The sequence below is a fragment of the Oncorhynchus mykiss genome, chromosome 18 (genome assembly GCF_013265735.2).
Source record: "Oncorhynchus mykiss isolate Arlee chromosome 18, USDA_OmykA_1.1, whole genome shotgun sequence".
Classification (NCBI taxonomy): domain Eukaryota; kingdom Metazoa; phylum Chordata; class Actinopteri; order Salmoniformes; family Salmonidae; genus Oncorhynchus; species Oncorhynchus mykiss.
In genome coordinates this window covers 38,983,518-39,220,938 of record NC_048582.1, presented here as the reverse complement: position 1 = coordinate 39,220,938, position 237,421 = coordinate 38,983,518, and the positions used below count along the sequence as shown (strand labels likewise).

Sequence of the window (237,421 nt, the reverse complement as noted above, 5' to 3'; positions counted from 1 at the left end):
TCCAGAAACATAGAGGTTGATCAGTAACACAGATACAGTGTACACACAGTCCCAGATCAAATATATTGGTCTCACAGGAGTACATGTCATAGTTTGCAACCCCTTAAATCATTCTAATCTTCCTTTACAATGCTGCTGTTTGACAAATTCATATAGGAAAAAAAATCACCTGCATTTCAAATCATGTTGAGACTGGACATGTCATGTTTAACTCTGACCACATACAATCGTGTTATTTCACCGCTGTTACTAATATTCACATTTCAACAGATGGATTTATTTACATTTCGATTTTTTCAAAAGTTTACTTGCTGAGCTTCTGTACACAGTTGCATGAAGAGGTATGGTAGTCTATTGGTCGCTATAGTGATAGAAGTCTTCAGACTGCTTTTGCTGTGTGGCTTGCTTCTTTCTGTACATTCGTCTGTGTTGACTTATTTTGCGGTAAAGATTAGAGAAATGACTAGGCAGACATTCATGTTTTTATCATATGAAAGATATGTTTTGAATCCCCAGAGAGGTTGAACAAGTAAACTCTGAAACAATTCCTGCAATTGTTATAGACAGACATACACTACATGGCCAAAGGTGCAGTATGTGGATATCGCTGTTTATTCTCATCACGTATAGGCCTATAGATGTCTCCTTTTTCCACGCATTTCTGGAACTTTGGCTACCAGATATGTGCCTTTTGTGCACTACTTGCAGATGCTACACTAAATGACCAAAAGTATGTGGACACCTGCTCGTCGAACATCTCATTCTGAAATCATGGCCGGTTACATGGAGTTGGTCCTCCCCCCTTTGCTTCTTTAACAGCCTCCACTCTTCTGGGAAGGCTTCCCACTAGATGTTGGAACAATGCTGCGGGGACTAGCCTCCATTCAGCCACGAGAGAATTAGTGAGGTCGGGCATTGATGTTGGGAGATTAGGCCTGGCTCGCAGTCAGTGTTAAACTTCATCCCAAAGGTGTTCGATAGGGTTGAGGTCAGGGCTCTGTGCAGGCCAGTCAAGTTGTTCAACACCGATCTCGACAAACCATTTCTGTATGGACCTCGCTTTGTGCACGGGGGAATTGTCATGCTGAAACAGGATAGGGCCTTCCCCAAACTGTTGCCACAAAGTTGGAAGCACAGAATCGTCTAGAATGTCATTGTATGCTGTAGCGTTAAGATTTTCCCTTAAACTAAGGGGCCTAACCCGAACCATGAAAATCAGCCCCAGACCATTATTCCTCCTCCACCAAACTTTACAGTTGGCACTATGCATTGGGACAGGTAGCGTTCTCCTGGCATCCGCCAGACCCAGATTCATCCATCGGATTGCTAGATGGTGAAGCGTGATTCATTACTCCAGAGAATGCCTTTCCACTGCTCCGGAGTCCAATGGTGGCGAGCTTTACAACACTCCAGCCGGCATTGCGCATGGTGATATTAGGCTTGTGTGTGGCTGGTCGGCCATAGAAACCCATTTCATGAAGCTCCCGACAAACAAATCTTGTGCTGAAGTTGCTTCCAGGGGCAGTTTGGAACTCGGTAGTGAGAGTTGCAACCGAGGACAGACGATTTTTACGGCTGAGCCGGTGTTGCTCCTAGACGTTTCCACTTCACAATACAGTTGACCTGGGCAGCTCTAGCAGGGCAGAAATGTGACGAACTGACTTGTTGGAAAGGTGGCATCCTATGACGGAGCCACGTTGAAAGTCACTGAGCTCTTCAGTACGGGCCATTCTACTGCCAATGTTTGTTTATGGAGATTGAATTGCTGTGTGCTCGATTTTATACACCTGTCAGCAACAGGTGTGGCTGAAATAGCTGAATCTACTCATTTGAAGGGGTGTCCACATACTTTTGCATATATAGTGTATAGATGGTTTAGCCTACTGCTAAGGCATTCCCAAGAGTCAATGTGAATGTTTAAGATACACAGACACATATTCATACTGCCAGAAGTAGTATATAACCCATCAATTAGACCCATCAATTATAACCTATGAATTAGATTCTGCGCAAAGCAGTGTATTTCAGAAACTCACAATGTGTCATTTTAAACCCTGCACAAAATAATATCCACAGAGGTAACCTACATACATGCACACCAACAGGTATACTAGCTTTTTGTGTATCCATGAGAACACCCAAAGACACTCTCAATACAATGGGACACCTTTCCAGCCATACTGTCTGAAATCTCTTTCTGAAATCTCTTACATGGCTTCGTCTTCACAGTGTACACTTACATGTTATTTACATTCAGTAGGCTAACAGCTAGTGAAGATGTTATATTTGAGCATTTGAACACAGCGTCACAATTACTGTTCAACACAGATAATTTTGTGCAACTTTAGATGTGGACATTTACAAAACTGTACAAAGTAGGGGGACATGTTTTTACAAGACGCGTTCAGACATCAATAAACAAAGGAGCTAGGCCCGATCGAATCGTGTGGTTGAAATTTAAAGGTCATTTTCAATTGAGCCGACATGAGTAGCGTTTACCTTGAATGTGCGGTCTCTCCGCGAACACAGAAACCTTTGAATGTCAATCGTGCGATAAACGCCGATCTTCTGCGCTGATTGAATCGAGCCCTTAGATAGGATTGTTGTTTACGTTTTCCTCCAACTGTAAACATTGAGCATGTTCAAGTGCAATGAAATGTTGCTACAACCACAGCACCACAGATCTCACAAAGCAAATGGTTAAACACACTCGGTGGTCTACCTGTGCTCAGATAAATGAAGGTCGCGCGCTACGTAAAACTTGTCACCGTTCCCGAGTGACCTTGAACGAGCTCCTAAAGCAGTTATTCGCCCGCTAGCATTATGTTTTATCGACCTAAACAGGATTAATATCACACCAACAGGTATACTAGCTTGTCCCTTTGTCCGAGGCCTTTAAACTCATACCTTTAGGCTCTCCATTTTTTAAAAGCGCACCAAAAGGCAGTCTGATTCACCGTTGGTTAATCAGAGAGCTTTCCCCCCCCTCCATTGCAGGTGAAGATGAATTCACTGCTGACTGGGTATGTTTTCACTTGCATTGAGTGAGTGCTTTTATAGGACGCGTTTATGTGGGTTGTGATATCAACACTATCCACATGCAGTATGCTCCTATGTTTGGTTCTAGTTTGGGATTACAGCAATGTGCATGACTGTACAAAGCTAATGGTCCCAATGGTTTTCTTTTAACTCTAAACTTTTGAGAATAATTATATCGATGGCTTTTGTGAATTGTCTTTGCAAAACGACACAATATTATGCTGGGCATTTCATCAAAAAAAAAAAAAACATATCAACTGTCATACTTTCATTGTTGCAATTGTAATAGAAAATAAATAGCAATAAAAATAAGTTATTTATTAATTAAAAAAAATAAATACTGTAGCTATCTGAATTTCAATGAGGAATGAAAAAGGGCTGAAATAAATAAAGTGCATGAATATGTAACCAAGCAAAGTAAATAACAAAGTTGTGAACCTCTCTGTTAATAACATGTTGTGTCCATACGAATGTTGTGAACCTCTGTTAATAACGGGTGTACATACGAATGTTGTGAACCTCTCGGATAATAACATGTGTACATGTGAATGTTGTGAGATTGATTAAAAAGGCTTTACATCCTTGAATCTTTCTATATGCCTCTCAGAAATTGTATCCATACTTTCAAAATGGGGAAAATGGAATGAGAAGGATATTAACTATAAAGAAAATAGATTTTCATCGATGGCTATCAACAGCTAGGCCCTTTTCTTTTTAGAAAACTGTAAATGTTCATTTTGTTCAGATGTGACAGACTGCTAAATAATGACTCATCCTGTGACAATGTTTTGCCAATGGTGCATTTTTTTTTTTTTTGCCTTCAAAAATTCCGCTGATGTTTCAAATCTGTAACTGCAATGTAACATAAGGCATCTATTCCACAAAAACCGTGTGCAAATTGTTTTCGGTTGAATCTTGATACATATAGCAAGATCAATGGGCAAACTTAAACAACAAAGGTATATATTTTGATCGTTCATATCATAGAAATATCCCAATGTTAAGAAATCCAATTGGTTTCCTTTTCTAAATGCCATTTAGTCCTATCAGATTAGGTGTTGTAATAACCTGAACCACAAGAGGGCAGTGGTGACTTATGGCCCTGGAAAGAGTCTGCTGGCTTTACATCATTTATGGCAAAAACAAATGTAAACAACAGCACTATTCAGACTATGGTACATCTACAGGGCATCATCAGTAAGGATTAGGACTTCCTCCATGGTAAGTGAGGGACCGTACCACTATTAACCTTGGTGTCACAGTAGGGTTCATCACTTTCAGAGTCTGCGGGTGGGGACACCTTACTCCTCTCCTTCTCTCCGTCATCAGAGTCCTCCATGGCCGCAGTAACGAGAGGGGGAGACTTCCTGAAAGGAAAACGGCAAGGCGGAGTCAATACAACTGCCAATGACCTTGAGACAAGACGACTCGAACAGTCGGTGCTCATAGCCTGGTCCCAAAGCTGTTTGTGCCGTCTTGCCAGCCCCTATGGTCATTGGCGTTATAATGACCATAGGAGATGGCAAGACGACACAAACAGATCTGGGACCAGGCTACCATACTCACAGACAGGTCAATGTAATGACATATGGATTCTATCACTATCAGCACAGTTGGGAGAATTAAAGAGTTAACCTGTACTGTAACATATGTGTAATAGATGCATCCCCAGCACATATTTCACAAAATTAAGAATTGTATTTCGTTACATGGGTTATTGTTAGATGATTACGAATGAACCAGGTGCTTGGCATCACCCTGCGAGAGGATTCAGTTACAGCATAGATCTCATTCCTCTTGTTATCTTCCACCTCTTTCTGGTGTCTAATACCAGCCGTATCTCTAGGTATCTCTAGGGTAACTCTTTGACTGTTTGGATATCTCATACAGGTATCTCATACTGATATCTCATACCTAGGGTATCTTTTTGAGCGTTTAGAGTGTTCAGCACCATGCGGAGGTGTCTGATACCTGTCTCCACTCTGGGTGATGAGTCTCCTGCACGTCTCCATCTGCACGTCCAGGCCTCGCTTCATGGAACACATCTCCATGTACTCGTGCAGGTGTCGGTTCATGTCACTCTTAGCCGTGGCCAGCTCCAACTGCGGGGAACCAACGTAAGACATTCGCTCCGGTTTAAATTGTCACCAGAACATTATTTTTTTGGAGTAATGAGGGCCAGGATCTTTGCAAGTGCAAAACCAAAGGCCGCAGTCATATGCATAAATCTTTTTTTTATTTTTCGGTGTTTGCTTTTTGGTTGATTGTATTTGTACTTAGCAATGAATTTAGCAATTTAGCGAATAAGAGGACGACTTCTGGAAAGGAGCTCTATTAAAAAAATAAAGATACTATACTACCTTCAATTTGTTACTTCAATTTAACTTATCATCTGCACAGGAACTAATTTCAACAGTGACTCATGTAAGCATATGGAATGGCCGTCTTGTTTATTTCCATAATATAATAATCCCAGAGAAACTTCTATGTATTTATGGCTCTGTTTACAGCAGTGCTTCATCGCTCTCTGCAGGCTTTATAAATAGCCTTCTCATGCCGCATAGTCCTCATATTGTACAAATAGCAGCGGGAAAACTGGTACTTAGAGAAGGGCTTTGTTTGTGTGAGTGTGTGTGTACGTGTGTCTCACCTCGATCTGGTCGATGGTCTCCTGATACTCCTTCTCTCTGGTCTGGAAGAGGGACTCTGTGTCCTGTATTACCTTCTCTATGGACTCCTCCTGCTGTTGCTGCTGTGTGTGTGTGTGTGTGAAAGAGAGCGAGAGAGAGAACATTGTTTTGTGCTAATTTGCCTAATATGAATGAGATGAAAAGAACTTCAATCAGTATATGGAAATCTAAAACACTTCTCATCCATTGCCCTGCCTCTTTTTTGATATTGTCTACAGAATTTTTTTAAATTGTCACTATTATTTAAATTGTCCACTCATGACTAACCAGATTGTTATTGGGAATGAGAATGACTAACAGTACCGGGGTAAATCAAGATAATTGTGTGTGTGTGTGTGTGTGTGTATGCTCCCAGTTTATCTACATTACACTGTGATCCAGGGATCAGGACATGCCAATGTCACAGTCGTACATGCAATGTGTTAAGTAGGACACAGACACACAGATACGGCAGCCCAACCATAAGAATGATTTACAAGCAGGAAGTACAGTGGCTTTGGTTAAAGCATGCCCATTAACACAGTTCTGGGATCAGCTTAGCCTAGCCAGCTCCTAACATGAACCATTACATTGGTAAATACATAACTGATCTTAGATCAGCCAGTGTCTAGCGGCAATTATAGTGGCTTACCTCCCCCTGTGTCTCCACTGCCCCCAGAGTGTATCCTGGGAAATCCTCCCACAGCAGCAGAGTCTCCTCAGTCTCCTCCCAGGCCAGGCTGTCACAGTCGTCCTCAAACTCACACTCCCTCCTGCAAGACCAACAATAGTATGGCTTACCAGTTGTACATCTATTTATAGTTCACTGGCCGACTGATCCACTCACATCTTACAAGCGACAGACTCCAGTCCTGGAGATCAGCAGTGTGTAGGATTTTTATCCAGCTCAAACTCTTAACAGTCCGGATTCAAATAACCACGGTCTGAAATTTAGACCACAAGCTTTTGAATCAAGTGTGTTTAGTGCAGAGTGGCTCTCCAGGTGTGACGTTGGAGACTTCAGCAAGACCTCGATTGCTGACCATAACCTACATAGTTAAAGAGCAGCCAGAGAACTCACAACTGGTTCAGCATCCTCTGCATTTCCTCGTTGATCTGATTGGCTGACGTGCTACACGACTCCTCATCCTTGCCCGCCTCGCTCTCAGAGATGCTGGTTGGTTCGTCCCCGTCGCCGCCTTTAACCGATTGGGCCGCCTGTTTCCGGGGCCGGCGGGTCAGAGTGGAAGGAGGTGTGGCCACCTGCTAGATAAAGGTGTAACAACTGTGTAATAGCAGTGCAATAAAGGTGTAATGAACATGGTTATTAAGGTGTAATAACACAGGTGTGAGTTGACCTAGAAGATATGAGTGGACTTGCCTCCAAAGATTCGGTCACGCGGTCATTATACTAATTAGCTAGAATTAGCTTACCCTGGAAAAATCCTACACGTAACCATTACGGTGGTAAATGCTAAGTTGTACTTAAATCCGTGTCTAGGGGCTACTTAACAGATAGTGTAGTCAGTAGTATAAGCGGCCTATGAGCGGTCCTGACCTGGAAGATCTGGATCATGTCTTCACAGTTCCTCTGCTGGGCCACATCACACAGGCGAGCTGTGATGTCGATGCGTCTACAGATGTCCATGTCCACCTTCATGGCTTTCTCCTGGATCTTACTGTCCAGATCCGACAGGTTCTGACAAAGAGAGCAAGTGACACTCGCAAAAGGAAATATGTGTTCCCAAATCTTCTTTGTATTTTTCAAAGACATTTCCCGAAGCAAACTGTACCAATACCATAAAAGTATTTTGCTCGAGATTTTGTAACTCAAAAGCGAGTGGGACTACTTTTGAAGTATACAAATCTCAACAACTTTTGTGGTGAGCTATTCCAACAGCGCTACGAGGGACTCACGTTGCTCATAAGGCCTTTGAAGAGGACCAGCTCAGCTTTCAGCTGTTTCACCCTGAGGGCCAGCTCATCCTGACACACCTCACTCTCCTGGAGGTCCTGTACACACACACACACACACACACACCAAGAGACACTTATGACATAACATATATGATTATGAGTATAAGTACACCAAATCAACAAAATGGGTGGCGTATTGTATAGTTCATTTGTAGTTTGCATAGCACTTATGACATAACATATATGATTATGAGTATAAGTACACCAAATCAACAAAATGGGTGGCGTATTGTATAGTTCATTTGTAGTTCTTTCTAGCTAAAGTTACAAAATGCACTCTCTACTGCTGCTTTCCAATCAACCCAGCTGATCTGAGGTGGAATCATAATGTTAGTGTGAAATATTAAAGGGATCATGTGCAGTTCAAACAATAACAAAGCAGCCACCCCGCCACATGTTTAGGTAAACAGCTTAGGGATGGGGCTGGAGAAATGTAACCACTATCAAATTCATAAACAGCGCTATGGACACAAGGACTGACCATCCATGAGCTCAAAATGATAGTTGGACCATGTTTTAAAGCTATACAGGGGCTGTTTACAATGACATTGTTTACAAACAATGGCGTTAAACACGCTTATGCACTGAACAAAAATATAAAGACGCATCATGCAACAATTTCTAATATTTTGCTGAGTTACAGGTCACGTAAGAAAATCTGTCAATTGAAATAAATTCATTAGGTCCTAATCTAATCTGGGTGGGCCTGGGAGGGCATAGGCCCACCCACTTGGGAGCCAGCCCAGCCAATCAGAATATGTTTTTCCCCAAAAAGGGCTTTATGACAGACAGAAATACTCCTCAACACCTCCATCGCTCTCCCCTCTCTGATAATCCCGCAGGTGAAGAAGCCAGATGTGTAGGTCCTGGTCTGGTGGCTTATGGTAGAGAAATTAACATTAAATTCTCTGGCAACATATCTGCAGTCAGCATGCCAATTGCACGCTCCCTCAAAACTTGAGACATCGGTGGCATTGTGTTGTGTGACTAAACTGCACATTTTAGAGTGGGCTTTTATTGTCCTCAGCATAAGGTGCACCTGTGTAATGATCATGCTATTTAATCAACTTATTGATATGCCACACATTTGTGCCCAACATTTGAGAGAAATAAGCTTTTTGTGCATATGGAACATTTCTGGGACCTTTTATTTCAGCTCATGAAACATGGGATCAACAGTTCACATGTTGCTTTCTATTTTTATTCAGTGTATTTTGGGTTCTGAGGGGGTTAGACAGTTGGACTAAGTTCATGAGGTATTTATAGGTTTTATTATTCAAGAATTAATGGCTTTATATCATGAATTTAAAAAAAATGTATGTAGCAGATTGCACTTTATCATTGACACAGCTAAGGGCTTACCTCCTCCAGCTCAGCCACTTTCTCCTGGAGGTCCACTCTGACTGTGTACTCTTCCTCCCATCTATTGAAACACACACACACACACACACACTATTGTTGAGAACGGAGATTGATGGGGGAGTCATCACACACCATCATCACTGTCTCTTCTCTTTTAGGAACAGTATTGACGTCAGTATTCACTGTTATAACGACACTGCTTCCAGACAGCCAGTGTCAAAGACGCAAAGATACAATTTCCACTTAGACACCCAATTTTAGCAGCTCAATCCCACAATTGCCATTATTGTCTACTAGGGTACTCCAGAACCTTAATTATTGCAACCATCTGTGACTGAGGGTAGATCACTTTGTCAAATGCCCAAAATAGTCAAATAATAACACTGGTTACAAATACCAGAGAGACAGAAATCAGACAGAGAGCCTAATACCATTTACCACAAGCTACAGTGTTGTGTTCATGCGGTTCAATAAAGTTTGACGGTGTTTGAATCCATGTTGTGTGCCTGATCTCCCTTACTCAGCTGTGTTACGCAACAGATGCAGTATGCATGTAGAGCACGCGGCTGCGACACTTACAGAAGGTGAGAAGTGGTCTAACCCAGGAGGGCGCATGTGCCATATTGCACATTGCCTATACGCACTGTTATCGGTCTGCTCAAGTGGGGGGGATGCAGTGTATACAGTAGCCTGTTTTTAATGGTATACTTGGGCAGCCTATACTGCAAGTTGTACAAGCCATTAACGGTATACACTTCATAAATTGAATGAAAAATTAGGTTCTATTCCATCTTCCCACAGCCCCCTGGAAACTCATTAAAAACAAACACCAACTGTCTGATATTGCATTGTTATGAGAAAGTTGCTTTTCAATGAGATCCGAGGCAAATGATTGGAAATGTTTCCCTGTTAAGCCATTTGACCTTCTCCATAAAAGAGAATTAGAGGAGGGTGTTTCGACTGGCAAGTCATAGAGGCTTGTAATCTGAGAGAGATGACGCTGCCTTGTCGCCATTAACATTCAGACAGTGGACTATAGGCTGTAGGGAAGGTTACTGGTGTCATTTAGTGATGTCCGCATCTTCTCACGGATGCTGCAGAGGGCGAGTGGCCGTACGGGATGGGTAGAGGGGGTGTGAGAGAGAGAGAGAGAGAGAGAGAGAGACAACAGAAAAGAGAGTTTGTGTGTGTGAGAGAGAGAAATAGTGGGAGCGGGAGGTGAGTGAAAAAGAGAAAGAGACGGAGTGAGAGAGAGAGAGAGAGAGAGAGAGGAAGAGAAATAGGGAACGTGAAAGAGAGAGAGAATAATGTGGAGAGCCTCTGGTGACACCACTAGCGGTCACAGCTTTCAGCACAGTGCTGCATTGCAGGTGCTGAGACAAAACGCAGAGGGGCGGAGGAGGGGGAGAGAGATGGGGGAAGGCCATGTAAGAGACAAAAACAAGTGTACTGCTGACTTCACTCCAGCCAATTCAGCCCTCTCTAGATAATCCTCCTATTGGATAAGAGATTGGCCAATGCTGTTCTTTTAAATGCTGTGCTCAACTATGTTTGAACTATGATCCCCTACAAGCCTATAGTGAAGCCTTGTGATGCCATATCATTTGGGGTGTACAGGGGCAATTTGAAGACAAAAGTAGAGCAGCTAAAACACTTCCAAGATTTACAGAGTAACCAGAAGCCATCTTATGGAGGATGATGACGAGGATGATGATGGACGACAAAAACAACAGAACCGATGTCTCTTCATTTCAACTCAGCTCTAAGCTACACAGTACTTTTGCAGCATGAGCATCAGCTGGACAACCCCAGAGCCTGTAATAAAGCTCTGCCTTATATTACAAGATACACATGCAGCTCATCTAGACCTTGCATGGTGATGTAATGTTATTTTCTTGGGTTCTGTGGGTGTTATTTGGTATGAAGAAAGCAAAAACACTCAACGGTTGAATGGGCTCAAAATAGGCTATGGTTAGTTGAGATACATTGCACTCCACATTTGTAATAGGAGAACCCACTGTAAATATCTCTAACGCAATCATTTTGCTGGTTTTCTATTCCTATTCTGACAAGACGTCGGCAGAACGACACTGAGGTGTTATGGACATGTAGCTATAAAACAGGATCACTGATTTGTAGACCCCGGATGTGTGACTAGAGCAGGGCTGGAACAAAAGCCTCCACACCCCTTCGCTCTCCAGGAGGAGGGTTGGCCAATCCTGGGCTAGGGGTGTTGCCCTAATAATGATGGGCTAGAGAAACAATAAATGACATCACACATCAGTTCTACAAGTGACAATAACATCGGCTTAAGGACCCAGATCTTTAACCATGATACTCCAGACCGCCTCATCCATACCTGCATTTATACTCATCCCTCTCTCGTTTCACCTTGCCCAACACGTTGTACAGGGCCCGTATCTCAGGGGTGATGGTGTCGATTTGAACACCTACGCCGTCCGTTTGGGCACAAGGCACACCCATATCTGTTACGCGCGACTCCCTCCCCGTGCCAAACCTGCGGTCGTGGTTGTAGGACCAAACGGTGCCGGGAAGGAACCGGGGAGGCGGGTTAGTAGACATACCAGTCCCAGAACTGACATATTTCTCGTTAATGTTGGATATAGGGTTGGAAGTATCAGTAGGGGTTAATAAAGGACTGAGGCAAATATGTGGAGTGAGTTGGTTGGAATTGAGGTTGGAATTCGAGTCAGTCAGAGTCGAGTTCCTAAATACTGATTTGCTGTTGGACTCAAAGGAGGGAGTTGTAGGCCTGTTGAGTGATGGAGAGAGAAGACCCCCAGGCAGGTATGCAGAGTTATTGACGTTCTGGAGTGGGATATGTCCGGGCCTAACTGCGATGGGCCCTACGAAACCAGTCTGGACTCCCATTTCCTTAGTCAATGGCTTTTTCCCGTGTCCTTCTGAATTGTCCTCATTGTTTTCCAAAGCCTGTTGAAGCTGCTTCTCCAAAGCTTTATTCCGACGCTCCAGTTCATGAACTTTAGCCAAAAAGCAACGGAAGCGCAAATTCAAGGTCTTGAGAACACTGATGTTGGAACCCAAGTCGTTACGCAGGGCCATCGCTGCGGGGGGCGGCGGTGCACGGTGCATGTTGTTCTGGTGCAAATAAGCGAGTCCTGAAGGTGGCAGCGAATTTATGTCCAGGCCAGATATGCCATCTTGTCCAAACCCGTTGTGCTCGCCCAAGATGAAGCCTGAGTCAGCTGCACCGTATGAGTCTAGGCCTGTCATGGAATAATCAGAATGGCTCCCCATCTGATTGTGCTGCTGTTGTTGAACCAGGAACGCGTTCTCCCCCAATAATGGATTCATGCTTGAGTATGAAAATCTGAAATGCTCAAAATCAGGCATCAAAACAGACTTCTTAATTTAGCTTGAAAGCTAACTGCTGATGCAAATAATAGCCAACTTGCTCTAAAACTATCCCTAAATAGCCTTAACCTATGACGACTTAGCTTATGCGTTCCACCAAGACATAATAAGAAAACCGGAAAACAAATCAAATAATTTATAGGCTATAGGTAAATAGGTGCTATTAAACAAGTAGCCTATTCCAGGTCTTAAAATTAGACGCGCCAGTGATGGAAAGAGCCGCAGCAATCAAGCGGTGAAGGCTACGTAAGCTACCTGGCTGGCCACAGTGCAACTACTAACTTTGGCGTAGGAGATAAGTCTCTTATGTGCTCCGACGTCCTCAAGTGACGCTGAGTGTGCCGTAAAACTCCTAAATTGTGAGCCATTTTCGATTGGAATAAAGAATTGAAACAAAATAATTGAAACAAATAATAATGCCATTGGTGTTAAACACACATTATGATATCAATTAAAAGTGTCGGGAAATTCACTCAAGCCAAGCAGTAGTCTATCCAAAGTGAGGATGTCTATTGCGCGTTTACTCCAGTCGTGGCGGTAGTTAAAAACCGCAGTACCCTGTTTATTTCTGCCTGGCCCTCGTCTTGACTGCACGTTTACATCAGCAAAGATCGTGTGTAAAAGTTCTCTGCTCATATTGTCTAAAAGCTATGGGCTACTACTGGTTTATTAGAATTTTTGGGCCGTGTTTTGTGCAAAAGTAAGCCTCCACTTAGTTTAAATATATGCTACACATGTACATATACCCCCCAGTTATTCACTGTTGAGGTAATATAACAATTGCTCACTCACTGAAAATCTAGATATACCCTTGAAACATGCTCAGATACCAATAGTTTGAAAAATAAAATAATCCCCTCACAGTTTTGATCCTTTAAAAACACATTCACAAAATGCATTTTTTTTTTGTCAAATCCCTTTCATTTTAAAATGACACAGAGTACATGGAATTATAATGAACATATGCAGTAGTAGTCAAAAGTTTGGCACACCCACTCATTCAAGGGTTTTCCCTTATTTTTTACATTGTAGAATAATAGTGAAGCCATCAAAACGATGAAAAAAACACATGGAATCGTGTAGTAAACAAAAAAAGTATTAAACAAATCAAAATATCTGCTATATTTGAGATTCTTCAAAGTAGACACCTTTTACCATGATGGCAGCTTTGCACACTCTTGGCATTCTCTCAACCAGCTTCATGAGGTAGTCACCTGGAATGCATTTCAATGAACAGGTGTGCCTTGTTAAAAGTTAATTTGTTGAATTTCTTTCCTTCTTAATGCATTTGAGCCAATCAGTTGTGTTTTGACAAGGTAGGGGTGCTACACAGAAGATTTGGTAAAAGACCAAGTCCATATTATGGCAAAAACAGCTCAAATAATAAGAGAAATTACAGTCCATCATTACTTTAAGACATGAAGGTCAGTCAATCAAGAACCTTGAAAGTTTCTTCAAGTGCAGTTGCAAAAACCATCAAGCGCTATGATGAAACTGGCTCTCATGAGGACCGCCATGGGAACGGAAGACCCAGAGTTACCACTGCTGCAGAAGATAAATTCATTAGATTGCAGCCCAAGTAAATGCTTCAGACTTCAAGTAACAGACACATCTCAACATCAACTGTTCATATGAGACTGCGTGAATCAGGCCTTTATGGTCGAATTCCTGCAAAGAAACCACTACTAAAGGACACCAATAAGAAGAAAAGACTTGATTGGGCCAAGAAACACGAGCAATGGACTTTAGACTGGTAGAAATCTGTCCTTTTGGTCTGATGACTCCAAATTTGAGATTTTTGGTTCCAACCATTGTGTCTTTGTGAGACGCAGAGTAGGTGAACAGATGATCTCCGCATGTGTGGTTCCTACTGTGAACCATGGAGGAGGTGGTGTGGGGGTGCTTTGTTGGTGACACTGTCAGTGATTTATTTAGAATTCAAGGCACACTTAACCAGCATGGCTATCACAGGATTCTGCAGCAATACGCCATCCCATCTGGTTTGCGCTTAGTGGGACTATAATTTGTTTTTCAACAGGACAATTACCCCAAACACACCTCCAGGCTGTGGAAGGGCTATTTGACCAAGGAGGAGAGTGGTAGAGTGCTGCATCAGATGATCTGGCCTCTACAATCACCCAACCTCAACCCACTTCAGATGGTTTGGGATGAGTTGGACTGCAGAGTGAAGGAAAAGCAGCCAAGAAGTGCTCAGCATATCTCCTTCAAGGCCGTTGGAAAAGCATTCCTCATGAAGCTGGTTGAGAGAATGCCAAGAGTGTGCAAATCTGTCATCAAGGCTAAGGATGGCTACTTTGAAGAATCTCAAATATAAAATATATTTAGATTTGTTTAACACTTTTTGGGTTACTACATGATTCCATATGTGTGATTTCATGTTTTTGATGTCTTCACTATTATTCTAGTGTATAAAACAGTAAAAATAAAGAAAAACCCTTGAAGGAGCAGCTGTGTCCAAACATTTGACTGGTACTGTGTGTATGTATGTACATGTATGTATTACAATGAAGCAAGCATGGCTTTGAATAGATGTTTTCTTTTGACTGGCTATACACCACCTTAAAACAACAGGCAGGTAGGTACATACAGCACAGAGGTCTATTAGGTCATCCTTTTCAAAGGCTGATAGGAAGATGTAGAATGAATTAGACTGAAATAAAACTGGAATGGAAATAACCAACACGTCACTTTTCAGATGAGCCATTATCTCTAATAATGGTTGTAATTTCAATGCACAGTTCTCCAACAAGTGTAAAGTAAGTGAATTACATGTATTGGTATTGGAAAGAGTTGAGAGGTTAGGGGAATTCCCAAAAGACCCCAGAAAAATGAGAATTCCCTGGGGATAATCTAAGAGTTCTTGGAGTAGAAAGACCTCCAATGTCAGGGAAGTTGTTGCTGATCATCAAGCGCTGATGCTCCATTACGCAATTTCCTCTCGTTTGGTCGAGGACGGCTGAAATATGGGAAAATAACATTTATTTTATTTGACCATTTTTGACACATACATAAAAGTTGTGGATATATCCAAGGTTAAGTGTTGAATGTTGTACTTGCAGTCACTTGGATGAGTGGAGAGAAGGACAAGGGCACGCCCTCTTATTGTGGACAGATCGCTGTTGGTCATGAACTCCTGCCGCATCTTGTGTAGATCTCACCCCAGCATATTTTCTAATGTCAATCTCTGGCCTGCCATCCACTGAAATGTCAGAAGGAATTAAATATTCACTAGGATCATCTTCCAATAGCATTTTGAACGTGTACTGTGTGTGTACAGTATGTCCCCCACAGGAATCGACCTAGGCATTAAAATCAGACTTATGCATCCTAGTGTAACAGGAAGAGATATTCACAGTTGGAAATGGAGGATGTTGCACTATTCTCAATGGTGGTTGTCACTGTCCTGGTAGAATTGTGTATACTGACTTGTAATTGAGGAAAATGGTGGTCTCTCAAAGGTGGTGGTGGTCTTTGTTCTAGTAAACTTGTCAGGATTTAACATACTTGAAGTTATGGATGTTGGTATCTTGTCAGTGGTTGTTTTGTTACATTGGTCCTGTCCTGAACAAGTGAAGGGGCAGAAACAATCAACATAAAGGGATAGTTTTCTACAGAAAGCCATGTGAAGCAAGCAATGCATGCCTGCCTGCCTGCCATGCTTCTATATAAATTTTTTTCAAAATTGCTGAGAAATACTTAAATCCAAATTATATTGCCACAATATCACTACGTTTTTGGAAGATAACTTTTCCAAAAAATGTTTGTCTACCTGTTTGAACACAAAATCAATTAGGATTGCAGTAATAACCTGGAAAATACCCCTTTAAGTGGGTGCACTCATTTTCCACAGTGACAATGTCAATTTGACCGACCTGTGTTAGGGGAGTGGACATAGGCAGTAAGACCTTGAATGGAGGAAAGTGCTTCTTCCTCCTCAACATGCAGGGCTGTGGGTACAGGAGCCATGACTTGTGGATGTGGCATTGGTAGGAGCAGCTGTAGTCGGGCTGGAAGAGGTTTTCCCAACATTATCTTCCTCCTCTATGAGACACAGAGAAAGAGCGCAAGATGGGGCATGTAAAACCCATTTAGCCTTCAAATTTAAAAGGCACAATCTAACTTTGGCAATAAGACGAAGACAAACCCATTCATGTAATATTTACGATTTCCCCATCTGATAAATATGAGATTGCGAGGCCCATTCGAACACGCCATCGGACAGACAACGGATCTCGTGCTTCTCCCCAAAACGCAACACCTTGGATTCAGATGAGAAAAATAAAGTGTTTATTTTTCAGGAAAACTTCTAATCTTTTACATTGGTGATGATTTGAAGCAAGAGTATTTTTCATAAGTTACATGTTTATTTTGAAAACTGCAAATGAGATATAGCATTTATTATTGCTTTGGAATTGCCACAAATTTGCATCTTCTCCCAAAAAATTTCCTAGTGCCTCTGAGATGGTAAATAAATACATTTATTTCAGCTCTTGCTAACCCTGATGATGTCATCCTGATCACTGACCATATTTGTAAACTTCATCACAGAAGCAAGGATGTAACGTAACATTTGGCAAAAGTTAAGGTCTGAATACTTTCCGAATGCACTGAAATACTTAATCGTTAAGTGAATAGTAATAGATTGGACAGAAAACTATTTTCTTCTGAAGTGCGCACCCGTTTCCCTGTCGTGGTAAAAAAAAGGTTCACTTAGTGACAGTTATGAATAACCCATAGAAAGTTCAATACTTATATGAACAATAGTCTCTTCTTTGCCTGTTCTCGTTCCTTGTCTCGTGTGAGAGCAATGATGTGTGTGTGATTTGAATGCACTGAGCTATTGACTTGATCTGCCATACATCACTGACTATAGCTCCTGCCATCATGTAAGCTGTTTCTCTAAGGAACCAAAAACAATATGGAGTCAAGCATTTTTCTTTAGAATACAATGCACTACTGAACTGGTCTACTTTTTGCTTCCATCTGGAAAATGGTTTCAGTTAAAAAGGTTCTTAAAAAGTTACACCCACTTCTGAAGAACTCTCAATCACTTCTCAGAAACGGTATACTTTCACGTTCCACTAGGTGTTGATAGGCAAGATAAGTCTGTCTGCACTTCTCTTGTCAACATCATTTTAAAACTCAGACTTGAGTAAATGGGAACATTTTAGCATGCCATTCATGGTCCAAATGCTTAGTTTTACAGCCTCTGTTGAGCTGTAATGAAACGTACCCTGAATAACAAGTTTGATTCACAGAAATAAAATGTAAACAGATCTAAATTCATGCGTGGATTTGAACAATTCATGCATTTACAAGATGTGCGCCTGAGGACTGAGACGGCAAAAAAATAAAAATTGTTCAGAAACAAATTACTTTTATTGTGAACTAAGGCACAGGTGGACAGGAATATTCTGCAGGCAAAAAGACTCAGTCTTCTGAACAGAACAGAGGTGTGACATATTATAAAACATTGCTATAGACTTTACTACTGGCTCCTTCTCTGGCGGAGGACTGTTTGGATGTCCGTTCAGGAGAAGGAAGAGGCCATGGGGGGGTTGGAAGTGTGTTGTGGAAACATTACTCTTTGAGTGCCATGTGCAGACACAAGTCAATAACGCGGTTGCTATAGCCATACTCATTGTCGTACCTATGGGAGAGGGAGCAAGAGGAAGGAGTCTTTATAATGTATATAAATACTCAAAATTATGATATTGATTGTGTGTGTGTTTGTTGGGGGGTAGGTCTAGATAGATAAATACCATGAGACCAGCTTGACAAAGTGGTCGTTGAGTGCAATGCCTGCCCCTGCGTCGAAGATTGAGGAACGTTTGTCGCCGTTGAAGTCTGTGGACACCACCTGAGGGGGGAGAGCAACAGGCTTTAGGCTCATTATGTGAAAAACTGAAGTGAACCACCAATTAACAATCACTCTACTGCTCCCTAGTGTTTGAACTCAGGTATTGTATCATATGACCTTGAGGCTCAGTGCAGGAGTGTAAGGAAAGCTTGGGCCCTGTTGATGTACTCTTAAATTGCATCCTTCCTTATTTCCTTCTTTGTGGTCATCACTGACATGACAGCAACACAGAACCTTACTCACAGCTCTCAAATCATGCTAGATCAGATTTCTGAAAGTATGGAAGGAATAATGCATTTTATAGTATTCAAGCAGGGTCTTGGAATGGGAAAATATTTACTTGGTCCTCCGTGTATCCCAGAATTCCCTTCATGGGTCCTTTGGAAGCCTCCTTGATGACTCTCTTGATCTCTTCATAAGGGGCCTGAGGCAGACAGGAGAAAACATTAAAATGTAGAACAATGTAACCAAATGGAGACAAATGCCTGTTGCATGTTATGTTGACAGTAAGGAAATGTGCAAAAACAAGGGTAGCTTGTCGGTGGGTGGGAAGCATGGGCAAGAGGAATTAGGTATTCAGAGTTGCTTTACTTGTGTATAACATTCAATTCAATAAAACACATCAAAAAGAGCCGAGAGCGGTGAATGGGAGACTTACAGCCTTCTCAAGACGGACAGTCAGGTCAACCACGGACACATTGGGAGTGGGGACACGGAAGGCCATGCCGGTCAGCTTGCTGTGGGTCATGAAGTTCAGTTAAATCTACATTCTGGGATTGAATTTCCAAAATAATGACAGCCCTGGTTTTGATATACAGCCGAGGGATGGGGCTAGGGAAATGTAAAAGCTTTGCAATATTCAGATGCGCCATTAGCGAAAAGCACGATACAAATCCCATCCATTATCACCATGGTCGTAAAACCTCCATTACGAAACCAGTGGCCTCGGATTGGTTCATACCCATTCAGCTCGGGGATAACCTTGCTCACGGCCTTGGCGGCGCCGGTGGAGGCGGGGATAATGTTCTGGCTGGCACCACGTCCATCTCTCCACAGCTTACCGGAGGGCCCGTCAACGGTCTTCTGTGTGGCTGTGACGGCGTGAACTGTGCTCTGTGGGAAGAAACAAGTGATATAGATGTTAGTCTATGCGAGGTGTTGTTCATTAGGCACCAAACAGGAAGTTACTATCTGAACTAATAAGAAAACCTAATTTAATTTTTTTTCCATTGTGTACCCTAAGGAACACAACCCAGGGCTTGTGCAGAGCAGCAACATGAATGTTGTAAGCATTAGCATGTACATTGACGTCTCCACCAGTGTTGACTCACTTTTTACCGCCACAGCCCAGTCCCTGTGGTAATTGTGCTGTTTGAATCCATTCTTACCATGAGACCCTCAATGATGCCGAAGTTGTCGTTGATAACCTTGGCGATGGGAGCCAGGCAGTTAGTTGTGCAGGAGGCGTTGCTGTGAGGACATGACATCATTATCAATAATAAATCAACATGCGCCCACTCGGAAAAGACGCTACGCCACATCAACCTCAACTGTATTCGCCGACTACAAAATCAGCATATCTACATCAAGCCACTCCTCCACCCGCCTTTGAACCACATTAAATCCTGCCTCTCTGAAACAAACCTGGACGCAACACAACTTTCCCTTTCCGCTGGTGTGTTCTTCCAGTCCAAACTCCAGAGTTTTGGCGACAGGGTCTTATCTACAGCTACACTCAGGGTCTAGAACTTCTCTCCACCGGTCCTCCTAGTCCTGTCTAAACCTTCCCATAAGTCCCACTCCACCTCAGTTCTTTCAAATGTTCTTGTTTGTTTCGTCTTGCCGTTTCCTTTATTGCCTTTTAGAAAAGCGGCATATAAGAAACATTCTTAATAATATGACAGCGCCACAAACGTTTAGTAATTTAACATTGTGCCACACAGCCATAAAGTAATACTTTAAAGAGCTGCAACCTGTATTAAAACCAATAGTTATCCAGTCTGATTTGTTGTTTTCTTACGTCAAGACGAGACATGCGGCTGCCATATGATTTTAATACAAGGTCTATGGAAATCCCTGTGACGTAAACAACGCGTGGAATGCGAGTACACACAATTTGACAAAATGGTGGAAAACAGTTATGTTCCAAAATCTGTCAAACACCCTCTCTAGCGATATTGTCCCGATGTTTTCAGGCCACGTTTCATTCTCGCATTCTCAGTAAGACAGAGGGAGGGTTTATGACCTGCTGGAACAGAGTGAGTGTGTGTTTCAGTGATTGTTTGCACAAGTAACATATCACTATGTGGCAGGACTGTTTGTACGTGTCACACGGCTCCTTTAAAATAATGTTATGGTGGAGGGGAGTGGCTTACCTGACAACCTTCAGGGAGTTATCGTAATGATGGTGGTTGACTCCCATCACGAACATGGGGGCATCGGCGCTGGGGGCGGAGATGATGACCCTCTTGGCACCTCCCTGCAGGTGAGCCTATGGTGGTGGTGGGTGGGGTGAGAGGGCAAAGGGTACGTTTGTGTAACAACAAATACACAGCATCAAGGCTGCCTTGCTTGGTTCAGTCACATACAGCCGATGATATGCAAAATTGGTAGTCTGGAGGCGATTAAAACAATTTACAACATGAAAATATATACAGCACTGTGCTTACTCACTGCTCACCCACAATATTATAGCCATGAAATATTAAAACGTTTTTTTTCTCACAGAATTCAAGTATAGACCGTTGTCAATGTGACCTACTTCCTACTGCTAGTGAAGAGCGGTACTTACAGAGGCCTTGTCGATGGTGGTGAACACACCAGTAGACTCAACAACGTAGTCAGCGCCAGCATCACCCCACTTGATCTGGGAAGGGTCCCTCCTGAAGATGGCAAAGAGATGGAAGTTAGGATTATACCACAAAATCAGGGTTAGAATTACAGGGGTCCTATATACTCCCATAGCAATGCAGGGATGGGTTCACCTGTATAAGGAGTTGGTCCCCCTTTACTGCTATAACAGCCTCCACTCTTCTGGGAAGGCTTTCCACTAGATGTTGGAACATTACTGCGGGGACTTGCTTCCATTCAGCCACAAAAGCATTAGCGAGGTCAGGCACTGATGTAGTGCGATTAGGCCTGGCTCGTAGTTGGCATTCCAATTCATCCCAAAGGTGTTCGATGGGGTTGAGGTCAGGGCTATGTGCAGGCCAGTCAAGTTCTTCTACACCGATCTCGACAAGCATTTCTGTATGGGCCTCGCTTTGTGCACGGGGGCATTGTCATGCTGAAACAGGAACTTCCCCAAACTGTTGCCTCAAAGTTGGAAGCACAGAATTGTCTAGAACGTCATTGTATGCTGTAGCGTTAAGATTTCCCTTTACTGGAACTAAGGGGCCTAGCCCGAACCATGAAAAACAGCCCCAGACCATTATTCCTCTTCCAAACTCTACAGTTGGCACTATGCATTTGGGCAAGTAGCATTCTCCTGGCAACAGCCAAACCCAGATTCATCTGTCGGAATGCCAGATGTAGAAGTGTGATTCATTACTCCAGAGAACGCGTTTCCACTGCTCCAGATTTCAATGTCGGCGAGCTTTACACCACTCCGGCTGACGCTGGGCATTGCGCATGGTGATCTTAGGTGTGGGTGGCTGCTCGGCCATGGAAACCCATTTCATGAAGCTCCCAACGAACAGTTCTTGTGCTGATGTTGCCTCCAGAGGCAGTTTGGAACTCTGTAGTAAGTGTTGCAACCGAGGACAGATGATTTTTACGAGCTTCAGCACTCGGCGTTCCTGTTCTGTGAGCTTGTGTGGCCTACCACATCGCGGCTGAGCCGTTGTTGCTCCTAGACGTTTCCACTTCGCAATAACAGCACTTACAGTTGACCGGGCCAGCTCTAGCACAGCAGCAACGTTATGAACTGACTTGTTGGAAAGGTGGCATCCTAGTACAGTGCCAGATCGAAAGTCACTGAGCTCTTCAGTAAGGCCATTCTACTGCCACTGTTTGTCTATAGAGATTGCATGGCTGTGTGCTCGATTTTTTTTTAATGCACCTGTCAGCAACGGGCGTGGCTGAAATAGCCGAATCCACTAATTTGAAGGGGTATCCACATACCTTGTAAACATGGTCTAGCCTACTACTAAGGAATTCCCAAGAGTCAATGTGAATGTTTAAGATAGACAAATACTCATATTGCCAGAAGTAGTATATAACCCATCAATTTGATTCTGCACACAACAGTATCTCAGAAACATTGTCATTTCAAACCATGCATAAAATAAGCCAATGAATGAAGCTGGAGCATTAGTAAAGAAAAGGAAAAACACTTACTCATGGAAAACTGTGATGTGCAGGTTGCCAATGATCAGCTTGCCATTCTCTTGTCTCACTTCACTGTGCTTCCATACACCGTGAGTGGAGTCATACTTGAACATGTAGACCTATGGAACAACAACCTTTAGGGAAGTGTTGAATATGAGAACAGTAAACCTGTGCACCTGAGATTTTTCTAGAGTTTAACCAAAAAAAAAAAAAACTGACCCACTCAAGGTCTGACTTTGGTAAAAATATGTTTACATCTCTCCCTCAATTTCAGTAACCTATATTTTGGTATATTAAGCAGTAGGCTATATAAAGTTCACCATGTAGTCCAGGTCAATGAAGGGGTCGTTGATTGCGACGACATTGACTTCACCACTCTTGGCAGCGGCACGGGTCACCAGGCGCCCGATACGCCCAAATCTGAGAAGAGAAAAATCAGTCTTAATTCATATATAAGCAAATCCATATCACACACTATACCAGCAGGTGGCGGCAGCCATGTGACGCAGGTAGACACACCCACACCTAAACATGAGTCCTGCACACAAGGGTCAACATATGGCTCAGCAAAGGAGTCAAAGTTCATCAGAAAGGAGTTAACAAGCATCAGAAATTACACAAGGCAAAAATAATAAAGTTTTGGTAAGGTGTTCTGGCGAAAAATACCTTGTTATCAATTTCCTTTAACAAGTCATTTAGTTCTGATCAACAAAGTTACATCATACTCTACTTCACAAACCGTTTTGGAACTGCGAACAGTCAGCATGATCTTTTAGTCAGTCATTAGACATAATTTAGTTTCCATACTTAGGAGGAGTGAAATATCAATCTCCAGGTCGCAGCGTTTCGTCTTTCAAGTGGGCACAGTAAAACTGTTAGGTTGATTTTGGGAAAGGGTCTATCATAACAAACTTTAATCTCCCTGCAGTTTAGTGACAGCTGACTATTGGTCAAATAAAAGGTTAGAGGAATAGGATCGGTGTAAGAGTTCCTCCAAACTGTCTCGCTGTGACCTCTGAACTTCAGCTGAAAAGGTTAGCGGGATATTATTAGATGGGTAGAATAAAGGAATGTGACAGCTGAGGAGAGGAAAGATACAAGAGTGCTGCAAAGAGGCGTTGTGACAACCAAACCATAAGAAGAGGATGGTAAGTGGCCAGACCAGGGAGGTGTTGAAACACACCATAGCAACAACAATAAAAAAAGTGCAACGAAAAATGAAAATAAGAATTCATTGGACAAGTTCAGGTAGTCCCTTCTGATTTCGGCCTGTATGCTTCTGTTTCGTTTCTAGTGAAAGCTGTACAACCCAGGCTTGTGAATTTGAGAGCAAGCGCCTATGGCAGGGACCATCAACTAGACTCAGCCGCAGGCTTATTTTTTCTTGAGCGGGTGGTCAGAGGCCCGGAACACAATTACAAATAACTGCAAGAAGCCCAAACGGATATAATATTGAAGTAAAACTTGCTTACATTTGTATACGATCACATACTGTATATCTCTCTATTACGCGTGGGAATACTTTGGAACAGATTTCCTAAAGTAAAATCTCTTGGGGCTGATTTTCTGGTGTTTTTACAGTCTTTTTATGTCCAACAACAAACATGCATACATACATATATTTTTTTGAAACTTGGAGCGACACACAAAAAAAAAAAAGTCACCCGCAACCCAGCCGCCAGTTGGGGAACCCTGGACTATGGCATGTACAGTACAGAAGTGCAATGCAGTCCAGGGTCTATCCGGTGACACGATCCTGTCAACAGAGAGTTCTTATGTTCTCTTTAAGACAATACAATTTCAAATACTCTAAATTTGCCCAGTGACAGAAGCAGACACACCCCCAACTACATTTTTTTTTTTTTTTAAGTCAAAATGCATGGTCCAGCAGTTTGGTCAGGCTTATGAACTTGAGAGCAAGCACCTGTGGAATGTACAGTACAGAAGTGCAATGCCGCCCAGGGTATTACCTTGTCACTTGATCCTGTTAAGTTTTAAAATATATAATTTAAAAGATAAAATATGCAACTTACCCATTGATTCCAATCTTCACCATTCTGCCTGATCTGGTCTAGTTCACTGAAGGTAAAACAAAATAATAGGTCATTAACTTGTGTTACAAAGCCCAGCACAGTATGAACATGAGGCAAAATTTGAATACGCAACAAAAATCATCTATGTACAACAATACATTAAGCATCACTGATTAACCGTCACTATAGAAAGAATCCAGCAGTGTTAGATACAAATCTATTTTGTGGCATCTATAGAATCCCAAGAATTGCACAATGCATACCTGACATTAGAATAATTTCAAAGAGCCCAAAATTGTTGATCACCTAAAATACTCAACTATTCATGCCACGTAGGCTAATTTATTCTCTCTCATCTACACCCATTGTAGCCTGCATCTATACAAATTTTTGTCATACAAGACATCAATTCAAAACGCCAGGTAGGACTCAACCTGCCAAAGTGTAAATTGCCACAAAAAAAAAACAACGCATAATTCTACTATTAAATGTCAAGTTGGCTATGAAGCCATAAAGAGGTTAATAACGTTGAAAAGTACCGTTTGTGAGTTGCTCTGTCCACAATGTCGGCAAGGTGCGCTCGCAATTTATGTTCCTATAGGGTCCATGGACACGCCCCCACGTGAACACAAAGTCATGTGCACACGCCCCTTCAGAATGTCAAGCCACAGATGGATGGGGAGCCAAGGTCATTGTCGCAATCGACACGAACATAAATTACAGAACAGGAAATTCATTTGAATGACACCCACCACTATTGATGTGTTCATCTTGGCTACATTGCGTGTGGAATGAACTGGATGCATCTTGGCAAAACAAATTGGAAGATTTGTATTTGGATTGATTTGATAGTTCGATAATAATTGTATTAACCAGCTGTTTAACATGATCTTTATTTAAAGGCTATAATCTTTGGGAAAACATTTGAATAATATTTTTCCAGGGCATTGGGTGTGCTTGGCTGCAAGACAGTATGTTACAATGAAAAACAGTCCAAAGAACACGGGATGAAACCCAATGCTTCTTCGAGTGATAACAGTGGGTCCATCAATTGGCCTTTTCCCAAGGTAAGATCACAGCTGCCCTTGGACTTGTCTAAAGTCAAGCGGGCTCATATTCAGAGTGTGACACTTTGAGCAGTGCTTGACTTGGACAGGAGCTCACCGGAGCTGAGTACCGGCACCTCAAATGTTCTCCTGCTTGAGCTCCTGTTCCTCCTATAGAATATTATCTCAAAAGTATTGTGGAGCTCCTGCACCTAAATGTAAACAGTACCAGAACCCAAAATGAGTACCGGGAACCTATTTCAGTACAAGTCAACACTGACTTTGAGACATGATGGGGCATGTGATGTTCTGGTACCCATGGCTATGTGATATCCTGCATGTGTTGTAGGATGCCTGATTCCGCAAGATACATTTAAACGTTATGCTATATTCAGAGAATTTGGATGTAAAGGCAACTAAAGTGTAGATACTGAATGTTATAGGTTCTTTATTACTTATCATGAACCGAAGCATCAATGTTCTCTGGACCAAAATAAACCCGGAGAGAGAGTGAGAGAGAGAGTGAGAGAGTGAGAGAGAGAGCAAGAGAGGACAGGGTGTGTGAGTCCATGTAAGAAAAAAAAAAAAAAAGTCACTGGAGGTTGACATTTACAAGATCCTCTATAACCCCCTTCCCCGCCCCCAAGACAGGTGTGGATAGTGAGAGGATCTGTTAGTGCAAAACTTGAGCCCAGAAGGCTACTACTACCACTACAGTAGGCTACTATGCATGCAGAATTTGAGTCTAATTTATTGCCTACGCACAAACAAAAATTATCTATGCAATTGCCATCACACTGCACCGTCCCATCTGGACAAGAGGAATACCTATATAAGAATGTTGTTCAACATTCAACACCATAGTACCCTCCAAGCTCATCATTAAGCTTGAGGCCCTGGGTCTCAACCCCACCTTGTGCAATTGGGTCCTGGACGTCCTGACGGGCCGCCCCATGGTGGTGAAGATAGGAATCAACATCTCCACTTCGCTGATCCTCAACACTGGGGTCCCACAAAGGTGCGTGCTCAGCCCCCTCATGTACTCCTTGTTCACCCATGACTGTGTGGCCATGCACGCCTCCAACTCAATCATCAAGTTTGCAGACGACACAACAGTAGTAGGCTTGATTAAGTTTTAATTTCCTCAGCGTACACATCACAGACAAACTGAAATGGACCACCCACACAGACAGTGTGGGGAAGAAGGCGCAACAATGCCTCTACAACCTCAGGAGGCTGAAGAAATTTGGCTTGTCACCTAAAACCCTCACAAACATTTACAGATGCACAATTGAGAGCATCCTGTCGGGCCTAGTATGGAAACTACACCGCCCACAACCGCAAGGCTCTCCAGAGGGTGGTGCAATCTGTACAACGCATCACCAGGGCAAACTACCTGCCCTCCAGGACACCTACAGCACCCGATGTCACAGGAAGGCCAAAAAGATCATCAAGGACAACAACCACCCGAGCCACTGCCTGTTCACCCCTTTACCATCCAGAAGGCGAGGTCAGTACAGGTGCATCAAAGCTGGGACCGAGAGACTGAAAAACAGCTTCTATCTCAAGGCCATCAGACTGTTAAACAGCCATCCCTAACATAGAGAGGTTGCTGCCTACATACAGACTTGAAATCATTGGCCACTTTAATAAATGGATCACTAGTCACTTTAATAATGCCACTTCAATGTTTACATATATTGCATTACTCATCTCATATGTATATACTGTATACTGCATCCTGCCTATGCTGCTCTGTCATTGCTCATCCATATATTTATATGTATGTATTCTTATTTCATTCCTTTACTTAGATTTGTGTGTATTAGGTAGTTGTTGTGGAATTGTTAGATTACATGTTAGATATTGCTGCACTGTCAGAACTCGAAGCACAAGCATTTTGCTACACTCGCAATAACATCTGCTAATCATGTGTACGTGACCAATATTATTTACATTTTTTTTTTTTTTTTTTAAGGTGGTGAAAGCGAGAGGCAGGCTGTGGGATCGAGGATAGCGGGCGTCACTTGAATGGTGAGTCTCTTGAGACTATGCCTCGTTCCCTTGTTCCTACCACGCTTCCTCCTGTTCTACTGTCCGTTAGGAATACCTGTTTAGAATTCCCCTGCTGGTGATCTCTGACACTCTCTTCATCTCTTTCTCAAGCTCCCCCAAACTTTAGCCTTGCTGCGGAAGATAGCAGAGCCATCAAACGGGGCAGGGTGAGCTCCTTACTGTGCCCAGGCTGCAAGGCTCCTAGAACAATAATATTACTAATACATCTAACTGATACAGTGATTTTTTATCACATAAAGTATCTAAAACCCGCTTAAAAATCGACACAAAAAGGAAATGCAAATGTACTGTAGCATACAAAAACAGATATAAGAGATCAGGAAGGGAGTTGAGGCAGTTTGTCTTTGGGAGCATCTTAAGCCCGATGAGCGGAGGGAGGGAGCATCTCAGCCCCCTGTAACTGTCTGTAACTTTGAGTGACCTGAGTGACCAGGCCTCCCATTGGTCAATCCTGTTACAGCCTGCCCAGAAAATCCGCTCACCTCTCCCACTAGCCACGGTTACCCAGCAGCAGGTCAGAGTCTCCTGGCATACTGTCCCCTGAGCTGCTCTCATAAAGTTGAGTGCGCATTCAAATGTATGTTTGGCATTGTTGTTCCTATCCTTGGCATTGGGTTGTGTTTGCACTGCCGCCTGTATACAGTTCGTTGTTATCTTAAAGCGGTCGTTGTTCTGCTGGGCGATTGTTAGTGTTTTTTTTATCATTCCATTCCAGCCGTACTTCCATTTTATACTCAGTATTTATGTTGTATTCGTTACATTCATGCATGTATTCCTACTTCTGAGTCAGGAGGATGTTTTTTTTTATTACAGTCTTATCACCCAGCAGAGGAATCCACAGTGGATCCAGAGTTGCTGCTGGAGGTTGGCCCAGGGCCAGGTAAATATCCTGGGGCCAGGGCCGGCTGTGCTCCTCTCCCTGAGGGCTTTGGCACCACTGCTGATGCAGGGAAAGACGCCACAGTAGGAATCTGCCTGGCCGCAGTGGTGGCCACCATGGGCCTGCCATGGTTTCGGTCCAAGTCGTAACATGTCTCAATTAAAGCCCGAGGCAAATGTTTACATAGGGATTTGGATAAGGGCAATTTGGCTGAAGTCCTTCTGACATGTACAGCAACACCTTCCAACTCCATTCCCGTAGGGTCAGATGTTGGCTCTCGCTCCAGCACCACTCTTCATACCGTAACTCATGACACGTCCGTTCAATATACATTTACAACGGAGTTATTTAGCAGATGCTCTTATGCAGAGCGGCTTACAGTCCCCGCATTCCACTTTTCAAGGGAAAACAAAAACATATCTTAATCCTTGCAAGTAGACCCTTCTTCGATAAAACCCACTTTTCCGTTTTACGATACATGCCATCTTTAGGATGATATTTAAGATCAGCGTGTCTTGACTAGACTGAACCTGGGAGAGTTTGGGGTGTGACATTTGATAAATTGATGAGTGACAATATGAAATTGGCTGCATAATCAGAGTCCCTGCAGATATTGTCACTGAATGGAGATTAATTTAAATGACTGGACACACAGTAGCTTGTTCATCTTTCACTCTACGTTTCAAACCCTTAAGAACTGAACTGCAGAGATCTACAGCTGAGGTGGGAGACTCTGTCCATAGGACAACAATCAGTTGTATATTGCACAAATCTGGCCTTTATGGAAGAGTGGCAAGAATAAAGCCATTTCTTAAAGATATCCATAAAAAGTGTTGTTTAAAGTTTGCCACAAGCCACCTTGGAGACACACCAAACATGTGGAAGAAGGTGCTCTGGTCAGATGAAACCAAAATTGAACTTTTTGGCAACAATGCAAAACGTCATGTTTGGCGTAAAAGCAACACAGCTGAACACACCATCCCCACTGTCAAACATGGTGGTGGCAGCATCATGGTTTGGGCCTGCTTTTCTTCAGCAGGGACAGGGAAGATGGTTAAAATTGATGGGAAGATGGATGGAGCCAAATACAGGACCATTCTGGAAGAAAACCTGATGGAGTCTGCAAAAGACCTGAGACTGGGACGGAGATTTGTCTTCCAACAAGACAATGATCCAAAACATAAAGCAAAATCTACAATGGAATGGTTCAAAAATAAACATATCCAGGTGTTAGAATGGCCAAGTCAAAGTCCAGACCTGAATCCAATTGAGAATCTGTGGAAAGAACTGAAAACTGCTGTTCACAAATGCTCTCCATCCAACCTCACTGAGCTCGAGCTGTTTTGAAGGAGGAATGGGAAAAAATGTCAGTCTCTCGATGTGCAAAACTGATAGAGACATACCCCAAGCGACTTACAGCTGTAATCACAGCAAAAGGTGGCGCTACAAAGTATTAACTTAAGGGGGCTGAATAATTTTGCACGCCCAATTTTTCAGTTTTTGATTTGTTAAAAAAGTTTGAAATATCCAATAAATGTCGTTCCACTTCATGATTTTGTCCCACTTGTTGTTGATTCTTCACAAAAAAATACAGTTTTATATCTTTATGTTTGAAGCCTGAAATGTGGCAAAAGGTCGCAAAGTTCAAGGGGGCCGAATACTATCGCAAGGCACTGTATGGTTGTAGTGTGAAACAAATAAACAGTATCAATACGTTTTTTTTTTTTAATAAGTTACTTGACCAGTGCCAGTCTTGACGTTTTAAAGTTGTTTTGGTGTTTGTGGCTTTCAAGGTTATAGTGCTACAGGTGGTGGAAGAAAGCAAATGATTACTAGAAAAAAAATATTTTACATAAGAAAATGTGTGATGCTCGCTTGTCTTTAAGTATTTGTAATGGTAGTGACTGCAGGGGATGTGTTTTTGTACAATAGATATGATTGCCACCATACTGAACGACATTGCAAACAGCTTGGGCTGACTGACTATTGGAGTCAGGACAGAGCTCGCCCTGGTAAGTTTTTACTGTCCTCTTCGGCACATGCATCCAACACCCTGTTCGCTTTCTCTTACTTTCAGATGAAATGAAAACATTCAGACAGGTTAAGGACGAGCTAGACACGTCTTGAACCTTTAGACATAGCAAGAGTAGACATACACGTGCCATATATGTAGACATAATGCTTATATAGGCTGTCTAGTTAGTTGCGTAACACACAGGCAAAGGAACTTTCAGCCTTAAAATACGGAAGATAACCTTCTCAATGGTCTGCTACGCTACTGCACTGCAACCGATCCGGGATGGCCTATACATCTCTCTTTGTACAGTTTAAAAGGATAAGACATTAGGCAAGGCGACCCTGAGAGGCAGGCTGTGGGATCGAGGATAGGGGGGGCAAAGACTGGGATGGAAGCGTGAGACTGGAATGGGATGTGATATGAATCAGACTTTGTGAACAGCATCCATACCTGCATTCGAATTGGCTCCTGTATTAGAGCGAGGGCTTCTGGGTAGAAGACTGCCATGATGTAATGTGTGGAGGTTTCACCATTCCCCCTCCCCTTATAATTGATTTGATACCTGGTGGTGAGTTATGCAGCCTTACCATTAAAATGTGCAGTCAAATACACAAGGCACATTGTGTCAGCTTCTTTAACCACAAGACCTACAACCCAGTATTTCCCCAAAGTTTGTTTTGCTAATGTTATAAGATTTCCAGAATAACTTGGTTGATACAAACCAGTTTTATACTAAACAGACGACACATGATACTAAGGTTAAAATTCAGGAGAGTTGTTGAAAAGTTTTATCACCTAACATGTTCAAGCCTAAAACACTTGTTTATGCCTCGTGTTTATGTCTTCAGGTTGCCCTTGTGTCACTTCTTTTGTCCTCCGGGAGCCAGCTGTCCAGCGTTTAGTTGTGATTACAGGAACTGTTTCAGGAGGCGAGAGTCGGGCACCCTGACATGGCCAGTCCATCAGAACTGTGTTGAACGGGGGTGGTGGTTGACGCTGCGGATGTTTTCCTCAAGGACACTGGTGTGCTGGTCTTCCCAGCTGATCCTCATGATGTTGCGGAGGCCATCTTTGGTGCTGAGACTCCAGGGCTTTAAGATCCCTGCTGTATGTGGTCCGTACAGTAGGGTAGGGAGCACTAGTGGTTTGTAGACCAGGATTCTGGTTCTGGCTTGGAATGTAGTGATCCTCGGAGACTCTTTTCCTCCGAAGGCTCCAGTGGCACAGCTTAGGTTGGCGGTGGTGTATTTCTGCGTCAATGTCAGCTTCTGGAGGAGAGAAGGCTGCCATGTTAGGGAACGTGGATTGAGCAGCAGACACTGAGGAAGTCTGCAGACACCACCCGAAGGATGAGTGAGTTGTGAAAAATGTATCTTTACTCCTCCCTTGTGTCGGAGCTTAGACATGGCAGTGTGTATTTGAGGCCCAGGACATGAGTAGGAAAAACTTGGGCCCTTTCGGATGCGCTTACAAAACATATCCTTACTTCCTCCCTTTCTTGAAGAATTCTGATCTGACATGTGAAAGCAATGCAGAGGGAAGCGTGCACACACACACACCCCAATCCAGTTGTCATAGTGATTTCTTCAAGAAACAAATGAGCGGTAAATTTCCCAAAATCACCAGGTTTTCGACTGGCTTTTATCCTCAACAAGTCCATTTGGTGGAACCACAACTGGTGGAAAAATGTTTTATGCAGATTTTAGAATATTTGCAGGAAAATGTTAAATTTGATGGAAACCTAGCTATAGAGAAGCATTGGAGAACACTGGACTTTCAGTTGATTTAGTAAATTGACACCAACCCTGACTCATTGCCACTAACAAAAGCATAGGATATACGGATTGGGAGACTTACTTGCCTGTCTACCTAGACTGATTGCGCGACCAGCCAAACATTTGGATCCGAGCACCTCCAGACCCTTCAAATTGGTTCAGCATGGGTAAAGCAGCAGTTAGAAAACGTGCCATTGGCTTTGAGACCCTGTTAGAGATGATCCCGTCGCTGATGACTTTTGTACAACACCCCTCGTACTCCTCCTCACCACAAACAACGTCAGTCTGACTAAAGTATGTAGCAAACAGAGCTTACGTCGTCACAAGCCTGATTGTCAGGTCAACCAGACAAGGGGCACACGGAAGCCATACCAGTCAGCTTGCCGCAGGTCCTAGTTCCCTTTAGAGCCACACTATTTCAAGCAAAATGTGGCTTAAATGTAAACATTAAAAGAACCTGCTCGAATTTGTCCAATACTGTGGTTCATCTTAACGTTTTTTTGTTGAACTCATAGCAAATTGGGTGTCGACTACTTAAGAATTGATTCCACTAGTGAAAAGAAGTATACAAATCCTATCCATCACTGGTGATAAAAACCCATTAAGGAACCAGTTCTCATTGATTGGTTCATACCACAGCCTGTTCTGGCTGGCACATCTCTCCAGCTTATCCTGTTGTGACAGGATGAAGTGTGGGGTAGAAACATTAGTCCACACAGTGTGGTGTTTATTAGGCACTACATGAAACAGTTACATTAGTTCCATTGCAAAAATGTTTCAGAACAGTTGCGTGCCATAATGAACATGTGCTCTGGAAGAATGAGATGATCGTTCAATAACAGGACTTTTATTGTGAAGGAGTGCAAATTAAGCCAGTGTAGTAAACAGAAATATTCTGCAGGCAAAAATACTCAATCCTCACTGAACAGAACAGAGGTGTGACTTATAAAAATGTTCCCGTCGAGTTCACTACAGGCTCTCTGGCAGCGGACTGGTGGGGTGTCCGTTCAGGAGAAGGAAGAGGTCGTGAGTGGTTGGAAGTGTGGTGTGGAAACATTACTCCTTGGAGGCCATGTGCAGACACAGGTCAACAACACGGTTGCTGTAGCCAAACTCATTGTCGTACCTATAGGAAGACAGAAGTTTGAAAATTCACAAAAACATACAATCACAGGAAAGCTAAGGCCATACTAAAATCAAATGTTATTTGTCACATACACATGGTTAGCAGATGTTAATGCGAGTGTAGCGAAATGCTTGTAGTGTAGCGAAATGCTTGTGGTGTAGCGAAATGCTTGTGGTGTAGCGAAATGCTTGTGGTGTAGCGAAATGCTTGTGTTACTAATGTTAATTAATGTGGCGATCAAGTTCAAACAGTTCTCTTCTCCAAAATGTGTTGAGTTTTGCCATACCGCAATCAATAAGTTTATTTAATAAGCCCTTTTGTTAATTGAATGTTTGTTCCCTGGTTTAGATCCCGGCAAGGTATCCATTTGTGGATGGAAACTAACAAATCAAAGGCAAGTTTCAGTGTTCCTCAAAGCACATACACTGCCCCTTGTAATGTTTTTAACAGTTACCACATTCACTGCAATGCAAATGATGCACAGCTGTGCATGTCGATGAAACGCTGGAGTCGGTGGACACCTGGTGTGAGCACAATGTGTAGGTTCCTGCGTACATACCATGAGACCAGCTTGACAAAGTGGTCGTTGAGGGCAATGCCTGCGCCGGCGTCAAAGATTGAGGAGCGGCAGTCGCCGTTGAAGTCTGTGGACACCACCTGAGGGGGCACAACAAGTTTTAGTGTAAACGATTAACCATCACTAGCGCTCGCTAGCGTTGCCACTTAAGACATTTTAGCCTATGACCTCAAGGCCCATGGCATAGGAGTAAGGAAAGGCTGCCTTATGTCCCAATTACTCCTTTCCCCTGAAGTGTGCTCTACGTCCATGCATTTGATGTGTTGCAGAACTAGCACAACTTGTTCAAATTGTCACCTAATCAAGCACCTCTTTAAATCAGCTGTGGAATACACCAAATATGTGGCCTGGCTGGGGGGGTACTCCAGACCAAGGTTTCCCCAAACGTTTTGTTTGTCAACCTAACACGACACAGCAGATTCAAATAAAGCGTGATGAATTGTTATGCGAGTCAGCTGTGTAGTGCTAGGGCAAAAAACAAGGTGTATGGGGGGGGGAAAATCAGGAAACCCTGATCTAGATTAATCTGATGACTTTAAAATTCATGGGAAGTAGTGTACAAGTACACACTTCAAGAAAAGGACAGATTGGGACACAAGGTTGTAAATGGGGAAATATTTACCTGGTCTTCTGTGTATCCCAGAATTCCCTTCATGGGTCCTTCAGCAGCAGCCTTGATGACCTTCTTGATCTCGTCATAAGGCGCCTAAAGCAGAAGAGCGAACATGTAAAAAAAAAATAATAATCTAGATAAAAATGTATGCTGTAATGCTGGTGACTTGCACCAAGATCCCAGTTGAACCTCTACGAGACATTAGCAAAAGTATAAAAATGTTGTTGGGAGACTTACGGCCTTCTCAAGACGGACAGTCAGGTCAACCACGGACACATTGGGAGTGGGGACACGGAAGGCCATGCCGGTCAGCTTGCTGTGGGTCAGAAAGACACACAAAAGGTTCAGGATCCACACCATTACGAGCACAAGTGGGCCTAAAATAATTTATTCAAAAAACAAAACCCTAGTAAAAAGCACCAAGGCTATATACATCTCAGTAGTTAACTATGATATCAAACCTCCATTAAAAAAAAACGATTGTCCCGGATTGGTTCATACCCATTCAGCTCGGGGATAACCTTGCTCACGGCCTTGGCGGCGCCGGTGGAGGCGGGGATAATGTTCTGGCTGGCACCACGTCCATCTCTCCACAGCTTACCAGAGGGCCCGTCAACGGTCTTCTGTGTGGCTGTGACGGCGTGAACTGTGCTCTGTGGGGGGGGGGGGGGGGGGGGGACAGGGACGACATTAGTCCATGCATGGTTCAAGGAGCACCACTAAGACTAAAGGACACATTCAAAAAAAAAAAAGTCAACACTGAATGAAGATCCATTCTTACCATAAGACCCTCAACGATGCCAAAGTTGTCGTTGATAACCTTGGCGATGGGAGCCAGGCAGTTAGTTGTGCAGGAGGCGTTGCTGTGAGGACATAGAAAGTGTTAACATGACCAACAAATATTTAATGATTAAACATTGTGCCACCAACTCATAAAATAATCAGCTGACATTACACTTTGAATTGAAATAGTACTCCTCAGGACTGACAAAGGAGTGAGAATACGGCACACTGCGTACGTGTTTGTTCCAGCCATTCTTTGTACAAGTCATAATTTGGCCGCAGGGAATGACCAACGCTCCTTAAAAAAGGTAACGCTACAGGAGGCTCACCTGACAACCTTCAGGGAGTTGTCGTACTTCTCGTGGTTGACGCCCATCACGAACATGGGTGCGTCGGCGCTGGGGGCGGAGATGATGACCCTCTTGGCACCTCCCTGCAGATGAGCCTGTGGTGGGTGGTTGGGGATGAGGGCAAAGGTTAAGTTTGTGGAAATGCAAAGCTACTGAATGAACTAAGCCAGCCAACCTTTAGCACATAGCAGAAAAATACATATGAAATGAAAAAAGGGAGTTAAAAAAAAAAGGGGTCGTAATTGAAAGTGGGGTCACACTGCATAACATGCCTACCAGAATAATGAACGCACACCAAATCCCTAACGACCTAAACATGTGACCATGGCCTTCCTACTGCTAGTGAACGGAGGTACTTACAGAGGCCTTCTCGATGGTGGTGAACACACCAGTCGACTCGACGACGTAGTCCGCGCCAGCCTCGCCCCACTTGATGGCGGTGGGGTCCCTCCTGAAGAGCGCAACGAGATGAAGTTGGGGTTAAACTACAAAGCTAGTGTTCCAATTACAGAAGTAGAAGGTTTCAATGTGTGTGAGACCCATAGGCATAATATACCTGTTCTATCCTACTAGAGCACTCTTTCAATGGGGTAGTTTCCCAGAACCAGAGAGGAATCTCTTTTTTTTTGTCCACCACTAAGCTTAATATGGGTGCACAAAAGCATCCAAATGTGTCATTTGAACCAATGTACCTAAAGAATAAGTCAAGGAAAACCCACTCACTCATGGAAAACTGTGATGTGCAGATTGCCAATGATCAACTTTCCACCTTCCTGCTTCACTTCGCTGTCCTTCCAAACACCGTGGGTGGAGTCATACTTGAACATGTAGACCTATGGAACAGGGGCAGGACTTTAAAGCCAGTAAGTGATGGTACAGTAAACACGAGCAGCTAAAACTGGTTTATGTGTACTGCATTTCTTAACGCAGTATGACGTTCACCATGTAGTCCAGGTCAATGAAGGGGTCATTGATGGCGACGACCTCAACCTTGCCGCCCTTGGCAGCGGCACGGGTCACCAGGCGCCCAATACGCCCAAATCTGAGAGGAGAAAGTCTTACAGTTAATCCTCATGTATCATATTACCACACCGGCATGCAGCAGGAGCCCTAAACTGACATGTCTGATGACAGCTCTACAACACCTGCCAACCTTGACATTTGGAGCCCAGAGCCTTTGTTTATGCCCAATATGGTTGTGTTGGTGCAGCGTGACCAGAAATGAGAAGTGCGGGGTTGAGGACAAATTGGAAAAGCAGGTTAAAGACTCATCTGTTTAAGCTTGGTTGGCCTGTGCAGTTAAAGGGACATTACCCTCAAATCAAAGCTTTTTTTAATACACTGAACAAAATGCAACATGTAAAGTGTTGGTCCCATGTTTCATGTGCTGAAATATGACAGCAGTAATGCTCCATAGGCACAAAAAGATTTTGTAAAACGGTGCACAAATTTGATTACATCACTCTGAGCATTTTAGCCTTTGTCAAGATAATCCATCCACTTGACAGGTGTGGCATAATAAGCAGATGATTAAACAGCATGATCATTACACAGGGGCACCTTGTGCTGGGGACACTAAAAGGCAACTCTAAAATGTGCCACAGATGTCACAAGCCGAGGGAGCATGCAATTGTTATAACTGCAGGAATGCCCACCAGAGCTGTTGGCAGAGAATTTCTACCATAAGCCACCGCCAAAGTAATTTTCAAGAATTTGGCAGTACGTCCAATCAGCCTTAACCACGTCAACACAGGACCTCTATATCCGGTTTCTTCACCTGTGGGATAGTCTGAGGGGAGGGTGGGGTGCTGAGGAGTTGGTCTTAAAGACTTTTTGTGGGGGATAACTGATTGGCTAGGCCTAGCTCCTCAATGGGTGGGCTTGGCTTCCAAGTGGGTGGGTTTATGCCCTCCTAGGCAAACCAATGGCTGCGCCGCTGACCAGTCATGTGAAATCCATAGATTAGTGCCCAATTTATTGATTTCAGTTAACTAATTTCCTTATGACCTGTAACTCAGCAAACATTTTGAAATAGTTGGGTTCATATTTTTGTTCAGTATAGCTTAATGTACATCTTGCCATCAGTTGTGTAGATGGTTTCAGCATAAATTGGGTGAATAGTTAAGCGCAATCCACATGGGATTGCTCCCTTACGTGAAATTAACGAAGTCTGATGGTTACGGTTTTAACTCTGGCTGATTACTGATAGGACCACATTGGTCAAATACTGTGAATGTTGGAGACTTGAGTTGCAGTCAGTGGCTGAGAAAAGCCTAGACACCACTGAAATACAAAACAAACTGGATTACAGTCTAGAATGGTTTTAAATCCCAATTTAAAAACAGAAAAGTCCATTCCTGGGCAGCTGAAATAACTTCTATTTACATAACATTAGCAGCCAATTACTGCACAGATTTGTCTTGTGATATATACAGACCAATCAAGTTCAGAGGGGATGATAAAATCCCTGTGACTGAGGATTCAGTGTCACTCATAAGGATCACCACAATGTTTAACACATTTGGACTTTGCCCAGTGACACAATCAGATACACCCCCAGCTGAAAGGGTGTCCTGTTCACAGGGGTCAATGTATTGACCACCAAAGGAGTCAAAGTGCATCAGGACTAAAAACAAGGTGAAAAACAAGTAGCCTATTTGGCAACAGTATGAGCCAGTCAATTTGGCATTGTGGAGCAAATTCCTTGCTATCCTTTACCATTAACAAGCAATTTGTTCTAGTCAATGAAGTTTTGTATGACTTAACACCTTTATGGGTCTTATGACAATAGGCTTCGAGGGAACTGAACAGTCACGAGGATCGATTGCGCTCACTGTTAAGAGTTTAGTTTCTTTACTGTATATAGGTCAATCAGCACATTAGTGTCCCAGATTAGAAATGGGCATCATTACAGATTGATTATGGGAAAGGGCTTATAGCAATCGTATCTTCCGGCAGTCTATTGGTCAAACAAAGGTTCAAAGGATAAGATTGGTCAAAGAACGCAACAAAAAAAAGGGTACTTTAGCTGACAAGGTTAGCAGGATATTAATAGATGGATATAATAAAGGAATGTGACAGCTGAGAAGATACGAGAGAGAGAGCGCTGTAGAGGCGCTGTGACACCCAAACTATAAATAAGTAGAGAATGGACATGATAAGTGTCCAGACCAGGCTTGTGAACTAGTAGTTACAGTATGGCATGAGCTTTCCTCCAACTTGGTTCCAAAGTACACCAACTGTCTCAAGGGATTTGTGCAATGCAAGCCTGGGTCGCTTCTGTGACATTTTGAACTCTCCTCTAGTTCTGATAGAAAACCAGTCATTTCTTTAAAAAGGTATTGACAAAAAGCAGGTTACCCATTGATCCCAATCTTCACCATTTTGCCTGATATGGTATAGTCCTCTGAAAGTAAAACATAAATTAAAACCAACAAGTAGGCGTAGAATGCACATTGATGTCAGCATTTCACAAACTTGGTTTTTGTTCTAGTAGTAGACAGACAATTCAAATGATCAACTCAACATGCTTTAAGCCATTTGAAATCAGCTGTGTAGTGTTACGAAAAAAAAAAAAACGTGCACTACTTTGGGTCCCCAGGACTGAGTTTGGAAAACACTGATCATTAAATCTGTGCCATCTATCAGCAGTGTTTTGTTAATGTACACAGTTGACACCAGTCATGGAAAACGTTGAGAAAATGTACTAAGTCTGCATGCACAGAAAACACATAGGTTAGCCCAAAGTCAAAAGACAGCTATTCAAAACACCATGTACGCCTAGGCCTACACTGCACAGTGCGTAAATTACATACAATTAAAGGCATACTTGAAACTGTCAATTAAAGTTGGTTTTGGAACGCATAAAAGAGCAAATAAAGTTTTTTAAAGTACCGTTCTTGTATAGCCTCTGTCTGTCCACTTGTTCGAAAGGGGAAGCGGGGACGAGTAAAGGTGCGCTCGCATTTTATCTTCCCATTGAGTCCGTGGACACGCCTCCGCGTGCGCACGCCCGGTCAGAATGTCAAGGTCGTAGTGGTTTGTCAATCTGCAGTAAATACGGAACAAAAAACCTGCAGCGTTCATTTGGACGGTGTGGACAGTCGTGCCTTGTACCCTCCATTATTGTTGTTTTTGGTTAGAATGGCAGCATTGCAACTGGGCGCATCTTGGCAAAAAATACATGTTCTCATTAGCAGCCTAATTTGATATTGCATTAATATTGTAACGACCCTGGGTTTATAAGCGCGGATACCGACTCTGCAGTTCGAGCATGCTTTTTGCGGCACAGTCGATAGCGCGCTGGACTTCGGGCTACAAGGTCGAGAGTTCGAGACCTGCTCCCTGCCTGTTTCATTACAATATACCTACTAATAAATGAAACAGGTGAGGCTAGATGGATTGGTAAACTAATTTGACACTTGTTAACACACATGGAAATATAGGTAGACTCAGCCAAATGATGTTACCATATGCAGCACTACAGATATTGGGTGCTTTTCCCTGCCTAGGCATTGCTGATGCCTGCCAGATCTTACAACGCCTGGATCACAGGAGGTTGGTGGCGCCTTGATTGGGGAGGACAGGCTCGTGGTAATGACTGGAGCGGAATTGGTGGAATGGTATCAAATACATCAAACACATGGTTTTCATTTGTTTGATGCCATTCCATTACCCCGTTCCAGCCATTATTATGACCTGTCCATCTCTCTGCGGCTTCCTGTGGCCTGGACAGGTATTTTATGTATCAGCTAACCACAGCATATGTTATAGCAATCTGTCAGTATGACACAGTCGATGACCTGACAAGCAACCATTGGTTGATGCATGCAATGTCTGAGCAGGGGAATGCAACCATTGAGATGAGCGAAATGCAAGACTTCGCTCTCACACAGTCACACACAGTATCCACCTGACAGGTGTGGCATAACAAGAAGCTGATTAAAACGGCATGACCATTACACAGGTGCACCTTGTGCTGGGGACAATAAAAGGCAGTTTTGTCACACAACACAACGCCACAGACGTCTCATGTTGTGAGGGAGCGTGCAATTGGCATGCTGACTGCAGGAATGTCCACCAGAGCTGTTGGCAGAGAATGTTAATTTCTCTACCATAAGCCGCCTCCAACATTGTTTTAGAGAATTTGGCTGTACGTCCAACTGGGCCTCACAGCCCAGTACCTCCTCATCCGGCTTCTTCACCTGTGGGATCGTCTGAGACCAGCCACCCAGACAGCTGATGAAACTGTGGGTTTGCACAACTGAAGAATTGATGCACAAACTGTCAGAAACTTCTCAGGGAAGCTCATCTGCATGTTCATTGTCCTCACCAGGATCTTGACCTGACTGCAGTTCAGCGTCGTAACTAACTTCAGTGGGCAAATGCTCACCTTCGATGACCACTGGCTTGCTGAAGAAGCATGCTAGCAGATACCCATAGACTTCCAGTCATTGTGCTAGCATTGGCTCACAAAACTACCTCTAACTTCCATCATACTGGACACAGAGACATACAAATGGTATCCACAAGTTCATCTGACGCTGGGGAAGTACATAAAGGGCATCATGGACTAAATCCCAAAGTATCCCTTTAAGGTCACTACATTACCCTGTGTCCCCACGCTTCTCTATGCCAGGTCCCTCACATGTACACGTCTCTCCGGAGGCCTCACAGGCTCCATCCCACTTCTGACACCAACATAGCAAATTTTGGGGGTAGTGTGGCGATCCTCGCTATTTGAGCTACGTCACAATTCCCACCAAGTGGGTTAACTGTATTCGTGCAATGTGTAGGGTTTCACACCAGCGACCCAGGTTTACTTCCCTTCCCCGCTGTTCGCTACACTGGTGTCAGAAGTGGGATAGCCCTACTAGCTTAAATAACAAAAGGACAGAGAGGGAATTACAGTTAATTCCAACAGGCGTTTTAATGTTACACAGCGGGGTAACGGAAGCTGCATAAAACAACAAAACAACAAACCTAACCTGAACTACAGTAGCTAGCCATAACTCCCCTCAGAGAGATAATAATGAGAGAACGAAATGGGGCTTCGCGTTCAAAACAACTGGGAACTCGAAAATCTCTGACTTCTGACTTCAGTGCGTTCAAAACAACTGGGAACTCGAAAATCTCTGACTTCTGACTTCAGTGCGTTCAAACAACTGGGAACTCGAAAATCACTGACTTCTGACTTCAGTGCGTTCAAAACAACTGGGAACTGGAAAATCTCTGACTTCTGACTTCAGTGCGTTCAAAACAACTGGGAACTCGAAAATCTCTGACTTCTGACTTCAGTGCGTTCAAAACAACTGGGAACTGGAAAAAAATAGCTCCGACAGAGAAGAATCGACTTGAACGGTCATCCAACCCGACTTTCCAACCTGAAGATCACTGATGTCATGATTTGACCTTGTATTTATTCAAGTTCCCAGTTGTCCTGAGTACGGCATATATCCCTACAGAACCTACGCCTCTGTAACCAATGTGAAATGGCTAGCTAGTTAGCGGTGGTGCGCGCTAATAGCGTTTCAATCGGGGACGTCACTCGCTATGAGACCTTGCTCTGCAACCTTGCTCTGGTTCAAGGCGAGGAGAGGGACGAAAGCTACACTGTTACACCCCCCCCCCCCCCCTTTCCGATGACTATGACAACCCCATAAACAATGAAAGTGATTGCTGCTGCCAGTCCAGGGCAGCTTCTGCCCAACCTTAACATAGCCTATTAAGACATTGATAAGATTTCATAAAACATTTATATTTCCATATCACAGAAAATATCCATGGTAAAGTTGTGCCTGCCCTTCGGTGTCGCCTTACCAAAATGTCACCCTCTTTGACATGATAAATCTATATAAATAGAGAGATATAGGCCATCCCAGGGTGCAGTGTATATGTATTCAGTAGCTTGGCAGATTATGAGAAGGTCATCTGCCATATTTTTAGGTTGACCTTTACTTTGCCTATGTGATTGAACTACTGCAAGGGTTCAAATGTGGGGTGCTGGAGAGCTACCACAGGCCTATTGCTTGTCATTTCAACTCATCTCCATTCAGTGAGTGACCATATTTGCAGAGACATTGATGTTCATTGTGCCTGCAGCCAAATTTCATATTGATACTCATCAATTTGTCAATTACAACACTCTCCCACTCTCCCAACACTCACATTCTCCCAAGTTCAGTCTAGTCAAGTCATGTTGATGTTGGAAGCTCAAATAACATCCTAAAAATGGAACATATCAAGTGCCAGAAAGGACTGTGCCAATTTCCTTTTCCATGTGGGTTTTATCGAATGTATGAGACCATGATAGACTGGTGCTGGAGCAAAGACCAGCGTTTGACCCTGAAGGAATGGCGTTGGAAGGCTTTGGTGCAATGGATACCCTAAGGCACATGCGTCAAACTCATTCCACGGAAGGCCGAGTGTCTGCAGGTTTTCCCTCCTCCCTTGTACTCGATTGATGAAATAAGGTGACCAATTGGTAAGGAACTCCCCTCACCTGGTTGCCTGGGTCTTAATTGTAAGGAAAAAAATCCAGAAACCTGCCGACACGTTGGCCTCCATGGAATGAGTTTGACCACCCCTACCCTAGGGAATTCAGCAAAGTAGTTTGTATCAAAACCACTATCTAAACATTTGCCTTTGCCTTCACTTGATACTGGCCACGACTTGGCATTAACCATGACGGGCCCATGGTTTACATATTTGAGCAACCCACCGGAGTTGAAAGAGCTGTTGTGCACATTGCACAGAGTATCTGCAAATGGTCTGTCGTTAGGCTTATCTTTCTAACATTTCAGGAATCATTATTTTATTCATGTAAAAACTCAGTTCTATGGTCGAATAAAATAGCGATAAATTTGCAGGAAAATCAGCGTTCATAGGGACAGTTCAGGAATAAGGGTTTTGATTCTGCACTTCAGATACAGAACCCCCTGCAACAGGCCTCTAAATGTTTCTTGGCGTTCGTACCCAGTATTCTTGTAAAAAAAAATCTTCCAAATAATCTCTACCCATGAATAAATTCCACATACAGGTAACTGCCAGAATAAAGGAAACACCAATGTAAAAGTGTCTTAACAGGGCATTGGGCCACCACGAGCCAAAACAGCTACAATGCACCTTGGCATAGACTGTACAATTATCTGGAACTATTGTAGAGATGCGACCATTCTTCCACAAGAAATTAAATAAGTGGATGTTTTGTTGATGTTGGTGGAAAATGTTGCCTCAGGCTCTGTTCCAGAATGCCCTATAGGTATTCAATTGGGTTGAGATCTGGTCTGAGACAGCCATGGCATATGGTTTACATTGTTTTCATGCTCATCAAACTATTCAGTGGCCACTCGTGCCCTGTGGATGGGGGCATTGTTATCCTATGGGGCATAACCATTGCAGGCAAATTAATTGGCAAGTGGGCCTGCCCAACATTTTTAGACATGACCCTAAGCATGATGGGATGTTAACTGCTTAGGAATTGCTCAGGACCACCATGTACCCTCTTTCAATATACTGTACTTTGTATCCCTCATTATTCAAGTGTTTCCTTTGTTTTGGCAGTTACCTGTATATATACACTACCGTTCAAAAGTTTGTGGTGACTTGGAAATGTCCTTGTTTATGAAAGAAAAGCATTTTTTTTTGTACATTAAAATAACATCAAATTGATCAGAAATACAGTGTAGACATTGTTAATGACTATTGTAGCTGGAAACGGCTGATTTGTAATGGAATATCTACAGTTGAAGTCGGAAATGTACACCTTAGCCAAATACATTTAAACTCAGTTTTTCACAATTCCTAACATTTAATCCTAGTAAAGATTCCCTGTGTTAGGACAGTTAGGATCACCACTTTATTTTAAGAATGTGACATGTCAGAATAATAGCAGAGAGAATGATTTATTTCAGCTTTTATTTCTTTCATCACATTCCCAGTGGGTCAGAAGTTTACATACACTCAATTAGTATTTGGTAGCATTGCCTTTAAATTGTTTAACTTGGGTCAAACATTTCAGGGAGCCTTCCACAAGCTTCCCACAATAAGTTGGGTGAATTTTGGTGCATTCCTCCTGACAGAGCTGGTGTAACAGAGTTAGGTTTGTAGGCCTCCTTGCTCGAACACGCTTTTACAGTTATGCCCACAAATTATCTATAGGATTGAGGTCAGGGCTTTGTGATGGCCACTCCAATACCTTGACTTTCTTGTTCTGTTGTCCAGTCTCAACATTAACAGTGAAGAGGCGACTCTGGGATGCTGGCATTCTAGGCAGAGTTGCAAAGAAAAAGCCATTTCTCAGACTGGCCAATAAAAATTAAAAGATTAAGATGGGCAAAAGAACACAGGCACTGGACAGAGGAACTCCAGCATCCTGGAGTCGCCTCTTCACTAAAGACGTTGAGACTGGTGTTTTGCGGGTACTATTTGAAGAAGCTGCCAGTTGAGTACTTGTGAGGCGTCTGTTTCTCAAACTAGACACTCTAATGTACTTGTCCTCTTGCTCAGTTGTGCACCGGGTCCTCCCACTCCTCTTTCTATTCTGGTTAGAGCCAGTTTGCACTCTTCTGTGAAGGGAGTAGTACACAGCGTTGTATGAGATCTTCAGTTTCTTGGCAATTTCTCACATGGAATAGCCTTAACTTCTCAGAACCAGAATAGACTGACGAGTTTCAGAAGAAAGTCCTTTGTTTCTGGCCATTTTGAGCCTGTAATTGAACCCACAAATGCTGATGCCCCAGATACTCAACAAGTCTAAAGGCCAGTTTCATTGCTTCAATCAGAACAACAGTTTTCAGCTATGCTAACATAATTGCAAAAGGGTTTAATGATCAATTCGCATTTTAAAATGATAAACTTGGATTATCTAACACAACGTGCCATTGGAACACTGGAGTGATGGTTGCTGATAATGGGCCTCTATACACCTATGTAGATAGTACATAAAAAAAAAATCTGCCGTTTCCAGCTACAATAGTCATTTCCAAAATTAGCAATGTCTACACGGTATTTCTGATCAATTTGATGTTATTTTAATGGACAAAACATGTGCTTTTCTTTCAAAAACAAGGACATTTCTATGTGACCCCAAACTTTTGAACGGTAGTGTACATTTGTTATATAATCAATCCATCAGTATCAAATTGGAGATTGTAGACACCATCTGGTATTTTGGAAAGCACAGGATATCCTATGGTCTATAACAAAGCAGTGATGAGAGCAGCTAGACACCTTGTGGCCAGATTGAACACTGCACTGGAGATTTAAGACTTAGGGAAAGGGCCAGCAGAGTACAATGTTGGATTTATGGAGTTATTTGATGTAGAAGAAAATAGCATCTCAGAGTGATGCACTGTTGGAGAACTTCAGATTGATAATCTGTCAATACTATCCATGCAAACAAAGATGCCTTTATCTTTCTCAATAGACATCTCATACACTGGACTGAAAATGATTACAAGTAGTAAATAAACAGGAATACACCTACAGGAATACACCTACAAAGCTCATGGACTTCTAGAAATAAGAAACAGCATTTTCGTTTTTTGTTGTTGTGCTTTATTCCTTAAGAATAGATAACTCCAAAAACAACACCCAAGGTTTGAAGTACAGTATTCAATTAGCCAGAATACAAAAGGTCATAGCATCAAAATACATTTCCATTAGTTTAACATTTTACCTAAATGAAATAATATTCTTGAGGCACCCGTCAAACCATACTGAGCAACGTAGCCAGTCATTCTGGATACTTGTACTTTTAAGCACATTTAAATGGTTCTTCTTACAGTACTGATCAATAAGGCTCTTCGTAAAGCACAGTCGGTCAAAGAAAGGCCTCTTCCTAATAGAAATATACAGGACGTTGTTGAATTATTTGAGATGGGGCCTATCAAAATGTCTATATATCAGAAAATACATATTTTTTGAAAGCTTTACCATCTAGATTCGGTTATCAATTCATTTTCCAGTTCACTAATTGCAGCTCTTTTGGGCAAACAACCAGCAATTCAGGTGATTGCTGTTAAAATGAATGTGAGAGAGAAATTCTGTGCAGTTTGCTTCTGTGCAGTTTGCCCTTTCAGATCTGAGGGAAACAGAGATTAAATGATTTATAGTAGCTTGTGGTTACAACCATCATATGGGCTACATGCACACTGACTTTTGACTGGAGCTTAGAGACTCTGGATAAGTGTTCGCTACTTACCTGTTATGATAACAACAACAACAAGGATAATATCAGATCTGTGTGAGAGTCTCACCCTTGGTCCGTGTGTCCAGGTCTCTCATCAAAACTATCTTACTGTCAAGGTAGTGTTCCAAATACATTCCCGCCGCCATCTTGAAGATAATAAACAAAGGTTTTTCCGGTCAGACAGGAAATATTGTTCGATGGGGTTTAACGGCGGTTGGCATTCAATGTTAATTGTGCATTACCGCCACCAGCTGGACGGGGTATTGAATAAGAACTAAAAAAAAAAAGAGTGGGAAAGTGGGAAAAAGGCATCATACGAAATAAAAACAAGTTAACTAAGAAAACCCATCCCACTTCTTCAATCACAGTCCACTCCAAAATACTTCCCTACACATGCCCAGGGGCCTGTGATGGCGGTACATTCACCGACAGGATTTCTTGCACAGCCTCGGCTTTGACATCATGAAGACCCCCAAAAACGTTCAGCGGCATTCACAATGATTCCAATTTTCTAAGACTTATTCTCCGACCTCTGCTGTACAGTTTATGACCATTGCAATAAATAATACAAAGTCCACCTTTTCAACATGTAGCATTTCACTATCCCTCGGTTGATAAGAAACCGTCACTAGTCGTGGTGGCTCTACTACCATTGCTTCTTCCCCGACCCTCGTTCCTTCCAATCTTCTCACTGCCTCCAGATAAGAGACACGCTGGACACTCCTTACCCTCGCCACCTCATTCTTCACCTTAACAGGGCGCTCCAGGAATGTGGGCGAATGTTCATCTCCACAGTTGCAGCATTTCACTTCATCTGGCGTACGATACTCTTCCCTTCTGCACACACATGACCAAATCTTTTACATTTATAACACTGAAGGGGCTTGTGTACAAAAGCTCTTACAGTGTATCTCATTAATCCTAACTTTATATGAGAAGGGAGAGACTTGAGCTGGAAACTAATAACTAACATCTGTGTTCTATTCAGTATCGCCAGAACCTTGTTTAGAGAAAGGGATAACTCAGTTTCAAGGTCTCAGCTTAGAAAGAAGAAGCCTCGTGAGGCATTGGTCTGTCACATGTTATGAACCAGTATTAGTCGGTCACATGAATGAAACAAAACAAAACGATAATGATGAATTAATTATGCTAAATCATACAAATTTAACTTGTCTGTGTATAGCCGTACGTATGACAACTACTGGGACTGCCCCAGCAGAGCTCATGATTGACATGTGTACTATGGTGCATTGAGTTGGTTGGAACCTCTCCAGTGCGCTGATAATAAAGAATGATTCATTTAAGATTGACTTCGAGTGTCCCTGTGTAAGAATTTCCACAACAATTGGGCGTCACGAATTGGATGATTGATTCTGCCTGCAGAGCTTTCCAGTTAGGGTCTGCGAGGAAAACCAGTGGCGCATTTTATGAAGTGTGAGGGAAAATCCCGTCTGACCAAAAAAGGACCCCCCCCCAGACCAGACCCTTACTGTGAGTTGCCAAGCAGAAGACACATCATTTGCAAACAATTGAGGGATGGCAACTGATTTCAGTATGTCAATTTAAATGAATTTGTAAAAATATAAATTATAAAACAGATGAAACTACACATAAAGATGTAGAAGGAGGGTACCACTAGCCTACACAGTAACACAAGGTGTTTTTGAATACGAGGTGTTATTTACATGTATGGGAAGCAGCAAGACTATAGAGCCTATAAAGACCAAAGTGTTTATGATTATGTAAACTACTGAGACTATAGACACACGAGACTATAGATAATGTAGACTATACATATATCTATTTTTATTTAGCTAGGCAAGCCAGTTAAGAACAAACTCTTATTTACAATGACGGCCTCCCCCGGCCAAACCCGGACGACGCTGTGCCAATCACGGCCGGATGTGATACAGCCTGGATTCAAACCAGGGACTGTAGGGACACCTCTTGCACTGAGATGCAGTGCATTAGACCACTGCGCCACTCGGGAGCCTGAGGTACGTGAGACTATAGATACTATAGAGAGTAGAGATACTGTAGAGACTATGGAGACTGTAGAGACCATAGAGGAACCGTTGAAGATACATATAACGTGGAAGAAGGCTAGAGCTAGTCTTAGAGAGAAGACTAGAGAGAGGGCAAGTAATGGTACCATGCCCCGCTGACAGCTGTCTATAGGCATTTATAAGAGAAATGTCTACATGGTCTGCAGCCACTGGTAGAGAATAGCATAAGGTGCATTCTGTGCTATTTTATATGTATAGTGAAGACACAAATGATGCATAGGAGGTAATTACAGAGAATCTTTGAAGCTGCACATGGGATAAACGGGAGACTACCGAGTGTGTTGGGGAATAGTGCTAAGTGAATGTGGATGTGAAAGTTGTGTATGGTTGTGTGAGTGTGGAAAGGACGTGTTAATAACCTCTACAGGATCGGTGGGTCGAGCTAACATAGGCTAATGCGATTAGCATGAGGTTGTAAGTAACAAGAACATTTCCCAGGACATAGACATATCTGAAATTGGCAGAAAGCACTGTCCAATTTACAGTAGCTATTACAGTGAAATAATACCATGCTATTGTTTGAGGAGAGTGCAAAGAACTTGAAATTGTATTACTAATTCAATTAGGTACATTTGGGCAGTCTTGATACAACATTTTGAACAGAAATGCAATGGTTCATTGGATCAGTCTAAATGTTGCACATACACTGCTGCCATCTACTGGCCAGACTCTAAATGCGCTGGGGCTGGAATAATACATTATGGCCTTACTCTTGCATTTCAAAGATGGTGGTACAAAGAAAATACCCCAAAATGCATGGACCAAGCAGCGTGGTGACGAGAGGCAGCGATACCTGGAGAACTGGATATGGGAGGAGATCCTGGATGGCAAAGGACCCTGGGCACAGGTTGGGGAATATCGCCACCCCAAGGCAGAGCTGGAGGCAGCGAAAGCTGAGAGGCGGCGGTATGAGGAGGCAGCATGGCAGCGCGGCTGGAAGCCCGAGAGGCAACCCCAAAAATGTATTGGGGTGCACACGGGGAGTGTGTCGAAGTCAGGTAGGAGACCTGCTCCAACTCCCCGTGCTTACCGCGGAGAGAGAGGGATCGGGCAGGCACCGTGTAATGCCGTGAGGCGCACTGTGTCCCCGGTGCGCGTGCATAGCCCGGTGCGGTGCGGTCTCCCGTCTGTCCGGAGCTGCCTGAGTCTCCCGTCTGTCCGGAGCGGCCAGTCTCCCGTCTGTCCGGAGCTGCCAGAGTCTCCCGTCTGTCCTGAACTGCCAGAGTCTCCCGTCTGTTCGGAGCTGCCAGAGTCTCCCGTCTGTCCTGAGCTGCCAGAGTCTCCCGTCTGTCCTGAGCTGCCAGAGTCTCCCGTCTGTCCGGAGCTGCCAGAGTCTCCAGTCTGTCTGGAGCTGCCAGAGTCTCCCGTCTGTCCTGAGCTGCCAGAGTCTCCCATCTGTCCTCCCAGTCTCCAGTCTGCCCTGAGCTGCCAGAGCCGCCAGTCGGTCCTGAGCTGCCAGAGCCGCCAGTCTGTCCTGAGCTGCCAAAACCGCCAGTCTGTCCTGAGCTGCCAGAGCCGCCAGTCTGTCCTGAAATGCCAGAGCCGCCAGTCTGTCCTGAGCTGCCAGAGCCGCCAGTCTGTCCTGATCTGCCAAAGCCGCCAGTCTGTCCTGAGCCGCCAGTCTGTCAGGAGCTGCCAGAACCGTCAGTCAGCCAGACCTGCTCCAACTCCCCGTGCTTACCGCGGAGAGAGAGGGATCGGGCAGGCACCGTGTAATGCCGTGAGGCGCACTGTGTCCCCGGTGCGCGTGCATAGCCCGGTGCGGTGCGGTCTCCCGTCTGTCCGGAGCTGCCTGAGTCTCCCGTCTGTCCGGAGTGGCCAGAGTCTCCCGTCTATCCGGAGCTGCCAGAGTCTCCCGTCTGTCCTGAGCTGCCAGAGTCTCCCGTCTGTTCGGAGCTGCCAGAGTCTCCCGTCTGTCCTGAGCTGCCAGAGTCTCCCGTCTGTCCTGAGCTGCCAGAGTCTCCCGTCTGTCCGGAGCTGCCAGAGTCTCCAGTCTGTCTGGAGCTGCCAGAGTCTCCCGTCTGTCCTGAGCTGCCAGAGTCTCCCATCTGTCCTCCCAGTCTCCAGTCTGTCCTGAGCTGCCAGAGCCGCCAGTCGGTCCTGAGCTGCCAGAGCCGCCAGTCTGTCCTGATCTGCCAAAGCCGCCAGTCTGTCCTGAGCCGCCAGTCAGCCAGGAGCTGCCAGAGCCGTCAGTCAGCCAGGAGCTGCCAGAGCCGTCAGTCAGCCAGGAGCTGCCAGAGCCGTCAGTCAGCCAGGAGCTGCCCTTCAATCGCCCTTCACTCCGGTGCTGCTGGAGTGTCCCGCCCGTCCGGTGCTGCCGGAATCTCCCGTCCGTCCGTCTCTCCCGTCCGTCCATTCGGGACCCGTGGCTAGGGTCCCCAGTCCAAGGTCGGTGGCGAGGGTCACCGTTCTTAAGAGGCCACGGAGGCGGATAAAGAGACGGAGAAACACTATGGTGGAGTGGGGTTCACGTCCCGCGCCAGAGCCGCCACCGCGGACAGACGCCCACCCAGACCCTCCCCTATAGGTTCAGCGAACATAAACAACCCACCCAACTTACGCCCTGACCATACTAAAACAAAAGACAAAACAAAGGAACTAAGGTCAGAACGTGACAGTACCCCCCCCCCCCCCCCCCCCAAAAGGGCCGGAGTCCGGGGGGGGGGGGGGGTACTGTCACGTTCTGACCTTAGTTCCTTTGTTTTGTCTTTTGTTTTAGTATGGTCAGGGCGTAAGTTGGGTGGGTTGTTTATGTTAGTTTTCTATGATTTGCTATATCTGTGTTTGGCCTTGTATGGTTCTCAATCAGAGGCAGCTGTCAATCGTTGTCCCTGATTGAGAACCATATTTAGGGAGCCTGGTTTCTATTGTGTTTTGTGGGTGGTTGTTTTCTGTCTTTGTGTGTCTGCACCAGACAGAACTGTTTCGGTTGTTTTCTTTGTTGTTTTGTTATTCAGTGTTCAGTTTACATTAAAAAAGATGAACACTTACCACACTGCACTTTGGTCCTCACCTTCTTCCCAAGACAGTCGTTACAGTATTATCTTTTACCAGATCTAATATGTTATATTCTTCAACATTCATTTCACATTTCCACAAACTTCAAAGTGTTTCCTTTCAAATGGTATCAAGAGTATGTATAGCCTGGATTCAGGTCCTGAGCTACAGGCAGTTAGATTTGGGTATGTCATTTTAGGCGAAAACTGGGAAAAAAAAGGTGCGGATCCTTAGAAATTTGAATAATAAACTGATTGATAGAAATGTGGGTGTTAAAGCTGTTTGGAATTTGGATAATAAGATGATTGAAATGTGGATATTAAACTGACTGTACATATTGAATGAGAGCTGTCAAGGGACTAGCTCCAGTGTGAAAGAGGATTACAGAGTGCGTGATAGAATGGATACCCCAACCAGTTCTGTGTGAGCTGAGTTTTTAGTCTATAACGTTATCTAGGGGTTCTGTCCACCACCGCCCATCGATCTACAGGTAGTGAGCACTGACAGCAGAAGCCATTGAAAGATATGTGTACCTCTCGGGATGCTTGCATTGTGATTGTTGCTGCGGTGTGGAGGTGAAAACCTAAAGATTTATAACGTTGTAAAGGAAATCTGTATGGAGAAAGTACTATTTCCGAATATGCTGTTAAATAGAACCCTAGTGAATTTCTAAACTCCTGTATGAATAGAACACTAGTGAATTTCTAAACCCCTGTATGAATAGAACACTAGTGAATTTCTAAACCCCTGTATGAATAGAACACTAGTGAATTTCTAAACCCCTGTATGAATAGAACACTAGTGAATTTCTAAACCCCTGTATGAATAGAACACTAGTGAATTTCTAAACCCCTGTATGAATAGAACACTAGTGAATTTCTAAACCCTTGTATGAATAGAACACTGGTCTAGAAGAGGAATTTGTGATGTAGCACAAATGTATAATGGGTTACGAGAGATAAAGTAACATAATATTTGTATAATGGGATACTAGAGATCTGATGAAGTAACAATAGAACTAATAATAATACACCACTTGCACACCCACACGTAGACGTACAAAAGTGGTGTAAAAAGTATTATGTTCAGAGTGCTCCCTTTATGGATAACTTGATGAATATGAGGTTAAAGCATTGTATGGGACTTAATTTACCCCTAACCAATAAAACTATACACGTTTATGAGATTTCCTCCACCCCGGCAATACATTTTGAAATAAGCCCATACTCTGTTACATAGACCCAATGATTTTCTGTATTCATCTACTCACCTGTTTAAAGTGCTAGGTAGAGACTTCTTATGGACAGAGCATGCCATCTACAGGGGATTGATAGACAGTGCAACTCAGTTAACACGTATGGATCTCTCCAAAGCATTACATAGGAATCTTAAAGTAATAAACGTAATCACTATTGAAGCAGAAAGTGAATATCCAACAGAAAATTGAAATAAATGTATAGTAACTTTTGAAATTATACTAAGATTAAAATAATGCTTTCCAATACGGAGAAAGTTATTACGTTTGTTTTGTGTTTGCTTTAAGCCTTGCAATAGGAGGAAAGGCAGAATGTTGTTTGAGAGTGATCCGTGTGTTTAAGCAGTAGTGATTGAGGTATTCCTATTGGGAAGGGAGTCCAAGTTGCAATCCAATAATGCAATATTTTAGTAATTTGTCGAAGTAAGACAGAGGGATTGAGCATTGCTACTTAACAACTTTTATGGCTGGGGGCAGTATTGAGTAGCTTGGATGAATAAGGTGCCCAGAGGTGCCCAGAGTAAACTGCCTGCTACTCAGTCCCAGTTGCTAATATATGCATAGTATTAGAATATTTGGATAGAAAACACTCTGAAGTTTCTAAAACAGTTTGAATGAGGTCTGTGTATATAACAGAACTCATATGGCAGGCAAAAACCTGAGAAAAAATCCAACCAGGAAGTGGGAAATCTGAGGTTGGTCGTTTTTAAACTCATTCCCTATTGAAGATACTGTGGGATATTGGTCATATTGCACTTCCTAAGGCTTCCACTATATGTCAACAGTCTTTAGAACCTTGTTTGATGCTTCTACTGTGAAGTGAGGCCGAATGAGAGGGGAATGAGTCAGGGCTCTGCCAGAATGCCTTGAGCTCGTGACGCTCGTTCACGTGAGAGCGAGCTCTGTTCCATCGTAATTCTACAGACAAAGGAATTCTCTGGTTGGAACATTATTGAAGATTTATGTTAAAAACATCCTAAAGATTGATTCTATACATCGTTTGACATGTTTCTACGGACTGTAACGGAACTTTTGGAATGCGTCATGAAGATGGCTTACTGGGCTGAATGCGCTAACAACAAGGAGGAATTTGGACATAAATGATGGACATTATCGAACAAAACAAACATTTATTGTTGAACTGGGATTCATGGGAGTGCATTCTGATGAAGATCATCAAAGGTAAGTGAATATTTATAATGTTATTTCTGACTTCTGTTGACTGCACAATATGGCGGATATCTTTTTGGCTTGTTTGGTCTCTGAGCGCCGTACACAGATTATTGCATGGTTGGCTTTTTCCGTGAAGTTGTTTTGAAATCTGACATAGCGGTTGCATTAAGGAGAAGTGTATCTAAAGTTCCATATATAACACTTGTATTTTCATCAACATTTATAATGAGTATTTCTGTAAATTGATGTGGCTCTCTGCAAAATCATCAGATGTTTTTGGAACTACTGAATATAACGCGCCAACGTATACTAAGATTTTTTTTATATAAATATGAATTTTCTTGGCTCTGACCTAACATAATCGTTTGTGGTGCTTTCGCCATAAAGCCTATTTGAAATCGGACACTGTGGTGGGATTAACAAGAAGTGTATCTTTAAAATGGTGTGAAATACTTGTATGTCTGAGGAATTTTAATTATGAGATTTCTGTTGTTTTGAATTTGGCGCCCTGCACGTTCACTGGCTGTTGTCATATCAATCCCGTTAGCGGGATCTCAGCCCTAAGAAGTTTTAAAATTAGAGGCTGCTCAGTCTTCAAGGCCTGGTCCACTGATCTCGTGTTTAAGTCATCTGGTGTTTTGGTTTAGAGATAAACTTCCTGTGGAACAATAGATAGCCGCCAGTACACATTGAACTCAAACAGGCTGTATGAGAGACAGTGGGGAAATTTGGGACAGAGGTATGAACAATTTAATAAGAAACGTTTTTGACAATTTATTTCTAAATTCTGTAGTTTGGGTAGCAGTAAGTAAGAAGGTAATGTCATCTAAAACAATAATATGTTTCCATTACGTGGAACTGTGTCCAGAACTGAAGTAGATCAACATTTTAAAAAATTGTGCCGAATATTGAGCTGATAAGCCAGCAATAACTTTTTGAAGGTCCTAGCAGATTTGTTAAACAACAGGTTCTATATTTTGACTAAGTTTATATCCCAGAGAGAGTTTGTACAGTATGTCGATGCAACAGGTCAAAATGACAATGATTACAAGAGAGGGGCTCTGGGGGATTGCTTACCTTGGAAGGTGCCTATTCAGCTTGACGAGACACTTGTGTCATCCGATGTGTCTGAAGTATAATTCTGTATAGACTGATGGTATGTCCGCTACCAGTTTTTTTTTCATGTTTATCAATGATTCTGTATCTCCCTTTGAAAGGCAAGTGCCTTGGGAGAGCAGTTAAAAGTACCCGGATCCAGCTGTTAAGGGAGCTCCCAAATTAAGTAAGGCCATTTTGTTTGTTTTTACCCTACGTTTTACCACACACACCAGTACCCACGCTCAACCCACCTATTAGGAATATTTGTTAGTGGTGTTAATATTGATTTATAGTGTGGGGTCTTTCTATTTGGTTTTAGTGGGTTTTTCACTGTTTTGAAAGGATGCAACTTAAAGGGTACACAAATGACATTTTCTGAAGTTTCTATCATCAGGGTTTTTGTTGCACGCTTGTAAAATATCTTTAAATAATGTCTGAGGTACAGGAGAAAAAAAACTCACTTAACAGGGCTGACTGGCCTCAGATCTCTGTTCTGACTTCCTGGTGAGGCCTGATCACCCTCAATAGAAAGACTGGAGACATTGGGCTTGATTTAAATGGGCTATGTAAACACTAATAATTAGAATAAGTTTATAATTTATCAATAGCCCCATGTGTGATTCAGACCAGGAAAGGGGCAGAGAGGGAGAGCGCAGCCCCTGAATGAGGGACACCTACCTGTAGTCTATTTTACCATTACGATGTCAGTTATTTGTCCAAAGGGGGAATTACCAGTCCCCTGGGGCCCTGGCCCTTTGGTAAATAAGCAAATTGAGTTTGTTAACATGCCTGCCTATAAAATAAGAAATATGTACTGGTAATGGTTGACAGTTACTCCAAATCGATTTAAGTTTTCCCCACCTCGAGTGATATATGTGTATTGCTGTTGTTGTTGTTTTCTTGTCTTTGTTTTTGTCTTGCTTCAATAACAAATCTCACCAGATTGTGTCTGCTGGATGGTCAGGATTTCTCCCCTAAGGATTATCCATCTGACTCCCTGACCTGTAACTCTGCAGTGAGATCGGCAAGATGATAGGGGAGTATACAGTAAGTAATATTCTCTTTGACATTTGTTTTAGAAATCTGTATTAATTAGGGCTAGGCCATTTTTTCCCTCCACTTCCTGTCTGAATGACGTGCCCAAAGTAAACTGCCTGTAGCTCAGGCCCTGAAGCCAGAAAATGCATATAATTGGTACCATTAGAAAGAAAACTCTTTGAGGTTCGTAGAAATGTTAAAATAATGTAGGAGAATATAACACAATAGATATGGTCAGAGAAAATCCAAAGAAAAACCAACCAAAAATGTTTTCTTGAGAGAGACCATCCTCTTAGAAATGCAAGAGAAAGGTCATATTGAAAATAAGCTCCCTGGATGCAATTCCTATGACTTCCACACGGTGTCAGCAGTCTATGTTCAAGGTTTCAGGCTTGTAACTTCAAAAATGAATAAGAAATATCAGTTTCAGCAGACGGACACAGTCTTGGAAATTCGTGTTTGTGCGCGCATGAATACATTACTCACCTGCTAAAATCGGTTTCCTATTGATAATACTTCTTTCCGTAATAAATATTGTAGTTTGATTACATTGTAGGGTATCTGAGGAGTAGATAGAAACGTATTTTGACTTGTTGAAACAAAGTTTAGGGGTTAATTTTTGGATTATTTTCGCTGCTAGCTGAACGAGTGGATTTCTCAAATAGATGGTGCCAACTAAACAGACTTTTTGGGATATAAATGCGGATTTTATCTAACAAAACGACACTACAAGTTATAGCTGGGACCCTTTGGATGACAAATCAGAGGTAGATTTTCAAAAAGCAAGTGAATATTTAATTGTTATTTGTCAATGTATGTGCTGGTGCTGGTGTAAAAATATTTGATGTGGGGTGCCATCCTCAAATAATCGCATGGCATGTTTTCGCTGTAATACCTACTGTAAATCGTACAGTGCAGTTAGATTAACAAGAATTTAAGCTTTCAGCCGATATAAGACACTTATATGTACATAAATGTTTAAATTCCATAATTTTCATGATTATTTATTTGGATTTCGCGCCCTCCAGTTTCACCGGAAGTTGTCCCGCTAGCGGAACTGCTATCCCTAAGAAGTTTTAAGAATAAGGTAGCAGTAATAATTTGTCATACAGTAAATCCATTGTCTGGAATTCCTGAATGAGCCCTAAACTAAACTGTTGTTCTGGTCTGTCCTCTCTGTCCTCTCTCTCTCTCTCTCTCTCTCTCTCTCTCTCTCTCTCTCTCTCTCTCTCTCTCTCTCTCTCTCTCTCTCTCTCTCTCTCTCTCTCTCTCTCTCTCTCTCTCTCTCTCTCTCTCTCTCTGTGATGGCAAAGGTGACCACAGATGGTGTCTAGATGTCAAGGCTCAGGAGTAGACCCAGATGCAGACAGTTTCGAGGCAATAAAAGTTTATTACAAAAACAGAGGGGGCAGGCAAACAACAGGTTAAGGCAGGCAGAGGTCAGTAGTCCCGAGCAGAGTTCAAAAGTGACATAACTTCAGGCAGGCTCAGGGTCAGGGCAGGCAGAGGTCAGTAATCCAGGGTGGTGTGACAAGGTACAGAACGACAGGCAGGCTCAGGGTCAGGGTAGGCACAATGGTAAAAACTGGGAAAGCTAGAAAACAGGAACTAGTGACAGACAGGAGCACTGGAAAAACCGCTGGTAGGCTTGACGAAACAAAACTAACTGGCAACAGACAAACAGAGAACATAGGTCTAAATACACTGGGGACAATGAGGAAGATGGGCAACATCTGGAGGAGTATGGAGACAAGCACAAAGACAGGTTAGACAGATCAGGGTGTGATGCATGTAAGGGATAATTAGATGCGTGGAAGGGATAATTTGACCAAGAACAGTGTGACCCTTAACACCCCCTCTAACCGGCTGAAGTAATGGTGACAACGGCGTTCAGTATGGTCCTTTACCAGTTCTACCGTGAGACCTGAGTCTGAGCCAGCAACCTGTACACAGCATCTCGTCGAAGCTATTAGGAGTGAGACATGAGTCCAATGGGGTAAGCATGGAGAGAGATCCCGTCCAAACTTCTCTCATGCTGCTGGTTTACTGATGGGAAAATGGGCAAAGATAATGAACAAAGACATAATGGACTGTAAAGAACGTCTCTTAGGTGAGAGACATTATCAAAGGCCGTCCACTTTGAACATGTGCCATTGGGAGAGCGAACTGAAACATTAGCTGAAGAAGAACATGAAGAAACACCAGAGGGATGAGTGCCAGGAGGGAGTGGGGTGGTCAACCGTGCCTGTAATTGATTTAGGCTTATCCAAAATGGTTTATTTGCAGTATCAGGTTGATTGTGGAGGTCTGCACACTGCAAAACTTATAGTAATTTTGATTAAGAAGGTACTGAGATAACAATGTGATAATATGTGATGAGAATAGGTAACTATAAATATAAGATGAATATACTGTATGTCAATGTAAATGTGCATTCTGCCAGTATTGGTGTGTGTTAAGTTGAGGGCCTTAAATTAAAGTGATAGAACCGGCGTGAAGCCCCAAGGACTGTCATTCTAAATTTGGGTTGCATAATTTATCATAAGTTATAATTATGATTTGGAAAGGCAAGGCTTCTAAAGACAGAGCTATGCCCCTAAATTGTGAGGAGAGCCACTAGATTGTACCTTGGATGAGCCTTGCCCCAATATCACTCTGATCAGGGTTGGTGTGAAACTGTTATAACATGTGTTCTTTCTCTTTCATGTGAAAGTCACTATGCATGTGCCCTGGACCAAATTCGGGAAAGACATAGAGAATCTCTAGAGACATGGTGAAATTGGCAATGCTAAAATAATTGCATATATGGGCTCTGCAAAACAGAGAGATTCTTGACTATCATTTGGCAGGTAAAGGGGGCACTTGTGCAATCATTGGCAATGAATGTTGTACTTTTTTCCCAGATCACTCTTCTAATATGAATGATCTCGCCAAATGCATTGCCACTGCTGATGATAACCCAGAATGAAGGGCTTGAAATTATGAAGTGTCTGGTTTTATGTGTTGATTTCACTCCCGTTAATAGAAGTATAACCTTTATTATGATTTATTATAATCATATATTTTGATATAAAAGATACAGTTGAAATGCTTACGTTAAAATGTTTTGATGATTATCACAAATTATGTGATAAGAGGAGGGAATGTGCTGGAAATGGACAATGTTTGTGCTTTTCTAATGACTCATTTCTGTGTTCTATTCGCATGCTTTTGTAATAACCATTTTTTGTGCTCTTGCAAGTGACTGACTGAACGAATATTCACTATCAGTAACTGCAATTTGGCAGTACGCCCAGAACCTTGTTTAGATAAAGGGATATCTCAGTTTCAAGGTCTCAGCTTAGAGAGAAGCCTCGTGAGGTATTGGTCTGTCACATGTTAGGAAACAGTATTGGTCTGTCACTTGAATGAAACAAAATGGTAATGATGAATTAATTATGCTAAATAATGCAAATATAACTTGTCTGTGTATAGCCGTACATAAGACAACTACTGGGACTGCCCCAGCAGAGCTCCTGATTGACATGTGTAACTATGGTGCATTAAGTTGGTTGGAACCTCTCCAGCATTCTGATAATGATGAATGATTCATTTAAGATTGACTTCGAGTGTCCCTGTGTAAGAATACACACAACAGAATCTTCATTCAAAGAACAGTAGCATAGATGAAGTGAATTTATTTTCTCCATCCACCAGACACAGGTGAGTCAACGTGCACCAACCACTCCATCGATGTCTTCAGTAAGAACCGTTGCCTTTATTTCTTACACCACACCAGAAATAACCCCCTTGATAGACGCCCGGGCTACGAAAATCCATACAGGGAACATTCCACTCCATACATTCCACTACATATCCTTTTTTGAGTATTAGTAGTGAATTGCCATACTTGAGTAAAAGTAAAGATATCTTAGTAGAAAATGACTCAAGTCAAAGTGAAAGTCACCCAGTAAAATACTACTTGAGTAAAATCTAAAAGTATCTCGTATTAAATGTACTTAACCTGTATTATGGTGGAAAAAGTACTCAATTGTCATACTCAAGTAAAAGTAAAAACTAAATGCTATTACATCAAAGGCAGTAGGGACAACCTCAGGAGGCTGAAGAAATTCGGCTTGTCACCAAAAGCACTCACAAACTTCTACAGATGCACAATCGAGAGCATCCTGGCGGGCTGTATCACCGCCTGGTATGGCAACTGCTCCGCCCTCAACCGTAAGGCTCTCCAGAGGGTAGTGAGGTCTGCACAACGCATCACCGGGGGCAAACTACCTGCCCTCCAGGACACCTACACCACCCGATGTCACAGGAAGGCCATAAAGATCATCAAGGACATCAACCACCCGAGCCACTGCCTGTTCACCCCGCTATCATCCAGAAGGCGAGGTCAGTACAGGTGCATCAAAGCTGGGACCGAGAGACTGAAAAACAGCTTCTATCTCAAGGCCATCAGACTGTTAAACAGCCACCACTAACATTGAGTGGCTGCTGCCAACACACTGACTCAACTCCAGCCACTTTAATAATGGGAACTGATGGGAAATGATGTAAATATATCACTAGCCACTTTAAACAATGCTACCTTATATAATGTTACTTACCCTACATTATTCATCTCATATGCATACGTATATACTGTACTCTATATCATCGACTGTATCCTTATGTAATACATGTATCACTAGCCACTTTAACTATGCCACTTTGTTTACATACTCATCTCATATGTATATACTGTACTTGATACATCTACTGTATCTTGCCTATGCTGCCCTGTACCATCACTCATTCATATATCCTTATGTACATATTCTTTATCCCCTTACACTGTGTACAAGACAGTAGTTTTGGAATTGTTAGTTAGATTACTTGTTGGTTACTACTGCATTGTCGGAACTTGAAGCACAAGCATTTCGCTACACTCGCATTAACATCTGCTAACCATGTGTATGTGACAAATAAAATTTGATTTGATTTGATTTGATTTGGATGATAATGCGTTCTAGTGATACTGTAGGTGTGTGAATTGGACCATATTTTAGTTCTGCCTGAGCATTCGAAATGTCACGAGTACTTTCGTGTGTCAGGGAAAATGAATGTGAGTAAAAATTACATTATTTTCACCAGTAATGTAGTGGAGTAAAACTAAAAGTCACAAGTATAAATAATAAAGTATAGTACAGATACCCCAAAAAATGACTTAAGTAGTACTTTAAAGTATTTTTACTGAAGTACTTTACACCACTGGCTTTACATGCGTAGGGAGGTGCTTACCATTAAAAAACTATAGAACCGACATACTAACCACACCTGGGATTCTCCTCGCAAGGTTTTCCTCCATAACTTCCATCGACACCCAGAGATGACTCCCTTAACAGGTGCCCTACTCTGGAGTTCAAATCACGATACTTTGAGTGGCTCAATACTTATGACGCCCACTGCCCTCTTCCTCTGTTCCACACAATCAATCAGGACAAGCCCACTCCTGGTCACTCTGATTGATTTAACTTTTCCTAACATACAATTCACCCTCTTCGACACCCCCAAACGGATATACCAGAGAAAGACCCTCATCAAAAAGTGCATCCCAAAAACAAGCAAATCTTTGTACGATATACACATCTTCCCCTTCTATTATCGACACTACTGTTGTCCGTTCTTCTCCAACTAAACTCCACACACTTCTGGTTTCAAACTCGGCATTGACTTCCGCCATGATTCATGATTCCATGAAACAGGGGCGGGGCGTTTTCTTTGTTATTGTTTCAACTGCTGATTGCCGCTTTAAGGTGCAGTATGGCCAGAAATGCCATTGTGTATACAGATAAATTATCAATTTGTCAGAGTCGTGTGTATAGGTGGCAGGGAAGTCAGGCGCAGGAGAATCAAACTGAATGAAATGGAGTTGTTTAATAACAATAAATGAAACAAAACTCCAACACTAAATAACAATAAAACAAAGTGGGTACGAGGACCCGTCGCACACCAATACAAACAGCACAACACTGAACAAACAATCAATCTCTGACAAATACATGAGGGGAAACAGAGGGTTAAACACACAACAGGTAATGAATGGGATTGAAACCAGGTGTGTAGGAAGACAAGACAAAGCCAATGGAAAATGAAAAATGGATCAATGATGGCTAGAAGACTGGTGACGTCGACCGCCGAGCACCGCCCGAACAAGGAGAGGCTTTGACATCGTTGCTCTTTTTGTCAGTGCCACCTTAAACTCAGGAACACTTAAAGCTGCCCCTGTCCTGCCTGTTTTAGGGTCCTTAGATCCATCAGTGAATATACACTGCTCAAAAAAATAAAGGGAACACTTAAACAACACAATGTAACTCCAAGTCAATCACACTTCTGTGAAATCAAACTGTCCACTTAGGAAGCAACACTGATTGACAATAAAGTTCACATGCTGTTGTGCAAATGGAATAGACTACAGGTGGAAATTATAGGCAATTAGCAAGACACCCCCAATAAAGGAGTGGTTCTGCAGGTGATAACCACAGAACACTTCTCAGTTCCTATGCTTCCTGGCTGATGTTTTGGTCAATTTTGAATGCTGGCGGTGCTTTCACTCTAGTGGTAGCATGAGATGGAGTCTACAACCCACACAAGTGGCTCAGGTAGTGCAGCTCATCCAGGATGGCACATCAATGCGAGCTGTGGCAAGAAGGTTTGCTGTGTCTGTCAGCGTAGTGTCCAGAGCATTGAGGCGCTACCAGGAGACAGGCCAGTACATCAGGAGACGTGGAGGAGGCCGTAGGAGGGCAACAACCCAGCAGCAGGACCGCTACCTCCGCCTTTGTGCAAGGAGGAGCAGGAGGAGCACTGCCAGAGCCCTGCAAAATTACCTCCAGCAGGCCACAAATGTGCATGTGTCTGCTCAAACGGTCAGAAAAAGACTCCATGAAGGTGGTATGAGGGCCCGACGTCCACAGGTGGGGGTTGTGCTTACAGCCCAACACCGTGCAGGACGTTTGACATTTGCCAGAGAACACCAAGATTGGCAAATTCGCCACTGGCGCCCTGTGCTCTTCACAGATGAAAGCAGGTTCACACTGAGCACATGTGACAGACGGGACAGTCAGGAGATGCCGTGGAGAACGTTCTGCTGCCTGAAACATCTTCCAGCATGACCGGTTTGGCGGTGGGTCAGTCATGGTGTGGGGTGGCATTTTTGGGGGGGCCGCACAGCCCCCTCCATGTGCTCGCCAGAGGTATCCTGACTGCCATTAGGTACCGAGATGAGATCCTCAGACCCCTTGTGAGACCATATGCTGGTGCAGTTGACCCTGGGTTCCTCCTAATGCAAGACAATTCTAGACCTCATGTGGCTGGAGTGTGTCAGCAGTTCCTGCAAGAGGAAGGCATTGATGCTATGGACTGGCCCGCCCGTTCCACAGACCTGAATCCAATTGAGCACATCTGGGACATCATGTCTCGCTCCATCCACCAACGCCACGTTGCACCACAGACTGTCCAGGAGTTGGCGGATGCTTTAGTCCAGGTCTGGGAGGAGATCCCTCAGGAGACCATCCGCCACCTCATCAGGAGCATGCCCAGGCGTTGTAGGGAGGTCATACAGGCACGTGGAGGCCACACACACTACTGAGCCTCATTTTGACTTGTTTTAAGGACATTACATCAACGTTGGATCAGCCTGTAGTGTGATTTTCCACTTTAATTTTGAGTGTGACTCCAAATCCAGACCTCCATGGGTTGATCAATTTAATTTCCATTGATCATTTTTGTGTGATTTTGTTGTCAGCACATTCAACTATGTAAAGAAAAAAGTATTTAATAAGAATATTTCATTCATTCAGATCTAGGATATGTTATTTTAGTTTTCCCTTTATTTTTTTGAGCAGTGTATTTTAAAATACATAGTACTGTGTTCCTCAATGTTCACTTACAATATTTACTGGAGCTACTCCTTTCTCACCAGCTCTTATCCTCTCAAGCAACCCTAGGTCTATCATTGGCTGAGGGAGCCACCAAGGTGGGATAGCACGAAGAACCACAGAAGGGCTGAACTCCTTCCCAAACAGTCCCATCTCTCGCCATGCCATTATCTATCCACCAAAAACGTGTCTTCAGACTTCGTTCATGCTCCCAGCATTCTAGGAGTGCAATTTTGTAAGAGTGTAATCTTACGTCTTTGAAGATTTACCCAATTATGCCATTGTCGGTTGTTTTCTCATCTTTACCAGCATTTTTCCCAACTCTACCTGCAGTGCTGCCACCGGGGTGGTCCTGATTACTCCACAACACATTCTTATGGCTTGTGCCTGGATTACATCTAGCCTTTCTAAAAGATGTCTGAGCTGCTGATCCATACGCTACACTACCATAGTCCAGTGATCAGACAGGAAATTAAGTCCGGGGGGGTCATCCAGTATGGGACATCCTTTTTCTTTTTGCACAACCAAAATAAGTTTTTCACACATTTAATACATAATAAATATTTTCTATTACATTTTGTTTATTTCAACTTTTTTTTAATGATAATTATGTGGGCCTTTTTCTGTAGGCTATGTTACAAACAAGATGAAATATGCATTAGGCTCATGTATTCAGCAGCTGGCAGGCAACCAGATGGAGTGATTGGAATAATTTGGCCAGAGGATGCAGACAAGACACCATTCATTCATTCAATATTCATTGATATTTTGTGCCACTTCAAAATTACAAAGCGATCATCTGAGTGCATGTCATCAATAGGTGGCAGTGTAATGTATTCTATCACCATCACAATTCACTGTCAGTAAAGAACCTGGCGAAATGGAAGTAGTTTCCTCTACCACTGATCTGGAATCAGAATTGGTTTCTAGCTTGAGCACTGAAATGACAAGGACTGAGTGAGTAGCAGCACAGGTGAGATGCAAGGAATGATCAACCTATCGGGGAAAAAAGCACTCGACCCACCAGAGACGCATCACTAAGAGAGACAAACGCAAACATGAAGAGGGGTTGACAAGCTGACAGGTGGAGGAGTGAGGAACCCAGACATGACTTGCAGACGAGTGTGAAAGGCTCTGAACTATAGAGAACAAACATGCAGGCACTCTCTCTCTCCCTCTTTTTCTCTCTCTGGGCGCCCACTGTCACTCATCTGCCTCATCAGTTGTGCCTCTTGTGTCAAGCAGGTTAAACTAGATTAGCTCTTTGTCTCACGTCCTCTCTCAGAAGCTGGTTTCAAAATATGCTGCTATTTAGTCATGAAGAAAAACACGACTGTTGAAAGCAAACTGCACCCCCTGACACTTGATTTGCTAAACTAAGGAATAGGGCTGGAGAAATGTAAGCACCCTGAAATTCATGGATGAAACTATATGGATTGAATCTGTATATTCGCTCCAGAAATGATTAAAAAAGCTATACTGTAAAGGCAGCAATACAGCCAGACAAGGGTGGCGGCAGGTAGCCTAGCGGTTAGAGCGTTGGGCCAGCAACCAAAAAGTCACTGGTTTGAATACCTGAGCTGACAAGGTGAAAAATCGGTTGACACTTAAGCCTATTTTGCTCCAGGGGCACTTTAGTACTATGAAAACAACACATTTCACTGTATATGACAACAACAAAAAATTGCCACGTAATAATTGTGTTATTGCCGCATACATCTTTTTGATGTTGATTTTTTGGGAGGTTTGGCTGCTCTATCTAACCCTGTGGTCATATCATCACTGCAGCTGTGTTCTTCCCATAATTTGTGTGACAAGTTTTGGCACAGGGCTTCTTGACACAAGCAGACTGTAAATAGTATGCTACAATCTGCTATATTTACTGCTGTTCAATCATCATTTAAATTAATGATACACTTCAAATGAGTGGTTTCAGCAATTTCAGCCACACCCATTGCTGACAGGTGTATAGAATCGTATAGAATCGAGCACACAGCCATGCAATCTCTATAGACAAACATTTGCAGTAGAATGACCTTACTGAAGAGCTCAGTGACTTTCAACGTGGCGCTGTGACAGGATTCTACTTTTCCAACAAGTCAGTTTGTCAAATTTCTGCCCTGCTAGAGCTGCCCCCGCAACTGTAAGTGCTGTTATTGTGAAGTGGAAATGTCTAGGAGCAATAACGGCGCTGCCACTAAGTGGTAGGCCACACAAGCTCACAGAAAGTGCCCACAAGTGCTGAAGCCTGTAGCGGTTAACAATTGTCTGTCCCCATTTGCAACACTCACTACCAAGTTCCAAACTGCCTCTGGAAGCAACCTCAGCAGAAGAACTGTTTGACGGGAACTTCATGAAATGGGTTTCCATGGACGAGCAGCCACACACAAGTTTAAGATCACCATTTCCAAGCATCTGCTGGAGTGGTGTAAAGCTCACTGCCATTGGACTCTGGAGCAGTGGAAACAAGTTCTCTGGGGTGATGAATCATGCTTCACCATATAGACAAATCTGGGTTTGACGAATGGCAGGAGAAAGCTACCTGTCCGAATGCATAGTGCCAACTGTAAAGTTTGGTGGAGGAGGAATAATGGTCTGGGTAGGGCTGTGGCGGTCATGAAATTTTGTCAGCCCATGAATTGACCGTTAATTAACATAACCACTTTTAGTATATCCAGGCTTCACACAATCAAGCCTCTGATGCTTTGGATCATCTACATTTAAAATCAATTGAATATACACCATCACAATAAATGAATGATTTATTTTAGGCAGATCTAAAGAAACATTACGTTATTAAGAAAATGTATTTCAGAATAACAGAATATAAATTGGCCTACTGTATGTTATCTGTTTATTGTAAGGTTCTGCTTTTCTTTTCTTAGTCAACCTTGTGTTCTTTTTCTTTGTGTTCTGGAACGTAGCCCTGTCTTTAATTTTTGTTCATTGATTTCACCTGTGTTTCTTTCTCACCTGGTCTCATCAGCTCCCTATTTAGTTCAGTTATTTCTGTTTGTATGGTTGGGAGGTATTGTTTGACTGTGTTTTACCTGTGGTTTGACCATTGCATGCCTGTGACCACAACCCCTGCATTCTGCGAAGGCTTAATAGGCATCTGCAGCGCTCTGCGCATGAGTCTACACCTTTTTCTCCCGGAGTATTCATTACAGCTATGAGCCGTGCAATACACTGTAGGCTTGTTAATTTAACAGACAAGATATGCTTATAAATCCCGTGCCACTATTTTATATTATATGATTTTATAGTAAGAATAATATAATTGACCTTGGCTGAATAAAGTAGAATGGACATTTTACCCATTCCCGAACGCGAGTGCACGCATATGAAGGTGGCTATGTTCAGTGTAAAATTGAACATTTGGAACGGGTCCTATACACTATATTTAGCGATTTTTGGCAATTTTAGTGAATGATACAACGCATAGAATGCGTTAGAAATCAAAAGATATAAGGGCTGCATGATGCTACTATGGGCTATTGATGATCTGAAAAAAATCGCAAACAAAAAAAAGCTTGCCTCAGGCTGCACACGTTGTTCTCTCATCAATGATCATATTTTCACCCATCAAACTATTCTCAATATAATTAGAATGGATTACTATGGGAAATTCGTTTCGATTTAGAATGGCCCATTATCAAATGGGCAAGAACAGGGGCAAGACAATAGCGAATGGAGGCCACTTTCCCGCCTGTACGTTTTTCAATCATATTGGGTAGGCTACTCCTGTAATTTCGCTGCGCCACAGATTATATTCTGCTCTAACTCTGTATGCCAATTGGCTCTCCAACCCTGTTCCTGCAGCTACAGTACCCAGTGCTTAATTTGGGAAACAAAGGGAAATCTGTTCTTGAACATGGATAGTAACATGTTTTTAAAACGAAACATATTTCATTAAACTGTTGACAGCCACTAAAGTAATGTGTCAGTCTCAATTATGGGGCGGGAAAAACCCCTATTAATAGGCTATTCAAAAACAAATGTGCTATAATTGTAGGCTAAATCTGAATTTGTATCATTTAGGCTAGACCAATTATGTACCAAAGATATCTTAAATCAATGTTTTAATGTTTTTCTGCCAGATGTAATATGTGGTAGGCTATGTATTGTATAAAGGCACAATCATTATTATTTTTTTAAATGTAAGAAGAAAAATCGGCCTTGGGCTCCTTCATATCTTGGCCTATGCTTATGCATCAGCTCTAATATGCATATGGGGGTTTTGAATGAATAGTCACTTTAGAAAGCGCTGTCCATTTGGTCGTGTTAGGCTTTGAAACAACATCCACAACGACCATGTTTTCCATTCAGTTTCAACCTGTTGTCGAACTTCTTTCTTCAAATTGATCAATCACAACAAGGTGAGTTTCAAAAAGCACATACTGTTTTGATGATAATTGTTTGATGTTATTTTTGGGGAAGACTCTTTCCTGTTTCAGCATGGCATTGCCACTGTGCACAAAGCGAGGTCTATACAGAAAATGATTTGTCAAGATTGGTGTGGAAGAACTTGACTGGCCTGCACAGAACCCTGACCTCAACCCCATCGGACACCTTTGGGAGGAATTGGAACATCAACTGGATTAATTGGAACATCAACTGCAAGCCAGGCCTAATCACCCAACATCCATGCCTGATCTTACTAATGCTCTTGTGGCTGAATGGAAGCAAGTCCTCGCAGCAATGTTCCAACATCAGGTGTAAATAGAAGCAAAGGGGGGACCAACTCCATATTAATGCCCATAATTTTGGAGTGAGACGTTTGACTAGCAGATGTCCACATACTTTTGGTCATGTAGTGTATACTGTATACTGATTCTTGAAGAATATAACTTATAAATGCCTCATGAACGTAGTAAGCACAACTGTCTTATCCCATCGTAACCCCAAATACTATGATTTGACGCCGTTGTTTATGTTTTGTTGTCATTTGGGCCCGTAGCTTCAAGTTGCTGTCAATCCTTTAACAGCTTCAGTGAAGGCTGAGTTGAATAGTACATTTATATAACATTCACTCAGGGGCGGACTTAGTGATTTGAAGGCCCTAGGCAGAGCCCCCCCCCCCCCCCCCCCTGCGTTTACATACGAGATAGGAAATGTGCCACGTCCTTAAATTATCCGCCAATGATCTGATGTCCACCAGCCCCACCTGCCCTCTTTAAAAATATATAAAAGGACGGAACTCGCTGCAGCGCACACACCTACCCGCCTAACACTCTGCACCATGTTAGTGTTCCTCTGTGTCGTCTCTCTCCTCAGACTTGCTTTGGGTGCTACTGTACCAGACCAGGAGGAAGAGCTATTCCAAAATTCCTGCCTCATGGGCTGGTATGACTTCAACGGACGTTGCTATAAGTATGTTGCTTCACCAGTGGTCTGGGCTAACGCTGAGTCCTACTGTGTGTCTGAGGGAGCAAACCTGGCCTCTGTGCACAGTGAGTCAGAACAAATGTTCATCTCAACCCTGATCAAGAGTTTCGACCCTGCGGAGAGACCAACCTGGATCGGGCTGTCTGACGTCCACATGGAGGGGAGATGGATGTGGTCTGATGGGTCAAAGGTAGACTTTACCAAATGGTATGAAGCACAGCCTAATGGTGGAGTGACTGAAAACTGCGTAACAACTCACTATTCAGGCCCAAAGTGGTTTGACAGAGACTGCAACAGCAATTTGTACTCCTTTGTCTGTGCCAAACGTCTCTGCAAATGAGCTCTCTTTCGAGATGGAGTGACTGTTCCTGGCTGTCCTGAGACTTCCATCCTGTAGAGGAAACCTGGTTTTCAATAATAAAGAAACATGTTTTATTGGAAAATAATGTTGAATTGAAAATCCTTGAAGATGAATTGTAAGTAGAACTAAAAAGGGTTTGTGTTTGTTTCAGCTGTCTTTTTCTTGTGTCAAGAAACCCTGCACCAAAACTTGGCACAATAATTATGAGAAGAACACAGCTGGGTTATGTGGCAATACCCAACTCTTCTGGAATGGCTGTAGTCCTGCCTTTGAAACACAGCTTACACACACAAAGGTTATCCATCTGCAAGTGGTGATAAATGTCAATTAAAAGAATCCAGATTGGCTCTCATTCGCAAGGTTGAAAATATTAGCAAAACATTAGCAATACAACACGTCTTCACATCCTTGCAATGGATGTTTTTTAGGATTATGATAAAGTAAGAAAGCAGTAGTTAGCCATTTCAGGCATTTCTAAGCAGTGCCCTTCAAAAACATTTACATAACATACACTCTGAGATGGTGAATGCACCGCGTCCTTAAATGATCCGCCAATGTTATGATGCCCACCTGCCCCACCTGCCCTCTCAAATAGATAAAGGGCAGGACGCACTGCAGCACACCTAACTGCTTATCAGTCCCAGCACAAATAATCAGAGCTGCAGACCTCAGAACCGTCTGAGAGAGAAACGTCTGTACCATGTTTGTGTTCCTTTGTCTGTCTCTCTCCTCAGCCTTGCTTTGGGTGCTGAACATGACAATCCCTCCCGTAACTGACCAGGGTGAAGAGCTACCCTCAGGGGACTCGAATGCCTTTGGAATGTGGTTTTCGAGGGATTTTCAATTACTATAGTATTGTATTTCCCACCAAAATAACATGACCTTAGCCCAAAAGTTCAAATATATACCAACGTATGCATTTATAGGGACAGTGTTGCAGTTTTACATGTTATACAGAAACAATATTTTACTTCTTCCTTGTTGGGGAGAGAGAGAGAGTGGTTTTTATTTTTCAATTGTGAGCATTATTTAGTATCAATAGCAGTGAAGGGATACAATTGACAATTTCCTATTTAGAATCAGCAAGCAAGACAATACGACATCTTACATACGTATAAATGAAATGATTCTACATATTATATATATATATTATAATGTCTTATAAATAATCCTAGTGCTGATGATAAGGTGGATGCTTGTAGTGGAGTTAGGATACAGTCAGACAACAAAGTCACAGTAGGCATGACTAAAGTGGCAGTGTGCGTTGCTCACTGGTTTCAAAATGTTGCAAAGGGGAGAAACCATCTCAGGGTAGCAAAATACCGACATCACCACGAGAGACAGCTAACCCAATACGCTTAACCAAAGGGGTTGAGTCAGTTTATGTGTCCTAATGAAACCACAGTCGTCCATCTCAGTCGCCGTGAGTGACGGCACGTGCCGATCCAATAAGCCGGTGAGTAAATTAAAACCTCGCTGAATTGCTCCTAGTCTACCTAAAGAATCGATCGTCGCCAAGGGCAACAAACCGGTACAGTTGGTGGCCCCAAGGCATGCTCTCTGTTTGGATTAGTGGGTTGTCAACAATGGCAATGCCACCGCATCCGTTCTGGATGTGCATGGTTCGCTGGGGGCCTGTATTCAACACGGCACCTGAAGTGTCACTACGGCTATTGCAGTGTGTGTGGCAGTTGTGCTGCGAATGGCTATTTTTAGCCATAGCAGTCAGTCTTGTAGTGAGGTCTGCTTCGAGCTATCATGCATAAGGTTGGGTTCCGATGAGGGGATGCTATGCGGGGAAAAGGTATTTATTTTTGATGTATCAGGGCAGCTCGAACAACCAGATGGTGAAACAAGGGTAAGCGACATTTATTCTGAGATTTCAAATAGTATTTGAACTCAGGTCTGGGAAGAACGTTACTGTGTGAGAGAAATAAGAATAATATAAATAATTCTGAACACGTGAACACGTGGTCATTGAGGGAAATGGAAGAATCCTAATTCGGCTACCACCATCTACCAATGACAGATGAATGAAGTTTGTTTCGGACCTCAGACAGGCCTGGAAGGCAATGCATGACAAACCTACGCACATTTAAACCACCACTAACCCTAAACTCGACCAATTGCAATTCCTTGCCGAAACGTAACCAATCACACTACTCGCCTAAACTTAACCAATCACATTCATTTCTGCTATCGAGGAAGAGCCGCCCTTATAACAAAGCTCCAATTTACCATACATCGGAGAGACATCATGTGTTTTTTAATGAGGAAGCGTAGTGGGAGGATTAAGAAAGTGTTCCTGAGAGCGACTTCTCTCAGCCTGTGTCCCAAATGGCACCCTATTGGATTGCCATTTGAGAGGCAGTCTCTGAGTCCTCTTCCCTGGGAGAGAGCAGCAGTGATCCGATGCTTTACCTTCGGGTGTCTGGAGGCCCATTGAGCCTATTGAGCATATTGATTGAGCTGTAGGTGCGAGTGTGGGACGGTTCGTTATTTGTCTTTGCTGTAAGCTTTTGAACCTAGCCTTTTGTGGGATTTATATCAGTATGTGTGTTGGGCAGCTTGGTCTCATAGTCTAGACGTAACACAGTAAACGTAAATCCGGGACACTCACATTAGTATAACATGTTCTGTTTGGTATGGTTGCATGAGACAGATAGTTACTTAAGGCAAAAAAGAAGGTTCGGTGGTTGGGGGTTTCGAGTTTGAATCTCATCACAGACAACTTTAGCATTTTAGCTAATTAGCAACTTTTCAACTACTTCCTACTTTTTAACTACTTTTTAGCAACTACTTAGCATGTTAGCTAACCCTTCCCCTAACCTTAACCCTTTTAGCTAACCCTTCCCCTAACCCTAACCCTAACCTTAACCCTAACCTTAACCCCTAGTCTAGCAAACGTTAGCCACCTAGCTAGAACGCTCTCTCTCAAATATAGTTCAGGCACCAGTGAGGTCAAAGTGAATATCTAAGTACTGTCCTACCATGAGACTCAGCTTGTGATAGACCAACTCATTACCAAGAATAGGATTACCCATCAGCCCCTTCTCTTGGCATGTCTCTTTGTGATCACCTCTCTTTGACCCCTAACCCCCTTCAGTGATGAAGTAATAAATATGCACATGTGTGATGCATGCATGTGGAGAGATACATTTGCAGACATGATGTTCATGGACAAATATGGACACACACAAGTAAAGTAAACACCAAATACATGGAAAGACCAATAGCTAGCCAGCTAGCCAACCAGCGAGCCTACCAGCCAGCCATACAAACGCACCCACATCACACATACACACACACACACACACACACACACACACACACACACACACACACACACACACACACACACACACACACACACACACACACACACACACACACACACACACACACACACACACACACACACACACACACACAGAGCCATACATAGAAACATGGCTGTTCTCTGTCACCCTTCCTCCTCTCTCCCCCTCTGTCACCCTCACCCTCCCTCCTAGGATATTAATTTGTGCATCTCAGCGTCACCCCTCCTTAACATGACTCAACGCGTTCCCCCCTTCACTCCTACCTCCTCAGCTCCCCTCTCTGTCTCTCCATCTGTCTCTCTCTCTCTTGGTGTAAGATGGACATGTTCAAGAAGAGATGTCACTCTTTCTCCCCTTATTCAGCCAATGCCCACACGTTCATATTCTAGTTATTCTAGTCTATTCTATATCAACCAATAGTTTTATGACTATCCACATGACCAAATTCGACGGCCAATGCTGTCAAAGCATTGAGCTCCATAGGGAAAAAGCCAGTATTCAATGTGTGAGATTTGACTCGGCGCATAAAAGCAGTCACTGAGGGAGTAGGAGAGAGTCAGAGAGCTCAAGGACTCATCCGTTGTCCTCCTGCCTCGCCTCCACACAATTGAATCACTGTCTGAGTTTATATGTATATTGTGGGAATAAGACGAAGAGAGACGGAAGGAGGGAGGGGCAGAAGGAGAGGAAAAGAGCTGTACTGCATTGCCAGAGAGAGAGAGCGAGAGAGAGAGAATAGAGACATACTAGACACATTTATCTCACCGTCAGAAGACAGAGAGGATGTTTCCAGTTGACAGAATAGGTCAACATTTCTGCTAAATGTGTTATACTTCAATCACTTGGAGAGTTGGGATATTAATGGCATTGAAGTAACTAGTACTTGCTTGTCATTATTTCAAACGATGTCAAGTCTTTCCTTCCACACCTCCCTCTCAGACACGTTGATTTACTGACTGACTAACCGGGGATGCTCCAGCATCGCGACGCTGCACTCTATCTGTGTCTCTCTGTGTGTGTGCCAGTGGGTTTGACGGAGGTAAGGAGAGAGAGGGAGCGGGGGAGACAAAGGCAGAGCAAGAGGAGAGAGCGAAAGGGAGCAAGAGAGTGAGAGAGAGGGAGAGACGTGCACACACACACACACACACACACACATACGGAACGAGACGGGAGGAGAGAAGAGGAGTGGAGAGAATGCCTGGCGAAAGGGTGGCGCTTCCTCGCTTGCTGCTTCCAGGGCCTCTGTGAGAGACAGACACCATGGGCTGCATCGGCTCCCGGACCATCAGTAAGCAGACCCCCATCTTTTCCCCATCTGCTTTTCCCCCAGTGACGAGGGAGATGGAGGAGGGTGGGAGTGGGGGAAGGGGGACTCTGGGGGGGGACTCTGAATTTCTCCTCTGAAGCCGTAAGTGCGTTTCTATGGAGACGTGTTGGTTAACGGGGCTCGGCAGCGTACGTCTGAGGCTAGACAGAGAGGAGAGGTTTTTCTTTTGCATGGTGAATGCTGAATGTGGGGAATAGGGAGAAATGGCAAGGCGACGGCGTGACAATGGAAGTGAAGGCAATTTCTAGTGGACTGGAATACGGGCCGACTCGGTTGACATTTAAAATGTATATGCCTAATGGACTGTACGACCATGTGCACATGGAGATAGGTGTGTGTGTGTGTGTGTGTGTGTGTGTGTGTGTGTGTGTGTGTGTGTGTGTGTGTGTGTGTGTGTGTGTGTGTGTGTGTGTGTGTGTGTGTGTGTGTGTGTGTGTGTGTGTGTGTGTGTGAGAGAGAGAGAGAGAGAGATATATACAGAGGGCTCTGAGGAGACAGATAGAATGAAATATGACAGTAGAGGTTGTTTACAATGATGTCAGGGGAGACATATTAAAGGAGAGAAATAGAGAGAGGAGGAGGAGAGACAGTGAAAGGAATGATGTGAAATCCTGTTAGCAGTGTCTGCATGGTGTACTGTTGCACATATAAATAGTAATGAAGAGAGAGGAAAAAACAGGGAAAGAGGGAAGCAAAGAGAAAAGAGAGCAGACCTCTGATTTTCATGACGGATGAAGGGATCGGATCGGGGGAGGGAGGGATGGATGGATGAAGGGATGGATGGATGAAGGGAAAGTCATGAGGAAATGGACTTAGTTTGACGATGTGTGTGTGTGTGTGCGCGCACTCCCTCTTGTTAAACCGCCCTCCTGCCATGACTTAGAGCTAAGGTTGTGGTTGTGTATGAGCAAATCGCAAATGTTCCCCTCTCCTCCGTCGGAGTGCGTCATGACCGGCGGGTAGTGAATCAAAGCATGTGTGCAGCAGTGCTCAGGTTAGGAGGTATAAAACAGAGACACACACACACACACACACACAAACCCGGCTGGACTATGACCCGCATTGGATGAGTCAGAACCGATCGCGGCAAACCCAGGTGTGAGCCTGGATGCGCTACACATGTAGGTCAATTGAGCAAAGTCAACGCTGCCAGTGGTTAATACAGCCGGCGTAGCTACGTCGAGGTGTACGGCTCAAAAGAGCCTCAGTGCTGACAGTCCCATGGAGCATACTGTAGACTGAATGGAATTTCATGGTCTGTGGAACTGGTACGGTCCATCTGGCTGTGACATAGGCAGTGGATGATTTGACTGAAGTCGATCGGGCTCCGATGGGATTGGATATTATGTAGTGTGTTATACTGTAGACAGTGTTAACGGGAGATTAGCTCAAGCGTGGTGCGTCGTTTGTTTTGGATTCATACGTAATGGAGAGGGATTGCCCTTTTGTATTAAACACTTCATCAAGCCTGGTCACTTCCTTCATGAAAACAAATGTGGAGGCTCGCGGTCGGGGGTGAATGAAACAAATAAAGGGATGGATGAAAATTTGACCTTTGATTGTCATTGAGCCGGTAGAGGATGTGTAGCACGTGTTTTGACCGTGGCGATGAAAGCCAGCCTGGCGTTTTAGAGACAAATGAGTGTGTGAAATCAAGCTAGGGAAGGTGTTAGTCTGGATGTAGCGTTTTGGAGCAGTAAACAACACTAGAGTTGGAGTTTTCCCTCTGACAAGGTCTCTCTACAAATTTTTTTTAATACGAAATCCCATGTAAAGTCCCTTCAAACAGAGATGAAATCACTCAAAATTGATAAAGAAGTTGTTTCGCGGCAGGTCTGTCTGTCTCTGTCTCTGTCTCTGTCTCTCTCTCTCTCTCTCTGTCTCTCTCTCTCTCTCTCTCTCTCTCTCTCTCTCTCTCTCTCTCTCTCTCTCTGTCTCTCTCTCTCTCTGTCTCTCTCTGTCTCTCTCTCTCTGTCTCCCTCTCTCTCTCTCTCTCTCTCTCTGTCTCTCTCTCTCTCTCTCTGTCTCTCTCTGTCTCTCTCTCTCTCTGTCTCCCTCTCTCTCTCTCTCTCTCTCTCTCTGTCTCTCTCTCTCTCTGTCTCTCTCTGTCTCTCTCTCTCGCTCTCTGTCTCTCTCTCTCTCTCTCTCTCTCTCTCTCTGTCTGTCTCTTCAAAGTCCCTTCAAACAGAGATGAAATCACTCAAAATTGATAAAGAAGTCGTTTCGCGGCAGGTCTGTCTGTCTCTGTCTCTGTCTCTGTCTCTGTCTCTCTCTCTCTGTCTCTCTCTCTCTCTCTCTCTCTCTCTCTCTCTCTCTCTCTCTCTCTCTCTGTCTCTCTCTCTCTCTGTCTCTCTCTGTCTCTCTGTCTCCCTCTCTCTCTCTCTCTCTCTCTCTGTCTCTCTCTCTCTCTCTCTGTCTCTCTCTGTCTCTCTCTCTCTGTCTCCCTCTCTCTCTCTCTCTCTCTCTCTCTGTCTCTCTCTGTCTCTCTCTCTCGCTCTCTGTCTCTCTCTCTCTCTCTCTCTCTCTCTCTCTCTCTCTCTCTCTCTCTCTCTCTCTGTCTGTCTCTGTCTGTTATCATGTGTGAACTTAGGTTGACTCGCATCCAACATCAACAGCCCATTGCTGAGAGCTCCGTTGTTATAATAAGCATATATTGCTATATATAGCTTCTGGTATGGGAGTGAGGTTGATGGATGCGAGTGGAGAAGAGATGCTTAAAGTACACATGGGTCAACAGCACATCCCCATACAGTCTTTAGCTCCTCTGGGAAACATTCAGAGGAACCATGTTCCCCAGAGGAACCATGCCATGCCAACAAGACACCATGATCTGATTCTACTGTATTCTACTGTTTTGCCAGAGGTATTATTCCAGTGTATTGTGTAGAGTGCCGACCTTAGTTATTATATTCTAATATGTTCACAACGGATGTTGTTCATGATGAACGGTTACCGGACTGCATTTAGTCCTAGACTCCCTTATTTTCCGGGAGGAGAAAACAGGGGAAGTGAAAAGCAATGAGAAACACAGCTGAGAAATGGAGGAATACAGTTCATTCCACATAGTGTTTTCCTGTGTGTAGCCATGACATGTCTCCTGTGACCTTTTCCAAATATCCCTAGGCCTTCATCCATCACATATCTGTAATTGACTTAATTTGTCTTTCATGGGTGGCGAGACACTTAGCAAGCCTCAGTGGCAATGGCAATATCGGACGCCGATGTCATGTTTTCTCTTCACTCTGTCATGTTTTCTCTTCCAATTACTGAAAGCCAATGGATGTAGGCCATTTGCATTTAAAAAAAATAGTTTGTTGTAACCCTTTTTTAAACGCTGTAATGGTTCATTACAGTAAATAAAATAATGAGTTGAAGCCTGCATTTTAAGGGTGAAATCATGTATTGGAAATATTGATGAATTGGCTGAAACTCTGTGATGTACTGCATAGTTCAACATACAAGATACACTATGTATTACAATGAGATACTGTATATTTTGAAGTACCAGATCAGGTCTGTAGGTTTTTCAACAACAACAAAAATAAGATGATGAAAGTAGGCCTAATCTAAGGCGGAAATGAGAAGTAGCTAAGCCTACTCATAGTACCATTGAGTACAATGAAGAGGTGTTGTGTATTTATATTACTAGAATGTACATTATACAGTGTGAAACTAAACTACTAGTAAATAGACCAACTGGATCATGGAAATGACATGAGTGTGAATATACAGTGCCTTGCGAAAGTATTCGGCCCCCTTGAACTTTGCGACCTTTTGCCACATTTCAGGCTTCAAACATAAAGATATAAAACTGTATTTTTTTGTGAAGAATCAACAACAAGTGGGACACAATCATGAAGTGGAACGACATTTATTGGATATTTTAAACTTTTATAACAAATCAAAAACTGAAAAATTGGGTGTGCAAAATTATTCAGCCCCCTTAAGTTAATACTTTGTAGCGCCACCTTTTGCTGTGATTACAGCTGTAAGTCGCTTGGGGTATGTCTCTATCAGTTTTGCACATCGAGAGACTGACATTTTTTCCCATTCCTCCTTGCAAAACATCTCGAGCTCAGTGAGGTTGGATGGAGAGCATTTGTGAACAGCAGTTTTCAGTTCTTTCCACAGATTCTCGATTGGATTCAGGTCTGGACTTTGACTTGACCGTTCTAACACCTGGATATGTTTATTTTTGAACCATTCCATTGTAGATTTTGCTTTATGTTTTGAATCATTGTCTTGTTGGAAGACAAATCTCCGTCCCAGTCTCAGGTCTTTTGCAGACTCCATCAGGGTTTCTTCCAGAATGGTCCTGTATTTGGCTCCATCCATCTTCCCATCAATTTTAACCATCTTCCCTGTCCCTGCTGAAGAAAAGCAGGCCCAAACCATGATGCTGCCACCATCATGTTTGACAGTGGGGATGGTGTGTTCAGGGTGATGAGCTGTGTTGCTTTTACACCAAACATAACGTTTTGCATTGTTGCCAAAAAGTTCAATTTTGGTTTCATCTGACCAGAGCACCTTCTTCCACATGTTTGGTGTGTCTCCCAGGTGGCTTGTGGCAAACTTTAAACGACACTCTTTATGGATATCTTTAAGAAATGGCTTTCTTCTTGCCACTCTTCCATAAAGGCCAGATTTGTGCAATATACGACTGATTGTTGTCCTATGGACAGAGTCTCCCACCTCAGCTGTAGATCTCTGCAGTTCATCCAGAGTGATCATGGGCCTCTTGGCTGCATCTCTGATCAGTCTTCTCCTTGTATGAGCTGAAAGTTTAGAGGGACGGCCAGGTCTTGGTAGATTTGCAGTGGTCTGATACTCCTTCCATTTCAATATTATCGCTTGCACAGTGCTCCTTGGGATGTTTAAAGCTTGGGAAATCTTTTTGTATCCAAATCCGGCTTTAAACTTCTTCACAACAGTATCTCGAACCTGCCTGGTGTGTTCCTTGTTCTTCATGATGCTCTCTGCGCTTTTAACGGACCTCTGAGACTATCACAGTGCAGGTGCATTTATACGGAGACTTGATTACACACAGGTGGATTGTATTTATCATCATTAGTCATTTAGGTCAACATTGGATCATTCAGAGATCCTCACTGAACTTCTGGAGAGAGTTTGCTGCACTGAAAGTAAAGGGGGCGGAATAATTTTGCACGCCCAATTTTTCAGTTTTTGATTTGTTATAAAAGTTTGAAATATCCAATAAATGTCGTTCCACTTCATGATTGTGTCCCACTTGTTGTTGATTCTTCACAAAAAAATACAGTTTTATATCTTTATGTTTGAAGCCTGAAATGTAGCAAAAGGTCGCAAAGTTCAGGGGGCCGAATACTTTCGCAAGGCGCTGTATCAGGAGAGAAGCCAAGGTCTGTTTATGTATATTGAAGGTGTTGATTTTTCAACAAGGCAAGTCAGTTACAGTTTTTCTCAATTGCTATAACACAATTACTGAAACCTTGCTCCATTTCCTGAAAACATTAAACACAAAACCTCATCTTCAAGCACTATTTACATAACCTCTGACTCCTCTTGCAAAATGAAACATTCGCCTCAAAACAGTTTTACCTGTGTTCAAAATCAAACACTGTTCTCTAATCATAAACAAAGTGATCAAAATGATATACACAATCAAGCAGTCAGTAAACAATACACCGAAAAATAGAAAACACATTGTTCAAAACATACAAGTACATTTTTAATCAAAAAAATATTCATATTTTTCCGTCATTGTCCTTTGATGAAGGAAAACATGTTCTATCATAGCAGCTCAAAATTGATCAGAAATTACTACTCTGCTTTGCTCTTTGCAATTTTGTTTTTTGTTCTTCCTCCTCCTTGTACCTCTATTTTTACAGTACTGTACCCTGCATCTCACAAACTTGTCCTTTGTCTCTGTGATACTGTAATTCTTGTTCTTTGTTGATATGAACCTGCAACCAGTCAAAATCTATTGAGCAGTCAGTACTGTTAATAAATGGAAAGCACAATGTTCAGGGCCATACAATTCATCCATTGTACAGTATACAGCCTACAATGCACTGTACTACAGTATCCATTATCAGACTTTCTCCTTCCCACCTTCAACAACCTGTTTGCTCTCTGAACGGGCTTATATTGGTTGTGTCGCATCATTTGAAACAGATTAAATCAATTTTGAGTGGTTGTGTTCAATCAATGACATATGTTCTCTATTTGTATTTGATTGTTGCCACTTGTGTTTACCAGTATGGATGACATGTGCATTAGAGTGCAGAATGTGTTTTGAGAATGAGAATGTGTTTAGAGTTTTGCTGAAAAGTCTAAGTGAGATCTAAAAATTGTGTTTTATCATGTGAAATGGTTTAACATGTGCATTAGACTGCATAATTAGCTAAATGAGTCCAGGCAACTGAGAACTTTGTCCAGCCAATGGGTTTTAGCAATTGAGAAAAACTGTAAGTACAAATTCTTATTTACAATGACAGCCTAGGAACAGTGCCTTGTTCAGGGGCAAAACAACAGATTTTTACCTTGGGGACTTGATCTAGCAACCTTTAGGTTACTGGCCCAATGCTCTAACCACTAGGCTACCTGCTGCCTGGATTTTCTTTTAAGCTGAAGCTGTTAATGTTTTTAATTTGTACCTAAGGTGTCTATGTTTCTGTATACTGGAAGTATTTATGTTTCTGTATACTGAAAGTATTTATGTTTCTAAACTGTACTGAAAGTATTTATGTTTCTGTATACTGATGTTTATGTTTCTGTATACTGAACGTTTTTATGTTTCTGTATACTGAAAGTTTTATGTTTCTGTATACTGATGTTTATGTTTCTGTATACTGAACGTTTTTATGTTTCTGTATACTGAAAGTTTTATGTTTCTAAACTGTACTGAAAGTATTTATGTTTCTGTATACTTAAAGTATTTATGTTTCTGTATACTGATGTTTATGTTTCTGTATACTGAAAGTGTTTATGTTTCTGTATACAGAAAGTGTTTATGTTTCTGTATACTGAAAGTGTTTATGTTTCTGTATACTGAAAGTGTTTATGTTTCTGTATACTGAAAGTGTGTCTGTTTCTGTATACTGAAAGTATTATGTTTCTGTATACTGAAAGTATTATGTTTCTGTATACTGAAAGTGTTTATGTTTATGTATACTGAAAGTATTATGTTTCTGTATACTGAAAGTATTATGTTTCTGTATACTGAAAGTATTATGTTTCTGTATACTGAAAGTATTTATGTTTCTGTATACTGAAAGTATTTATGTTTCTGTATACTGAAAGTATTATGTTTCTGTATACTGAAAGTATTTATGTTTCTGTATACTGAAAGTGTGTATGTTTCTGTATACTGAAAGTGTGTATGTTTCTGTATACTGAAAGTGTGTATGTTTCTGTATACTGAAAGTATTATGTTTCTGTATACTGAAAGTGTTTATGTTTCTGTATACTGAAAGTGTGTATGTTTCTGTATACTGAAAGTGTTTATGTTTCTGTATACTTAAAGTATTTATGTTTCTGTATACTGATGTTTATGTTTCTGTATACTGAAAGTGTTTATGTTTCTGTATACTGAAAGTGTTTATGTTTCTGTATACTGAAAGTGTGTAGGTTTCTGTATACTGAAAGTGTTTATGTTTCTGTATACTGAAAGTATTTATGTTTCTGTGTACTGAAAGTATGCATGTTAAAGTATTTATGTATCTGTATCCTGAAAGTATTTATGTATCTGTATACTGAAAGTATTTATGTATCTGTATACTGAAAGTTTTATGTTTCTAAACTGTACTGAAAGTATTTATGTTTCTGTATACTGATGTTTATGTTTCTGTATACAGAAAGTGTGTATGTTTCTGTATACTGATGTTTATGTTTCTGTATACTGAAAGTGTTTATGTTTCTGTATACTGAAAGTGTGTATGTTTCTGTATACTGATGTTTATGTTTCTGTATACTGAAAGTGTTTATGTTTCTGTATACTGAAAGTATTTATGTTTCTGCATACTGATGTTTATGTTTCTGTATACTGAAAGTGTTTATGTTTCTGTATACTGAAAGTATTTATGTTTCTGTATACTGATGTTCATGTTTCTGTATACTGAAAGTGTTTATGTTTCTGTATACTGAAAGTGTTTATGTTTCTGTATACTGAAAGTATTTATGTTTCTGTATACTGATGTTTATATTTATGTATACTGAAAGTGTTTATGTTTCTGTATACTGAAAGTGTGTATGTTTCTGTATACTGAAAGTGTGTAGGTTTCTGTATACTGAAAGTGTTTAGGTTTCTGTATACTGAAAGTGTTTATGTTTCTGTGTACTGAAAGTATTTATGTTTCTGTGTACTGAAAGTATTTATGTTTCTGTATACTGAAAGTATTTATGTTTCTGTATACTGAAAGTGTTTATGTTTCTGTATACTGAAAGTGTGTATGTTTCTGTATACTGAAAGTGTGTAGGTTTCTGTATACTGAAAGTGTTTATGTTTCTGTATACTGAAAGTACTTATGTTTCTGTATACTGAAAGTATGCATGTTAAAGTATTTATGTATCTGTATCCTGAAAGTATTTATGTATCTGTATACTGAAAGTTTTATGTTTCTAAACTGTACTGAAAGTATTTATGTTTCTGTATACTGATGTTTATGTTTCTGTATACTGAAAGTGTGTATGTTTCTGTATACTGATGTTTATGTTTCTGTATACTGAAAGTGTTTATGTTTCTGTATACTGAATGTATTTATGTTAAAGTATTTATGTATCTGTATCCTGAAAGTATTTATGTTTCTGTATACTGAAAATATTTATGTTAAAGTATTTTTGTTTCTGTATACTGAAAGTTTTTATGTTAAAGTATTTATGTTTCTGTATACTGAAAGTATTTATGTTAAAGTATTTATGTTTCTGTATACTGAAGGTGTTGATGTTTCTGTATACTGAAAGTATTTATGTTTCTGTATACTGAAAGTATTTATGTTAAAGTATTTATGTTTCTGTATACTGAAGGTGTTTATGTTTCTAATCTGTACTGAAAGTGTTTATGTTTCTAATCTGTACTGAAAGTGTGTGTTGTCGTGGTAATTTCCTGTATTACCAAATAATAAGAGCAAACCACACACAAGTCAGAGTTATATCATAAAGTCCATCTTTAATTATATGAGCTTCACCATAGCCCCTTTTGACTCTCAGATCAATTCAGTGTCTATAAATGAATTCTCTGAGAGTCCTTACAAAACAGTTCTTAGCATCATTTATAGCCAAGACACACCCATCTCAACTCACATGACGAAACACAGATCTTAGGAACATTACAAAGGAAGACTTTAATTGAGAGAGGAGTATCCCATAGGCAGACAGTATCAGCTGTAAATTATCGTTCAGTTTGGTCTCTTTAGACGAGATTCTATTCTCGTTCTTGGTACCACTTAGGACCAAAACATTACCTCATCCAATGGCATATATCAATTGTCAATTCTAGATACTCCCATCTCAAATACAATCCCTCCTGGACAAGATCAGAAAAGACAATGAGCCTCTTAGGTCACATACTAAATCAAGATAAGGGCAACCTCAGAGGGGACATACAATAGTTACAGACACATTCCCATAAGAAGACAAGCCTCCATTCTGTCCTCCTCCCCTTCTGATATTATTCATAGCATCATATGGTTTAACAGATATATTGACATATGAAGACAAGCCTGACCTCTCCCCTCTCTGGGCCCCAAGTGACTAAGCCCTAGCAGAGAAGGGATAACTTCAAACTGCCTATACAGTATTATCCAAAAGAAGACATCCTAATGACAAATATCTCACATAAGCATTATTATGTAAATAAAACATCTTACTTATGAATGTTACCTAACTAATTCTGATTCTGCTACCACATTGTTCATGTGATTGGTGAAACTGTTACTTTCTTACATAGGTCTCCTTCAATTTACCCAGAAACAAACACACTACTCGACAGTCTGTTGAAGCATGCTGTAGCTTGTTGTGCACTATTTGACATCACTCATCAGGTTTGTTATTCAGTTATATTGAGTGTCTATGAGATATTGCATTACACAGGAATTGCCCCCCCCCCCCCCCTAATATTGATTTCTTTAAAAGTGCTGACAGACTGACTGATGGATGCTCTGTATTGAGCGGAGTACACTCGCTGTGTCTCACACACACCGCATGGCTGATGACGGGAGTTGACTGACGACTCGCAAGGTTGACGGACATGGGGCCAAGGTGACTGGTCGGTGTAGTTTGCTTGACAGGTGGTCACGGTTGAGCTGCTACTGTACTGACCTTTAGTGTGGAAGACTGCTAGAGGGCATAGGTGAAGAGGGGAGAGAGAGGGGCTCGGAGAGAGAGGGAAGAGGATGGGAGGAAGGAATTTGGAAGTGAGAGAAGAGTAAAGATGGAATGGAGGAAAGAAGACAGAGAGAAGCATGGGTTGTGCTATAGTTGGGCATCAATGGCTTTGGGTGGCTAAGTGTTCACTTAATCTCTGAGACATACCATTTGAATTAGTAGCATGTTGTTTTGGTCATTTTATATCCAGTGATTTGTCTGCCATTAATAGCTTGGAATCGTTTTTTTTACCTCGTAGTTACCCACTGGGAACACCCTGTTCGAATCAACTATCTACTATCAAATGAATCATTTTTATGAAATTACATTGAACCAACATGGAATTAGATGCTGCGTTGATTTCTGTGCCCAGTGGGTATGTATTTTGGGTCCCAAAATTAGGTTGACAGTATTTGTGGTATCTCAACAGTTTTTTAAAAATAAAACAATGTAGCGGTGTCCCGCTAGAACGCCCTTCGGCACTGGTACTAGAGCTGAGGTGAGTCAGACTTTGCCCTTCACCCTGAATCAGTGTCAAGGCGCACGTCAGCCACTGTGTGTCACCACCAAGACGCCCCACTCGGCCCCAAGCGATCGCAAAAGACAGATGATGATGGTCCCAAACAATTCGAACCACGAGATTTGTCAGGAGATGATCGCGGCAGTGTCTGACAATGCTCCCTTCCCCCGCCTATTGCTTTGACGGCCCTCGCCGGCTTCTGGCTTCCGCTCGGTCGGTCACAGTAGGATAAATGCTCCGCAACGGAACTCGCTCAGTGCAGCGCGAGCGGCAAGCCCCTGCTGTTTCGCCCACTTTGTGAACATAGTCCTACCCTTCCCCCAGCCCACACAATTGGTCGGGAACAAAGCTTCCCCTCCCCCCCACCTTTGTAATTGTACAGTTGTATCATAAGACTCCTGTGACGTTTGAGACCTTACCTCTCCTCTCAAAAGGTTCAATATCTGACTCGGATGTTTTTGTTCAACTACGAATGTGGGAAAGAAAATTCTCTACAACGAGACAAATTCCACAGCAAAGTGGAGGAGGCTTAGTTCTCTATAAGGTCAAGAGGTATGTCTGTCTAGTTTACTCCGAGCTGTTGAAGACCTCTTGACAGGCCAGGGAGACAAGTGTGGGGTTAAGATGAGTGTGTTTGGGCCTGTTTTTTATTTGCATGTTTTACAGATGGATAGATCTTACACGTGAGGTGGTGAGATGTGGCAACAACAACAAAAAATGAAGTCTTATCAACGGTGGACACGATTCACAATTCAGTGTTAAAATAATCTAGGTGAAGATTCTTTTAACACCAACAATAAAACATTCACCACCTTCTCATTCCATTGGTTAAGGGGCAGGCTTGATAACATACTATAAAACTCACTGATCACCATTAAAATATTGGTCTACTGGAACGCCCCATCCTCCTCAAAGTTTTGTCCTTTTTTCTCTCTACCCCATCTCAGTCATTCTTTCTGGTTTTTCTTCGAGACCTACCACCTGTTCCTCACCCTCATTTTCCCTCGGTTATCTTGGAGTTCCATCAGTCTCCGGTGTGTCTGATGGAGGAAAATGGCCTCCAGGTTCCCCCGGGTGTCAACTCAGCTGTAGTTAAAGAGAGGAGAAGTGTTTCAATTCAAATCTTAGAACTCAATTTGACTTTCTTTTATGTTGGATATTGCTTGTTTAAAGGACACTTTCAAGTGTTTAAAGGGTCCACATTCAGACGGGGCCCTTAGATAGTCACGAGGACGTGTTTCAATTCAGAACTCCCCTTTTGTGATGGATTCTGTTCCTTTATGTGTGTTGCCCTTTTAAATGACACTTTAACTGTTAAAAATATCAAAGTGAGATGTTAGGATATAAAACATTACAGACAAGTGTTTTAAGGATTTTGAATTCAATTAAGGACTTTTTTCAGCTTATTTCTGTGTGGAGAAGAGGGCACGCGATGCAGTGTCAATTTACAGTATGTGCCAATATAATATTACTTTACTGTATTTTCTGTATTTTAGGTATAATAATATAGTATGTCTTACTACTAGTTTAATACTAAGTTAAAACGTAACAGTTTTTCAATGCATGTTTTAGTAGGCTTACTATCAAATGCATCCTAATGACAATGCAGTTATATACCACACAAAGCTGTCATTCGAGACCTTCTTGAACACAATCAGCAGAGGAACCTAAAGATCGTGGCCAATGATGACATGCTCGTTTCCCCCAAATACGCTAACAGCTGGTGCAAATAATTGTACTATGTTAGTGCTTTGTCTGAACGTCAGTGTACATGTTCGAGGGTGCTGTCAGCTCTACTCAGTAAAGGTTGCATGAGGTTGGCTTCATGTTCTTCTTTCAGTTTTTTTCCTTTGTGTCTTTTCCAGCAGCGGACGCTGTTCCTGTACGGAAAGATGGGGAGCAGGTATGGATGACATTTCAATGTACGTTTTATTCCCCTGAAGTGAAATATCATTTGTCTGGATTGTACACCATTCCAGCTCTACCCTCGAGTGCATTTCTTCTTTATGTATAATGGGTCCTTGAGCCAAGATGGCCATTGAGGAAAAGTGTAGTTTCATGTTTTCTTTTCTTTTCTTACATCTAGTAGTGAAACTGAGCGTGTCTCGCTCACACTGCTCCCTATACTGAGAGTGCAATGATATAATGTTGCTCAGAGATGGTTTATATTGAATTTCTCACAAAGGCCACTGGAGCAGGTCTCGAGAGCCCAAACCATTATGTACTGTATATAATCTCCCTCTCCAGGGACATAGCATACGATCCATCTTACTCCTTTACCACTGTTGCTGTTTAGTTTTTCTCTCTTTAACGAGGCTACACGGCTGAATTGCAATACACAATGGGGTCTTTTAAAACAACACAAAGACCCTACACAATGACAACCAACAAGACCGCCACAGATGTTTAAACATGAATAGAGCGTGTAGGCTACATATTCTACTACACTTAATGTGCTCTTTGAATATGTTTTGTGGGACAACCCATCCCCATTTCTGTTAGATGTCTGACAAGCAACAACAACAAAAAATGTTCACCCCATATAGTTCTGGATATGATGGATGGATATGGATTGGCCAGGGGTCACCTATTTTTCAGAAATCTGTCAACACAGCAGTGGCAGCTGAGCTGAGGTAGATGCAGCCAGCAGCCTCATAACACATGCGGTTAGAGAGACAGTATGCACTCCTCTGGACTGACCAGAGCTTGATGGCAACAATAAGACCACCGATGTCTGATTGGCCGATTGAGACAAAAGTGTTTCACCAGGGGAAACCTGTTCGCAGAAATCATTGGGCCTGTTGCTTGGCAGAAGAAGTTCCGAGGACACTGACGCCGTGCTGCTCTTGCTCACCCTTCCTGTTAATGCACATTTTAACCATGATAAATAATTTCTAGTGACAAACCCCACACCGCAAGCCCTCATAAATAAAGAGCAAGCACTGACCACGGTCACTTTTTTTGGTGAATAATTCAACATTTAGTGGGATTCTTTTTATCCATCCCAACTAAAGCAGAAATCCTCTGGGCGGCTAGCTTGGACTTCATGGGGCTTGCTTAATCACTGTGACAACATGGGGCTTCCCTCATGCCCCTTTTTATGACGGCGCTAGCAGCCACTTGAGTGCTAGGTAGCTACCGGCCCGGACAAGACCAACGACACAAACATGCAGACTATACTAAACGAGATAAATGTCTTATCTGTGACAAAAGTGTTTTCCACACACATAGCTACGTGTAGCCTACTTAGACACCGGGTTCCCACAATTTCCCACTCTCCCACGCCGAATAGCCTGAAGCTACAGGGCTCTTCTCGCAGGGTCTAATTCCCTATGTTGGAGCATTTTGAACGGTTGGTCGGGATTTTTGACCTGATTAAGCTATCTTTCTGCATGTTTTGTTATTTCTGTATAACAACAAATCAACGAGGAAGTTAGCTCTTTTACAATGAGAGTAAATGGAAAATACTATTTGTTTCCCCCAATTTGGGTGTGTGGTCAAGGGTAATTTCTTCTAATGAAGTGAATATCGAATCAGAGTATTGTAGGAGAATGACCTCACACGGGGCACCATTTTATGTAGGGATTTTACCTCACAAGTGGCACCATTTATGTAATGGATTGCCCTATTTATAAGGATGTATTATGATACTATAAGATATTATTCAATTATGAATAATGAGTTGTATCCTATTATTGCGAGGGAAGCATTACAAACACAAACACTGACATCAATGGCAATAAACAGTACTTTTTCTATTTCGGTTTTCAAAGCCTATGGTCAAGCTGATATGAGAGAATCTATTCACATACAGACAGTGGATTCTCATCTCTATTCTATCCTCAATTGATCAGTATTTCAATCGTCCACATCATCCAAATCTCTCTTGCACTTTTTGTATTCCACCTTCTTTACTCAGATGCTTTCTCTTCCTCCCGCCACCCAAATCTACTACTGGTTTCATCCTGTGTATCTTTTACACACCTTATTTGTCAGTTTTGTTGTTGTTGTTGTTGTATGTGTTCTTCTTTTAATCCTATCCCCTCTCTGTTGCGTTCCTTTTTCCTGGCTCCTCTACAAACATACCTATATCTCTCCTGGTTTTCTTCCTCTCCCTCCTTCTCTCTCTCAGCATGGGCGTGCCGAGTTTTCCTGGGAAGGAATCAATGTAAGTCCTGTGCTAATCTCGTCCTCTTCTTTCTCCGTTCCGCCACGTATTTTGGCTCTCTCTGTCTATAGATAAGCCAACGTTTTTTTCCTTCAGTCTCTCCTCATCCCACCTCCCTCCCTCCCTCTTTCCCCATCTCTCTATCTTAGCGTTGCTGCTAATCTACTGTACTGCCTGTGTTACATAGTATCTCAGGCTGGGAGATAACAAGCTGTAATAACCTTACCTCATCTACAGTAGCTAACGCTAGCTGCTAGCATTATGCTCCTTTATGTATCAATCATATGAATCACAGGCCCTACAGGTACAGCACACTGACTGCACAGTGAACTACTACACTACTGTGCTGACAATTGCTGGTTTAACCAAAGTGCTGATATGATTTGTGATGTGTTGGATAATGTAATGTATCTTTTGCTTAATATGGTGGTAGTTGTATTTGATCATTTGTTAAGCAGGATTTTCCCCTATTTTATTTTATCGCATATCTAATCCTCAACCAACAATGTTGTTTTACCCCCTCACAACAATTGGTCATTCCTCTCCCTTTTCCCCTACACAATTATTTGTTGATTTATTTCTTTCCTCCCCTCATCCCTTTCTACAGCTCTCTATGGAGGACACTTCCTCCATCCTGCCTCGTCTGAAGAGGAACTCCAACGCCTACGGGATCGGTGCTCTGGCTAAGTCCTCACTGACAGGTGTGTCAGGTGTGTGTCTGTCCTGGTAGATGGTAAACCAGCCCCATGTTGGCTCCAGACAGGAAGAGGAGATGGAGCCAACATGGTCGCCCCTGTGGGTGCCCTTCCTGTTTCACTTCCTGCCTCCCCATTGATACCTAATGCACACATCAATGGCCGGTTATGGGCAATTGATGGAATCCAATCAGATAAAAAAAAACATATACATATTCAAGTTTTAAAGTAAGTGCAGAAACCACAATGCAACTCCACAGGCATGCTGGGAAATGTAGTGTTTTGTAGTGTGGTATTTGTGGTGGTGGTGATTGTTTATTGTGGTGGCAAGGCAGTTTTATGTCTCTGTGCTTGTTTGTGCACAGAGCCATACAACTGTGTTGTGGTTGTGTCTGGTGAAGTTGAAGTACATTTGATTGATATGGTGTTTGTGTTTAACAGTCAGATTATATCGACCTTGGAATAATAAAGACCCCAAAACCACTTTCCTTACTCTCAAAATAACTTTGCATAAGATTGAATACACATCTAAAATGAATATTATTTTATGAATGACATTTGCATTTTATGAGAACAACAATATTTTTAAACTGATTTAACTAATAAATCAGCAAGGCTTCATTCATCCCAGCATATTTGCTATTGCCCAATGGATTCAGATCACACTCAATTGATTTAATTAGATTTTTATTGTTACTTACTCTGAATGAATACATCCTTTGTTATCGTTAGATATTTGCACTTTAATTAAGGATTTGCAGTGGGGCCTTTTGAGAATTATGTTTAAAGCAAAGATAACTTTTTTTCACATTTTAATTACAAACAAATGCTGAAAGTCTAATGAATCTCATCTTCTTGATTAATTTGATGAGTTTTTTTTTTTTTTTTTTTTTTTTTTTTTTTACCTTTATTTAACCAGGCAAGTCAGTTAAGAACAAATTCTTATTTTCAATGACGGCCTGGGAACAGTGGGTTAACTGCCTGTTCAGGGGCAGAACGACAGATTTGTACCTTGTCAGCTCGGGGATTTGAACTTGCAACCTTCCGGTTACTAGTCCAACACTCTAACCACTAGGCTACCCTGCCGCCCCAAAGTAAAGACTCATATTAATGAATATTAATGTGGCACAATAAGTTCTGCATTTCACCCTTGTTGCTCACCACAGACGACTGAAAGTTTGATCGAGTCAACAAGCCTTGCCGAGTAAATAGACAGCTTCTAATAATGCTGTAAGCCCCATCTACACTCCCTTCAATCTCCAACCAACCATAGCTCCTGAGAGACATGCATGAAAGAGGAAGAAGCCACTTTGTACCGAATTCATATTCGGCTACTGTACCGTTGCCTCCCAGAAAGAAAACACAAGCCATTAAGCATTTTCCACAGTTCCCAGCCCATTTCACTTCCTGAGCCCAAATCCATTGTGGGAGGTGCCATATTCACAAATTGAATGTGTTGTGAAACAGTGTTCTCCCCCCCTCTATTCTTTATTTAGGCGTGTCCCGTTCCATGAAGGATAAAGTAACTAAGCCCACTGCCATGGCCTCGGGCAAAGTAGCTCACATGATCGAATGGCAGAGCTGGAACACACCATCCACTGGGACTGAAGGGGCTGTGGTCACCAAAATCCCAACCTCGCAACGTGAGAAGGAGAGGCGGATAGAGAGCGAAATGTACAGTGAACTCAGTGAAGGAGAAAAGGAGGCCCGCTTCACTGCAGGTAAGAGTGAACAGAAGAAGCAATTCAAATTAAACAAATCAACACGTCAATAAATTAGATTTGGAACCATGTATTTTACGTTGTTTACAAAGTCTCTCCCCTTGTATCTCCCAGGATTAATGGCACAATTTGCCTTATCGGAGGCTACTTTGCTGGGCTGGAGATCTATGGAGGAAGATGGCCTTTGTGCTGGCTCCAAACAAGGCAGCGTGGCCCACCTCAGTGAGACCAACCAGGAGAGCATCACCAGCAGAGGTACAGGACTACAAACATGGCCACAACACACTACAAATAGGGCAGCCATTTTATTAGACCTTTAGTTTTTAAAGTGCAAACTAAATCTCAATGAACAACACTCACTGAATCTGGTCGTCCAATGCCATAGTTCTTTATTGTGAAATTGAGAAGGATGTACAGGCAACGTTTGATAGCATAGCATTTAAAGCTGAGATTCGCAACAGCGAAACTCGCCGCCCCAGGGGCATTTGTTAATGTTTTTTGTTGTTGTTGAGGAAATGAACATCCAGCATCGTGGTAAAAAATAAATCGAAGTACGTACTTTGTTGTTCTGTGGTGCGTGCAACGGTGTGCAATGATGTCCGAGGGGAAGAGACCGTGTTCATTGTTTGAAGTAACATATTTGTTGTTGTAATATTGCAAAATGGACATAGCAGTTTCACCGCTATGGATTCCAGCTTTTTAATGAATGAATAAAAACAAAAATGTATACTAAATTAAGCATATACTTTTAACCTTTCTGATCTCCCCATCCCGGATCCGGGATCGTGAATACAGACTCAAGCTCATTACCATAACGCAACGTTAACTATTCATGAAAATCGCAAATGAAATGAAATAAATATGCTAGCTCTCAAGCTTAGCCTTTTGTTAACAACACTGTCATCTCAGATTTTCAAAATATGCTTCTCAACCATTGCAAAACAAGCATTTGTGTAACAGTATTGATGGCTAACGTAGCATTTAGCGTAGCATTTAGCGTTAGCATTAAGCTGGCAACATTTACACAAAAAAACAGAAAAGCATTCAAATAAAATCATTTACCTTTGAAGAACTTCAGATGTTTTCAATGAGGAGACTCTCAGATAGCAAATGTTCAGTTTTTCCTGAAAGATTATTTGTTTAGGACAAATCGCTCCGTTTTCTGCGTCACGTTTAGCTACGAAAAAACCCCTGTATCCAGGATTGTGTAAATCTATCAGCAAGCTCATTAGCATAACACAACGTTAACTATTCATGAAAATGGCTAATGAAATGAAATTTATCTATTTGCTCTCAAGCTTAGCCTTTTGTTAACAACACTGTCATCTCAGATTTTCAAAATATGCTTTTGAACCATAGCTAAACAAGCATTTGTGTAAGAGTATTGATAGCCTAGCATTGCATTAAGCCTAGCATTCAGCATGCAACATTTTCCACAAAAAACCATAAAAGCATTCAAATAAAATAATTTACCTTTGAAGAACTTCAGATGTTTTCAATGAGGAGACTCTGTTAGATAGCAAATGTTCCGTTTTACAAAAAATATTATTTGTGTCGACTAATCACTCCGTTTTGTTCATCACGTTTGGGTAAGGAAAAAAAAAAAAAAAAAAAAAAAAAAAAAGAGTCATTAAAACGATAACTTTTTTCCAAATTAACTCCATAATATCGACAGAAACATGGCAAACGATGTTTAGAATCAATCCTCAAGGTGTTTTTCACATATCTATCGACGATAAAATCCATCGTGGCAGTTTACTTTCAATTCTGAAGAAATGGAACGCGCATGGACTTACTGATTACGCACACAGGACACCGGGCGGGACACCAGGTAAATGTAGTCTCTTATGGTCAATCTTCCAATGATATGCCTACAAACACGTCACAATGCTGCAGACACCTCGGGGAATATACAGAAAGCGCAGGCTCATTCCTGGAGCATTCACAGCCATATAAGGAGACATTGGAACACAGCGCCTTCAGAATCCGGGGCATTTCCTGTATGAAACATCATCTTGGTTTCGCCTGTTGCATTAGTTCTGGGGCACGCACAGATAATATCTTTGCAGTTTTGGAGACGTCAGAGTTGTGTCTTTCCAAGGCTGTCAATTCCATGCATAGTCAAGCATCTTTTCGTGACAAAATATTGCGCTTAAAACGGGCACGTCTTTTTATCCAATAATGACACAGCGCCCCTATGGGTTCAAGAGGTTATTAAACAACAATTTTAGTTCCAAATGCAAAAACCACATAACTTAGCTCTTATTTAGTTGTGAAGACTGATCGTAATTGACTTGTGAGCTCCACATCCACTCTGGACTGGACTGTGCTGCTCCATATTTTACTGTAGAAGGCTTCCAGACACTTTGATTGAGCTTATTTACTCCGGTTTGATTGATGTCCTTTCCACTTCATTTGACAGGCCAGCTAGAGGTGCATCAGGGCTGTATGAAGAAATGTTGCGGAGAAAGTCAAGATGGCAGCTGTGGCCCTGGGGTGTTTGGTTGGGTAGTGTTGTGTTGTAACAGAAGACCCTGGGGGAGCAGGGTTGACACCGGGACTTAACCTTGCTCTCATTAACAGCACCATACGGGAGACTATTCTCTGCTATTATCAAGTCAGAGACCAAATCAAATCTGCTTAGTATAGACATTGTAATAACCAAGACACGGTTTGCTCATCGTCAAGCGAGCTTTAATTTTCACCTTTCGATATGTTGAGCTTTAAGTAAGTTGCCAGTGTATTTCTTGCTGAAATGGTGATGCTGCTGTAAATATCTTCTGATATCTGGTGATACTGCTGCTTCAAGGGCCTTTGCTGTAAAGCAAAAATAAAATTTAACTCTGTGATACATCAAAAATCTCTGCTTTGTGCACTGATATTACAGTACACACTGAGTATACAGAACGAAACACCTTCCTAATATTGAGTTGCACCCCCTTTTGCCCTCAGAACAGCCTCTATTCGTCAGGGCATGGACTCTACAAGGTGTCAACATGAATTCTGGCCAATGTTGTCTCCAATGCGTCCCACAGTTGTGTTAAGTTGACTGGATGGCCTTTGGGTGGTGGACCATTCTTAATACACACGGGAAACTGTTGAGTGGGAAAAACCCAGTAGCGTTGCAGTTCTTGACATACTCGAACCGGTGCACCTGGCACCTGCTAAAATGCCCTCGTTCAAAAGCAATTCAATATTTTGTCTTGCCCATTCACCTTCTGAATGGAACACATACACAATCCATGTCTCAATTGTTTTAAGGCTTAAAAATCCTTCTTTAACCTGTCTCCTCCCCTTGATCTACACTGATTGAAGTGGATATAACAACTGACATCAAAAAGGATCATAGTTTTCACCTGGATTCACATGGTCAGTCTATGTCATGGAAAGAGCAGATGTCCTTAACGTTTTGTACACTCGGTGTATATCTTGTATCTAATCCAAAATGTAAACATATACTTCTCCCTTCATCCCTTCCTAACACAACAGACCAGGCGATGCATCACTCCTCAGCCGACGTATGGCCCAACACCTACGTAGCCCAGGGCCTCTACTGCCTTTCCTCCTCCGACGCCTGGGAGCCAATTAGCAACGATCCCTCGGGCGTGGCCTCGCCGGCCGCCTACGTCATGGCAGGTGGGGGAGGAGGGACACCCGGTGAGGGCTACGGTGATGTGGACAATGTGGGGGGCTACATCCAGCAGCAGCAGCAGCCCCAACAGCTCACCCTGCAGCAGCAGAGCCAGCTGCAGCTCCAGCAGTTGCAGCAGATCCAGTTGTACCAGCACCAGCAGCTAATGCTCTACCAACAGCAACAGGTGAGACAGACTGGACTGGACTGCCTCATAGATCACTGTCACCTGGTGGAGTGAGTGTTTCAGTGTCCTTGAGCTGTTCTTGTCTATTGATGTTCTGTATTATGTTTCATGTTTTGTGTGGACCCCAGGAATAGCTGCTGCTTTTGCAACAGCTAATGGGGATCCTAATAAAATACAATGAAATACAAATACAGTACAACATGGAACTGTCTAACTGACAACCATTGTATGTTAGCAGTTTGCTGAGACACTAGTGTTATTAGCAGTTGTGATTTTAACATGTAAATCTTGGTGGGAAAACTCAAATAAATATAATTAGATGCATGCCAGCAAAGCCACTACACAACACAACACTGAACAATACATTAATTGGACTATAATGGTGACAAACGGTGCCCACAAACTATTATGGCCTACACAAAGCTGTCCCAACAGCAAAGTCCCAACACCTTACAACTGCTACACCTGGCTATCAGCGGAGCCTTGTCTTGTAGCGAAACAGTTCATTCAGCCTCATTCACGGCCTTTCAAAAAACATAGCTTAAACAAATGTGGTTTTTACTGACAATTGATACGTTCAAACGATGGCATGAGGGGATGACGAGCAGATGAGAGGCAATCCGTAATTTTGACTAAGACATTAATGAGTGAGCTAGGACAGACATAGTCAATATAACTATTTGTTCAGCAATTTTGAAATGTACAGCGACAGAATTCAGAACATGGGCCGTTCTTACAGTATTCTCCCTGTACACCAAGTCAGAACCGTAGGATAAATAAATAAAAGCAGACAATGAAAGCTCTTACAATATTTGATAACATTTCTCTAAAAGAGTGCACCAGTCATGAGGGGAAAAAGGATCAAATTATTAACAGTTTACCACACGACATACACAACCCAACCAGCCGCCGACTTTCTTTTTTTTTTTTTTTGAATTTTACCCCTTTTTCGTGGTATCCAATTGTTGTAGTAGCTACTATCTTGTCACATTGCTACAACTCCCGTACGGGCTCGGGAGAGACGAAGGCTGAATGTCATGCGTCCTCCGATACACAACCCAACCAGCCGTACTGCTTCTTAACACAGCGCGCATCCAACCCGGAAGCCAGCCGCACCAATGTGTCGGAGGCTACAGCGCGCACTGCGCCCGGCCCGCCACAGGAGTCGCTGGTGCGCGATGAGACAAGCATATCCCTACCGACCAATCCCTCCCTAACCCCTGGTGTGTTCCTTGTTCTTCATGATGCTCTCTGCGCTTTTAACGGACCTCTGAGACTATCACAGTGCAGGTGCATTTATACGGAGACTTGATTACACACAGGTGGATTGTATTTATCATCATTAGTCATTTAGGTCAACATTGGATCATTCAGAGATCCTCACTGAACTTCTGGAGAGAGTTTGCTGCACTGAAAGTAAAGGGGCTGAATAATTTTGCACGCCCAATTTTTCAGTTTTTGGATTTGTTAAAAAAGTTTGAAATATCCAATAAATGTCGTTCCACTTCATGATTGTGTCCCACTTGTTGTTGATTCTTCACAAAAAAATAGAGTTTTATATCGTTATGTTTGAAGCCTGAAATGTGGCAAAGGTCGCAAAGTTCAAGGGGGCCGAATACTTTCGCAAGGCACTGTATGGTGTTCTTTGGATGCAACTCAGCATTCTTTGTCCTCCAAACACGACGAGTTGAGTTTTTACCAAAAATGTATATTTTGGTTTCATCTGACCATATAACATTCTCCCAATCTTCTTCTGGATCATCCAAATGCTCTCTAGCAAACTTCAGATGGGCCTGGACATGTACTGGCTTAAGCAGGGGGACACGTCTGGCACTGTAGGATTCGAGTCCCTGGCGGCGTACTGTGTTACTGATGGTAGGCTTTGTTACTTTGGTCCCAGCTCTCTGCAGGTCATTCACTAGGTCCCCACGTGTGGTTCTGGGATTTTTGCTCACCGTTCTTGTGATCATTTTGACCCCACGGGGTGAGATCTTGCGTGGAGCCCCAGATCGAGGGAGATTATCAGTGGTCTTGTATGTCTTCCATTTCCTAATAATTGCTCCCACAGTTGATTTCTTCAAACCAAGCTGCTTACCTATTGCAGATTCAGTCTTCCCAGCCTGGTGCAGGTCTACAATTTTGTTTCTGGTGTCCTTTGACAGCTCTTTGGTCTTGGCCATAGTGGAGTTTGGAGTGTGACTGTTTGAGGTTGTGGACAGGTGTCTTTTATACTGATAACAAGTACAAACAGGTGCCATTAATACAGGTAACGAGTAGAGGACAGAGGAGCCTCTTAAAGAAGAAGTTACAGGTCTGGGAGAACCAGAAATCTTGCTTGTTTGTAGGTGACCAAATACTTATTTTCCACCATAATTTGCAAATAAATACATTCAAAATCCTACAATGTGATTTTCTGGAAAAAAATATATAATTTTGTCTGTCATAGTTGAAAATAATGATTTTTTTCGTGGTGACTAATCGCAGTTCTGATATCCAAGAGTTATTTTTGGTCGTAAGAGACGGTAGCAGCAACATTATGTACCAAATAAGTTTTTTTTTAAAGAAGTTACAAACAACGCAAAGAAACAAACAAAAAACACAATTGGATAGTGATAAAGAATTTTGTAATCAATGTTCATAAATTTCAATTATCCGTATAGGTCTGCAAACCAGAGTTTGTAAAGTTCTGGTTTTAAATGAAACAGACAGAATTCCCAGCTCACAATTGGTCAAATCCAAGTTTATTAGCGAGAGCTCTCCTGTGCATATACTGTACAAAGACGTTCCTTTTATAACAGTCTCTTAACCTACACACATACAAACACACTAACCTTAGGCTACAATTCTCACCACAGTTCATCACTACCCAGCTGACAGTTCCAGTCCCCCCCAGATAAGGGAACCCTGGAGGGGCTCTCCCTGTCCTATCATGTCTCCCCAGAGTTATAGCCGGGTCGGTTCAAACATAGGTTAAGGCCCCTCTTTGTTTACTTTCGGCACACTCATACATTCCTCTCTTCCCAACCTAGTTGGACCTGTGTTTAGTGTTTATTATTTTGAATTACTCCATGTCCATGCTACATAACCTCTAATACCTAATGGTTAAGTTTCCGGGTATAATTCTTTAATCATTTATCTTAAACCTTTATAAAATCTTTTAACATATAGGAACACGTAAAACGTCACCCTTCTTCTCTGCCACCATCTAAAGGTTGAATCATGACGTAATTGATCTTCAGGTTAGAGCTCTAGAAAGAGGCCCGAGATCCCGACTTGGAATTCCAAGTTGAATGACCATTCAAAACATGTTTTCCCAGTTTTCTTGAACTCGCTGAAGTCTGAGATTTCCCAGTTCCAAGTTTACAGTTGTTTTGAATGCAACATAAGTCATGCTAGATTGACTGCATTGCCAATGTTGAATGATTATCCTTTGAAGCTTAGAAAAGATACCCTTAAACCCAGACTTGGACCACACATCCACTCCACTGAATAGCAGGCTAGGGATTCCTTTGCAATGGTTGCAGTTAGCCACGGATTGCTTCCAAACCACTCAATTTTGCGATTTCCAACTTGTTGTGTACTGTTTATGTCCAATGGTCGATGAGCACCGCTACGTTTTATCTAGAATTTCTCTTCATAATTTCATCTTCATATGACAAGGATTGAAAAGGATTTGCCAGTAGATTGTCAACTTGATTCATGATGATGACTGCTAGCTTGCTAGCTAAGATTTTGAAAGTATGATGTCAGTCCAATCAAAGCTACTGTAAATATAACATAATTTGACGTAATTTTGTCTGTGGCCAATGACCGCCTTCTTGGATGGGCACTTCTAATGTAACTATATGGAGTACCGAAGGGACTTGCATTTTCAAGCTCTCCCCGTAGATTTGGCGTTGACATAGTGTCCCCATGAGTGACAGAACGCTGAGCCAATCACGGTGCAACTAGGGAACATTACCACTCCTTACGCTCCATATTTTCCGCTGGCTGCCTCTCCACCACAGAAAGCACTGAGCTAGGCTGAAACACCTGCATTTTGAAGCTGCCTTACTCAACAAAGCAAAAAAAGAATCCACGACAGAACGTGTTACTACATTACACAGACATTTTCACCATACAATAATTTCAGGAAATACACATCCTTTTTACCTCAGTTTGGTAACGTTAGTATTGTTAGTGTTTTGACACTTGGCCTTTATTAACTCAATGTTTTTTTTTTTACATCGTTTGCAAACTGATATGTGACACGTATTAATACCAAAATAACATGCAAGACAGGAAAAAAAATATTAGCTAAACAAGTGGGGCTCAAAACTGGTGGGGCTCAAAACAGGTGGGGCTCTGCCCTGAATGACGGGTCGCCACTGGTTATTAGTAAAAAAATGTATGCAATGTTTTTAACCTTCTTACTGCTAATGTAATGTTACCAATGCTAGTCCTACTAATTAAATACAGAAATAATTGTAGCCAAGAGCAACAGATGACTCATTCCTCCCACTAGCCATGAGCTATCGGGTCATGGGGAGGTTTCTTGATTATGTTATTTTTTGTGTCATGAAAAAATGTGAATGAACTGTGTTCCCTATCTACAGGCAATGGAACACAGACTACACAGTGCAAACCACTCCCTCCAAGCCACACCCAACAGCACCATTCACAGTCTAGGCCTGCCCACTCATCCTCGCCTGGCTGACCTGTGGGGCTCTGCGCAGGTGGAGATTGTGGGACACACGAGCGGGCCAATGGCTGACATGGTTGTTGGTGTGGTCGAGACCTTGGGGGAGGAGCCAGAGGAGGAGAGCGAATGCATTTCAGAGCAACAGGAAGAGGAGGAGACTAAGGTGAGCCATGTGGTTGAAGAAAATGTGTTGATTTTAAGACTAGTGGTTTTTGTAATGTTTTAGATATCATCAATATTATCATACGCATTGATGCCTAATGGTACTAAGCATTGTCAATATTAACAGCAGGCCTTACAAGTAGGCAGAAATAATAAATAAAGTAGGAAGAAATAGATGTCATTGTTGTAAAAAGGTGTGAGTTTGGTACATTTACTATCATAATGTATTCAAATATTGAATTACTTTGACATATGTAATGATGTTATACAGTGCCTTGCAAAAGTATTCATCCCTGTTACGATCAACTAGGAGTGGTGGGTGGAATCAGGCGCAGAGAGCAGAGTTCTGTCGTTTGTCAAATTTATTCACCAGCGCAACAAAACAGTCACGCCAACACACAGGGCGTGCCAGTCCAAACAACAGGACAAAAATAGTCCGGAGAATAAAGACTCGAATAAATCGCACCATCAATCACAGAGTAACAAAAAACAAGCCCGCACAAATACCCAGCGGGCCTAGTGTCCTTAAATACCCTACAAACAAACCCTAATACAAAACAGGTGTACCCAATTACCCAATAACCAAAACAAACAGAAAGGGAATCGATGGCAGCTAATAGGCCGGCGACGACGACCGTCGAGCACCGCCCGAACAGGAAGAGGCACCATCTTCGGCGAGGTTCGTGACAATCCCCCTTGGCGTTTTTACTATTTTGTTGCATTACAACCTGTAATTTAAATAGATTTTTATTTAGATTTTATGTAATGGACATACACAAAATATTCCAAATTGATGAAGTGAAATGAAAAATTATCTACAAATTAAAAAACTGAAAAGTCCCTAAATAAGATCTGGTGCAACCAATTACCTTCAGAAGTGACATAATTAGTTAAATAAAGTCCAGTTGTGTGCAATCTAAGTGTCACATGATCTCAGTATATATACACCTGTTCTGAAAGGCCCCATAGTCTGCAACACCACTAAGCAAGGGGCACCACCAAGCAAGCGGCACCGTGAAGATGAAGGAGCTCTCCAAACAGGTCTGGGACAAAGTTGTGGAGAAGTACAGATCAGGGTTGGGTTATAAAAAATATATGAAACTTTGAACATCCCACGGAGCAGCATTAAATCCATTATAAAAAAATTGAAAGAATATGGCACCACAGCAAACCTGCGAAGAGAGGGCAGCCCACAAAAACTCACAGACCAGGCAAGGAGGGTATTAATCAGAGAGGCAACAAAGAGACCAAAGATAACCCTGAAGGAGCTGCAAAGCTCCACAGCGGAGATTGGAGTATCTGTCCATAGGACCACTTTAATCCATACACTCCACAGAGCTGGGCTTGACGAAAGAGTGTCCAGAAAAAAAAAGCCATTGCTTAATAAAGAAAAAACTAAGCAACCATGTTTGGTGTTTGCCAAAAGGCATGTGTGAGACTCCCCAAACATATGGAAGAAGGTACTCTGGTCAGATGAGACAAAAATGTAGCTTTTTGGCCATCAAGGAAAATGCTATGTCTGGAGCAAACCAAACACCTCGCATCACCCCGAGAACACCATCCCCATAGTGAAGCATGGTGGTTGCAGCATCATGCAGTGGGGATGTTTTTCATCGGCAGTGACTGGGAAACTGGTCAGAATTGAAGGAATGATGGATGGCACTAAATACAGGGAGATTCTTGAGGGAAACCTGTTTCAGTCTTCCAGAGATTTGAGACTGGGACACGGAAGTTCACCTTCCAGCAGGACAATGACCCTAAGCATACTGCTAAAGCAACACTCGAGTGGTTTAAGGGGAAACATTTAAATGTGCTGGAATGGCCTAGTCAAAGCCAATACCTCAATCCAATTGAGAATCTGTGGTATGACTTAAAGATTGCTGTACACCAGCAGGAACTCATCCAATTTGAAGGAGCTGGAGCAGTTTTGCCTTGAAGAATGGGCAAAAATCCAAGTGGCCAGATGTGCCAAGAGACATATCCCAAGAGACTTGCAATTGCAAAAGGTGTGTGTGTGTGTGTGTAATATTGTTTCAGAAGAAAAAATATTTTGCATCTTCAAAGTGGTAGGCATGTTGTGTAAATCGAATTATACAACCCCCCCAAAATCTATTTTAATTCCAGTTTGGAAGGCAACAAAAGAGGAAAAATGCCAAGGGGGTGAATACTTTTGCAAGCCACTGTATTACGCTAAGTTCCCTATGGTGAACAGAACGTAGTGTTACATTACACAGATTAACGTTTTAACCACACAAGAATTCCAGGAAATACACATCCTTTTTTTACCTCAGTTTGGTGAATTTAGTATTTTGACACTCGGCCATATATCAAAAAGCCATGACAACAGGAAGCAGCAATAGTATTTAAAAATACATATTTTAGCAATATAAATGGTACATTTAACATTAGATTTGAACAGGATTCTACTTTATCAGGTAAAACTATTGAATGAGCCAAAAAAAAAAGGTACTATGGTTTATTGATTTTATGTTTGTCCTGGCTACTACAAGTGATTTACTTCAAAGTCCTCCAGCCACAAGATGTCATTCAAAGGTAATACATGGGTCATGGATTTATGATGTACCCACAGGTAGTGCCTTTTGACTGATCCTCACAGTTTGGTAAGTACAGTATAGTCAGTAAACCATCCATTTACTGTTTTCATAGGACGATGAGGTTACGTTAACCTTAGAACCAACTTTGACCCCGTCCCCGCTTAGAGAAGACGCCACCCCGATTGGAGGCACCGGTCCACAACTAGCACGCCCAGAACCAATGGCAGAACGCATACCCTTTGTGGTCACACCCTGCATTGTCCAATCGTTGGAGGAGAAGGGCGAAGAGGTGGCCAAGGGGTCTATTGTTGCCGTGGCGACCAATTGAGGGGGATAGTCAGAAAGAGTGACAAACAGGATATACTTATCCATAATCCACCAATCAAGCTATTCTACTCCACATCCAGCTATTTACCCACTCTGGGACTGAGAAAAAACAAAAATACTTTTCCTGGAGGAGAAAGTATTGGATAAGACAATGATAAAAGGGAACTTTAAAGACAAATCTGTCGTTTTGCAGAAACGTGAGGACTTGTTTTGCCGTAATATTGAACTAATGAATTAAAATTGAAAGAATGGAGTATAGAGAAAGAAAAAGGACGCTTTGAAAAGATCAGTGCATTACAGAGAATCACAAGACAACCAAAAGAAAGTGCATGCTTTTGAAAGTAATTTAACATTAATAGTAAAATGTATACAAAGTAATAATATATACAATACCGGTCAAAAGTTTTAGAACACCTACTCCTTCAAGGGTTTTTCTTTATTTTTTAAAACTATTTTCTACATTGAATACTAGTGAAGACATCAAAACTATGAAACAACACATATGGAATCATGTAGTAACCAATAAAGTGTTAAACAAATCAAAATATATTTTATATTTGAGATTCTTCAAAGTAGCCATCCTTTGCCTTGATGACAGCTTTGCACACTCTTGGCATTCTCTCAACGAGCTTCATGAGGTAGTCACCTGGAATGCATTTTTGAAGAATCTCAAATATATTTTGATTTGTTTAACACTTTGGTGGTGCCTACACGATTCCATGTGTTATTTCATAGTTTTGATGTGTTCATTATTATTCTAAAATGTAGAAAATAGTACAAATAAAGAAAAACCCTTGAATGACTAGGTGTTATAGAACTTTTTGACCGGTAGTGTAATTATGATTTTTTATAAAAACAAAAAAAGAAATAAAGTAATATTTATCCGTGTGTGTTTCTGTGTGTGTGCGTGTGCTTGCATGTATGTGTGAGTGTTCAAATGTATGAATGTATGTATGTACAGTTTGTATGTATTTATGTATGTATGCAAAAATATATTCTCGAAAAACATATTCTTGTCGGCAGTGGTATTGTGTGTGGTGTTCAATAGTTTCACACACAAACTAATCTCAGACGCACGTAGCATAAACGGTACCGTAACGTCTTTCAACAGGCTGTGGGACGCGACCAACAAGCGGCTTTGTCCAGATTTCTGTCACTGATCATTTTGGACAAGGCTCCTGTGTGGCTCAGTTAGTAACGCATGGCTCTTGCAACACCAGGGTTGTGGGTTTGATTCCCACAGAGGACGAGTATGGGAAAACAACTCAAATGTATGCAGTCACTACTGCTCTGGATAAGAGTGTCTGCTAAATGACCCCCACCCCCCCAAAAAATAATGTGATAAATATTTCTGAAGGGGAGGGGATATTTGGCCCATATACTTGTCTGAAACTTGCAGAGAGAGGGGGTGGAGCTTCCTCTCCTTGTTGTAGTGTATCCCCCCCCCCCCCCCCCCCCCCCCCCCCCCCCCAGAACTTCACTGAGCATCTGACACAAGATTTTAGTTATTGGTTTCCGAGATTACACACACGCACAAAAATGATGGATAATTTGTGACTGTTTCAGGAAGCTGGGCGTAGGTCCGCACATCACTACTTCACAAGAGAGCGATTTTAACATGTATTTTTGTTGTTACTCAAAATGTGTTTTGGGGCAGAAATGCCTTCTGGAACATGTGAACTTTCATGTACCTGAATAACAAACTTGTTATACTATCTGTAAATATGAATATAATTGTTAAATTACAAGCCTAGTTTGTTAATTAACGGAAAAAGGCAAGAACCTTCCCACTAGCCATGATTGGCTAAGATAATGGATAGGCTGGACATGCCGATAGATGAGCTCGGATTGGTCTGTCATGTAGCACGCTTCTGTCTATAACATGAGCTGCTTAGTATGTGTAGATAATCCTTGCCACCACAGTTTTTTTGAAAGATATGTTTAGCCACGGAGAACTGCAAAACCTGCTACTGCTCTCAACAACATTGCTGACCTGAATATAGCAGGCGCAATCGACAAAGATCAGTGGGAAAAAGTGGTGATGGACTACTTTCTGCAAACGGTCAGTGTGAACCGGAGTGACTTCACACAACGGGCCAAACAAGCTGTACAAACAAAACGGAAACGACACAGGATTTCTTACTTAAAGGGGTTCCAGTCTGCCATGTAGCTTTCATCCATGTATACGGCTAAGAGTCTAGTTACATTTTCAGATATTATTAAGCTACATTTTTGGATATTATAAGTTTCAAATTTAGTCAAAGTTTTTTTCATTGCAAGTTAAGTGTATGGTTAGCTAGCTGGTGAACATTAGCTTGCTGGCTCACTAGCTAACGTTACGTGTATGATCTGTGTAGTAATATTATTAGTATCTCAGAAAGTCATTTGCATTGCTAGTTATAGCCTAATGTTAGCTAGCTTGCTAACATTGAACTTAGTTGGTTAACTTTAGTCTTAGGATTGTGTATTGGAGGCAAAGTCAGGTGCAGGAGAGCAGAGTGTTGTGAACAGGCTCACTTTTTATTCAGGTCAAAATGACAGTACAAAGTAACAGAAAAATGTGCCCAAAACACAGAACATAGACAAAAAATAATGCTCGTAACGATATCCACAATGTCAAAATACACGTAACGCAAAACAATCCTACACAAAGACATGATGGGGAACAGAGGAATAAATACATATGAATTGATTGGGGAATGAAAACCAGGTGTGCAGGGAAGAAGACAAAACAAATGGATACATGAAAAATGGAGCGGCGATGGCTAGAAAGCCGGTGACGTCAACCGCCGAACGACGCCCGAACAAGGAGAGGAGTCGACTTCGGCGGAAGTCGTGACATTTAGCTACCTACAGATTCATACCACAGCATTTCATGCATGGTAGCAAGCTATGACAATCTGTTTTTATTGTTTGCTAGCTAGCTACATGTCTAAACAAGTCTCCAATTCGCCAGATGTTTACATGACCCATCAAGTTAGCTACATGCCTCACATGTGAATCCTTAAAGAGATGGGTGGTACTAAGGCTTAAGAGGGTGTGAACGATGCTGAATAGTTGCAGATAAAGAATATATCTCCAGTAGGTGTACCAGAACATTCAAGGTCCATTTTCTTAAAAGTGTGGGTTACAAGTTTATCAACTTTCAAAGCAGAATAATTTTCCCATTGTTCCTCAACTAGAATTTTGACTCCCATTCAACTCATAAGTTTAAATTCTAATTGAATTGGCCACATCCCACAGGATTTAGAATTTGTACTTGAGTTTGAGTGACAGGAAGTAGAATTTAATTCAGTGCAATTCAAAGAAATTCCACTCAATCATAAAACACGAGTTTCATTGAGTCTGACAGGTCACACTTTTCTCTGGAAAAGTGTGGTGCAGCGGTCTAAGGCACTGCATCTCAATGCTAGAGGGTCACTACAGACCCTGGTTTGATTCCAGGCTGTATCACAACCTGCCGTGATTGGGAGTCCCATAGGGTGGCGCACAATTGGCCCAGCATCGTTAGGGTTTGGCGGTCATTGTTTAACTGACTTGCCTAGTTTAAAGAAATGTTTTTTTTTAAATACTCTTTTAACCTTAGTGCTTAGAATAGCCAAATCTATTTTCATGATTGATGTTATGTACACAATGTATTTTTGTATAGACTACACCAAATATAGAATTGAAGAGACTTTTGAATTTCACAGAATTCAATTACATTTCCTTTAATTACTTTTTAAATTGCAATTCTGTATCCTGTTTACTACTTCAATTCAAATTCAATAATTTAATTGGAATTTATTAGACATTCTCAATTCAATTCTGTATGCTTGCCAGGCTGGGTTGAGATTTAGAGTATACTGGGTCACTCACATCCACCATGGATAAAGGACAACTCAAATATCCCATTAATTCTGACAGAGCTGAAAAGTATTAAAAGGGAACAACATTTATTCATTGAATTTTGGAATCCATCAGTTTCGCCCACAATGCTATGAAATCTGGAGCGTTTACAGTCCTGTAAACAGTATGGCTTTTCTGGTTTTGTTACTGGCGCCTTACTGTAGGCTTCACTACCCTCTGTCGGTTTCTTTATAACTGACTAATTGTTCTGTTGGAGGACATTGTTTAACTGCCTGTAACGTTGATTACAATGGAAGTGAGAGACAGAAAAAGACTGACGTGTGGGAGTGGAGCTGGGAACCACCAATTTGTTCACCAATTCATCAATATGACAAAGATGCCTCTGTTGCTTTAAATTAACAGGCATGTCACTTAGTAAAACGTTTACTCAAAAAGCCTATGTTCATTTAATGTAAGTAGCGTTAACTTTTGTAGTAATAGTTGTATAATAGTTGTATTCGTTTTTTTTTGTTGTTCTATATCCATATGCATTGAATAATCACAACAATAAATAATTTGGCAGATAAGTTACTAACCTTTTATTAGCTACATTAGTCATCGTTTTATACATTCAGAGAAAAATCGTCTCTACAAAAGATAAATAAATACACGACTAAAGATAGACAGATAAACATACATACTGTACATTCAGACATAAAAAAACTGACTGACCAAATATAATAGAAATTCTTTTCATTTAACAGACAGCAAAGATTCCTCTGTCTCAAATCTGCAGGTTTAAAGACATAGGGAGCAACCTGAGAAACTGTTTGAAGTAGAGCGAGAGCGAAGAAAGAGCCAGAGAGAAAGAGCCAGAGAGAAAGAGGTTCATTCATAATTCAACTACTGTTCACATAAAACCCTGTGTCATACCGTTTCGTTTTTCTTCTGTGCTCAGTGGTGTCAGAAGAACATCGGGTTTTGTTCATTAGGGCATGCAAAGAGTAACAGTTTACGATGTTTCGCAACGTAAAACAAATATGAGCATTTCTTATTTCCTGAGACAGTCCCTCCTGTTTCAGTCCATTTTCCTCCATCTAATGCCTAAAGAACACTCCCCAGTTTGTATTTTTTTTTGAGGGGGGGGGGGGGGGGGGGGTAGGAAAATTCACCATCATAAAATCATTCAGCATGTGTTTGTTTTGTGTTATCATCAAGTGAGCGATTAATCTAAATTACAAAGGGGGATGGATGGTGGCTGTTCCGTTTGTAGCCATAGCATTATTAAGTAAAAAATCTCTAGCATCATTACATCTGAGTTGGCTGTTGTCAGTCTGATTTAACACTGTCATCTATCAACCCAGCATGGTGACCATAGAACTCCCTCACAAGGTGGGCCTCATTGAATCTATAGCTATTGAAACACCACCGGTAGCCATTGTCTCCTGTTTAAATAAAGGTGGGTTAAATAAAGGTTAAGTTAAAAAATCAAAATAAAACCAATGATCTTAAAAAGTCAAGTACTACTATGGAGCCCAGATTATTTCTCCTCATGGATTCACAGACATCATTCACCGAGAGAGGAAAGAGAAGGAAAGCTCGAAGGTGAGAGAGAGAAAGACTAAAAGAGAAATTCACACCATATAAAAAAAAAAACATGTTATAAAAAAAACAGCACTCATAAGGCTAGATGGGCTCCTCATCATTACTCTCCTCCTCCTCCACTTGCTGCTCTGAGGCAGCCCGGAGGGCGGGGAGGGGGGTGGAGAAGGCAGCAAGGGGGACGGAGAGGGCGACAGTGAGGGGAATGGAGAGGGGCGAGGTGAGCGGGAGGGAGAGGGGCAACGAGTGGGGTAGCGAAGGGCTACTGTTGCTACTGCTGCTCCCTGTTCCGCTGCTGCTGCTACTACTACTGCTGTTCACCTCCGCTACCTCACGCCTCGTGCCCTCGATCCACACCGCCATCTCTTCCTCCTCCTGTGTCGGGGGAGGTGGCGGTGCAGGGGCGTGGGGGACGACGGGAGCGGGGGAGAGAGGAGAGGAGGGGGCGGTGGGGGAGGCGGGGGCTGAGGTTGTCTGGGGCTTGGATGACTTCCGTCTGATGTTGCGGAAGCTGGCCAGGGGGGGGCGTAGCCGGACCCCGCTATGCGTAGAGGCCTCAACGGCCTTCTGGAGCTGGGGGAGAATAGGGTAGTGGGGATAGGGAAAGAGAGGGGACACAGAAGAACACAACATTGAATTACATGAAAATAGCATAATAAGTAAGATTCATAAGGCAATAACGACTTACTAAATTGTAAGGTTCAAGCAAAAGTTAATGGAAAAACTGTTAAATGGAAAGAGAGAGCGATAAAAGAAAGTGAAAATTAGAAGATTACATTTTCTTACCTCTTTAAGTGCCACAACACCCACCAGTTTTCCGATACTGGTGACATAGGCATGACTCAGGCCCAGTAATGAGAAGAGTGTGTGGGTCTGAGACAGGCATAAAAGGTCAGACGTCAAATTAGACCCCACTTCTAACTGCTTTAGGTTCAGCATTCTGCTATGGCTTCTGTTCTGAGCAAATCTACTATCGGTTGTATTTCAGTTGTGTCTAGACATGATGTCATATACTGTATCTCCGTATTGGTATGAGTTGGCAGCCCTTCAAACCAACCTTGTGTAGCGAGGTCCTCTCCACCAGCTGAAAAGGGGAAGGATCTATTCGGATCTGATCAATTTCCATTGGCTTGTCCATCTCAGCCTCCTCCCATTCTTTGATCTGCACCAGCCAATAAGACACAAGTTGAAGAAACACAACGCTGTAATTGGCTAAATTTCCTCTAAAGCGCAACCTTCAACGTCAACTGCCTCCATAAGAGATTTAGGGTTGTTGACACCTTTTAACCTTCTTATGGGTTTCAACATTCTAGGCCAGACTCTTTTGACAAGGACAAACGTGTTTGAAAATGTACAAGGCAGCCTACTCTAATCATTTGGTATTGCATCAGGGGACGTAAAAGTTCTTGGGACCTCACAAGTCGACCGAAATGAGATCAGTTACCTCTTCTGGTGTCATCGTATCGGACAGGAGAGGGTTGGCGCAAGGCTCCTGATGAGAGAAAATAGCGGGGGGGGGGGGGGGGGGGGGTGTAAGATAAGACACTTTCTGACTCACGTCATGCACACATTTTCCCTCGTCCCATAACCTAGCTGATTGTCGCTGTTCCATTTGTCGCTGTTCCAATCACTGTTCCAATCACTCATATTTGTCTCTTCCAAACATATTGAGTTATGTACCTTATTTGGTTGAGTACAGTGTGAAGAATAACATGTTTTGTGTGGGCTGCATGTTCGTGGATATACTATATACTTTTTAAAAAGCCTGGTTGTGTGTGTGAAACATAACTTTTCAGATGAGTTTAGGGTGCACAATTCAACCCCAACATTAACCCCAACCCCAGCAGTGGCTGTGCTAGCCAGTGGAAGACTACAAATACAAAGGGTTTGTGTGGGAAAATTGATGGGACAGTCATTTGTGCAGCAGGAAACGTATGGATCCAATTCATTTCCCAATACTTACAAGCGCATCCTTGAGTATAAAATAGTCACGGATTTGGCTTTTCAGAATGAGATAGTCACACGTTTGGGGTGTACAATTCCAATCAAAGGCTGGCCTATCCAGTAGAAAACTGTAAAACTACAAATCAATGGCAAAATATTATGATCACCATTGAATAGAGAGATTGAACTGTATCATTAGCATACATTGTTTTTCATATTTGCAGTATAAATTGGTAAATGTGAAAAGCCAACCAGTCATACCAGGCAAATAATGACCATATTTAATATGCTGATTTCCATATGAGAGAACTTAAGAGGAAATATGTTTGACTAGGGAGCCTCTCTGAACAATCTCCATTTGCAAGTCTTGTGAATTCATTTGTCACACTCAATTAGATAAAGAAGTGTGATTACATAAAGAACAGAGCCCAGTAATAAGATTCATCCCATGCAAATATAATGGCTAAATATTCATATTTCCTTGAAATATGGTTTTCAATGGAACCGCCAAGGAGAGACGCCATCGACATCTCAACGGCTCATTACCTCAGTAATTAATTTGCTGTTCAAATTCTCGACTCCATAAATACTTTAGTGATCATCAGGAAGACCTTGGTGTGCATACAGTAGTGCTGAGCGATTAGTGCTTTTTGAGGTTGGTTTGGTTTTAATTCGATTATGAAAAAATTAATTGAGGTTTTCGATTATTATAATTTTTCACATTAAATGCATTATGCATTATGTGGTTTGAATGCTGTAACAACACAGAATAAAACAATTAATAAAAGTCCCATGACGGCAGTGATGCCCATTTCACTGAGTGTACAAAACATGAGGAACATCTTCCTAATATTGAGTTGCACCCCCTTTTGCCCTCAGAACAGCCTCAATTCGTTGGGGCATGGACTCTACAAGGTGTCGAAAGCGTTCCACAGGGATGCTGGCCCATGTTGGCTGGAGGTTCTTTGGGTGGTGGACCATTCTTGATACACATGGGAGACTTGAGTGTGAAAAACCTAGCAGCATTGTAGTTCATAAAACCTCAACAAGGATCTGCCCCATCTTTTCAGTTTTCGCCTAAAATGACATACCCAAATCTAACTGCCTGTAGCTCAGGACCTGAAGCAAGGATATGCATATTCTTGATACCATTTGAAAGGAAACACTTTGAAGTTTGTGGAAATGTGAAATTAATGTAGGAGAATAGAACACATTAGATCTGGTAAAAGATACGTTTTAGACTGATCCAATGAACCATTCTGTTCAAAATGTTCAAAATGTTGTGTGTGTCCAAATGTGCCAAATTGGTTTATTAATACAAGTTCATAATTGTGCACTCTCCTCAAACAACATAATGGTATTGTTTCACTGTAATAGCTACTGTAAATTGGACAGTGCAGTTAGATTGACAAGAATTTAAGCTTTCTGCCAACATCAGATATATCTATGTCCTGTGAAATGTTTGTGTTACTTACAACCTCACGCTAATCACATTAGCCTATGTTAGATTAACCGTCCTGTGGGGGGGGGCACCAATCCTGCAGAGGTTTTAACACACTCAAACTGGTGCACCTGGCACCTACTACCATACCCCGTTTAAAGGCATTTACATATTTTGTCTGGCCAATTCACTCTCAGGGTAGCCTAGTGGGTAGAGCATTGGACTAGTAACCGGAAGGTTGCAAGTTCAAACCCCCGAGCTGACAAGGTACAAATCTGTCGTTCTGCCCCTGAACAGGCAGTTAACCCACTGTTCCTAGGCCGTCATTGAAAATAATAATTTGTTCTTAACTGACTTGCCTAGTTAAATAAAGGTAAAAAAAAAAAATGACACATAATCCATGTCTCAAGGCTTAAAAATCCTTCTTTACCTGTCTCCTCCCCTTCATCTACACTGATTGAAGTGGATTTAACATTAATGACATCAATAAAGGATCATAGCTTTCACCTGGATTCACCTGGTCATGTCATGGAAAGAACAGGTGTTCCTAATGTTTTGTATATTACATTCGTTTTTTTGTTGTTGACTTCATTATATAATTCCAAGTCATCTCATCTCTACCACATGGACCGGACAAGTAGGCGCGCAATGGATTATGGTAATTGTAGTTAATTACCATGTTTTCTTGCGCTTAACTAAGTAGAGTATTGGCCTGTGGGAAACTAGAACTCCCCACTACATCGCACAGTTCAGGCTTGATCTGATTTATCTCTAGAGAAAATGTGCATTGAACTCACAGAAAAAAAAACTGAATGAAATGAAATGATTGTAGTTTAACTGAAGTTGGTCAATTACCGAAAAACAAGCACCAGCGTACAGTCACGCACAGGTACAGAAACAGAAACCCTGTACACACACAGTTATAAACTACCTGTGACTGTCCCTCTGCCGGTTTGTCTTGGGAGGAGAATATATTCCATAGTGTCCTCCTAACGGACTGAAGAGTGCCCTTGTCTGAAAAGGACAAAAGATAAAAGATTTGATGGACGAGGGTCAAAAGTCTTCTACAAAGGTATCTTGATGTTGAGATTGATAACTAAACAATTCAAAGCTGTATAGTAATATGAATATGCAATAAGCTGAATAATAATAGGGGACTGTTGCCAGGCACCCATAGAAGTATTGTTCCAGAGAGATGGTTCAACTCACCAGGAGCTGTGTGATTGGACGAGGGCTCCTGCGGTTTAGGGGACGGCAGGGGGCCATTTCGTTCTTCCTGAACTGGGGTGCTCTGGGAAATTGAACAAAACAGTAATTCATCACATTCACAGCTTGAATAATGACATAATGCAATAAGTTCCTTGCCACATGACGCTTCAGTAAGTGTATTCCAGCTTGCCCCTATAGAAGAACACTTTCTGGTTCCAGGTAGAACTTTGTCACCAAACAAATAATCATTTTAGAACCCTCCGAAGAACCTTCTTGGATGAAAAAAAGTTGCATGTAGACCCATGTAGAACCTAGTCCCTGTAGAAGAACCCTTTCAGAACCCTATTTTGCTGCACCTGCGATAACATCTGCAAATATGGGTGCACAACCAATAAACTTTGATTTGATAGACTTTCTAAGAGTGTTTTTGATTCCTTATGAACATTTACCCTCTCTGTCTGACAAACCTTATCTCCACTCTCCTCGTCGTCTTCATCCACAAAGGCAAAGGATTCCCAGCTGTCTTTGGCATACTGGTTCTGTTCCTGTAAACACTGTTCCTGCCTGAAGATCCGCCTCTCTGCAGAGAGCCACCAATCACAGAGAGCGTGGAGCTCTGAGCGGTCGATGGAGCCCAATAAGATCATAGAATCTACGGGGAAGAGAGAGTCACATGATGAACCACTCAAGAAATGATTCGAAGACATTGAAATGTATCCTCACGTTCACGAAAAACACATTCATTTTACCTGTTGAATCCACTAGTGGTATTGTTTTGAGAGAAATGGAGTCCAGGAGAAATATCAACTCCCTGTAGGTGGACTGTAACGAGAGAAACTTCACTTTCCTAACCATGATGTCCTCCACAAAGATGTTATACTGGCTGTAAGTCAGAAGGAAATGCCAATCATTCATTCATGCTCAACACTTGTGTACTTCAGGTGTGTCTATGTTGAAGAATCAAGCATGCGGAGGAGGCCATATTGACACAAACAACTCATTGTTTTCGCATGGGACCCTCAATGCAACTAGGTCCCTCAGAGCCAACATGTCACCTCGGTTGCAGCTTCTCTCTGCACACCTGATGTGTCCAAAGCCCAGCTCAGGGAGGTAAGGCAGTTTCTTGATCTGGATGATTGAGTCGTAGAGCGAGGGCTGCAAGCCCTGGGCCACCATGTTGGCCAGGATCACCGCCACCATCATGGGCAGGATGTGGGAGATCTGGCCCGTCAGCTCGAAGCAGATCACCGCCGTGGACACCGTGTGGGTCACCGCCCCGGTCAGTGCAGCCGCTCCTGGGAGAGAGGAGGGAGAAGAGCAAGGAAAGGGGGGAGGCAGGGAGAAATGGAAGACAGAGGAAGGGAGAGAGGGATCGGGAGGGAGAGAAAGAAAGAATAAAGGGGAGAATTAAATCATTTTCAGGTGGAAGGGATGTGCAGCTGGATGATCCACAGGAGAGGGAGATATGAAAAGGGGGGGTGATGGGTGGATGGGAAAACAATGGGAGTGATTAATGGGAAGAGGCAACACAGCACTCACAGTCGAGGGACAAGTATAGGAGGGAAAGAAAAGACGAGGCATGGGGTAAAGAACAAGGAGGGGGATGATTGATGTACAGAACGGCACGTGGGAATAGCGAAGGAAGAAAGGGAAAAGGGGATGGAATTAAAGGGCCGGCGGTAAAGAGGGGAGGAGGGGGATGTGTAGGGCGAGAGAGGGAAGATGAAGGAGATTAATGGTAGCGTATAGGTTTATGGGCCACCGAGACAGCGGAGGACAGGAGAGAGAGAACAGACAGTGACATTTCACTATCACACCAAAGGCGGATGACGGGCAGGAACTGACAGAGAGAGGGAGAGGAGGAGGTGGAAAGGGAGACTGACCAATGACAGCGTACCCTCCTGGGATGATGCGGTACAAGATTCCATCAAACAGAATCCCGTGGGGGAAGAGGGTAGCCATGATCTCCCCTACCAGTCGGCCGAAAGAGGCTCCTGGGGAGAAAGAGATTATGGTGGATATGGGAGGTGGAATGTCATGTTTACGTTGCTATTATGTTGGCTATCAGACATTTATCCCCCCTCCTGCGACCACTCAATGTTAATTTGACCTTCTTCTAAGCACTCATCCATCTCTGTGGCTCACTAATGATTTTCCACTCTTTATATATGACATCTCATCTTTGAAGGTACACTGATTTAAAAGCTTTATACCATAGTCATGTACTGTAGGCCTACATTGGATCGCTCGATCAGATTATTTCACTACCGAATGATAATGTCAATTTCCATGAGACAAAATATTTAAAACTGATATGGAATTTGTGTTCATGTTTAGACTAATGGCATAACGTTGCGCTTCTGTTTACCGAGTATGAAGACGGGCATGAAGGCTCCAGAAGGGATGGGCATCGTCGTCGAAACAGCAGACATCCAAAACTGAGACATGGGTGGAATTAAATTACTAACTGAGCAGAATTAACGCATCTTAGTACTTCCACCATAGTGTAGACGAATGATTTGCCTTGAAAGGTATTTTGCACATAACAGACTGCATTCCCGACCGCTCTATTCCATGACAGTTCTCCAATCCAACAATACCATTGCGACCAGATACAAATCTATTTATTCTCAATGGGAATGGCTAAACATACTGACGCTAACACTCACAGTATTGCACTCTTATCCTCCAGTACACACAGTGGAAATCTCTAGGCAACTATGTCAAGTGTGATACTGATGGTGTGTTGAGGATTACATCTCCACTACAGAGTTCTTCTCTGTAGGAGATTCTTATTCTACTGAGATGAGTGACTCAACCAGGAGTCTGTCGTTGTCATTGAGTGACGCTATGTGCAATGTGTGACTATCCTGAGAAAGACTACGGGGTGGAGGAGAAGAAGAAAAAAAACGGAGCAGGGGAATGAGGAAGAATACCTTCATAATGAAGAAGAGGAGGAGGATGACGAAGACGCTGACGTCGGGGTGCAGCCAGGCAGAGGAGCGCCCCAGGCCGGGGGGAAGGGGGGAGCCCCAGATTTTAGTCCAGGTGAAGTTGTCGAACAGTGAGTTGATGCATTCTCTTGGCATCAGCTGTAATGTGGCATGAAAGAAGGGGAAGGATGAGGGAAAAGTAATGGCAAGTACTGTTAAAATGTTTTAATTAAACATTTTGTTAAAAAGTGTCGGTGTTAAAAGAGTTGGTGGTTAAATTGTTTTAAACCGTGTAACGAATAGTTTAAAATATATAGTGATATTTTTACAAAACCCAACTGTACTGTAGTCAGAACTTGTTCAAAATACTGCAGATGAAGATTGTTTTGTGTGCATCACATATGTCAACCCATAGGCCTATTCAATATATTGCCAAAACAGAGGTTTTGAAATAAATGCCAATACTGTACTGTGAGCAGAATGGTCGGTTTCAGAAATACCTCTGCATTTTAGCACCATAGAAACGGGGGCACAAGTCAGATCTTAAAAAGGTGTTAAACATTGTAGCTTGAGGGTGAAGACGTCACCCCACACACAGGTGTTTCTGGCTGATTTAAAAACACACCTCATTCGGCACTAACTAAGGAGGCTATTTTAACGGGGTCTCAAAACACATGGTTAACCTGGGCTATTTCTACATAGCTGGGCAAAGAGGCCTCTTCAATGAATATCTAGCTAATATTGAACATCTAGATTCTACCCAGTCCAGTGTTAGCCTGGGTGCCAACTCCTGGTGGAATTCTCATGAAAGCAGAAACATACTGGTACTGGCAGCCAGCCCACTAGGCACAGATGTCAGGGCAACGTCTAGCTTTGATTTACATCTAGTTGAGTTGTCAACTAACTTGAATTCAATGTGAGAAAATGACACCATGTGATTGGATTTTGGTTAAATAAAAAATAACTAAAAACGCACTTACGTTGATGACTGTATTCAAATCCAATGAGTTTAACGTAGATTCAAAGTCACCACTTAGATGTTTTGGGTTGAAACTACGCGGAGAGCTAACAATCCACACATTTTGGTAAATAGTCGTACTCTTTAGATGATCCTATGAATGTGTCTCTGCAGTTACATTTTTCACGATTGAGAATAGTAGATAAGTCGCATTTTAGCCAAGCATAACAATGTTTGTAACACTTTATAATAATTTATGCTTATTCATGAAAGTGTTATAAAGTGTTACCGAAGTGTTTTCAAGTCCCGATAAACAGGGTCTTCTACAGAGTATAGTCATTTTAACATAGTGACAGACAACAACAATAAATGGGCAAACAAAATTGGATTTGAAATCTGACCTCTCCAGCCATGAACTGTCCAAATCCAGGGGGAAAGGTCAAGGTGGCTATCACTAAGGTCACAACACCGGGGAAAATCAGTCGGCTGGTGAGAGAACAAGGATTAAAAACAGCCATTCGCTTTCTACTTTCAACTCTGCCTTACAACCCTATATCCCTGTGGTTCTTTGTAGCTCAGTTGGTAGAGGGCGCCTGCAACGCCAGGATAGTGGATTTGATTTCCGGGACCACCCGTATGTAAAATGTATGCACGCGTGACTGTAAATCGTTTTGGATAAAATGATCTGCTAAATAGGATATACAGGGCCTTCAGAAAGTACTAACACCTTGACTTTTTCCACATTTCATTGTGTTACAGCCTGAATTTAAAATGGATTACATTTAGATTGTCACTGATCTACAAATGATGTTTTGAGAGATGTTTACAAATTAATTTAAAATGAAAAGCTGAAATGTCTTGAGTCAATAAGTATTCAACCCCTTTGTTATGGCAAGCCTAAATATCTTCAGGAGTAAAAATGTTTTTAACAAGTCAGACATTGAATATCCCTTTGAACATGTTGAAATTATTAATCTCACTTTGGAATGACTACAAAGATACAGCCGTCCTTCCTAACTCAGTTGACGGGTAGGAAGGAAACCGCTCAGAGATTTCCCCATGAGGCCAATGGTGATTTTAAACCAGTTACAGAGTTAGATGGTTGTGATAGGAGAAAACTGAGGATGGATCAACGACATTTTAGTTACTCCACAATACTAACCTAAATGACAAAGTGAAAAGAAGGAAGCCTGTCCAGAATAAAAAATATTCCAGAACATACAGTACATCCTGTTTGCAATAAGGCACTAAAGTAATACTGCAAAAAATGTGGTGAAGAAATTAACTTTTATTCTGAATACAAAGCATTATGTTTGGGGCAAATCCAACACAACACATCACTGAGTACCACTTCATATTTTCAAGCATGGTGTTGGCTGCATCATGTTATGGGTATGCTTGTCATCGGCAACATAATTTTTTCGGATAAAAAGAAAAGTACTAGAGCTAAGCACAGGCAAAGTCCTAGAGGAAAACCTGGTTCAGACTGCTTTCCAGCCTGAACACAGAGCAGGACAAATACTTACCAAGACGACATTGAATGTTCCTATGTGGCCTATTTACAGTTTAGACTTTAATCGCCTTAAATCTATGGCAAGACTTGAAAATTGCTGTCTAGCAATAATTAACAAACAACTTGACAGAGCTTGAGGAATAATGGGCAAATATTGTACAATCCAGGTGTGCAAAGTTCTTACAGATTTACCCAGAAAGAGTCTCAGCTGTAATCGCTGCCAAAGGTGATTCTCACATGTATTGACTCAGGGGAATGCATACTCATCTAATCAAAATATGTTAGTGTTTTATTCTCCCCAAAAACTTTAAATATATATATATATATATATATGTTCTTCCAATTTGACAGAGTATTTTGTGTAGATCAATGACAAAAAAAATGACAAATTAATTTTAATCCCACTTTGTAACACAACAAAAGAGTGTGAATACTTTCTGATACTTTTAATATTTTTTAATACTTTTCCGTATAACCTTTTCAAAATAACTGCACCCTATGCCACAATACCCTCTTCAAAAATGTTCTGCTTCTCCTCCTAGAAGATAACCCCCCTATGTCTCCCTGTAGGACAGGCCTAAGAGCAAGCACCAATTGAACACTTTCAAAGCTGACAATATAATTACCCCGTCCTGCTCTCTGTTGGTCTAATTTCAGTGTTCCCGTCCATCATCTACAGTGTAAATATGTGCAGCTCTGACAAAAGCAGCTGCACTGGTTGCTGTTAAATCTTTCATTTGTATTAGAGCGAGTGTGTGTAACTAATTGATTTTTCAGGGACCACAGATTGCTTATAGACGGATCGGTCAATGTCTGGGTGATGGTTTGATTCTCTGTCTGTTTTTGTAAAATCTACCAGTCAGCAACAATCATTTATTTGGAGGAGGACAATGAATGATTCTATTCGATTTATATTCCCATCATGTCCCTAGCCTGATCCTCTCCAATTCAGCTGTGCATTTCTCTCAAGTGTCTCATCAAAATACCTCCCCAATCCCTGTAACTCACTGTCTGGTGAGGAAGCGTGTCATGGCGTTGGGTTTCCTCATGAACAGCACCACCTGGCGGTTCAGCCAGACGAAGAAGGCCCCCAGGAACCCGCAGGAGATCCTGAAGAGACAAACACCAGGACCTTTACCTCACTCACTCTCAAGGTCCAAATAAGAACAAAAAAAGGTACATTTTCTGAAGAATATACACAGAGTGCACAAAACATTAAGAACACCTTTCGGATATTTAATTGCACACCCCTCACCCTTTTTTGCCCTCAAAACAGCCTAATTTCATTGGGGAATGGACTCTACAAGGTGTCAAAAGCGTTCCACAGGGATTCTGGCCCATGTTGACTCCAAAGCGTCCCACAGTTGTGTCAAGTTGGCCGGATGTCCTTTGGGTGGTGGACCGTTCTTGATACACACGGGAAACTGTTGAGCGTTAAAAACCCAGCAGAGTTGCGGTTCCATTTACCCTCTGAATGACACTCATACACAATTGTCTCAAGGCTTTAAAAAAATCATTATTTAACCTGTCTCCTCCTCTTTATCAACACTGATTGAAGTGAACTTAACAGGTGACCTCAACAGGGGATCATAGCTTTCACCTGAATTCACCTGGTCAGTCTACGTCATGGAAAGAGCAGGTGCTCTTAATGTTTAGTACACTCAGTGTGTATGCGCTTGCTTCAGCTGTTCATTTAGTTGGTGTTGATCTAGCCTATAATATATTTATTTCCAGCTCTGTAGTCTAGGAAGCTGAACCAAGCGCAGCAGCAAGCAAAAACCATTCACAGCATCTCCGTTCTTGTGATAACTACCAATATAAGTGGCACATAGACTGAGATTACGCATTCATGTTGGGTTGTGACAAAGAACTACACACAGTGCGGTCACCGTGCCCTCACCACGCTCCTGGGGCCCCCTCTCGACCCTTTCTCTCACCCGATGATGGCAAACGCTGGCAGCTCCTGGAGGTCAAAGGGGAAATCCATGCGGAACTTGGTGCGGAAGAGAGCAGTGATGGTGACTGTGGTGGACAAAAAGACAGGGGAAGAGGGAGATCGAGTGTTAGAATGTATACATGCATACTATACAACATAGAGGAAACCAGAAGGCAACACCTAGCAGAATATCTGCTTTCATTATCATACCGTAATTGGCCTATATCATTTCACAGATACGGTTCTACGGGAAAGGGTTCCCTCGAGCCAAACATGTCTGTCGACAGCCGTCACAAAGGGTTTATGTGTTGACCAAAAAGCGTGCATCCCGTACTGATGTCATAGTGCATTGACCCACCTGCGTCTTTGTTGAACACAGAGAGCACTCTGAATATAAAGGCACTGAAGGTGGCGGCAAAATATCCTCTCCAGTAGTTCCTCACAGCAAAGTAAGTGGACGTCACCTCTATACTGAACAGCACCCCTGGGGGAACGGCAGGATCAAAGAAAGACTGGTAAAATATCATTCAGATGTGATATTACAAAGTGTGGCATGCAGTCAAAGTCTAGATTGCATATTTACTATACACTGAAGGCTTGCTATGAGACCCGTCACAAATCAAAATATTTTTAAGGATATTTCAGCACCATGCCCATATTGATTGTCAGACACATGACAATTCTTTCGGCTGATTTCGTAGCTTGCTTCATACTAGATGAATGGAAGGTGAATTGAGAGAAAGAAAAGGAATATAGTGTTGTACCTCCAAGAGGGGTACCGAAACAACAGCCCACCCCAACTGCACAGCCAACTGTGAGGATGTCTGTGTAGCAGTATGGGCTCTACTGACACACACACAGAGAGAGAGAGAGAGAGAGAGAAAGGGGATAAGAGGATCCCATACCAGTAAGGAACAGAGGGAGGAAAAGAAAGAGTCAATGAAAAACGCCTAAAAGTATAATGCGAAGTGATCCGACAAAAATGTATTGTCCTCCTTATTCTCAATGCTGGTCAAGTAACTGCTTACCTGATTGACTCCTGAGAAGAACATCATACACTTGCTCAGCACAGCAGCACAGATGCTGGCTATATGAACAAATGGGCCCTTGGGAAGCAATATGAAGGACAAATAGAAAGGGGTCAGAAACAAGGAAACGTTTAGTGGCTTTTTAGACAGCTGTAATCAGGGAATCAGATGTGAGTGTGTGTAACCCACCTCTTTCCCCACTGGCATCCCACTGCCCAGACCTGCAGTCAGACCAATGACCTTGGCAATAAAAGCCTTGAGAGTCAGATACTCCTTCAGCACTACGCCTCTGAGAATGGTCTTCAGCTCAGGAATACCAGAGCCTGAAAGAGAAAGACACACAGAGAAAGACAAACAGAGAGAGCGTGAGACACAGGGAGACACAGACAGAGAGAGCGAGAGACACAGGGAGACACAGAAAGAGAGAGCGAGAGACACAGGGAGACACAGAAAGAGAGAGTGAGAGACACAGGGAGACACAGAAAGAGAGAGCGGGAGACACATGGAGACACAGAAAGAGAGAGCGTGACACACAGAGAAAAATAGAAAGACAAACAGGGCGGTGAGTTGAAGAGAGAGAGAGAGAGAGAGACACAGACAGAGAGCGACACAAAGAGAAAGAGAAACACAGACAAACAGGGTGGTGAGGTGAAAAGAGGTCGGGGAAGAAAAATTATTACAAAATCGCTGTTTTACAGGAAAAAATATATATACATTTGACTCGACAACAGGGTCATAACTCTAGATATATAGTGAGGACATCCGTGTGTCAGGCCAGGGCTAGGTAGGTACACAAACAGAGAGGGGAGAAAAATCAATGGATAACAGATTGCGGGTAACAGGTCATTAGGGGTGGCGGGTGGTGGGGAAAGTAAGCAGTAAGCATTGAGCGTGTACACACCGATGGCTTGTGGGGCAACCAGGTGGCAGAAGGAGGAGGCGAACATGATGAGCACCATAGGATAGCTGACCCAGGCCAGGTACTGGAGCAGGACATTACCCCTCAGCTCCCAGTGAATCCACTTGTACACTGACATGGGGACAGAAAGAGGGACAGAGGGGAATTGGAGAAGTGGAAGTGCAAGAGGGAGGAAGGAAATGAGGGGGGAGACAGAACACGGGGTGAAGATCAGGGAAGAGGGTGGAGGATGAGGTAATGGAGGTGAGAAGAGAGGAGAAAGGGAAGTTGGTTGTGACAGGGCAGACACTGACACAGACAGTTACAAAGAAAAAAACACTGTAAAATGGGGTTTGCGAGGGTCAACTGTCAATCCATCTGGACTGACAGATGTCTGTTTCCACTTGTAGACGTTTCTCTTGGCATTAGTGGTATTCTATTGGGAGGGGGGGGGGGGGCTCATTAGTATAATACCCAGCATGTTTTGCATCCGTGCGTTGTGTATTTATATTTGGACATTTAGCTGACACATTTATCAGTTAGTGCATTCAACGTAGGTGGATAAACAACCTCATGTAAAAAGAAAAATGTTTCTGTCAGTAGTTTTGTTTCCATTAACTTGCCCAGTGATTTTTTTGTTGACATTTTAGAAAGAAAATAGCTTACTAGCTAGCCATGTCAACTAACTATGGCTAACGTACAGTCATGTCAAACAGTACAGGCAACAGAGGAAACAGCACAGCTAACACAATCACTTCAAGCTGAAGATGGAAAGACTGCAAACTACCTGCACTTTGTTTTGTTTGATATTTTTTCAATTTTACATTTCTTTGTATAATATCCATAAAAATTATGCAAGCTGATTCATGATTTTCGACTGGCTGAGAGACCCTACCTGCCGGTCTTTCTGTATCGTCCCGACTCCCGACACGGTCATTACTATGGAGCTGGAGATTGAATTTGAATATTGAAACAATGTTGCAAATGTCGGAGAGACAGACAGCAAGGTTTATACAAATCTCCGCTGTCGAAAACGAAATGTTAGTCTAAAAGAAATCTGAGATAATGTGAAGATGCTTTTTATAGTGGAGATCAAGTTTATAAATTGCCTGGCTGGGCTGATGAGACAGTGGATTGGGCAGTCAGATGAAACAGAGTAAATAGTCATTTTAACTTCATATATTTAGCCGTTGGTAACTTGTGGAATTGACACCAGCTGGAATGCGGTTTTAAGCAATCAGCATTCAGGATTAGACCCACCCGGTGTATAATTGACTAATATTTGCCATATTCAAATAATTCTCATGTGCCAAAGTATCGCCACGGTCTGTCCCATGGTGAAAACTGCACTCCTGTAGATCTAAAACAATTGGATGGTGAAACTCGCCAGCCAACCAGAAAAGCAAGTTGAAGCAATTCAGGCACTTTTGAAAGTCAGAACAATCCTTGTCCTGCAAAGAAACATTATTTTTATAGTTGAAAAAATAGATTTTGCAAGCAGTAGGTATTTAGAATTAACTGTGATGTGGAGCTTTAGAGTTATGTGGTGACATCACGTGCCCCATGTACCATCAAAATTATTAGTTTATCATCCTTTAATTAGAAAACACAGTTTCCATCATCATTTGTCGCAATAAAGACAGTTCAAAAAGTAAAGTTTCTCCTATGTCTGCCGTTTCCATTACATTGGTTGCAACAATCTTTTTTTGCCACATTGCTTTTGTCGAATAAACCTGGGTCAATGGAAACCTGCCTACTGTTACTGAGAATGCCATTGTGGGTAAAGTGATCTGTTGGTTGGTTGACAGATGGGAGCATAATGTTCCCCACTGAAATATATTTTATCATTTCAAAGACTTTGTCAGTTCTGAAATGGGTCATTTTCAAAGTAGTTGTTTCAACTGGAAGTTGAACTTAAGATTTTAAGGCAGCCGGGTAACAAACTTTGGTAAGTTAAAAAAAACTTTGTTTCGCTTTTCTGACTAGCAAATACTTGTCCTCTAGACTTAGGGAATTTGCCAAAACAACTTTAGTAGCTTCGTTAGCACAATTTTTTTTTAATCAGTTAATTTGACTAAATGTATGAAGTTCATTCAACAAGTTATTAAATTCACATTTGTCAGTTCCATTAACTTTACTAGGTTGAAGAAAAACTTAAACTCCACACAAAATCTGGACTGGACTTGACATGGAATTTTAAAGAAGCATGGTAACAATGGGCACCGAATATGGTATGTTGAATCGACAAATATTTTTTTACAGTGTACAGATGTGTCATCCACATATCAGTGAAAATGGACTCTGTTTATGAATAACATCACTGAGAGGTAGCATATAAAATTAGAACAGTAGCGGTGCAAGAACAGAGCCTGGAGGGACTCCATCATACAAACTTCACTAAACTCCATAATATGGGTAATGACTGTAACCATAATTTCAAGTATACTGTTTTGTAATGTTTGTTTTGCAAGATGAATTTTGCATATCACGTTACCACGGAACCATTTTGCAACACTTTTCGATAACCCCTCACCCTAATCCTCCGACAACGAGCAACCAGGTGTCTAGTCTAGATCATTATTTATGGTGTAAAAGCATTCATGCAGCTGTGTGGTTCAGTGGCTCAAACGCAAGCATTATAAAAACATATTGCGTCATCATAAAACAAGATTGTTTAGTATGTGTTGCATTGTGGGTATTGTAGTACATTGTAGACTCTTGGCGCTGGTGTAGTCCATGGTCCAGCTGACCAGCGCCATTGAGACGCCCAGCAGCACCAGGAAGATCCAGTCCTCTCCCAGCTTGGTGACCAGGAACCTCTGTACCCGCGCTACACAGTCTGAGCAAACAACATGACAGACATGATTCACTTTAACACTGTTCGAGGTCATTTAACACCAGCGACTTGTGAAAGCAAAATTGCAAGATTATGTTATAATACGTTTATTGCATCAAATGGTTGTTTTATGCAACAGAATAAGAGGTTGTTAGAACGCTCATCTGTGTGTGTTCTACTGAGGATGGGCCTCTGGAAGATTTACGATGCCTTTGGGTGTTAGCGCATTCCAGAGCATGAGTTAATGTTTTTGTTCTAATGGATACCAGGGAGAGATGACCCCAGGGCCAGACCTTGATAACTGTTTTTACAGCAGATAACGTCTGCTGTGAATTATAAGTATCTTTCATACAAATCTTAACCTAATGACCCATTCCATACATCTGTTGTTTGTGATGTAGACTGAAAGGGGTGTATCTTGGCTATAAAATACATTTGTACCTTTGTCTCGGGGCTCTCAACGAATCATCTGAGGGTGATTCTTTCACCAGACATCAATATCGTACAGCACTCAATCGATTCACTTTATGTGTGTGTGTTGTATTGACCTGCTCCCATATTAATAAGTGAATAAAGATTTAGTTCAAGTATGATTGACTTGTGTGATAAGTTTGTCTCTCCTCATTTGATAGTAAAGAAATTAACCACCACAGACTTTACGGAGCATGGACTCCTCACCTCTGCACTTTGAGTAGGAGCGGCGTTTCTTTATAGACAAAGGGTTGCCTTGCTCTGTAGCCTCATGTGCTTGTCCTGCCTCATCCGAGTGATGCCGACCCCTGTGCCTGCTGTGGTGCCCGCGTCCATGTGTGTGACTGTGGGGGTGGCCATGGTGGTGGCTGTGGTGATGGTGGCCATGGCGATGCTGCGGATGGTGACCATGGTGATGGTGGTCGTGTTTCTTCCATTGTCTCTCTGTTAGCAGTCGGGTGGCCTCTCTCCGGCGGCCAGACCCACCCGGGTGCTCGCTGTATTGCCCATACAGCTGAAAGTGACAGGCGGAAGAGAGACTACATTACCCATATGTTCATGAGCAAAAGACAATGACGACCCGCTGAAAATGTAGTTCAGGTAAGGTTAGAGTGCAAAAATGTTATTTTAGGAAAATAAGAATAGTTTAAGATATTTTCATTTCACACCGAATGTGTATCATACATCATGCAGTATATTCTATTATTATACATACAGTATAACTACATGTAACAGTTCATATATGTTTACATATGAAAACAAGAAACTTATGTTAAGGGAACATTCATCTATCATAGAAGAATGTAAAAGCAATATACATACACTACCGTTCAAAAGTTTGGGGTCACTTAGAAATGTCCTTGTTTTTGAAAGAAAAGCAAATGTTTTGTCCATTAAACTATAAAATTGATCAGAAATACAGTGTAGACATTGTTAATGTTGTAAATGACTAGGGTAGCTGGAAACGGCAGATTTGTAATGGTATATCTACATAGGCATCCAGAGGCCCATTATCAGCAACCATCATTCTTGCGTTCCAATGGCACGTTGTGCTAACTAATCCAAGTTTAGTTAAGAGGACAAGTACATTAGTGTGTCTAGCTTGAGAAACAAGTCTTCAACTGGCAGCTTCATTAAATAGTACCCGCAAAACACCAGTCTCAACGTCAACAGTGAAGAGGCGACTCCAGGATTTTGGTCTTACAGGCAGAGTTCCTCTGTCCAGTGTCTGTTGTTTTGCCCATCTTATTATTACATTTTTATTGGCCAGTCTGAGATATGGCTTTTTCTTTGCAACTCTTCCTAGAAGGCCAGCATCCCGGAGTCGCTTCTTCACAGTTGACGTTGAGACTGGTGTTTTGTGGGTACTATTTAATGAAACTGCCAGTTGAGGACTTGTGAGGCGTCTGTTTCGCAAACTAGACACTCTAATGTTCTTGTCCTCTTGGTCAGTTGTGCACAGGGGCCACCCACTCCTCTTTCTATTCTGGTTAGAGCCAGTTTGCGCTGTTCTGTAATGGGAGTAGTACACAGCGTTGTATGAGATCTTCAGTTTCTTGGCAATTTCTCGCATGGAATAGCCGTCACTTCTCATAACAAGAATAGACTAACGAGTTTCAGAAGAAAGGTCTTTGTTTCTGGCTATTTTGAGCCTGTAATCGAACCCACAAATGCTGATGCTCCAGATAATCAACTAGTCTAAAGAAGGCCAGTTTTATTGCTAATTTAAATCAGAACAACAGTTTTCAGCTGTGCTAACATAATTGCAAAAGGGTTTCTAATGATCAGTTAGCCTTTTAAAATGATAAACTTGGATTAGCTAACACAACGTGCCATTGGAACACAGGAGTGATGGTTGCTGATAATGGGCCTATGTACGCCTATGTAGATATTCCACAAATAATCTGCCATTTCCAGCTACAATAGTCATTTACAACATTAGCAATATCGACACTATTTCTGATCAATTTGATGTTCTTGGACAAAAAAAGTGTTTTTCTTTCAAAAACATTTCTAAGTGATCCCAAACTTTTGAACGGTAGTGTATATTGATTGTTTCAGATTAAAATCTCACTGAGCCGGAAGCATGTGTCTACATTTGGATGAATTACAGATGGACAGCATCCAGACATGTGGTAAAGAGGTAACTCCAGCCTACAGCTCTCCCACACAGACATGCAGACGCACGCATAGAGACACGGACATACTTTCAGAAACGCACACTAAAATAATGTCCTGTTATCTAGTAAATCTAATACGACATTACTTGGCTTTCATCATTTTGTAATTACAAGACATAGCTATCACTCAAAGATACATTCTATTACATGAATTTCTTACGGGGGTGGGGGGTGAGCATGGGGCTGGTAAGCTACTATACCAACCAAAGATCATGCCAAGAGCCAAGGTATGTGATCCTCTATCAGACAAGACTAGCAATTGGTTGTGGGTAAGTATTTCACACGCTTTGTAAATCAAGATCGACACATTTCACTATCAAACTGGAGAGGTGGCAAACATTCCATTCCAATTCCAAATGGAAGACGACATATTCGAATTACTTGCATAAAACGGTCAATTAAGTCTACTAATTACTATGATAAAAACACAATCCAAATGGCAGACCGTCTTGTAAGGAATTATGTTCTCCACTCCAATCTTTTCCACATGAACAGTTCAATGGTCTTCAAACCCATTTAAACAGACAAACCTTTGTCTATGTACATAATGATGGAATAGCATAATTAAGTTAGAGACCTGAATAATGTCATAATACTGTATAGTTAATGTGGGCTTCCATGTAAAACACTAATTCTTTTATGATTCATGTTTGCTTATTACCGTGATACTAAGTGTTAAAGCTATTCTTATACCTGCTGCACGCTAAAGTGAAGGCCTACATTGCAAATCCATACTATGGCCTTTTCTCAACTGGATTTGCTCAACCTCTGCGTCCTCTCTCCTCCATCCTTTCTCTCCTCTGTTTGATAAAATGTCAAAAACTAATCGAGGAGAGGGGACGTGGACGAAAATGCGCTTGTATGAAATGAGACTCTCCTTCTCCGCTCGCGCTGCCAAGCGTCAGGCAAATTTCGTTTACAGGGGTGGACCTCAAAATACATGTTTAAAGTGATAAAAACAAGCCAAAGAACACCATCCCAACCGTGAAGCACGGGGGTGGCAGTATCATGTTGTGGGGGTGCTTTGCTGCAAGAGGGACTGGTGCACTTCACAAAATAAATGGCATAATGAGGAAGTAAAATTATGTGGATATATTGAAGCAACATCTCAAGACATCAGTCAGGAAGTTAAAGCTTGGTCGCAAATGAGTCTTCCAAATGGACAATGACCCCAAGCATACTTCCAAAGTTGTGGCAAAATGGCTTAAGGACAACAAAGTCAAGGTATTGGAGTGGCCATCACAAAGACCTGACCTCAAACCCATAGAAAATTTGTGGGCAGAACTGAAAAAGCGTGTGCGAGCAAGGGGGCCTACAAGCCTGACTCAGTTACACTCGCTCTGTCAGGAGAAATGCTCCAAAATTCACCCAACTTGTGGGAAGCTTGTGGAAGGCTACCCAAAACCTTTGACCCAAGTTAAACAATTTAAAGGCAATGCTACCAAATACTAATTGAGTGTATGTAAACTTCTGACCCACTGGGAATGTGATGAAAGAAATAAAAGCTGAAATAAATCATCCTCTCTACTATTATTCTGACATTTCACATTCTTAAAAGAAAGTGGTGATCCTAACTGTCCTAACACAGGGAATTTTTACTCGGATTAAATGTCAGGAATTGTGAAAAACTGAGTTTAAATGTATTTGGCTAAGGTGCATGTAAACTTCCACCTTGAACTGTACCTGTATTGTTTAATGAACATTTTGATCAAGTGGTAAACGGATCTTTATCACAATGTAGATACTGATGTCATACACCAGACATAATTGAATTTGTGAAACAATAGCTTTTGTGGGAAACCAACAACCTGTTGAGGGAAGTCTGAAAACCTTCTGATATACAGTTGAAATCGAAAGTATACTGTATACTATTGACCTCTAGTCAACAACACCACACTAGGAATCAGTCAGGCCTAGCATTTAGGGAAAGGGGGATACCTCGTCAGTTGTACAACTGAATATTTCAACTGAAATGTGTCTTCCACATTTAACCCAACCCCTCTGAATCAGAGAGGTGCGGGGGACATCTACGTCTCCGGCGCCCGGGGAACAGTGGGTTAACTCAGGGGCAGAAAGACAGATTTTTACCATGTCAGCTCGGGGATTCGATCCAGCAACCTAACCACTAGGCTACCTGGCACCCCATTTACGCTTTGGGCTGCCTTTCAACACCTCGTAATTTAGTGTGTATGTACAAGTCTGTCTCTGTGGGTCCTAGAAAGAGTACTGTATGTCAGTCATACACATGGATATGTATACCAAATAAAATCACCAACATGTACATGAGCTGCACACACCATGACTTCCATTGGACCAGACATGTCACAGCTCGGCTTACCATGGGATACATTGACGATAAGTATCATACCTGTATCAGCTCTCAGTGTCCAACAAACCTCTTACTGGTTACCAACATGTTGAGGAAAATAGGCACTATTATACACACTGAACAAAAATATAAATGCAACAATCAACAATTTTAAAGATTTTAACTGAGTTCCAGTTCATATAAGGAAATCAGTCAACTGAAATACATTCATTAGGCCCTAATCTATGGATTTCACATGACTTGGAATACAGATATGCATCTGTTTGTCACAAATACTTTTTTATTTTAAAAAGTGAGGTGATGGTAGAGGATGAATGGCACGAAAATGGGACTCAGGATCTTGTCACGATATCTCTGTGCAAATGTATTTGTTGTAGGTAGCTTATGCCTGTCCATACCATAACCCCACTGCCACCATGGGGCACTCTGTTCACAAGGTTGACATCAGCAAACCAGGCTGCTTATAGTACAGAAATTAACATGACATTTTCTGGCAACAGCTCTGGTGGACAATCCTGCAGTCAGCATGCCAATTGCATGCTCGCTCAGAACTTGTGTGGCATTGTGTTGTCTGACAAAACTGCACATTTTAGAGTGGCCTTTTTTTGTCCCCAATACAAGCCGCACCTGTGTAATGATCATGCTGTCTAATCAAGCTTCTTGATATGCCACACCTGTCAGGTGGATGGATTATCTTGGCAAAGGGGTAAAGAAGAAATGCTCACTAAGAGAGATGTAATTCAATTTGTGCACCAAATTGAAGCGCCATAAGCTTTTTGTGTCAATGTAATATTTGGGGAATCTTGTGTTTCAGCTTATGAAACCAAGATGTTTATATTTTTATTCAGTGTACATTGAGCCAGACAGAATATGTGGGGATTTTCTTTAATCAACACCCACATAAAAAAAATACTATAGTATACTGAAGCAATAAGGCACAAAGTGGTGTGGTATATGGCCAATATACCACCAACCCCCGAGGTGCCTTATTGCTGTTAAAAACTGGTTACCAATGTAATTAGATCAGTAAAAAGTAATGTTTTTTTCATTACTGTGGTATACAGTCTGATATATCCCGGCTTTCAGCCAATCAGCATTCAGGGCTCGAATCACCCAGTTTATAATATGGTAAAAACGCTAATATTGACTGTAGTGTTTTTGCTGACTTTACTGTCATATTTAGAGTTAACTTTAGTATTAATACTGTAGTAAAAGAACAGTAGTATTTACTGTAGTATTTTTGCTGGCAATACTATACTGCAGTATTTATTGTAGTGTTTTTGTTACTGTAGTATTTACTGTAGTGATTTTGCAGACATTACTATAGTGTTTATTTTTTATTATCTTTGACATAGAAGTAGAGTCTCCTTCAGGAAATCTACTGGAGAAATATCAAAAGAGCAAATTTTCCATAACATGTAGGTAGGTATGTAGGGCTGGGGTCTGAACGAATAGTTCAGACCTTCTGCTCTTTTCTATAACCTGTAGGGAACACAATATATGGTCTATAATTGGCATGTAAGTTTCTCACTTTTGGGGGAAGGGGAATGGGCAGAGTTAAATACTGTAGAATTTCCTATAGTTAAACAAGTGTAGTGTTTTTGCGGACATTACTGTAGTATTTACTACAGTGTTTTTTGTTCTTGTGGATAATATTGTAGCATTTACTATAGTATACTACACAATTATATAGTAAGCACATCACGATTGAGGGATCCAACAGTGTGTAGTATAGTACACTAAGTCCTGTAGTATTCTATAATAAACTGTAGTATTTATTTTCATGTGGGCACTTTGCCAGCTGTTGTCTGCCGATTCTGTGGACAGGATTTACTGACCGTGAATGATTTATAACAGTGTGCTGTTGGATTTGAATGGCTGAATTCAACACAGTTATCAAATCAGTAGCAGGCTTAAAAGAGACGTGTCCACAAAATCCATATAACTGTAGTCATGGATCTGTTGGGAAATACTAGCCTCCGGGAAAAGGAGTCCGAAATACTTTCAGTCCCCTGTAGTGCAGCAGTAAAGGCTTGTTATGTCACTAGTTCTACTATACCAAGGAAGAGGAAACCTCTCTCCACCAACTCACCCCTGGCAAATAGTGCAGGAAACACCAGCCTGCAAATGAGTGGAAATCCTCTACACACCATACTCAAAACATAATAATGTAAATACTGGAGATAATTGTTTTAAATGTCTAAAAATGTTTTATATAAATATTTGTTTTTATTCTAAGGAATTCCATACAGTATGTTTTTTTTTATTAGTTTTTTTATCTGGGGGAAATTTGAGGAAATTCTCCCCCTACAGATTCGTGATGAGGAGAGGCGTACTGAAAGACCGACTCCTTTCTCTTTTGCCTCATGGTTTCTGCACAAACTCGAGGCTGTCTCTCACATTCAGGATATACCTCTGGTAACACAACATCTTGGCAAACCACGGGGACAGGAAGGCAAATCTCTCTGATGTCAATTGGAATCTTAAAGACTTCACCAAATATATGTCTAGTAAACACACAGAAATATTCAAACACTTACCAGGCATTTGCTTAACTAGCATCTAACCGGATCTCACTCCGGACAGTCATGATATCAACTAATGGATGTAATGCATGCCTATCATATGGCTATTCTACACAATATACTATAGTACTTACTTTTTTTTACTGCTAATATACTACACAACAGGTAATATGCTAAAGGTTTTGTAAGCATTGTAATATTATTACAAAATGGTTAACCTCACCATCAATTTGCTTGCCTATACATTGTGTCAGATTAGTCTTGTAAAGTGCCTGTATCAACACCTTATCAACAAGCTGGTTGATTTAAACGTTCAGCATTTGTAAGCAGTCAACCCATTCAAATTTGAAATGATACCCGTGCGCCTGATCTACCCATTTTATCACATACCATCACGTTGCTGCCCTCCATCAGTCTATTTCAGTCATCCTCTGCCTTTCCCTACCTCTGCCAGTCTGTGTAATCCCCCTCTTTCTCCAGATTTCTCCTCCCCTCTCCAAGCCCCTCTCGCGCTCTACTGCCTCTACACATCATGCACCTCGTACACACTTTCCCTCTCTCCCCCCTTTCTCACCGGGTGTAACTCTACCCTGGGAGTTATATTTAGCACCGGTGGGACCCAACGTTCACCGCTGCACACCTCTTACTCCCTCTCGATCTCTCACTATCCGTCTGTCTGTCCGTCCCGCTGGCCCTTAAGGACTTCTGCAAGGGGAGTTTGGTTCGTGTGGGCGGACCGCGACACCTGAGCATGTTTGTCAAGTGGAAAGCGAGCGCGTTTATTACAAAATATACAGAGAGAAATCGACACAACGCCAGTGTCAGATTTGATCAACTCACTGTAAAACAGATTTCGCCTCAAGGAAGGCATCTGCTCGTAATCCTCATACCGGCTCTTTTTGTACCTCTCACAAGGAAGACCAGTCCCTGGACACACCTGTGAGGTGGATGGTAGAGTAGATGAAAATCAGAGATAACAACATGAGAATAGATGAAGACGCCCCAGAGGGAGTGTTCTGTAACAGCGTCAGGCTGTTACTGATCGCTTGGATAGATCAAACTCATAACGGTCCTGTTAAGAGTAAATCACGGTTCGCGGTTGCAGGGCCCTCCACTGCACGTCGGGCCTGACAATACCCTTAACTGTATCCACAATATTGCATGTCCTCAAGTGACAGCCCAATGGCAGCAGAAGAGACAAACATAAGAGGCCACTGTAGTAGCAATAGTATTAGTAACAAATACGAATCTACCCATCTACTTTCCTAACCTGCGCTGTCTGCCTGCCTACCAGTCTGCTTTCCTCTGCCTATATGCAGGTCCGTCCATCTGCTAGTCCGTTTGTCCTAAAGACACATGACATCTACAGCAATAGGTCACATGACGGGGAAGGTTGGACAGTGTCGTGTGTCCCCACTCTTATGTCCTATAAAGTCAAACGTAATACACACGAAGGTCTTCGAAAATATCCTCCAGTCTTACGGAGTATTAACCAGACACATTCTCCGCACGTCTGTCAACAACTCTCCACATAACTCGCTATTGTGCCTGGCAATGGCATCTAGTTCAATTGGAACGGGAGGCCCCCTTGTGATCTCATTTCTTGATCCTCCACAGCACAATGACAAAGAGAACAGAAACAAACTCCCGCTCAAAAAAAGTGACACTTCTCAATATAGCCCGGCTCCCCGGGCGACAGTGTAAACACACGGTTATCACAGTCCACATGGCCTGTACTAACACACACAGGTCATACAGTACATGCGTACACTGGTGGGCACACACACACACACACACACACACAACCATCAGCATGTTGACAGACAGACTAACAGCCTATGACCTTAGCCAAAGGCCCACGGTATAGTACTACCCTGTTAAATACAATATGCCACACCAATTTCCAACAGGTGTTTCTTACAAATCCCCCCCCAAAAAAAAACATACTGAAAGTCTAATGGTTTAAGTCCCTCCAGATGTTTTGGAACAATCTGGACCCCGGGGTCATCTTAGACTACGTGACGAGCGGAGATTAACACATATATTCCACATGCACGATCGGGTTACCCCCTTCCCACACCACACTGCTGTAAACCTAGATTTATCTCCATGGATGAAATCCCACAAACACATTCCTCCCAGGTCTATCGGAGAGCATGGAGAGGCACTTACCACCCACCGTACAATACCAAGGAGGTCGTTGAACAGCAATCTATTTCTACGTAATAATGCATTATGCTTGTTGGTAATAAATGAAAGGAGTTAAAGGTGGAGAGGAATAATGAACAGGTGGCTGAGAAAGCGAAAAAGAGAGAGAGAGAGAGAGAGAGAGTCAAGACCCTGACGGAGTCTGAAGGTGTGGGGTCCTCGGACACACAGACACCTGTTGCCACAGTCACGGACCTGCTAAGAGGTCTCCGTGACCACCGTTACCAGACAGCGTGTGTGTGTGTGTGCCCATGCTCCCTATGCACAGACCATAAAGAGCAGAGACGACCCGATATGTCATGCAAGAGATTGTGCAAGATTAAAGTCAGAGATAGAGAATAAAGTCATAGAGATAGAGATAAAGTCATAGAGATAAAGTCAGAGAGATAGAGATAAAGTCATAGAGATAGAGATAAAGTCAGAGAGATAGTCTGCTGCTGCGAAACGCAATATGAGAGCAAATGGAAAAAGATAAGAGGAGATAGGTAGTGAGAGAGAGAGAGAGAGAGAGAGAGAGAGAGCGAGAGAGAGAGAGAGAGTGGAAGAGAGCGTGGGAGAAAGAACTGACCAGGGTCTGTTGGTATCTCAGAGCCTTCCTTTCCGACGCATCTGCGGCCATTGACACACTGTCACTGACCCAAAAATAAACCAGCTGTCTGTCTCAGCATTTCCAGCTCTGCGCCCGCGCCGGAGAGTGTGCGCATGCACACACACACACACACACACCAGAGACACACACACAGAGAGAAAAACTCTCACGCTCTCACACACACACACATTCTCACACAGTGTAAGCGAGCCCTTGCAGCAGATCTCCCCACCACTCGGATTGCCCACCTCTGTCCCGGTAAACAGTGCGTGTGAACTAACAGATACCTCACACATCCCTAACCTCCCCTCTCTCTATCCCGCTCTCTCCATCCCGCTCTCTCCCTCTATCATTAGATGGGCTAATGGCATACCCACCCTGTTGCCTGGGGCAACCCCCTAATACTTTGAGCACCTGTTAATTAGAATAGAGGTACATCAGGTAAAAGGGGAAGGACAGAAGGGAAGAGAGGTTCATTGGGCATGTCCTGCTGTGAGGGATGTTCCTCATTGGAGTTGGCACTGCAATATGATGAAGGCATAGTTATGGCACAGACTGTACTTTTGGCTTCTTTGGTTTGGAGGGTTCAGGGTCCAGCAAGGTTCAGGGTCTAGCATCTGCTACTGTCTGGGCCAGCAACTCTACTGTACAGTATTGAACAGTACACTATATAGAGAGCAGATGAGAATTGAGAAAACAGATGTTGATATGGGGTGCCTGTCAAATAGAAAAACATCCGTAACTCTGAAAAATATATCTCCAAGAAGTTTAAAGTGAAGTTTAAAATATGTTACTTTTTGGGCGACCCGATCCAAATTCACAGAGAAATGTGAGTTATAGATCTATCATTCTACTTGAAAGCAAGTCTAAGAAGCAGTAGATATGTTCTATTTCTATGCATCCCATTCTTAAGTTTTGTTTTTGAGTCTTTTACTGGCAGCTTTGTACACCAGATTTTATTTTTACCTTTATTTAACCAGGCAAGTCAGTTAAGAACAAATTCAATGACGGCCTAGGAACAGTGGGTTAACTGCCTGTTCAGGGGCAGAACGACAGATTTGTACCTCGTCAGCTCGGGGTTTTGAACTGCAACCTTCCGGTTACTAGTCCAACGCTCTAACCACTAGGCTACCCTGCCGATTCAAACATACACTAGATTGTACACCAGATTCAAATATATTTCAGTATGGTTTAGATAGTGTACAGTAGAGAATCATTGTACCATCTTGTTTTGTCAAACTGAAATTAGAGTTTTAGCAACCAGGAAATGGCGGAGAGATTTTTGAATCATTTTTGAATGGCGCAGTGGTTAAGGGTGCTGTACTGCAGCGCCAGCTGTGCCATCAGAGACTCTGGGTTCGCGCCCAGGCTCTGTCGTAACCGGCCGCGGCCGGGAGGTCCGTGGGGCGACGCACAATTGGCCTAGCGTCGTCTGGGTTAGGGAGGGTTTGGCCGGAAGGGAAATCCTTGTCTCATCGCGCACCAGCGACTCCTGTGGCGGCACTGCGCGCTAACCAAGGTTGCCAGGTGCACGGTGTTTCCTCCGACACATTGGTGCAGCTGGCTTCCGGGTTGGATGCGCCCTGTGTTAAGAAGCAGTGCGGCTTGGTTGGGTTGTGTATCGAAGGACGCATGACTTTCTACCTTCGTCTCTCCCGGAGTTGTAGCGATGAGACAAGATAGTAGCTACTAAAACAATTGGATACCACGAAATTGGGAAGAAAAAGGGGTAAAAATAAAAAAAATACCATAAAAAATAAAAAAATACTGAACTTCATTAAAACAGGGAAAGCACATCACAAGATGTTATCAGAGCATTTTAAAACAGCCCCTTTAGCGCTGAGGTTTTGGGTGTTAAGTGACTTTTAAAAGTTCATATTCTGTTAATAACTCATACCCAAATAATGTTGTTGACTCATTCTATTCGTAGCCAGAGCATAAATTGGAGATTTTTATATATTTTTTTTAAATGCACCTCAAACATCAAATAGATCATTTAAAAAATGCTTGCTATTTCCTCAGAGTATGATGTCATACGCCTCAGTTGGCTAACCAGCGGTCAACATGCATTACTATATTTTTTAGGACGAATACGCCGACACCATTAACACAGGAAAGCTGCTTTTTTTAACATACATAATTAACATGTTTTGGAAAGAAAAAAATTTCACTGATATTTTAAGCAATTAGTAGTCTTATTTCATAGAAATCTGCAAACACTGGACAGTTACTTTAACAGTTAACAGATGGACAGCAAGCAGTTCCCATGGGTGTTTTTCCGATGGTGTTGGAAAGCTGATGAGTGATTACAAAACACAAAAGAAACCCCAACATGCCATTGCAAAGCCACTCACCCTGTATACAGTACCATACCACTGTAAGGCAGGGCAAACTTCTATTGCCTCATTCATGAGCTACAGTGGCAGCGCACCAAAAGCCTAATACTATCTAAGTTGCTTCCCCAACGCCCTCAGTCCCTGTGATTGTTGATAGGGGTGGATCGAGCAGTTTCACTTTGTAGAAAAGTAATGGAAATCGTGGGTGTTGAGTGGCCACTTGGGAGGTACCGTGAATCGACAACACCTTTGACCTTTGATGGACACCGGTGATTAGGAGGAGACTAAAATAGTTGCGAGGGCATTGCAAACCCACACACCGTAGCACTTTACACAATTAAAGGACACACACACACACACACACACACACACACACACACACACACACACACACACCAAAAGTCTAAAAACAGAACTCACCGTGAAGAGGTGATGAGGTTGAGGAGGAAAAGGTGCAGCAAAGGGCAGGGCTAACCTGTGAGAATTACAAAGCAAAGAGACATGAGGAAAGAAACACACAACAACAGAAGAGCGAGATTGACAGAGAGGCTGGGAAAGTGGGAGATGGCAAATATCACACACTGGATTTATCACATGGGGATAATAATAGACCATTGTTAACATCAAACGTGAGTATACTACTGCTTCTTATGAGGAGCTAATATCAAACGTGATTATACTACTGCTTCTTATGAGGAGTTAATATCAAACGTGATTATACTACTGCTTCTTATGAGGAGCTAATATCAAATGTGAGTATACTACTGCTTCTTATGAGGAGCTAATATCAAACATGAGTATACTACTGCTTCTTATGAGGAGTTAATATCAAACGTGAGTATACTACTGCTTCTTATGAGGAGTTAATATCAAACGTGAGTATACTACTGCTTCTTATGAGGAGTTAATATCAAACGTGAGTATACTACTGCTTCTTATGAGGAGTTAATATCAAACGTGATTATACTACTGCTTCTTATGAGGAGCTAATATCAAATGTGAGTATACTACTGCTTCTTATGAGGAGCTAATATCAAACGTGATTATACTACTGCTTCTTATGAGGAGTTAATATCAAACGTGATTATACTACTGCTTCTTATGAGGAGCTAATATCAAATGTGAGTATACTACTGCTTCTTATGAGGAGCTAATATCAAACATGAGTATACTACTGCTTCTTATGAGGAGCTAATATCAAACGTGAGTATACTACTGCTTCTTATGAGGAGCTAACATCAAACGTGATTATACTACTGCTTCTTATGAGGAGTTAATATCAAACGTGATTATACTACTGCTTCTTATGAGGAGTTAATATCAAACGTGATTATACTACTGCTTCTTATGAGGAGTTAATATTAAACGTGATCATACTACTGCTTCTTATGAGGAGTTCATATCAAACAGGATAATACTACTGCTTCTTATGAGGAGCTAATATAAAACGTGAGTATACTACTGCTTCTTATGAGGAGCTAACATCAAACGTGATTATACTACTGCTTCTTATGAGGAGTTAATATCAAACGTGATTATACTACTGCTTCTTATGAGGAGTTAATATCAAACGTGATTATACTACTGCTTCTTATGAGGAGTTCATATCAAACGTGATCATACTACTGCTTCTTATGAGGAGTTCATATCAAACAGGATAATACTACTGCTTCTTATGAGGAGCTAATATAAAACGTGAGTATACTACTGCATCTTATGAGGAGCTAATATCAAACATGAGTATACTACTGCTTCTTATGAGGAGTTAATATCAAACGTGAGTATACTACTGCTTCTTATGAGGAGCTAATATCAAACGTGAATATACTACTGCTTCTTATGAGGAGTTCATATCAAACAGGATAATACTACTGCTTCTTATGAGGAGTTAATATCAAACGTGATTATACTACTGCTTCTTATGAGGAGTTAATATCAAACATGATTATACTACTGCTTCTTATGAGGAGTTCACATCAAACGTGAGTATTCTACTGCTTCTTATGAGGAGCTTTGGATGCTGAGGACATAATACCATTACACAATAAATGAGATTCAGCCTTACACAGGGAGCATGCCACGTAGGTTGACACGATACAATTTGTGAAGAAATGTGCAGTTACGGTTCAAATAAAGGGTCAAATACATTGTCGGCTAAAATACAAGGTCCAATATATTGAAACGTAAACGTGTAATGTTTTGTATTATGTGCTGTGTATGGGTTGTGTATGGGTTGTGTGTGAGAAATGCATGTCAAAGAGAAATGCAGCCAGGCCGGTTGAGTGACACACATACTTGTAAAGGGGCGAGGGAGGGAAAACGCAGAAATGCTGTCAGAATGTGCTTCCTAACAACACTATGTGGAGGAGTGTACTGTGACCGCGACTCATTATTGTTACCCGAGGACAGTGACAGAAATAGGTGACAAAACAAAAACACACCCTAAGCCTATATATAATTTGGTTGAACCACATCCAGGTAGACAGTAGTAGAGTCGGGTGACTTTCAAGTGTTGAGTTTATCACTTTTCCTTTGATTTATCCTTCATCTAGACAGGTTGTGACCTGAAATAAAGTAAGGTGAGAAGGTCATAGCATGTCTAACCAATTCTTTTCTACCACAGTCAACTTGTTGCCTTGTATGAGAAAGTTGGCAAGACAATGACATAACATTGTAGAGTAAACACAGGTCCCCCAAGCTAGGCGGCCATGTTGTAAGTAAAGGATGTTATTATAGTATTATACTCCTAAACATGACTGCATAGACAACGCAACTGGTTCTTTGTGGTGACGGTTTGATCAATTTCATCAATTGATCACTTTGAACATTTACATTTTACAATTGCACAGCAGCAAATCTATCCTCAAGTAAGACGGAAGAGAATTGTCCCAATCTCTGTCGTCTCAAGTTGACTCCAACTGTAGTTCCATCTAAGAAGCAAATGTCCAGGGAACTGTCAACGGGACCTCTACCTGTTCCATACAACCGGTTGTTGTTTTATCTCTGTGGTGACAAACGAAAAACAGGGGATGCATCTGAAATGTCACCCTATTCACTATGTAGTGGGGCCCATAGGGCTCTGGTCAAAAGTAGTGCACTATATAGGGTATAGGGTGCCATTTCAGATACACACAGTCTCTTCCTACTATAGCCCCTAATAATGACTTGTCCCATTGACCTGCCCTGAACCTGCCTACTAAATGTGAACAACAATATTCTGTCCACTTCCACTGTCGGTAGGAAGAGGTTATCAACGATTCCATTGGAGAATACTAGTCAGTCAGCCAGCCAGTCTGTCTTAGCATTTTTCAGATGTCATGCCCAAATCACATGGAGATTAACTTCAAACAGAGGTGCCATCAGAGAATGAATAGTGACCAATTAAAGTCAGACTGTGTGATGACACTTAAAGTGTGTAGTTGAATGTAACATACTGTACCCAGGCCTAAATACCACCAATGATGCGGCACCAATGCCCCGGTGTCATGTAAAAAAATAGTTTCACGATCGTTCTGATCGTGTTCTGATTGTGACATGATGCTGTAAAATTTCTCCCAGCGTGAAAATGTTCCCGCTTCAATATTTGCACGAGCATCTCTTTTATGTGGCTGAGCTCGTGCGGATGTTCTCTCACACCCTCCCTAGACCTAAAAAAAAAAAAAAAAAAAAAAAAAAAACTTCTGTGACTTTCACGTATTTGCTTCACACATCTGCCAATCAACGGTGACCAGGATTATTGACTCTGACCAATCAGAAGCTTGTTGAGGCGTGAGGTACCGGACTCGTGCGTCAAATATATATATTTTTTGGGATTGTAAAGACTTGGGCGCTATGTTTTCGTTTGACAGTGCATAGATATCCGTTTGTTTGGTAGCTAAACAAAAAAAGTTAACTGCACACATCTTAGAACAACCCATCTCCACCAGTTTACATCTAATTATGCTAGCTAGCTAAATCAAGGGCGAGGGCGTGTGAGAGACATCTGCACGAGCTCAGCCACCCACACAGACGCACGTGCAATTATTGACATGGGAACATTTTGAGGTTGTGAAATGTTTTACAACATGACGTCACAATCAGAACTATTTCACGCTGGGAAGATTTTTTTACATCATCCGGCATGCCCAACCCATCCAGGGTTTTACGTGATTAGGACACATGCCAAATGCCAAGCATGGTATAACTGTATATACTGTAGCCATAGTCACATTACTGTATCTTAAATTGCCTCAGCATCAGATCTAACCAGATACCATAGTTACTTGGGATTCCAATATCTAGAGTTAATCTAGGTTATTCACTCAGAAAGCAATCTCGCTGAGATTACATCAATAACACTAGCGCAGTCAAAACACATGTACACAGAATAACAAAAACGTGTACCAGTGTTCAAAATGCTCACATTGTCATCGTTATCGATGGGGGGAAAAGTGCAAGACATGGACATTGTATGACAAGTGTACAACTGTACAGTCTTTTTCCTTTTCCTAAAGTAGACATTGATTAGCCTAGATCAGGGGTACTAAACTCTTACCCTGCGAGGTTCGGAGCCTGCTGGTTTTCTGTTCTACCTGATCATTAATTGCACACCCCTGGTGTCCCAGGTCTAAACCAGTCTCTGATCAGAGTGAAACAATGAAAAAAAAATGCAGTGGAATCAACTTTGAGATGGAGAAAATGGACTCCAGATGTCTTTGTGTGTCTTGTGTGACAGTAGAAGGTGTTGAATACTCCTTGCTGTGTCGTTACAGCCGAGGGCTTTATGAGGCTGCTGACCGGTGGTAATCTAATGATGATATCTGTGCGTTTGCTCGCTCCCACTCCTCAGGATGTCGTCCTACTCTGATGCTGATAATCAGTGTCAACCGGGGGACACCATCTGTGGTAAGTGCTCCTCTCTCATGATCCTTTTTCTCTACTTCTCCTGTGTCGCCTTGTCTTGCACCTTCTACAACTTATACCCACTAGCTGTTGGGTCTCCAAGCCAAAGGTATTGACATAAAAACACTCCATGAACTTGGGCTCTTTAGATCCGATAGACCAGTGTTACCCCCACCCTGGTCCTCCAGTATCCTCAACAGCACACATTTGTATTGTAACCCTGGACAAGCACACCTGATTCAACTTGTTAACTAACCATCAAGCCCTCAATAGGGTGTTTGTCCAGGGCTACAACAAAAATGTGTCATTTTTATTTATTTATTTATCCGTTATTTTACCAGGTAAGTTGACTGAGAACACATTCTCATTTACAGCAACGACCTGGGGAATAGTTACAGGGGAGAGGAGGGGATGAATGAGCCAATTGTAAACTGGGGATTATTAGGTGACCGTGATGGTTTGAGGGTCAGATTGGGAATTTAGCCAGGACACAGTGGTTAACACCCCTACTCTTACGATAAGTGCCATGGGATCTTTAATGACCTCAGAGAGTCAGGACACCCGTTTAACGTCCCATCCGAAAGACGGCACCCTACACAGGGCAGTGTCCCCAATCACTGCCCTGGGGCATTGGGATATTTTTTAGACCAGAGGAAAGAGTGCCTCCTACTGGCCCTTCAGTAATGATGGGGATTCTCGAGGACCAGGGTCGGGAAACACTGGGATAGACAATGTTCTGGAAATAATAAGGAAATGTTTAACGGGGTTACATTTAGCTGTCCACCGATACATTTCTGGGTCGTTTTGCTAATCTTCCCACCAGTGTAAAAAGTGGGCTTTACCATTCTGTCACAAACTGGTTGTCCATTTACTGAGATTCTATTGGTGCCGACATATGATCAACATCACAGTCAATTTTTACACAAGATCTTTGTGTTTTAACCAAAACACACATTTCAAGGGGCATGCTATGTAAAGATCATTTGTGCCATATTTATTCCATTTGAATCTGCCTAGGGTGGAGACTTGTTCCCTTTCCCAGCCTTTACCAAACAGAGCTGTAATCAAAAGGAGCTGCAACCAACATGGTGGAGCCACTTCAACCGTCTAGAAAGCATTTTGGATACATAAAACGCCACATAGATGGCATCAGACCTGTGAAATATAGATTAGAGGCACTGGTTTTATTAGGTACCAAACGAATATAAAAGGACACAACCTAGATTTGTCCATTAAAAGAAACACTCCTTTTCCACTATTAAAACACTGTGTCATATTTTTCCCGTTAATCCGTTATACAGCGATGACAGAAATGTGTTGCATTTGCTGTCACAGTACTCGTATCCAACATGCACACAAGAATGGCTGGGAACAGCACAGGGTCTGCCGCATTGTCCGCTACGTCGCCAGTCTACAGAGCAGCACAGCTTAGGGGAAAGATAGTTCAGGCTCTCCGGAAGATTTTAAGGAACAAGAAGAATGTTCATTTCCAGACTGTTCATTTCTTAACAGTTGGCTTTAAGCATTCCAGTTGCTTTGGGACGGCACACTGTAGGTAGACTTAGCCAATCAATCACGGTGTGGCGCAAACACGTTGTACCACAATCTATACCTTTCTCAGCATGCTATTTCCTGTTGCACTTAAAAGGCCCAGTGCAGTCAAACTAGATTTTCCTGTGCTTTAACAATATATCTGCACACTACGAGGTTAGAATGATAGTGTCAAAATGATGATAATGCCATTTCAGTGTTTGAAAAGACTGCCTGAAATTTCAGCCTGTTTTGGTGGGATGGAGTTTTGGCCTGCCTGGTCACTTCGCCAGGTTGGTAAATAATTCAATTGACCAATAAGAGAGTTCCAAATCTCTCTAACAAACCTCTCCCCCCTCTCCACTCAGACCATTCCTAGACAGTCCAAGCAAAATTCTTGCTTGAGAAATTGCTCTTTACTAAGAAGCTACTATTTTTGTTGCTTTTTGACCATTTTTTAAATTGAAAACAATCATAATAAGTTACTTAGTTGTTACCCAGAAATGATTTGATATAAAAAAAAATGCTGCATTGGACCTTTAAATGAAGGCAGTGTACACATTGTAAGTAGCTTACGAAATAAGATGATATGAATGAGGAGCACTAAATCACCCCTGACAAACAGTAATTATGTGTCTGAAATACAGTACCAGTCAAAAGTTTGGACACACCTACTCATTCCAGGGGTTTTCTTTATTTTTTACTATTTTCTACACTGTAGAATAATAGTGAAGACATCAACACTATGAAACAACACATATGGAATCATGTAGTAACCAAAAAAAAGTGTTAAAGAAATCCAAATCTATTTTATATATGAGACTCTTTCGAAACCCTTGAATGAGTAGGTGTGTCCAAACTTTTGACTGATACTGTGCATTCCTATTGGCATGTACTGTTGTTGCTACTTCAAGTGTATCATACTCAGGTTTCTGACTATCAAAACAAATGCCAGACCACACCTGCTTGCTTTGTACTATAGTGTTGACATAGACATTACAGAACACAAAGATCACCATTTCAGGGAGACAGACATAAAGAATAGCATTGAAAAGTCATCCTCAACCATTTCCATTCTGTACTTCTTTGGTTCTTTTTCACTCTATTGTTGCCCAATGTGATTCAGAAATGTTGTCCTTTCCCAGCACAGGGTAAACTGTAACAGGTTAGTCGTTAAGTGCCTTGTTAAAGTGCCCAACGGTAGTAATACTCTAACTCTGACATTGGTCTCTCTCGCTCTCCGTCTCGCAGAGATCACAGTGTACAAACAGGAAGTCATCATCGTGCCCATCCTGCTCCTTGCGAGCTTCCTGGTCACTCTGCTAATCGTTCTCCTGATGAGGTGCTGCCCTGGAAAGGGAATCCGCGGACGACCCAGCATAATCCTAGCCCGACCACACAGCACCAGAAGGTTGAGCGCACACACACAGAGGCAAAGTGCCAGACAGAACGTACAGGGCATTGAGGGTAAGTTGGTGTGCACACTGATGTCATGCCAATGAGCTTGACTGATGAGTCAGCATACTTGTATCTTCCCACTCTGTACAAGTCTTTCTAGATAGATGGGTTGCTTCCGGCAATGTATTGACGCTCCAGCTCAATGCGTCTTTACAAGTTGTGTTATCAGTTGGGACAGAGAGGATGAGTCAGAAACGGGATGCGTGTCACCGGTAACGTTACTGCCCTATTTTAAACATGAGCACAATTCCCGCCTGCATTTTAAGCCCCTCCTACCCAAACTCATGATTTGTTGGGAGTTTTTTTGTTGTTGTCTGAAGTGGACCCTCCCCTGAACACTTTCCTCCCAAGAACTTGTGCCACTGTTGCCTCATTTCAACATGGAAATGTGGGTAATATTTGGTTGAGACGTTGATCAATGAGATTAAGCTTTATTCACCCAATCAAAACGACAAAAGCTTGTTGAATTCCCAATGTGTTATCACTATGCTTTCAACCATCTAAAAGTATGATCAAATTCCAATGGAAAAACAATGTCAGATTTTTTGGGGTTTAGTTGTCATCTAAATGTTATATCAAAATCAAATCAAATCAAATTTTATTTGTCACATACACATGGTTAGCAGATGTTAATGCGAGTGTAGCGAAATGCACTGCACGTTCAACCGTTTAAAAACGGAACAAAGTTAAAAATGGGAATAGAATGTCAGATATTTTTTGCATTTATACAACAACTTTGTCTTTTCACTGTGCTTCCTCTAACAGCGCAACCAAATGACCTGGATTGCAGTTAAGATTACATTCAAATACAATAGTGCGAGTGATCAATGCTGCTCAAGATTCTTCCCAGATTATTATAGATCTCCACAGACCTGCGAACAATGCATGCTATCTTGAACATGCGCACTTTCTATCATTTCATAAGAAAACATTTATAGTTACAGCAGGCTAACTTCAAAATGTGGCCATGGATGTGTTACTCATTTTAAAAGGTTGAATAAATACTGCTACATTACTTTGTAAGATAGGCTATTTAGTGTATTGCAAAAGTAATATTGAGTTGTGTTTTGGTTGACAATGCAGCCAAATATCAACATTATAAAGGATTTCTAAAGCTTGCATAGTTTAATCTGAGCCACTGGTTTAATCCCTATTCCTTAACTTTTTAAAATTGTTGCTTTAGTTAGAGATGTGAATCCAACATATCAATCAAATGTATTTATAAAGCCCTTTTTACATCAGCAGATGTCACAAAGTGCTGTACAGAAACTCAGCCTAAAACCCCAAATGGCAAGCAATGCAGATGTAGAATCACAATGGCTAGGGAAAAACTCCCTAGAAAGGCAGGAACCTAGAAAGAAACCCAGAGAGGAACCAGGCTCTGAGGGGTGGCCAGTCCTCTTCTGGCTGTGCCGGGTGGAGATTATAAGAGTACATGGCCGAAAAGGCCAGATTGTTCTTCAAGATGTTCAAACATTCATGGATGACCAGATGGGTCAAATAATAATCACAGTGGCCGTAGAGGGTGCAAAAGGTCAGCACCTCAGGAGTAAATGTCATTTGGCTTTTCATAGCCGAGCATTAAGAGGTCGTAATATATTATTTGTTAACTTGTCGACTATTTAATAGGCTATTTACTGTATTGCGAAAATGTCATTGAATTGTGTATCAAATATCAACATTTGAAGGATATGTACTGTATCTTTTGTGCTACCGATTTAGTCTGGCTCTAATTAAAAATGGATATGTGTTGGCTTCACCTCTCCGTCTCAACCAAAGTTAAAGAATAGGACTAAATCAAATCAGACTTGATTTAAAGTGCAATTCAATTTAGTCAGTCTTTTAACTTGTATTTTAGGTTGAGATGGAGACGTGAATCCAAAGTATCGATTGTTCATTTGTAGACAAACCGGGAATTAAAAAGGCAGACTAAGTCAGTGGAACAGATGGAACTATTCAGTCTGTCTACAAATTAACCATTGATACGTTGGATCCACATCTCCATCAACAACCAAAAATATGAGTTAAAGAAGAGGACTAAACTCTAATTCAACTTTAAATGCACTATTCTTCAACTTTGATTTTGGGTTGAGATGGAAGAAGTGAATCCAACGTATTCATGATTAACTTGAAGATTACGTTTGAATTCAAAGCTTGAAACCCTAGACTTATATGTGTTGTCTATTTGTCGTTGAACACTGGGTTGAATTGAAACAATAGCTGCTGATGACTTTGCAAATGCTATATAGGCCTAAATAGTGTAATTGATGATACAGTATTTAACTTATGAAGTATGGCTACATTTCATTTGCTCTGTTAAACCTACTCTTTGGAATGACAAATAGCAACAGTGAATACATTTAGTTATTAAGGGATCTCTCAATAATCATTCTCACGATGGCACATTGGAAGTAGTCATTGACAAAAATAAAAGCTGGGCTTGGATAAAACCCTGGAAGGGAGACCGAAATGAATAGGAGATCAACTCTCCAGTAGGAGGTGCTGCCCAGCCTATAGATTGTTTTTAATGATAATGAATATAGTTGAACAGCTGATGTTGTTTCAAAAGGTACAAATTCAACATATTTTAGGTTTGTCTGTGTTGAAAATTGGCCACAATGATGACATAATCCTGTGGTTGAAATTTCACCCTCAAAACAACAGTTCACGTTGATTACTTTTTCAAGTTCTATTTATTGCCCAAGTAGATTCCACGTCACAATTGATTCAACCAGTTTGTGCCCAGTGGGTTATGATGCTCTTAGGTCTGGGATATCCCAGACTAACTCTGTACTAGAAATATAGTAGTAAGCATTTACAAACTTTGTAAAGCACATACTTAGTCAATTGCTAAAGCACAATGATTGCCATATTGTTTATTTTAGACTTAATGCCGTGGTGTAAAGTACTTAAGGAAGAATACTTTAAAGTACTACTTAATTAGTTTTTTGGGGTATCGGTACTTTACTATTTATATTTTTGACAACTTTTACTTTACTATATTCCTAAAGAAAAGTATGTTCACTTTTTACTCCATACATTCTTCCCTGACACCCAAAAGTGCTCGTTACATTTTGAATGCTTAGCAGGACAGATGGTCCAATTCGCACACTTATCAAGAGAACATCCCTGGTCATCCCTACTGCCGCTGATCTGGTGGACTTACTAAACACATGTTTGTTTGTAAATTGTGTTGGAGTGTGACCCTGTCTATCCATAAAAATAAAAATAAATATGTGCCATCTGGTTTGCTGTCTCGTCCTGACCATAGAAAGCCTGTATTTTCTATGGTAGAGAAGGTCAGAGCGTGACTAGGGGTATTAGTCTAGTTTATTATTTCTATGTGGGGCTCTATGTTTAATTTTCTATGTTGGGGTTTGTGTATGATTCCCAATTGGAGGCAGCTGGTAATCGTTGTCTCTAATTGGGGATCATATTTAAGTTGCATTTTTCCACCTGTGGGTTATGGGATATTGTTTGAGTTACTGTGTTTTGAGTTAGTGCACATAGCACCTCTAGTCACAGTTCGTTGTTAGTTTATTGTTTAGTTGTTGCTAAGTTTCACTATTAAAATATTATGTGGAACTCAACATACACTGCTGCGCCTTGGTCCGTCTCTACATACGAATGTGACATTTGCTTAATATAAGGATTTTTTATTATTAGTACTTATATTTTAGCAACTACATTTACTTTTGATACTTAAGTATATTTCAAACCAAATACTTTGACTTTTACTCAGTACTATTTTACTGGGTGACTTTTACTTTTACTTGAGTAACTTTCTATTAGGGTATCTATACTTTTACTCAAGTATGACCATTGGGTACTTTTTCCACCACTGTGCCAAAACTAGACTAACTCCTGGCATATATTTATCTACTTTAAAAAGCGTACATAGGCAGAGACTGATTTTTGTTTTATAATGCATGAGTTGCATCTCTAGGTCTGAGGAATTTCATATATATAATTTGACATGTGTAATACCCATCTGTTCACCTGCAGCTCCTCCTGAGCTGAACCCACTGGAGCATGAGGAGTTACCTATGGGCACTCCGACCTGGCGTGACGCCCCAGACACCTTTTCTGCAGTACCGGAGACGCCCAGAGAGAGGCAGCATGGCTCTTTCAACCTAGTCACTCCGCTGCCCCTGTCCTTTGTCAAACCGAACGACTTTGTCACCCTCTGCCGGGCAAGGATGGACAACAGAGATGTGATTCTACGGACACTTAAAGGTAACATTCTTTGATATACATTGGAGTTATAAAATAGACGCTCCCATCCAGAGACTGACAGTCAGTGTATTGTAAGACCTTCAGGCTTATGAGTATAAAACCTGAAATGTTGGGGATGTTACCTGGTCTTGGTGTCACTTTGACATCTGATCGATATTCAAATCAACAGACCTAGGCCAACCCATAACAAAAATGACTACATTTCCCTTCAGTAGCCTACTGACAGATATAGAAGGGGAAAAAATATAACACATTCGGTGTGTTTGAGGGGATCCGTTTGAGCAAATCGAGGCACAGAATCACTAGTCTTGAAACCGTATTGAGTAGTTATGAGGGATGTTAGGTCATTTGTAGATCAGTGATTCTACGCAGTCCAACTGCAATGTAGTAAATCTCAACATGCACATGTTCTCCCCCAGAGACAGCTGATGCCAGCGAGCGCCAGTCCTTCCTGGGCTTTGCCTCCTTTCTGTCTGAGCTGGGGCCCCACCCCTTTCTGCCTGGTCTGATAGGCGTGCTCTCCCTACGTACCCCCCTCATCACCGTGATGGAGGAACTGGAGCACAGGGACCTGCTGGGGTTCCTATGGAGGTGTCGACAGGTATGGTACTCCCATAGAGATGGATAGAGGTCTCAACTTTATATCTATGACCGCATGGGCAGCGCCATTGAGACTACCGCCCATAGAAATCCCCACCCAGTTGACTACTTTAAAATGGGTGAAGCACAGTGGAAGCCCTCAATGGCAATGCCCATGCTAAAATGGCTTATATCCATGATGAATCCTCTATATAACTCTATGGGTACTCCTACATTACCAAATAGCTGGGGATGTTCAATAGGGAGAACACGGTTTTAAACAGAGTGAAACGAAGAGGTAGTCTAGATTGTTTCACCACGTTTGCTCCAGACTGGAGTATACTGACCATGATGCTGATGTGTTAGGGACGGGTCTTAGCCAGAGATCTGCCTTGCACAACCTTTACGTAAATCATAAATTGTCGCCTGGTTTGCCTGAACATTCGAGTTGTACGTGGATCTCAAGAGGCTGCGCAAACACTCTGTAATCATTTAGACTACAGTGAATATGGACATGACCATTAGTGATAGTGAGAATGGAGACTCACAGTGCTGTTTCTTGGCAGGACACAGGCAGGGAGTCCCCATGCGACATCACAGAGAAGCGCATCTTCACCATGGGAGGACAAGTGGCTTCTGCTCTGGTTGGTCTTTCTCTCTCTCTCTCTCTCCTTTCCATCCATCTCTGTCCGTATGTCTACAATTTAAAATGATAGTTCAAGTTGAGTGCATATGCTATGAAAATGCCGATCTAACGATTCCGTCATTCTTATTCAGAACTGTGTAAGCACTTTGGGACAACTGCTGATGTAAAAGGGTTAATGCATGCATATCATTTTAATTTATAAGTAGAGCCAATAGTTTTACCTCATCAAGTCGTGTGTTTAGGAAAAACTCCTGGCCTTACCTACTTGATTTGTCTGTATGAATGGATTTTACATGCTTGAATGTCCCATAGCCATTGTAAAACAGCATCCTCTCTATTTGTGCATTCAGGAATACCTGCATGGTCAGAGCTGTATCCATGGCAACGTTGGAGCTCGGAGCGTGTTGGTTGGCAGAGACCTGACAGCTAAACTGTGGGGATTGGGTCCAGCATACCGCAGGAAAACACAAGCAGGAACTCCAGGAGAGCTGGAGAACACCGAGACGAGGAAGTGGCAGGCTCCAGAAGTATTGGCAAGGAGACTTGTCAGTCAAAGCAGTGACGTGTAGGTCGCCAATCTGATTGGACATATAATATGAAAGTCATGAGACTTTTAACGTTGACAGTGATCTCTCAACCATCCTTTTTTGCAGCTGGTCTTTTGGCATCCTGCTCCATGAAATGGTGACACTCGGTAAATGCTTTTCTAAATAAATAATCTATCATTACCGGTCTGTTAAACTGTTACAACCATCACAAATGTTATCCCACGGATATAATGTTTACCATGTACACGCACCCTAATAATCTCATTTAATCCTCCACTTTGTAGGTGACCCACCATTCCCTAAAGTCATGGCCAATGATCTTCTCCAATACCTCCAGAGAGGAAAGACTCAGAAGAGACCCGCTAATTGTTCTAACTCACTGTAAGCGACCACATTAAGTAATAATCCGTTAATAATGACCTAGTATACCACAGAAAACATATAACAGTACTAGTTCTTAGACAGTGATACAAGTGGCCACAATGATCCCCACAAAACCAGTTAAAATTGGTTCCAAAAGCTACTGTACCTTTTTCAGGTATTCCATAATCAAGTCCTGTGGCCAGTTCGCTCCACACGAGCGCCCTGCATTGGCTGAAGTGGTCCGGAAGCTTCAATCAGGAGAGAAGAGTGCCAACGATAGGCCAGTTCGAGTGCCTGGGCCACTGGACATTGAGAAGTACCTGCACGAGGCGGGATATGGAGAGGCCTACAATTACACTGTTCTCTGATTGGCTCCTGGGCTTCTTGTTTAAATCTAGGTCATAAATTCAGTGTCGCTTTTTCACATTACCGTGAAGACTGCTGGAAGAGCGTTTCAAATGTCAAAACACCAAATCTTGTTTTTCTTTAGGTGCCATACTATCCTCAATACAATGTGAGAGACTGAAGAAACACTCAGGTATCAGGACATAACTATACTGAACAAAAATATAAACGCAACATGCTACAATTTCAACAATTTTAAAGAGTTACAGTTCATATAAGGAAATCAGTCTATTGAAATCAATTAATTAGGTCCTAATCTATGGATTTCACATCACTTGGCAAGGGGCACAGCCATGGATGGGCATAGGACCACCCACTAGGGAGCCAGGCCCAGCCAATCATGAGTTTTTCCCCATAAAAGGGCTTTATTACAGACAGAAATAATCCTCAGTTTCATCAGCTGTCTGGGTGGCTGGTCTCAGATGATCCCACAGGTGAACAGGCCAGATGTGGAGGTCCTGGGTTGGCGTGGGTACACGTGGACTGCAGTTGTGAGCCCGTTTGGACTTACTGCCAAATTCTCTAAAACTATATTGGAGGTGGCTTATGGTAGAGAAATTAACATTAAATGATCTGACAACAGCACTGGTGGACATTCCTGCAGTCAGCATGCCAATTGCACCTGCCCTTAGAACTTGAGACATCTGTGTTGTGACAAAACTGCACATTTTAGAGTGGCATTTTATTGTCCCCAGCACAAGGTGCACCTGTGTAATGATCATAATGTTTAATCAGCCACATCTGTCAGGTGGATGGATTATCTTGGAAAAGGAAAAATGCTCACTAACAGGGACGTAAACAAATGTATATTTTTGTTCAGTATGTATGTATATACAAAGCATTCTGCTTTTTCCATGACAGACTGACCTAGGTGAACGCTATGATCCTCTTTGATGTCAATTGTTAAATCCACTTCAATCAGTGTAGATGAAGGGGAGACAGGTTAAAGAAGGATTTTTAAGCCTTGAGACAATTTAGATATGGATTGTGCATGAGTGTCATTCAGAGGGTGAATAGGCAAGACGCAAAATGTAAGTGCCTTTGAATAGGGTATCATAGTAGGTGCTAGGTGCACTGGTTTGTGTCAAGACTGGCAATGCTGGGCCTGCCGAGTGGCGCAGTGGTCTGCCACTTGAGATCCTGGTTCAAGTCCAGGCTCTGTCGTAGCCGGCCGCGACCAGGAGACCCATGGGGCGGTGCACAATTGGCCGAGAGCCATCCGGGTTAGGGGAGGGTTTGGCCGGCAGGGATGTCCTTGTCCCATCGCACACTAGCGACTCCTGTGGTGGGCCGGGTGCAGTGCATGCTGACACAGATGCCAGGTGCATGGTGTTTCCTCTGTGACACATTGGTGCGGCTGGCTTCCGGGTTAAGCGGGCATTGTGTCAAGAAGCAGTGCGGCTTGGTTGGGTTGTGTTTTGGGGGACGCACGGCTCTCGACCTTCGCCTCTACCGACTTGCCGTGATGAGACAAGACTGGATACCACGAAAAAGGGTAAACGTTTTTTTTAAAGATTACAAAAAAATAAAAGAACGACAATGCTGCTGGGTTTTTCTTGCTCAACAGTTTCCACCGTGTGTATCAAGAATGGTCAACCACCCAAAGGACATCCAGCCAACTTGACAACTGTAAGAAGCATTGGCGTCAACATCCTTGTGGAACGCTTTCGGCACTTTGTAGAGTTCATGACCTGACGAATTGAGGCTGTGCTGAGGGGAAAAAGGTGTGGGTGCAACTCAATATTAGGAAGGTGTTCCTAATGTTTGGTATAATCAGTGTATGTATGTATATATATTTATCCACTGTCTATATACTGAATATCTATGTGGCTCCAACGGAAAACCAAATGAACCTTCCCTGCAGGCTACAATGCCAGTGTCTTCCAAGGCCCTACTTGGGTCTCTCTCCCACACTAGCAGATATATAATTCTACATGTAAACTGTGGCCACTCACACTTTAACCCTTTAAACAACCACCAGTCTGCAATTTAGTCAAATAGAAATGGCTGAGTTTCTCATCATCATAAAATCTAGCCCAGCAGGGAAGGTAAGTTAAAGGGAAAATTCACTCAAACAATCTTTTGGTATCCCCCCCCCCCCCCATTAGCCCACTTTTAATACAGTCCCAAGATGTTTTGCATGTCAGCCGTTTTGAAGATATTCAAGAAGTGTCACCAGCCACATCATCATAATGATGCATCGTACATGTATATCATATATCACTTGATTTTCCCTTTGAGGGATCTGTCGTACCACAAAGCAAAGTGCTCCTTTCTTTATGTTCTTAGTTGAGCCGGGATCCCTGCCTAACAAATGTGCCTTAACAAACTCAGAAGTCTTAACCAGCCATAGGACTGTCACGTAAAGAGCACCGCTAGCTATTACACATACGTTCAGTCTACACAACACTCATCACTTCAGTTGCAAAATAAAAGCACTACCACTTCTGCGTGTTGTCCTAGTAGTTGGTTTATTATTATTTTTTGCATGATATTGACCTAGCCTTCGCCAAGCTTTAAATTTAAAAACACACAATTAGCAGAGCACCTAATCATAAGATTATTGATTATTCATAATAGCCACAGTCATTGCTACTGTCACAAGAGCCTTGGATAGGTGCAAGTTATGAGGAAAGCTATGAGGAAGACCACAACCCAGGGTCATGTTCATTAGGGCACGCAGCATGAAAATGACTGATTCTTATTGGATAAGTCCAGGTAGTCCCTCTCTGTTTCAGTCAGTTTCCTTCCGTTTGATGCCTAATGAGCACGACCTTGGTGACATTTTCTATCCCTACTGTAAATAGCTCTTCCTGTGTGTAAAACTGCAAAGACCTTACTTAAGATTAAGGATTGAACTTCTTTCTTTTTTTTTCGCCTAAACTGACATACCCAAATCTAACTGCCTGTAGCTCAGGACCTGAAGTAAGGATATGCATATTCTTGATACCATTTGAAAGGAAACACTGAAGTTTGTGGAAATGTGTAATTAATGTAGGATAATATAACACATTACATCTGGTAAAAGATAATACAAACCAAAAAACATGCGTTTTCATTATTTCCCTAGAAATAATTTATTTCTAGATGGCCGGGCGGGGTGGGTGTGGTGCTAGAGACAGCAGTGGGGTCAAACTGTAGAAACCAGTTACTACATTTGAATATAAAAATGGATTTCTTCAAACAAAACTACACTACATTTTATCTCTGGGACCCTCAGGATGACAAATCAGAGCAAGATTACTGAATGTAAGTACATTATTTACCTTCAGAGGTGAATGTATCACCAGTTGCCGTGATAAAAGTGTTTTGTTGTTGTGCACTATCCTCAAACAATAGCATGGTATTTTTTTTCCTTTAATAGCTACGGTAAATTGGACACTGCAGTTAGATTAACAAGAACTTAAGCTTTTTGCCCATATAAGACATGTCTATGTCCCGGAAAGTTTGCTGTTGTATACAATGTTTTCTAGTCACATTATCGCATATTGAGCAACAACCATCCCGGTTAAGGGACACCGATCCCGTTTAGGTAAAAAAAGAAAAACATTTAAAATAAGCAGGAGGGCATATAATCTAAAACATGTTGAGAAAACTGAAGTAGCCTATGGGATGGTATCACTTGGATCGGGTATCCCTGTACTTCAGATCCGCATAGCTTATTGTTGCCACTTCACAGACATTTTAAAAAGGACGTTTTTTAATATAAATCCTGTGCACCAATTGTAAGTTACTTGCTCATTTCAGCGGACAGAACATGTCTCCCTCTATTTGTCAAGTTTCTTAGGCCAATATATTAGCTACTCCCCAGTAATGGTTGGCAAAGGCAATGTGTCCATTGCTTTATATGACCTTACCATTCATAACAACTCGTAAAAATAAGGAATGATATGAAACACGTTGTTTTTTAAACGGACGTCTCCGTTCTAGTACTATTTTTTCGATCATCGAAACTACTTAAAGGCCACAACTTCCACAATGATTTTCTACAGCGTAAACAAAGGCAGTCCAGCCAACAAAGGTATATTTAAATATATAGGCAAATATTACACACATAAAGGGTTTGCTCACTCACTCACATAATATAACATAATACTCCACATTTAAGGTCCACATTTTGTGGATAGAAGGCTCATTTTCTCCGCTTTTCATTCTGTTTGTTTTGACAAAACATAGTAAAACCAACAGGGACCCCACTTAATACAGTTCAAAAGTATTTCAACAGCCATATTGTCACCTCCTTTCTCTTCTTTCTCTCCTTTTTCTCTTGGGAGTACCTCTCCTTTCCTCCGTTCATTCTTCCTCTCAGTCTCTCAGGTTGTTGATATGGGCACAGATCTTGAGGGCGGGACCGAGCTTGATGTTCATGGTGGACATGAGATGCTCCTCTCGGAGTAGCAGCAGGGCCTGTCCGTCAATCTCCTGCGACAGGAAATGGTCCGCCAGCTCCTCACAGCCTGGGTGAGGAGAAAAGGAGAGAGAAAGAGGGAGGTTGGGAGTAAGAGAGGGCGGGAAAGAGAGAGAGGGAAGGAGAGATAGTAAGCAAGACAATAACATGAACAGCATTTACAATGGTGAAAATCTAATAGCAATGGCCTGCTACCTCAACATCATAGAATAATAGAGGGATTTAAAAAGGCACACAAAAAAAACATGCAAGATAACTGTAATTCTAGATTTCAAAAGCAACAGAAACACAGAGTAGCATTTGGGTGTTGTTGCATGACAACGCATGTCCTTCTAAGCTGACGGTATCAACCAATGATGTCTATAGTAAGTGAAGTACAACATAGAGCTCATCTCTGTGGTACCAACCTTGCAGAGATGATATGAACTGAGACACTTCCTCCACACTCCACTGGGCGGGGCTGCCGGGCAAGAAGTGGGGCGCCTCCGAGCCCTCCAATCGGAGTGTGGGCGGAGGCTGGTGGCAGGAAGAAGAGGAGGCCGGGGAGAGGGACATGGGATCGTCCTCGTCCTCCCCGCAGCTGGAGACGTCCTCCGAACGGCTGGACTCGGAGCGGCACTGTAGACAGTGAACCAGGACTTTGTGAGAGGTGCGTGTGCAACAGGGTAGTCACAACATGGCCACGCTTGAACACGACAAATATGGCATTACCGTTTGACAAGCAGATTTTGAGGCTATTTGAGGACAGAAAGGTAAACGTTTAAATTAGGGTTAGTGATTTAAACCCATCTAGAAACCACCCTACTTTCCACCTTTTCTAGTTTGGACAGACAGCGATTACAGGTCTCTTCAGTCATCCATGCCAGCTCATAAACAAGTGTACAACTATCAATGATCAACTGACCATTACCTTAACTGGTAAGGGTCTCCCGGCTATTTTGGCACTGGCGATCTCGGAGCTGGTCCTGTGGGGGACCCTCCTCCTCAGGACCCCGTCCTCGTCAGAGTGGGAGAGGTGACCCCCCTGTCGCAGGCGGAAATGCTGGCTGCAGCTCACATTATACCTGGAGCAACACGGAGGAATATAGTAGGCATACACTGAGTGTACAAAACATTAAAGACACCTGCTCTTTCCATGACATAGACTGATGAGGTGAATGCAGGTGAAAGCTATGATCCCTGATTGATGTCACGTAAATTCTCTCCAAACAGTGCAGATAAAGGGGAGGAGACAGGGTCAAGGATTTTTAACCCTTTAGACAATTGAGACATGGATTGTGTACGTGTGCAATTCAGAGGGTGAATGGGCAAGACAAAATATTTAAGTGCCTTTGAACAGGGTATGGTAGTAGGTGCCAGGCGCACCGGTTTGAGTGTGTCAAGAACTGCAACGCTGCTGGGTTTTTCACGCTCAACAGTTTCCAGTGTGTATCAAGAATGGTCCTCCACCCAAAGGACATCCAGCCAACTTGACACAACTGTGGGACGCATTAGTCAACATGGGTCAGCATCCCAGTGGAAAACCTTCGACACCTTGTGGAGTCCATGCCCCGGCTAATTGAGGCTGTTCGGAGGGCAAAAGGGGGAGCAACTCAATACTAGGAAGGTGTTCCTAATGTTTTGTACACTCAGTGTATACTGACAAATAGTAGACATACAGCAGGGAATTTGTACCTCTTGGAACAGGTCAAGGAGCAGAAGCGCTTGGTCCCTCTAAACTGTCTGGCTGGGGCGAAGCTTTTGCAGTACTCACACTTCAGCACTGGGAAGAGAACAGGAAAAGGTTTAAAGAACGATACCAATTGCAGTTTGTGGTCAAACCAGAGGCTTCGATGGAAACATGACCCGGGACTGTGGTCTGAGCCGAACCTGTAGCTGTAGTCACAGTCTCAGGCTGACTAGAGTCTAGATTGTCCATGGCCAAATCTTCTCTAGCTGGCTCCTTGACTGGCCCACTCACCTGTCAATCAAAATACAGGAACAAATGTGTGGTGTTCAACATTACTGATTACAGGGAATTAATGAGAATAGTGTTTACAGTACATGTCACTACTTCTACAGTACATGTCATTATTTATATCAGGTGGTATATATCCGAAAAGGGTACGAATGAATGTTGTATATGAGAGCTACAACTTCTCCAAAAACTACAAATCCCAAGGTGAATACTGTATGTACAGGGAAAGGTTCAGCTCCCTCCTGGATGACGAAGCCTTCTATGAGGTGGGTGAGGACGTGGGGTTTGACCACAGCCTGTTGAGGGGGGGCTCTCTCCCCCTGGCCACCCCCCATACGGGACATCGAGAGAGCAGGGGAACGAGAGGGAGAGGGAGAAAGTGGACCAGAGCCTTAAGAAAAGAAGGGTGGGGGGGGGGAGAAAGGATTTTATCATTTATTTTTGAAAAATTTTAACCAAGTCTGCCTGGCCACAGTGGCTAAATCTGTGCAAACGTGAGGTTTTTGGAATCATGCATAGGTATTGATCCAAGGGGATTTGTCAGTTTGGTGGCTGGGCCAAGGTGGAAAATGGTCTCCTTGCACTCTTATCCTTTCCTCCTTTCAGTGGTCGTAAATGAGAGGAATGAGAAAGGCAAAGTATTGAAGACAAGTGGGCCCATTTATTAGTGGATTACTTACCTGCTTCCGTGGCGGAGGAGGAGAGGGCAGGGGAGTGTTCACTCATTGGAACAAGGTGGGGAGGAGGGGCACCATCTTCGTCATTGGCTGCGACTGACTCGGATTTCCTCTTCATCGACTTACCCTGAGAGGAATGTCATGCATTCACAAATGGAATCGACAACCACTACGTTGTTTAGAAACATCAGTAAATTGTAGTGTTATCAGTGCTATTAGTAATGAACAACTCACCTGGTGAGGCTGAGAACACACAGACTCTCCATTGGCAGCCACTACTGTGCTGCTCGCCTCAACCAAAGGCAGGGGTAAAGTGTGGGAGGAATGGGAGAGGGTGGGAGGAGAGATGGCTGCCTGGGACTGAGAGGAGTTGTTGCTGGCCAAGGTGCAATTTGGACTTGGCTTCAGCCCAGGTCTCTGATTCTGATTGGCTTGCGCATGCACGTGAGAGATGTGGGCCAATGGGAGGGTTTCCTGGGCTGATTGAAGGCTCTTTAAATCCGTCCGTCGGTTTATCACCCCTCCCTCTCTGGAAGTGATGGAGGCCACCATGGTGAGAATGCTGGCTCTGCTGGAACTACTCAGAAGAGTAGCTCCATCCTGGGAACAGGTGTTCCGGGCCTGGACCAAGGCCAAAGCCTGGGGGCTTCCTATGGAGCTCTGCCTGGCTCCTACTATCTGGACTGGGATGTGCGGCGGAGGCTGGGCAGCACTAGTCTGATTGTTGGCGGGGGGTGCGGGGAGGATGGGAGGCGGGTTGCGGGATGGCAGTTGCAGGGGCATACGGAGACCCTGTTGAGTTTTGGGCTGGATTGGAACGGGACCGTTCCCGTGGCCTCCCTTGTCATTAACAGTGCTTTTCTGCAGAGGCTGAACCACCAGTGTTTGAGTACTAACATTGGGCTTGATGGTGGCAGCAGCCACCTGGTAACTGTGGGGCTGGGCGGGCGCATTGGAGGTGGGCACCAGAATGTGCGTCGCCGTGGCGGCGGAGGTAACCGTGGTGATAGCCCCGCCCCGGCCAAAGTTGGGTCCGGAGAGGAGGAGCTGTGAGAGTGGGACAGAGGTGGAGGGTGAGGAGGGGGTGTTGGAGTGGTGGTTGCCCGTCTTGAGGTTGAGAGAGGACAGGTTGGCGTTGGAGCTCTGGATGTAGGTGGGGATCTTGATGTGGGACTGTTGCTGTTGGGTTGGTTTAGTGGTAGACTGTGGAGTGGACTGGTTGAACTGCTGGTGAGATGACTGGACAAGGGGGTAGGTCGCTGGGAAAGAATGAGGAAGGAAATGAATAACTAACAGGTAAGGAAGTATGCTAAGTATGTAAGGCTAGGTATGCTGCGATTTCACTCCCCACCTGGTTCACCCCTCACTGGGGTTTCAGTCTTGACCCCGACCCCCTTGGGACTGCTGACACATCGCAGAGCCAGGTTCTGTACCTGGCCCAGAAAGAAAGGGGTAGATGAGTGTATGACGATTGATGGAAAGAAGAGGCCAGAGAGAGGGATGCAAGAGAAGAAAAATCTAGTTTCACCAATTTCAGAGCCCAATACTGTAGTTTGACTGCACGAATATTCATTTTGCCTGGTCCCAGATCTGTTTGTGCTGTAATGGCCACAGGAACAGGCAAGACAGCACCAACAGGACTGGGAACGAGGTATTCTAGATTACATCACTAAAGCAGGACTCACTCCAATGTTCTCAGTCACGAATACAAAGTTGATCCATACCTGGTCATTGTCTGATTGGTTGCTGGAGGAAGTAGGTGTATCTTCCCGTTGTTGCTGCTGCTGAGTCTGCGGCTGCTGGGTGACTGTTGCCATGGCAGTGGTTGCCGTGCTACCAGGCATAAAGATGAGCTGGGAGGAGAGGGGAGACCTCAGGGACCGGTTCACCTACAGTATAACAAAAGAGACTGTCAATCAAAGAGTCCTTTCATGGAGGCAAATGACAAAAGCTGATACTCTTGAGCCAAGCCCAAACCAAACCAAGCTAAGCTGTACTAGGGCTGTTGTGGTGACCGTATTACCGCCACACAGGCGGTTGGTTACCAGTCATGAAGGCAGTCAAATTCCACGTGACCGTTTAGTCACAGTAATTAGGCTTCTCTGACGCTGCTGATGGTCATTAGTAGCCCACCAAACTTGCTAACTGCCTGGTACTCAGCACTCTATTGTCCCTCTAATCACTCTGACATCAATGCAAATGTCATCAAAAATCTAATGAAACACTTAATGAGAGCCCATGAGCTCATGTTGCGCAACATTTCTATAGGCTATGCAATTGCGTGAGAAAACAGAGTGATGGCCTCTATTAAAAAGAGGAGGATCCCATCAGCTTTCCATAGGCTAGGCCTACTATATTTATTTCTCAACTTTCCTAATATTAAGCAAATATTAAGCACATTGCTTATCTTTACAACAGGAGTATAGCCTACCTGGCTGGGATGAGTGTCCTCCATTCGCTATTTAAGTGCAGAGATGACATGTATTTTTTCCCCTGCCCCTGTTTCGAGACATGTGCATGATAATGGTCCATTCTAAATCAAAACGGATTTCACACATATATTATTTAGTATAGGTAAAGACAAAATTAAAGAATAGTCTGATGGGTGACATTATTAGCTTATCACTTGTGAATTATATATTATCACTTGATGCCCATCCTAAGGCAAGAAACAATGCCCTTTTTTCTCTTCGAATCATAGTCCACACCTCATGTAGCCCAAAGGCCTATATGTTTTGATAAGGTTTGTATCACAACTAACGTGGTCAAATAGAGCTTAACTGGCATAGATAAGCAGCGCGTGAGTTTCGAGATTCAAGTTTGGGGAAGATAACCATAAAAATGCACCTTTATAATAAAAGCACTTTTAATAATGGTGTTTTCCCACTAATGGAACATTCACACTTATAGCTTACTGCTGTGAGCGCTTATAATGTGAAGAAATAGCCAAATAGTTTATCAACATTTTAAGTTAAAGGTTCTGATCTGTTGCTTCAGCCACATTGCATAAAACTTTTTGTTGATGCTAGCAGTTAATTTATTTGGCATCTATCACATCCCACAACTGTCCCAGACTATGTTTGGAATATTTATTTCTCACACAGAATAGGTCAACTTTTGTACTATGGGGATAGTAGATTTATATAAACTAGTGCTTTTTCTGTTCGTTAGGCCTACTCATCTTGTTGGCTGACGAAAAGTAAATGTGGACAGTTTTTCCAATATCTTCAATATGTGTGTCTGTCTTCACTTGTAGCCTGTGAGAAAGACCAGATCACATGGAGAGTGGTGTGAGTGAGAAGTGCTTTGGAACAGGCAGTACTCAGGGAGAAGGGGTGCAAAAAGCATGGATTTTTTAGGGTGAATTATGGCCACACAACGGGGATTGTGCCGGAAATTCGAGATTTGTTTCTCAAATTGTGAACGAGAGACTGACGAAGTGTGTACAGTCTGCGCTAAAAACAAAGCAGAGCTCATGCCTTTCAAGTGACTTTTTCAAATCATTATTTGTCGCATCAAAACATTTAGTTGGTAGACCAATTAAAGATACATTAATAACTCTAAATTAAGCATATAGGAGTACCTATTTCTATGTTAACCCATCAACAAAGAATAGTCGCATGTGCGCACTCCCTCAAATCCTTCGGCAAAAATATGCTTTCTATTTTATTCAGCTTTGTTCAATTGTATACTTCATACTATAAAATAATGCCATGGAATTCTATGCAAATCTTGTCTGCTAAATGAACTAGTGTAGCCCACAGCCATATGGCATAGCCAGTTTAGGGCCTAACATAAGGACAACTCAGAGTATGCTATTCTCAAAAACCAATACCCCCAATTTCGTGATATCCAATTGGTAGTTACAGTCTTGTTCCATCGCTGCAACTCCCGTACGAACTCGGGAGAGGCGAAAGTCGAGAGCAATGCGTCGCGTGATTCAACCCGGATCTGAAGTGACACCTCAAGCTCTGCAGTACCTTAGACCGCTGCGCCACTAGGGGGGGCCCTAGAGTTTGCTATTCTGTTCTTCTGAAATAGACTACATTTTCTTCATATCATGTTTCTTTAGACCTGTCTAAAATAAATACTGGATTTATTGTGAAGGTGTAGGCTATATTACATTGATTTATTAGACTTTTTAAAATGTAGATGTTCCAAAGGTCTGCCTCAGTGGCTTGTAGGCTATGTGTGGAAGCCAGGAGATGCTGGCTTTAATTACCATGAGATCGACAGTTATCTGCTTGACAATCATCGGCTGACTAGATTTCTGGACCGCCACAGCCCTAAGTAGTACTGTGCTGACCTGTTTATGCATCCACCATAATGGAACTAAGCCAGCAAAGTTTTGTTCGTGTCGGCCTTATAGTGTGAATCAGGCAATAGTGCATGGGTTCTCACTCTCAGATACATCTGTCCCTGTCCTGCCGTGTTTCCGCCCAGCAGCACTGATTGGCTTATAGTGGATGTCGCGGAGGAGCCTGGGCCTATAGCGCGGGTGCTGGTTATGGCACCACCCCCAGAAGTGGTTACATTCACCTGAAGAGGAAAGGGAAAAAAGGGGATTTGAGAGCAATCAAAGCTAACTGTATTGACTATTTTGGAGACGATCAAACAATGCAGGTACCCGTGATTTCAAATATATAGAATGTCATTATCATTCTCAAACAGCAAATTGTGGTTTTAAGTCAATATTACTGGAGTGGCCTCTTTGAAGCTGGATTCTTATCAGTGATTTTGGGTAGCACGCCTACTAGTTGTCATAGATGTGTAAACGTACAGATGTGACTGTGGTGCTTGTGGTCTGAGAGGTGCTGTTGGCGGGAGTGCTGGACTGACGACTGGCAGCAAGGGTGGCCTAGAACAGGGACGAAAGGGACTAACGTCAAAAGCCATTGCCATACCGCAATCGACAGAAGCTCTGTCCTAGTCGAGTTTAGAGCGGTAAAAAACAGATCATGTAGCAAACCTCGTGATGATGTTTCAACATAGTGTGCTGTCATCCTATAGCCTAAACATTTGCAACCTGACCAGGACAACAACAAAAAAAAGCACCCATGCCGTTCTATTCCGAGCATGCATTATTAGTAGGGGTGGTTCATAACGATGCTTCTGTACCTGTTGTACTGCAGCCAGGTTTTGTAGCTGGGCACTGTTGATCTGTTGCTGTAGCATCAGCTGCTGGAAGTACTGCGCTGCGTTGGGCTGCCTCTGCAGCGCCTGAAGGGCCTTCAGTTGCACAAGATAGAAAACAGGGAGAGGGAGTCATTGACATTGCAAAGTCAATAGCCTGCAGGTTGATATATACGAGCGCTTACAGAGTGATAATGCGATAACTACACTACAGGCAGGATTACAGATGACACTGAGTGACACGGAGTACAAATTGGGATTGCCATGTCAGAAAAAGGCGTCAGGCTATACATAATATCCCCATTCATATGCATGCACACCCACCCACAGTTACTGACCTGCACAGCCTGTCTCTCGTACAGGGACATGGAGTTCATTGGAGAGGGGCGGGAGTTCACCCCTGATGGAGTGGTTCCATTGGTAGAGCCCTGGTTTTGGTCCCCATCTGTCTCCATCACTGAGGAAAAGAAGAGGAGCGTTCAATCAAATGCTGACTAGAAAACCATGTCAAAAGACATGGCTATCAGTCACTGGTGGAAGGTAAAGGATTATTCACACTGCAGCTCTGTGGAGAGTTGGAATATATCTGTCATGCCTGGATAACTAACATCTATATTTACATGTTGACATGATAGTGTAGCCATCAATCAAGAATGTCATGCCTCCTTTCACTCCTTCTCCTGGCTGTGCTTGCAAACATTTGATTGTCATGCAACATAAATTCAATGGCTAGTAATAAATGCATTATTAGTCGCTTGCAAGGTAAATCATTATTAGCTGGCTAGCTATGAACATGCTATACAGCTCACTTGTTGCACTATAATTAGAAGCAAGTTGAGTGCTGCTAGCCATTACAGTAGTTTGCTAGCTAGCTACAGTACCTAGTTGCAGCCAGTGCTAGCACACAAGCTAGCTACTGTTACTGGTTAGCTACCCGTGCCCATCGTATGCTGCAAATCCATTGCTCACCGTGGACGTCGGTGTATTGCCACTTTTGTTTCTCTCTCGACTTCAATGCGTCGCAGTATGCAACAATTCCTTTTGCACGACGATATTGCAGTACATTCAATTAGGTTGTTGATATTTTGCATAAAATTGTGCGGAGGACAACGCCTCCTTTTGATGTTTGTCCCTTTCCGGCGCAAAGGAATGACGGCACACATAGGTCGCGTGCCAAAATGTTTTCACAACAACATAGTTACAATGTCATCTCTACCTGCAATAGCAACACGGTTAATATGTCAGTAATTGCAACAGTGTATGTGATGCTCCCTGTTACACTGTAGCTGCATCTTGAAAATACTCCTACAGCCGTGTGCATCCGCTACTATGAACTTGATTACCCCAGTTTTGCTATCATAAACCCATTTCCCAGAAATCATTGTTTCATGTGTGTAAAAATGAAATAAACCGTTTTACCTTCCCATGAACTAAGATGCGTTTGTAAGTAAAGCTACCGTTGCGTTTTTATTTCAAAACAATGTTTAAAAATGTACTTACTTTGGCCGCTTTCCTCCCAAGCTTCAAGCTCTAAGCCTGTCACTCAAAATGGTCTCTCCCAGCATCAACCTAGCCCGAGTCATGTTAAAATACTATTTCCAAGTGAAACACACAAACGATCAAACAGGTATTTCGGTGTAATGCCAGCTGGTGGATGTCAAAAAGAAGGTTAACAAAACATTTATTACCCTTTCACACACAGACACAGTACATTGATTGATTAAACCAAGTAAGATGCTGACTTTGTATTTGCCAAGGATAGTATCTGTACAGAAGATATCAAAGGTTGTGTGTTTGTTAGATGTGTGATGTTTTATTTAACAACAGTATATTCATATATACAAACACAAGTGAAACAAACACACGTGACATATAGGGCTGTATGGTTGTTGTTAGTTTGTTGTAATTTTTCATTATGTCTCATAGGGCATTTCAAAGCCAGATTTATACTGCTTGTGTGATACATTTTTTTCAATACAGGAAAATGACAAAATGGATTCAGTAGTGTGCTTTTCTACACTTCACGTGATCTCGATATTTATGAATTAGACCATATTTTTCAATTCAATATCAATGTTGATTATTTCATCATTTTAATTGTTTATGGCTGGGCTATAGACCTTGCTTAAATGCCTCTTTGTTTGGTGCCTCGTGGAGAATAAGAGTACAAGACTTTGGAAGCAGGAAGAACGTGTTCACACACACACACACACACACACACACACACACACACACACACACACACACACACACACACACACACACACACACACACACACACATACAGTACACATTAGCTGAAGAAGAGGCACAAATAAGCAGCAGAAACAAGGAACTCACAAACACAATCACCCAAAGTAAACGGAAGGCCATGAAACACAGGCCAGGAACAAAAATAAACATCAAAGCAATACCAACTGCATTGGTAAAAATCCATTTCAAAACAACATGCTTTTCTGATGTAAAATGGAATAGATTTCTATGACAATATAGGATACAATGATCATCAACTCATAAATACACTTTTTTTTAGGCACACACTGGGGACAGCATAAGGTGGATACTGAACAAGTGGAAGGCATGTGGAAAGTGGAAGAGAGAGGGAGAGTGAGGGAAGCAGTGTTGTGGAGCAGTGGTAAGGGAATTGTTTTTTTTAATTATCCAGTGTCCATTTTGACATAAATAATACTTTAACACAAAGTTAATAGAGTAATGTATGTCAATGCTTCAGTGTATTAATAGGAAACAATCCAATACTTGTTCTCTCTTTCCTTCTCTTTTTCACTCATTGGACGATGGGCACCCCATAAGCCAGAACAAGCCCACATTCAACCACTGCAGTCAACATATAAATATAATTTTGAAAATACATATTTACAAATAAATTCTCTCCTAACTTTTTACAATAAGTGAATGTGCATAAGGTAACTGAGTATGGTTCAGTTAGTAAAGTACCACAGTCTTGTTAACAGTAGTGAGGGAGGGCTGCCATTGAAGAACGTTTTTTCCTTGGAGGAGAGGTCAAATACTGAATACTACCATCAAAGGAATGTATTTTCCCAGTGCAACACATACACATATCCACAATATGTTATATAAATAAAGAACAAAGCCATGACCCTGTCATCTTTCTAGGCAAAATAAATTGTGAAAGTGCTTGGAGAAAAATAACTACGTCTAATTTACACAACCACAAAAAAAAAGTAATATTTTTTTTGTAACACACATATATATATATATATATATATCTATACTACAGTATATCTATACAATAAAATATTTTAATAAATTTCGATTTTTAACAACATTCCACAAGGTTAATCTTCAGACAAAGTGTCACAAAGTAGAGTATAGACTTAAAGGGGAGTCATTAAAAAGCATTGTGCACAAATGCTCACATTTGGTCACAACTAAAGTCCCATTGTGTTATTCCAAATACAGACTGAATAGATAACCTTCATAATCATATTCAACATTTTTGACTGAATGCTCTCACAGCAGAACAATTCAAAATTACACTCAATTCCACAGAGAAAACCGATGGAGTCCTTTGCTCTCTATGGTTGATTCTTATCGAATCCAAGTTCATAACATCGCGACTCATATCACAATCTATTATAATCTAATATCCAAAATAACTATCTGTCCCCTTAGACAGTATAGTTAATGCAATTCTACTCCCTCAGGTAAATATTTCTCTAATTATTCTTTATGTTGATTCATTTGCCATAAATCGCTTTTTGAAGAGTATATTAGCAATCTTGGAATTTTAATTGATTTCTATTCTATTAGTTAATAATTTGGTTAATAAGGTGCACCTAAAGCAAGTTAAAGTGAAAGAAGTACCATATCTCTCTCTCTCTCTCTCTCTCTCTCTCTCTCTCTCTCTCTCTCTCTCTCTCTCTCTCTCTCTCTCTCTCTCTCTTTATTTATGCCATCTGAATGTAATTTTTAGCAGTGGATTCTTATGTTGAGTAGGGTATTAGCACATTATTTTGTTCTCAAATACAACAACTGTTGAAATTAAATGTCAAGTACGATCATTCTGGGATTATTGGGTTATTTAAAAAAGCTATTTCTAAAACCATGAAAACCAACTAATGCAATTGACCCTAATCTACTGTTTCACTGTTAAAACTATTGTAAACTATTGTTTACCAGAAACACTATTGAGGTTGTTTGCTTTGACTAGACCCACTTTGGCTTTACTAAAAGCTGTTTAAATGATGATGCACTCAGGAAAAGAAGGCAACAAAATTAAAATACACATTTTGACCTATAGGTCGAGAAATATATTACACATGACAGAAAGAAATGTGAAAAAATAACACTAATTCATTCTAGCTACTGTATCCACCCAAAAATGTGTGTTGTGGCTTTCCATGTACACGAACGGTATATTTCCCTTCACGTCAAACACTCGTCCCCATGTACCTGAACTGCCAAAGAATTAAGCTTTGATCTGTTTTTGAACCAGCTGACCCCCAACCCTTGACCTTTAAGCATTGACCCAACACAGGATTCTACAAGCTCTCCTGTACAATTGAGTTGGACCTATCCTCTGCTGCTGCCGCCTCCACCAATGGAACCTTCTCCTTGATGGGCGAGGCAGGAAGTGTTACGCTGATACTAGTGGGAGGAGCTCCCACAGAGGTGGCAGGGGGCAGGGTGGCCCCGCCAAACTCACGGGCGATCTCGTCAAAGGTCTTGCCCTTGGTCTCTGGGACTTTGATGAAGGTGAAGATGAAGAAGAAGATGAGTAAGATCATGAAGATGATAAAGACGTAAGGCCCACACAGCTCCTACAGAATTACAAACAAAGAGAGAGAAAAACAGTGGAAGTCAGTAATTAACCTAATTAGTCAGCGTATGATTAATTATCATTTTGACCTAAGTGGAAGTTAGGATTCGTCCCTAATGGGAAACCAAGAGAAACCTCTCGCACCTCCAGTTTGGGAAAGCTGATTCCCACCAGGAAGTTGGCGGTCCAGTTGCAGCAGCCGGCCACTGCTATGGCGGCAGGCCGCGGACCCTGGGAGAAGAGCTCCGCCACTATGAACCATGGGATAGGACCAGGCCCCATCTCAAACATGGCCACGAACAGAAACACTGCCCCAATGCTCAGGTAGCTCAGAGACGAGTAGCCCTTCTACTCAGACAGAGAGAGACAGAGAGAGAGAGAGGGAAGGAATAAAGAAAGAAAGATGGAGGGAAGAGAGGGAAGGAGGGAAGGAGAGAGGGAGGGAAGGAGGGAGCGAGATGGAGATATTCATCAATAATAGCAATGAAAATGAATTAATGTATTAATGACATATCTGTTATGTTGAGTGACAACCAATAGAAACTGACACCCACCAACAGGAGGGCAATAGTCATGAGCAGGGCACTGACGGCCATTCCGGCCAATCCGACGAGATGCAAAGTCCTTCGTCCCGCCCTCTCGACCAGGAAGAGCTGACAAAGACAGAGAATGGAGTTACCATACCGTAAACATACATCACAGAAACACAAAAACCAGAATAAATGCAGCATGTTTTACTTACAGATACCACAGTGAAGACAGTGTTAACAGCTCCTGCTCCAATAGTGGCGTAAATGGGTTGGGTGACACCGGCTGACTCAAAGATACCAGTTGAATAGTAGAACACCTGAACAGGGTTGGTGGAGGGCGACAATAAGATTAGGTTCTTAATTTTATTTTTTAATTATTTTATTTCACCTTTATTTAACCAGGTAGGCTAGTTGAGAACAAGTTCTCATTTACAACAGCGACCTGGCCAAGATAAAGCATAGCAGTGTGAACAGACAACAACACAGAGTTACACATGGAGTAAACAATAAACAAGTCAATAACACAGTAGAAAAAAAGAAAAAAAGAGTCTATATACATTGTGTGCAAAAGGCATGAGGAGGTAGGCGAATAATTACAATTTTGCATATTAACACTGGAGTGATACATTATCAGATGGTCATGTGCAGGTAGAGATACTGGTGTGCAAAAGAGCAGAAAAGTAAATAAATAAAAACAGTATGGGGATGAGGTAGGTAAATTGGGTGGGCTATTTACCGATGGACTATGTACAGCTGCAGCGATCGGTTAGCTGCTCAGATAGCAGATGTTTGAAGTTGGTGAGGGAGATAAAAGTCTCCAACTCCAGCGATTTTTGCAATTCGTTCCAGTCACAGGCAGCAGAGAACTGGAAGGAAAGGCGGCCAAATGAGGTGTTGGCTTTAGGGATGATCAGTGAGATACACTTGCTGGAGCGCGTGCTACGTGTGGGTGTTGCCATCATGACCAGTGAACTGAGATAAGGCGGAGCTTTACCTAGCATGGACTTGTAGATGACCTGGAGCCAGTAGGTCTGGCGGCGAAAATGTAGCGAGGGCCAGCCGACTAGAGCATACAGGTCGCAGTGGTGGGTGGTATAAGGTGCTTTAGTAACAAAACGGATGACACTGTGATAAACTGCATCCAGTTTGCTGAGTAGAGTATTGGAAGCTATTTTGTAGATGACATCGCCGAAGTCGAGGATCGGTAGGATAGTCAGTTTTACTCGGGTAAGTTTGGCGGCGTGAGTGAAGGAGGCTTTGTTGCGGAATAGAAAGCCGACTCTATATCTGCAACAAGGCTACAATCTATGAATAGGAAGCAACATCAAAGTGGTATTTTTATCATACTGTAAAACGCACGTCCATTAAATCATGTATAATCCATCAAATAATCGAAACAAATCTCCCAAACATGCAATGATTGAGAGTATAAGGCATGTTGAATGCAGCTGTTATTCAACTATTCAACTTTGCATAGGCCTGGGTCGCCTTCATAAGGGCAGACCGTAGCATATCTTTTATTATTGGATACATTCAGATAGTACCTTCCAGTCGCTGCCTTTTTTCTTCAGTTTTGTGCCTAGTGAATGTGACCCTGTATTGTTAAGCTGTCCTCTGAGATATCCTTGGTGACTTTTCAACTATTTAGATTGTGTTTGCACTGTGGCCTCCTGGGAGTCATAGTTCACTCACAGCATTGATTCCGGAGAGCTGCTGGGAGAGGTGGAGCATGACGGCGATGAGGAGCGGCTGCCGATAGGCTGCGGTGCGGAACAGCTCAGGGATGGTCACCTTCTTCTCCATGGCCATCTTGGAACTCTCCTCCTTCATCTCCTGCATGTCTTTACTCACGTCGTCGGAGCCACGCAGACGCACCAGGGCTGGGGGGAGAAAATGGCGGAGTGAGAGGCAGAGAAGTTATACTTTAATGTGAAGGACATACAAGTTGTATAAAGAGAGGATGTATTTGTAAAATTGTTAGGTAATGACAATATGTTAAAGAAAATATTGAAATACTTTAGGTGCATAAAACTTTCTTTGTTTTGTACAAGATATCCTACAGATATCCTTTTCTTTGAGGAATGAAGTAAGAAATGTAGCGCAAAGCATCTTTAAAGGCCCGGCGTGATCAAAAATGTGATTTTCCTGTGTTTTATTTATATTTCCACACTATGAGGTTGGAATAATACCGTGACATTATGAAAATTATTCATATTTATGTTTATAACCCCCTTGTTCCTCCCAATTGGTAGTTACGTTCTTGTCTCATGCAACTCGCCAACGGGCTTGGGAGAGGTGAAGGTCAAGTCGAGTCGAGTCATGCGTTCTTAACACACTGCACGCTTAACCCGGAAACAAGTCGCACCAATGTGTTGGAGGAAACAATGTTCAACTGACGACTGAGGTCAGCCTGCAGGCACTCAGCCCACCACAAGGAGTCACTAGAGCGCAAAGAGCCAAGGAAATCCCCCCGCCAAACCCTCTAATTGTGCCCTGCTCTATGGGGCTCCCAGTCACGGAAGGCTGTGACACAGCCAGGAATCGAACCCGAGGCTGTAGTGTCGCCTCAGGACTGCAACGCGGTGCCTTAGGCTACAGCACCACTCAGGAGGCCCCTAAATTGTGAAATTATGATAATGCCCTTTTAGCATAAGAGCTGTTTGAAAATTTTTGCCTGTTTTGGTGGGATAGAGTTTTGGCCTGCCTGGTGACATCACCAGGTAAATGAGTTAATAGACCAATAAGAGAGTTTCAAACCTCGATGACAATAACAGCTCGTTTTCAGTTTTTTCTTCCGTACTCAGACCACTCCAAGACAGTCCTTGCAAAATTATTGCTTGAAAGAATTGCTCTTTGCCAAGAGGCTAATTTGTTTCTTTTTGACCAGTTTCATTTAAAACAATCACAGTAAGACACTTAATTGTCAGACAAAAATTATTTGATAACGAGATAAGAACTGCATTGGACCTTTAAAAACACTAGTTGAGTACATTTTCTAGCAGACTAGCCAGTAGCACCAACACTAAAACCGGCCTGCGTTGTGGTTGTTTGTTCAGTAGCTGTCCATGGTCCTGCCAGTTCTTTCATTACGGTACCCATCACATAAAAGACTGACCAAAACATATGTTCCCTTTTTTATTATCTTATTCACCAAAGCAGTGTGTTTGAAACAAAACAGTGTAAAGGAGCTTAGGAGATGCACTCAGGTGACCCCCAACAGTGTGAAATACTGTCGGGACCGATTTCAAAACCTGCTGTTGGCCTATGCTGTGCGTCAGTCAAGGACTCTTTTCTTGGCTCAACAAGCTTCCGTCTCTTCTGGCCTGTCTAAGCCTGTCACTGTATGCGTTTTATTCATGCCCAGTCAGAGGATGGGCATTAATGTCACAGGGCTATATTTGGCAAGCACAATTCACATTCAATGGTATTTAACAGACACTGCATGACCAAAAGTATGTGGACACCTGCTCGTCGAACATCTTATTCCAAAATCGTGGGGATTAATAGGGAGTTGGTGCCCGCTTTGCTGCTATTACAGCCTCCACTCTTCTGGGAAGGCTTTCCACTAGATGTTGGAACATTGCTGAGGGGACTTGCTTCCATTCAGCCTCAAGAGCATTACTGAGGTCGGGCACTCATGTTGGGAGATTAGGCCTGGCTCGCAGGTGACGTTCTAATTCACCCCAAAGGTGTTCGATGGGGTTGACGTCATGTCTCTGTACAGGCCAGCCACGTTCTTCCACACCGATCTCGACAAACCATTTCTGTATGGACCTCGCTTTGTGCACAGGGGCATTGTCATGCTGAAACAGGAAAGGGCCATCCCCAAACTGTTGCTGCGCAGAATCATCTAGAATGTCATTATATGCTGTTGCATTAAGATTTCCCTTCACTGGAACTAAGGGGCCTATCCCGAACCATGAAAAAGAACCACTTACCATTAATCCTCCCCCAAACTTTACAGTTGGCACTATGCAGTCGGGCAGGTAGCATTCTTCTGGCATCCGCCAAACCCAGATTTGTCCGTCGGACTGCCAGATGGTGAAGTGTGATTCATCACTCCAGAGAACGTGTTTTCAATGGCAGCGAGCTTTACACTACTCCAGCCAACGCTTGGCATTGTGCTTGGTGATCTTAGGCTTGTGTGTGGGTCCTCGGCCATGGAAAGCCATTTCATGAAGCTCCCGACGAAGCTCTGTTGATGTTGCTTCCAGAGTAAGTTTGGAACTCGGTAGTGAATGTTGCAATGGAGTACAGACGATTTTTATGCACTACGCGCTTCAGCCCTCGGCAGTCCCAATCTGTGAGCTTGTGTGGCCTACCACTTCACATCTGAGCCGTTGTTGCTCCTAGACATTTCTACTTCACAATAACACCACTTACAGTTGACCAGGGCAGCTCTAGCAGAGGAGAAAATTGACAAACTAGCTTGTTGGAAAGGTGGCATCGTATGATGGTGCCATGTTGAAAGTCATTGAGCTCTTCAGTAAGACCATTCTACTGTCAAATGTTTGTCTATGGAGATTGTATGGCTGTGTGCTTGACCCCCCTTTATTTCCAAAACAGCCTGAATTCTTCAGGACATGGAAACATTGCTCAATTGTTATCAAGGGACATAAAGTGTGCCAGGAAAACATTCCCCACATCATTATACCACCTCCACTAGCCTGTACCTTTCACACCAGGCAGGATGGGGCCATGGACTCATGCTGCTTACTCAAAATCCTGACTCAACAGGAACTGGGATTCGTCGGACCAGAAAATGTTTTTCCATTCCTCAATTGTCCTAAATTGGTGATCGCGCACCCACTGTTTTTAGCTGATAGGAGTGGAACCCGGTGTGGATGTCTGCTGCAATACCCCATCCGTGACAAGGACCGGCGAGTTGTGCATTCTGAGATGCTGTTCTGAACACAGTTGTACTGTGCCGTTATTTGCCTGTCTTTTGTTTGTCGCATCAATTCTTGGTAAACCCTGGACACTGTCATGCGCCTTTCTGAGTTACTGAAACCGGCCTGGCTGGCACTGACCATTGAGTGTATGTTTTATTGTGACATGCTGGTATTAGCGTCTTTGTACCACTCGCCAAATTACTACATTTTACTACATTATTTCACCTCAAATAGATACAATACCAGGTATCAAGCTAAAATAGAAGTGTTAAATGAAGCGCTTCCATTTATCTTCCTGACCATCCAGAGTAAATTATTGCATTTGGAGCGTAGCTATAGAATTACTAGAATGTGCAAAGCCCCTCAAACCTCAACAATTTGATGGTTTCTATGGTTTGGAGCACCCACCTTTGCGGGCCTGCTCCTCCTTGTTCTGGTTGATGAGGAGGAAGCGAGGGCTCTCGGGACAGAAGGGCAGCAGGATACACTGCAGCATGGCCGGGACGACCGTCAGAGCCAGCAGCAGAGGCCACAACTTGTCCGACCCCAGCAGAGACTCCAAGCCAAAGATCTACAACACAGAGAGGTTTAGATAGGATTAACTTTACTACCAGGAATGTGTAATTCACAGCACCACAGCTTACATGCAAACATCAATGGGATATACTGTACGTTGATGGGATGGGAAGCACTGATGGGCTATACACTACAGTTGATAGTATTAAACAATACACTAATCCATTGGTGGTACGGAATGGATGAGGCAGTTCTATAAAGGGATTCAAATGGAAAAGGTTTCATGACAGTGTGCTGGAGAAAATGAAGGGGAGGAATATTACTAATTGTATTCTTAGAGCAAGAAGTAGTCGCCTATGAAAAAATAATTTAGCACTCATTAAATAATTACAATAATTAGCATATCATTCGACAAAGACATTACTCCAATGTTAAGAGGCAAGGGTGCGTGATCAGAAATCGGAATGTCTGCCGGTTACAACTTAATCATATAAGCAGTGGCGTAGTGGAGAGTAAACGCAAGTAAACTTCGTTTACGCACCTTTTTTGTTTAGCATGAGCATTTACCCACCTTTTGCAGCAAAATGCATTGAAAGTATAGGGTCCGTAACTTTATTTACGCTAATGGCGATCAGCGTTTACCCACCAAATGTTTTACCACTACATCACTGCATATAAGAATACTCCCAATACGCACATAAAACATAATATTCTATATATGGGGACTTTATTCCCAGCATCACAAGTAAACAGATGGTATGGTAATGTACAAGACTATTCCTAAGTTAATGGGCAGAAATCAAGATGGCTGCCATCAAGGACTGACCTGAGCCACGAGGATGCCAACCACCACGCCCAGCTGGTGCAAGGTGCCAAAAGCGCCCCGTAGAGGGGTGGGGGACAGCTCCCCCACGTACATGGGCGTAAGGCCGGTGAAGAGGCCGCAGAATAGGCCGATGACGAGGCGTCCGGCGATGACCATCTCATACGAGGAGCAGAGGGTGGAGAAACCCATGAGGAGGCCTCCAATCACAGCCAGGATGTTGACCAGGAACATGGACAATTTCCTTTATCCCAATACCCCGAGAAACACACACACACACACACACACACACACACACACACACACACACACACACACACACATACACACACACACACACACACACACTCGCACACTCGCACACACACACACACACACACACACACACACACACACACACACACACACACACACACACACACACACACACACACACACACACACACACACACACACACACACACACACAGATTGGAGGGTTAAGAGACAGCATGTAGAGTAAGAGATAGACAGAGAGAGAGGTTAAGAGGGAGGGATAGTGAGATGTAGAGGATAGTAGTGGGAGAAGGAAACAGAGGAATCGTTTAAGGACATTTTTTTTGCAGCGATTCCAATCACACTCCAGTGACTCCTTGGAGACTCATTGGTTCTGACAGCTTAGCAGAGGTAGAAACAGAAATAGACCAAGGAAAGGACCAGAACTGGAGAGTGATGAAATTCACTCCTAAGGACAACATTCCCAATACTTTTAATAAACCTTATTCACAGCTGATTGTTGTACCTTCGACATTGTGTGGGTAGCTGATAAATAGTTGTTTCTTTTAAAACCAGTGCAGATGACTGACAATCCACTAGCAATGTTTTTCTAATTATCCCGACTCAAATAACATTACATTGTGTGAAGGTGCAGTGGTCTTTAATCTACATGTCAACAATTTTGCTTTTTGCTTTGAGAACTGCACTTGCTACCCTGTTCGGAAATGTTACAGTTTTTTTTCGATTGCTAAACGACAGTGGGCACAACTGGAGTCACATGTGCAAAACTCTAACTACAGTCTGCACTACCAACAGTCACCTGAGCTAAACAGTTCACATCACCTGCAAAACTCATTCCAAGCAACACAACTCTTAACACATGGCTCAAAACACGCTCAGTGCAGTCAAACACTATGCACAACCCTCACTGAGATAACACACACTGTCACTCAGAACACACTGAGAGTAAAAACACTAGCATCAAACACCAATACAGAAAATACAAACTTTTCATCTTTACAGTTTGAACAATTTCAGTGACTTCATACAAAGTATTATTTTCTTCAAAGAAAAGAGTGACATTCTTTCACATGATTTATTAAACTTTTTAGAACATAACAATTCTTTAAGGTAAATGAAAATTAGCAGTTTGCTTCAATAGTCTGTAGTAATTTACGGAATTACAGTAATGAGAAAAAAAAGGTAGAAACTAAAAGTACATACTGTAATTCGAACAAATAATTGAGGGGCTAATCCTGCCTCTCTCTAGCATCAGGCCACAGGTTTTCTTCAACATCACATCTAATGTTTTCTCTTGCCATGCACCTGGGGAAGAACCTTCTGGAGTGCCTTATCCATCCCTGGCAGTCCTCTGGACTCGTGTCCTCACATCCGGCACGCATGGCTTCCAAAAGAGACATTTGGTCATGTGGGTGGTGACCAAACACTTTCCACGTCCAGCCAGAGAAAAACTCCTCTATTGGGTTGAGAAAGGGTGAATATGCAGGCAGGTACAAAACCATAAATCTGTGATGTGCTGCAAACCAATCTGTGACAGCTGCAGAGTGGTGAAAAGCAATGTTATCGCAAACTATGACAAAAACTTGGGGTTTTCTTACTGGCTCCCCCTGTTCTGCTGGCACTAGCTGAGCATAGAGCTGTTCTAGGAAAGCTATAAGCCTTTCTGTGTTGTATGGGCCAATGAGTGGTGTGTTGAGAAGCAAACCATCATTGGCCATTGCAGCACAAATGGTGATATTTCCCCCCCTTTGGCCTGGAACCTCCACAGTGGCCCTTTGACCTATAACATTCCTTCCTCTGCGCCGTGTTTTGGCAAGGTTAAATCCAGCTTCATCGATAAATACAAATGAATGTGGTCTTTCCAGTGCTTCCACCTCCATTACTCTCTGAAAAACAGTAAGTGCACAGTTTTACTGTAGAAATGCTAGTGTTTTTTTTTACTGTAAATATTTTGTATAGCTGTGTACGTAACCTCAGACGTCTTACCTGGACATATTGGTATCTTTGCTCTTTTACCCTTTCACTGTTTATCTCGAACGGTACAGTGTATAACTGTTTCATTGTAACTTTGTGTTTCTTTAGGACTCGAGCAATAGTGGTTGTGCTGACAGAATTAACATTTTCAAATATATCATTATCAGCCAGCACTCTATCTTGAATCTCCCGCAGTTTTATTGCATTGTTGACACCAACCATGTCAACAATAGCATTTTCCTGCGCATCTGAAAATATTTTTCCTCTTCCCCCTGTTGGGGGCAGCCAGTGAAGGGAAAGCCTCTTCCCCCTGTTGTAAAAATATATTTTACAGTCAAACTTACTGTAATATATATCTGTGTAAATATTCTATAATTGCAATACAAAATAGATTCCTGTAATGTTTTCATTTACTGTAAGGATGTAACTCTCACCTGTTTGCATGATGGAAAATTCGCATTACAGATGCCACTGTGGATCTTTGCAGATTGGGTTGCACCCTCAACCCTGCCTCTCTCAATGAGAGACCATGGTTCACGACATGGTCTATAAGTGTAGCCCTTATTTCATCTGAAATAACAGCTCTTTATCTTCTTTGTCTTCCTCCACGCATCCGCCCTCTCCCTGCCACCCTTCTCCCTCCACGAACCCATCTTCCTTGTTCCATTTCCAAAATGAGTCTTTCTGAGCTCTACCTATATACACTGTAATATGTGTGTGTGTTCACTAACAAGTCTAAAACAAGACACCTGCTTAGCCTTTCAGCTGAAATTGCAATCAGCAGTGTTTGAAAGGCACAAGGCTGAAATCGATTCCGTTTTGAATGTGTGGTTCACAGTGTTGACAGCAGTGTGTTAGCATTTGAACAAAGTGCTGTAAATCCACAGTGTTGTGCAGGTTGTGGTTAAAGTCATGGGATAAGAGTGTAGAGTTTTGAAAACTGTGTTCAAGCAATGAAAAATGAACTAGAGTTTGGTCCACATGAACTGCTACTGTGCAGACTGTAGTTAGAGTTTTGCACATGTGACTCCAGTTGTGTCCACTGTCGTTTAGCAATCGAAAAAAACTGTAACATTAGAAAACAAACGATAGTCAGTGAAAAATGGCACCGGGGTGAAATAGGTGAATCCTGGGTGACCTCCTCACCTCCCAAATCTGTCTGCCATCACTCCGACGCTGAAGGAGCCCACCATGCCGCCCACGCTAAAGACGGCCACCGAAAAGCTCCACACAATGGTGCACGTTCCTGGTTTGATGGGCTCGCCATACCTCTCCATCCACGTGTTGTTGAAGAAAGCCCGCAGTTTCTAAACAGGCGAGGGGGAGGAAGAGAGAGGGAGAGAAAAGCAGAGGGAGAGAGAGAGAGAGAGAGAATGATTAGAGATAAAGCGTTATCAAGACACTATCTCTTGATTTAACGCTTGATGAAGCGCAGTGTCATAGTACAATATCCACAGGCACGATGGAAAGTGACTAAACATAACGTAAACATAACGTACAGTTTAACAAAACCAAAGCCCACACATGCTTTCACTGCTATAAGAAAACACAAAATAAACCTACAAACCTGTTCCGGTGCATTAATGACCCCTGTGTTGTAGCCAAACTGCAGCGAGCCAATGACTGCAGTGGCCAGGGAGAAAAGGAGGTATCCTGTCACCTGCTTTTTCTGTTAGAGACAGAATGGGGATAGTGTATGTTATCAGGGGTTTATGCACATGACATTCGGATCAAGGAGCCCCTACAGTGTAAAACTAAAACTCTGCCAGAGGCATTAATACTGCTGTAAATGCACGATCTGGAAATGACATCATACAGTCAAAGGTTAAGCTATTATAATGTCTCTGGCCGGGTGTCAAACCCAAGTCATCTGCAGCCTACATGACTTCACACAGCATTAGCTCACTGAGGTAAAGCCTAAACCTCCCGAAGTCTCAGACAAGTTTACACATGTTTCCTGAACCACCTTTATTCTACTCTCAACCTGTACCATCACGGAATATTTCATTATTTATTCAATATTTTGCAGGATGAAATCTCTTGTGTCCGAATGAAAAAAAAATAGAAAAAAAATTATACTTAGTAGCAAGAATAATATGTCAACTATTGTCTAATAATAATAACCATGAAATAACAGCAATACAAATGTATATTGACAACATCAAAAAGTTGTTGTACAACTACTAATAGGCTTACAACTAATACAAAACTACTGCAAAAACTACTAATACAACTAAGTACCTATAATACATACATACAGACAGGTATATACAATATTTACAAATATCTTCACAAGGTGATGTTTTTATTCGTTAAAAACGCAAACAGATTGATCTTAACGTTTGAAAAATAACTTTCTTAAATTCTTTGTGGGATTTTAATGCCCTGATTTCTATAGGTAAATGATTTCAGTCAGTTGGGCCTTTGTATCTGAAAGATCTTACTCCAACCTCAGGATGTACCCTTGGAATTTGTAATTGCTGCTGTTGTCGAAAGGAGTAGTGCGAGTCTTGTAAAGTTAGGTGTTCCTATACAGGGACATTTAAGTTGATACATGTAACAAATAAAGTGGTACCAGTGCAGTTGTCTTCTGTTTGTGAGTGGCAGACCATTTATTGCAATGATGTCTTAAAATGGCATCCAAGAATGAATCTGCAAAGATGGTTATAAATGACATCTAATTCACAAAGTAAGGTCTTGGTTGTGTTTTGATAGATAATGTCACCAGAGTCTAGGATAGGAATCAGCAGTTGGGTTAACTAAGGTCTTGGCTGTGTTTTGATAGATAATGTCACCAGAGAATAGGATAGGAAGCAGCAGTTGGGTTAACTAAGGTCTTGGGGGGAGGGGGGGGGGGGGGGTCAATACTGAGCCTTGAGGTACACCTATACTGAGTACAAGAAGTTGTGATTTGTGTCCTATGAAAACATTATTTTATGTTGCTATATTTTATATTGCTAAGATACACATGGAGCCAGTTTAGTGATCTGTTAGTGTAACCAATGTTTAAAAGTTTTCCTGGTGAAATAGAATGATTGCCTAAATCAAATGCTTTTGTAAAATCAATAAAGATGGCAACAGTTCGTTTGCCTTGGTCAGATGAAGAATTGATATCATTGGTAAGTTTCACTAATTCTGTCATAGTAGAATGGTTGGGTCTAAAGACAGATTGGAAGGGTGAAATTGGGAATATATTAAATTCTCAAAGTTTTTGCTATTGAACAGATATTACTGATATAGGTCTATAGTTATTTGGGTCTAAGGAGTTTCCACCTTTATGAAGAGGGCTCACCCGGGGACATTTCTATACAAAAGGTATTTCACCAGTCTTTCACCACACTTTTTCTCCATCCCTAGCAAACACAGCTGATTAATCAAATTGCATTCTAAACTGAAAATCTTGATTAGGTGATTATTGGAGTCAGGTGTGTTCACTGGGGCTGGGTCAAAACTGTGACACCAACCAGGCCCTGGACGACTGGAGTTGCCCACCCCTGTTAGAGTATACATTATAACATTAGCAGACCACTTTATAGCCTTATGCATATACATAAGGGTACATGCTGGATACCAAAATGCAGGCCATTTACATTTGACTGTGTTCTTAAATGACCCTGTAGCCAGTTCTCAAATTAAACTCATTGAAGGCCACATACATAAATCAGGTCACTTTTCTCCTGAATCCAGTAACAACTATGCAGAGACACTGCTGAGAAGACATATTGTTAGAGTGTCACACCCTGACCATAGTTTGCTTTGTATGTTTCTATGTTTTGTTTGGTCAGGGTGTGATCTGAGTGGGCATTCTATGTTACATGTCTAGTTTGTCTATTTCTATGTTTGGCCTGATATGGTTCTCAATCAGAGGCAGGTGTTAGTCATTGTCTCTGATTGGGAACCATATTTAGGTAGCCTGTTTGGTTTTGGGTTTTGTGGGTGATTGTTCCTGTCTCTGTGTTAGTTTGCACCAGATAGGCTGTTTAGGTTTTCGTGTTACGTTTCTTGTTTTGTATTGTTCGTTTTCATCTTTATTAAAGATGTATAAAAATTACCACGCTGCATTTTGGTCCTCCTCTCCTTCAACTCAAGAAAACCGTTACAGAATCACCCACCACAACACGACCAAGCGGCGTGGTGAAACGCAGCAACAGCAGGAGAGGCAGCAATGTCTGGACTATACGACTTGGGAAGAGATAGACAGGTGGGCGGTCGACCCAGGGAGAGTGCCGGAGCCCGCCTGGGATTCGCTGGAGCAGTGTGAAGAGGGGTATAGGAGAATGGAAAGACAAGCACGGCGGCGCGGTAGGAAGCCCGAGAGTCAGCCCCAAAAATGTCTTGGGGGGGCACACAGGAAGTGTGGCGAAGCCAAGTAGGAGGCCTGCGCCAACTTCCTGTGCTTACCGGGGGGCTAGAGAGACCGGGCAGGCACCGTGTTATGCTGTGAAGCGCACAGTGTCCCCAGTGCGGGTGCATAGCCCGGTGCGGTACATACCAGCTCCGCGTATCGGCCGGACTAGAGTGGGCATCGAGCCAAGTGCCATGAACCCGGCTCTATGCAGCTGGTCTCCAGTGCGTCTCCTTGGGCCGGCTTACATGGCACCAGCCTTGTGCATGGTGTCCCCGGTTCACCTGCATAGCCCAGTGCGGGCTATTCCACCTCGCCGCACTGGTAGGGCGACCGGGAGCATTCAACCAGGTAAGGTTGGGCAGGCTCGGTGCTCAAGAGCTCCAGTGCGCCTGCGCGGTCCAGTCTATCCGGTACCACCTCCACGCACCAGCCCTCCGGTGGCAGCCCCCCGCACCAGGCTGTCTCTCCATCTCACCCCTACAGCTGCTCCCCCCTGTCCGTGGCTGCCAGAGTCTCCCGCCTGTCCGGCGCTGCCGGAGTCTCCCGCCTGTCCAGCGCTGCCGGAGTCTCCCGCCTGTCCGGCGCTGCTGGAGTCTGAGGTGCCAGAGCCCTTCAGCCCAGAGTCGCCAGAGCCCCTCAGCCCAAAGGCGCCAGAGCCCATCAGCCCAGAGGCGCCAGAGCCCCGAGGCCCCGAGGCGCCAGAGCCCCTCTGTCCCGAGCTGCCGCCCCTCTGTCCCGAGCTGCCGCCCCTCAGTCCAGTGGGGTCATTTAGTAGGGTCGGCGTGGTTAGGAGGCCACGGAAGCGGAGAAGGTGGTGAACTAAGACTATGGTGAAGTGGGGGCCACGTCCAGCACCAGAGCCGCCTCCGCGGACAGATGCCCACCCAGACCCTCCCCAATAGGTTCAGGTTTTGCGGCCGGAGTCCGCACCTTGGGGGTGGGGTACTGTCACACCCTGACCATAGTTTGCTTTGTATGTTTCTATGTTTTGTTTGGTCAGGGTGTGATCTGAGTGGGCATTCTATGTTACATGTCTAGTTTGTCTATTTCTATGTTTGGCCTGATATGGTTCTCAATCAGAGGCAGGTGTTAGTCATTGTCTCTGATTGGGAACCATATTTAGGTAGCCTGTTTGGTGTTGGGTTTTGTGGGTGATTGTTCCTGTCTCTGTGTTAGTTTGTACCAGATAGGCTGTTTAAGTTTTCGTGTTACGTTTCTTGTTTTGTATTGTTCGTTTTCATCTTTATTAAAGATGTATAAAAATTACCACGCTGCATTTTGGTCCTCCTCTCCTTCAACTCAAGAAAACCGTTACATAGAGGTTATGTGATACTGGACTGGCCCTGCCTCACGGATTAGGTGCCCTTTGGTCCACCTATAGAGCTTGTGGTTGAAGAGGTGTTGAGAGAAGAAATGTGAGGGACCAGTGTAGGAAATGTTAAGGCCTCAAATGTTGGTTGTAAATTGCCTTGTGAATACAATTAAATAATAAGATAGCAAATGTGTCACACCCTGATCTGTTTCACCTGTCTTTGTGATTGTCTCCACTCCACCATCTCCAGGTGTCACCCATATTCCCCATTATCCCCTGTTTATTTATACTTGTGTTCTCTGTTGGACTGTTGCCAGTTCGTCTTGTTTGTTCGAGTCAACCAGCGTTTTGTGTCTCACCTCCTGCTTTTTCTAGTCTCTCTTTTATTGCCCTCCCGGTTTCGACACTTGCCTGTCCTGACTCTGAGCCCGCCTGCCTGACCACTCAGCCTATCCCTGACCCTGAGCCTGCCTGCCGACCTGTACCTCTGGATTACCGACCTCTGCCTTACACTGAGCCTGCCTGCCGTCTGGTACCGTTGCCCGACCTCTGGTTTTCTGACCCCTGCCTGTCTTGACCTGTCTATTGCCTGCCCCTGTTGGAACATTAAACTATTGTTTATTCAACATGGTCTGCATCTAGGTCTTCGTGTCATACCTGATAGTACGAACTGGCCATGACTGACCCAGCAGACCCTGGCCAGGTGTGCAACGCCATCTACTCCCAAGATGCCTCCATTGGTAGGCACGAGGTGTTGCTTTGTGGGCTGATGGAGGGGGTCCAAACATTGGCTGAGTGCCATGACCAGGCGTTGGACATGCTGCAGGAGCAATTCCGCAGGTTGGCTGGGGGGCAGCCTGCCACGGTGGTAACTCCACCGCCCCTCAGTAACTCGGCGGTTAGCAGCACTGCCCCACCGGCCACTCCTCCTTCCCGGGAGCCTCCTGGCTCCAGCGACACAACCCACTCATCAACTGGTCTATAGGTGCCATCATGGGCTGCAGTCTGTTCTGTCACGCCAATTTTCTGAAGTTGGCGCAACCTGCCCAGGGACGTCTTCCTGGGTCCTTGGAGGTGGTTCCCGGATCTCTCCAACATTCCTGCGGAGTACCAGGATCTCCGGGAGGTGTTCAGCAAGTTCCATTCCACTTCACTTCTGCCGCACCACCCCGATGACTGCGGGATTGACCTTCTCCCTAGCACCACGACGCCCTGGGGGCACCTGTACTCGCTGTCGGGACCTACATTGGGGACTCAATAGCTACTGGATTTATCCATCCCTCCTCTTCCCCGCTGGCGCAGGGTTGTTCTTCGTGGAGAAGAAGGACAAGACCCTGCACCCTTGCATTAACTACCGGGGACTCAATGACATCACTGTTAAGAACCGTTATCTGCTACCACTCATTTCCTCAGCCTTTGAGCCGCTCCAGGGGGCCACTGTGTTCTCCAAGCTGGATCTACGTAATGCCTACCACTTGGTGCGGATACGAGAGGGGGATGAGTGGAAGACCACCTTTAACACGGCCAGCGGCCACTACAAATATCTGGTCAAGGCCTTTGGCCTTTGGCCTCACCAACGACGTTCTCCACCACATGCTGAACCGGTTCGTCTAAATTGATGACGTCCTCGTCTGAACCCCCCAAGAACCCCCCAAGAACACATGCTCCATGTCTGGCATGTTCTCCAGCGCCTTCTGGAGCACTAGTTGTTCGTTAAGGCGGAAAAGTGCGAGTTCCATCGCTCCACCATTCCCTTTCTGGGCTACATCATCTCTGCTGGGAACGTCAAGATGGATCCTGAGAAGATGAAAGCAGTGGTGGATTGGCCCCAGCCTACGTCCAGCGTGCAGCTGCAATGCTTCCTGGGATTCGCCAACTTCTATCTCCACTTTATCCGGGGTTACAGCAGCCTGGCCTCACCCTGTCTAACCTCACCTCTACCGAGGTTCCGTTCACATGGACCATGGCCTCTGACCGGGCGTTCTGGGACCTTAAACATCGCTTCACCAAGGCTCCGATCCTGGTTCATCCGGACCCTTCCTGTCAGTTCGTGGTGGAGGCAGATGCTTCGGATTTTGGAGTGGGGGGCGGTTCTGTCCGAAAGTTGTGCCATGGACCTTAAGATGTATTTCTGCGCCTTCTTCCCCCACCGCCTCACTGCCACGGAGAGGAATTACAATGTGGGGAATCGGAAGCATCTCGCGGTGAAGATGGCATTGGAGGAATGGAGGCACTGGCTCCAAGGGGTGGAGCATCCGTTCATTGTGTGGACCGACCACAAAAACCTGGAGTATCTCCGCACCTCCAAGTGCCTCGACTCCAGGCAGGCGAGATGGGCCCCGCTGTTTACCCGGTTCAACCTTTCCCTCTCCTACCGGCCGGGGTTCAAGAACGTCAGGCCAGATGCCCTGTCTTGCCGCTATAACCCTACGGCTACCACCCTGGAGCCCGAGAGCATTCTTCCCACCTAGTGCCTGGTAACGGCACTCAGCTTGGGTATCGGGAAACAGGTTCGGGAGGCGCAGCGGTTCCAGCCGAACTCTAGGTGGGGGGGCCCAGATAACCGGATGTTTGTGCCTGACATTGTCCGCTCCGCTGTCCTGGAGTGAACCCATTCCTCCAGGCTTGCCTGCCACCCAGGCACCCGGTGAACCCTGGTGTTTGTGCGATGATGCTTTTGGTGGCCCACCATTGTTCCTGACGTCTGCGCATTCGTCGCCACTTGCACTGTGTGTGCTCAGAACAAGACTCCTTGGCAAGCTACGGCTGGCCTACTGCAACCTCTGCCTGTCCCTCACCGTTCCTGGTCCCACATATCCCTGGATTTCGTCACAGGTCTCCCCCCGTCTGAGGGCAACACTGCCATCCTGACAGTGGGCGACCGGTTTTCCAAGGCCGCCCACTTAATTTCTCTCCCCAAACTACCCTCGGCCAAGGAGACGGCCCTGCTCATGGTGCAGCACGTATTCCGGTTCAATGGACTGCACGTGGACATGGTCTCCGACCATGGCCCTCAGTTCTCGTCCCGGTTCTGGAAGGCGTTCTGCACCCTCATTGGGTCGTCGGCCAGGCTGTCCTCTGGGTTCAATGGGCAGTCGGAGTGAGCCAACTAGAACCCTGAGACAACTCTACGCTGCCTGATCTCTGCCAACCCCAACACCTGGAGCCAGAAGCTTGTGTGGGTGGAATACACACTCATCACCCTTGCCTGATCTGCCACGGGCTTATCGCCCTTTGAATGTTCACTGGGGTAGCAGCCCCCGCTCTTCTCCGAGCAGGAGGAAGAGCTCGGCGCACCTTCTGCCCAGATGTTTGTCCGCAGCTGTCGTCGTACCTGGAGGAGAGCCCGGTCGGCCCTCCTCAAGACCACCTCCAGGTATTGACGACAAGCGGATCGCCATCGGACCCTGGCTCCTTGGTATCGTCTCTGGCAGAAGGTATGGCTATCCACCCGGGATCTGCCCCTCTGGGTGGAATCCCGCAAACTCTACCCCCGGTTTATTGGCCTGTTTCCCATCTCTAAAATGATTAGTCCCTCTGCTGTTCGTCTTCTGCTGTCCCGTACTCTTCGTATACACCCCACCTTTCATGTGTCCCGAGTTAAACCTATTTCTCACAGCCCTTTGTCTTCCCTTCATACCTGATAAAATGTTCTTGGCATCAGTATAATTTATTTGATCTTTACATCACCTTACATCTAACTATAGTTGAATGATACAATTCTGGTCCACTAAACACTGCCTTTCCATCTCTTCTCCTAATCACCATTTGTCAGATTTCCAAACATATTTGAATGGTATATATTTGCTGTGTTTGTATCTCTCTGTTTTGATGGGAAGGTCTCCCAAAGTGATGGTGGCTCCATTAAATAGTGGAACTGTTTTCACGAAAGCCATACAAATCTATAACGAACATCCCAATGAAAAACAGGAGCTGAAGTAGGCTGGGATGTATCACAAGACAAAGCGTGTGTCCACAAAACGTACACTAGGACAGTCTGTGGTATTTTAACACACTCTAAACAAACAGGAGCAATACACCATAGCCCCCACCATACACGCCCTCCCTCTCTTCCCTCCCCCATCACTCTGTTTATATACTGAAGTGCACCTTCCACCACTCCCCATCTCTCTTCTTCTCTTACCCTAACCCCCCTCACTGCCTGTCAAGTCACAATTACTCAGTAGAAACAAGCAGCCATGAGATGCATTCAAAACAGTGACTAATCTGTAAAATTCTCTTGGTTAGTATAATAATTTGATCAATATTGAATGCGTCATTTGAAAAGAACACCCAAGTCATGAAATAAGATTAGAGTTGAGAGAGTTTTAAAATAAGACTGTGGTAAAATAGCTCTTCAAATGCTGGGTGTTCATTCCACGATTACACACCGTCATACCTCAGTTATGTTTACAATGCAACTCTGTGCTAGTAGCCTAGAAATAGGGTTGTTTGCAAAGTGAGCAAACGCTCAGATAAAAAATAAGCATGCTACAGGGTTGTAGTCCTTTTCAGAGTCACAGAAGTGGAACTTATCCATCTGATCTGAGTGAGCTGAACACTCTGATTCTGTCTCAGGGCTTCATCTCTCTGTGCCTCTTTGTATTCCCCTCCCTTTCTGTCTAATGATATAATACACTACTTCTTCCACAGCCCCCTCCCAGACTCTATCTCTTTCACCCTCCCTGTTTCTAAGGATGCACACATGGCTTCTTCCATAGCCCCCTTCATCCAATAGAATCTGTCTCTTCCTCATTGTCATAACAACTGCCTGGAGGTGACGGTTAAATTGGCACTTGCTAAAATAGACCAAAAACACAGAGCGATAAAACATGGCATTGCTGCTCCTTGCACCAATGCATTGTTGGAGGGGAAATACCTCTCTCTCTCTCTCTCTCTCTCTCTCTCTCTCGCAACTGAATTAAATGACATCATATTTGCATTATAGGAAAGGCATAACAAAACAAAAAAAGGCTATTTCTGGACCCTATAATTAATAGAACAGTAAACTGTCCAATTATATCACTGGTTCGCTCATGGAAACTCAGCATAGAACATGAGGATGACTCACTGATATACAGCATCAGACAGTACAACACCCACCACTATGAAGTGGGTTTTGAACAGTCACATGACATTCTGACTGCATGCAACAGAATTGGAAATAATTTGGTGGATTGTACTCATAAAAAGGTTAAGGGACCTTTTGAGGGGTCACACATTGTATGGTCAAAGTATAGTATAGCTGAGTAGTGCATGGTCAGCATATAATAACAGCAGCATAGGCTACTACTATGTCCACAGTATTATATTAGGGAGCAGCACCTACCTCCTCCTCCACCATCTTCAGTGCGATATTCAATAACAAAAAGCAGCTCTTGATAAGAAGTTGACAAACAGGACAGGAGGACAAGAGAAAAGATCTTCAGGTGGAAAAGACTTGCGGAACCGCCCAGTCTTCAAAGCTGCAGCCTCAAAAAATAAGGAACTGATTCGTCGCTGTCCTTGGTGCTGAAACTGATCACAAGTAGGAAAAAAAACGTTGCCCTGCTGCTTTTACGAATTAATCTCAAGTAGCCCTAAAATAACATTGTTTTATCATTTCATATCAGGCTAGCTTACTTTATAACATCTTCATAGATAGCAATGTATTCAATCGTTTACGATTCCATTCAATTAGTTTATTTTATGTCCAGTTGTTAGGCTACATTGTTACAATGCGTAAAAGACAATAATGAATCCGATAGCAGCAAACAATGTACTTCGCTTAAAAAATCACTACTCTAATGAAATGCAAAAAAGAGACGTCAAATGGAACCATTACCACACGATGCCGGGTGCCTTCTTAACGGGCAAACAAGCACTACACTTGACCAACTATCAATCCTTCATACGGACGATTTGTCAGCAATGCCCTACATATGTTATATAATAGCATAAATCAAGCAATTTGCGCAATTCACCTGTCGTGACCAGACGTGCTATTCCTCTCTCACCCTTAACGATTCCACTGGCACCAATGCGGTACTGTAAAGCCTCTTGAAAATGTCTACGTTTTTCGTTTCCTATAGCTCAGGTTCGTGGAGTGGATGCGCGACAACCCGCACGTTCCCCTTTCGACAATAGCCGAGCTTCCATCAACCTATGAAAAACAAGATGCTCTCTGCGTAACCAACCTCCTTTCTGATTTATCCGTGACTCGCTATTTTGCATCCGCATCTCGTGACAGCTATGCCGTCATGGGCAAAGGCGTGATTCTCCTATTATGGTGGTGATGGTGAACCAGCGTTGTTTTAGTTGTTGGGGATGTAGCGGTCCCCGGGTAGAACCAGTGGATTCAGTGTCCTCCCCATGATGCTCTGCGAAGTCGACCTTGAGAGTGATCAGCTGATGTATGCTGCTGCGGCTACCCGTGTACCAAAGCAACGCATCACGCGCCCGTCACCGTACGCGATACGGATCCATCCATTTGGATGCGCTTTCGTGCGACCTATTCCTCCCATCTAATATATGTTTAAATGGATGAAGTTGTAACATAGGCCAGTTCGACAATAAGGTTTATAGATTTAAGCTGAATAAATTGACTCCCGTATCTTGTTCTCAAGCTGAATTTGTAAGAGCCAGTGGGACTGAAACGAAATAACTGTGTTGGGTATCACATCACATGGCTGTCAGAAATCTCATGACCCAATGGGAGAATAATAACAGAGTAGCCCATGCCTCAGGGTTATTCAGTCAACATGTACAAGCAGAATGAAACAAATATTGTTCATAAATATTTACATTGTTAACTTGTAGGCTTTGTTCCCAAATAAAGAGCAACGCTCTTAGTAATTATTCAGACCATAGGCCTAGTAAAGCATTCGTTGTCGATTCTTTGAGATCAAAATAAATGCTCCCTTACACAGTGCCTCATTATTCTCAATATAAAAGAAGGCCTACAATATTTTTGCCAATACAGGCCCAAAATACTTTTGACATGTGTGTTGGAGTAACATGGCACAAACAGTTGATGTTGCCGCATCAATGTCAGTTGAATTTGATGGTATTGGCCCAGGTTGTGTCCTTTCATCATCCTGATCATACAATAAAGGTTGAGCCCAGTGGCGGTTCTACATTCTATGGCTCCCTGGGTGACCCCCCAACCCCCCCCCCCCCCCCCCCCCCCCCCCCCCCCCCCCCCCCCTTCAGCGCCCCTCAACAAACAAATAAAAGCACCATTCTGCACTAACTGTCATTTTTATTCAGACATTTGGAACAACACAAATAAATAATTAGAACAATTAGAACGATATAAATATTAAAATATATTTAAAAAATAAGACTCATAAATATCAAATAGAAGTAACAAAGACAAATAGAAACACATTTGTGTTGATTTGGCACTCGAGCATCAATACATTACCCGTCCCCCAACACTGTCAACCAAGAGTCATGACTAAACCAATTCACCTTAGAGGTGTGCAGACTGGTTTAACATTATTCTTAATGATTTAGCACAAACCAGAAAAAAATGCAACAATATGTCTGTGAAACTATATATTCACAGTATTATGAATGAATTGTGGTTTATTTGGTAGCATTTGACAGTGTGACGGATTTTACTAATTGCATTAATATTGTACAAATTTAGAGGTGCGCTATTTGATAGATTCCCCCGCTCCCCCTACCTTGGGCTTCCAGTGGGGAGACCTGAAGTCAACCTACCCCCGCCCCCCTCCCCATCTCGTATTTATGGGTGGGAGACCTTCCCAGGCAGTAAGTAGCCTGCCTAACTCACAAACTAGAATCAGAGCGCCCACTCCGACAAGGTTAATTGATCCACAGTCCTACACGGTAACATGATATCATTGACGTGACGTGCAAATGAGCAATAGACAATAGATCGCGCAAGTGTCAATTCCAATTATTTAGTGGAAGAAAATAGTGGTATCCTTTAGAATGTCTTCAACAGGTTGGGACAGATGCTGGTGGGAGGAGCTATAGGATTACGGGTTGATTATACTGTCTAGAATGGAATAAATGGAAAATAGTCAAACGTGTGGTTTCCATATGTTTGATGTGTTCAATGCTGTTCCATTTATTCCATTCTAACCATTACAATGAGCCCATCCTCCTACAGCTCCTCCCACCAATGGCCACCGGGTTGTGGATAGCAGTGGAGGCTCCTCGGAGGAGGAAGGGGAGGACCATACTCTTCAGTGATTTTCAGAAAAATGAAAATTGTAAAACATTAAAGTTATACATTTTAGATAAAATTATACTAAATATAATCACATCACCAAATAACTGATTAAAACATACTAGTTTGCATTGAAGGTCTACAGTAGCCTCAACAGCACTCTGTAGGGTAGCACCTCCAATTTTTCTCTCAACCTGGGTACACCTATGGTGTAAACTTTTGGGAAGGAAATTTTACTGTGTGAAGAAACAGTCTTGAAAAGGTTCATATTGTCTTTGATTTCATAAACAATCCTTGGTTCCTGCCTTTGCCTGGTGAAGATATGAGGGGTGGCCGTCATGATCTCCTCCTAATGACCATCTGGCAGAATGCCCAGAAAATGTTCTTTAAGTTAAGATAGGAGACGGTGCCAGACATATGTAGGAACCAACCCTATGAACTATGCCCATGTAACGTGTCTGTAACCAGTATATAAGTATGCCTCGGTTGAGCTCCTGATCGACATGTGTACTTGGTGCATTGAGTTGGTTGGAATCTCCCCAGAGCGTTGACAAATAAACAATGATTCATTTAAGATTGACTTCGAGTGTCCCTGTGTAAGAATTTCAACAACAATTTAATTCGTAGGCTAAGTTGTTGCAACCTCATGATGGGTACAGGGAAAAATAGAGTATCATGTATCATGCCTAAACCTATCGCTGTTACAATGAACTGGGTGAATGGAAAATGATCCAATATGCTGTAATAGAAATAAGGCCATGCTCATGAATAAAAAATGGAACTGACCGCTACTGGTGGATAGGGCAATAAATAAAAAAGGTGCCAAGAGTATAGTTCTTCTCAGTCATTATTATCAAAACACCATAACTGTTGCTGCTAATATTTTTTTTACATAAAATGTAAACGAATCACACACTTTTGAGGAGACAGAAGCTGGGAGGGAGGGGCTGAGGCTTATTCATTCTTCTTACGTAATATACTACATCCAGGACTACTCGGGGATGAAGAGAGAATGTGAACAACCCATATAGTACAATGACACCTGGTGACCAACCATGTGAGAGTACGTAGTCTAGAAATCAAATCAAATGGCAAAAAGGCTGCCATAGATGTTGGTCCCAGAAGTAGAGTATGTATATCTATATTCTTGACATTTTTCAATGAGAACTCTCTTCCGTTACCAGTCTTAGCTCTTTTGTGAATGTCAGCAATTCTTTTATTCCCTTGTACCTTTTAAATATACCGACCTATCCTGTCTTGTGGATTGATTTAATGGGGCTGTCCAACACTAAACCACCAAATTCAACATGACCAAACATCATCATAACATTAAATATTTATTAGTCATTTTTACAGAAACATCAAAATGCTTGACAGAGACATTAAGATGTGCATTAGGGAAGTCGGGGGAACGGGCGCGAGATCAGTGGAAGAGGTCATGGAATGTGTCCATTTAGATTTTTCCGGGGAAACTTCCAGCTTCAATCTGATCGTCCCATTTTGCCAAATGGAGAGAGAGAAACTCAGTAAATGTCCCGTGGTAGACAACACAATGACAGATAAAATATGACAATTGAGAAAGGAAGATGGGGGAGTTAATCTTGACATTTGTGACCAGCCACATCACCTTTAACCCTGCATTAACAAGCACGTTTTTTTTTCTTTCACTGATGACTGGCACCACTGATTTGAATAGAAGTCTCTTCAGCGGGTACATGATTGAAAGCGAATATACACTAGAGTGTTCAAAGCTAACTTTAAGGCAGTATGGTGCAGAGAGAACGAGTGAACGAGGGACACGGACCCAGCTCAACGGGCACAGGCTCTTGTAGACTCTCTGGTACCACTCACTGGGTGCAACATCCTGGCCTTTTGTCTGACAGAGCCTTGTTAGATCTGTGGAAGTCTGGACGGAGGAAGGGACATAGTGCTGACTAGCAAAATGCATATGAACGGACGAAGGGGATATTTTCATTAATTTAGCCTTTACAGTGCCAGTATTTTGCAGTTAATACGCAAGGATACTTCAAGTATTCAAGTTAGTAGGGGAACAACAGTAGTCAATAGCATTTTGAGTAGATGAGTGCTCATTATGGTCAGTGACAGTTGAAAATGTCTGTTGACAATTAAATGTCAGTTGACAATTAAGGTGTTCACATTGTACTTGGCTACATAATACAGAGGGAAGGTGAGGCCTTATACCGTGCACACTGCAAATTATGTTGTGTATTAAAAATGGCCCAAATAAATCCAAAATGTGAATCACAAAGGATTCAAAAAATACTCAAAAGCAGGAGCCCATTAAGCATTTGGGTTAGGCCTAGAGTTAGGCTAATCCTAACAAAGCATTCCCACAGTTACCCGTATCAACCCAGCAAAACCATAGGAGCAAGTGAAACAACGGAAACAACTCAGCTGTCACCTATTGACATGAACCTACCGCTAGCTTTACCTGCTTTGGTTAAAGCTCAAGTTGAATTCAGCAAGTGCCATGGCAACCACCCAGAGTGGGCCTGGCACAAGAAAACATGGAGACTATTATCATTGTAACTATTGGCTGAATTTAATGATAGCTTTGTCATGGTGTTTTGATGATAATCGATGCTACAGACTTTCCTCGCAGCACGTCCATGATGATTGGAAATCTAGGCTAGTGGGACGGGAAGCTGGAGTGTCTATAGAAGTGTATGGAAAACAAAACTGTGCTGAACTTTCCTCACTTTCAACCTATCAGAAAATAAACAAATCGACCAACCCTAGCCGAAGTTGAGTCATTCTTCAAAAAACTTAATTTAAGCATACATTGGTTTAGCGAGGAAAATAACTTTGCCTATGAACGTATGAGGTGCCCGTGAGATGTATATAAGTCTTTGAATATCCAGTTTGAATAAGGTCTATCGTTTGAAAGGAGAACAGCACCGAAGCCATATAGGCCTAGCCTAAGCAACTCTGTGTACGGCGCTGAATGGCAAACAAATGTAGATAGTGTTGTGCTTATTACCCAGGTGATTCTGGAAGCAGTTTTGGGCCTGGTTAGTGTTGGGGAATCGGGCCTCAAAAGGAGCCGTTACGTAGTTCTTGATTTACTCCTCGATTACGGCAGACATTTTGACTGATTTCAATCTGCAAAACATTCATTCATACCAATCAAAACAATGATTTACACAAATCTCAACGAATTTCCATAATCACTCTATCGTATCAACCCTTACCCTAACCTTAAACCTTTAAGCTAACCATAACCTTAACCCTTTTAGCTAACCCTTCCCCCAACCCTAACCTTTTAACCTAACTCCTAAACACAACCCTAACTCTAACCCCTAGCCTAGCTAACGTTATCCAGTAGCTAGAATTCATAACATATCATACATTTAGCATATTCGTAACACATTGTACGTTTCGCAAATTCATTACATATAATATGTATTGTAATTCGGAACATATAATTTGAAATGGGTGATGGACATCCAAAAATTAATACATACCATATGAAACCTAACATGTCATACTAAATAGAATGTCTCAGATTTACATACATAATCATACAAAATGCTCTGAGACCAGGTTGCAATCACTTCGCTAGAGCTACGGCTAGAAGTTACTTTACTTTTCGTAGCAGGATAGGAGAGCAGTTTCCCTAACCCTTTTCCTAACCTTACACTAATTCTCCTAACCTGCTTAATTAATTAATTAATTATCCTAAGCTGTTGCTTAACTTCTCCTAACCTGGCATGAAAAAGTCACTTCAGGTCGTAGCTGTATCGAGGTGGCATGTTTTTAGGGAATCTCAAACCAAGCTAATGCCAGAAGCTTTTGTTTCCTCAGTCAGAGAAATAATATAAGTATATTTAGAATCTGAAAAGCTGATGATAAAAGCTGCTTTGTTTAAGGATTGTTTGAGCAGATTTGGGCTTTCTGGATTAAGAAGTTAAAGGGGCAATCTGCATTTTAAACAATAACAAAGGCACAACCCCTCCACTGTTTTTGTAAATGGATAAGGGATGGGGCTGGAGAAACGTTAGCAGTTTCAAATTGACAGACAGAGCTATGGATGCAAGGACTGACCATCCATTATGCAAGGATTGACCATCCATTATGCAAGGATTGACCATCCATTATGCATGTTAAATGAAGTATATGTGGTTTTCTAGAGCTTGTAAAAATAAGGTTAATGATTTAAGCTTATGTACTTTAGATGATAACCACATTTATTGTGTTCTTGCTTACAAATATCTGGGCATGTGGATAGACCATAAGTAGTCTTTTATAAAGCATATTGATACATTAGCTAAAATAACTGTCCAATGAAATTGGAACTTTTAACCAGTACCCAAATAATATTGTTGGCCCCAACTAAAACTTTTATCTCAAATAGACGTTTTAAAAATGCTATCTCCTCATAGAGGATGATGTCAATGGCCAATCAGTCAATGGCCAATCAACGGTCTACTTGCGTGAATATTTTTTGTAAATGTTATATGCCCTCACCATTCCGACATAGAAAAGCAGATTTTTAACATATTTAATGACCATTTTCTTGTAATGAAAACTATTTCACTCGTATTGGAATTAATTCTAAGTCATATTTCATAGAAATCTGGAAACTCTGGACAGTTACTTTAAGAAACTGAGGATAAACATGCCCTTCTATAGAAATAGGTAATGACTATCACTAAATAGTAGAATGCAATCAACATTTCTTCCTGTTGCAGACTACGGTGACATCATTTACATGAAGGCAGTGTTTCCACAGTGCACTTCAATTTATCACGGGTGACAGGTTTTGCACTCATCACTACTTGCTCAATCAGTAAGTAGGTCTCTTTGACGTTGCGTTGAAAACTCCCACAATTCCTGACATCTTCACGCACCCATAGAAGTACAGTTGAAGTTGGAAGTTTAGCGAAATACAATTAAACTCAGTTTTTCACAATTCCTGACATTTAATCCTAGTAAAAATTCCCTGTTTTAGGTCAGTTAGGATACCCACTTTATTTTAGGAATGTGAAATGTCAGAATAATAGTAGAGAGAATGATTTATTTCAGGTTTTGTTTCTTTCGTCACATTTCCAGTGGGTCAGAAGTTTACATACACTCAATTAGTATTTGGTAGCATTGCCTTTAAATTGTTTAACTTGGGTCAAAGGTTTCGGGTAGCCTTCCAAAAACTTCCCACAATAAGTTGGGTGAATTTTGGCCCATTCTTCCTGACAGAGCTGGTGTAACTGAGTCAGGTTTGTAGGCCTCCTTACTCGCACACATTTTTACAGTTCTGTCCACACATTTTATATAGGATTGAGGTCAGGGCTTTGTGATGGCCACTCCAATACATTGACTTTGTTGTCCTTAAGTAATTTTGCCACAACTTTGGAAGTATGCTTGGGGTCATTGTCCATTTGGAAGACCCATTTGCGATCAAGCTTTAACTGATGTAGTGAGATGTTGCTTCAATATATCCACATAATTTCCCCACCCCATGATGCCATCTATTTTGTGAAGTGTACCAGTCCCTCCTGCAGCAATGCACCCCCACAACATGATGCTGCCACGCCCGTGCTTCACGGTTGGGATGGTGTTCTTCGGCTTGCAAGCCTCCCCCTTTTTCCTCCAAACATAACGATGGCCATTATGGCCAAACAGTTCTATTTTTGTTTCATCAGACCAAAGGACATTTCTCCAAAAAGTACGATCTTTGTCCACATGTGCAGTTGCAAACCGTAGTCTTGCTTTTTTTTTATGGTGGTTTTGGAGCAGTGGCTTCTTCCTTGCTGAGTGGCCTTTCAGGTTATGTCGATATCGTACTCGTTTAACTGTGGATATAGATACTTTTGTACCTGTTTCCTCCAACATCTTCACAAGGTCCTTTGCTGTTGTTCTGGGATCGATTTGCACTTTTCACACCAAAGTACGTTCATCTCTAGGAGACAGAACGCTTCTCCTTCCTGAGCAGTATGACGGCTGCGTGGTCCCATGGTGTTTATACTTGCGTACTATTGTTTGTACAGATGAACGTGGTACCTTCAGGCATTTGGAAATTGCTCCCAAGGATGAACCAGACTTATGGAGGTCTAAAAAAATATTCTGAGGTCTTGGCTGATTTCTTTTGATTTTCCCATGATGTCAAGCAAAAAGGCACTCAGTTTGAAGGTAGGCCTTGAAATACATCCACAGCTACACCTCCAATTGACTCAGATTATGTTAATTAGCCTATCAGAAGCTTGGAATTTTCCAAGCTGTTTATGGGCACAGTCAACTTAGTGTATGTAAACTTCTGACCCACTGGAATCATAGGGATGCTGCCTCTGGAAATTCAGTGTGTTGCTACAGCTCATGGAAAAACAGCCTTTAGTTTCTATGCACCCCATGTATGGAACGATCTTCAGAGTTCTCTTAAGCTAGACACGTTGGTGCCTCTCAGGCAGTTCAAAATGTTGATCGAAGATATTTTTGAAGAATGTGATTGTTTTTCTTGAGTATGTCTGTAGTTTAGTGTTTTTGTAGTCTCTTGTATTTTATATTGATATCTTGTAAAATGTGTGAAATTGTAAAATACAGAGCTCCATGGTGAAAGATACCTTGGTCTCAATCAGACTCCCTGTTGAAATAAAGGTTAAATAAAATAATATCAAAATGATAGTTTTCAACATGTTTCGCGGCTATAGGCCTACAGTGTTTGTTTATAATTCTATTGTTACAAACAACGGAGTAAAAAACTAACTTATATTTTGGCTTCTGATGGGGTAGTTGAGCTCATAAGCCATTCATTCATAAGTTACAATGCCACCAGAAAGTATTCATATCCCTTGTCTTATTCAAAACATTGTTGTGTTACTGCCTGAATTCAAAATGTATTCAACAGATTTGTTTTCTCACCCAACATCCCATAATGACAAAGTGATTGTATTTTTTTTAATGTTTGCACAGAAATAAACATTCACATAAGTAGTGACACGCCTGAGTCAATACATGTTAGAATTACATTTGGCAGCAATTACAGCTTTGAGTCTTTCTGGGCAAGTCTCTACCTGGATTGTACAATATGTGCACATTGTTATTTAAAAAATTATTCAAGCTCTGTCAAATTGGTTTTTGATTATTACTAGACAACAGACTTAAGTCAAATCTGTAACTCTGCAACTCTTTTCTTGATAAGCAACTCTACTGAAAGGTGAATTCATCTCCCAGTGTCTGGTCGAAAGCAGACTGAACTAGGTTTTCCTCTAGGATGCTTAGCTTCATTACGTTTATTAATCCTGAAAAACACCTCAGTCCTTAACAATTACAAGCTTACCCATAACATGATGCAGCCACCACTATCCTTGAAAATAAGGATTTGCCCAAAACATAACACTTTGTATTCAGGACAAAAAAGTTAATTGCTTTGCCACATTTCTTGCAGTATTACTTTAATGCCTTGCTGCAAACAGGATGCATGTTTAGAAATATTTTTTGTTCTGTACAGGCTTAATTATTTTCACTCTTGTCAATAAGGTTAGTATTGTGGAGTAACTACAATGCTGTTGAGCCATCCTCAGTTTTCTTCCATCACAGTGTTACGGTGCGTGAATGAGGACCCAAAAGCGAATTAACTTAAACAGAGCTTCTTTAATTACCAAACATAGGTAGGCTCAGACGGACCGGCAGATTCCGACAGGACAAGACAAGGTTACAGCAAACATGACGACAGTCTGGTTCAGGCATGAAACACAACAAACAAGAATCCGACAAGGACAGGAACAAAAACAGAGAGAGATATAGGGACCTAATCAGAGGGAAAAAGGGAACAGGTGGGAAACGGGGTGACGAGGTGGTTAGGAGGAGACAAGGCACAGCTGGGGGAAAGAGGGGGAGAAAAGGTAACCTAACAACGACCAGCAGAGGGAGACAGGGTGAAGGGAAAGGACAGAGACAAGACACAACATGACAGTACCCCCCCACTCACCGAGCGCCTCCTGGCGCACTCGAGGAGGAAACCTGGCGGCAACGGAGGAAATCCTCGATCAGCGCACGGTCCAGCACGTCCCGAGAGGGAACCCAACTCCTCTCCTCAGGACCGTACCCCTCCCAATCTACGAGGTACTGGTGACCACGGCCCCGAGGACGCATGTCCAAAATTCTACGGACCCTGTAGATGGGTGCGCCCTCGACAAGGATGGGGGGGGGGGGGGGAAGACGAGCGGGGGCGCGAAGGACGGGCTTGATGCAGGAGACATGGAAGACCGGGTGGACGCGACGAAGGTATCGCGGAAGAAGAAGTCGAACTGCGACAGGATTAATGACCCGAGAAATACGGAACGGACCAATGAACCGCGGGGTCAACTTGCGAGAAGCCGTCTTAAGGGGAAGGTTCTGAGTGGAGAGCCAAACTCTCTGACCGCGACAATATCTAGGACTCTTAGTTCTACGCTTATTAGCAGCCCTCACAGTCTGCGTCCTATAACGGCAAAGTGCAGACCTGACCCTCTTCCAGGTGCGCTCGCAACGTTGGACAAAAGCCTGAGCGGAGGGGACACTGGACTCGGCGAACTGAGATGAGAACAGCGGAGGCTGGTACCCGAGGCTACTCTGAAAAGGAGATAGCCCGGTCGCAGACGAAGGAAGCGAGTTGTGGGCGTATTCTGCCCAGGGGAGCTGTTCTGACCAAGACGCAGGGTTGCGAAAAGAAAGACTGCGTAAGATGCGACCAATAGTCTGATTGGCCCGTTCTGCTTGACCGTTAGACTGGGGGTGAAAGCCGGAAGAGAGACTGACGGAAGCCCCAATCAAACGGCAAAACTCCCTCCAAAATTGAGACGTGAATTGCGGACCTCTGTCCGAAACGACGTCTGACGGAAGGCCATGAATTCTGAAAACATTCTCGATGATGATTTGTGCCGTCTCTTTAGCAGAAGGAAGCTTAGCAAGGGGAATGAAATGAGCCGCCTTAGAGAACCTATCGACAACCGTAAGAATAACAGTCTTCCCCGCTGACGAAGGCAGTCCGGTGACAAAATCTAAGGCGATGTGAGACCACGGTCGAGAGGGAATAGGAAGCGGCTTGAGCCGGCCGGCAGGAGGAGAGTTACCGGACTTAGTCTGCGCGCAGACCGAACAAGCAGCCACGAAACGACGCGTGTCATGCTCCCGGGTGGGCCACTAAAAACGCTGGCGAATGGAAGCAAGCGTACCCCGAACGCCAGGGTGGCCGGCTAACTTGGCAGAGTGAGCCCACTGAAGAACGGCCAGACGAGTAGGAACGGGAACGAAAAGAAGGTTCCTAGGACAAGCGCGCGGCGACGGAGTGTGAGTGAGCGCTTGTTTTACCTGCCTCTCAATTCCCCAGACAGTCAACCCGACAACACGCCCCTCAGGGAGAATCCCCTCGGGGTCAGTGGAGGCTACTGAAGAACTGAAGAGACGAGACAAAGCATCAGGCTTGGTGTTCTTAGAGCCCGGACGATAAGAAATCACGAACTCGAAACGAGCGAAAAACAGCGCCCAACGCGCCTGACGCGCATTAAGTCGTTTGGCAGAACGGATGTACTCAAGGTTCCTATGGTCAGTCCAAACGACAAAAGGAACGGTCGCCCCCTCCAACCACTGTCGCCATTCGCCTAGGGCTAACCGGATGGCGAGCAGTTCGCGGTTACCCACATCATAGTTACGTTCCGACGGCGACAGGCGATGAGAAAAATACGCGCATGGGTGGACCTTGTCGTCAGAGAGGGAGCGCTGAGAAAGAATGGCTCCCACGCCCACCTCTGACGCGTCAACCTCGACAACGAACTGTCTAGAGACGTCAGGTGTAACAAGGATAGGAGCGGATGTAAAACGATTCTTGAGGAGATCAAAAGCTCCCTGGGCGGAAACGGACCACTTAAAGCACGTCTTGACAGAAGTAAGGGCTGTGAGAGGAGCTGCCACCTGACCGAAATTACGGATGAAACGACGATAGAAGTTCGCGAAGCCGAGAAAGCGCTGCAGCTCGACGCGTGACTTAGGGACGGGCCAATCAATGACAGCTTGGACTTTAGCGGGATCCATCTTAATGCCTTCAGCGGAAATAACAGAACCGAGAAATGTGACGGAGGAGGCATGAAAAGTGCACTTCTCAGCCTTCACAAAAAGACAATTCTCTAAAAGGCGCTGGAGGACACGTCGAACGTGCTGAACATGAATCTGGAGTGACGGTGAAAAAATCAGGATATCGTCAAGGTAAACGAAAACAAAGATGTTCAGCATGTCTCTCAGGACATCATTGACTAATGCCTGAAAGACAGCTGGAGCGTTAGCGAGGCCGAAAGGAAGAACCCGGTATTCAAAGTGCCCTAACGGAGTGTTAAACGCCGTCTTCCACTCGTCCCCCTCCCTGATGCGCACGAGATGGTAAGCGTTACGAAGGTCCAACTTAGTGAAAAACCTGGCTCCCTGCAGGATCTCGAAGGCTGAAGACATAAGAGGAAGCGGATAACGATTCTTCACTGTTATGTCATTCAGCCCTCGATAATCTATGCAGGGACGCAGAGACCCGTCCTTCTTCTTGACAAAAAAAAACCCCGCTCCGGCGGGAGAGGAGGAGGGGACTATGGTACCGGCGTCAAGAGCTACAGACAAATAATCTTCGAGAGCCTTACGTTCGGGAGCCGACAGAGAGTATAGTCTACCCCGGGGGGGGGGGTGGTTCCCGGAAGGAGATCAATACTACAATCATACGACCGGTGTGGAGGAAGAGAGGTGGCCCTGGACCGACTGAACACCGTGCGCAGATCGTGATATTCCTCCGGCACCCCTGTCAAATCACCAGGCTCCTCCTGTGAAGAAGAGACAGAGGAAACAGGAGGGATAGCAGACATTAAACATTTCACATGACAAGAGACGTTCCAGGAGAGGATAGAATTACTAGACCAATTAATGGAAGGATTATGACAAACTAGCCAGGGATGGCCCAAAACAACAGGTGTAAAAGGTGAACGAAAAATTAAAAAAGAAATGGTTTCACTATGATTACCAGAAACAGTGAGGGTTAAAGGTAGCGTCTCACGCTGAATCCTGGGGAGAGGACTACCATCCAGGGCGAACAAGGCCGTGGGCTCCTTTAACTGTCTGAGAGGAATGTCATGTTCCCGAGCCCAGGTCTCGTCCATAAAACAGCCCTCCGCCCCAGAGTCTATTAAGGCACTGCAGGAAGCTGACGAACCGGTCCAGCGTAGATGGACCGACAAGGTAGTGCAGGATCTTGAAGGAGAGACAGGAGTAGTAGCGCTCACCAGTAGCCCTCCGCTTACTGACGAGCTCTGGCCTTTTACTGGACATGAAGTGACAAAATGACCAGCGGAACCGCAATAGAGACAGAGGCGGTTGGTGATTCTCCGTTCCCTCTCCTTAGTCGAGATGCGGATACCTCCCAGCTGCATGGGCTCAGCACCCGAGCCGGCAGAGGAAGATGGTAGTGATGCGAAGAGGGGGGCGACGGAGAGCGCGAGCTCCTTTCCACGAGCTCGGTGACGAAGATCAACCCGTCGCTCAATGCGAATAGCGAGTTCAATCAAGGAATCCACGCTGGAAGGAACCTCCCGGGAGAGAATCTCATCCTTTACCTCTGCGCGGAGACCCTCCAGAAGACGAGCGAGCAAGGCCGGCTCGTTCCAGCCACTGGAGACAGCAAGAGTGCGAAACTCAATAGAGTAGTCTGTTATGGATCGATTGCCTTGACATAGGGAAGACAGGGCCCTGGAAGCCTCCTCCCCAAAAACAGATCGATCAAAAACCCGTATCATCTCCTCCTTAAAGTCCTGATACTGGTTAGTACACTCAGCCCTTGCCTCCCAGATTGCCGTGCCCCACTCACGAGCCCGTCCAATAAGGAGAGATATGACGTAGGCGACACGAGCAGTGCTCCTGGAGTAAGTGTTGGGCTGGAGAGAAAACACAATATCACACTGGGTGAGGAACGAGCGGCATTCAGTGGGCTCCCCAGAGTAACACGGCGGGTTATTGATTCTGGGCTCCGGAGATTCGAAAGCCCTGGAAGTGGCCGGTGGATCGAGGCGGAGATGGTGAACCTGTTCTGTGAGGTTGGAGACTTGGGTGGCCAGGGTCTCAACGGCATGACGAGCAGCAGACACTTCCTGCTCGTGTCTGCCTAGCATCGCTCCCTGGATCCCGACGGCTGAGTGGAGAGGATCCGAAGTCGCTGGGTCCATTCTTGGTCGGATTCTTCTGTTACGGTGCGTGAATGAGGACCCAAAAGCGAATTAACTTAAACAGAGCTTCTTTAATTGCCAAACATAGGTAGGCTCAGACGGACCGGCAGATTCCGACAGGACAAGACAAGGTTACAGCAAACATGACGACAGTCTGGTTCAGGCATGAAACACAACAAACAAGAATCCGACAAGGACAGGAACAAAAACAGAGAGAGATATAGGGACCTAATCAGAGGGAAAAAGGGAACAGGTGGGAAACGGGGTGACGAGGTGGTTAGGAGGAGACAAGGCACAGCTGGGGGAAAGAGGGGGAGAAAAGGTAACCTAACAACGACCAGCAGAGGGAGACAGGGTGAAGGGAAAGGACAGAGACAAGACACAACATGACACACAGCCACTCTGTAACTGTTTTAAAGTCACCATTGGCCTCATAGTGAAATCCCTGAGCAGTTTCCTTCCTCTCTGGCAACTGAGTTAGGAAGGACGCCTGTATATTTGTAGTGACTGGGTGTATTGATACAAAGTGTAATTAATAACTTCACCATGCTCAAAGGGATATTCAGTCTGCTTTTAATTATTTGCAAGGCTTTGGAAAACCTCCCTGGTCTTTGTGGTTGACTCTGTGTTTGAAATTCACTGCTCGACTGAGGGACTGAGTGCGAATGTATTTATAATCAAATGTATTTATATAGCCCTTCGTACATCAGCTGATATCTCAAAGTGCTGTACAGAAACCCAGCCTAAAACCCCAAACAGCAAGCAATGCAGGTGTAGAAGCACGGTGACTAGGAAAAACTCCCTAGAAAGGCCAAAACCTAGGAAGAAACCTAGAGAGGAACCAGACTATGTGGGGTGGCCAGTCCTCTTCTGGCTGTGCCGGGTGGAGATTATAACAGAACATGGCCAAGATGTTAAAATGTTCATAAATGACCAGTATGGTCGAATAATAATAAGGCAGAACAGTTGAAACTGGAGCAGCAGCACAGTCAGGTGGACTGGGAACAGCAAGGAGTCATCATGTCAGGTATTCCTGGGGCATGGTCCTAGGGCTCAGGTCCTCCGAGAGAGAGAAAGAAAGAGAGAATTAGAGAGAGCATATGTGGGATGGCCAGTCCTCTTCTGGCTGTGCCGGGTGGAGATTATAACAGAACATGGCCAAGATGTTCAAATGTTCATAAATGACCAGCATGGTCGAATAATAATAAGGCAGAACAGTTGAAACTGGAGCAGCAGCACGGCCAGGTGAACTGGGGACAGCAAGGAGTCATCATGTCAGGTAGTCCTGGGGCATGGTCCTAGGGCTCAGGTCCTCCGAGAGAGAGAAAGAAAGAGAGAAGGAGAGAATTAGAGAACGCACACTTAGATTCACACAGGACACCGAATAGGACAGGAGAAGTACTCCAGATATTACAAACTGACCCTAGCCCCCCGACACATAAACTACTGCAGCATAAATACTGGAGGCTGAGACAGGATGGGTCAGGAGACACTGTGGCCCCATCCGAGGACACCCCCGGACAGGGCCAAACAGGAAGGATATAACCCCACCCACTTTGTTAATGCACAGCCCCCACACCACTAGAGGGATATCTTCAACCACCAACTTACCATCCTGAGACAAGGCTGAGTATAGCCTACAAAGACCTCCGCCACGGCACAACCCAAGGGGGGGGGGGGGGGGGGCGCCAACCCAGACAGGATGACCACATCAGTGAATCAACCCACTCAGGTGACGCACCCCCTCCAGGGACGGCATGAGAGAGCCCCAGTAAGCCAGTGACTCAGCCCCTGTAATAGGGTTAGAGGCAGAGAATCCCAGTGGAAAGAGGGGAACCGGCCAGGCAGAGACAGCAAGGGCGGTTCGTTGCTCCAGAGCCTTTCCGTTCACCTTCCCACTCCTGGGCCAGACTACACTCAATCATATGACCCACTTAAGAGATGAGTCTTCAGTAGAGACTTAAAGGTTGAGACCGAGTTTGCGTCTCTGACATGGGTAGGCAGATCGTTCCATAAAAATGGAGCTCTATAGGAGAAAGCCCTGCCTCCAGCTGTTTGCTTAGAAATTCTAGGGACAATTAGGAGGCCTGCGTCTTGTGACCGTAGCGTACGTGTAGGTATGCACGGCAGGACCAAATCAGAGAAATAGGTAGGAGCAAGCCCATGTAATGCTTTGTAGGTTAGCAGTAAAACCTTGAAATCAGCCCTTGCTTTGACAGGAAGCCAGTGTAGAGAGGCTAGCACTGGAGTAATATGATCAAATTTTTGGGTTCTAGTCAGGATTCTAGCAGCCGTATTTAGCACTAACTGAAGTTTATTTAGTGCTTTATCCGGGTAGCCGGAATGTAGAGCATTGCAGTAGTCTAACCTAGAAGTGACAAAAGCATGGATTAATTTTTCTGCATCATTTTTGGACAGAAAGTTTCTGATTTTTGCAATGTTACGTAGATGGAAAAAAGCTGTCCTTGAAATGGTCTTGATATGTTCTTCAAAAGAGAGATCAGGGTCCAGAGTAACGCCGAGGTCCTTCACAGTTTTATTTGAGACGACTGTACAACCATTAAGATTAATTGTCAGATTCAACAGAAGATCTCTTTGTTTCTTGGGACCTAGAACAAGCATCTCTGTTTTGTCCGAGTTTAAAAGTAGAAAGTTTGCAGCCATCCACTTCCTTGTCTGAAACACATGCTTCTAGCAAGGGCAATTTTGGGGCTTCACCATGTTTCATTGAAATGTACAGCTGTGTGTCATCCGCATAGCAGTGAAAGTTAACATTATGTTTTCGAATAACATCCCCAAGAGGTAAAATATATAGTGAAAACAATAGTGGTCCTAAAACGGAACCTTGAGGAACATCGACATTTACAGTTGATTTGTCAGAGGACAAACCATTCACAGAGACAAACTGATATCTTTCCGACAGATAAGATCTAAACCAGGCCAGAACTTGTCCGTGTAGACCAATTTGGGTTTCCAATCTCTCCAAAAGAATGTGGTGATCGATGGTATCAAAAGCAGCACTAAGGTCTAGGAGCACGAGGACAGATGCAGAGCCTCGGTCCGATGCCATTAAAATGTAATTTACCACCTTCACAAGTGCCGTCTCAGTACTATGATCGGGTCTAAAACCAGACTGAAGCATTTCGTATACATTGTTTGTCTTCAGGAAGGCAGTGAGTTGTTGCGCAACAGCCTTTTCTAAAGTTTTTGAGAGGAATGGAAGATTCGATATAGGCCGATAGTTTTTTATATTTTCTGGGTCAAGGTTTGGCTTTTTCAAGAGAGGCTTTATTACTGCCACTTTTAGTAAGTTTGGTACACATCCGGTGGATAGAGAGCCGTTTATTATGTTCAACATAGGAGGGCCAAGCACAGGAAGCAGCTCTTTCAGTAGTTTAGTTGGAATAGGGTCCAGTATGCAGCTTGAAGGTTTAGAGGCCATGATTATTTTCATCATTGTGTCAAGAGATATAGTACTAAAACACTTGAGCGTCTCTCTTGATCCTAGGTCCTGGCAGAGTTGTGCAGACTCAGGACAACTGAGCTTTGAAGGAATACGCAGATTTAAGAAGGAGTCCATAATTTTCTTTCTAATAATCATAATCTTTTCCTCAAAGAAGTTCATGAATTTATCACTGCTAAAGTGAAAGTCATCCTCTCTTGGGGAATGCTGCTTTTTAGTTAGCTTTGCAACAGTATCAAAAAGGAATTTAGGATTGTTCTTATTTTCCTCAATTAAGTTAGAAAAATAGGATGATCGAGCAGCAGTAAGGGCTCTTCGGTACTGCACGGTACTGTCTTTCCAAGCTAGTCGGAAGACTTCCAGTTTGGTGTGGCGCCATTTCCGTTCCAATTTTCTGGAAGCTTGCTTCAGAGCTCGGGTATTTTCTGTGCACCAGGGAGCTAGTTTCTTATGAGAAATGTTTTTAGTTTTTAGGGGTGCAACTGCATCTAGGGTATTGCGCAAGGTTAATTGAGTTCCTCAGTTAGGTGGTTAACTGTTTTTTGTCCTCTGGCGTCCTTGGGTAGACAGAGGGAATCTGGAAGGACATCAAGGAATCTTTGTGTTGTCTGTGAATTTATAGCACGACTTTTGATGATCCTTGGTTGGGGTCTGAGCAGATTATTTGTTGCAATTGTAAACGTAATAAAATGGTGGTCCGATAGTCCAGGATTATGAGGAAAAACATTAAGATCCACAACATTTATTCCATGGGACAAAACTAGGTCCAGCGTATGACTGTGACAGTGAGTGGGTCCAGAGACATGTTGGACAAAACCCACTGAGTCGATGATGGCTCCAAAAGCCTTTTGGAGTGGGTCTGTGGACTTTTCCATGTGAATATTAAAGTCACCAAAGATTAGAATATTATCTGCTATGACTACAAGGTCCGATAGGAATTCAGGGAACTCAGTGAGGAACGCTGTATATGGCCCAGGAGGCCAGTAAACAGTAGCTATAAAAAGTGATTGAGTAGGCTGCGTAGATTTCATGACTAGAAGCTCAAAAGACGTCATCATTTTTTTTTTTTGTAAATTGAAATTTGCCATCGTAAATGTTAGCAACACCTCCGCCTTTGCGGGATGCACGGGGGATATGGTCACTAGTGTAGCCAGGAGGTGAGGCCTCATTTAACACAGTAAATTCATCAGGCTTAAGCCATGTTTCAGTCAGGCCAATCACATCAAGATTATGATCAGTGATTAGTTCATTGACTAGAATTGCCTTTGAAGTAAGGGATCTAACATTAAGTAGCCCTATTTTGAGATGTGAGGTATCATGATCTCTTTCAATAATGACAGGAATGGAGGTGGTCTTTATCCTAGTGAGATTGCTAAGGCGAACACCGCCATGTTTAGTTTTGCCCAACCTAGGTCGAGGCACAGACACGGTCTCAATGGTGATAGCTGAGCTGACTACACTGACTGTGCTAGTGGCAGACTCCACTATGCTGGCAGGCTGGCTAACAGCCTGCTGCCTGGCCTGCACCCTATTTCATTGTGGAGCTAGAGGAGTTAGAGCCCTGTCTATGTTGGTAGATAAAATGAGAGCACACCTCCAGCTAGGATGGAGTCCGTCACTCCTCAGCAGGTCAGGCTTGGTCCTGTTTGTGGGTGAGTCCCAGAAAGAGGGCCAATTATCTACAAATTCTATCTTTTGGGGAGGGGCAGAAAACAGTTTTCAACCAGCGATTGAGTTGTGAGACTCTGCTGTAGAGCTCATCACTCCCCCTAACTGGGAGGGGGCCAGAGACAATTACTCGATGCCGACACATCTGAGATGAGATACTGTAGTCATTTAAATCATGTTAAACAGTATTATTGCACACAGAGTGAGTCCATGCAACTTATTATGTGACTTGTTAAGCACTTTTTATCCCTTATTTAAACTTGCCATAACAAAAGGGTTGAATATTTATTGACTGAAAACATTTCCGCTTTCCATTTTTAAATAATTTGTAAAATTATTGTGTATATTCCAGTGACAAAAACATCTACACTTCAATCCATTTGCATTTCCGGCTGTAACACAACAACATTTGGAAAAAGTCAAGGGGTGTGAATACTTGGAGAATCAATGGGTTTATATTTTTAATTTAAAAGTCCAAAAATGGATGTAGGCTAGCAATTTTACAGCAACTTAATTTTCAATGCGCAAACCCCCACGTCCAACAGCAAGAGAAAATGACAAATCATAGCTATTTCGTTATGTATTTCAGTTGTACATATATTGCATAATTACCAATACCATACATCAAAAGACAGTTAAAAGATATTTAATGCAACCAAACGGCACGGACTCCGACTACCCTCTCCCTTCCCCTTTCTCTCCTCTCCTGAGATAGAGTCTGTCACTGCAGGGTGCCCTGGGTCCTCTCACAGATGCTCTTCAGGCTGTTCTTGCACATGGTGGCGTACCAACCGGCCCTGTGGCTGTCTCCTGGCGACAGCCGGGCACACAGTTCCCTGGTGTCCCCCTTCTCTGGCTCGTGATCCCAAAATATGTCCCAAAACCTGTAGAGGTAACACAGACACCATCAGTTTGTACTTTTAAAAAAAACATTTCAAAAATGACCATATACTGTAGATACATTTGGTTACTTTGTCAAATAAACATAAATTCAGAGTAATACATCAGTAATGCATCATACATGGAATTTCATCAAATTAAATGGACATATGGCAATAAATATGCTGTCTTCTTGAGTTTAACTAGGCCAATATCTCTTCAACGAGACCTCATACAGTAAGTATCCTCATATGGTGTGATTTGAGGTAAGGTGATCCAGTCTCGAGTCTCGATTCAGGACTCCACGCCAAACTATAGAATTGAGATCCAAACTCAGGTCATTTCTGGACAATATTTCTATCAATTTACGGGACTTTTTTTTTTTTTTTAGCCCAAGACTATGCTCAGAGGCAAATCTTCTGTAACTTTAAGTTAAGATTCTAAGTTACCCCTTCTCCACCGGGGAGTCGTCCACCCAGTGCCAGGCCCCGCCTGGGTTACCATTCCTCAAGCCGATCCAGTAGGAGTCTCCCTGGCTCAACTCCTTGGCTCTCTTCCACAGAAAAATCTGAGAGAAATGCAACACTCAGATGGATACCTCAAATAGACACGGCCCCACACTTTCGTATAACTCCTAAATCTATTCTTAACTTTAACTGAGAGGGTCAAATGTACTGAATTGCACAGTGAATGTGTAAACATGAATGACTTAGATTATGTTTGTGTCTGTATTAGGCCTACTGCATAAAGGAATACCACAGCTTTGAGTGACGGAGCAGCCTATTTATTGGCAATAGTTCCAGGTAATTCTCAGTAAATCTCAGTTCTCCATTTACTGCCAAAGCACAGGATTTTTGTGAATATTTTAATTTATCATGATTTAGGTTCTCAATAATCTCTTGATTCAAATGAGATCCACATTTGATATTACAGAATTGAGAAATAGGCTACAATGCATTCCTCCAAAGAAACCTTAATCTGTATCGATATCATTGGGTGATGGGGTTCATGGCTGTCATACTTGCTCCTCCTCACTCTTCACCATGGCAAGGTTGCCCCCTACAGATAGGCAGTGGTACTGACTGGAAATCCAGTCCAGTCTGTCATGGGTGTAGAGGTAGCATCTCTCCCCAAAAGACTCCCATCCCTCTGGGCACGGCCTGCACTCACGCTCTGCGAAACAGGTGGAAGGTTACGCCAGAGGTCAGTCAATGTCATAGGGGTAAAGGTGAACAGGGGTGAAACAGGTCCCCCATGTAACAGGTTTTTACATCTCTATAGGATCACTTGTATAGATAAAATATTTCCTAAATACATCAATAAAAATACTCTTAAAACCATCAAGTGGTGATTATATATTGTGTTACAATATGATCTAATAATAGCTAAAGCAATGCTGTTATTAGGATGCCAGACCAAAAGCCCAGGCCAAGTGTGATGGTATACCATTTGCACCACTCTTGTCAGTATCGGCCATTTTGGAATTTTAGGTTGATCCTGGTGATCCTTCATCATCTTTTGTCTGCCTGTCCATATATTAAACAGGCCATTGGATGAGAGTATTTCCAGGAGGCCATCATCCATGTCCCAGCTAAAAGCTCGCAGAACTATGCAAACTCAAGCATAACTCTTCACAATTAATGGCTTCATAGCAAGAGTTTGATCAACCTGAACGTGTGCTCACCATTGGTGCTGCTATTGGTGATGGGACAGTACTGGTTGAGTGCTGGGTACTTGTGGAAGAGGAGGAGGTAGGAGTGGTTCAGGGTGTTCAGCTTCTGAGTCAGGTCTTTGAGTCTGACCTCCTGCAAGGCGGACTGGGATTGGAAGACCAAGGTGATCTGCACCACTGCATCATGCACCCCCCACCACCGCGACCCCATTGCGATGGACACAAAACAGTGAACGGGCAATGTGAGGATGAGGCAGCATCATTAGACAATTATAATTAAATGGTCAAGTTAGGGTTAAAACCGTAAGTCTTGACCTTCAATAACAATGTAAATCAGTGGACTCCTATTTCTGATCCTTGAACCTGTTCAGTTCAAAATGATGACCAAATAAAACTCACAGTAAAATGTCTGTAGGAGTGTGGCCATGGTCAGTAGAAAACAGAGCAGGGCCAGGTAGTGTGATAACTGTCTGTACTGGGTGTACCACCAATCTGAGAGGGGGAATAGTTCAGCCACATGACATTAACGTCACTATAGACATATTTCACACACAAAAAAGTACAGCATTATGTCTTTTAGACATCAAACAGGCAATAATCCAGACTTGAATTTGAGCTGAGCTTTTGTCTATGGATAAAAATGTGCTATCACTTTATGATAATGGCATCACCTCTCTCTGTTGACCACTCTGTCTTTTTAGGATGTAGCAAGCCTGGTCCAGATGTCCCATTCTCCCCTGGTCTTATGACTCCCATTCCCCCAAAGCAGTAGGACACTGCTGGAGACTGAAAATAGATCCAGCTCTGCTGAGTTCCACCTCCTGAATGAGCGTTGAGGCGGTATGTCACCCTTAGCTTCATGCAAAGTACATTTGATAGCAAGCCTGTTAGGCAGGAAAAGTTTGGATTATGGTCAAACACCCTTATTCTGTTGTGATGTTTGTGGACAACTTGTAAAAACTCTACATAGCTTGTTGTAACGTTTCTGTTAAGAATATCTGTGGTTCTCCAGGGCCCGTTTCCCAAAACATCTTAAGGATCCTATGGTCCTAAGCTGAATTTAGCCAGCCGTAAGATGCTTTTGGGAAACCCTGGCCCCTGGTCTCTAGGTGTTGTCTCGGTCAATTCAACATGGCGCCCAAAATAAAGATGTCAGCAATCAGTATGTAGGCCATAACAGAATGCAATGTCCAGCCACAAGACTTCTAATTCAAATGCCCTCCGTGCTTAGATAACTGCTATTGTTTTAAAATGCAGAGCTTATCTATACTTAGACACCTAGAGTCTTGCATTAAAAAAAAAAAAATCCTCAATATTCCATAATCATATCTGTTTCAACTGACGCGGCTTAGGTGCTAGGTTATGCTTTTAAGCAGACCAATTTTGTAGGCTGTGCGAGAGTCTTGTTTTGCCAACTGATAACCACCAGCCAGTTGAGATCGGCAGCCACAGGATTTGAATTCTTCCAACAGCACGCACCCTCTGCGCGCTTATCAGCTCTCGGGTTCTCGACACAAGGCAAATATCAAGGCATAGGACATCCCTGGGGGGTTGAAAGTGCTATACGAAGAAAGACAAACATACCGTACAGAGCTGAGGCTACAGCTAGTATTGTGAGTTAAAATAGGCTACAGTTCATTCCTGAAAAAGATGAGGACCTTATTGCAGGCGGATATTCCAAACCTAGCCTATATTGTGCCTTGCCAAAAGTAAATGTATTTCGTATACTTTGTTCTTCTAATCTTGTTGATTATATGTGATATATGATCTTTGTTGTTGTGCTGCTTGCCTATTTAAAGCATACAAAACAAAGCTGAAGCATCCTAACTTGGACAGAAAAAACTGAAAAAAAACAGAAAGACGAACAAATAACATCTGGAGTGTTAGGATTTTGAGAACCATATCCCGGCATAATACGTACGTCCCACTTTTATTGGTCTTTAAGCCGTCATGATGATATGGGCTACTGAACATACAGAACACCTTCCAAAGGCAACTCACACCCTCTTGTGGCCAACAAGGTGGACTCCGATTGGTCATCATGCCTCTGCTTCCTTTGTATTTAGGCCTCCCATCCTTGACCTGTTTGGTGTTCACAGATCTGTAAAGGGGCTGGATATGTGTAAGCCAGATAGCAGTAGCTGCCCTTCCCAGCATGCTCTGTGTTTGGAAATCTTACCTTGACAGGGCTGGTGTGGGCGCACGCTTTTGCTCCATCAAAGCAGTAACACATCTGATTCTACTTAATCACAGTTTTAACAAATATGAACAGTCTTTATTCAATGCTTTAATTAGAAGTGTTACTGCTTGACTGGAGCAAAAGCTTGGATCAGCACCAGCCTTTGCAGGGTAAGACTGACCAGCAATGAAAGAAATGACATGAAATATCCATTCATGAGATACGCAATCGTTTTATTCAAAATCTTGATCTTATTGAAACATATTTAACAGAGTTTTATTCATGTATTCCTCATTTAAGTTTTACAATTCATTTGACATGTTTTTGGCTTACACACAAAGGAAAGGGACTTTTGACCAAACACACAAGAACAAATAAATAAAAGGTTGTTCAATATTTACAGACAAGAAAGAAAGAAAAAACTATTGAGTGTGTCTTTATATACAGATTAAAATGTATACCAAAGGCGAGATTAAGCAAACGTTATGGAAGCAACATAGATTCAGATTATACAACTGCATTCAATGCTGTTTAACCTGAATTATATCCAGTTGTATTAGCATTCATTAATGAATCAATAGTATTTTTTATTTGTAACAAATGAGAAACATAATTGTTTTTTGTGTGTTTTTTTTTTTTACTTCACATACATTTGGCCCACTAACAGGAAAATGGGAGCATGGGTTTTTATAATGCTCAACTTGGCGTTATAAACTCTTACACAACAATACAGACCACTATGTCCTCTCACAAAGGTGCATTAACAAATATCTACAAAATGTAATTGTTATGTACTGTAATGGTTGTAATGACTATTAGTGGTCAGGGGGGCATGTCCAGCTAAGCTCTATACTATCACCATGGCAACAACAGATGACCCTTTTACGATCAGTGTTCATGTGATTCAATGAGACATAGACATTCCGAACTTAATAGCCCACAGTGAAATGGGGGTGAGTAAGCAAATGCAACTGAATCAATTCCTAATTTGAATGCTTTCACAGACAGAAAAGGGATGACCACAGTGAAAGGATAGACAAGGAAATGATGTGTTGTTGTGTAAAATGCCTTATATTTACCAAAAAAAAATGAAGGGTTTGTATTTGTTTATGATTTTGACAGTTGATATTCAAGACAGGCTATATTTTTTTAAAACCTATTTTTATAAGCATTTTACATGCATAAAAAAACACAGGACCCAATTAATAAAAACCAACATTGAATGAGGTTGACTTTGAATATAAGCCTTTTAGAGCATTACAGAATTGTTTGTCTTCCCCAAGCTGTTTTGAGTGCATGTGCATTCATGCGTGAATGTATTTATGAGCATGTGTCTGCTATGACAACGCGGAAATAGTCTGGATCTAGATCCGAGCTCTATTTGTCAGGCAAATCTGCCTGTAAAACCACAAGATTACAATGGAGATGTCAGCATTAGCTTAGGACCTCTTGACAGGCAGTTAACCTGTATTTATGCGGGCTCATGTCCACAACTTCAACTCGGGTGTTTCATAAAACCTGGCAGCCATTTCAGACACACTGATAGAAATTACAATCCAGTTGAGTGTTGATCAGTTGATATTGGTAGAGCTAAATTCATCTGAAAAATGAAATGGAACGTTTATCAGTTGCACGTGTGTACAACACAGTAGTATAAAATAGTCCTCTAACATTTTTGCGTGAAAGATAGAGTTGAGACAGGCTAAACACCCCCCCCACCCCCCCCCCCAAAAAAACTAAAACCATAGATGAGATCCTCCATTCCTCCATCTTCATGTACAAAAAAATACAATGTAGTACCTCACATTCATCACATTCAATCATCAAATCGTTATCATTGTCTTCCAACTCATACACTTGCCATCGATGTGGCTGTTTGGAGTGCCTTTAGTTTGTTCATTCCATATTGTCCACAGTTAGTTTATGAGCATTCTGCCTCAGTGCGTTCCTTTTAGTCACTGGTATCGTCCTGCTCGCCAGCAAAAAAAACACAGAAAGACGAACAAATAACATCTGGAGTGTTAGGATTTTGAGAACCATATCCCGGCATAATATGTCCCAGTAAAATGTTATGATTCTTTGAACACCTGACTGATGAAGGGCTTTACTGAGGCCCGAGGCAAACATGGGTGGACCCATTTAAAGACAGGGAATCCTATTACCGGTATTGGATCCCGGGAGCAGCAGCGGTCATGGCCATTCAGTTAAATCCAGCCTTTGCTCTTTTAAAGTCTTCCCAGTTCCTCGGCCCAGCGAGGGGGAAAGCAGAACAGAGAGGAAAGGGATGGCAAAATTGCAGAATGGCTAAGGGCCAGCCTGGTTTGTCGCTAAGGGCCTGTCATGTGTCTGCAGCGTAGTGCACAGAGCCCTGCTGCCACACCAGACAGCTCGTTAAATAACATCAGAGTGGGGTAGTCCTTAGTGGCAGGGGTCAAAGGGGTATTTGGTGACCCCGCCGTGAAGCTCGACCACTGCCTCTGTCCAGGAGATGAGGTCACCCGCCAGGTGACCTCCGCAGGAAGCCTGGCTATAGATTTCATTGGGTGTGAGAACGCGGGACCACAACTGGAGGTCTGACATCTCGCCCACGAAGGACTGGGTGGCGTCAAATCGGCCACCTAGGGTATCCTGTTAGGAAAACAGAGGATTTTTTACAAAATATGTAAAAGTAATAGATATACCACAATAAAAGATCAATACACAATTATTTCAACAGACTTGTCTCGCCTTTGAGTTTTCCACCTTTTTACCCCTTCAAAGCAAGGTTGGTTAACCTGCCAACTACGTTCTAAAACTAGGCCGGTCAGATCAATCAACCTTCGTACTTCTAACCATTTCATGGCCTAGTCTTATGGTAACTTCTTATTTGTGGCCTAAATCATCAGTCACTTCCTGGAACTCACTAGACATGACATTAGAGCCCCGGTCAGAGTGGATCTCCCAAGGAAGACCAAACTGAGTGATGAATTTGAAGCATTAGCAACAGTTTAAGCTGTAATATGTTTCAGAGGGATCAGTCATTTTATATTTACATTTGAGTCCTTTAGCAGATGCTCCAACCTGGACTCAGGGGTAGACGTAACATAGTGAATGTAAATCTGGGACACTCCATTTAGTTTGATACGTTACATTTCATATGGTATGAATTCATTTGTGGATGTCCATCATCCATTTAGTATGAAATGTTATGAATTTCAATTCATATGATATGTTGTGGCTAAAGTTAGCTAGGTGGCTAAAGCTAACGTCAGCTAGGTGGCTAACATTAGCTAGGCTATGGGTTAGGGTTAGGGGAAGGGTTAGCTAACATGCTAGTAGTTGCAAAGTTGCGAAAAGCTAGTAAGTAGTTGCTTATTAATGCTAAAGTTGATTCCCAAGCTTAGTTTTCGCAATAGCCTGTGTCTTCTCAGGACACAACTAAATAATAATCATCTTTAACATGATTGTATTAACCACTTTTTGTATTCTGCAAAGCCCAAAATTGGGAATTGTGACAGGCAGGTAACATTTGGAGGCAGCAGTGGGATCCAGTACTGCTGTTTGAAATTTCAGTTCTTATCCCAGCGTTTTATATGTTCTTCAGAACTTTGAGAATGCAAATTCGTAGCGAGAAAACGTATAGTTGTACCTGTTCCTGGCCCAGAATAAAGACTCCACCAGGCTTGATGGGATGCCATGCAGATAGGTTCTCTCCAGACCCCCTTTTGACGCCATCCTGGAAGGCCTCCCAATGCCCATCGTGTGACGACCATGTCATGCACAGGTGGTGCCACTTCCCATCCGTCATAGCCATGGGCAACGTCACTGCCTGTGCAGAGAAATAGAGTCACTGGCTTGATTAAATAATTGCATGATTGGCTGATTGATTGATTAATTGGCTCAAGCCAGAGTCCAAACAAAATATTTCGGTGAGAGAAAAGGGCCAAGTTCTGTTCGGAGAAAGAGATTATTACTAGGTTAATTGATTGGTTCATTGGCTGACTGTAGTGTCATTGTTGTGGACATTTTATTATAACAACACAAATATTGTTTTTTAGGGAGATATTTTATGAAAGATTTGTCCGGTTTTGTGAATAGGTACAAATAGCCATCGCATTTCAAGTAATGTCATTTTTTTCCTTTTGTGCCAGCTCATAACAACATAGCCTTCAGGTGCCATAGATAGGCATCTCCCAGGTTGAACCACCAAATCCCCTCTTGTCTGGGAGAAACCCTGACTCATGCACAGGTATAGTATGGGCCCGGACCATGTGTCTATCCCCGCGTCCACCCTGTCATGGGACGCCTCTCCACATGACTGTGCTAGGTAAGCTGCTTGCCCTTTGCCCTCTGAGGTCTTATGCCATTAGTGAGGATGATAGATGAGGATAGGGCCACTGTCTCTAAGGGGGAAAGACAGGGTGATAGCAGGATCCAGGTGAACTGTAACTGTCACAACTGCCCCCTGCCTCGTTCCTTGAGGACAGGAGATAAATCGAAATCTGGTGCCTGATTGGATGAGAATGGAGTCACCTGCCACTGAAGTGTAAGCTTGCTTGCCTTGAGGTGATTGATTTTCCACTTGTGCTGCCAATGGGACAACTGACTGATAACATATGCTTACTTAAAATGTTGATAAAAATGTTCAAACACTCCTTGTCAGAACCTGTTTTTGCTTTGTTATTATGGGGTATTGTGTGTAGATTGATGAGGGGGGAGAAACGATTTAATAAATTTTAGAATAAGGCTGTAACGTAACAAAATGTGGAAAAAATTAAGGGGTCTGAATACTTTCCGAATGCACTGTATATGTGTAAGAAGTGAGAATGAACCGTATATCTTCACAAATTGGTCACTAGGGGCACAATGTGAAAATATGCAAAATATGCAATCATGCTCTTACATTGTCGTTAACCAGTAGTTCCATGGGATTGTTGCCCCATTCGATCAGAACCAGTTCGTTGGCCTGTCCCGGGACAGAGTAGGAGAAGGGCGTGCCGAGGCCAGGCCCTGAACCCCCTTTTATCCAGAGGCAGACAGTGAGGGTGAAGATTTCAATGAGTAGGGTCTTTTTTATCCTTCCATACATGTAGTTAGTGCGCATAGGGAAGCCAATCTGGAAAGCATCCGGACTCTTTGGCTTTTTCCGGGTACCTGTTGGAATACAAAACAGCAAAATATGAGCAACGAACAGCTGAGGAGTGAAATTAAAGTAATTTGCCAGTGTCTGTGTTCTTCGAAGGCCAGCATCCCGGTGTCGCCTCTACACTGTTGACTGGTGTTTTGCGGGTACTATTTAATGAAGCTGCCAGTTGAGGACTTGTGAGGCGTCTGTTTCTCAAACTAGACTCTCAAATGTTTTTGTCCTCTTGCTCAGTTGTGCACCGGGGCCTCCCACTCCTCTTTCTATTCTGGTTAGGGCCAGTTTGCGCTGTTCTGTGAAGGGAGTAGTACACAGCATTGTACGAGATCTTCAGATTCTTGGCAATTTCTCGCATGGAATAGCCTTCATTTCTCAGAACAAGAATAGACTGAGTTTCAGAAGAAAGTTCTTTGTTTCTGGACATTTTGAGCCTGTAATCGAACCCACAAATGCTGATGCTCCAGATACTCAACTAGTCTAAAGAAGGCCAGTTGTATTGCTTCTTTAATCAGTACAACAGTTTGCAGCTGTGCTAACATAATTGCAAAAGGGTTTTCTAATGATCAATTAGCCTTTCAAAATGATAAACTTGGATTAGCTAACACAAGGTGCCATTGGAACACAGGAGTGACGGTTGCTGATAATGGGCCTCTGTACGCCCATGTAGATATTCCATTAAAAATCTGCCGTTTCCAGCTACAACAGTCATTTACAACATGAACAATGTCTACACTGTATTTCTGATCAATTTGATGTTATTTGAATTAATAGACAAAAAAATGTGCTTTTCTTTCAAAAACAAGGACATTTCTAAGTGACCCCAAACTTTTGAACGGTATATGTGTTATATATATTTTTTTTACCTTTATTTAACCAGGCAAGTCAGTTAAGAACAAATTCTTATTTACAATGACGGCCTACCCCGGCCAAACTCAGACGATGCTTGGCCAATTGTGCGCCGCCCTATGGGACTCCCAATCATGGCCGAATGTGATACGGACTGGATTCAAACCAGGGACTGTAGTGGCACCTCTTGCATTGACTATGTCTGTACCTACAGCTACAACTTGGAATGCATGATATAAATCGGACAAGAGTATACAATGGCAAAGTGGGTTATTTATCAGAGAGTTTCAATACCAGGGTTAGAGTTCCTGTGGTTAAGGTGGCTCAGCACAGTTTCCAGCTTGTTGTGTCCACGGCCAAGAGGCAATGGAGGTGGTGGCTTGCTGTTATAGGCTGGACGAGGACGATGGCCATGGTCGTCATTGCCTTGGTGGTCATCACCGTTTTCACGGTGGTCATCGTGAAGATCATCGTGGTGGTCGTCGTGATGATCATCAGGATGGTCGTCATGGTGATCGTCATGGTGGTCGTTATGGTGTGTGTCATGGCGGCCGTGGCTACGATCATAATGGCGGTCATAGTGTCGGTCATAGTGATGGTCATCATGGTGACTGTTTTGACGGTTGTTGGGGCGGTTGTTGTAGCGGGTGGGGGTGTGGGTGTCGTGATCGTCATCATGGTGGTCGTCGTGGTGACCCGGTCCATGTTGGTCATCGTGATGATCATCGTGGTGGTCATCGCGGTGACCAGGTTCATGGTGGTCGTCGTGGTGGTCGTCCGGATGGTCATCGTGGTGGTCGTCATGGTGGTCATCGTGGTGGTCGTCATGGTGACCATAATCATGATGCCCACCGTAGTGATTGTTGAGCTGCTTCTCAAGTGCATTGATTTTGCGTTGCAGGAGGTCTCTCAGTGAGCTTGAATAGGAGCTGGAGGAATTCCTGGCCTGGAGAAAGAGAGAGAATTAATAATAGTTATAATAGGAAATGTTTGCATACCTTATTATTAGTCCATGTGCTTGGTAATTAACACTTTCTGGAGCATATTCATGGTAATTTATTTCCATAATAGGACTTTTAATGAGCTGTTTTTTTGTTTGTTTTTTAGACACCTCTTCTACTTCAGCCCATTCTGGGTTGCTTCTGTCGGCCATATTGTGCTGCCCCTAATCTCTCCAAGTGGGCAGATAAATGAAATAATACTAATGTCGGCTCCTCCCACCCTGGAAAACCTCCTTCCTTCCTTCCCTCCCTCTACTTCTGTCAGTGTCTCTGATCAAATCCGGCTTTACTCAGTGCCAGAGCACACCAAGATTATTAGCTCATCACCATGGATGATGCTAATTGGCATTGAAGGTGTCTAGAACCCTGCAACACTTGGAAACCGGTTTGCGGCATAGACGTCCCTGTTATGTGACGGAGCTCCAATCTCAGCTGTACTGTCTTTGTCTAACACCCTCAAGGCAAAGGTTTCTGTGTAACCCTTTCTCTATGAACCACCAGTGTTATTATGTGTTATTAATGTGCGCATAGGCTATAAGCCTATCTGATGTCTTATAGCAAGAACATTTGATAACAGTATATTTTTAGAGCCTGACAAATATATCGTTTCATCTATATTATTGGCCAATGTTGGCCTTTAACCGATATTTCGATGTAGGCCGATAAATCCACCGATAACCGATATTCAATAAATAGGATGAAGAAAGTGAATCTCAGTGTAATCTGAACACTTACGGCCATTCTCATGGTCATTATTGTCACAATGTAAGCAAGCAACATTTGAAGCAATTTTTTTTGGACAGCTGCTCTTTTGGTTGGCAATCTAAGAGAACTCAGTGTGAAAAATGTTCACGTTTAATTCTCCCTGCTGTAAAACACTATATCGGTCAGCATCGACTTTCAATGAACCACCAGTATTAATGAGTGTTATTAATGCCGACACTCTTAGTAAAAAATGGGTTCCAAAAAGGGCTCTTCGGCTGTCCCCATAGGAGAACCCTTTTTTGTTCATGTAGAACCCTGTGTGTAAAGGGTTCTACATGGAACTCAAAAGGGATCTACCTGGAACCGAAAATAGTTATTCAAAGGGTTCTCGTATGGGGCCAGCCGAAGAACGCTTTGAAGTTCTAGATAGCACCTTTTTGTCTAAGACTGTATACCAAGTCTTATAGCAGGTCTTACAATTCATTATGGAGTGTTAGAGTCACTTTAAGCGGATTGATAACACAGCTGGTTCATGATGGGAAACAGAATTCATAAGAATAAAAAAATCATCTTTCATAATCCCCCCAAAAATAGTGGTCAATTAAGTTTGATTTTGGTATCTATAAAGGAACTTCATTCACGCAATAAAATAAACAAACTGTGTTCGGTTGGTTGTTAGTGTCAACAGTCATATGTCATACAATTACTCAACAGAACCCTCTCCTAGGCTTCATGAATTCCCATTGCATTAGTGCAAGACGGCTCTATAGTGAGAGTCAGGATAATTAACTAATCAATTTAGGTCTTCATACGCTCACACGTGGATGGAACTTGGGCTGCAGGCCACTTATATCCTCACGGCGTGGGAGAAAGCCGGAACGCCCTTTGTCGTGCTTAATTTCAGGTCAGTAGCGAGACAAACAGTGCCCCGTAGTGATGCACAAGATGACCTCTATTCACACAAAGGGCAAATAAGCTTCCTATCCCTTTTCCTACTCATCCTTTGATCCTGTTCCCACTCACCTGCAAGTTCTCCAGCCTCTCCTTGAGTGTCTGTAGCGTTTTCCTAGTCTGCTCAGGGGAGAAGGCCCCATGCTTGCTCCCAGAGTTATCCTTCCCTCGGTGGTGTGGGTCTGATCGGTGCCCATTGTTCGGTGGGTAGTGTGGGTCCCCGTGGTGGTCAGCGTCATGGTAGGAGTGATGCGAGCTCGGGTGATGGGAGTTGTGACGCGCGTTTCCATGGTGGTCGTCGTGATGGTCATCGTGATGACCCACCCCCCGGCCAAAGCCCTCACAGAGGGTCAGCTTGGCAGTCAGTTCCCTGATCGTCTCCCGTTGGTCTAAGATGGTCTCCTTTTGCCGCACCAGGCTCTCGCGAAGGTGCAGGATGGTGGATTTGGCTTCGTCTGATATTCCTATCCCCATCCCCATTCCCATCGGCCTCCTGCCGTTACCATTGGGCGCCCCTGCAGCAGGTCCATGATGCCCATTACTGCTGGGTCTGTCGTGGACAGGTCCGTGTGCTGCCCCGCCTGGTGTGAAGCAGCTGGGGTCTGCGTCCGCTGGAATTGGGGTGCAAACAAACTTGGGCTGGGCTCCATAGTCATAGTCTAATCCCGGCAAACTAACAGCAGCCGTTGAGGAAGATATGAGAGTATAGAGGAGTAGAGAAAAAAGAGGGAAAGAGGGTAGGATGAAACCTGGAAGTACTCCACCCCTACGCGTTTGCCCTGTAGACAAAAGCATCAGGGGTGGGATGGCGTTGTCGGCCATCTTTGGTCGACGTCTCGCTTCTCTCCTGTCAAGGGAGACTGTCACGTGAGGCAGCTGGCAAGCTGATTTGACACATGGCAAAAAAAATCCCCAAATCCCCTGTACAACAGGGTCAATTTCTTTGAGAAGTATTATAGCACGCAGGACCTTGTCTCTCTGCTAAAGCTGTTAGTGCTTCATCACTGTGTCGCTGTATCAAACAATGCATGTTGGCTCCATAACGGGACAAATGGCTGTCAAGGTGTCCGCCTCCCGGTGATCCCTTTTGGCACAGGGGGCCTCTTGTGATCGGCAGCCAAACGAATCCGTTTCTAGCCGTCTTTTATCCATCCATCTCATCTGGAAGGAAAAGACAAAGGCGATAAGTCATTCATTGGAAATAGTAAGTCTTGGGAAATACAAATGATTTCAAACCTTATGCTATCACTTCGGTGAATAGACAACAACAGCAATATGCGAGGGCATGATCAGACAATGATTCACTGAACAGTACAGAGCAATAGGATGGCGGTGACAGGACACGAGCACAGCAGCGGTGGGGAGTAATGGAGCTAGGATCATAAGCAATTCAACTACAATGATGCAGTCAATCAGTCACCGCTATTGGTTTTCAACGAGCCAGCAATGGCTTGGAGTGAATGACGCCAACAGCTGAGAACCCCCCTGGGCAGTGTAATTCGATTACAAGGCAGCCAGCAGGATGCAGTTAATGAATGATGGTTTTCATTTTCATGTGGACCGACAGGCAGTTTACTATGCAGGGTTAGGAGGTTATTCATACTGGAACAACGGCAACAGTTGTCTGAGACACGGGGGATACCACCAAAATAAAATATATTGAAAGAGACACAAACAGTCCTCGTGTTATTGAGGAGGTGTGTACAGACTACAATAGCACAGTAGCCCTGAGTTACAATGTACAGTAATGGGAAATAACCTTTTTTATCTGGGGAACAGCATTTAACAATTAGCCTTGTTAGAGTTAATGTTTATGTAATTTGTAATGTGTAGTCAGAGATTGACATCCATCAAACCACCTGACTGCAAAACAATTCTAAGAGTAGGTACAGTATAAAGCCTCAACTAATCCAACAGTTCCTGAATTGAGGGTCAGTGAGGAAAAACCAGGAGAAGGTAACAGATTTCTCAAGGACACTGCCTAATAAGCCGCTTACCCATCCCCATTGCGATCATCAATTCACCACACCTACCGATAGGCCACGGCCTGCTTCTTAAAATATAATCCCCAGTCCTATATTTTCATCAGATTATTGAGAGTTGATTGATTTGTCACATTAGTCATTCTTAATCCAATGTATTTAAAGGTAGTCTCAGAGAAATGACGTTGCCACAAGCAGCACCACAGATATTGAGATGGGCGAGATGCAACACTTCGCTCTCACACAGTAGCCACGGGACCAAAAGAGCAGAGAAGCTGAGCCTCGCACATCAACGCTCTTCGTTGTTGAGGAAATTGACCCACTATGCTGTTTACTTTCTGCATCTACGTCACATCATGGAGTATACCTTTAATCGGATACAGTATATTCTGAATAATACACAAAACATACTTTTATCAAGTTGGCAATTCTTGAGATGTCAGCATGCTATATTTCAACTTCTAAAGTGGATTTGAAAAAATGTGGTAGAATAAACTCAGTAGTTTTCCCCGGCATGTTTTAATGACCAATTTGACGCTACTGGATGTGGGCAACAGATGTAGCGCATGGATGACACATTCATCTGCAAATGAACTCTCCACCATCTGTTTTCACTCACTTTAACACACTAGCGTAATCAGACATGGCCTTTGAAGCGTTTGTGCGTCACACATGATTCGTGCGTCATCATGTTAACAACCACAGAGTATTTGTTTTTTTTCCTGGGGTAAAATCACTGTTTGGACTACGATGCGGGGTAACACTTTACGTTAACTTGCTCTAAACTTGTATAGTAAGTCATGCTGCAATTAACCCTAGTAACAACATTGTATTAACATGTTCTGATAGTTTTGATAATTATTTTGTAATTACACATTTTGACACCTGTTGTTAAGCAGTTTTTATTGTCAGACAGGTGGAAATAGGATGTGAAAATAACTAAAAACTCCCTTACTAGGTAATTACTAAGCACTTATTAAAGGGATAGACAGTAAAACTTTTCCCAGAGTTGCCAGATGAATACTGTAATTTTGCTTTACAGCCGTGATGCTGCGATATTTGACGCTACTATTTTCCTTACCGTAAAACATGTTACAGCATCCCTTCTGTAAGGGGATGATGTAATGTTTTACAGTAAGGCAAATAGTACTGTCAAATATATGTCAGCAAAATTGCAGTATTAAGCTGACAACTCTGGTGCCAGTATAATGCTGTAAACGTACAGTGAAAATCTCCCTGAAAGCTACAATAAATGTAAGAAAAACAATACATTTGTGCATAAAATACGTTTATTCAAACTGGTAACAACATTAACAGAATTGACAACAGAAGTACAAACAGTTAACACATATTTAAACAAGTAAGAGCACAATTAAAACACACAAAAAAAACTATATTTTGTGTGGGGTGTTTTAAAAACTATATTTTGAGTGGCGTGTGGGGTACAATCCTAGATCTCTGGTAACCAGGGCAACTATTTGGTGTAACGGTGTTTAGAGGCAGTGAAACACAACGGGACAGTTTGGGCAGGAGAGCATCCAGGAGAGAGAAGTCAGCGGGTGTTCCTCATGGGGCGCCGTAGCAATCCTCAGTTTTGATTTGTCAGCTCTTCTCACCCCTAAGACAAGCCTAGAAAAAGAAAGAACTGTTAGTCTGTGGATAAAAAAATAGGTGACAAGGGACATATCAAGCAGGTGTTGTGTGTGTGTGTGTTCGTGTGTGTGTGTGTGTGTGTTCGTGTGTGTGTGTGTGTGTGTGTGTGTGTGTGTGTACTTACCTCACTAGACGTCTTCAATCAAACTCAGTGAGGGTTGAGAACAGCTGTCTTCCTCTGGGCCACCTTGTCATGTCCTTTGTCCCATCTTCAGGGTTCATCATCCTGGGTGGATTCGAACCAGTACAGCCATATATCCAATATAGCTTATGAAATCAATTGAGGCATTGAACAAATACAAATAAGACAGCTACGTATACAGTTGAAGTCGGAAGTTTACTTACACATAGGTTGGAGTCATTAAAACTTGTTTTTCAACCACTCCGCAAATTTCTTGTTAACAAACTATAGTTTTTGCAAGTCGGTTAGGACATCTACTTTGTGCATGACACAAGTAATTGTTTCAACAATTGTTTACAGACAGATCATTTCACTTATAATTCACTGTATCACAATTCCAGTGGGTCAGAAGTTGACATACATTAAATTGACTTTGCCTTTAAACAGCTTGGAAAAATGGCTTTAGAAGCTTCTGATATGCTAATTAACATCATTTGAGTCAATTGGAGGTGTACCTGTGGATGTATTTCAAGGCCTACCTTCAAACTCAGTGCCTCTTTGCTTGACATCAAAAGAAATCAGCCAATTGTAGACCTCCACAAGTCTGGTTCATCCTTGGGAGCAATTTCCAAACGCCTGAAGGTATCACGCTCATCTGTACAAACAATAGTACGCAAGTATAAACACCATGGGACCACGCAGCCGTCTTACCGCTCAGGAAGGAGACGCGGCCTGTGTCCTAGAGATGAACTTACTTTGGTGCGAAAAGTGCAAATCAATCCCAGAACAACAGCAAAGGCCTTTGTGAAGATGCTGGAGGAAACAGGTACAAAAGTATATATATCCAGAGTAAAACGAGTCCTATATCAACATAACCTGAAAGGCCGCTGAGCAAGGAAGAAGCCACTGCTCCAAACCCGCCATAAAAAGCCAGACTACGGTTTGCATCTGCACATGGGGATAAAGATCGTACTTTTTGGAGAAATATCCTCTGGTCTGATGAAACAAAAATAGAACTGTTTGGCCATAATGAGCAACGTTATGTTTGGAGGAAAAAGGGGAGGCTTGCAAGCCAAAGAACACCATCCCAACCGTGAAGCAAGGGGTGGCAGCATCATGTTGTGTGGGTGCTTTGCTGCAGGAGGGACTGGTGCACTTCACAAAATAGATGGCATCATGAGGAAGTAAAATTATGTGGATATATTGAAGCAACATCTCAAGACATCTCAAGTTAAAGCTTGGTCGCAAATGAGTCTTCCAAATGGACAATGACCCCAAGCATACTTCCAAAGTTGTGGCAAAATGGCTTAAGGACAACAAAGTCAAGGTATTGGAGTGGCCATCACAAAGCCCTGACCTCCATCCTATAGAAAATTTGTGGGCAGTACTGAAAATGCATGTGCGAGTAAGGAGGCCTACAAACCTGACTCATTTACACCAGCTCTGTCAGGAGGAATGGGCCAAAATTCACTCAACATATTGTGGGAAGCTTGCGGGAGGCTACCAAAAACATTTGACCCAAGTTAAACAATTTAAAGGCAATGCTACCAAATACTAATTAAGTGTATGTAAACTTCTGACCCACTGGGAATGTGATGAAATAAATAAAACCTGAAATAAATCATGCTCTACTATTATTCTGACATTTCACATTCTTAAAATAAAGTGGTGATCCTAACTGACCTAAGACAGGGAATTTTTACTCAGATTAAATGTCAGGAATTGTGAAAAACAGAGTTTAAATGTATTTGGCTAAGGTGTATGTAAACTTCCGACTTCAATTGTATGTCACACAGGGTTGTGACAGCTAAGGAGAATACTGTGCCGGTGTTGTTGCCATTCATGCTCTCCTCATTGAGTAGACTGTATCACAGTGACATCTAGATTTCTAGCAATATTAGTTATTTTTTTGTGTAGGCTTCTATCCTACTTGAAATATAATCCTGGGAGGAAAATAAATTGGATATGCTTCTAGCTACCTCCGGTGACACTGTGATAGAGCTGCCCAGTGGTTGGCAGGCACAACACTATGAGTCTTATCCAATGGTCATGTCTTTTGAGTTGCTAAAAACAAGCCATTTCTCTGTAGTAATAGTGAAAACATAATGGGTCCCGCGTCTGTGCTCAGTTGATTCCCTACTGCACTCAGAGGCTGCGGTACAGCAAAGCCTATCATCACAACAATTATTATCTGGCTGATTTTTTTTCTAGGTTGCACAGAGTAAGATATTTACGAGCAATTTAGAGCCGATCGAAAGGGCTAGTGTCAACATTAGCCAGCTAACTGTTGGTTCGCAATAAAGATACTTATAGTGCCTTCGGAAAGTATTCAGACTCCTTGTCCTTTTCCACATTTTGTTACGTTACAGCTTTATTCTACAATGGATTAAATAAAATATTCAGCAATCTACACACAATACCACATAACGACAAATTAAAAAATTAATTAAAAAAATACAAAACAGAAATACCTTATTTACAAAGGTATTCAGACCCTTTGATATGAGACTTGAAATTGAGCTTAGGTGCATCCTGTTTCCATTGATCATCCTTGAGATGTTTCTACAACTTGATGGGTAACTGTGGTAAATTCAATTGATTGGACATGATTTGGAAAGGAGGACATCTGTCTATATAAAGCCCCAGAGTTGACAGTGCATGTCAGATCAAAAACCAAGCCATGAGGTTGAAGGATTTATCCATAGGGCTCTGAGAAAGGATTGCGTCGAGGCACAGATCTGGGGAAGGGTACAATTTTTTTTCTACCATTGAAGGTCCCCAACAACACAGTGGACTCTTCATAGAGCTGGCCGCCTGGCCAGACAGAGCAATCGGAGAGAAGGCCTTGGTCAGGGAGATGACCAAGAACCCCATGGTCACTCTGACAGAGCTCTAGAGTTCCTCTGTGGAGATGGAAGAACCTTGCTGCACTCCACCAATCAGGCATTTATGGTAGAGTGGCCAGACAGAACTCACTCCTCAGTAAAACGCACATGACAGCCCGCTTGGAGTTTGCAAAAAGTCACCTAAAGACTCTCAGACCATGAGAAACAAGATACTCTGGTCTGATGAATGCCAAGTGTCACTTCTGGAGGAAACCTGACACCATCCCTACAGTGAAGCTTGGTGGTGGCAGCATCATGCTGTGAGATAATTTTTCAGCAGCAGGGACTGGGAGACTAGTCAGGATCAAGGGAAAGATGAACAGAGCAAATACAGAGAGATCCTTGATGAAAACTTCCTCCAGAGTGCTCAAGACCTCAGACTGGGGCGAAGGTTCACCCTCCAACAGGACAACGACCCTAAGCACACAGCCAAGACAACACAGGAGTGGCTTGAGGACAAGTCTCTGATTGTCCTTGAGTGGCCCAGCCAGAGCCCGGACTTGAACCCAATCGAACATCTCTGGAGAGACCTGAAAATAGCTGTGCAGCGACGCTCCCAATCCAACCTGACAGACATTGAGAGGATCTGGAGAGAAGAATGGGAGAAACTCCCCAAACACAGGTGTGCCAAGCTTGTAGCGTAATACTCAAGGAGACTCGCTGCTGTAATCGCTGCCAAAGGTGCTTCAACAAAGTACTGAGTAAAGGCTCTGAATTCTTATGTAAATGTGAAATTTCCATTTTTCTTTTTTATACATTTGCAAAAATTTCAAAAAACTGTTTTTGCTTTGTCATTATGGGGTATTGTGTGTAGATCGATGAGGGGAAAAAATGTAATCAATTTTATAATAAGGCTGTAACGTAACAAAATGTAGAAAAAGTCAAGGGGTCTGAATACTTTTCGAAGGCAGTGTATAAACAAGTCAAGGTACCTACCCAGTAGCTTCTGAAAATGTTATTCCACTTCACAGCAGCTTCAAGAAGGTATTTAATAAAATAGTCTGATATTCATGTCTCGCCAGACAGCATGAGGTTGGTGCCTGAAACTGATCATTTGAATCTACAGTAGGCCTGAGCTATTACCATAAAGAAGTACAGCATGTTAGAGTAATTTTCTATAACAGTACTTTTTAAGCATTTTACCCATAATTCAGCGCAATCTACAGCCTTATTAATGCTGTGAAACAGATTTACAGTGTTTTACTGTTGAAATGACAGAAAAGTCAGACAGTGCAGTGAGAGATTCTGGCAAGTAAGCAGTTTTTCTACTTACCCAGAGTTAGATGAACTTGTGGATACCATTTGTATGTCTCTGCCTTCCAGTATGAAGGAAGGTAGCATTGGCTCGGGAAACTACCACTAACGTCCTCTCAGTACTGCACTCAGGTGCGAAGCCATATCTTAGCGTACCTGTAGACTTCCAGTCATTGCGCTAACGCTAGTTAGCGTTGGTTCGCGGAAGTGCCTCTTACTTCCTACATACTGCACGCAGAGACATAAAAATTGTATCCGCGAGATCATCTAACTCTGGGTCATCTAACGCACTCTGGATCATGTAACGCACTACCCCTTTACATTATTGTGTAACAACATGCTAATACAATGTTGTTGCTAGAATAAAAAGGTTACATGCCTTAGTAATTTACTTAACCAAGGAACTATATCATTGGTCATTTTACCATATGTAAGATTTTGGTTGTCACCAGATAATACAATTTACTTAATACAATTTAATATGCCATTATTTGTTACAAAACAGCCATAACCTATAATGTTTGTAATTAAGACGGATGTCTATAGTTCACGGGCAATATTCTACTTTGAATTCATGTTGGACGTAGCTTCTCACTCTAGATCAAATGCACTATCGACGTTAACATCAGGTACTTCTAAAATATGTATTCAGAGCCAGCATAAAGCAGGTCGTTTTTTTGATGACCCTTACCAAGTCTTGCTCAAATCCTCATTATTGCATGTTTCTACTTCTTTATATCTTTCTGTTCCACCACTCCTTCATAGAGCAGTAACACTGACACTTCCTATACATAATCTATTCGCTGCCTTTAATTAATAAGTCAATGGAATGACTAAATGTGGGGTAAGTCATTGTTTTGGACAACCAGCTACACGCAAAGAATCCTCCACGAGCCTTGGCAAGTCCAAGTCTTCTGACCAGGAGGGAATTTCCTCCTCCCAAGGTTGACACACTAATAGGATTCCCAGGATTAATACCTGAGGGTGGAGCGGAGGATTAGCCCTGGCCTGCTCACCTCAGAAAGTCAAAGCGTTGTTTCCATACGTGTAGAATATATGGGATATTTACAGTATTTCACGTTGACTTTTCCACAAGGTATGCCTTCCACAACACATTCTCATCAAATAAAATTGTTCAGTATAGGTGCTACGAATGGTACACAATTTCCTTTAATAACCTGATTCTAAATTAAAGTTTTAAAACAGTACCACATATCACATCATGGGTATGTATTCATATATAATATCAAGGGTATATAGAACTAGAAATACTACTTTGAAAATCTGACACTGTATCAAGGCAATGACATTTTCCAATTTAGTTGTACCTTTTCTTCGTCTTTCGCTCTCAAAACTTAAAGGACAATTCCGCCAGTTTTCAACCTCATATTCTTCATTTGGGCGGCAGGGTAGCCTAGTGGTTAGAGCATTGGACTAGGAACCGAAAGAGTTACAAGTTCAAATCCCCAAGCTGGCAAGGTACAAATCTGTCGTTCTGCTCCTGAACAAGGCAGTTAACCCACTGTTCCTAGGCTGTCATTGAAAATACAAATTTGTTCTTAACTGACTTACCTAGTTAAATAAAGGTTAAAAAAATTTAAAAAATCTCCAGCACCAAACCAGTGTCAACATATGTGAAAACAGTGTGTTTCTATGATCTGTGGTTAAAAAGATGAGAAGAAAGGTCTTTAAAAAAATTATTCTCTGTGACATAGTAGGATTAAAAGTTTTAAAAAACTGTGATTTTCAAAACCTACAATTAGTTTTTAGTCCAAGGGAGGGTATTTCCTTGCTCCCAGTGTCACCGCGAATCTCATAGTGTTTGAAAATCACTGTTTTCAAACTACGTAGGACAATTACAGTGTACCACCACAGACCTTTCCATCCAAGCAATTAGTAAGACACAGTCTACTATAAGTGGGACCCATGCTGTTTCCAACAAGTGTTTTGGTAACTGGAGTTAAAAAATTCTGCAACATCAACATGTGTTCAACAGGCCCTTCATTTTGGTCGATAAGCATGCTTGCCTTTAACACGTCCTAAAAATAGGCTGAGCTATGTTAACTTCACTGCAGGGGTTGAAGTAAAAGTCTAAAGGTTGTGCCACTGACTCAACCTCAACCGTGACACGATGTGACGGTTTACCTCTGGGCAGCTATCGGGGATCCTGTAGGACAGGTGTCTCTGGACTGTACAGTTGTATACCATGCTTTCAAAAGCTCATTGTTAAGTGTGTTAAGAATAAAACACAGACACTTAATCTGACTATAGATTAGTTGAAGCTGCAGAAAAGCCCATGTTTCATTGTAATCCATAGTGGAAAGGAAACTATCTAAAAAGTCAATGATCGTGTTGCCTTACATACTTTCATTCTGAAACACCGTGTGAAATGCAGTACTCTTGTGACCAATAGGAAATATCAGCAACAAAGCAAGAATTGGTTATGTATCGCCGCGACTATGTAGAGATGTCAAATATTCGAAGGTGTCAAACATATGAGCCTGGGTCAAAGGTCATGCCATGACCTTGACACAAGCATGTGGCCACAAGCCCATCCAAAGAAGGCATTGGACTGAGAAATATGCTTATGCTGGTGAATTATCCAGTTATCACAACCAAGGCGATCGTCTGACTTCACACTTAGTTCCCATGGACTCTGTGTACAGTAAAACACTGGTAACTGTCCATGACCACTACAATTCCATTTCATACAGTTGAAGCAGTGCTGGCAAAAGTACTTCATTGCCATACTTTGACTAAAAGTAAAGATACCTTAACAGAAAATGTCTCAAGTTAAAGTGAAAGTCACCCAGTAAAATACTGTACAATGAGATTAAAAGTCTAAAAGCACTTAATTTTAAACATACTTCAGTATCAAAAGTAAATGTAATTCAAAATATATACTTAAGTATACTTTTAGTATAAATAATTTCAAATTCCTTATATATGGCAAACCAGACGGCACGGTTGTCTTGATTTTAATTTACGGATAGTCGGGCACACTCATCATTTACAAATGAAGCATTTGTGTCTGTTGAGTCCGCCAAATCAGAGGCGGTACGGAGGAGCAGGGATGTTCTCTTGATAAGTGGGTGAATTGGACCATTTTCCTGTCCTTGTCACACCCTGATCTGTTTCACCTGTCTTGTGATTGGCTCCACACTCTCCATGTGTCGCTTATTATCCCTGGTGTATACAGTTGAAGTCGGATGTTTACATACACCTTAGCCAAATACATTTAAACTTCTTTCACCATCCTAGTAAAACTTCCCTGTTTTAGGTCAGTTAGGATCACCACTTTATTTAAAGAATGTGAAATGTCAGAATAATAGCAGAGAAAATTATTTGTTTCAGCTTTTATTTCTTTCATCGCATTCCCAGTGGGTCAGAAATTTAGAAACGCTAAATTAGTATTTGGTAGCATTGCCTTTAAATTGTTTAACTTGGGTCAAAGGTTTCGGGTAGCCTTCCAAAAGCTTCCCACAACAAGTTGGGTGAATTTTGGCCCATTCCTCCTGACAGAGCTGGTATAACTGAGGCCTCCTTGCTCGCACACACTTTTTCAGCTCTGCCCATAAATTGCTTCAATATATCCACATAATTTTACTCCTCATGATGCCATCTATTTTGTGAAGTGCACCAGTTACTCCTGCAGCAAAGCACCCACACAACATGATGCTGCCACCCCGTGCTTCACGGTTGGAATGGTGTTCTTCGGCTTGCAAGCCTCCCCCCTTTTCCTCCAAACATAACGTTGGTAATTATGGCCAAACAGTTCTATTTTTGTTTCATCAGACCGGAGGACATTTCTCCAAAAAGTACGATCTTTGTCCCCATGTGCAGATGCAAACCGTAGTCTGGCTTTTTATGGTGGTTTTGGAGCAGTGGCTTCTTCCTTGCTGAGCTGCCTTTCATTTATGTTGATATAGGACTAATTTTACTCTGGATATATATACCTTTGTACCTGTTTCCTCCAGAATCTTCACAAGGTCCTTTGCTGTTGTTCTGGGATTGATTTGCACTTTTTGCACCAAAGTACGTTCATCTCTAGGAGACAGAACGCGTCTCCTTCCTGAGCGGTATGACGGCTGCGTGGTCCCATGGTGTTTATACTTGCGTACTATTGTTTGTACAGATGAGCGTGTTACCTTCAGGCGTTTGGAAAATGCTCCCAAGGATGAACCAGACTTGTGGAGGTCTACAAATATTTTCTGTGGTCTTGGCTGATTTCTTTTGATTTTCCCATGATGTCAAGCAAAGAGGCACTGAGTTTGAAGGTAGGCCTTGAAATACATCCACAGGTTTTATATATTTTTATTTTACCTTCATTTAACCAGGTAGGCTAGTTGAGGGACAAGTTCTCATTTGCAACTGCGACCTGGCCAAGATAAAGCGTAGCAGTTCGACACATACAACAACACTGAGTTACACATGGAATAAACAAAACATACAGTCAATAATACAATACAAAAAAAATTAACAAAAAAGTCTATATACAGTGAGTGCAAATGAGGTAAGATAAGGAAGTAAATAAATAGGCCATGGTGGCGAAGTAATTATAATATAGCAATTAAACACTGGAACGGTAGATGTGCAGAAGATGAATGTGCAAGTAGAGATACTGGGGTGCAAAGGAGCAAGATAAATCAATAAATACAGTATGGGGATGAGGTAGTTGGATGGGCTGTTAGCAGATGGGCTATGTACAGGTGCAGTGATCTGTGAGCTGCTCAGACAGGTGGTGCTTAAAGCTAGTGAGGGAGATATGAGTCTCCAGCTTCAGTGATTTTTGCAGTTTGTTCCAGTCATTGGCAGCAGAGAACTGAAAGGAAAGGCGGCCAAAGGAAGAATTGGCTTCGGGGGTGACCAGTGAGATAAACCTGCTGGAGCGCGTGCTACGGGTGGGTGCTGCTATGGTGACCAGTGAGCTGAGATAAGGCAGGGCTTTACCTAGCAGAGACTTGTAGATGACCTGGAGTCAGTGAGTTTGGCGACGAGTATGAAGCGAGGGCCAGCCAACGAGAGTGTACAGGTCGCAGTGGTGGGTAGTGTATGGGGCTTTGGTGACACAACAGATGGCACTGTGATAGACTGCATCCAATTTGTTGAGTAGAATGTTGGAGGCTATTTTATAAATGACATCGCTGAAGTCGAGGATCGGTAGGATGGTCAGTTTTACGAGGGTATGTTTGGCAGCATGAGTGAAGGATGCTGTGTTGCGAAATAGGAAGCCAATTCTAGATTTAATTTTAGATTGGAGATGCTTAATGTGAGTCTGGAAGGAGAGCTTACAGTCAAACCAGACACCTAAGTATTTGTAGTTGCATTTAAGAGCAGTTGGAGGCCACAGAAGGAGAGTTGTATGGCATTGAAGCTCGTCTGGAGGTTAGTTAACACAGTGTCCAAAGAAGGGCCAGAAGTTTACAGAATGGTGTCGTCTGTGTAGAGGTGGATCAGAGAATCACCAGCAGCAAGAGCGACATCATTGATGTGTATTTGGAGGTACACCTCCAATTGACTCAAATTATGTCAATTAGCCTATCAGAAGCTTCTAAAGCCATGATATAATTTAATG

General features: G+C 42.7%; 11 protein-coding genes across 25 annotated transcripts; 2 read left to right on the top strand and 9 right to left on the bottom strand.

Annotated features, from left to right (window-relative positions):
* Positions 1-2,730: 2,730 nt before the first annotated feature.
* Positions 2,731-12,730, bottom strand: LOC110496194 (intermediate filament family orphan 1). Of its 6 annotated transcripts, none has more exons than XM_021571947.2 (9): positions 11,407-12,730; positions 9,048-9,108; positions 7,626-7,721; positions 7,267-7,407; positions 6,790-6,974; positions 6,361-6,481; positions 5,690-5,791; positions 4,954-5,141; positions 2,731-4,406 (listed from the first exon to the last, which is right to left on the bottom strand). In XM_021571947.2, exons 1-9 carry the CDS (start codon positions 12,420-12,422, stop codon positions 4,244-4,246), a joined length of 2,073 nt encoding a protein of 690 aa, XP_021427622.1. In that variant the 5' UTR covers positions 12,423-12,730; the 3' UTR covers positions 2,731-4,243. The 6 variants fall into 6 exon arrangements, with proteins under 6 accessions (XP_021427622.1, XP_021427625.1, XP_021427626.1 ...); XM_021571950.2 differs by having other exon boundaries at positions 5,690-5,788; XM_021571951.2 differs by having other exon boundaries at positions 5,690-5,788; positions 6,790-6,971.
* Positions 12,731-17,824: 5,094 nt separating this feature from the next.
* Positions 17,825-25,306, bottom strand: LOC110496193 (glyceraldehyde-3-phosphate dehydrogenase). The gene is made up of 12 exons (XM_021571946.2): positions 25,226-25,306; positions 24,687-24,732; positions 22,974-23,073; positions 22,663-22,772; positions 21,116-21,206; positions 20,700-20,815; positions 19,713-19,794; positions 19,286-19,437; positions 18,983-19,061; positions 18,665-18,748; positions 18,227-18,324; positions 17,825-18,114 (listed from the first exon to the last, which is right to left on the bottom strand). Exons 2-12 carry the CDS (start codon positions 24,707-24,709, stop codon positions 18,045-18,047), a joined length of 1,005 nt encoding a protein of 334 aa, XP_021427621.2. The 5' UTR covers positions 24,710-24,732; positions 25,226-25,306; the 3' UTR covers positions 17,825-18,044.
* An 8,004-nt stretch (positions 25,307-33,310) lies between these two features.
* LOC110496191 (glyceraldehyde-3-phosphate dehydrogenase) lies at positions 33,311-39,933 on the bottom strand. Its single transcript, XM_021571945.2, has 12 exons — positions 39,824-39,933; positions 39,290-39,335; positions 36,872-36,971; positions 36,653-36,762; positions 36,290-36,380; positions 35,909-36,024; positions 35,578-35,659; positions 35,298-35,449; positions 35,034-35,112; positions 34,806-34,889; positions 34,166-34,263; positions 33,311-33,606 (listed from the first exon to the last, which is right to left on the bottom strand). Exons 2-12 carry the CDS (start codon positions 39,310-39,312, stop codon positions 33,537-33,539), a joined length of 1,005 nt encoding a protein of 334 aa, XP_021427620.1. The 5' UTR covers positions 39,313-39,335; positions 39,824-39,933; the 3' UTR covers positions 33,311-33,536.
* Positions 39,934-74,343: 34,410 nt separating this feature from the next.
* On the top strand, positions 74,344-104,348 carry LOC110496190 (protein FAM131B). 8 transcript variants are annotated; one of them, XM_021571939.2, is made up of 9 exons: positions 74,344-75,017; positions 87,783-87,820; positions 90,050-90,085; positions 90,693-90,786; positions 92,277-92,501; positions 92,616-92,756; positions 95,991-96,319; positions 100,915-101,163; positions 103,830-104,348. In XM_021571939.2, the coding sequence occupies exons 1-9, from the start codon at positions 74,990-74,992 to the stop codon at positions 104,043-104,045; spliced, it is 1,356 nt and encodes a 451-aa protein (XP_021427614.1). In that variant the 5' UTR covers positions 74,344-74,989; the 3' UTR covers positions 104,046-104,348. The 8 variants fall into 8 exon arrangements, with proteins under 8 accessions (XP_021427614.1, XP_021427613.1, XP_021427616.1 ...); XM_021571938.2 differs by having other exon boundaries at positions 90,693-90,795; XM_036952727.1 differs by lacking the exon at positions 74,344-75,017 and adding an exon at positions 86,671-86,689 and having other exon boundaries at positions 90,693-90,795.
* Positions 104,349-108,458: 4,110 nt separating this feature from the next.
* LOC110496189 (chloride channel protein 1) lies at positions 108,459-136,543 on the bottom strand. Of its 2 annotated transcripts, none has more exons than XM_021571936.2 (23): positions 136,452-136,543; positions 126,849-127,155; positions 126,042-126,173; positions 123,338-123,466; positions 122,626-122,759; positions 122,437-122,514; positions 122,173-122,251; positions 121,767-121,892; positions 121,410-121,494; positions 120,481-120,582; positions 118,361-118,445; positions 117,005-117,160; positions 116,437-116,506; positions 115,952-116,062; positions 115,150-115,363; positions 114,818-114,951; positions 114,536-114,720; positions 114,069-114,150; positions 113,791-113,873; positions 110,919-110,966; positions 110,532-110,636; positions 110,261-110,347; positions 108,459-110,047 (listed from the first exon to the last, which is right to left on the bottom strand). In XM_021571936.2, the coding sequence occupies exons 1-23, from the start codon at positions 136,500-136,502 to the stop codon at positions 109,559-109,561; spliced, it is 3,072 nt and encodes a 1,023-aa protein (XP_021427611.2). In that variant the 5' UTR covers positions 136,503-136,543; the 3' UTR covers positions 108,459-109,558. The 2 variants fall into 2 exon arrangements, with proteins under 2 accessions (XP_021427611.2, XP_021427612.2); XM_021571937.2 differs by lacking the exon at positions 136,452-136,543 and adding an exon at positions 134,066-134,189.
* A 2,672-nt stretch (positions 136,544-139,215) lies between these two features.
* On the top strand, positions 139,216-154,075 carry LOC110496188 (tyrosine-protein kinase STYK1-like). The gene is made up of 10 exons (XM_021571934.2): positions 139,216-139,437; positions 143,637-143,692; positions 146,471-146,686; positions 150,683-150,913; positions 151,333-151,514; positions 152,059-152,136; positions 152,489-152,703; positions 152,792-152,832; positions 152,971-153,067; positions 153,225-154,075. Exons 2-10 carry the CDS (start codon positions 143,638-143,640, stop codon positions 153,415-153,417), a joined length of 1,308 nt encoding a protein of 435 aa, XP_021427609.1. The 5' UTR covers positions 139,216-139,437; position 143,637; the 3' UTR covers positions 153,418-154,075.
* Positions 154,076-155,902: 1,827 nt separating this feature from the next.
* LOC110496185 (polyhomeotic-like protein 1) lies at positions 155,903-167,212 on the bottom strand. 2 transcript variants are annotated; one of them, XM_036952725.1, is made up of 15 exons: positions 167,130-167,212; positions 165,968-166,086; positions 165,615-165,725; positions 165,277-165,354; positions 164,898-165,035; positions 162,221-162,385; positions 161,848-161,929; positions 160,731-161,755; positions 160,500-160,623; positions 160,041-160,210; positions 159,732-159,822; positions 159,537-159,624; positions 158,773-158,926; positions 158,270-158,480; positions 155,903-157,911 (listed from the first exon to the last, which is right to left on the bottom strand). In XM_036952725.1, coding segments are annotated over exons 1-15 (2,709 nt in total). In that variant the 5' UTR covers positions 167,131-167,212; the 3' UTR covers positions 155,903-157,759. The 2 variants fall into 2 exon arrangements, with proteins under 2 accessions (XP_036808620.1, XP_021427606.1); XM_021571931.2 differs by lacking the exon at positions 167,130-167,212 and adding an exon at positions 166,599-166,928.
* An 82-nt stretch (positions 167,213-167,294) lies between these two features.
* On the bottom strand, positions 167,295-191,482 carry LOC110496187 (solute carrier family 2, facilitated glucose transporter member 1). Its single transcript, XM_021571932.2, has 11 exons — positions 191,065-191,482; positions 190,431-190,618; positions 181,009-181,110; positions 180,588-180,748; positions 177,195-177,435; positions 176,261-176,423; positions 172,653-172,840; positions 171,173-171,277; positions 170,985-171,083; positions 170,575-170,778; positions 167,295-170,431 (listed from the first exon to the last, which is right to left on the bottom strand). The coding sequence occupies exons 2-11, from the start codon at positions 190,443-190,445 to the stop codon at positions 170,153-170,155; spliced, it is 1,557 nt and encodes a 518-aa protein (XP_021427607.1). The 5' UTR covers positions 190,446-190,618; positions 191,065-191,482; the 3' UTR covers positions 167,295-170,152.
* Positions 191,483-211,035: 19,553 nt separating this feature from the next.
* On the bottom strand, positions 211,036-214,025 carry LOC110496930 (C-type lectin domain family 6 member A-like). The gene is made up of 6 exons (XM_021572937.2): positions 213,819-214,025; positions 213,547-213,639; positions 213,160-213,324; positions 212,497-212,648; positions 211,925-212,043; positions 211,036-211,480 (listed from the first exon to the last, which is right to left on the bottom strand). Exons 1-6 carry the CDS (start codon positions 214,006-214,008, stop codon positions 211,318-211,320), a joined length of 882 nt encoding a protein of 293 aa, XP_021428612.2. The 5' UTR covers positions 214,009-214,025; the 3' UTR covers positions 211,036-211,317.
* Positions 214,026-215,578: 1,553 nt separating this feature from the next.
* si:dkey-14o18.2 (neuronal pentraxin-2) lies at positions 215,579-221,430 on the bottom strand. The gene is made up of 4 exons (XM_036951044.1): positions 221,421-221,430; positions 220,209-220,459; positions 218,955-219,134; positions 215,579-217,954 (listed from the first exon to the last, which is right to left on the bottom strand). Exons 1-4 carry the CDS (start codon positions 221,428-221,430, stop codon positions 217,745-217,747), a joined length of 651 nt encoding a protein of 216 aa, XP_036806939.1. The 3' UTR covers positions 215,579-217,744.
* Positions 221,431-221,483: 53 nt separating this feature from the next.
* Positions 221,484-225,097, bottom strand: LOC118941155 (histidine-rich glycoprotein-like). Its single transcript, XM_036952724.1, has 2 exons — positions 224,024-225,097; positions 221,484-222,240 (listed from the first exon to the last, which is right to left on the bottom strand). The coding sequence occupies exons 1-2, from the start codon at positions 224,771-224,773 to the stop codon at positions 221,572-221,574; spliced, it is 1,419 nt and encodes a 472-aa protein (XP_036808619.1). The 5' UTR covers positions 224,774-225,097; the 3' UTR covers positions 221,484-221,571.
* Positions 225,098-237,421: the final 12,324 nt, after the last annotated feature.

Excerpts from the sequence above, each read along its gene's own strand:
- LOC110496194 (XM_021571947.2), bottom strand. The coding sequence starts at position 12,422 with ATGCCTGATTTTGAGCATTTCAGATTTTCATACTCAAGCATGAATCCA. Across the intron at positions 6,975-7,266 it reads ACATGATCCAGATCTTCCAG|CAGGTGGCCACACCTCCTTC; the intron begins GTCAGGACCGCT and ends ACCTTTATCTAG. Across the intron at positions 5,792-6,360 it reads CAGTGGAGACACAGGGGGAG|CAGCAACAGCAGGAGGAGTC; the intron begins GTAAGCCACTAT and ends ACACACACACAG.
- LOC110496193 (XM_021571946.2), bottom strand. The coding sequence starts at position 24,709 with ATGGTGAAGATTGGAATCAATGG. Across the intron at positions 22,773-22,973 it reads TCATTGACCTGGACTACATG|GTCTACATGTTCAAGTATGA; the intron begins GTGAACTTTATA and ends GTTGTTCCATAG. Across the intron at positions 18,325-18,664 it reads TGGGATACACGGAGGACCAA|GTGGTGTCCACAGACTTCAA; the intron begins GTAAATATTTTC and ends CTCCCCCCTCAG.
- LOC110496191 (XM_021571945.2), bottom strand. The coding sequence starts at position 39,312 with ATGGTGAAGATTGGGATCAATGG. Across the intron at positions 36,763-36,871 it reads TCATTGACCTGGACTACATG|GTCTACATGTTCAAGTATGA; the intron begins GTGAACGTCATA and ends CCTGTTCCATAG. Across the intron at positions 34,264-34,805 it reads TGGGATACACAGAAGACCAG|GTGGTGTCCACAGACTTCAA; the intron begins GTAAATATTTCC and ends GTGCCCCCTCAG.
- LOC110496190 (XM_021571938.2), top strand. The coding sequence starts at position 74,990 with ATGGGCTGCATCGGCTCCCGGACCATCA. Across the intron at positions 87,821-90,049 it reads TACGGAAAGATGGGGAGCAG|CATGGGCGTGCCGAGTTTTC; the intron begins GTATGGATGACA and ends TCTCTCTCTCAG. Across the intron at positions 90,796-92,276 it reads CTCACTGACAGGTGTGTCAG|GCGTGTCCCGTTCCATGAAG; the intron begins GTGTGTGTCTGT and ends TTCTTTATTTAG.
- LOC110496189 (XM_021571936.2), bottom strand. The coding sequence starts at position 136,502 with ATGGCCGCAGATGCGTCGGAAAGGAAGGCTCTGAGATACCAACAGACC. Across the intron at positions 118,446-120,480 it reads ACACGCTTCCTCACCAGACA|CCGACTGATTTTCCCCGGTG; the intron begins GTGAGTTACAGG and ends TTCTCTCACCAG. Across the intron at positions 116,063-116,436 it reads CATGCCCGTCTTCATACTCG|GAGCCTCTTTCGGCCGACTG; the intron begins GTAAACAGAAGC and ends CTTTCTCCCCAG.
- LOC110496188 (XM_021571934.2), top strand. The coding sequence starts at position 143,638 with ATGTCGTCCTACTCTGATGCTGATAATCAGTGTCAACCGGGGGACACC. Across the intron at positions 152,704-152,791 it reads GTCAGTCAAAGCAGTGACGT|CTGGTCTTTTGGCATCCTGC; the intron begins GTAGGTCGCCAA and ends CCTTTTTTGCAG. Across the intron at positions 153,068-153,224 it reads GCTAATTGTTCTAACTCACT|GTATTCCATAATCAAGTCCT; the intron begins GTAAGCGACCAC and ends TACCTTTTTCAG.
- LOC110496185 (XM_036952725.1), bottom strand. Across the intron at positions 165,036-165,276 it reads CAAGCACCACAGTCACATCT|GTGAATGTAACCACTTCTGG; the intron begins GTACGTTTACAC and ends TTTCCTCTTCAG. Across the intron at positions 158,927-159,536 it reads TCCTTGACCTGTTCCAAGAG|GTATAATGTGAGCTGCAGCC; the intron begins GTACAAATTCCC and ends GTGTTGCTCCAG.
- LOC110496187 (XM_021571932.2), bottom strand. Across the intron at positions 171,278-172,652 it reads AGCTCTCCGGAATCAATGCT|GTGTTCTACTATTCAACTGG; the intron begins GTGAGTGAACTA and ends AACCCTGTTCAG. Across the intron at positions 171,084-171,172 it reads CTGTCTTCACTGTGGTATCT|CTCTTCCTGGTCGAGAGGGC; the intron begins GTAAGTAAAACA and ends TGTCTTTGTCAG.
- LOC110496930 (XM_021572937.2), bottom strand. The coding sequence starts at position 214,008 with ATGAAGCTAAGGGTGACATACCGCCTCAACGCTCATTCAGGAGGTGGA. Across the intron at positions 213,640-213,818 it reads AGAGTGGTCAACAGAGAGAG|ATTGGTGGTACACCCAGTAC; the intron begins GTGATGCCATTA and ends TCCCCCTCTCAG. Across the intron at positions 212,044-212,496 it reads TGAAGAGTGAGGAGGAGCAA|ATTTTTCTGTGGAAGAGAGC; the intron begins GTATGACAGCCA and ends CATTTCTCTCAG.
- si:dkey-14o18.2 (XM_036951044.1), bottom strand. Across the intron at positions 219,135-220,208 it reads AACTACTGGTTAACGACAAT|GCAGTGACGTTGCCCATGGC; the intron begins GTAAGAGCATGA and ends TTCTCTGCACAG. Across the intron at positions 217,955-218,954 it reads TTATTCTGGGCCAGGAACAG|GATACCCTAGGTGGCCGATT; the intron begins GTACAACTATAC and ends TTTTCCTAACAG.
- LOC118941155 (XM_036952724.1), bottom strand. The coding sequence starts at position 224,773 with ATGGCCGACAACGCCATCCCACCCCTGATGCTTTTGTCTACAGGGCAA. Across the intron at positions 222,241-224,023 it reads AGAGGCTGGAGAACTTGCAG|GCCAGGAATTCCTCCAGCTC; the intron begins GTGAGTGGGAAC and ends CTCTTTCTCCAG.